Raw genomic sequence first — 227,541 nt, forward strand, 5'->3', positions numbered from 1 at the left:
AGTCTGAATCATTTGTTGCCCACCGTGAACATTTTGAAACCATCATGAGTATCATGAAATTATACAGCAGAGACAGAGTGGACATGGTTGCTATGTTATTTTTAATCCTGCTTATCTTGAGATCACAAATTAATCTTTCTGGAAATATTGCATTTTTTTTCCCCTGCTGATTACAATTTAATTATCTCATAATGATACGATAACAAAAAGGCATTCAAGATCCCAACTTAATTAAATTATAGCATGACTAAATTAAAAACAATGATGAGACATGAACACTCTGTGACTTATGTCAGTCTACATATTGTTACACAATCTCTATTGAAGGCAACAGCACCTACGGCAAAAGACATCAACTCAACAAAACCGTTAATTTCTTATCTGTTTTTAGATAACTGGAGTAAAAGAAACACAAGCATCCTGATAAAGGGCTTGATATTGAAGTGTGACAATATTCAAGAGTTCACCAAATCAAACTCATTTATCAAAACTAATCACAATCTCAAGGCAAAGATCTCAAGAAACTTGAGACACAAAGAAAAAACTCCATCAAGGCGGCACAATTTTCTAAAATTATCATCACTAAGTTTATGAAACAAAAACAAATCTCTTATCATTAATTAATGAACCTTTGTCAAGGTCTAACTTTTCATCAGATTCATTGAACAAGTTTTTGAAACATCTTGATAATAAAAACAGACCAAAACATAAACTCCTTGGCAAATGTACTGTAGAATTACAGAACATAAATGTTGTATTGTGACATATATTGTCATGATGAGAGAATATAGTTTGGTATCTTGATGTAATATAAGTTTAGTCATAGTTTTGATAATAGTGGGAAGATGAGGGCAGTAAAAACTTTCAATCACAGCCCCTCTTGTCCTGTATATTCAAGTTGGACCTCTAATTGCAATCAATGTACCTCATTAGGAATGCAATCAAGTAATGAAATTAAAAATAATAAAAAATGAAAAACTTTCCTCCCAGAGAAGACAAATGAAGACGAGAAAAAAAAACACAGGCAGAAGTGGCTTGAGTGATATCAATCTCTGGCATCTCTTACTTTAAAACGACTTAAGTTAGTTTATTTAAACCAAAAAACATGAGACAAATACAAAGAAATAAAGACATAAAAAACAGGTCTTGTCAACCTGGTTTAACTCTCAGAATCTCTCAGCTGGGAGGTTTCACATTCTGGTTTCATTTTATGGATAAAATGGATGGATGACAAAGTTTTGAATTGTTCCAACATCCAAAAACAACAAATCAAACAATTCACCCTTTTCTGGTAGTTTCAGTGAGACGCAACTCAGCAGTGGATCTCCTGGTGTCAGGTGTGTCTAATTAAGAGTCAGACCAGTTCCTCTCATGTGTGATATTAGATCTGACCCTCCAATCTTTTCCTATACACACTCCAATCTGCCAAGTCTCCTAGAAATTGTTTTTATATACACACCTAATTTTGCAAAAGCAAATTTGTTTTAAAAGAAACACAACCACCAGAATAAAATGTTAAATAAATATAAGGAGGAAATGTTTTCAATGAATGTCTTCAAGTCTCAATGTTCATACAGGATATATCTGCAAATTGTTCAGTAACAAAGTATTTCATTTATTTTCCTGTTAGTGTTTGTATGTTTAGGCATTCACAGCATTCGGTTAGAGAGGCAAGTCAAAACTGACTCAAGGCACAAGACAGGACATGTTTACTTTAAATGGGCCGTATCATGCACATTTCCAGGTCTATATTTATATTCTGGGGCTCTACTGGAATATCTCTGCATGATTTGCAGCTCAAACTCCGTATTTAAATTAGTAGTAGGATTTCACTTTTTTTTCTTGTCCTTTACGAAAAACGGAAACTTCTCAAGTACATCCGTGCATGTTCGAGCCCGAATCTGATCCGAAACATGTGAGTGGACAACACGAATAACCCATGGAACAACCTTAGCAACAAATGCTAGGCTACACAACGGATGGCCATTTGTGGGCATGCACAGACAGCTGATCTCTCAAACAATCTGATGTCATCACAAGGAGGAAGTAGAGGTAACATTGCAAACGATGCATTCATAGCAGGCCGAAGCCCTGGCTTTTGACTTTCAGGCAGCATTTTAAATATGTTCAACTCAAGTATTGGAACTTTGGCCATGTTTAAACAAAGACATCCAACATCATAACAGTATAAAAATACCAAAAAGCTTGATATGTCCCCTTTAACATTTAACCAAAACCACAATCTTTCCTTTACTTAGCCAAAGTGTTTTTGTTGCCTAAACTCACACACACACACACACACATCTCCGGTGTCAAAGTTGTGTGTTTTGTAGGCCCACTATGCATCCTGACTACCTCCCACCAAGTAGCGTGGGGTAAAAAGGTACCACTTCCTATACTATTTATAAAAAAGTGTTGCCACTGAATATAATCCAGGTTGTAATTAAGTTTAATTCAAAACATATTTAGAAAAATGTATTTGTATTATCTAAATGTAATTTCTAGGGGACAGGCTTGCCCTAATCAGATTTCAGGATAAAATAAAACCTAGACTGTCGTTCAATAAGTCAGATATTGTTTCTCAGCTATATTTGATAGTAGTCGGCTTTGGAAGTTAAAGAAACTATTCATGCAAATTTCCAATGTAATTTCTTTGACATAATTCTATTAAAAGAGATATGGAGGAGAATAATTTGGCATTAACGGACAGGAAAGCTGTCAAACTTAAAACACTTGCACCCCCACCCACACAGACACATATTTTATCTCATGACCACTGGCAAGAAATATCCTCTTACTGTATATCTGACTATTTTTGCAATCAGATGAAAAGGAACTCTTGGCAGTACCGATGATTAAATTTTAATAATCCCAACTAAATAGCAGATAGAGTAGCAAGCATTTGATTTAAATGCCACATCCAACACTGGCCAGTGACTCTGGGGATTTAAACACTCCTTATCAAATATAAATAATAGTACGCTGTCATTAAGCCACATGTGTGATTTAGATGGATTTGTATTAAACAGTAGCTTAATGAAGTGTCTTTTTCTATTCACCGAAGGTTCAGCAATAAAATAAAATGAAGATCCATTTCTTTTCGTTTATTACGATAAATTATTCATTCAATTTCTCCCCGTGTCTTCTTCAAGGATCAAATGAGCTTTCAGTGGATCATTAAGACAATGAGAGGTCTATGTAGAGTCTGGGTCAGGTTCACCGCAGGGAAAAACCAGAGTGAGGAGTGTTTATAGTGTTTTTCATCAGGATTGTTGTTGACTTGTTTGTGTTGGGCTTTCCAGTGATGACTCATTAGTGCCGCTGCAGCTGTCAATAACTCTGTTGAACAATTTCTGTCCAACTGTCAACACAACCGTCTGTTTTCTTATTTCTGTCATCATATGTGTTTTTGTTTATCTCTGTGGGTTTTGGCATTACGTATATCCTTTTTTTATGATCAACAAATTTTATTTTGAAAGTACAGACATTCCCATGCAAAAATAATTAAATAAATAAATGAATAAAAATGAATAACAGCAGACTGAGAGAAAAAAGAAAACAAGCAAACCAAACAAAATATTTCTTGGAGAAATTATGAAATGACATTCAAAGGCAGATGTTTACCAACATTATACCTTCTGGCAATTAGATCAACGCCTACCAAATTACACACTGTATGAGTGTTTAAAAGACAACTATGATCTCTGTCTTTTCTATGGATAAATATTGGTTAAATGTTGGCAACCAAAACAATTAGATTAAGGCTTGGAAAATCCCCTGAAATGTGTTTATTTACTTTTCATTAAAACCAAAAGAAGTAATTTATATTAAAAACATGAATCATACCCGAATCTGTACAGTCAAGTAAATTGAGTCATTTTTGCATTATGGATAATGTAGGTACCAGGTTTTGACAAGTAAGAGGAATGCATGGAATAAAAAAGATGATATCTCTGGTTCTGCTGCATCAATTTCAATCCTTTTTTTCATATAGGAGTGCAAAGTTAAATCAATGTAAGTAAGTTAAGTAAGCCCTTAACTCCTCCAGCCATTATTGTCTGTTTAAACTACTCACCAGCCAGTTATTGAAGTTACATGGTTCTTCCCTGAGACATTTGTAGTGGTATATATAGGTCAGTTTAAATGTTTAGACAAACGATTCAAGCTGCATTCAGACCAAATCCAGCAATGTGTCCTTCCATTCATTTGAATATGGGCAGTGTGTTTAAGCTGCAGGAGCGTGGATTGCATAGGGCTAAGCGAAAAAATGCAGCAGCCATCCGCCAAAACATTGAACTGGAATTAACTTTTGCCAGAACGCAACCCGATGTCACGCTGCATCGGCCAATCACATACATGCAAGCGCAGATTCCTGGAGGATTACTTTGTAACATGGAAGCCGCATTCAGCTGTTTACCTTGCAATCATCGCAATGAAAGATAAAACAATCGCCACCAGTTGTAAAATCTTGTCTGTAAGTGTTACAAACTGCTGCACGGTGTTTTGGCTTCTGATAAATCCTTAAATGCATTAATCTGTAAGTCTGACTTGACTTCCTGGATTGTATTTCAGTGTCTCACCGGTACCTCAAAACAACAAAACCCCACCACTGAAGCCCCATGCGCAATAGTGCCGGACTGCCGGATTTGGTCTGAATGTGGCCTAAGGCAGTAATTTTCTGGTGAGGGCAGTCTTGTCATTAGTGCACATGCTCTAACTCTCCCCTGTAGAAACCAATGTACAAACTGCATGACCTCCCTCCCTCTGAAAACATGTCTAACTTCACAAGCACCATCTAACAAGAACCCAAAGTAATCTTCGACACATAAAAGGAAACATGAAACAGATCTATAACTCCATGAAGTGCTACGATGCGGGGGGCTCATTTCACAGGCGTGGATTAAGATTAATCCTTGACCAGAGCATTGCTTTAAACAGAGATCCCCATTGAAAGGAACTCTGCTTAATCCATATGTGGCATCATACTTACTTCACACTTACAAGGCTTTCAAATTTGTACAAATATTTTTCCACAGATTACTCTCCCTGTGTGGCAGGTCAGGTCTATGTTCGAGGACGGGTAGGCGAACACTAGACAGATCATTTTCTGGTCTGCTTGCTGCACAACAGGATTTATGCTGTGCAAGAGCACATCTTAGTACACCCACATGCAGTACACGCTCACACAGACACCACACACACACACACAGGGTCACATGAAAATTAAATCTCCTTGTGGTAATGTCTAATTTAATGCACAGACTAATAAAAAATGGCTAATTGTCAATCTTAAAGAGACATGAAGTTTGACATTAGCTGTGAGTTAGCATATATGAGTGTTTCCCTTCACAGAGTGCAGGCATAAAGTATAAAGAAGTTGTTGGAGCTGGAGTAGTTTGGAGGCCATGTGTCAATCCTTGAAAAAGACGTGCAAGAAGTGCATGAGGCAAGAAGAGTGGATTTTTCTTGTAGGGTTTGTACTGTCACACCATGTTTGTGTGTGAAGCAATCAATGAATAAGGTTTCTTTTGTTGATTTTTAGAGTTCTCTCTGGTTTTTCCATTTCAAATGTTGGGTAAAGAAGTAGTTTTGTAATACTGAGTGGACAATAACATCTGAAATTAAATTAAAATGAAAAAAAAATCTAAACTATCTGTTTTCTTTTAACAACTTGCTGTTTGCAACTCTTGTTTTTCATTGGTCCAATACAATCCTTCCTAAGTTCATATGCTGCTTTGCCTTCATGTTGACAAAAATATTTACCTATTTTTTTATAATCCTGTTTTAATAAGGTAATTTTTGGTTTTGATCATATTTGGGATATGATGTTCATATGGAACATGAGAAACCTGGTTATTCATATCCTTGTATACATGATCATAATATTATCCAAGTTTCTGATCATCTTGCATGCAGATGTGTTTGATTCCTCAATTTCTCAGCCTGCATATCAATGTTCCTCAAATCCAGACTAATGGATTATTCAAGTTTCTTCAATTCGGCATGTAAATGGAATCACTGACGTTAAAATCGTTTTCTGGCCAATAAAGCTGCATAAAAACCTTATGACAATCAACATAAACACAGTGAAGAATGCAGTCATATAGATCACAAAAGACCACACATTATCTACAGTGAATCTGTCTGTCTTAGCTCTTTACTGAAGGAGACCATTTTCCCAGTGGTGTGAAGCACTTCTTCACCATGTCAGGCTTTTCCTGGAGAAAATGAGCACTTTGCTCCTCAAGAGCACAGCGGTTAACTATATCTGTCAGAAACATAAGACTGAGGGGAAGTTGAGAGCTTGATGTCGGACTAACACGGAAGCAGTGAAACGTATTCCAGCTGATGAAAGGGAATGCTTTAATACCTGACGGTGCTAACTCTCTGTAATTGACCCCTTATGGCAGGCCTCGATAAGAGGATGATCTCCAGTGAATTGTAAGCGCTAACTTTTCTGGACTGATATGTAGAAAGGCAAAACTCAACTTGAGAGGGGATATTGAGCGTGTGTGAAAGGGAGAGTTTGAGAGCTTTCCTATATAAGAGTACAGCTACTGTATGTAACTCACATGTAAAAGCATGTCTGTACGTACTGAATGTATCTGTCTGTCCATTTACGTGTGTGTAAATTTGTGTGAAAAAATCAAAGTAAAAAATGTCTTTTTTACAAGTTTGTCAGTTCAATTGTCAAATATTTAAGGATTTATTTGAAAAATCATAAAATTCACTTGATGAACATGTACTGTACATGTGTGGTGCATTTGTGAGCCAGTGTGAAGCTTTAATATCTGTGTATCTATCTGTGTCACAAGAAAATCAAACCAAGAGGACAAACAACAAGAAAAAAAAAGATTATATGAATTTAAGACATTCTTTTCATGAAAAAGACTGTTGACAAGCAGTTTACTCTCAGGTCTTGGAGGTTCTTGAAGTGCTACTAAACCCGTGTTCACACAGACAACAGCGCTGAGTGAATAAAAAGCAGCCTCCTTATTCATTTCAATGAGACCCCTGTGTTGGCACAGCAGGGGTGGTGAGTCAGAATACCCAGTTTCACAATCACAGAGCAGCCTAAAGCAGCCTTTGCTAATCAACACAGAAAGTGGGATAAATCACACTACAGTATAACAATATGCAAAAACATATTCACAAAATTCACTGCTCTGTAGTCAAGTACTTAAAGGATAAAGCTGGAGATTTTCTATATTTTTGTTATTGTCAACAAATCTCATGTGCAGAGCCAAAACAACAACAAAGTGATCCTGCTCAGTGTAGTATTGTGTGTGTATTCAGAAACAGCTTCAAAGACTAATAATAGTGATCACATGACAATAAGCAAAATATAGAAAATCACCAGCCATATCCTTTCAGTGTTTCAAAGCAGCCATACTGCTCTAAACATGTAAGTACCATATTTGCTTCTGCTCATAGTCTTACTCTGAAAATGCCACCTGGTTCACAGTGTCCACTCGCATATTTTGGTTTGGATCTCAACTCAAACATTTATGGACATATTTGAGAAGTTTCCATTTTCAGGTTAGGAAATGAGAAGTGAAATCTGTCTTCTACTGTGTTTATGAATCCTCCAGAACCGCCAGAAGTCTGCCGAGGGGCAGGTTCAGGAAGCAGGCAGCTTCCAGAAGCTAACCAATCAGAATAGAGTGTGCTCATCGAGAGGGGGGCCTTAAAGAGACAGGAGCTAAAACAGAGGCTGAACTGAGGAACTGCATAAAAAGCCAGTATAAGTTAAATAAGGAGTTTTTGAACTGTAAATCATGCAAAGATATTCCAGTAGAACCACAGAATATGAATATAAACCTGGAAATGTGCATGAAATGTCCCCTTTAACACTATTCTTATTATACATGAAGATAATGTAGGTTAGATTACTTATATTGATTCAAATCCACACTGCGCCCTCAGCCTTTTCTCTCCAGATACTTAACATCTGATCTTGTAAGCCATCAGTTACTTCACACACACACACACACACACACACACACACACACATACACACAGTACATTACACATCTTGACAAACATGAGTGTATACAAAAGAAACCATAAAAAAAATGGTATCATATATATTTGTTTTTTTTTCCTGGCAAGCTTGTAGTCTCAAGATCCTAACTGACACTGATATTGAAATTGATATTCCCTTTAATAAAGGCCAGATAAGCTCTTACGGATTTATGGAACTGCAGATGCAAATGCCAACTCGATCTCTCCTTGTTACCACTCCACCTCAAGTTGAAAACAAGGTGAGAGATCTCTCAGTGGGTTATCAAAAGATGGCAAATAGGACAAAAATAGGACAGCTGTAAATTAGTCAACTCATTAAAGCAAGACAGAAAAAAAATTCTCATAATTTTGGCCTTGCCAAGCAACATGCTCGTTCTTAGCGAGGGTCTCTGTTGGTTTGTGATTGTCGGGGGAATTCTGCGTTGGTTATGTGCAATTACTTATTTGGCATTCAATAAGGCAGTGAAGCAATAAACTAGCTTTGTGTTAATCCAAGATTAATTCTCATGAATATTAGATCAAGAAGGGGGATTTCATACTGCAGGAGATGTAAAATACTCACTCGAGATTCATCCCCAAAGTATAAAACTGGAGGCTGGATCTGTGAAGCTAGATGCTCAGGATGCCATGATTACTGATATAGCTTTTTAATATTCCTTTAGTACACAAAAATATAAGATTGATCCTGACAGACTGTGAAAGACAAACTAATAGATTAAAAATCTGAAAGGGTGTTGTGGTTCAGATAGAAATGAGAGGAAGTAAAGGACAGGAAAGGAGACAAAGACATAAAGAGATAAAATGGACTGCAAAGTGTGCTCTCTTCAACACTGTTTGGTGATTTATCCTGTTCCCTCCACTCTCCCAACCAAACACATCACACTCACAGCCTCCTGCGCGAGATCATCATCACATAATTGGTTTTAAATCAAAAGGAAGAGCCTGCTGCCCAGCGGGGGCCGGGATCAATCATGGGAATCAATCACAAAACACTGAGATAATGCTTCCCAAATCACATTTCTGAGCCAAGAGGGGAGTCGACCCTTGTGAGCCCAGGACAGTGAAGGGTGTTTTCTCTGTCACACGCCTTAATTGGTTTACGTGTGATTTATTGAAATGGATATTTATTGCATTCCCAGTTGCACTACAAGTCTTTATGTATGCAAAAGGAAAGTGTGTTATAATACAAGAAACATTTCTGTACTATAAAACACTATGTCACCATATATGGGAGTGATGTTACAGGATGTAATAAAAAGAGAGAGTACAGAGTTCATGCATACACTGCCAGTGCTGCTAGTGTTGTTGTAGTAACATCGTCATCTACCATAAGAACATGCTATTGGTTTTTGTACCCAGTGAGGGTTTGGCCAAGGTCAACATAAACCTAACAAACCTAAATATACAAAAAAAAGGCACTATATGTTGTTTGGCACATGCAGAAAACCATTTAAAGGGCTGAAAAGCAATGCAATAACTGCATGCTGAAGAAGTAGAGTTTTTTACTGACAAAAACTGTTGAAAACTGAGAGGAAAGATAAATCCTGCAAAGTTAAACAAAAACTTATAAACCTATACTTATAAACAAATAAATCATCTTGGATTGTCTGAGATGAAAGTTTACAATCGTGAGAGAAACGCAGTACATCTTCTCTTATCTTTGGTTGTCAATCCAAAATGATCCTAGATCACAGGATGAGATACTTCCACTGACAGCTGACAGCCTACAGCAAAATTCTGACAGTGTCAGAAATTTAAAACCAAACTGTGACTGCTGCTACAACCCACATCTACCAACCAATCAATCAGAATACAATATGAAATGACGCAGAATACTCAGTGTACACCCAAGTGTTCAAGCTGTGGTCCACACTGTTACTAGCAAAGTTTTTTGTAATTAAGGTCTTGTCAATTAGATTCATGTAATGTCTGATAGCACATAGCAGTAATAATACAGGTTTCCAACTACAAACTGTTTGCAAGCATTACAAACCTTTCCCACATAGTTTATGATAAATTTTCCCCTGAACTTTTTCAATGATGAGGTATTCATGTTAACCTTTGAAAAGAGCACATCGCCTCAAGAAAATACCTGTGGAAAACAGCTGGTAAAGAACAAGAAACCTTCCACAATGGCCAGTTGTGACATGAGGTGACATTAATTTTGTCCTTTAAATGGGTCAAAAACCAACTTTAGGTCTTGGATCAACAAACCACACAGAAAAAAAAAGTCTCTGTGAAGCATCCAGGTGTATAATTTCATCTGTCCTTGTTCTGTCAGCGGTCCCAGCTGAGGGTGTTACTGGTCAGCATGTCCTGTCCTAATTACTCAGCTAGCAGGGAGGACCACAGGCCCAGATGCACTGGGACTCTCAGAGCACTGGAGAAAAGGTCCCAGGCCACTATTTGCAAAGAAACACCAGCATAGACACACTATACACACACATGCAAACACACAACAACACATGCAAAGGTGCGGACAAATCCAAGCCCACAAATAAACAGAGAAGTACATTTGAAGGTGCACAAATATGTATCTGAACATGTGCACACATGCCCATACACAGGACACAGACTCACACAGGCAGTCAGGCCCATATGTAGAGGGACTGTGTATCCTTCCAGGTCATTAGCCCCTGACTGTCAGGGCGAGCTGAGGAAGTGGAGGTGACATGTCGTCTCCGCTCTGCCAGATGTGCTGCTGACAATGCAGACACACAGAAACGCTTTTCAAACACAAAGTTTCTACCGAGGGCATCTCAGGTGCAGTGATGAAACCAACTCTTTCTATTAAGTATATTTAGACTAAGAGGTTCTACTGTTGTCGTTTTTAATAGAAGAGAGGTAACACTTAACGAAAGACAGTCATGAAAGGCTTTTTTGGTGAATGTAAAGATTAGTGCAGTGATCTTGAGTAAAAAAAAGTTCTCTTTATCCTTTCTGTTGAAAAGCCGGTAGAAAAGGTATTTGTCATTCCTTGTAAGCATTTGTTGCATTTTCATTAAAAGTACTTAAGATCAATGATGCATTAAATTCACTCATTTAGTTTGTATAGAGTTAATTTAGATCTATGTCACCGTTGTTTCCTCTCCATCTCCATTTTTTTTCCCACAGATCTCCGTACTTTGCAGAATCGTCAGTGTTAATTCAGATCTGAAAGAATAAAAGTCAACACCGTGCCAGTGTTTATGTACATTTACACCCTTCTAAGCTTTTCATAGTTTTCGACAGCTGAATCTCTGAGCCATTTCAGTTCCATGAGAGGACAAACAACACTCCAATCCACACTTGTCATCACAATTGTCTCTGAAAAATACTGTTAATGAAAAATCAACACCTACAATATAACACTGGATAATTTGTTTTGCTGGGTGGATGTGACCACATATTGAAAATCAGTCATGATGCTAAATTGTGGCTGTACGGACTCTAATAAGTCATTTACACGGCACAATTTTCAGGTCATTTTTTTCCACAGAGTAGATAAATAAATTCGCTACTGTCAACTAAGCCTCTTTTAAAAAAAGATCGATCAAAAAGCGACTAAGAAGGCTGACTAAATATTGATCATGAAACAGAATTTAATGTTTTAACTTACTTACAGGTTTGGTATTTTGAGTCAATTTCATCTGCAATGCTCATGCAACGCACTCACTACACGTTTGCACTGAAAGAGTGAACATTTAGTCACCAAAATGCAAATGTTCCAAATCATGCTTTCTACTGGGTTATGATCATGGTGACACATTTAGAGTTCACGGATGGCATGGACTGGTTAAAGAGGACATATTATGCACATTTGCAGGTCTATATTTATATTCTGGGGCTCTACTGGAATATCTTTGCATGATTTAGAGTTTAAAAAACTCCTTATGACTCATACTGATCCTTTATGCAGCCCCTCAGTTCAGCCTCTGTCTGAAACAGGCTGTTTTAGCATCCCAGTGAGCCCACTTTCATCAGCCAGCTTCTGGAAATTGAGTCTCGGGAGGCTACAACAAACCATGAAGCAAATTATATTAGTAGGATTTCTCTACTTTGTCTCATACTTTACTTGAAAAGTCAACTTCTCAAAAAACATCCATATGTTCAAGCTAAGTTAACGTCCAATTTCAAGTAAAGCTTCAAGAACAGTTAAACAAGAGCCACCAGCAGCTGACAGAATTTGAAGACATGGACACGCAAACAACCCCAAGCAGCTCTGGAACAGCAAGCCCAGCTAACCTCACAGCAGAGCGACCGGCGCTGGGGCCGTCAGTGGGTAATAATGATGCTGAAAATTCACCCTCTCCTTGTTGGAGAAGAGATGGAGCTTGTTAAAGCCTGTTTCACTTGAGCATCTTCAGAAGACTGTTAAAAAGGACAGCTATTCAAATCTGTAAAAGATGCTCCAGTTGGCACCGACTCTGCCTGTTGGATCTGCCACCTCTGAGAGAAGTTTTTCTGCAATGAGGAGAATTCAGAACTGGTTACAATCAGTGATGGGAGAAAAAGGTTTTCATCACTTGCAGTTCTTCACATTAAGGATGACATAACAGCAAAGCGATCACCTGAGAAGACAGTGGACATGGGAAGCAAAAATAGATGTTTACCTCTATACTAGGTGGGACACCTGTTATTTAATACTGTATATTTTACAAGCCTGCTGTGACAACAGGCAACACTGTTGCTGAGCAGTATCTAATTGTGTGCATGTGTGCGTGCTATAAGGTGGATATGAGTGAGTGTGATTATTTCATAGTTTTCAGTTTAACACAAATTAAGTTCATGTGTAAACTGTTTTAAAAGGGTACATGGAAAATTAAAGCCTAACACTATAATATAAACAAATTGATATTTCACTTAACAGACTTTAACTTTACGGTCACCAGTGCACATAAGCCTAAGTGTGATGTAGTACAAAATGGTCAGAAACTGATTTGATGCGCTGTGTTGATTGGCTTTATGGCAAGCTCAGCACTATTGTCCTCTGTTACTGTATGTATATGTGTAACACGCCTTTGTAACACGCTTCGTTGTGTCAAAATGCCAGCCCTGGTGGCACTCTGTTTTAAATCTGCTGTTGGTGACAGACAAGTTCTGTAATCAACAAATTCACAGTAAAGTTAATCAAACCTGCAGCACCAAACCGACGCTGCAGCACATTCAAAAAAAGACATGTACCCAAAAAAGTTGGCATGCTCCCAGTGCAGGACAGTGTAGGAAATGAGAGGAGGCTGCATGGGGAAAACAGAGCTACTGGTGGAGGAAATTTGGCAAAGTTGTACTCTGGGCTCCATGCTGCTGCCTCTGCTCTGGAGCGTAGTTGGCTGGTGTGAAAGGAAGGACAGCCAAATCCCCTAACCCAGAACAAATATGTCCAGCTAACTGCACTACGCTGCAAAAAGTGTTCATGTCAACAAGCAAATTCATCATGGCTTATAGCTAAAGGAAATGCAATAATGTGACTTTATGAATAGAAAACTTTAATTAAAGCCTCAGAATTTTAAACTAGGTGAAGTAAAGTGTCTTTTTTATATTGGTTGTCTTGTGATATGGTCTCAACTCATAGATGTTACAAAGTTTAGATCTGTGTTTCAAAAAATATGCTCTGCCTGCACAGATGGGACCCCTGACTGCTGAAACGAAGCTGCTTTCAAAATAATTTGAGCACCTCAAACCTTTGTATGTTTTGTTCTATTTTAAGAGGTTGTGTTTACAATGTGATTTCACCTCTTAAGGGGAGTTTTGAATCACTGTATGTGATACATTTTTTCTAGATATGCTCTGATTGAACTGAACAGATGGGACAGATCATTGGCAGAAAACAAGCTACTGTCAAATTTATGGATTGCCTCTAACCTTTTAGCACCTTTTAGTTTTGCACCATTTTTCACTCATCAGTACCTCTTAAGGGAAAACAACACATTTGTCATTTCATATGTGATAAGTTAATTTAAAATGAACAGATGCAAAAGCAGCTCCTGTTTCACTTACTTAAATTCCTCCTGTACTTTGACTCACATAGAGTTAGTTGTAGTTCTCTTTTCCAAAGTTTTACTCACAATTTCACCGCGTTGGCACAGCAATCAACAATCAGAAGGTTACATCAAGTCTAAAATTATAAAGTTTATTGCTTTGTAATTTTAGACACATTACATTACAGGTGTGAGTTTCACAGCCGTTGTCAAGTTCCATGTTTCCTGCTTAGTTGTGAACAATACCAACCGTGAAATATTATCGTAAGTGTGTTGATATTCTCGGTCCCGAGGCCACAATTAGAAAATTCCTGAAAAAAGGCGCAGTGGCAGAAGCATGAGATTGAGGGTGTAAAAGAGCAACACCTTCAAAGTTTGTGTTGTAACACACCCTGCATGCAAAAACAGAACTCACATTGAAACCATGCACACACATGCCAGACAGAAAGACAACAGGCTGTTTTCACATTAGTCACAAGCACATACAAAAACGGTCTGCAGAGACCCTCCTAAGGAACTGAGCAATAGACACACTCACATACACAAACAGGGAAATAGAAACACAGACTTTATCCCAAATACACCTCCCCTGTCTCACACACACCTGAGCAGTCGTACACAAACCGGTGAGGTGTGTGTCTTTCTCCCTGGCGTTTGTCAGGTCTAATTAAAGAGTGAGCTGCTCACCAGAGGGGTTGATGACACATCAGGGTGTTTAATTAATATTCGAAAGAAGCTACCCGCTGTGGCAGTGTTACGGGATGGGACAGGCTGCTAGAGAAACAGGAGAGGGAGCAAAAAAGAAGAGAGAAAGAGGGAAAGTAGAAAGAGTTATTTGAGGGCATTTGCCAAACAGAGTAAAGAAGCGACAGAGAGATTTGTGATGTGTTTGATCTAGAAAGACAAAAGTTATAAATTCCAACCTCCATGTTCTCCAGAAGTATAAACCAGCCTCGTCTTATGCAAAATACTATCCTCCTACATGTTATATCAGTGGTGTTTGGTAACCTTAGCTTGCTAGTTGGTCCAAAACATATGCACTTTGAAAATGTTAACAAATGTACAGATTAAGGTTAGGTGTTTACCGATTTACCAATTTTATCACTTTAAAGCTGCATCTTTGTCATGCAAAAACAATATCAGGCTCTTCAGCTGATAGATGTTCCACTTTCTTCACCAGCTAGTCTCCAACTTTTTGTTATTGGGTCAATGAGTGGTGAGACTAAACCAAAGCAAACAAAACAATGGGCCTCATGCAAGAACCACTCGTACAAACAGATTCGTTCTTAAGAGGCACGTACGAGTGATTTAAGAAAATTTGTGATATTTGTCAATTTTTTCGTACTTAGAATTTTCTCTTAGGTACGAATCGAATTTACGAGTGGTCCAGACGTATCAGTGCGTGCTCTTAACAGATGGTCTCTGCCTTTCTTCACAAAGGGAGAAACACGTTTGACTAAGAATTATAGGCTAATGTCTTAATCTGAATGAATCACGGAGCGTTTTGCTTTAGAAAGATGTTTTTTAGTATCTAACTTCATGTCGAAGCATTCCCTCTTCATTTCTGTCACAGTACAGCGCTGCTCTACGTCTAATATTTTCTTATTTTCTAATTGTTTCAGGTCCTCTACTACTGACACTTAATTATATTTTTGTCTGCTGATTTCTGAAAACAGGACTTGAAGCTCTGTGGTGTGAAATTCTTTTTTTTTACTCTTTAGCAAAGTTTTTGTGTGTGAAACTTGCCCACAAACAGAGCAGAATATGTAGCCTTAGATGAATATTTTAGGGGCATTGATTATGCTAATGATCAGTTCTAATAAACATGAACCTACTCATGAACAGGTGGCACTCATCAGGCTGAAACAAGTGATTTATGACAAGTCAGTCAAGAGAGTTTGTTGAATCCGACTTGGAACACTTGTATGAGTAATCCTTGCAGAAAAAAGTAAGAGTTTTAGGATAAAAATACAAAAATGTTCTTGCATGAGGCCTAATGTGTTAAAATGGGCTAAAAGCTGAGGTGAGGTAGAGGTGCAGGCAGGTGTTAATTATCTGAGGATTTGTTGCTACAAGTGACTCCTTTCACTTTAAAAGTAGTCATTTGATTCATTGTTAATATTCAAAATATTGATTATTGGAGCTTTAAGGTGTAATACTGAGCACTTGACATCAGATGCAACTTAGAGACCCCAAGAAACCTTATTAAATTTTCTACTAGTGGGAATTTCCAGCATCACTGAACACAGCACAACTTAAAGTGAGGAAAATGGAGAATGAGGATGTAGGAAGAGAGCGAAGGGAACGCTGACTGAAAGAAGAAAAAAAAAAAGGCAGCAGAGAGATTGAATTAAATGAGAGAACAAGGAGAGGAAAAGAGGAGGGATGAAACAAAAAGAAAAAAGAGAGAAAGTGTGTAAAATCACTCATGACCAGCAGTGCAGTAGAGAAAAAACTGTGTGGTGTGGCAAATGAATTGTTCTGCAGGAAGCATTTTCATTTGTGTGCACACACAGCACAAAGCTGCTGGAGGGGAGCAGCAGCTGCTTGCTGTGTTTCTGTGTGTGTATGTGTGTAGATATGCCGACATGGGTGTACTTGAGTGTGTGTGTGTGTGTGTGTGTGTGTGTGTGTGTGTGTGTGTGTGTGCTGGACTGCTGTGCTGCAGTTGCATAAAGCTTGGGATGAAGAGGTGACCTTACATTTTAAAGCCTCCAAATCTCTCTAATCACCAAGTACGAAACAATGGTCATTTATATATTGCTTTCTCAGAGAAGTAGTGTGAGCAGAAGTGGTATTTACTGAAGGCAGCATTTTTCTTTACACTCGGTCCTCTGCTTGGCACATCCTGTACTTTGACCTCTGTGGTCCTCTTGTGGTCTTGTAGTTGTCACAACAGATGAAGAGAAACTCACTGCTGAGGTATGAAGATATATAGACCTCTACAAGATACAGTGCCGGTTTTATGCTGGTGAGACTGACTCTTAAGTTTAGAAATGGAGTAAATTAGTGAAATAATATGAGGACTCCTGAATCAACAAGGGAAACACTGCAGATTCACTTTTATGCTTTATATTTTGCTTCATAATGTTCTGTGGACCTGTTGATTTGTGTTGTGGACTTTATTCTCACCACTCTTCAATGCTCATTAACACAAGAGTTAATTAACTTTTATAAAAAACAGCCAGGATAGTCTGATGGGAAGCAGAGAACACATGTTTACCACGGCAGCATTTTGTTTCTACTCAGCTTTGTCTCTGCCTGCCCTCAGGCCTGTTACTCTGATCAGACCAGAATCCAACACTGATGATTAAATGCTGAAAGAGTTTGCAAAAATCGTCCTCAATCCATTTTGATGTTTTATTGTTTGTGCCTGTCTGTGGCTGATATATAACGTGAACGGTTACAATTGTCTGTTGACCTTGTGCATTTAATCAACAAAGAAGTACTCTGAGTCCAAAATGTTTTCATTTATCTTCCTGTCTACACTGGAAAGTGGGGATTTGTTGAGTTGTGGTATCCGCCACTTGTAGTCGCCTTTGGACCACATTTTTAGCAAATAACGGACACGTTTAATAATGTAACGCACAGCATGAAGGACTGACAAACATCAGCTCTGTCAGACAAACCTTGACTTAATTAGATTTCTCCCACACAGCACGGGGATTAGCTGCTTATGTTACTGTTGGTGGTGGCTTGGTATTTGCATTTTATTAAGTGTATATAACAATATGATTTCATAAACATAAGTTGTCTGAGTGTCACCATTCAATGTGCTAACGCAATATTTCTTCATCCCAAACACAGAGTGCAAAGTGGAGACTCATTAAATTAGTTACACTATTACACACAGTCCAGATTTCCATGGCATGGACTTTTTATTGTGTTACAAGCTAATTATTCCAACATATATTATCAATAAAACATGTTATATTATGTCATTGTGTATAAAAGATGTTTTAATTTATGTTGATAAATCAGATAACAGATCAACAAAATAATAAAACCATCTGGTTCACTGCTCAGCCCTCTAACCTACATCATTGCTTTTTGTTAACAGCTGAGTGGGTGTTTCCATTTGAACAACCCAGGAAAAAAACACAGATGGAGTCGTCCTTTAAGTCCATCAGCCTGTATGCCTTAATGATCAATTATGATATTAGAGAGAGTGATTCCACCGATTCCTACATTACTAGCAAAAGGTATCAAAGCTAACAATAGCTAGTTGGCACATCTCAAGCTGCTATATAGTTCAAGCATAGATGGATCCTACTTGTCAAGTAGTGTCAAGCAATTCTTAAAGCACATCAATATAAAATGAAAATTAACAGTATATTTATACTTTGTTTGGCCACATACCTGATGTCTCCCTCAAAGTAACTCATCACGATGACCGACTCACACTGACTGTTGAGTGCCGAGTGAGTGGATTTGGCGTGCAAGCGTACTTTCACAATAGAAAGGCTTGGTGCCATGGATGTATTAAGAGAAATTGATAGAGCATTGGAGGCGAGGCTCCATTCATTCCTATGAAGTGGTATATGAGCTCAGTGCCCACACAATGCTCGCAGCTGTGGCAGGAAACCAGGAGGGAGGGCAGAGGCCATCGCCTGGGAGCACCAATCTCCTGACCTGATATTTTGATTCAATCAGTATATCTGTTCAGCAGGGAAAAAATTTTTTAAAAAAAACACCCTAGAAAAAGTGCATTTTCTCTCTAGGAAGCCAAGCCCCTTTTGAGGTCTATCAATGCACGTGCCTGGTGTCAGGCCATATAACCTCCTCAAATATGTGGATGTGTCTCCCCAACTTTGAGAAATATAGTATAGCAGGCTGTATGAACCCACCAGGACCATGATTTCTTACTTGTATTTACTGTAGCCAGTAATTAGAGACATTAAGAGATGAAATCCAGGAATGGAACAAGTGAAAAAAAAGGGCAGGCTGCATGTATATAGACATTGTATGTTGTTGTCCATTGTATTTTTCCCACTGACTTGTATGTATAAGCATAATAGTTATATGTTTGTTTGCTTATCTTTGTTCAACTTTGTTGTCTTTGTTTTGTTATATGTCTATGTATTCTCTTACTGTGTGCAAGTACATTGGGAGCCACTAGAAACCGGAGTCAAATGTACGTAAATATACTTATAATAGAGCTGATTCTGATTCTGAAAAAAAGCATTTCCACTTCCATTTTGCTGAATCAAAGCTTCATGGGATATTAGTGACAAAAAATAATGTTTAACTCTCTTCTAGGCCAACATCGTATACAATTAACGTTTGTTGTTTTTGTAGATGGAGGGCTTTTACGAAAGATTATCAGTGTTATTCTTGGTTATGGGTGCAAATAAAAACGACTTCCATCAAATTTATGGGGCTTATATTGTACATACAATACTCATACTACACACACTGCACATATAGACATAGACTGCACACTACACATACACACAGACGTTTCAAAGTTTCTCTTGCGACAACTGTCTTGCACACACACACACACACACACACACACACATTTGGCAGCTCTGCCAGGAGGCTTCGAGCCGCTCCATCCTCCTGTATAGCTTTATTTGTTTTGTCATGAAAGCAAATTTTTGAAAATTGACACTTGCCGTAACGAGCATCTGTTTTCGCCATCTGTGAGCTATGCAAATGAAGCCAATGAATATTCAGACAGGACTCAGTTTAGAGGCACAAGTCCTCAGGCTTGCTTACAGTTGGTGGAGAGAATCATGTGGACCGGCAGGACAGGGGGAAGAAAAGGAAGTAAATCTTCATACCCCGACTCTCTACCTCCCCATCCTTTCTTTTTCAGTTTAAGCGGGCATATGCTAAATGAAAGCTCTGCTAATTTGGAACAATTTATGAGCTGACAGACGTGTTTGCTTTAGTCATCCACTCCCAGGGACATCTGATATACCTGTCCTGCGTGCACAAAACTGTTTTCCTGTTTCCTCCCACTGTTGTCTCACACTCCTCTTTCTCTCCTCATCATCTCCTGTTTATCTCTTTACTCTCAAACTGGCTTCTCCTTGTCTTGTCTTTCCTCCTCTTTCCTTGACTTTCCACTTTCATTTTCTCTCAATTTCCTCCTGTCTCCACTGCTCTGATGTTTCACTTGTTTGTTTTTTTTTTTTTTGTCCATTCTCTGTTTCCACTGTTTTTCTCACCTCTCATTCTCTCTCTCCGTCTCTCTTCCTCTTACCCTCCCACTTCATTTCCATTTTTCCACCTCTCCTCCTCTCTTCACTTTCTCCCTACAGCGAGGGCATTCCATGAATAATTCAAAAGCGTTGCAGGATGATAATGGGAAATTAGAGGTGAGACTGTGCGTAGCGTGTGTGTGTATGTGCTTGTAAGATTAGTTGATTCATTCCAGCCAGGAGGCAACTGTAAGGGGCTCTTTATCCATATAAATTATGTCAATAAAGTGACACTTCTGTTTAAAGTTGCGATGTGAAGATGAGTGACAGCCGATTTAGTCGTCACAGGATGATGGAGTAATGATTAACATTCAGTTGTTATGACAACATTATCGCTGCCTGCCATTAGGGCCATCAATCAATGTTGGTTTTTGGGGAAGTTTTGCTGTTTTCTGGTGCCTGTAGGTGGAAGTTTCATCTGAGAGGCTACATTAAAGGGTTGCCATTTCACTTTATAGCACGGATTTAGGACAGCTAACTTAATAAATAAATATTAAGTTACAAATACAGTAAGAAATTGGGCTTTTTTCACATTGTCATTCTGTGCTTCCACCATTTTTCCCAAAAATTCTGGCCTGATTGCTACCTTTTATGATGTTAGACACTTTTCTGTTTAAAGGACCCTTCAATTCCAACAGATATTGATGTTTTGGGATGCTGTATTGATCAGATTACTTCACAAAGAACCAGAGAATGAAGATTTTAAACTCACTTAAACTCAAAAATTCCTAAACTCAAAATGTGTCTGTTGTGTAAATAAAAACCTTTCCACGTCTGTAGATAAGAAAAGTTTTTTGCAGTTTACACCAACCTTGACCTATGGCCAATGCAGAAGCTTCTTCTATTGTTTACCCCGCAGCATTTCATCTTTTAAAAAATCAATAGTGTAGGAACCTCACAGTAAAACTCTACAACTTCTAAGCCTTTGCTGCTTTATGAACATGTGAGTTTAGCACCCAGAGGTGACCCCACCTCTCAAAAACCGGTGCTGGACAGGAAGCTTAATCCAGCAAGGACCTGCTGTCGGTCCTGTACAACTGAAAGTTGTGTTTTCTGCTGTGAGAAGATATGTCCTCCACAGTTTACAGTAAACAGAGGCCTTTGGGAGTAAGCATACCACAAAAAATGCTTCATATAATTAAAAAGTGAAGCGAAAAATGGGGAGAAAACACAAACAGGCTGCAAATGTGGCAGAATCCCTTAATGTCATTATTAAACAGTTTTCAGAGTTTTTATTTTATTCAAAATACTTTTATAAAGCTGAAAACATACCTATAGGTAACTTTCTGTGATTTCTATATATATACACATCCTACCTTTGTCAACACCTGAATCTAAACACCTTTATTCACATGGCCAGAGACTTTGTCTTGATTTTCATTGTTTTGTTGTTTACTTGATACCCAGGGTATGCAGTGAATTGAAGCAGAGAGTGTGAAATATTTTGTTTAATTGTGCATGCAAGACCCATCACCCTGCAACCCTGTCCCAAAACTGACAAGAGGAATCTATTTCCGTTAGATTCTCAATTGAAGATAAGTCACTTTTAATGGCCGCTCTGAAGTGCTGCTGTTGAAATGTTTTGTTTAATTGTGCATACAGGGCCCATGCTACCCTGCTCCTGCATTATCCCTGTCCCCAGAGGTGACAGGAGAAAGTATCTCTATCTCTTTTTACTCTCTGAATGGAAGATAAGTTTCCTCCATTGGCTGCTTTTGAGTGCTGTGCTGTAGGCGAGCTCATTCACGCTCCTTCAGGGCTTCATTTAACTAACTTACAGTCTAAGCTGTGTAAATCCATCCAGCTGGAGGTGAACGGCAGCGCAGGCAGCTGTCAGCTGCAAACAGGCCTCCATCCTGCTGAATCCCAGGGCAGCAGCAGCGCTGACAGAGGGTGACTGTCACAGAGAAACTGACCAGGGGGCCATTGTGACACTGAAAAGCATCTTCTGTCCTCTCTCTTTGTGTGGCTAAAGGTGAGGTAATGTGGGAATGAAAAGTAAAAAGAGGAAGAGGAGAAGACATGTTTTCTGTCGAGTTGTTGGAAAAATATCCAAACACTGTTGAATTGGTTGATTCACACCGGGCTTAACATCTAATGATCTCATGACTACAAAAATAATCAGTGATTTTAATCTCAGAAATGACATTAGCCACCGGAAATGTAAAGTTTCATATTGGTATGAAACCAACTGTACAATATTGACTTAAGACCACTGTTAAAGTCTGACTGTATGTAACTTCAGCCAGTTTTAGATTCACGGTGAATCTGCTTTATGAAGCGCAAAAGTGCCACAGTACTTTATTAATAACATGAGATTCCAACATAATACCAATCATCTGCAAGATAAGATACACACCATGTACCTGTGATGTCCTTGTTGCACGTCCCGCCTCTCACACATTTTCCCTTGTCTGGTGTTATACTGTTAACAGTCTAATAAAGCAGGAATGCTATTAAAAACTTTTTTAACAGATAAGCCATACGCAGCACAAAAACACACATTAGCATTTACAAAAGACCTCCGATTCCACTGAGCTTGTCCTGTAGCAATGCCATCAGCGTACTGTCAAGGTGTTCAAATTTAACTGGAGCAGAAGTGAAAATCAATCTGTACTCATCAGTATACACCACTATATTTATATTGTATTTGATGTATGCTTAAATGCTATCAAAACAACATAGACTGACATTTCATATGCTATTTTTTTTTAATCTCCTATATGTGTAAAGCTTCTGATTAATTTAATTAGTCAATACACTAGAAACACAAGCAATTTTAAATGTTTTCTGTGGATTACTAATATTATACAGTCTATTATATTTATTATACAGTATTATATTATACAGTCAACAGTCATTGAGATGTTGACTGTTATGATTTCATTTATTTGGTGCTTGAATCAGATGCAATCACAACACTGTGGAGTGCAGTGGATGATTTCATACCCAAAAGCTAATAGCTGTGGATTTAGAGGTGTTACATACTCCTCAGCTCAAACACATTACTATGTGAAGTGGCACTTCACTGGAAATGGATCACAAATACTTCTGCGTACGTACACTATCAACACATAAGAGGATTTCGGACAAGTTGCTCGCATACATATATCATGTCTCACTTTCCTTCACCACATAATTTCTGTGTCATTAACACACTTTCAGCTTTCTTCCATTCTGATTCTGTTGCAAACCCCAGACACGTCAAACAAAGGCTGAATCCAAACGTCCACCTGCCAGATTTTCAGACTGAGCCCTGGCGGACTTTTGTCACACGTACTGTGACGTGTTCACTGTCATCAAGCCAAGTCTGCGAGGGAATAAAATGCACTAAAAGACATGACAGAAGAAGAAGTGTTTCCATGGATATTAACAGAAATTCCTGACCTTGTAACTCAATTCTTAATGGTTTTGATATTGACAATTTATGCATGAGCATTATCAAACCTCACTATAGCAATAAAAGTCAAAAAGTAAATATGGTACATATATACATCCAAGCAAACTCTGGTAAAGTCTGCACCCCAAGTGGACTTTCTGGAAGTCTGCTTGAGGCCCTTTGTGGACTTAAATAAATCAATTGTGGATTTGGACAGACTTCTGCACTCACATACTTCCTAGCAAACTTTCTGAGTCTGCAAGTGTGGTGAAGTCCTGACATTTAGATTCAGCCAAAGACTCAACAGCTGTCTCGGGATGATGACATCACACAGAAGCAGGTGAGATAGAGCCATCTGTCAGGACACAGGGCTCTGGCTTCTGGGTAGGAACACACGCACACACACACACACACACACACACACACACACACGCACACACACACACACTTGGCCCTCCGGTGATGGAAAGAGAGCATTACTTCCTACTGCACTGTCTCACAGCCAGGGCCTCATCCATTCTGGCATACAGACACATGCACACACATACACCTTTTCTCCGTGTTTCTCAATATTCTTCTCTCACATCCACTCTGTGTCCGCAGGAGGAGGGAGTTCCTAAGAAGCACACATAACAACCCCTGGATGAACCTCTCAGGCTTCCATATCTGCCCCCATAAAATTGTGGACAAAATTGACAGAGAGACGGGAGTCACCACAGGCCTGCTGGCTGCTCTCATAAAGGAACCTGGCAGTGCAACCTCATCACCACCAGAGTCACAAAGCTGGACACACAGGTATTATTTAAAGTCCCAGTGTTTATACCTGCAATACTGCGATGTTGCCTGCACTGCTGTCATAAACACAGGATGGTTTAACTTCATAGAAGATGCCAGAGGAACATCAGAAACAGATTAAAATTTACATTTCAGATTCAATCACTATACGACTCTCTAAAAGGTAAGAATAGCAAGAAAAGGTAAGAGATAAAATGTGTAGAAGTATCTCTAAGGAGCAAATAAATTAAACAACATAAGTAATCAAAATATTTTGTACTTGTCAAGATAATAACTTTATGGTTTGATTGCTTATTTTCCATTTTCCCTTATATTTTGTAGTTGGAGTGACCCAGTTTACCCCGCAATGATAAGAAAAACTTAATTTGATTTTATTTTATCAATCATCAATTAAAAAGAAGAGGAAAACTCTCCCATGTTGTTAGTTGTTTTTTATGCTGGTGCACAGATTTTTCTTTCTCACTTCTTTTCAGTAAGGAAAGACAGTCAGCTGCAGGTGTCCCATCCTTTATTAAATATCCTACTGAACTGTACAGGAAGACAAACGATAAAACGATGAAATGATGAGCTCTCAGTGTCACTCAGGCTGGCTGCATACATCAGAAGCTGACTTCTGTGAGAGAGGAGAGCAGAGGAGAGGGGGAAAAAATGAACACACACCAAGATAACATTCATTCCCTGGTACTACAATCATTGCAATTCAAATTTACAGTGATCCTCCCCTGTGTCGATCACCCCCCAGTGTTCATGTACCAAAGCTTTAAAAGTGCATCAACAGTGACCTCTGAGATCACAGTGGGGACGGGTGACAAGAACCACCAAATACTCAATTCAGTAATATTTTTCTCTCTTCTATAGTTAAATATAAAATCAGCACATGAGGATATTTCAGCACCAGAAAAAGGATGAATATTCATGCATCCTTGCATCTGTCAGAGCAGAGCTCATCAAAATGTGTCAGTAATTAATCTAATGAGCTAAAACATGATTTTGGTGGACAGTACATTAAGTCTTTCCTCATCTTTTTCAAGCAGTGGTGATGGGACTGGTTATTATTATTCAGAGGGATATTATTCATCATTTTAAATCTTTAAAGATTTTAGATGAATATAGATGAAGAGACCCCTGTGAAACTGGCTGCCAGTCCTAACAGGGATGAAATACACTGGAAAGAAAAGAAAAATAAATATTGACAACTAATATACTGGTACTTACTGCACTTTGAAGCAATTTAAAACATCAGCCAAAGGTGAACTGTTCTGTCTCAAAATAAAATTCACTTTATTAAGAATCCATTTGATGAATAATGTTGATCTTTTTTATGGTCTGGTATCTAATAATAAAGCAAAACAAACAAGAGGCATATTGAAATTCTATAGAATAATGTGGATATGAATCTTAATGACTCATCACTTGACAATATGGAGATTTTTGCAGCGCAGTGTTGCTTAAACAGGGGCAGACTGTATGTGTCATAGGTTTCACTTCATATTTTTAATGATGCAAACATCATTAGTACTTAGAGGCGTTTAAATAGAAAGCTTTGCCCCGGGCATCCAATGAAATTAGACAAATATCCGCAGTCAGTCCCTGAAGGTATTCTCTCTCTTGTTTAATAATTCTCTCTTTTTTCCCTTTTTGCTCCCCTTACTCCTTACTACTTCACGTAAAAAGATAACTTTGTCAATTCCTTGTCTTCTTCCTCTGTGCCATAGACCTTCATTGTTGCCCAAAAACTATTAAAAATAACAATAATGAGCCACATTGCTGCACTGGATGTTTCTTCATTATAATGAACCGAACTCTGTAGTTTATTTTGAGTCATATACACCATCCAGGTACTCTAAATACTGTACTACTACTAATAATACTATAAATACTATAATATATCAGCTCACTATGTGTATTAATCCACTGTGAAATATAGTCCACAGTGACTAGACTATTTATTCCAGTTTGAGTAATGTTTGCAAAACAAATACAGTTTTGTTTTGTTTTTTACGTGTTTACATCATCCATAGAAATGAAGGGAAAAGAACTGGAAAACACTGAAGAGATGCAATATTTTAACAGTGACTTAATAATGAAACACTGACCACAGTAACAGTATTGTCATATACTCATTTTCTCATTCTACTATCCAAATCCTGGCTGTCAAGGGTGCAGCTTCATCCTCATTCTCATCCTCACTATCCAAAGACTCAATTTCCGACAGATTTCCATCTGCCAGATGTTCCAGGGCCTCTATTGCTGTATACCCTGAATATGAAAAAGTTTTGGACAAATATTAACTTTTTATACTTTGCCAATACATTGTTTTTTTATGTCAAAACTTAAGTTTCATAATATAAATAGACTTGCTCAGATTACATCTGTGTCCACTATAATGGACAACAGGTTACATTTCCTCAGATCTGATGACCATTGTAATGGACAACAGACGCAATATAAATTAATGTTTAAAAAATATACATAATGCTGTTATAAAAGTTACTTATTTCAAAGGCTCTGACGTGCTGCTGCCATGCTTCACTTCAATGTGATGTAACTTTTTTAAATGTCAACCAGTTGGGCAACACTTGCATCTGATTGGTTATTTAGTAGACCCTAACTAACCAATCAGAAGACAGTTATGTAAATCATACATTAACATAGAAAAAAACACCAAACATGTGATGTCCATTGGAATGGACACCAGGTCTGAAGGGGCTAAGACATGTATTTATCATTTTACATTTCATTTAGCCTCAGTCAATGTGTTCACAGAAGACAAAGCATATTAGCATAGCAATGTGTTGGGTTTAAATTCTTCAGAGGGCCTTATTTCTTATGATCATTTTTCGTGGAGACTTTTTACTCATGTTAAACTGAGTCATTGTCATTTATTCAGATAATAATTAAAACAATCAAAACCCTGATGAAGGTTAGTATCCACTTATCTTGCTACCCACACACGGTGAATATAATTGGGAGCAGCATCAAGTGTATTGGCCTTGTGTGTGTGTGGTTGCTCAGTAATGGCTCCCACCTTGACAACAAAAGCTGTTCAGATTATTATAACAGACCCTGAAACTTCTTTCAAACTTACAATGTGACCGGAAAGCAAAAAAATCTCTTAAGTGCATCAAAATCACAATATAGTAAAATGATCTTCTATGTTGTAACAACTTTGATCAAACTATTCAGTGCTAATTCCGTGAATTCACATTTTAAGGCAAAAAGAAAGTCTATGTTTTAAAGTTAAAATAGCTTAAAATGTTTTACAGTGTTTAGTATCTCACTCCCTTCCCTCTCTTACCCTCCTCTCTCCTCCTCCTTCCTCTTTCCCTCCCTCCCTCTTATTTATATTTACTGTGGGACTCCAGCAGGTCCATTATTACATACAGGTCAAGGCACTATGCAGGGAAAGAGAGATTAACTCTGGGCAATTAGAGAAGTGAAATTCCCTTGCAATGTTTATTATCCTGCCCTCAGTCTTGTTCTGGGGCCCAGCAAGTGAAATATGGATGTGCATTCAATATTTAACATAGGAACATCAAAGTGGGCCATGGCTCCAGCACAGAGGAAATAGGAAGAAAAATGAGGCAACTCTGTCCAGTGGTACGAGCAGACATTACTCATGGGGGAGCCACAAATCTGTAATTTCCTTGACATTTGTTGTTACTGTCTCAGTTCTTCTTCGGGGAAGTTTAGCAAAAATCTGGGAATCATACATTTTTCCTCTGCTGTAGAAAACTTGGACATACTGTACCAACTGTGATGTCACCAGGTTTTTGAAGGGACATTTTACAATAATGATAATGTACAAAGAGACGTCTAACATACAAACTTAATATATATATATATACACATATACATATTGCAGCGTCCCTTTCTTGTAATATTTTCAGCAAGTCTCGAACAAAACCAAGGATTGTCCCTGTTTTCGACTCTGAATTTCTTAATAGGCGCATACTTCTCTGCAATGGAATTAAATGTTTTATAAAATAATATATGGTGGTGGAACAAGTTACCTAACTCTGTTCGATCTGTAGAGTCCCTCTCAATCTTTGAGAAAAAACTAAAGACGAATACCTCTGCACTAGATGGACTGGAGGTAGAGAGAGAAAAAGAAAAATAGAAAAAAAATAAATAAATTAAAAAAAACCTGCTTCTATGCAATCTATGCAGTCTATGCATTGCTTTGGTGCACTGCCTGTGGGCATCTACGTCCTATGGGACTCTATCTTAAGCTTTATGGCACTTACTCGTGTTGTTGTCTCCTGAATAGATCCCTGCTTGTGTTGTATCTGTTTCAGATGTACGTCGCTTTGGATAAAAGCATCTGCTAAATGAAAAATGTAAATGTAAATATAAGGTCAAGTGTGGATCAGGAATGGCCATGGTAAACCCAATATCACTACAGTACAAATCAAACAAAAAGGCTTGTTCAGAAAAGTGTTTAAAATTCTTTTTGACAGTGATACGTGGTTTGGATCTTTGTAATTTCATGTCACGGATGCATGCTGCTGGGCAGTGGTCACTGAAGTCGAGAGGAAAAACACCACTAGATTTATAATGTAGGGATCTATTGGTTAAAATAATATCTAGAAGTGTGGCCTTTCCTGCATTTTTTGGATCTGGCCGAGTAGGGGAAGAGATAAGCTGTGTGAGATTGAATTCATTGCAGAGATTTTTTAGATTATCAGAAGTGTTAGTTAAGCAATTAATATTCATATCACCCAGGATAAGAAGTTCTGAATTTTCATAGCTGGGTATCAAATCAAATAAAACAGAAATAAAGCACCCGCAGGTGCAGAGGGTGAATGATAAATCCCAATAAATAATACTTTTCCAGTATTATTTTTACCCAGACAAACATTTACAGCCAAGAGTTGATAACATTTCAGCTTAGATACAAAGGTAACGACAGAGACAGATAAACAACTTTTCACAAAAATGGCAACACCTCCTCCCTTAGTAGGCCCATCACAATGAAAAATACTATAGTTATCAGACAAATATCAGCATTTTTAACTTTGCTTGACAACCATCTTTCAGAGAACACAAAAATGTCAAGGCCAGTTTGTTGTGCCCAGACTTTAATATAGTCCATTTTGGATACAATACCATGCATGTTCATATGAACAATTCCCATGCTAATATCAGTGAGGTGGAGGCGAATACTTGTTTCCTCCACAGTCTTGAAATCGCCATCCGTGTTTTAAAGTTAGTTTGTAGTCAGTTTGACGCATAGTTAGCTCCATTTTACCAGTGAGAATTGACTGGTAATGTAGCAGAATTACTGTTGCTATGGTTACCTTTTGCACTGATTTCTTTATAAAGCTCTAATCAGAAATTTGCCATGTCCAGGGTATAAGCCCCAAATTATACCCTTGATTAAGACTTTTATTATGCATTGTGGGCTAATTTAAGTCCATATATAAATTTGGACAAAACCTGATAAGCTAAATCAGGTGTGTTCATCAGCTACTGATTGATTAAATGCACCAATCACATCTCCTGATTGAGACTACATCTACACTACACCGTATATTTTTGTCGTGTCTCCAGGTCATTTTCATAAAGACACCTACACACAAAAAATGGCTAAATCTCTTCTTCATTTGGTAAGGAGAGGGACAGACACAACCCGGCTGACGAAATCATTAATTTATGGTCATCAAAATTAACATAAATACAGGATAATTACGACAGCTGTGTGATCGGCTTAAGTATATTGACATTTGAAATGATCACAGAGAAAGTCAGAGATGACAGAAAGTTGCCTTCTTAATTTTACTGCCACACAGTTGACTGGGACAGTGCAGCTACAGAGAGACAGGAGGTTGGTCTGCTGAACGAGAGCCTGTTAAACCGCCATGCTGTTCCTTCCTGCTCTCACCTATGCTGTATTATAATACAGCTGAATTCACAATATAGTTGTTCTCATTTACATATTTTTTCTGTTTCCATCGTCAGACAAGGAACGAGTATGAACTGCTGATCAAATCTTGGGTCATTAATAGTATGTTAATTTATGTTAGTATGTTATTTTTTTTAATTGCGAAGTTGTGAGACAAAATCAACATAAATACAGGTTATATTTGGGTATACTGACATCTGAAATGAGTGATCACAGAGTGGGTTGGATGCCACAGAAAGGGGGTAGGGGTAAACGCTTCACTGGGATCATCAGGTGGGCACCCTTCTTCCTTGGTGTTTCATTGCTAGGCCCACGCAGCAACAGAACTTCAGGAGGATCAGTTGAGTTCAGGTTCTGTCAATGATCTTGTCCATTGGCTCTGTTATGCCTGTGAGACTGCCTTTGCATATTATTCTGCCTTCTCCTGCTACCGTATCTCTTTTACCACAAGTCCTCTCTTCTGGACAGGTGTTGCTCTGTGCCATGTGGGTTTACTTGTGCCTAGCCCAAAGCCACCTCCTCCATGCTGCACGTGGCCCACAATATCTCCATGCCTGAGAGCCGACTTGGCCTTCTGCATCGCCTCGGATGGGTTCCACTTTCTGCCTGCTGCCACTCTGGGAGCTGCCACACGTATTGTAGCGTTTTGAGTTTCTGTCAGCATCATGTCCAGCCTTACCTTGGAGCATTTGCATTCTTCATTAAAGCCAGTGATAAGCAGTTCCAGAGCCCCATTCCCATACAAGCCGATATTGCTGAGGCATCATGGGAGTCCGAGCCATTTCTTGATGTATGAACTGATTGTTCTCTCCAGCTTCTTGACTTTGGGAGCATTTCAAACTGCAGGCACCAAAGTTTCAGCTTCCCTGGAAGTAGGGTCTTGTCTGCGTTTGCAAGGCCTTTGATGGTTTCTTCATTCAGTTGTTTACTCTGGTCTGAGTCCTTAAAGTGTGCTTTGTACCACCGCCCTAAGCTCTTGACTGGCATCTCTGATACCGTTGGTATGGGTGTTCTGTCAATGTGGAATCTCCGGTCTTTGAGCTGTCCTTTGATAATGGAGATGGACCTGGACTTGCTGGGCTTAAACTTCATCTGTGCCCATGTTATGTTGGAATGAAGTTTCTCCAGGAGTCACTTTGCACATGCGATGGTTTTGGTCAGAGTGGTCATGTCATCCATATAGGTGTGAATGGGAGGGAGTTGTTGTTAAGACTACATGCGTTCTCCTCCTACCACCCATTTGGATCCTCTGATGAACAGTCACATGACCATGGTAAAGGCTAGTGGGGAGATAGGAAGAATGGCAGGATTCACTAGTGATGCTCGGTGGACTGTGGGTTGTGTCCTACAGCTGAGCTTCACTCCACTGACTTGACCCTTCTCTTAGGAGATACTGGTCAATGAGAGGTCCCAGTCTCACCTGTTTTAGGCATTTCATCCAGCCTCCATCCATTCTTAGGCCTTGGAGAGATGTCACCTTGGACCAGCCACAGCTACATGTTCAGAGGTCGTGTGCAGCAGCTGTTGTTTCTATGACAATTACATAATTTGTGTCTGTTACTGTTGTGTCACCGATGAGCCATCTTCTGCCCCCGCTCTCACTGGCTCAGGGGGTGTTTTCCTTTTTTTTGACATTCTGTAGCCGTTAAGGGGTGACTCCTATTCAGTAGCAGGTAGTGGAGCCTCTTGTCATGGGTAGCTAACCCATGACAGCTCCGCTGGGATCTTTCCCTCTTGTCCACTGTCTTTCCAAGCTGTCACATGATGTTTCCCTAGTTGTCAGCTGCACTTTCACAGCAGTCACTGGTTTTATCCAGCATATAAAGAATATATGATGAGAAATGTATAAACCAAAATGCTACAGTGATTCCCAAATGCAGAGGTGGCATTCAGATCCAGTTAAAACACAAAACAGTCACCACACAGGTACACAATACATCATTCCTTTTAAAAAGTGTTTTATTGTAAACATTGGTAGTGAGCAATGATCTCAAATATTCCTCTTTTCTTTGTTTTAAGGTATGGAGATATTAGGGACCTGACTGAGAAATTAACCTACAACATGTAATTCAAAATTGATTCATTTGGAAAAAGTACCTTTTTCAATTTAGGCCACAGGTAAAATTAACCCTGCAGGGTTAATTTTTTTTCTTTGATTCCCACCATAAATCTCTAAGTGTGTGTGTATGAAAATTATACGTTTTTTCAAATATTTCACATCTTGTCTTCCAGAAAGAATTTCCAACCCTTAATCTTAAATGAATCAACTACACATGATGTGTGTGCAGTCTTTTTCACAGGAGACACGTTGACATGCCATAGCATGAAAAGCACAAGTGGAACTAATAACATTAATGATGATTCACTTTCATTTAAGTGCATCAGTAAGTCGTGCCAGTGAACCAGAATGCCATTACTAACATCATTATCAGCACCTGTGTATGGCAAGTCATAATGTCCTCTGTTAGAAAAGGTCTATAAAGCAAATTAAGATGTATTTTCCCTGTAAAGCACTTTAAACTGTATTTGTATGAAAATGTGCTACACAAATAAACTTGGACTTAGTGTAACATTCATTTATTTAAAATCAGTGTATCACATGATGCACTTGGAAAAAACAACCAACACTGCTTTCTACCATATAACTGGTTGAACCTTGTGCAGTGATGTTGTGTGGGCTGTTTATGTAACATGATGTAATGTTTCAAGGCTTTTGCCAAATTATATGAATCCTACATAAAGCATTCAGAATTTCAGCATGCTACAGAGTTTTGTGGTATTATACTTAAGTGTGCCCAAGGCCCAACCTACCAAGAACCACTGTCATTATTTTTGTGTGTGTGTGACAGAGAGGGAGGTGGGGTGGCAGATTCAGCAAGCACAACCTGAAACCAATTTTCTTGATTACTTCTGTGTTGTTGCAGCTTTTCTGCTCTGGCCTGTTTACTCCATATGATGGGAGGCATTTTGAGTGTGTGAGTCCAAACAGCCTGCAGTCAACTGCAACAATCCAACGCAATGTAATGCTAGTGTGTAATGTGTGTAATGTCACTGTGCATCATTTGAATTTTGTGGTGATAATGATCGTTTCTGTTCAACAAATAACTAAAATGAAAGAGCTACTTACTGTACATTTGAAAACTGTGCAAACATGGCACTGACTCTGATAACAGCTCAAAACAGAGGCTATTAAATCCTCTGAAATGTTGTTTCATTGTTTGTTTCATGTTGTTTTTGGCCAGTTTTACATCTATAATGCCTTAATATTTATTTGCATCAAACAATATTATTTTGTTGTGTGCTAACTGCTAAATTTGAGACAACTAGCATGTCCCATGCACAGATACTAACACAATATGTACACTTATCTTTAATATACTGTTTTTGCAACCAATATACTTATCGTATTACTTAACAGGAAATTATTATTTTTTGATCACCTGGGAGCAGAAAAAAACTCAGCAATGAGCTGACAGATACACAAGTTTTTATGGCAAACAGATGCCTATTTACACATCCAGCAGACACATAGAAATATTAACATTTGTTTGTAGTCCTGTTTCTATCCAACTGACAAATGTATTCACTTTCCTCTTAGCTCTGGTTTGGTCTCCACTAACTCTGTACCTTTAGCTCAACTGTGTTCACCAGCTAGTTGCTAACTTTTGTCAGTTGGCCATTTTGTGTCGAACAGGAGTACAGTGGTCAACAGCAGCTGGAGATTCTGTTGATGAGAGAACTGAGGCTAAACCATACAGTAAAATGTGCTGCGATATCAAAACGGTGAGATAAAAGAGGCTTTGTAGAGAGGCAGAGTTGATATAATTCTCTATGGGTTTGTCACTAAGTACACTTAGTTGTTACCTTCCTCTCCATCTCACCTGCATGTGGGAATCAATGTTTCTGTTAGCTTTGTTTGGTTTTCTTTTTAGACCTGTTACCTCATTTCAAAAGAGTGCTTTGTTTTCTCTCTAAACAAGCAAGTCAATCAGATCCTCTGGGTTTCGTTTCAAACTAAACTCTTGCGTAAGTGCATACAAGCTTCAGCATACAAATCAAAAATTCCAAGTATACCTCCCCATCTGACCCTCGGTTCAGGACAGAGTTCAGCTACACACAGTTCGGAGTCTTTTCATATCCATTCTCCAGTCAGTCTTTCCATATCCAAACCACCATGTCAACTGTTAGCCAAGGAGTCCCAGATCAAATCAATCAAAATCATAGCCTGCCAGCCACCAAACATACATCTGCTCTGACTTTAAAAACATGTGCAGTGGTCAGTTGTCTCTATATCCTCAAGAAGGCTTTGTGGGATATGCCAAGCCCAGAAGCCACGGTAGATCTTTCCCAAAGCCTTCTCCATACCACAACCTTCATCCTGCTCCACCAATCCCATTCACCAGTCACTACATGCTTCATATTCAATAAACAATGCAATCTTATCCCAGTTGATGGTGTGGTTCTTGCTTGTGAACAGTTCTGTATCAATGCAGGTATAGTTGGTGAATCAGTTTCACATAGTAGTATCATTCAAATGATTCATGAATACATCATAACACTCTACAGAGAACTTGTGTAAAAAACCTAAAATGTATAAGATACATATTTGCATTCTAAAAATGGTCTTGTAGCTACATGATGACATTTTACAGTCATGTATCGCGCTCTGTTGTTGTCCATTTGTGTATAACGTTTTCCTTGCCTCCCTGTCAGTCTAATCCCTTTAGCTCTGTGAACTTCTTACCCACTGAAACAGATAATTTCCTACCCCCAACATGGAGGCAACATGCAGCGGCACACTATCTGCCCTCAGCCGTATAAGCAAACATAGTTGTCCATGGCAGGTACCCCACGCTGTTTGCCCCCAGGAGATGGAATTACACAGACAGCCATGGAGCGCCCCAAATGGGGGAAGAGGCGAGTTGTAATGCTGTTTACATCAACACCATGCTGCCACTGCCTCACACGCCAAAGATTAACTTAATCTTGTGTCACAACTGCAGTGGAAAAGTCGCTTCCTGAAAACTTATTCCGACAGGATTTTTTTTTTTTTTTTTTAAAAAGGGGTGAAAAAAGAAAAAATTGTCTGGGACTTTTTAAGTAGACTGTATCCAAGGTAAAGTGAATTTCCACCCAAAATAATAAAATAAAGAGAAGATAGGGATGCTCAGAGGATGCGGGGGTGGGAGGGGTCATGCTGGGTAAATCTGCATGGTGTCTCTTTGTGTGCACCTGTCTCTCTCTCTACATCTCTTTTGTTCAGCAAAGATACAGCCTCCTGTTTCCTGAATTTGCATTTAAATTCCTACATCCCAGAAGCCCACATCTGAGTCACTGGCCGTTGCCTCCTTGAGGGCACCATGCTTCCAGACAGAGAATAATCTAATCACTGCTGTGTAATCATACAGCATTTGTTCACTGTTCTGTCATCCTTGCTTGTACACAATAGTGCTCTTCCCTAAGTCTTCCTCTGTTTTTTTTTCCTCCCTACCTTTTTCTGCTTCCATGTTTTTTATGTTGAAATCCCCTCAGCTCCAAGACTCTTTTTCCTACATTTTCTTCCATTGTCAACTTTGCTTCTACCATTTGTTTCAGATTCCTTTCCTCTTAACTACCTCCATATATTTCCTCCTTTTCCTTCCTGGTTTTTCCACTCTCTTCTATTTTTTCTTTACTCTCACTCCACTTCCTTTTCAACAATCACCTCCTCCTCTACTTTTCTCATCTTCTCCATCATCAGTGATTTCACCTCCTTTAAGACCTCCTCTCCCTCTTTGCCACCACCTTGCTACACAGCTCTCCCACAGAAACTGATCAAAACACTTCTCTTGTATGTCCTCTCCCACCCATGATTTCTACTTGCCTTTTACCAAACTCCAGGACATCAAGAGGTAGCCATTTATCATGGCTGCAGAGCTAAACCACGTGGCCTGAAAGTATTGAGGTGGTCATAAATCTGAAACGCATGGGGGGCATGTTTCAGTCTATGCAGGAAAGGGTCAGGAAACATTCAGCACCATGTTCATCATGACAGGAATGCAGATGGCACAGAGAGGTTGGCTCAAATCCAGAGCTAATTAGTGGAATGCGATTTTTACCAAAGCATAAGCAGAAATCTTATCTTCATTTGCTGCTCAGCATTCATAGAAAACAGAGACAGTGTGTTGAAGAAATGCATTTTATTTGTATTAGTTGAACATCTTACACTTGCAAAAACTGCTTTTTAGCCACTTGGGGGTAACAGGTTCTGTAAACACAACACTGACATATTATCACCTTTCAAAGTTGATATGTCGAACCTGTTGCCTAGTTACACATACGGACAACATTAGCATTCATTTGGAGTCATGTTTGTGTCCACCTGATGTATGTTAGTCCAATATTCACTCTCCTTTCTGCTCTGTTTTTGGTCTCCACCAACTTTTGAGTGAAATATCTGGCTCTTTAGCTGCTAAATGCTCCACTTTGTTCTCAAGCTAACAGCTAACTTTGTCTGTCTGCCATTTGGTGCTGGTCAGGAAGCTTAAGGTTGGATTTTAGAGCAGCTACCTGCTGCGGCTGGAAACAAGGTTGATGAAAGTGGTGAGGATGAACCATAACAGTAAAGTTACGGGCTGGAAAACCAACACAATGAGCTGAAAGATGTTATAAAGCTCTAAAGAGCCAAGGATAACTGCACAGTCAGTTGTTAATTCTATCTGGATTAATCACCATGAGCGTCCCCTTTCACATACCTATAGTCATATAATCATTTATCATATAAAATTACAATTAGCATATTGATTATAGCTGCTATTACTACCATTTCATCGTCCAGCCTCTTTTATATATATTTGCTTTCACCCTGCATGTCACAACCACAACAAGCAACTACTGTATAATCAGAATGTTTTGCTCACAAGTTGTTTGCACAGGACCTGCAGGCTGCATCTCTTTAATAATACAAAATCACAAAACAGGGATGTAATGTGGGATAGAACCACTATAGCTTAGTTTTCATCAGGTATATTTTTCATAATTTAATTTGCCCAGACGCTCTTTCATTGATTATATAAAATGTAAATAATGCATATGGGAATATTCATAACTGGAATTCCAAAAAGCATGTCGTGATTGTGAGTGTGATTGTTGTGTGTGTTCATGGGTAGTTACGTACACATCCTGTAGTCAACTGTGTGGTATAAAGAAGAGAAAAGACAACTTTGAGCATCAGGGCAGTTTAGAGCTCATCATTCATCATGTGTCACAGACACCCATTTTGCCGATGTGTCCTTGAGTGTACCCTCTGATTCCCTGCTTGTTCCAGAGTTGCTGCTCTTTAGCTGGCTGTTTCATTCCTTCAGCAGAGGTCAGAGGTCACAGAGAGAGGTGAAGCTGTGAGCAGTGACTGCAGACTGAGAACACAATGTGAAAAGTGGAAAAAAAAGAGACTGTGGTGACTCTGAATGGTGCTTCAGTTTTCTCTTCTTCTGAAGCACATATTCATCTGCACACCACTTAAATGAATAGATCTGTTTGTCCTTCAGCCACGTGTCATGTGTGTTTACTGGTCATAACAGTATTAGCATTAAAACAGAACAATTGCTACTTCTTAATAGTTTCATGCTGACACTTTGTCACAAACATGCTTAAGTAATGCCTAACTCATGATGATTTAATGCATGAATTAACACAATTAAAAGGATGTATCATGAATTCCTGCCAGTATTAAGAAATGGTCAAGTCACCATGAGTTTATGTCAACACAATTGATCTTAAAGCAATGATTGTTGATGCACAGTTACACATAATTTAATTTATATGACACCAAATTAGTTGTAAACGCATCTAGGACATCTGCTCTCAACCAATTAAAGAAGTATTTGTACAAAAAATAAAAAATGCATAGATGTGTTGCACAGCAAAACTTTGAGAAGTATTTTAAGGGTTTTTGAAGTCAGATCCAGGTGGACCTTTACTAAACGTGGAAACGACGACACCCTGTGACATCTGCTCACAACAGCTTTTCAACCAAAATTGTACCAGATCTAATATTCATTAGTAGGAGAAATTGACACTTACACATGCATATCTGTTTTCCAAATATGTGCACACGTCCACTTTTTCATGTTTCATGATTTAAGTTTTATGTACATGTTGCGGTTTTTGCCACCAACAAGGACCACAACGTTACCATACAACTGATGTTTGTTGGGTTATACTGGCTGTATGTGTATGAATGTATAAGGAGTTGCAGAGGGTTTATATTAATGTTTGTGAAGATGACGTTTGCTTGTATAGCTGGGTCCATCACCATAGCAACATAATGTAACTGTCAGGACACTATAGAACACTCTGAACCTTGATAGCAGCCCTGTGGTTGGAAATTTCCTTCCCATATTAGCTCTCTGGCTACTGTGTGTCCTCTTCATTATGTGTCTCAGTTAACTACTTCATCCTGAGTACTTAAGCAGAAGTGAGAGCTCTCACATTACTCCAAGAACAGAAATGAGAGTCAGCAGCTGAATGCCAACCACTGGATTAAAAATGATAATCGCGTTAGAGCTGGGACCAGCATCTGAAGTGAGTGCCGATGATCGTGAAACCATGCGGTTAGTAAGGATACTGGTGCCATCTCTGTGTCTGTCTCAGTCACAGAAAACTAATAACACACACGTGTTCTCAAACAGTCGATGAAGTGCCAACAATTGGTCCTAATCAATTATAGGTGCCAAGACTTGTTCTGTGTGTTTGTGTTGTGTTTCTAGCTACACAGTATGTTTCTGTAATTGTGCTGTTTTTTTGTTTTTTCTCCCTCTTATGAACACCTGCACACATTGTGCATAATCATATTTGAAGGACCGTATGTGTTTGTGTGTGTGTGGGTCTTCCATTCCCACTAAGCCGTTTCACTATTAACAATTGGCTCCCTTCTCAGTAAGGCTACACCTGCCAGCTATTGTTGGTGTACTTGCTAGCCTTGGCTGTGCACACATTTTAGCAGTGAGGGGCCTTCAGATGATGAGTTTGCAGAGGAAACGAGCCAGTCAGCTGCCAGATACTGCTCAGTGTCATTCATTATTGGCAGCTTTAAATATGGAAGAAAGACAAAGCTTCCTTGATTGTTTGTGCTCAATGGGATTGCAGTTTGAGCACGTGTGACTGTAATTAACAAACAGGGCTTTTCTGAAGAGAAAACTTTTCAGAGAGGAAAGATTTTCTGCTATTTGCCTGTTGGTCAACATAATTGTATGCACATAAACCAATCCTATTGTTTACATCAAACTTTTCACAATAAAATCACCAATATCAGTTATGCTAGTAGTCTTTGTAAAGACGTAAAGAAATTATTGGGCAGATGAGAAATGGAGGGATCCCTCAAATCAAAATGAATCAGACACCAATGCAAAACAAAACACTGACACTCAACTGAAAACAAAGCTGTAAAATAAATAAATCATGTTCCATCTTCATCTCTCTCTTCCAAACGAGATATTCACTTTAGAGATGTCACCTACATATCTAAATTTAAAAAATTGTGTTTGTTTAAAGAAACCCATTGGATTTAGATTGGTTCAGTTCTTATCTTTCAGGAAGGTCATTCTGTGTGGAAAATCAGACAACAGGCTAGCAAAAAAGGTAAAACGTACATGTGAGGTTTCTCGTGTAATTGGTACAACAGAAAGGCTTGGCTAGCTGGATGCAGTCATGTCACAGCTGCCAAAGTCTCACGCTTTGACCATGAGACTCACGCACAGATCTCATACCTCACATGCCTTTTCTCACACTAACTTTTTGTCTTTGCTTCCTCCAATGTAAAATTTGTGATTTTTAAGCGAAGGTACAGCATTTTTTTTCCCCCAACTTCAGACAGCCTTGGGTGCAGAGTGTAACAAGGTTAAGGCAGCCCTTTTCATGGATTGTCTGTAAACGCACCAATCATGATCTGTTTGAACCAAAAGCGTTGGTGGCAGGTGGAGCTTATAATTTATTCAGATATTATTTCTATTTAGACTAAAGCAGGAAGTGTCAGTGAGGGAGCAACTTGGTGAAGAGCATAGATCTTTCTTATCCTATGTTTTAAAAAAAAAAAAAAAGTAATATCTGGAGTGTAGTGGGTCAATTTACCACAAATAATGCTCATCTTATTATAACAAAAATAAGTATTACTAAAATACTCCCCCCCGGAACAAATCTCACTCCAAGCTGGAGTCAAAACTTGGCAGCCCTGATTACAGATGTGATAATATAGGCTACTTAATGTCTTTCTAATAAATGCTTCAAAACTATTATAGTCTATTGTTTGATGTTGTTCGATTCCCCATGTAACATCCACATCTATAAGCCTAGGTTTTGTGACAGCAATAATATTGTAAGAGGTAAAATTACTGAACATGAGTGTTACTAACCTTATTACATGAATTAAGGTGATTTAGGCCTTTTAACAGACTTTTCAGTGTCCCACATTTCAGACAGAACAGTCCCACATTAGAAAATGCAGATTGTCTGAGACAACTTGGCACTAAGATTACTGATATGAGTTGATATGAGATTTATGAGTGCAATTTTTGCATTTTCTCTTTTGGTTTGATTAGCACACATCCTGGGGATTTCAGAGTGGTACTGGGTGTGGACTTAATGTATTGGCTTCATATTGCAATATATTCCAGAAGTCTGAAATGCAAAAAATGTACCACATTAGGCTAATTCACCCGATATCTGAGTGTCAGACAGTAAGCCAGAGAGAGGGAGAGCTGCTTAAATATCCTGGGAGCACACCTGTTCCTGCAGGGTGAACAAAGAGTCAGGTGAACCACACAGCAACACAAGATGACTCACCAAGGGTCATCAGGCAATAAAGAAAGAAAAAAAACAAACAAAGTATAAAACCTTCACCCTGCCCTCGGACTGCTACTCACCCCACCCATCCTCAGCAACCCCAGACTCTGAGAAGCACACAGAAGTTACTCAGCACAACAACCACAAAACTCACTTCCCACTTTCTCACCAGCAAATCCTCCTGGACAAAGTATGCATGTGCCACATCTCTTACTTTTTCAACCGACAAAACGTCATCCCACAAACCAGACAGATGAATCAGCCCTTTGACTCTTCAGCTAAACCTCCATTAAAACAGATGGAGGAAGATCAGGCAGTGAAAACATGTTCTGCAGGCACAACACCTCCACTGCAACCCCGAAACAGGTGGGTCTGGATCTCTGAGTGCACGTCACAGTGCAGGCTGAGAAAACACCTGGATCAGGCGGGTCCTGAGCAGACACATTAGAGTTCTGTACTTGTGTCATGGCGCAGGCTGGAAAAACCTCTGGATCACTCCGACCACTCTCATCCAGCTCCCCAGATGCTAGTGGTTTGGAAAGAATCACAGGAGACTGCGACCACGAGGTGGGCCATGGTCCAGCCTTGGACAGTTTCATCAAATGGGGTGATGACTCATACTTGCAACTCAATGTCTCTAAGACAAAAGAGATGCTTATCGACTTTCGCCAAAACTCTCCTGTTACAGCACTTACTTTGATCAATGACATAGCTGTGGAGACAGTAAGCCAATATAGGTACTTGGGCACCATCCTGGATGACAAAATGACTTTTGATGCCAACACTGACTCCATCTGCAGAAAAGCCAATCAGAGACTGTTTTGAGAACGTTTAGCGGTTTTAACATTGACAGATTGCTCCTGAAAGTGTTCTGTTCATCTTTTGAGTCAGTTTTGACTTTTGCAATGATTTGTTGGTTTGGCAACCTCAGCATGGATAACAAAAATAAGCTGGGAAAGATTTTTAAACTTTGCCAAAAGACCATTGGCACCAACTTGAATGATCTTGGTCATGTTTATCAATTTAGAGCCACTCAGAGGGCAAAGGCCGTCCTGTTGGACCCTCAACACCCTTTTCACGCAGAGTTTTGACTCCTGCCATCAGGGATGAGGTACACTTTCCCTTGGAGAGCCAAATCAAACAGATATTTGAGATAATTTGTTCCTTCCACTGTTGAGTTCTTAAACAAGCTGTAGGCTTAGTTGCTATTGCACATAAACTTTAACAAAGGACTGATGGACTCGTAATGCTTTTATAACTCATTGCAACTTTATTATGATGACATCTACAGTATGTCTATTATATACATTGATGTCTATATTTTTATGTGTATTGGTTGTGTTGACTACTGTATGAAAAACAAATTGCCCCTCAGGGACAATAAAAACTATCCAATCCAATCCCCAACAGGAACAATGCCCTGTAACATCTCACAATATAAAGGCATGGCACAGGAATTAAGCCCCGCTCCACACCCTTCATCAGTACAAGATCCCCTGTGTCCATAGTGGGTGAAAAAGGCAGCACAAACTCCACAATAAATGAGGGTTCAGCACCTGTGTCATTAATCGGTATACCCGCCTTCCTACCCGCGAAGGACACAAAAGCATCGGGGATGAACGGCTCAAAACCAGAACTAGTTTTGGGAATCAGACCAGAACTCAAATCCACACACAAGAGTCTCTGCTCCAAAACTGTAGAGATTAGCATAGCTGGATGACGGCAAACAACACAAAGGCAAATGATGAGGTGGCAATGGGAAATGACACTTACCTCTCAACTTCTACAGCAGACACTTGTCCTTCCAATGGCCCTCCCCATGTCAGTAATTACACACTCTGGCACCCTCAGGCTGCCCTGTAAATGTAGGCTTATGTGAGGAACCAGGCAAAAATTTTGCACCACCACAGGAGTTACCACAGTTATCATCCCCATTTTTCCAATCACCCCAGCAGCGCATCTCTGAAAAACTACCCTTATGCGTCAACACAAAGTCAGCCAACTCATCTGCTTTAAGCACGGTGGTTGGCTTCTGCTCATTTACAGAAGTGGCAATGCGTTGAAGGATAGCATTTTTAAACTGTTCCAACACAATCAGCTCACAAAGACTGTCAGAAGTATCAACTTTTGTAGCTGAGCACCAACGGTGAAAATGAGAATTCAAATCATGGACAAACTCCACATTTGTTTGTTTATCACCCTTTACCCAATTCCTGTATTTCTGATGATACACTTCAGGGACCAACTTGTATTTAATAACTTTTAATACAGCCAACTTCACCATAACATAATCCAAATCATATTCCGCACATAAAGCCGAATATGCCTCCTGAGCTCTCCCAGTGAGGATGCACTGAAGCATGAGTACTCTGTCCGAATCTGGCCAAATTTTTTGCATCTGCAACACATTCAAAAAGAGTGAACAAGGTGTCAGGGTCTCGTTCATTAAACTTCAGTACCAAACACAAATTAGCTCACATCATCAACACTACCTGGTGCAGAACCAACAGAAGCAGGATCCTCCGTACTAGACCTGAAGAAAGCTTGCCCTGTCTGATTAACTGTAACTTGGACTGCTCTAACTCTGATTTCATTTTCTCAGCGTTTTGCCAAATTTTCTCCAACTTAAGCTGCCTTTCCATCTCAAGTTGCCTCTTTCTCCATATTCACCTGCCACATTTTTTCCAATGCACTCTGCTTTTCCGGCTGAAACTGCTTCTCCTCCCTGTCCATTTGTACCAATAACTTCTCCTGTTCAAAAGGAAAACCAGCTGTAGGCACAACTGCCGACACAGACACTGGCATTGGCTTGTGCTGGCTCTGCCACGACGGGACACAACTCACTTTTATTTAACACACCTTCTTCAAGCAAAGACGACAAAACCTCATTTCTAGTCTCATCCTTACGTTTTTTTCTCTGCAACAATAATGCCATAATGGTCAGCTATTTGCACTAGGTGCTCCTTTTTAATGCCATTTACAAACACATTCACAAATTACCAATTCCTAATCCCCCTAACTGCCTAACCAAAGCTTAACTCACCCCTAGTCTTGATGTTGCTGTCAGCAGGTATTTACACACTGAAAACCAGCAGACTTGTATGACACTCCAACATCTCATCGGAACCAAATGCTTCCTGCAGAAAAACACATGGTGTATCTCCCAAAAACCAGAAAACCAGAGTTAAACCAAAGCAAAGACAAAGACCAAAACAGCCCTGGCCACAAAACACACAGCCCCAAAAGCCAGCATGCAGCTGGACCAAATCACCTAATCAGCTGTGCATATCACATAATGCGCCCAACTGCAACCTCAGGCACAAAACAAACTTTTTAACAAAACTAACCCTAATAGACAAGCCCCCATTTGTTATGACCCGACGCAAGTGGCCACAACAAAAGGGAGACATACCATATTAAAGAGTTCATAAAAAATATTTATCAAATCAAATTAACAAATTACCTAAATATTTACAATATGGGGTCTGGATGTCAATATAATCAGTAGTGTGGTGTGCATGAGTGGAAGAACTAAAGCAATATAACCCAATCAAAGGGTGTTTGTGGGGAAGAGGGAAGAGCTGAAGCAGCAGCCGAATGCTAGAGTGTAAGCCAGAGGGAGGGAGAGCTACACTACAGCCAGGCTTAAATAACCTGAGAACACACCGGGGCCTTCAGGTGTTCCAAGTTATCCTAACAATCCACCTGCAGGGTGAACAAAGAGTCAGGTGAACCACACAGCAACACAGGATGACTCAGCAGGGGTCATCACAAGACCATGGCGACTTTTGCACAGGGATTATTCTTGGCACTGATTATTTGGGTGTTGTTCACAACATGCCAAACAATTCCTCATGTGAAAGGTGAGCTGCCATTCTCTTACACCAGGGACGCACTGCTGTCCCTTCGTTTTACAGGAAATACTCCACCTGTGGATCTGCCCGAGGCTGTGAGAGTACAGCCGGTACAAAACAGACATCAAAGGAGGAGAGGCAGAAGAGGGGGGATAAGGCAGCATCTCTGACGAAAAGGCAACAGACCAGCACTGCCCTGTATGATACTATGCAATACGTGGTTGCTGAGAAGCAGATAGAGAAACTCCACACCAATGCCAGGGTATGTTTTGAGCACATTGAGGATATTCCAAACTCTCTGATCGAGGTGGAGGGTTTCTCTCTCATCCTGGCAGAAAGAACTGAAACATCAGGGAAGAGTTGAAGGGGGCATCTGTCTGTCAGTGACAGCTGGTGCAGTCTTTACACTGAGAGAGAGACTGTATCCAACACCAAGTTGAACTGCAGTGTCCGTCCCTGAGACCTTTTTATCTTCCAAAGGAGTTCAGGAGCATTATAATTTGAGTGGTGTATGTTCCTCCTAGTGGAAATACGACAAGAGCTGCAACTCCAATATAACATTTCAGTGTTTGAATAGTCTGCTTTAGCACTTTTTGTTTGTTTGTTTGTATTGTTCTAACCAAGCAGTTATCAAGGTTATATTTCAGTTCATGGGTGGTTTTCACTAAACTAAACTAACTAAACAATCTCTCTTTTTTGGTTGCAAAAGAAGTGATGTGTTTTACATTTTTGCTTGGTCAAAAGCTAGGGGTTTTTGCCCTGAGTTTAGTGTCCAAGGTAGAACTAGGATTCATAAACCTGCACCATGTATAATCTAAAAAGCTTTTGACTGAAACATCTATGTAAACAGCCTGAATAAGACATACTGCCATAAGTATTCTGGGTAAAATGTTCCTGACTTACTATTATATATGACATCATTGGATTAGTAAAATAATTAATACTGAAGAATCAGTGTGTAAGTAGCATGTCACTAAACTACTTTATAAACAGTTAGCCAGTTTAGTCCAGTTGTTAGACATCCATCCCTTTTTTGTTTACTTTTGTTTAATTATTTTGGTCAAACAATGCATTCACAAATGTTGAGATATAAATATTACTTTGTCTTCAAAGATGCAAAGAAAACAAACAGGAAATCACAGAAGAGGGGAGGGAGTATATGGAGTATTGAGGGGAAAGCCTTTATTAATTACATGGCAATTTGAAGGAGGACAGACTTGCTCCTTTCATCAACTTCTTTATTCAAACAGCATTATGTTGAATCAAAGCCCAACGTTTCAGTTTACACCTCCATCAAGGGGTCAAACAGGAATATTGAGTTGAAATCCACTTTTTATACATTTTCAAACATCACAAAAGGCATCCTATAGCATAATTACATCATTCAGTAATCAGACCATCATCTGTGTCACCATCTTGTTAAATAAAAACAAATAAATCCAGCCAAAAGACAAAAAAAAATCACATTCCAGAATAATTTAACAAAATATATCAAAGCTAGATAATAAGTTGAATTTGGCTTGTACAGAAACACTATGCCAGTGGAGGAGGAGGTGATTATGGAATATTGAGAAAAAGTCTATTAGTTAGATACACGGTGAAGAAACAGTACCTTAGCTTCACCTTTGTATACATTAATTCAGGGATCTGTCCTAATTGGGTATTTTGGACAACAGGTGTGAGATTATGAGTCTGTGAGGTTAAGCTAAGTTTGGACCCAAAAGCAGGATTCAGACACATGGCTTGCAACAGTTCAAATACAGTTTTATTGAGAAGTTGTTGAGATGGAGGTTTGGCGAGCTGAGCCAGAACAACGGTGGAGTGGGGGCAGACAGAGAGAGCTGAGCTGTCGGCTGGAAGACAGGCTGGCTACACGCTGGGCGAGGCAGGCAGACAAAGACCTCAGATAAGTAATGAACCTGAGGCACAGGAAAACATAGAGTCAAACAGAGTTCAGGCAAACAAGAGATATACTGACTAAGAACTTAAACTTGGCTATAACGTTAGTACTAGGTTGGCAGACTGGAGTGTAGAGCTGAGGTTTATATACTGTAGGAGCTTGATAAGCGGATGGGTCGCAGGTGTGCAGATTGATTGGCAGCAGGAGGGAAACAGAGCGCCACGCCCAGACAGACACACACATACAGAGAGAGAGAGAGAGAACAAACAGGGAACTAACAAGAAACACAGCAGAGGGGTAAACAGTAGAAACACTGTGAATAAAGGAGAAGCATAGCCAGACCATGACAGAGTCATTAGGAGATTCCTTCCCCAAGATTGCACACACCAAAAAATCAAACCTCCAAAAATCAGTAAATCATAAACTTCAGTTGACTCAAATGAAAAATATGCTATTCAAAAAATGTGTTCTATATTGAAAGAAATATAAATCAATGCCTTCATGTATCTATCTAGTTCTACTTCTGCACATCCTGACTTGCAGCTCTCTCTAGTAATATCAGTGCATTACTGAATTACTTAGCCTAAAGAACAATCAGATACTGCCTGACCCTGCATTTGGGTGCAGTGTAAATGTGAAGATGTGCAGAAATAAATAGCTGGCAAGTCTGAAATCTGATTCCCACAGATCACAGAGGAGGTCAATCAGTGTCTCCTGCTGTCTGAAGGACGGCAGATGCAGATCTGAGGTGGAGGATATATCTGACTGAAGGAACCACACAACCCATCCGCCCCCCCAGAGGGGGCTAGAATAACCTTTCTACAACACATAACACAGCAACTTCTAAATTTAAATAACAATTTATCAATTGTGCTTTATCAGTTGAGGAGGTTTTGAACAGATCTGATCAGTGTGATATAAAATTACAGGAAAATATCATCCTATTAAAATTATGCACAAACCTTTGTTGGTGCCAGGTGGAAATGACAATTAATTCATGTAAAAATCTGTTATCTTACATTATCAGTAAAATCTTGCTGTTCCCTTGGTATACTATGGCACAAACTGCCAAACAGGCACCAGTGAGAAAATAATTATCTTTGTAAAAGTTAAGTGGTATAGATGACCTCAAAGAAAACAAATTAACTAGCAATAAAACTCAACACAGAAAATTCCCTGAAACTTGTCCTGACCTTTGGGAAGCTGTTTTTTATTGCAACATCCCTTTTATCAACCCTCCTTGCAACCTGCTCCTCCTCATTCAGGAGAGGCAGGAATCAAGATACTCATTGATCTTCTGTTTGATTTTATCTGCTGCTGCTGCTGCTGCCGGGGTTTTGGGATTCTCACCGGTGAGCTGTTGATGTTGATAAACCCTCGTGTTTGTGGAAGTGCAATCTTCTTCAATAAAATAAACTGAAGAATTATATGTTCATTATCAATGCTATTATTATTGTTAAAATAAATAATATAAGTAAATAAATACAAATAAGAAAAACAGAACTTAACAAGTAGTCACACATAAGAAAGGTCACAAAACTTTACAAACTTTGCAAAGAAATGCAATCTTCTTCTGAGCCAAAGAAATATATTTTCATTATAGTATTAACTTTATCAGCTGTTTTTTTATTTAGTCTTGGTCCTGTGTCAAATGTCCCTGTTAGTTTAGTTTTTATCATATTTAGTACCTCATCCTGTTTTTGTTTTTTTTAAGTCAAGTTTTAGTTGACTAAAAGTCTGGGTATTGAAGTCTTATCTTAGTCAAAGAAACCCGTAACTATTTTAGTATAGTTTTAGTCAATGAAAACTGTTGATATTTTAGTCTTTTTTAGCCATCAGATTATATTGAACATTTCAGTCAATCTAGTCGAGCCAAAACCAATAATTTTATGTCATTTTAGTCAAACTTATTTCACATAAGATGTTATCATATGATTGTCTGATGAAAAATACAGGTTGAATGAAGAATGCAACTTTCTAGAAAGTGTCTGGTCTGGTGGTATCAATTTAAGGAATACATCCTTACAATGGAAATAAATGTAGTTAGCCTTGCATCACCAACACACACACACACATCAATGGTGTTTATTGTTGTTAAAATAAATAAATATAAATAAATACTTTGGGGAGGGGGTGGGGGGGGGTATTCTTTCCGAAATTGTTGTGTTACCATCAGGCTTGAGTTTGTCAAGTGCAATCAAACAAACCACAGGGAGACGGAGCACCATAATTCATATTATTATTTCGAGTAGTGATGTGTACCTTGTATTGCCTATAATGGTCTGATGGTGCCTATTGTAGTTGTGTTTCATCTTAAATTTAAATAATGCTTTCAGAAATCAAGATAGAGCAGGACTTAACCAAATGTTGACGGATGCAGGGAAGCAACTCAGGGAGATTATAGAGCAGAATTTTATCTCAATGGACTCTAAAAAGCTCAGGACTCTATGAGTATGAGTTGTAACCAATATGAACACAAATAGGAAGCACCTCATCACTAATGATGATCTGCAAAAAGCCAATGAACTGAATGATTTTTATCTTAGGTTTGAAACTCAGAAATTTTCTTTGGAATGTAATAATGTGCTGGAGACCATCTCAACTACTGATTTGAGCTTCAGGCTGGTGGGTGACCCACACAAGATTCAGTCCCTTTTTAGACATGTATGCAGAGAGAAATACACAGGCCCAGATGGCATCTCTGATCTTCTCTTCAAGACCTGTGCAGAAGATCTCACCCCAGCATGGTGTCTTGTTTTCCAGCAGTCTGTGGACTCTCACACTGTCTCTGCCATCCGGAAAAAATCCATTATTATTCCAATTCAAAAAAACCTTGTCCAATTGAAAATAATGATTATAGACCTGTGGCTCTGACTTCAATTGTGATGAAATGCCTTGAAAAATACATGGTGTCTGTACTCAAAGCAGAGTTCAATTCTGTACTAGATCCATTCCATTTTGCTTACAGGCAAGGGTGCCATTAATAGGATCACCCATTTGACTATTAAGCACTTGCAAGACCCCATGGCCTATACATACCCACTATTTGTTGATTTTAGCTCTGCTTTTAATATGCTTCAGCCCCATCTACTAATCCCGAAACTGAAACAGATGAGTGTCAATACTTTTATAATTAAGTGGTATTTTTCCTTTTTGACTAATCGAATCCAGCATGTCAGGGTCAACAATACCCTTTCTGAATCCAGATCAATCTGCACAGGTTCCCCACAAGGTCGTATCATCTCACCAGTTCTTTTGACATTATCCACAAATGAGTGTACAAGCAGCCACCCTAGGAACCACATCCTAAAATTTTCATATGACACTGCTATCTTCAGTCTTCTGCACAAAGACATAAGTCATTCAGAATATTTCACTGAAATAGAGAGTTTTGTGCGGTGGTGTGATGCCAACTATCTCATTTTAAATGTGAGAAAAACTGAGGAGATGGTACCGGACCCTTGGTCAGTTTGGGATTATAGTCCAGTGGTCATACATGATGAACCAATCAATCAGGTCTGCTCCTACAAGTACCTTGGCGTTCACTTGTACCTCCAGCTGGAAGGCCCATGTTGAAAGTTTGTGTTCTCATTTACAGCAGAGATTATACTTTTTATGCAGACTCGGGGTGTATGGGGTGGATCAGAGGATTATGTTTTTATTCTACAAGCTGTATTAGAGAGCATAGTCAGGCATGGGATGTCAGCGTTGTATGGCAATCTCTCTGTACAGTTAAAGTCTAAGCTTGCTCCTCTGGTACAGACTGCCATGAAGGTTATGGCGAGGAATGAACGCCAGTCCCTCCAGCCAATATATGAGCAGTCTGTTCTTAGGCAAGCACAGAGAATAGTGTCTGACCCATCTCATATTCTCCACCCTGAGTATGAGCTCTTACCCTCTGGCAGACGATATACCCCAATGTAAACTCAACCATTTTAAAAACTCATTTGTGCCTACCTCAATTAAAATTTTATATAATGTTGCTTGAGGCTGCAGAGTTGTGCAATAGCTTCATTGTTTGATGCGAGGAGTTGTGTAATAGATTCATAATATGATGCGAGTGATTGTGCAAATAGGCGGAGTTTGACATTTGCGCTGGTGGGGGGCAAACCTTTTTTAATTGACATCAGTACACAGTCCAGCTACTGTGTGGCATGTTACACATATACACACAGTAACAGAAGACAATAGTGTCGAAAAGCCAAACAATATAGCACATCAAATCAGTTTTTGATCACTTTGTACTACATCACACTTACGTGCACTGGCGACCATAAAGTTAAAGTCCGTCAAGTGAAATATCAGTTTGTTTATACCCTTTTAAAACATTTAGTGTACACATGAACTCATTTTGTGTCAAATTGAAAACTATGAAATATGCATACTCACTCATATCCAACTTATAGCATGCACACACACACAATTAGAAAATGCGCGGCAACAGTGCTGCCCGTTTTGAAAGTAGGCTTCTAAAATATACAGTATATATTAAATAACTAGTGTCCTACCTTGTATAGAAGTAAACACCTTTTTTTGCATCCCACGTATATGTCCACTATCCTCTCAGTCAGTAGCTTTGATGTCATGTCGTCCTCAATGTGAAGAACCAGAAGCGATGATAACCGTTTTCTCCCATCGTTGACTGTAGTCAGTTCCAAATTCTCCTCATTGCAGAAAAACTTCTCCAAGAGGCGGCAGAGAGTCAGTGCCAACTGGAGCATCTTTTACAGATTTGAATAGCTGTCCTTTTTAACAGTCTTTTGAAGATGCTCAAGCGAAATAGGTGCAATAGCAGAGGCTTTAACAAGCTCCATTTCCTTTCCAACAAGGAGAGGGTGAATTTTCAGCATCATCATTACCTACTGATGGCCCTGGCGCCGGTCGCTGTGCTGTGAGGTTAGCTGGACTTGCCGTGGTTGTTTGCATGCCTGTGTCTTCACATTCTGTCAGCTGCTGGTAGGCAAAGGCGGCTCTAGTTTAACTGTTGTTGAAGCTTTACTTGAAATTGGACCTTTTAGAAATTGCCAAATGTCCATAACTGCTCATTGTATAACAGAAAGATAGCTAGCTGAATCAATTAATGCACAAAAGAGAGGGAACATCTCATGTCACAATGTGCCATGTCACATGGCTGCTCAAAAATGAATTTATTAAAAAACCAAACAAAATCTGAGAGCTCAGATTTATCTCTTAGAGTCATTTTATTTTATTGCATAGATTGATGCAATAGATTCATGATATGATGCCAGAGGATGTGTAATATGTTGCTTGTTCTTATCACCGGTTGTGCAATATGTTTAGTTTGTGGTTGTGATGTGCTACAGTATGTGTTGCTTTGTTTATATGTTTGGTTTTTTATTTTTACTACTATGGAGGCAGCTATATGATAAGACAATGTGTCATGTGTCCAGTATTTGAGTCCAAGACAAATTTCCGTACAGGGACAATAAAGTATATTGTATTGAATCATATCGTTACAATGGTGGACAGAAGAAGGTGGGATGGAGAGCGCTGTGGATCGGAGATTGCTGGCTCAACAGCATCATGCAGAGGATGGCATGGGGTCTGCTCTAGAAGATCCCACATTTGTGGATGGCAGAAATCCTCATCATCATCATCATCATCATCAAGTGGAGGACAACATGGGGACGCTGGTGCAAGGTCCACTGGGTCCACTGGAGTGTCTTGAAAGGATCTCTCAGTTGTTTGACATGGCATGAAAAGATTCTCATTGATCTTGGCTGGGTTGAACAGGTATATGGAACGTCCCCAATTCTGTGAACATGTCAGCGCTTATCTACCCATCATCTGACATCTTCACAAAGGTATTCTTGGGAGCCTTGAAGAGCCAATCTGCCTTCATGGGCTTGCCTTTGAGTGTTATCATCATGAGTCCATACCCACCAGCAGGATTGATGCTGGCCAGACAGGTGTTGGTTTCACCTTTACCTCCACTAATGACCTCAAAACAGGGTGACTCATCTTCAGCAACCACCCTGATGGACAGGAAGTGATCCTGGAGCCCTGTTTGGTTGCAATTCCACATGTGGTCTGGGACATTTTCCAACCCCAGTGTCTCAATCAATCAATGCCCTTATATTTTTGAAACCACTTCTTCACAACAGTGAGGATGAACCCTGCTGCTCTTGCAGCTGAGCACGCCTCTGGTATGCGTATGCTCAAACCATTTATACCCAGCCTTTTTGGTAATTTCACTGAAGCTTTTTATTCCTTTTTTCTCAGCAAATTCGTAGACTGGTGTTCAAATGTCCTCTATCCTCAGGGGGAATCTGCGTTTTCCCAGGGTTGTAATCATCTCCCTCAGTTCTGCCTCATCCTCCATACAAATGAATGACTTTAATCCAACCATATGATGATAGTGACCATCACTTTTTGCCCTGTACTGAAGAGTGGATTCAGGAACGTTCCAGGCCCTGGCCAACAGCCACTTCCAAAGGACTCCACCATCCTCAACAATCTGTCTATACTCTTCTATGGCTCCCCTCATCCTGTTCTGCCCCCTCTGATTCAGTTTCCTTCCCTGATTTTTTGCCTGCCTCTCTTTCTGTGTCTCTCTCTGTGTTCTCTCCCTGTCTTACTTCTCTCCTTTGCCATTGTGATCTGAAATACATTCTTTTGAATTAATCAATAATAGGCATAGAATTAAGTGGAAGGATTTTATTAAATTGCTATGAATATTTATGTTTTTGAAATTCATTGGTACCTTCTAAACTAAAATATTTATCCCTAACATTATCGCTGACTTTAAAAAGGCAAAGGTACTCCCTTCACGCATGCATGCATTCATTTCATCCCAGTTAGATTACTGCAATGTACTCTTCTCATGCCTCACCCAACAAAACCTAAATTCTTCAACTTATTCAAAATGCAGCAGCCAGACTCATAAGGTTCTCACAGGAGGGAACACATCACACCGGTTTTAAAATGACTTCATTGGCTCCCAGTCCATTTTAGAGTGGATTTTAAAATTTTAATGATCACTTTTAAGGCTTGTAGGGAGTTAGCTCCAGAACATGTATTATTATTATTATTAATTATCATTATTATTATTATTATTATATGAGCATTTTCGCCCTGCCCCTTCAGAGAATTAAGAAGTAGATTTAGATCAAGGGACGTATCAGTGGCTTTGTAGGTTTCAAATCCAACTGTTTGGCAAACTATTCTACATGTGTTATGTAAATTTAAACACATTTTGCCTGATTTTCCAGGCCTCCATTTCCATTATGTACAAAATATGGCGACTTTGAGCTAAATACTAACATTGCAGCATGCTCACAATGATAATGCAATATGCTGATGTTTATCAGGTATGATGTTTACCATGTTCAATATCACATCTTAGTTTAGTGTGTGTGGGGGGGGGGGGGGCACACACACACACACACACACTGTTAATTGTACAATGTTAATTGTACTTTATTACTGTACTATATTAATGACACAAGAGAATGTCTAGAAATACAGTGAGTGAAAACACTGAGAAAACAAGCTTTTGTTTCAAAGCGTTAACACAATTTGACCAGAGAATCAACGAATTTCTTGAATTTGTTATTCGTGTTTTCATGTTTTCTGTGTATGTGTCATCCAGCTAAATTCAAAAAATACACCTCAAGTAAACATGCACACAGTGTGCATACCCACACGCACTCAACACACATGCAGACTTTTAACAAGCATCAGGCTGCTGTCATAACAGCAGTCAAGAACTGAATAATGGATGGGAACAAATAGAGACAATTACTTAACAGCTTGTCAATCCAATTAGCCTACTGTTTTAATGGCTTAATCACAGTCATCCTGTCCTCTCTCTCTCTCTCTCTTTTCTCTGTCTCATTTTAGCTGTTTCCCTCCCCTGCCTCTCCTCCCCTTTTTTCTATTTGCAGGAGATGACAAGAGTGAGAGAGAGGGAGGAAAAAATTGAGCAGTGCCCCAGAGGGGCTGTAAATGAAAGAGGAGGAAGGCAGAGAGAGGAAATGAAGAAGGATGGAAGGAAGAAGTAGAGAAGGTGAGGGACGGAGGGAGGGAGAGAAAGGAAGGAAGGAGGAAAGGAATAAGGGTGAGGAGGAGATGTGAAATTTCTAGGAAACAAAGTAGAGAAGAGGAAGAAAATGAGGAAGGAATGAAGACGAGAAGGGGATGGAGAGGGGTCTGATGTGCCAGATGGTTTGTTACACCATCTGAGAAGTCGTCCTTAGAAACTGTTTGGAAAAGGGCAGGCACTTTCAAAAATTACTCAGCAGGTGATTGGATGAATCATCTGTTTATCACTGTCTATCACAGGCTAACTTCAACCAATCAGATCAACCAACCATATGATGTACTAAGAGAGCCATGGATGTATTATAAGAGCTGGATACCAGACCGAAAATGGTGTCCATTCAATCCAATGAGAATCGCTCGACTGGCGCATATGCCAAAAAAGTTTCTAGCTCCCGGGTTTGGTTCTGCGTTATGCGGCCCACTGAATATGCACAGTAGTGTTTCTCCTGCTGGCCACACCCATGAGTTCCCACTCGGCCCATAGACTTTACATTGTTATGACATCACATATTTTTAAATAACTTTTCTCACCTCAAGGGAAGTTTTACAAATATAAAACCGCCATGGATCAAAAATTCATAATAGAAAGAGTCATAATTGACCTCATTTGCAGTTTGAGGTGTACGGTCAAGAGTTTTAGAGACGTTTCTTTTACAATGGTGATCTATGGGGAAAATGCTTTTTTGGCTGCAGGGGGATTTTTTGCTGCAATACCACAAGTGACCACTAGGAAAAAATGGCAGCAAGGCTGAACGGCGGCACCCAATCCAGCAATCCTTGCTGAAGTCAGTTGGTAGAAGAGAGAAAACATCTTTTCCAACAAGAAAAGCCTTCAGTGCCATTCTTTGCTCTTCTTTCAATGAGGAAATATTCTCCAGTTCTGATATATTTGATGCTATAGCAGCATCTATGCTAACCTCTTTAGGAGCTGCCATTGTTGTTTTGAACGAACAATTCACTTCTTGCTGTTGTCACACCTAAACCATGCCCATAGCTGCCAGTAGCTCCTCATAGGACACTAAGCGTATTGCTGCCATGGACTGTAAAAAATATAAATGTATTTATTGTCCCATCTGAGTAGCACATGCACGAGCGGGTCCACCATCTTGGACAGCTAGGTATGGCAACACCACTTGGACAAACTGCAGATACTCAGATTGGGCAGCGACAAAGCGCATAATTTGACTTGCCTGACGACAAAGATGCTCTATAACAAAAGATGACACATTACAAGCTACGCTAATGGTATGAAATGGTATACACTTCCTATTCCTGTGTGATTTTGTGATCACGCGAATCCAGTGGCCTCGCAAGGTAAGAAGGGGGGAGGAAAGGTGCTCTTTTAAGGAAAAGGATGGAAGGAAGGAAGATGGGATTGAAGGGAGGCAAGGGGAAGAATGATTGAGGATGGAGAAAAGAGAATGAAAGTAAAGGTACAGAAGGGTGTTTAAAGGAAGCATAATGAATAGGATGTGAGGGAAGACAGAAGATGGGAAAGCTGGAAGGAAGGAGAGACCAGTATGAAATGGAGGAAGAAGGTAAAACAGTAAGTTTCAGGGGTTAAGGGAGGAGATGAGGAAAGGTGGACTGGAATAAAAAGTGAAGACTGAAAACAGAGAAAAAAGATGGATGAGGAAAGACAGGAGCAAGAACAGGAGAAGAACCAAATAAGTAAGGCATTAGTAGAGGAATAGAAGGGAAGGAAGTAGAAACAAAGGAACAGGAGATACAAAAGAGGGAAAGGTGTGTGAGCAGTCAAGAAAGCAGACAGTGAGAGGAGGCCTGGAGGATGACTGTCAACACCAAGCTAGTCAGCTCTGCCTGGACGACCCACTGAAGGGACGAAGCTCCCTCTGATCTCCCTCTGTCTATTGTAAACACACACAGGAATACACACAGAGGGATCAAAGAAAACACCTGGAGACATTCAGATATGTCATGAACACATGTATACATATTATACGTACAGTGTGTGAATTATGCCATGGCTTTCAGGGGAGCTCAGTTTTGTGTGTGTGTGTGTGGGGGGGGAGAAACAGAGAAATTAATAATGGTAGTTCGAAGAAGTGGGAAGTAGTACGCAGACTGAATGGGACTAAGAAAGTTTGTTTCTTTCTGATCTGTGAGTTAAGTTTATTATATTGTGCCACCACGCTAAGATGGTGATGGCAAGAATAGTATGGATGCCAGTATCTTTATTAAAGTGAATTAGTGATGAATCACCCTCATGTATGAATCATACATCAATAATTGCCTAATTTTACTCATGATCCATGATGATGAAGAAATGTATGGCATAAATAGTATATTGTCAATATTTTAGAGACTCCCCAAAATTTCACAGATCATGTTTCCAGGGGAGCTCATGTCTTATTAAGAGGAGCCAAGCTCCCCCTGGCTCCCCTGTAGTTCGTACTCTGGGTACCTGTCAGGGTAAACAACATCTCTCTACAGGGCATTTGTCCCAGTTTGATGTGATTCTCGGTACATTTTGGTACCTAACAGCGATATTTCTAATGAAGTTTACCTGTCCTGGTTGACAATGAACATGAATATTTTATTTTGTCACCCGATAAAATATTCACCTTCACAGTCAGGTGACATTACAGCAACAAGATTACACTATTTCAAAGTTGTGGCATAGAAACCAACAGAAAATAACGTAGATTTCAGCTTTTAAATATTTCCTACTAGAAACTCTGTGAAAGCCTCACAGAGGACATTTAACACCCCCAAATTTTAGTTTTTTTGAAATATTTTATTGGTTATTTTTTTGTACTGTAGTTATTTGTGCAAGATTCACTTTTCATCTTCTGGCTGTGTGATGGCAATATTTTCCACAGTTTCTTCTGGGACCCCTTCTTGATTTTCTGATTACAAGCAGTTCTTTTTTTTTCCACCCACATCATTGTACGTGAGTGCAAAGGGTTTGGGCTGTGTTTGCTGCTAAAATCCCAGAAAACAGCCCAACAAAAGCTCCAGCACAATACATACTGTACCTATAATGCTATAATTGTTAAAGCTTTGAAGAATTGACAGCTGCAGTATGTTGCGCTTTTGATGATGTTAGATAACAAATATCAAAGGCGTGCGCTGTCTGCTGCTTGCAGATCAGAGTACACTGAGAAACACATGCAGAATGGTAAACAAAAAATGTTTTTATCATCTCCTATGGGATACTACAGTTCCTGTGTACTATTCGGTGCTTCAGTGCAGAGATCAGAACGAGCAATTTGGAAAATGAGCGGAATGCTTTGATGCATTCTGTAGTAGAGTTCACTACAACGCTGGTAAAACTTAAATTGAATATTTTACTATTAAAAAGTCCTCATAAAGCTTCATAGCAAGAAAAGCAATGTTTCACTGCCCTCTCTGGTGATGTCATGGTGTACTGACACACCCTGAGGTACACTTTTACATCACTGGAGGTCAGCAAAAACAGTTTCACTTTAAGTACAGTACTTGAGTAAATGTGCTTATTTCTCTCCACCATTGGACATAATTGGTTGTTTAATCTTTCTTTATTGCTTTATTCCACAAAGTAAACTACAGGTGAATGCTGGAGATGAAGGCAATACTTCGGTAGACATACACACTCTCTAATACCAACCTTGTCTCTGCGGGATTATGTTTATATGCTACTAAGAGTTGGCGATCACATTTTGAGTTAAATATAACTGCTGCCTGGCTTATGTTCTGTGCCAATGTTTTTTTAACTGAAGAAAATGTTACTTTTTTGTACCACATGCCTGTTGTTGGTAGATGGTTGGAGTGGATGGTGTACATACAATCAGTAGGACTTTGACGATGAGACCAGAGTCTTGCATGTGGTTCAGTTTGGGCAACAAAAGCACTTTGGTTAAGGTTAGGCAAACAACGTAGTTTGTTGAATGTTAATAGAGCAAAAACCCCCTTTCTCTGTGCTTCAAGATACTGTTAACCTTTTCACCAAAATTTTTTCTCTTTCTTTCCCTAACATCTTAACCAAGTGCTGTGAGTGAAATGGTAAATGGTAAATGGACTGTACTTGTATAGCGCCTTTCTAGTCTTCCGACCACTCAAAGCGCTTTTACACTACGAATCACATCAACCCATTCACGCACATTCATACGCTGAATGGTACAGGGGTTACCATGCAAGGTACCAACCTGCCCATCAGAGGAAATCTAATCATTCATACACATTCACACACTGATGGCACAGCCATCAGGAGCAATTCGGGGTTAAGTATCTTGCCCAAGGACACATCGACATGCGGACTGGAGGAGCCGGGAATTGGACCACCAATCTTCCGATTAGTGGACGACCCGCTCTACCTCCTGAGCCACAGCCGCCAAACCACAAGATTAATTATGCTTTAGCTGCCATAAGCAGATACTTTAACAAATACACCTGAAATACTTTACTTAAAGGGGACGTATCAAGCACATTTCCAGGTCTATTTTTATATTCTTGGGCTCTACTTGTATATCTTTGCATGTTTTACAGTTCATATTATCTTATACTAGTCCTTTATGCAGCCCCTCAGTTCAGCCTCTGTCTGAAACAGGCCGTTTTAGCTCCTGTTTCTTTAAGGCCCCACTCTCTTCTGATTGGTTAGGTTCCAGAAGCTGCGTCTAAGCCAACTTCTGGTGGTTCCAGGGGCTACGTAAACAAACAACAGTAGTAGGATTTCACCTCTTTTTCTCGTTCCTTATTCAAAATGGAAACTTCTCATCTGCAACTAAGGCTACAGAGTGGGCGGCCAATGGTGGGCTTGAAGAAACAATCTGATGTCATCATGAGGAGGAAGTAGAGGGAACTTTGTAAATGAATCATTCAGGAAGCAATTTTACATTTGTTCACCCCATGTTTAACAGTATCTGACATAACAGTATAAAAATAACAGAAAACCACAAAAACATATGTCGTCTTTAAAAATTTACACATACATTCAACATTTTTGCAATACATTCACTAAAAACATTTCCTCATTATATTGATAACAACACTGGTGTATAAAGTTTGTATATATTAATGTAATTTCTAAGAGACACAGTCAACACACATGCAGAGAGACACACATGTCCACAAGGATGCATTCATATCCTCTTCATGAACGCACACACACAGCTTACAGCCACATCTACAGCTGCTATCCCATGCTTCTCTCACCCAGCAGCCCCAGCAGGGTTTAACAACAACAGACTGGAACACGGAAACATGCAGGAGCCTGGTGTTTCAAATACCGCAGAGATCTCACACACAAAAAACACACTCATACACACACGCACACAAACACACACTCATACACACACACACAGACTCATACACACTCCATCTTCACATACTGTCTTTGCCTGCATTTTTTTTTCTCCAGCATCCTTGCAGACATTTCTCTCTCTCTCATTTTTCTCCATAGTTACATCTTCATACCTGCTTGACAGTCACTCCCAACCTCTCCTATCTCCTTTTTCTACTTGTATTCTGCTCCTCTCTGTCTCCTTCTAGTCTTTTTCTTCTTGGTTAAACTACCTCATCCACACCTTCCTTTACAATTCCCTTTGTTTTATCCCACATCTATGTTAGGGTGTATGAGGTGGCCTAGAAGACAGAAAGTCAAGTTGTTACCTAAAGGTTGCCAGTAGCAGTGGGCAATATTCAATAGCAAATAAAACATTCATAAAACATTTGTGTTACTTTTCAGAAATGCCTGATATTAATATTGGTACCAAATAATTATCAATACTGCATTAATATATCCATAGCTGCCACTTCCAAGTCCCAGAATCTGATCGGAAAACATGGGTGTAGAAATTGTAGCGTTTGTCCTTTACATTCCTGTAGGTCAATTTACCTCACAACCAGAAACAAGATGCAATTGAGCTGACTAATGTCCTACCATAATCACCATTAAATATAACCAGTTATCCTAATGAGGTCATTAATTCAGCTAAATAATGCATTAATTAGCCAGTATTCTATGGCAGTGTGTGTGTGTGTGTGTTCACATCGCACAGGTCCTGTTAATATGATCTTCATATATTAAAGCATCATGATAGTTTCAAAAAATTTGTTTTCATCTCATTTAAATGTGCAAATTAATGTCAGGAAGAGCTCAAAAGTGTGATAAGCTGAAGTCTGATATAGGTATGTTTTAGCAGGTGCTTTTATCATGTTACTGGCCTGACAACAGTGTGGTGACAGACTGAAGGATTTATTAAATCCTTCAGTCTGTCTCAAAAAAAGTACACAAGGTTTGAAAATATTCATTGAATGCACTAAAGTTTAACAAAGCTAACAAGTTTATTAAAGTGTGATGAACTGTACCTGGGACTTAAAATCATGAATTTGTAGCTAAATATGTGATAATTGAATGGATTGGATAGATCCCAGATAGCATACGGAAGTGGGCTACTTCAGGTTCTGCTGGCCGCCTTCTGGCCCAGACAAAATGGATGTGAGCCTGAAATGGCCCACATGTAAAATAGCAAACATGGTCCAAATATCCCAAATTAAATGAGGGCCTTTTTTGGTAAAGGTGCAGTGCTCTCTCTGGATGTGGGCCAGTTCCGGTTCATCTGGTTTGTTCTTGGTTGACATACGGCATTTCTACGGCTTGCTTGTGGCCCAGATCTGGAAAACAGGACTGGACACACCCAAGCTCCATTATTCCTCACGGTATGTGGGCTGGATGAAAGTGCCAAAAATGTTGGGTGTAGGCCGGATCTGGGCTGCAGCAATTTTGCTATCTGGGATGATTGTTCCTCCTAAAAATACAGCATCTCCAGTTGCTCTTAGTTAGACCCCCGTTGTTTCTTTCCTTAACTGTCTTTATTTCCTGGGTTGGGTATTTCAGCAGAATTGGATACAAAACAGACTGAGCCGGTAAACAGTTCGGTCCAGTTGTTGTTTTTTTGTGAAGTATAAGCAACAGGTGGATTTTTCTACATGTGAAATGGCAGTGATGTATATTTGGTACTTTTGTATATTTTACTGTTACAGCTGTTGCAGTGCACATGTACGACATAATGTTAAACATGTAACAACTTGTCAACATTGTTAACTTGTTTGGAGTTGTTGAATCAATTTGACGTGTGTGAGACATAAGCCGATGAATTGATTCTTGTGTCGGTGTTCAGCACAAACTTTTTGTTTGGTTTCTTGTTCGGTTAAATGTAATGAAGCTGCTCTGTTGTATTTTCAGTTCTGGTTGTTCCTCTGTTACCTTTACACTGTGTGCTATGTTTGTGATGCCATAGCAACCTATGGCATCACAGAAGCTTTGTTGTTTCCACAGTCCACCTGACTTCATTAACCTCTAATTGAAACATCCGCATCATCCTGACATCTGGACTCCTGTGAGAAAAGTCAGAATAAACTGCGTTGACCTTTGGTTATTATTGGATTTTTCCCCGTAACTTCAAATGCAGTGCATCATGCGTATATCTACATATACTGTATATATGGAAGAAACACTATTCTAATCCAAATGTCCTGTCCATTTTAAGTGTTAAGGAAGTATGACTAAACCTAAAACAGTAGTGGGTGTGAAAATTACGCATTATTGTGTATGGAGGGGGGGATTGCAAACTTTAAAAATCTGTGTCATGTATGTGTCATATGTGTATGCACTGCCAAACCCATGGGTGAAGTAGACAGTAGTAGAAAGTACACCAATGAACAAAATATCTGCATTTCATAACTCTAATTTTATAACCTCACAAAACTCAGACTTGCCATTCAATGAATTTAGTGTATTTTATATTTATCATGTCATTTTTTTTCTCAGCTGGAGTTGAACTGTGGCCTGTGTAAATGTTTTGTCTGTCTATGCAGCATCATTCCATAATCATGTCTTCTCTGTGCTTGGTGAGCTCAGATAAATCCCACTAATGAACTGCACCCACTGAGGTCACCTTCACATGTAGAATGCACCTGGAGGGCAGCTTGCCTTTATAGATCAGGCCCTAATTACAGGCACTATTGTGAGCGCAAATTAAATGAAAGCAGTAAATTTTCCCTGCACTTTAATGTATTCTGGCCCTTGATGCTTCACATTCACACAAACTACAACTCCAGTGTAGGTGGTGGTGAAGTTGCTCCTCATGAGATTATTTTAAAGTTTTCTTGAGTTAATTGGCTCATATAATAGTCTCTCATTAGCTTCCTTAGTCATTCAGGTCTCCTGCTTGTTCCTATTAACAAACAACTTTGGATTTTGTTTGAAACATTGTTTCTCTGCAGGCAGCTTTGATCAGCGCAAGGTTCAAAAAGTGAAAACAAATCCACCTGAGCCCTGCGAGTCACCCACTCTAAACAGAAAGATCAAAACAGCCTGACGGGAGAGACAAATATACAGGTTCACCACACATACACACACACACGAGGACAGTGTTTTTCACTGGCACTGTTACTGGAAAACTAATCTATGATTGAATTCATAACAGAACCCAGTCTGTAAATTAAATTACAAGTATTTGAAATTTGCAACCCCCCCCAAAAAGCCAATAATAAAAATAATGTTTGTTTTTTTACACTGTTTTTGTGAGGACACATTTAAGTCTAATGATAAAAATAATAACAATAACAATAATAATAATAATGATATGAAAAATATTATGAAAAGATGAACCCTTAACAGCCCAGGAAATAAGCTAGTGGTAGACTTTGATCTCAGATTTACAGATCTACTGTTTCTGAGGTCAAGAGTGAAAAAGATGCATCTCATCTGAATCACTAAAATTTAGTCAAATACACATATTTCAGTGAGGAGGGCGTTTGCTATTTGCTCATAACAGAGGAACGGTGAATTTTGCTATTTGGGATTGCACAGTGCTACAATCCATTGCTAATTCTTTATATGTTTTCCCTATATAACCACCAGCACCATGTTTCAACCACTGACGGAGGTAAAATTTGTATTTCCCTTTTGCATTTAAATTGTCCTAACGTTTACAAAAATAGCTGAGCCCCAGTCCCTGAGGCTGGAACACATGGCCGCTCTAATAAGCAATAACACATTAATGCCTCGATTTTAAGCCACTGTCTGAACGCATTTACAGGCTGCCATTTAGCTGGCTGCTTCTAATATACCTGTCCTTATGAAGCTAATGCCTGGCTCCATTCCTGCCTCTGACCTGCCTCAGGTGACTGCCTTCACACAGCTCTGAAAATGCCCACCCCCCCGCTCCCACTGTTTATTTTTCTTATTAGCATCTGTTGGTCGCCACTCAAAGGGAAGCTGGCGCCACACGTGATGCCACCAGAACAGCTGCCGTGTTAAAGTGGAAACTAGTAGTCAAACTCTCAGGGGGATTGGTGTGCCCTCTATCTGACACCAACGTCTCTGGAGTGGCTTTTTACGGGTCTCACAGCTGGCACTGTGATGGAGGTCATCTGAAGAACTGGGGTTCACTAATGGTTAAACACACAGAAATACAGAGATATCTCCAAAACATGCCATTTCATGAGGGCAGAGGGTGGATTTGCTTTTAGATTTATTCATTTAATAAAAGGCTGTCTTGTTTTTTTAACTTTGAGCTTGAAAACATGAAAAAAAAAACATTTTCATGCTTGCTAACTAGCCAATTCCTCACATTTTTTTTAAATGAACAAAAATACTGACTTCTTAAAGAAAAGTACAAACTCAGGGCCTTGTACCTCTCATGAGAGATCTGCAACATCAACACTGATCCACGCTCCTAACAGAAAACACAACTGCCTTTGTGTTTCGTTCTGGGTTAATGGATCAGACCAAAAGCAGTCCTGCATTAAAGAAAAGAAATTCAAGGGGCTGCATTGGTGTGAGTATGTTGCATCAGGTGCTTGTGAGACAATGAAATACAGTCCAGTAAGTCCAGTTGGAGTAAAAGATCTGAGAGTTTGAAGGCTTATTAGAGACCAAAACACTGCACAGCGGTTTATATTATTATGTGGAAGGATTTCACAACTCATGGTGGAAATTATTTTATCTTTCGTTGCCACTATCACAAGGTAAATAGTAGATAGTAGTAAATAGTAAATAGTAGTAAAGGTTTTGCCAGGCTCAACTTTTTTGACAGACTACGGACTACCATAAATATCGTTGATCTAACTATCCTCCTAGAGGTGGAAATAGATTAGTAGCCCAGCCATTACTGTTGAGAGCAGCTTTCTCTGGATGATTCACTTGTTTTCTGACATTCAGAAGACGGTTTTCTTGTACGTTTTTAGCAATGCAACAGTATCAATGCGAAACATTGGACTATAATGAGTTTTACAGTTCTTGCTTTCTACAATATTTGCACATGCTATGTGCAAATATTGTATGTATGGTTAAGATTAGTGCAAGATCTTGGTTTAAGCAATTTCTACACTTCCCAACCACTGTAAGTACAAAATAACTGACACTAATTTAATGTAACAAAACTTGTTACAAGCTGTTTTCTGCACCGAGAAGAAATATAAAATAAAAATTTTGTGTCATGGAGCTTTAGATGTGGTTTATTTCTTAATTTTGTTATTTTGGTTTGATAAGTGATTCACAAATAGTCAAGCTGATGCAGAGCTTAACATCATATTTACTGTATACAGAATTGTGAATAGTATCAGCTGATGCCAAACCACATGAAAATACACTTCATTTTTCTTTTTCATGTTTATCCTGTATTATCCTACATCATCCCATATTATTCAATGCCATCCTGCATCATTCTGCAGCAAATTCACCTCTCCTTAACTATCCTACTCCTCCACCTCATCAACAATAACATGTTATATCATTCCAGCTCTCCACGTGATAAACATCTTTCTCTTGGCTCATATTTTCCTCTTCTTCCTTTGAACCATCACTCACTTAGCAAATTAAGGCATCTGTAGCCCACACTAGAAGGGGGAAAAAAAGGCAAGAGAGAAGCTAAATATGCAGCTGGCACTTAAGTTGCTTCTTAATAGGACTGCAGAACAACCGTAAGGTCAACTGCACTCTGATCAGCCAGATCAGTGAGAGGGAATTGCAGAAAAAAAGCCTTGAGCGTCAGTTCGTCAGTGTCAGTGCTTCAAAATTTAATCTGGCATCTTTGAAACAGTGCCAGTCAAAATAAGAGTCCATTGCCTGGCTTCAGTGAAGGGATGATTATGTGTTGTGGCCAAGATTTCTATGTGTTTTTAATGATATCGTGAGTTTAAATCTGCACCTTTTTCCAAGAGGTTTATTTACTCTCCTTGTAAATGTGCTCATAGAGGATTTTTTGTTACATGTATTGGTATTGCTGCAGCTTTGGCTCTTATTATTTGCATTTACTGGTTGTAATATTAACCATCAAGAAATGATTCAATACATGTATACTTTTGCGCTAAATGGATGCTTTCATGTCCATCCTCAGCAGCAAACAACAGTATTATTTGTTTGTTGAAACAGCTTAAAATGATTCTTGCTTATGAACACTGGTTTCTTTTAAAAGTTAATTAGAGTTCTTCTTTACTTTAACAAAGTAGTAGTTGTTTGTGGAGGAAGCAACAATTTTTAATTAACTATTTTAAGGCTATCTGTGGTGCAATAAAGAATTCGTTAATATGACTCAAAATTAACAGTTTCCATACAAACAGCACTTTCAGTCTGATTGAGAGAGTGAATCGCTGAATAAATCGAAGAAACAAAAGAAACAAATCACTTGCATTGGTTCTAGGCGCCGCTACCAACCTGCAAAACAAAGTAAGTCCAACTTTGACCACTACTGAGCTCCTTTTTTCTTTTCCTATTGATTTATGCAGTTGTTTATAAGATTTATATTGTAGGTTGTTGACTGAGAGTCCCAATTTAGGGATAAATTAACTGTTTTCATGCAAACAGCACTTAAAATCTGATTTTAAGCATGCACACAAAGCAAAGTATTAGCAGGGACTTGTAGAGTCAGGATATGATTTGACAAATTAAATTTGTACACCCACACAGGTGCATTCACTTAATCTGCCTAATTACAGCTTTGCTCAGGCTGTGTTGAGTGGAGCCATGCTGAGAATTATGATATAAGTGTAAGTTGTTCCACCATAACAGAAATTAACAAAAACTGTTCACACAGTCCAGAGAAGAGGTCTAATGAGAAAAAAATGAAATGAAATGATTCTTAAGGAATTTACCATGTAAACTCACAAGTGTAGGAACACTGTGAGCCAGGCGCTTCTTCTCTGAGCTGTGGATGAAATGAGAAAGCTGGACAGAATAATAATAGTGATGTTAGAGCTGTGCTGCTCTCGGGGTCAGGGAGTAAGTAATTACATGGAGAGGGAATAATCTCATTATTAAAAAAATCATAGTCATTGCAAAACCTGAGTCAGGTCCTTTTAAAAAAAATAGATAATTACTTGTTAAATTCTGCAAAAGGTTATAAGGAGAAAAGATCAGAATGTGAGATTAGTGACAGTGATATAATGACAATAATAATTCAAAATTACAGCCTGGACCAGCTGTCTGAGACTGGTCACAGATTACGGAAACGTTAACTTCTTTCCAGAGGCAATTTATCTTACAGCACAAGTTAAAACACACTGTGATTAAGTCTGCAGTCACACATGCAATCAGTGCAATCGGGGACGGCGCTGAATGGCCTCAACTCAATTCTGATATACATTCTGATATGTGGTAATTAAGGACACAAAGATAGATAAGATGTTCAGAGCCGGACTAAATGTGCACAGCAGAAGTAACAGAAAAGAAGATTGTGCTCTGTTCAGTGTAGTGCCGTGTGTTGTGATCGCATGCATCTTTGCGTGCGTGTGTCTTTTATCAGCCGCAGCAGGTCAGACAGTGACTCCTCAGCTTTGATTCGCTGTGACCTCGAGTGTCCAGGTTTCCCTGAGAGAGACGCCGAATCCCTGCAGCACTGCCAAACCTCAGAGATGCTGCTCTGTAGCCAACACGCCACGCTGACCTCTCTGCAGTGTGTCATCCTGTGGATCCGCAAGGAATCAGAAAGATGATGAAAAAACAAAAACTAAGGAGCGTGGAGGAGCCTTCCTCCACAGTTCCAGTTTCCATTTATGAAATTTACTCTCAAAGGCCTTAATCAAATTTACAACGTCAAAGGACTTCACAATATTGAAACATTGGCTAATACCATGCCTGTACCGACTGTGTTAGTAATGGTTATTTCTACATATTGAGACCCTGTCTCCTACAAATTACATTTAACAGCAAATACATTTTGTTGCCAAGTTGCAAAATGTTGACCTTGAATGTATTATATTTCATTCATTTCTCCTTCAATATCTGCTCTTGCAAAACAAAATCCACTCATAGCAGCTAAATATTATTATTCATTCATTTTGGGCTTGCCCAAGTATGAACCAATTTTGGGCTCAGGTATTCTAAATATTCTCATACATGTGTTATAAACCTGGCTCAGGATTTGCAACAAATGAGAGAGTGCACACACTAATGAGAGGTAAAAAATATATTTATTGAACGAAGCATAATGAATTATGGGAATGTTACGCATCAGTGGTGTAAAGTGTGCATGGATGAGTGAAGTGTTGGTTGTAGAAGAAAAGGGAAATAACACTAAAGGCAAACTAATTTAAAGTGAAGGCCATGTGGAGGCCATCCTGGTTGCTAAGCAAAAAAAGGGAGAAACTCCTGGGGCAGCAGCCCTTTATATCCTTAGTCCACTCCCTCCTCAGGTGTCACCGATCAACTCTAACGGATCTCTTAACACTGGCATTCCTGGAAGACAGACAACAGGGTTGTAACTGGAGAGAACTAAGGAAAGCTGAATAAGAGAGAGAATAAGAGAGGGCCGTCACATGTGTAACAAGAAGCATAGAACTAGAACCAAGTTTGGCAGTTTTTGGCATGGCTCGTAGTGATTTAAATCTCTCTGGAGCCCAGGCTCATGCTGTTGCCTTCTCGTTACTTTCAGCAAGACGTCTCATTCTCTATTATTGGAAATCTCATTAGAATGATTGGAAAACCCGATGAAAAGCATTTGAATAATAATGCACTCACAGCACATTGTAACTTTGAGCTGAAGATTGTCTTGTCTTTGTGAACATATGTTCCCAATTTATGGTAGGCTATGGGAACTGATCGGGACAGAGACTATTAACTGTGTTCTATGTGTTTACCTTTATTACTATAGACTTTCACAGGAGAGTTTTTGCCATTTCAAAGTGCGCCATGTGCACAATGCTTCACCAGTATGTCTTCCTTGAGCATTTCAGTGGAACAGAGCCTTTGTTAATGTTATCAGTTCCACCTGTACTATTCCTGCTATAACAAGTCAAAATATCTGCTGTGAAAAAAGAAGAGAACAGAAGAGACAAAAGTGGAAATGGACTGAACAAAAAAAGGTGAATTCCACTCATATGAATGATGCAACAAGAGGGACAAGAAAGAGAGGGAGGTCGATGAATCACAGTCAGTACATGCTCACACAGATATGAGGAGAGGTCTAATCAGCCAAAATGATTGAAAACACATGTGTGGGTGCATCATTGGTGTATATGGAGCTTTGAATATCACACAAAGTGGGAAAGTGAAAGAGAAACTAACTCCTCTTCATCATTTCTCAGCGTTGCACACCTCTGAACAGTGCTGCAGACGTATGAGTTGAAATTGGACTCAAGAGTTTAGACATAAAAATTAGGACTTGAGTCTTGACGTGTTTGAGACTTGAAAGCAAAAACTTTAAAGCCCCACTTTTCTGCCAAAATAAATTTAAAAGACATGTCAGGCAAGCCTTACAGCTTGAATATTTAATCATTATTCCAATGCAATTAAAGGTTCTATATGTAAGAATCAGAACTTTCTTCTCATTAGTGCCCCCTATGGCTGTTAAGTGAGCTGCATCCTGTTGCTCACTCCCAGTCAGTCAGTCCGGTCATTTGTTGACGTTAGCAGGAGAGAGGCAAAATACTCAGGAGAGCGCAAAGGTGTCGCATCTGTTGGATTTTCGTGAAAACACCGATCCAAGTCCTTCACATGGAAATCAATCCACAGGCTGATATAAGCCATCGAGAAAGTCGGGGAAGGTCTTTTTTTAATTTATGTTACAACCCGTTTACTCATTAGCAATAAAAAACAATTAATACATGTAAATTGTTTCACAATTCTTACATATAGCATCTTTTAAAAGATTAGTGTTAGTTATGTAAAAACATTTTTAACACAGCTTGAGAGCTGACTTTAGACTTTATCTGTCAAATCTGATACTTGACTTCTCGAATCATTTGGAGGAGTTCAGCAATGTTTCTAACCCTCAGTGAAGCAAAGGCCAGAAATAAAAACAAAGTAGGAGACAGAGAACCTCATTACAGCACAGAGAACCAATTGGCCACACTATTGTTTTTCCGATAGAGTCGGCTAACCACTGCTTTGGGTGATTATAGATTTATCTATCTCTGCTTCCTCTTCGCTTCTTCACACATCACAGACTCTTGCTAAATGTTTCCCTTTGGGGATGAATCAAGGGAGCTTGATAAATTGTGCTCATGTACGGGTGGCTTTTAACTGATCTCTGTGAACATCAGGCCACTAAGAGTCACCGGACCATTTCCAAAGGTTTTCCCCCATTATGTTTGTGTCAATATTGTTGTTCATTATGTGTATGTTTGTTTTTTTATGTAAAGTCTTCTAAACTACACAGTAACACAGCAATTAAATATCTCTTTTTCATCTGAAACGTGGCAAAGACACATCTCAAACATAAAAGCTGCTGGCAAAAACATAAATAACGAATCAAGTTGCAATTACAAGGATAAAATTCAGAATATGAGAGTTTAAAGCTTCAGTAATCAATATCTTTATATTACCAATGGATCAAATGACTACGTGTAGTGTGAAAGGTGGTGCTCAAAGTGAAGAACCCACAGAGAATTATCACCCAACTCCTCCCTGCAGAGTTGAGTCTACAGAGCATTTTAGCATCTTTTAGCTCATTGTTTTGGTTTATAATGGACGTACCTTCGTAAGATGGTCAGAAATGTAACTCCAGATGAATAGTGTGTGTCTGCTAAATGTGTATATGAGCAATTGTTTGCTAATACCATACCACAACAACTTTCTAAGGTGATAATATCTTATTATTGGGTTTAAGGCTTATTCTTCTGCCCCCAAGTGGCCAAAAAAACAATTATGTAGCTTTAAAGAGCAGTTTTGTCTAATTGGAGTCCAGCAAGATTGTTAAATCTTAAAACATGTCCAAATGTTGAAATTAGATAATAAATCATTGTACTTAAGTTAGTTTTGTATAAAGGTTTTATTTCTATGAATTGCATTTTTTAGAAATCCAGACTGATAAGATGATGGTATCTGTGGAAAGAAGAAAAATAGAAAAAAAAGTAATTAAGAAAAAGAAAAGAGAGAAGAGAGAGCTTTAGTCCCGTTAAGAAGGAATCACGGTTCGCTGTTTAATATTTTAAAAGTACAATCATCTCTTATGTTACTATTTTGAAACCAAGGGTAATTAAGGGTAATAACTTTCACTTTAACTCTGAAGCTCTCATTTAGTAAAGGCAGCTTTCGAGTGTGTGTAATAATGAAAACCCCATTTTAGAAATCAACCTTCATTTTCTCTCTTTGCATTTTTGCTGCGGCAGAAAACTCGTCCATCCCTCCGCTCCTGCACTGCCGTCGTTTCCATTATGAAAATTACACCACCTCCTCCACCCCCACTTATCCCTGTCTCCCCCTCTTCTCTCCCCCGCTACTGGCTGCCACAACACCTCTCTCATAATTCCTCCTGCTATATGGCTGCCGTCAGGTGATGAAATGGTTTCCTTGACCAGAGCGGGGCCTGGCAGTTGTTTTAGTGTTTGGGTTTTAGCAGAGCGATAAACCATCGTTGGCTAACCCCAGCTGACAGAGAGCTATATCTAATAGGCCTGTCACTCTCATGCCAAATCGCTTGCTGCATTTCAATTAAGGGCTCTTCAGGAGTGAAAAAAGCAATATCAGACATGGAATGTGTGCAGGTTGGTATTAATGCACACAGACACACATAGAGACTTGATAATCCTGCTTGTAGAGGAGCGGTAATAAATGTGACGTAATAAAACAACTAACTTTGTGCTGTCGGTCTGCTTCCTTTTAAGCCAGGCAAGTGGTGGGGCGCTAGGGTTGGTTAGTTGGATCACTCGTCCAGTGTAAATTATACCTCACTAATTATTGGAGGGATTCATGTTCTCCAGATAATGTATCATAGTGAGTTTGGTGATCCCGCGGCTTGTCATTTAGTACCACCATGAGGTTGACTTTTTTGGTTGTGCAGACATTTATGTTACGTAGAGGATGAATCCTAATGACTTTTCATTTAGCTTCTCCATATCTTAATATCTATTCGATCCTGTAGCACAAAATTTGGTTCAGACAAAAAGCGTATTACAAAATCCATCATTACAAATCAACATTTTATCAAACCTCTATTTCTCGGACAGCAGCTAACAGCACTAATAACAATTACAAAAGACATAACTATAACACCTTCTGGACCCAAAAGAACTAAAGAAGAAAACTCCAAAATGACCAACACTGTACTTATTGTATTCTGCTGCTAAGGATCAAAAATAAACTTTGGACTTTTATTCATCTCAAAATTTGATGCTCTTTACAATGAGCAATGCAGCTTCACAGAGCCAATATTGTGACAGTTGAGCTCTAAGTGTTCTTCCATTTTTAAGGGTGAAAAATGTGTTTTTTCAAGCTTGCACAGTGAACATCAGTAGCTCTCTCTGTCTTTCCCCTCTCTCTGACTCTTTTCAATGTCTTCTCCCGCTCCAGAGCAGCTTTATCCTCTGTACCTTCTGTTCTATTGTGCAGCAACGATGCCCTCATCAAAGTGAAGCAAAAGGGCGAGGAGAGGGTTCAGCATGCAATACAAAGAATAGACACTTCCAACATTGCATGTGTGTGTGTGTGTGTGTGTGTGTGTGTGTGTGTGTGTGTGTGTGTGTATTTCAGTCTGAAATTCACCCAAATGCTTGATTGAGACTCCCTTTGTTTTTCTTCATGCAGTCAGCCTCATTTATAATTATAATAAGTTTTATGTGTACAGAACTGTTCACAATGAAGTTATGGAGTGCTTCACTTGGAACACAAACATCCAACACGATCAATAAAAACCAAAGCAAAAACAAATAGAAGCAATAAAAAACAAGAATGCAACAAAGCAGAAAATACAGGAAAAGAAACTATGTGTGATTTGCATCTTTGCTTTTGGTAATTATACTTGTCTTAAAATCAATGCGGCACGTTAGACATTAAAATACTTCATAGTAGCTAATAATATATGTGATAGACTGGATGAAAGGATTATGTGCAGTGTGTCAGTTTGAGAAATACATTTCTTGAGTTATGGGTGACATTTGTTGTTACTTATACAGTGACAAATTTAAAAGTGGGATTAATTGTTGATATGTCAGTAAGTCAGGTTGATGCACGGTTTTCATTTTTTAAATGTGCTTTAATTGTGCCTTTTTTTGTTTTTTGTTTATGTACTAATCATTTCCCCTGAAACTTACCTCCCTTTTCACATTTAGTGGAAGGTGTGATTAAACACCAAGTACAGGCTGAATGTCTGCAAACCTCACAGTGGAAATTTAACACCTGAGTGTCAAGGTGATCTTCCTTTTCAAAAACAATTAACTCTCTCTCACTCTCTCTAAAACCTGCAGTGAGTTTACAAAAGACACAAACCCAATCCAACAAGCATGGTCCAGGATTTCCAAAGTGCCACCATTGACTGCTGCACATCCTTTAAGGCAATGAAAGAGAATGAAAGGTCAGTCTTCGTGTCACTTTGAGCATTTAGGTCTTCATAGGTTGACTAAATTATGCAGAATTATACAGAGTGCTAAAGGAACATAACCCTGTCTACTGAGGCCTTTTTATTGAGGGTCTTACCTGGGTTATGGGTCAACTATCAGTATGTTTTGGGTTAAATGCACAATGTCACTGAGCAGGAAAAAGCAAGGAAAAAAAAAAAAATAAGACTAAAATTCTAAAGTCCTGCTAACTCTCAAAATAAAACTTTTAGAACCAAAAACATCCTGATAATTTTGTATCCAGCCAAACCAGTTGTGGAGCCAAAATGTTAAGTTTGTCCTGAGGTTGGTGCCAGAGGAAAGACATTTAAATAAAAAGCGTTCATCCGTATGGCAGAAGATTTGTGCTTAACAAACTTGTGCCCTTTGGGGTTTTCCTGTAAATATCCATCCTTTTTTTGGAATTTTCGCCTGTTTGGCATACCCAAATGGAAAATCTTATAACAGAAGAACTGTGAGTCCAAAATGCATGTATAAGGCTTCATTTGAAAGGTAACAGTTTTTGGAAATGTGCTTGTTTAGCATGTGGCTAAAACAAAACCAAAACTACATCAGTTCAAATGTGACTCAAAAAGTGTTTTTGGTGCTTGTTTATAATGAGTCATATTTGAATAACAATAACTAAGACATGCTTTACTCCAGAACTACCCAGACATATCACCACATACCTTCTACATCTTGTCAACCACACCTGTTTAATATACATTCCAGACCTTTAGACCTAACCTCATCGTCTAGGTAGTTTTTTTGCGGTGTCACTGGTGTCCCTGAACCTCTCCAAAACGTCACCAAGTGGCTAAATTGCGTAAGTTGCTTTTACTCATTACTGCGTGATGCTAAGTTGCTTACAGCTGGCTTAAGCACATCGCCAAAGACCCAGTGGATGTTAAGAGGTTACATTTAGTGTTTCTCACCAAAATTGTGATTATCCTTGTGACCTTACAAACTATGTTTCTATCTGTCAATAAGTAGAAAATAACGTGTGACCAGTGGCAGGAATGTGTACGGCCCGCGTGCTCCTGTGCACACATTAGTGTACTTGTGCATGTGAAAAAGATACAAACAAAACCGGGACTCTGCATAGAAGCAATGCTGCACAGCACCTCTAATGGTCAAAGACTCAACAGGGTGCCTGTAATACAGAACACCTACAGTTAGCAGTTATTTTAGCGTCAATAGGGGGCAAATCCTACTGTGTTTATGAAGTCATATCATCGACAGACCAGGCAGCATGAACATAAATATATTATGTAGCGATGAAGTCTGATGGCTTTCACATCGTCAATCACGCAAGTACAACCTGACAAACCTGATCACTATCAGTTGCAGAGTATGGAGAGCATCTGCAAATTCTGTAAATGCAGCATCTGTTAGTGTTTCAGCACACTCCACCACACAGATTGATGTAATATGTAAATTAACAGTCTGAAGTTCAGCTTTAAAGAATGCTGTCAACAACTTAACAATAAAGGCTTCAAAACAAACACGTTGCTACACTTACATTCAAACACCAAGGTTCCATAACATGTAGAGAAAAACAAACCTGAGCTGAATGATTAGTCTAAACCAAAAGGTCTTTGTCAGTCAGCCGCTCGAAGCTGATCCGAATTTTCAACATCACTGACATATCATTTATGAGATTGCATTGTTAAATATCTGCATTGATACATACACAGCACACTGTGGGTCTCAACATAATAATAACAGCAATTATACAAATAACTGAGTCAAAAAAAAATCATGACTAACCTGGTTCATGCTAATTAAAAATTTGCTGGACAGAGAAATTGGTGTAAATTACTGTGCAAAAGTCACACATAACTAACATTCTTCTTCTAATTATGTAAGAACAACATGTCAAATCTCCCGCAGAACAGTCCTAAAAAAAATTCATCACCCTCAGCAAGAACTCAGTTATTGCCTCCTCTCTCTCTGTCAGAAAACTGCGATCAGTGTTATAAAAGCCCCCAGGCAGAAATCTCTTATAGCCAGAGGATAGTAGGATGAGAATGTTTCCTCCAAAGCTGAGAAATACTGTGGTGAGCAAATCAAATACAGAGTGGCCAATTAATGCAAAGGAGACATACCTAAAAATACACACACATACACATAATTTACACCCACCAAACAGGCTGCTTATCAGAGTCTGGGAGAAGGAGATCAAAGTGGCAACAGGAAAGCGTGGCGAGAGAGGATATGAGATTGAGACAAGATGCGTGATGTGAAGGAGAGAGAGAGAAAGGAGGATCAAGAATGGAGGAGAGGCAAAAGAACGAGAGGAAGATTGATATAGAAAAGAGAGGGAGAGAAAGAGACACGGAGGCAAAATGAGACAGAAATGAAATGCTCAGATCCAAACTGTATGAAAGGAAGGCAGACACAGTCAGAGATTTAAAAGCGAGAGTTTTTGGATCTTGGTTTGATGGATAGAATAACTCCCTTGAGTGGAGAAAAGATTCAGATAAAAAAGACAAATGACAAGGGCTGATAAAATGTTCGGAGTGCAGAGGTAGGAAAATGGGGAAAAAAGCGGTGTGAGGTAGACTGTGACAAGAACTTTGAAGAGGACTTAAAACAGGCGGCATAATGAAGGATCTAACATGGAGAAAAAAAAATTGAACATCAACGCTTTTAACTGCAGGTTTGAGTTTATTGCTGGAAGGGACAGGTGCACTTCAAACGACTGTTTTGAAGATGGAGACATTTAAATTTCTTGTTCTTGCAACTCAGAACTGAGAACTTTTATTGTGTTGGCTCATCCAGCAAAGTTCAGCCTCTTTTGTGAAAGTCATGGCTAAATTCACCAACTAAGGGGCCCTGGGGCAAAATGAACTCCAGGCACCCATAGAGCTTACCCCCAATGTCTGTGGATTATGTACAGTATATATCCTTACAACTTCAAGTACCTATCAAGTACAGTGCGCACAACCGACTACACCTGATGGCCTTATTTCATTTTGGAAAAATAACCCCTTAAACAAACCTTGTGCATGGACCCCAGTTTTGCGTATCATTGTGTATCATTTCGTTTGTGGTAATTCCATTAACTACAATGCACTGTGAAAGCAACTCAAAAAGATTTTGACACTGGGCCCCTCTATAAGACAAGGCTTCAAGATGATGCACAACTGTAGACTGTATTTAAAGATGGACGTAGTGAGATGCGACATCACCCATTGGGTTTGCATTGGAGCCGGTTTTAAGATGTAGTTTATGGTCAGCGCCATTATGTCCGTTTGGAGCCAGGACCTTCCAGATAAGGAGTGCGGGGTCTTCCCTTTCATGCCCTGGAAACACTCCCCCACTACCTCAGACTGAAGCAAATGCTAGCTTACTGGAAACACAAAGCGGTGCACAGTTGGACTAACGTTAGCTACTTTAGCTAAATTGAGCTAACAGGACAGGTATCGCAATCAAGTAGAAAATTTACTAAAATATTGCAACAATAGTCCGACTCATTGCGAGTCCCAGAGCTGGAAAGAGCAGCAGGCGAGCAAACTGTCAATCACAGCTGTCAATCAACACCCACGCAGCAAACATCAAAGCCTACTACGAGTCTTCAAATCTTATTAACGGAGCAATAATTTCCAAAGTGACCACTGGCACATTTATTAGAGGACCAGGATTAAGCAGTTGAGACCATAATGACTCGTTGAAAACATCATTATATTTATTCCTCTTCTACTATAAAAATTCTTCCAACAATAACATCAGACACTGCAGTGACAGCCGCAATATCTTTTTAAGGATGTCAACTTGCTGAATTGCACTGTCCCACACCTGAGCTGTTACATTTTTCAGTTTTCATCTCCCTTCGAGTGTTTACACACACTATTTGGTGATCAGAGGGTTGATTTTGAGGTTCAAGGCTATACCGAAACCCTTTCTCGAGCAGGACTCGTCAGTATGAGCCCTTCCCTTGACCTCTCTCATTGAGGAGGTAGCTAATAGGCCAGACCACATGATCTGATCACTACAGCATGTGCTTTGATAAGCTCTGGCTTCAACCCAACTGTTTTATCTGTTATACCTCCTGGTCTCCTGCTGCTCAGTATATCGACGTCTCTGTGAAAAACGGATACCTGCTGGAATGGGGTTATAAAAAGCGGGCCAACCTAATCCAACCAATGCTGAAAATACAGAAATTATTACAGAGAGGCCAAAATAGTCAATATCCATCAGAATTGTCCTTGATGGATAGTTTCACACAAGCAATCCAATTGGTCAAAGATGAATTCCAGCTGTGCGAATTATTCCCATGAAGCTGCAGAAAGCTAGCTGTGCTTTAGGTGGCTTTGATTGTTTTCCCAGTTTTCTTTCCATGTCACCACAGGAAGAAGTAAATGGTCTGTCTTTTTCTTGCAATGACAAACTTTCAGATAGTAAACCTGCTGCTGTTTAAGCCTTTACTTTATAATTATGAGTTGTTTGGAGATGCCTATACTTGCCCGCATCTCGTACTGTAGCTACATGCAATACTGTCATAAGGAACACTCTCCAAACTCTCCAAGATATTTTTAGCTTTAATTAATTCAAGCAAAAGCTAGCACCCATTAATTTGAGATAATGTGCAACATAGAAAATTAAAATACCTCAACATGAAAAAAAAAACTATGATAATGATTTGCCACTTTCCTGTGATTTTCTTTAAATCACAAACAAAAAGAACTGTGATGTTTTCTTCTCCTCTTGGTTTATAATAGTCACCCACTTTGACACCTCTCATTAGTCATAATTTCTATCCTGTGAATAGTGTGTGTGTGGGCCTCATTTTGTGTATTTGTGTGTGTTCACTAATAAGGAGATGATAATGTGAGAAATCATTAATTAATCATTTTATTCTGTTGGTTGGAATAAATTAGAGAATCCTCCGAGTGTTTTAACAGATTATTTTAGAGAATTTCTGGTATTTTTCTTGTCAGTGTCAAATTGGATTTCTTTACAATATATAACACCCATTTTAAAAGCAACTTAATATCTGTAGATGATTAAAGAAATAATATTTACAATGATGACTGGTGCCTCTTTTGTGTGAAAATATTGTTATTTTGTTTGCAAATATCATAACAAATCAGGCTGATCAGGCTCTAAATTGAGTTTTACTCTTCATGAATCTCAACTGAAGGATATTGTTCTCTTGAGAAATGTCTTATGAAAGTTAGAAAACCCTTCTTTCAAAAGCCACTGGATAACAATTGTCACGATTTTCACCCTCCACTGATCAAAAGTAGTTGGGAGATTTTCTGGCTGGTAGATTTCATTTGCTCCTGTCTTTCAGATAGATTCGCCTGGCATAACTTTATACAAATATCCACAATGCCTGGTTATCTTATCTGCTGATGACATGCACCCAGCAGCCATCACATCCTGCTTCGGGCGTTCGGCAGATGCATTTATCCTGTGTTGTGTAACATGAATAAGCAGGTTTGATGGGACAAAGGGGTCAAACCTGTGACTTTTCATCACTGCATCAGTGATCACACAACCTGTAGAGTTTATCACCTCTTACACAAACAGAGATGCCATTTAAAAAAGGTTCACATGTGCTAAATGTGTGCTTACAACCAAATCCAAAATCAGTTTATATCATCATACCAAATTAAGCTCATCTTCTGATATATTCAGCTCTAAAACTATATTTTTTTTCATCTAATTTGTATTCTGCTCAGTTTTCATACAACTTGTCATATTGTTCAAAGAGCAGAAGAATCTTGTTTTTTAAAAAAATATTGAGAAATGAGGCTTTTTTTCTGCCTAATATGACTGCAAAATCATGCGCAGTAGGATTCAAATCATGAATATTTCTTGTTTCTTCGACAAACCTCTCGGTTGCTTTAGTCAGTTTTGAATAGTTTCATTTCAAAATAATATTATCCCCTCTTTGAACATTTTTGCTCTGACAAAATGACTGCAAGCTGGGAGATATAACTGTCTGTGGAATGTAATTTCACCTGAAACTGAGAGAGGTGAGAAAGGGAAACTTTGTGTGTGTGTGTGTGTGTGTCTGTAACTTGTTGGAATGAATACATTTATGTTGTGCTGCAGTTGAATGATTTAAGGGATTGGTTGGTTTCTGAGCAGGCGATATGTTTCAGTGCAGGTCTGTAGTACATTAAGGCTAATTCTGCTGCAGGAACAGACTGTGGCAGCCATTAATCAAAACTAGACAGTCAAAGATATGAATGTTCAACTTGGTGTGTATTTTTTTTTTTTCCACTCAGCCTCCATCTGTCCTGTCATTCTCTTCTGTTTACTACCTTCAAGAAAAAAAACAGACGTGCCGGTGTTGGCGAGAGAAATAGAGGATCAGTTTCTCTCCCTTTGCTGTTTCGGAGAGATTCTGGGTAGTCATGACACATGTGGTGTAGAAAACAAACTTGAAAACTTGAAATTCACCCACATTATGCTGATGTTATTTGTGTCACACTGAGAAGAAAAGCACAGAGAACCAATTGCAAGAAAAAAAAACTCATATAGCTGTTTTGGGGGTTTTTGCCCAGGAAACCTTTTGATGAGGAGTCAGTTACACACACTGATACATGCTTGCTGCCTTGTCTCTTACACAGTATGAGGTGCCACTCTGCCGTCATTCAATTTGTTAAAAGGACACAGCAGGAAATCTAACAACTGCAACACACGTTTGTCTAATCCAGTTATTTGTGTGTGTATACTGCCTCCTTGTGGCGAAATTACTTATTTCTCCTTTTAGCAGTCCTAGTACTGAAGTCTCTGTTTCTACGTCAGTTCATCTTGATTACATGACCGCATTAGATGGAAATGATGCTTCAGCCTGACACACTGCAGCAGTTGCTTTTAGTTTCATTTCATCATTTAGTATCAAATTAAAGATTATTAAAGATTAAAGATTATATATGCATCTAATGCATATATGGTATTTGCAAAAAAAGGACTTTCACTTTTTCTAAACGTAGATGTGTTCTAAAATCTAAACCCTTTCAACTGCTTTAAGCTCTATAGCTATAGAAGAGCTTTTAATCACAATTTCCGGCTCAGTCTGTGACTGTCATAATGAAAGGATACAACCTATGAGCATATTACGATCAAAAGGGATCAAAGTGAATGTTCAACAGTTAGTGAACTGAGCATTTACTGCATAAAGAGCTTCATCGCAGAAGGCTCTGTGATCAGATTATTCTTAATCTGACTCAAAAAAAAAAAAACTTGAGCTGTTCACACACAAGTGCATTAATCACAGAATTGACAGACACAGGAGCAACTCCTTACGCAATTTGTGCTTTATTGACAAAAAAACAGATTGTACAGTTTCTACTGTTGATTGCAAGAGCAGTGTTGATCCAGCACCTCTACACAGGACACCCCCTCCCATCATATTCTAGCTAGTATGACTGAACAGCGCAGTGCAAATCGCATTATTTATCTACCCACTGTGTATCTTGTAAATGGAAAAGACAGCTGAAGACAACTGGCAGAGGGCGAGAAGAGATTGAACAAAAATGTGAAATCATGTGGCAATAACGGCATTTCAATAAAAGGCATGAGACGGCAGCATTAACAAATAAACAACATGTGGCTGTGATGAACAGGAAAGAGCTGTGACTGACCAAAAAAAAAAAAAAAAAAATTGTGGTCCGTTTATTTTTCAGTAGTCATGTGAACATCAGGCCACAGAGCATGCAAAATGTCTGATGAAGACTTCAAGCCTCTGACAAGGCGGTAACCGAAAAATAAAGTTTTAGTGAGCATGAGGGAACACAGCCATTACATTTTGCCACAATGAAGATCATAAAATGGTTAATAGAGACTTCACCGAAGTCATAAAACAAAGAGGGCCAGCCCCAGGATTTCTGCATAGCAAAATCTGGGCATTAGAAAGAAGTAGACAAGGTATCGTATTAGTCAAGTTAAATATAAACTGATGAAACAAGGAAAAAGTCTGGCAATAAAAGCTTCTCCCATACATTATATTATTACATTCCAATTCAAACCTGAACAATATACAGCATCTGTCTTCGTTTAAATGGCTTAAGCACATGAGCAGACCCCTCACCTGAAGAGTATTCACCCTCCTTGACATGATGCTTCCAACATTTAATAGAGATTTTACATCCCTCAAATAATATAAAAACAAAATAAAAAAGGTTATTATGCATTTCTGTAAAAGTAACAGAAATGATAGGTGATAATGAACCAGTTGAAAAAAATGATGAATGAAACACTGAGGAATCTATCAACTTTATGTATTTAAATCAAATGTCATTATTTATAGTGTACAGTAATTTACTTACAGTTTTTTGAATGACTGCATATATATATATATATATATATGAATCATCTTCTCCAGATTGCTGCTTTGTTTGCATACTTGCACATTTACCACAAATGCTTTGAAAAGCAAATGCTTTGTGTGACAATTCGTATCTTGGCCAACTGCTGAGAGACAAATGTTACAATAACCTTGGGGTAAACAATGAACTGATATACTGTAATTAAGCATTATATTATAGACCTAAAAGTTACATTTACATGTAATTCTTCCTGCTCTTACAGTGAGTATTGAACATATTAAGACAGTATGTAAGAGGGAAAACATAAGCAGGCGTAGAAGGACCATAAGGCTGAAATACCCAAAAAACAGATAATACCTCTAATAAACCAAAATATTATTCCAAGAAGTTATTAATTTAGAAACAATATGACAAATAACATTAAAATTATATAACAAATAGGAATAACAGATATAAAATCTCTCTACGCGGAGACAAAGAGGTATTGAACAAACATAATTCTATCTCAAAGACAGAACACCCCCTGCTCTCCAATTGGCCTGTAAAGCAAGAGAAAGCGTCAATCAAGCTCCACGACAAAGCACAGCATCTCGACAATGCGACCGGCCAGGCAGGAAGGCCAACTGGCTCAGTCCGCGTCTGGACATATTGTTCTTCTGAACGTGGATTAAAAAATGTAATCTCTGGTCATCTTGAGGGACGGCATGGCCTCGTTGACGTTCTGGTCCAGGCGGTGATACTCCACGGTGTTGCGGGAACACAGGCTGTCCTTCCAGCGACGGCTCTGAGCCAGGAGGAAGATCTGAAAAGCAGGGAGAAAAAAAAAAAAAAAAATGAAGCGAATTGCAGATAGAAATCAAATTAATCTGATTGATGTACAAATGCTGATCAAGTAAAACGATTTCTTGGTTGACAGGCTAGCAGAAAAGATGAAAGACTACATAATTGGAATCTTCCCTTCAGCTGTAACATGAAAGTTATATCATAATATAGAATATTTAACTTTGTCAGATTTTACTACCGTCACCATTTTTCACAAAAGGAGAAAGAATTTGTCCCTCCAGACAAAAAAAAAAAAAAAAAGATTTGCATGCTGTTTTCTTCACCAGAATGCGGATCATATACTGATATGTTTTTATATTCTAAAATACACAAAGTGAATAGAGCACCAGGTGTGGAAGTGTTTGCATAAAAACATAAATGGCCAAAAAAAAAAAAAAAAAGAAGTGAAAAATGTCAAAATCAGCATCATCAACAGTCCAAAACAATTTAACTTTCAACAATAACAAAGAAAATCCTCAGAGATGAGAAGCTAGAACCACCAAATGTTCACAACTATCACAACTTACTGCTGAGTAAATATCAACCCAGTCAGACAGGATTTATGCTGCATCATCATCTCTGGCCCCGACATCCTGAGCAGTTGCTATGTCAACACTCACCTTCCTCTTGTTGTGATAGGTGATGTAGACGATGGCCACCAGGAAAGCCAGGATGACCAGATGAAAGAAGAAGTGGGAGTCCTCGTCCTCTGTGTTGTAGCTGTCGACCGCGTTCGAACGGATCCCGTCAATCATGTCTGGCTGCCGCTGCCTCACCTCGGGCTGGTCTTTCCTGTCGTTGCTGCGATCATATTCGTCACTGTCGTCAACATCTGTGTAGCCCTCGTCATCATCTGAGTATTCAAGGCCTTCCTCTTTGTCACCAGTCTGCAGCAGGTCTGCATCCATGTCCTGCGTGGACGGATTCTGTGCGTTGGAGGTTTCGGAGTCAGAACCAGGTGTTTCTGGCTCTGGCTCATCCGTTACAGGTTTGGTTAGTTCGGGGGTTTTGAGGGAGGTGGTGGGAGCTTCTGGAGTAGCTGGCGTGTTTTCAGAAGCAGCAGGTTCATCTGTTGTCCCAGCAATGTCTGGTTTTGGATTCACCTTGCTGACAGATTCCTCCTCCGTGTTATTCTCAGAGGTACCAATGATGGTGACTTGAGTTTTAGCCTGACTCCCTTCAGACGTTTTTGGTTGAATGGCTGTTGTGTGGTTGTCTTCACGAGTCGCTGCTTTTACAGTTGTGGAGTCACTGCCAGAGGGTGTTGTAGGATTCTTGGGACCTGGTGAAGTTGCTGGACTCTCTTCAAGTGCCAACACTGGCTTTGTCACATTTGGTGACAGGTTTGTCTCACCTGGCGACGACTGTGTGTCATTTGGCTTCAGCCTTGTCTCACCTGGCTGCGGACTTGTCTCACCTGGCTGCGGACTTGTCTCACCTGGCTGCGGACTTGTCTCACCTGGCTGCGGACCTGTCTCACCTCCATCCACGGTGGTCAAAGGAAGATTTTCAGACACGTTTGTCCCTTGACCCGCTGTCAGATAATAGGAAACAACATGAGACATCATATTAATGAGGGTTATTAATGAAAGGTTAATGACAAAACATTCCACACAACACTAGGACATATCAAGTTGAAATGTTTGCATAGTAAACAAATTAAGTATTTTCAATCAAGGAGAGGTACTTAACTAGCCACTGTCTGGGCCTGCCTGTTATTAACTGAGTATATATTCTATCTGAGCAAAAACATTGTTATGATTTCAAAAAGGGTTGCTAAAACCTGCACATTATAAGTTTATTCTTGCCCTGGTCAACCTGTACAACAAAAAATATATTTTATTTTATAAATACTTTTCTTAATAATTAGTCATGAAATCTTAATATTTAATACACACTTAAGCCCTTAAGTACTTTAAATTTTCAATTAATCTAAAGTGACATTCTGATAACTTGACATACTGATAACTTCATCACACTGAGTCAATTTAGGAAATTACTGAAAACTCATGTTCTTTCATTAACAGCTGAATGCACTTTGTACTCATTCTACAGATATTCATAATGTCATACAACCACACTGTGTGATCACACCAGCAGCTAGGACTGAGAAAATGAGCCCCATCCTCCTCCTCAGAGACTGAGGAGGAGGATGGGGCTCTGAAAATGCCCTTGAGCAAGGCAGTTAACCCTCCAGTTGTCACAGAGAAGCTGCCCGGGGGGACATTTGTACTGAACAGCAGCTTGTTTGTGTGTGATCGCCTTTCCCATGACCATTGCTGACAATGACAGATTCTCTTTTAAGATAACCTCCTTTAAGACACAATGTGTTACTGCATATTGTACTATGCTATTGTGCCTTTGTCACCCCGTTCATTTCTCTCAATTAGACTGACAGAGCTTGTAACAGAAAGTTTAAATATACATCAATGTCAACCAGGTTTTCCAGTTTTTTGAGACTGTTTAGGTTTATAAAGATTGCAGTACAATAGACGTAACACTTTCAGTTTCACAATATAACATTAAGTGCCTTAATTTTCAAGAATCCCTTTAGCTAAAACAGTTCCAGACTGAAGCATTATATGAGATTTTGCTCTGCCTTCCTGCATCAATGACACCATTTACCCAACAAGTGTCAACGATATTTCATCCCGTGGGACTAGAAGGCGTTGCTTGGGAAGGGACGGGAGGAGAACACTAGGGATTTGAAGCACGGAATAAGACGTCCCCAAGAGAAGAAAGGGACTATTCATACACATGGGTCACAGCCAGCATAAATAATCACTGAACAGGAGATCTTTGTGGCAGCGACGGGTATAAGCTTTGCAGCATGAAAACAGCATGTAAGCAATTCAGCCTTTAAGACTGAGCAGCTCGGTCACACACTGATATTTATAGAAAAGTATGTTTAGAAGAATTCCTAAAATCACACACCTCATCAACAAGTAACAGGACATCTTCTTTCACTCTTGCTAAAGATTCACTCTTGGGTCAGTTTTATTTAGATTCAACCCTGGTAATATTTAGTTTAGTCACTATTTTAATGCTGCTTAATTTAGGCAGGCTGAATAGTCCCGTCAACTAACTGGTTATGTTAAATAAATATCGAGCAGGATGGTGGCTGATCAAGTTAAGGTCATCCTCCCTCTGGGCAAACATGTTTTTGTTAACCTAACCTTAACCTGCTTTCTGGAAATAACACACACACACACAAACACACACAAGGATTAAACCAATAAGAACATCCACAGTACAAGAACAGCACATAAATGATGTCAAGATCTGATTTCATGAGCCAATACCAAACATCATGTAATTTTAAGCAGTTTGTGTAACTTTAAACGCTTCAAAAGAGCATAAAACGTTAAGTCAGTAAATGCTGCAATCAGATACTGATGTGATTCCAGACTAGGAGATATTGTAGGAAATAGCTCTATTAATAGACCGTGTTGAAAGGACATGTCTGCGTGTATATTTTGTTGTATCAGTGCATCTCTGTCACACAAATACATCTACAAATAATCCGTTTGAGTCAGTATAGTCACAGTGATGGCATGGCATAATTATAAAAAAGAAATAGGCCAGAGGTTTTGTTGTTTTTTTTCCCCACAGCGAAAACAATACTGCAACCTGACTGAGACCCAAAGATGCAGTAACACTACATACAATCTTGAACTATAGAGACTAGAGAACACAGGCCAAGAAATCAATATCACTGACCTTTTCACAACTGATTTAAACCAATAAACTACACTGCACATCCAAAGTCCATTTATGCAAGACAGAACCTGCCATTGAAAGCAATTTTACAGCCTTTACTGTGGTTCCAGCTCATTGGTGGTAAACTTCAAAAGGTTTTTTATTTAACGTTAATGAGCACTGGGGCTTGCAACTGGACTGACAGGGGGTTACTTAACAGCTCAGATATATGACAAGGACATCTGGACCATGTCACTCTATCTGACCGCCACAAATCACTGCTGCCCGGGGGGGGGGGGGCAGCACAAAGCAGACCATTTAATTACAAAGACATTTTAATGGTGTTTTTATGTAACAAACATTTAAGTTAACTGTTCAAACTAAGTATTATATCCAGTGACGAATGTTATAGGTTTAACTACGGTGGTTGTGAGACTGTCATGCTTGAGGTTTGACTAGATAAATGTGACTTCCTCTTTGATGGTTTCGAAATGCTTGTTGGTTACGACCCTAGTGTCTGCAGACTTTATGTTTACTTAAAGCCTAAAGCAAAAGTGAACAAGGTGTGAACACTACAAGAGAGCATTTGTTCACAGTGCACGACCACAAAAGGTGAAAGTAAATTGGAAAAACAGAAACTTTTTGTTTCTAAATTTCTCTGAGATCACACACTTTGAATCTTACAGTAATACAGTAGATCACACAATGCATAAATACATTGATCTGTATTTATGTCGTTGTGGTGTTAGATGGGTTTACAAGCATTAAATAGTAATTTTATCGACTGTAAATGATTTACATGTGAATGATTTTGGATTTCATATCCTCATTCTTTAAAAGGGATGGATTCACACTTCACAAGTCTGTCTTAAAACAACAGTCAGGTGCCAATATGAACAGTGAAAGAGGTTTTCCTTGCTGTAATCATTCCTCCTGTTCATACTGGCTATTAAGAGATCCCAACTGTGCTTTCAATGTAAGTGATGGTGGGCCAAAATCCACAGTGTGTCCACACAGTAATTTAGTGCAAAAATGCATTTAAAAGTTCATCTGAAGCTTATATGAGGCTTCAGCAGTCTGAGTTAGTGACATCAAGTGGATATCTGCCACATTTACAGTCTTTTTAGCATCAAATTCCCTCTTTATGTATCCCTGTTGAGCTGCGGGGGAAGTATAGTAGCAAAAAGAGGGACTTAAAAAGACTAACATTGAAAGACGTCTACTTGATTTGACTAATTTGGACGGCTGAAGCTTCATATAGACTTCGGATAAACCTTTAAAAGCATTTTAGCAAAGAAGGAGGACTGTGGACTTTGCCCCCAATCACTTACATTGTGAGTAGCCTACATTCTGAAGGAATCTTCTAATGACCGGTATGAATAGGAGGAATGATTATGGCAAGAAAAACCTGTTTCAACGTTCATTTGGGCACCTGACTATTGTTAAAAAAAACAATGAACCCGTCCTTAAAGACATTATCACGGGAAGTTAATGCAAGTTTCGTTTTAACACGAAAGAAAAATAACGTCTAACGCGTAGACGTCAGCGTTGTTATTGCAACTGACAGTCTCGTGACAGATACATGTCTAAACAACACGGAGCCGTCGTATTTTAAGCCTCACAAAACTCATCTATTGGGGAATTTACTTTACTGAACTATCCCAAACTCTTAAAAAATATTGTTTTATGACTCTCCCGGGACATACTGGCAGCCTGTCATCGTCCCTCTCAGACACCGCGGTAGCTGCTAGCATGACGTACTAGCCAGCTAGCTTGAGTAGCTACCTGACAGTGGCTAGCAAACTAGCAGTCCTGTTGGTAGGCTACAAACCGACAATCTTAGATATTTTATGAAAGTACGACATACCTCCCACAGTGGTATCATTAAATACCGGAGCTGACAGGCAGCCGCTGACCAGCAGCTGGAGGAAAATAACCAGAGAAAGAGCACAAATATTTCTCCAGCTTCGCCCCATCTTCCTGCACGTCGCCATGTTGATGCGTGAGTAAGTGAGGAGGTGTGGTTTAGCAGTGAGGGTGGGTGAGTGAGTGAGCAAGTGTGTGTGTGTGTGTGTGTGTGTGTGCGTGTGTCACAGTGAGTGAGTGTGTGTGTGAGGGTGTGTTTGTGTGTCAGAGTGAAAGAGTGAGTGAGTCACTTTCATGAAAACTGGATGCATGAGGACTGAGTCATTGCCACTAATTGGCAAATGGACCATAAAGCTGACCATAAATCATTGTTATTACACCAAATAAGGAAATATTTAATGTTTTATATGTTAGCCTATATAGCGCAGGATATGCATTAACAAATATATATCCTTTTGTTTGCCAAAAAGTAATTCACAGACAAAGAAATGTAGGTTAATCTGTTGTCCTAAATAGTGCCCTTACTTATGTTTTGTCGTCAAATAGACCCTTTTCACGGCATTTTCACATTTTGACTTGTCAAAGAAGGAAAAGCACCGGTGAAATTAATGACATTAACAATTGCTCCATGTCATTAATTGTCCAAGTAAGCCATGTTAGTGAATGAGCATGCACACTATCAGAGCCCTGGAACTGGCTCACCTAAATGTAATGCAGCCATCAATAATGTCAACACTTTCACCTGTGAAAAGGATCTATTAGACCCTAGAGAGACTTAGACTTCTTACGAACAAACTGGTACAAAACTCAAATAATAGAAATCTGAATTGACTTATGATGGGTACAGTTCTCACTCCAATGTCAGTTTAAAGGACTTTTCGATCACGGGTTTGGTTGAACTGTGATTTGGAACATAAGTAAAACAAGGAACTGTTCAAACTCAGTTATGGCCTCAGTCTTTCCCTCCTGATCCAGTCAATGAATTGTAGAATCGTTCAATCATTCACTATTCATACCTGCCAATTCCAAACATGCATAGTGAAACCAAATATCAGTGGGTTTTCTTGTGAATTTGTGGGAAATAGTGACACTATAGACCTCTTGAGATCCAGAGTTAGATCTGTCATTTAGTTATCACACCTACACAGATCATTCTCAAGGTTATATTTTCAAACACATTTAAAGATATATTTAAGTCTTTCTCAAATCCTCACACCTGGAGGGCTAAGTTTTAGTGTGAGTGACAAATACAAATGAATCAATAGCAAAAATAATTGTTACTTGCAGCGCTAGTGAAATATGTTCAGAAAATAGTCCCAGGGAAAATCAAAACCAAATAATCTAGTTACCATGTAATTCTCTTCTTAAAAAACACGTTTTAAATCTTCAGATGTCTCAAATCGTGTCAGTGTTTTCACAGATTTTTAAATAAACATGGGTTGAAGTTATCATCACAACATGCTGGTCATTATCTGACAAAAGACAGAACAACACAATCAGAAACTGGTTCAAGATGTTTTTTATTTAATTTAGGGAATGACAATACTGTCAAGAACACTAAGCATGTTTCCCATAACCAGTTGTGGAAGACTACCATTTCCTCTCCACTTATTATGTTCATTCTCCTTCAAAGAAGTACCATAAATCTTATCCAGAGAAGCTCAACTGTGTGCATGATAGGTCTCCATTTGTTTGCTCGACCAGAAAGAATTGACAGATCTTTGCCTTCGTAAGACTTCACAGATGGATTAAATTATGTAAGACTGTCAATAAAATAATATTCTTTTTGCTATATGTAACAAAAGACAGGATTCACACCAAATGCACAGACACAAAAGACAAGTGAGACGAAAACACAGAATGTACACATTGGGGTGTAGTGTCTCTGAGCTACTGACAGCTGCTTACATCAGGGACAACTTACCCTTCCCATAGTTTAATATATTGAGACAGACACTAGAGCTCTCCAGTGCAGAAGTGTAAGAATAAAACAGTTATTTCACCACTATACCTTCTGAGCAAGGAGTGCTTACTGGTGCTATGCAACAGCACCATCTAGTGGTGTAACTACTCAACTGTATTTTAACTGTATCAAGCCCTTTCTGCATTATGGGCTGATCTAGTTATGACTTCCCTTTTTCTGCATTTGTAAGCAGAGAGACACAAATTAAAGCATTGTGTTTGAATGGAGTGAGATGACAAAGAGTGAGGCCAACATGAATGTACTCAAGGCTACTTTTCCCTTGCAAGCTACACAATTCAAAATCAAACTTTTTGTTAAATGTAGTTTTGTTCTGAACTGGGCATTTTATTTTGAAAATATGTTGTTCCCTTAAAGTGGTCCTTTCAAAATCGTCGCAAGAACAATTTGACCTTTTTTTTGACCCTTTTTGCTTTCACCTCCAGCTGTAGCACATCTAGGGGGAAACGGGGGTGTGTGAGGGCTAGCTAATCAACAAAGGATTTGGACATTTTTTATTTGGTGGGGAATGCGTGTGTGCTGGGACGACTGGAAGGACGTCTGCCTCATCCTCCTACGCCTGGAACTCAAGGCCGAGACCAAGCTTGTGGCCGCCAGCGTTGATGTTCTTGCCATCAAGGAGAGCAGAGAGTGTCAGCTTGATGCCTGCAGGAAACAGACATCAGAATAAGTTGTGCACAGACAAGGAAATGTACTCTAAAGGAAAGATAAATCGCTACATCAAACTAACAAATTTAACTAAAATTATGTTTGCATTTGAAGATATAGCTGCATTCTTCGTTAAGTTTATATATTACACATTCTTTGCTATTTAATCCCCCCTTAATTGTGTAGTCTTTGAAAACATGGTCAGTTTTTGCTCATTTAAAGCGCTTAACACCTAATAGACTGCACTCACCTGGCTTCAGAGTCTGAGTGTATCCCAGGCCCACGAGGCTGGAGTTGTTCACCTTGGCCTGTGTGAGAACCACAGATGAAAATCATAAAGAGCACCATAAAAATTACTAATAAAATAAAATAATAATTCCTCATGCCATTGCTGGGCAATTTATCACCTCCACCAAGTAAGTGTGATTACCACCACTACAAGATTCACTTCAGAAAGGCATGTTGGCCATGTTTTTAATATGTTAATAATAGTTGTTAAATACGCATAATTACACTAACAAACAAACAACCATTCACACTAACTGACTAAGGGCTAATGTGACAGGACTGAATTAGCCAGGGCATTTCTGTGGCAGACAGACTCTTCTCTTTGGCCATTTTGGCTTGGATGAGGTTTCTCTCAGGCAATGTGAATTCATCACCTAAATGTGATGCATTCACATTGACTTGCATCTCTCCATCCAAGTTGGTCAGCTAGGCAGGACTCGGATTTGAATGGAGGAACATTATGACTAGTCAGGGTGCATTTTGGTGCATCTTGGACATCAAGAATGTTCCTGTAGAGCTAGAAAAGAAGAACTGGACAGCCAAAAAGGGAAGAGGGGGAAAAGGCCTGGCTTCAAGAGGCTGGTGTCAATGGTGTCTGCACTGCATGACACTTGAGTGAGCATGACTAACTTCTGTTTTCTGAGAGAAGTTTTAGTAGCTGAGCCTGCACTGTGAAGGTAAAAAGAGGATTTTCTAAAAGGGATCAATAAAGTAACATCTACTACCACTATTACTACTACTACTACTACTGCTGCTGCTGCTGCTGCTTCAGGTTACACAACACTCACAGAGAAGGATGCATCAGAATCAATCTGATACTTGGCAGCAATGCCAAAGCGGGTGTTGCTGTTTCCGGCAGTCCAGGCCAGGTTGACGGCTGTCTCCAACTGGTCATTCACCTTCTGGTAGATGGAGCCACCAAACTCAGTGCCATCATTTCTAAAGGGGAAAACAGAGTATGATATATTTAAATGTCAGCAATGCTACTGCTGCTTCCCTACAGGAGATATTTATCAAAGGGATAAATTATGTTTTTGTGTTTTGTAGACAAAGAATACTTTATTTAGTATCTTGCATGTCTGTTTAAGACCTTATCATATGAGTGCACTGTCACTGATGTAAAGCCTACATTGCAATTCATCTGACCTCACATAACCGCTTCAGCTGTAGACTGAAACAGACAGGCTTTACCAGGGGCACAGCAGGAAGACTAACACTGTGCACTGTCCCTCTCTCTCTCTATCACTCTCTCTCACTCTCTCTCTCTAGCATTATCTCACTGTGCTTTTCACTGAGGTCTTTTATGCCTGCCAAACACTCACTGTATCTCGCTTGCAATATAGTAAATCCCATCACCTGGGTGTAAAAATAACCGCCAGGCACCAGGATGCCTGGCAGAGAGCCAAACAGGCAACAGGTTAGTCAACCAGACAAGGACAAGAAAATGGCTTCCGTCTAGTCAAGATCAAGCGTCTCGACTCAGTTACAGCTAGAACTTTTAACCTGTGACTTATGTTCAAGTAGCACAGGACAGAAACACTAACCTAATATGAGAATATTATTACGAATTTAGGGTTAAATTGAAAAAATTGGATTCAGGATGTCTAGGTGCTTATTCAGCAACATTTAAACGCTGCTTGTTTACATCATGCACACCTCTACCATTTTACTCACATTTTTTTTTCCTCTTAGAAGCTTTACAATCAAGCATCGGGGTAGTGTATACTCATTACCCTTGCCACCTCAAATTTGAATTTGCATGAACTGTATAAAATCAACAGCACTGTGGTTAGGGTATTGCAAGATTGTTCATAATGTAACTGTAATACTATACAAAGATTAGGAGAAGTCATATTGATTCAAGGGTCAATTAGAGATGCATTGTGTGCAGGACAATGGAGGGATTCATGCTAGCATCCTACTCATGTCTGTCTGCTGCTTCATGAAGTCTTACACATTCGTATGGAGCTGGAACTCGTCAGTCTTGTATCCAACTGCGAAGTTGCTCTGGGTGATCCTGTTCCTGCCAGCCTCGAAGGTCATCTGGTAGCCGGCCAGCCAGCCCTCGTAGCCCACTACTCCTGCGCCGTGAATAGCTGTACCATTGATGTCATAGTGAACGTCACAGCCAAGGTTGATGTGGTCACATTTGTAGCCTGTCTTAATTTTGCCACTCTTTTTGCTGGCAGGATGGTGAGGAGAGAGGACAGGTTGTTAATGTCAGAAGCCACAGTTTCCCAGAGCTAGAAATATCACACTGCAGTGACTCTTTAATTTAAAAAAAAGATGTGCTGTTTATAACAATCCAGGGCTCCAGACTGCACTTAGTTACACTTCTAGCTATTTTTAGAGACAATGTGCTAAAAATATCTAATACTAGTTCTGTCTAAAATATGCACATTATTTATTTACCCACATTTAAGAGCATAGTTTCTTTATGAAGACTACTGGATGCACCACGACCAGCAGGCACTGTCACTGACACTGTTGCGGTGATGTTAATATGATAAGTCAGCTACCATAGCTAGCTAATATTAGCTGCTTAAAAGTTGTGCAACTATGGTAGCTCACTGGTGCATTGATTTAAACAGAGACAAACATGTTATTTTACTGAATATTACCGATATTGTTTCTGTGCACCCGTTTTACCTTGCAGCTATAGATTACTACATTTGCAACTGAGATGGAAGATTATTTTTTAACAAACTAGCTTCCATGTTTACTTGGTAAAATCTTTATCCCTTTATCCACTGTGCTAGCTAAATAGTGAACAGCATCTGTTTTTTCTACATCAGCCTCTGCCCATGTTTTTCCCTCATATGTAACCAGAGGACATGTACACATTCACACTAGCAGAGAGATCAGAATGACCAAAGACAGGTAAAATGAGGCTACTGGACAGTTTCCACCACAACCTGAAGTTCTATTTTGCAATCAGCTATTTGTACCTATTCACTGTAGCTCAAACAGCGTGATATGATTGATAAGAAATACTTGATATCTCATAGATTTTATCTCCATGTTCAGGGTTCTAATTCAGCTGTCCTTACCCAGTGTTTGGTGAGAAGGATGAATCAAACGTCAGCTTCAGCCCCTTAGTCAACTGTGGAGAAGGTAAGACAGTTAAAGCAAACAAAAATAACGTTTTGGTTTAATTAAACTGATCAACCTTAGCATTGCTGGTTCATTTGATAAAACTATAGTCTAATTTACAACATACTGTAAATGGCAGTACACTGACTAAGTGAGTGACTACAGAAAAAGGAATACATGTTATTGTTCAGAAACTTTTTGCCTGCGCTGTGATGTTGCTAAACAAAGGCAAAATCTTAAAGTTTAAAATTTAGCCTAAAAATTCTGTGCACCTCTCAGACTTTAATTGCAGACTCATTATAATTCACAAATTATTTAGCCAGCAGAAACCTAGGTCACATTTTTTAAATATAGATTGAATTATTTTTTTAAAAACACATTTTCATTGTCTTGGTCCCCACAGCCCATCACCGACCTGGTCCTCAAGGGTGATCTCAGTCCCAAGGGTGTTGTCGGTGTTCCACTTCTCTGTGAAGGTCAGTCCGTGCTCCACCCACTTATACTTGGTCTCCAGGGATCCAGCAACCTTGCTGGTCTCAGTGTTGGCAGATCCTGTGCTGGTGAACTCCTGGGGATAACACCATCAGTGTAGTTAGAGCAATAAAGACGGGTTAACTAGCCAGGTACATTATCATGTTAAAACCATCTTATTGTTAATTTCTTGCACCAGAATTGACAGTGATGTAGTTCTACAAACCTCCCACCAACATTATGCCTGCGTGCAACATCTACTATTATTTATAAATAAAATGAGGAGTTAAACACCAAGATCTAGTTAGGTCTTAGACCAAAGAATGATTGTCTGTCAACTGAATTTCTCAAGTCTGTTCAAAGGTTTTTTATCTTTTCACCTCAACCATTAAACAGAAACTTGATTCAAAATCATGAGAGTTTATTCACAAAGTCAGGACATTAATTCAACATTCAATTCAAATTGTTAAGTGTTGCCTTATAGCTTCAGTCCTTGGCTGCTTATTTTTACCTCCTTCAGTCCTGTTTGACATCAAGTTATTTCTCAGTATGCAAACAGAAAATGAGAAAATTTCCAATCCTGAAAAAAGTGGGACGGAAAATAGTATTTGATGTAACACACATGCCATTGGACATTAAATACTATCATTACCATAAAAGTAAATTAAGACATACATTGCATTTAATTGTTTACACACAGCATCTTCTCAAACTCTGCGGAGGTCAAAGTGTCTTGGCACCGTTAAGAAGATCAGATAACCAGCCACTTAATTATCAGCCAAGAGCTGACAAAGCTATGATAGGATGGCTGCAGTCTGGAGTGGCAGCTCTGGTAATCTGATAATGACTGACGACGACTTACCAGTCCATTCTCAGACTTTGTTTTCAAGTCCAGCTTGATGAGCCCGAAGCCTGAGAGAGACAATATTAAAGAACAAGATCAAAATTATGTCTGGATGGAAATACCACTATAACATCTGACAGTAACCACTCTGAAACATTTAATTATTAAAAGGTAAAACAGGTGTCTTAAAACTCTACGTTGTTCACAAGTGTTGGCTAATCCTCAAAATGAGACCTACTTCATTGCCAACAATATTAGTCCTAACCATGCAAAACTTTCTAGTAAATACACATTTAAGAGTCCCTTTAGAGATTTCAAAACACATAAAATCAAGTCATTGATTAGTGTCAGTGAAATACCCATTTATCATCCTCCAGAGTACATTTAAAGTTATTTATATGCTATTGACTGAACATGTGTATTGATTTGATGTAGATTCTGTGAGCATTAGTGCTGTCAGTTATGAATAACAACTAGAAGGTTGGTTAAATAGATTAAATAGAACCTGGGTCACCATTCCTGGTCCTACTCAGCATTACATCCATCCACTGATTCATCCAACCACACTTCACATGACCTTGAGATCTACATGTTCATGTACTTTCTGGCCTGGTACGGTTACTTGCTCTTCCCAGCTTCCCCTTCATTAAACCCTTTATATATCAAGTCCCCAGGAAGAGCACAAGGCTTTGAAGCCAATTTGACATAGTGGCCAAACTGTGGAATTACTGTGGAACTACCGGGTCCAACAGGGGCCTGAAAAAGCACTTTTCCCGCACACAATTATGGGAAAAGGAGCAGCTGGAAAATAATTTTTTTCTGAGCATCACAATCCTCATGAAATGACTTGTTTCACTATAAGAATTTGATCCATTCAGTCCAACAACATTTGAAAAGTCCGAAAGAACCGCGCAATTGAATTGTTTTATTCCAAATCAAGTTAGTCGCAGGGTTAAACCGGAAGTTAGCCGAGCACATTGGGTCCATTGAGCTTGCGCAGTATGTTTTCATCCGGGTAATTTCTTGGGTGGCTTTTTTGGTGTCATGCGCTCCTAAGCAATTTTCATAGGAAAATGGGGCCCCGCCTCTGATATTGTACCCAAAGCTGTTTATACCCTCCAAAATTGCCTTGTTTCTAATCTACATTATTTCATATACACTATACTTGCACTATTGGGAGGGATTTGATGACTGTAACACAGTCCAGCTAATATATATTATTTGAGGCAGTTTTGAAGCTTGACCCAAACATTTCTGTGAAGGTGACAAACTCCAAATGTCACTGCCAAAGTTGCAGTGATTCAGCCATGATGTACATATGAACTAGTCTGCTGCAACATCTGGGATTTCCCACATTACTGAGTGGACATCAGTTATTCTTGTAGCACAGTTGTGTGTATACACAAAACACACCCCAAGGACCTCCTCTCTAACTGCAGGAACTGTCCTCCCCAACATGTGTTCAGCCAGTGGTAAGCTATATATAGTTAAGTAACCGGTCTGAATAATTTCTTTGATTTGGCAGCACAGTGAACGTTGCGTTGCATGCTGGGGCTGGATTTTTCATTCCAGAGAGGAAGTGTCACATTGAATCTTGCAACAAACCTGCTTGATTACTTCACAGCACAATATGAGAAGAAGGTACTATTCTTCTAGTGTGTAGAGTGAAACCATTAAATATTTCTACCAATAGCAAAAGGTATTTTAAAGAATGGTATGAAGAATCATAAGTAAATAAAACTAAAAAATATTCTACCACAGCTACCCTCTTCAATGAAGCAACACAAAAACTTCAAAAGAAGAGGCTAAGATGATTGTTTTATTTCTTTAAAATGATTCTGATTAAGAGAAGCATTTGCACTAACAAGGTAATACTCCAGTCAGCTGGTAGAGATCCTGAAACGTTGCCACCCTGGTAAAATAAGATTTTACCAAGGTACTGCAATCTGACAATGACATATTGATGTTTAAAATGCTACACATGATAGCCTGCAAGTATCCCCTATTAAAAGGGTGCTCTCCATATATTTTAACCACTAATGTCAATTTGTCACAGGTAGCACAACACGGCCTGTGAGAACTGGAGGATATTTGTCAAGTCTGAGACAATTATTCAAGTGACATCACTTGAGTATCTCGACTTTGGCTAGGAGACTGCAAATGTTTAACAGAGAGTCTTTGTTACAAACTAGGGGCATTTGCAGGACATAAGCATTTAACAGGGAGTGGAGGCCTATTTAAAGACGCTAGCGACTTATGAAAAGTGTACAATCAACAGTTTTTGAACCATGTTAGGGAATAAAAGTGAGGATATCAAAAACTGTGCTGAATCAATTGTGATCTTTACTTTTTAATCTCTATCTCACTAGTCCCCCAACTTTATGGAAAATGCAATACCAAATCACTAGTACCCTTAATGGTGGGACAAATCATCAATACATACAACCGCCCTAGTGATATGTGATGGACAAATTGGTACCAAAGCATTTATAGTGATAATTCACTGAGTTAAACTTAATTAACAAAGATAGACAAGATTTGAATTACTATGAAGATGAGGTACATCCTTTCTTTACTGCAGATTTCAACTCTGGATGTGTTCTGCTTTCTGGTAGTTTAGCATTTTGCCCCTTTATTACTGTTTTACAACTGAACAACAGCACATGTACACACTACATTCTGCACTTTGTTATATATATTCTGCTCAGCTATCTCTTTAAGTCTGTGAAACTGAAAGTTTCATAATGCTAAGTGCATGATTGATTTCTGCTTTCTGAAAATATGTTTTTCCTATATCAGGTGTATGTTTAATTTCTCCAGTTTCACATGATATTGATAACTCCTTTGTTGCACATTATGGTTGTGTTTAATTGTGATTGTTGGTGAAACAAGTTAGCATGGTTGGTTGTTTGGTGCTTACCGTATCCCTTGGTAAAAACATCCCTGGCAGACTTTCCAAGGTCAACATAGGTGGGAGGTACAGCCATTATCTGCACAAAAAAAAAAAAAAAGGATGATGAATGTTGTGACTATGAATAAGGCAGAAAACAAAAAAACAATCTCCCTGCCTGTGGTCCTCCCTTTGTGTTACAGGTTTAGGAAGGAAACAAAAGAGGGAAAGACACAGTAAACCACACTGGAGTAGAGGAACAGACTGACTGATCATATGTGATGTGCTTGGGAAGAGAGCGGTGCTGCTGAAAGAGGAAGACGAGAGCAGCTGGATCAGAAAGGTACAAATCTGATGAAGTTATTGGCTTACATGAGCTACACACAGGAACACTGTGACTCACACACGCATTCCTTCAACCTTGCATTCCTGACAGCACAGAGGCCAAATTGTGTGCAGGTGACACACTGAGCATTAACTATTATAAGATGATAAAATGAAAAACTAAAAACCTTGTGCCTTTTCTGCTTAAACAGGTTTTAGATTATGTGCATTTACGAGACAAATTACATATGTATAACGGTTTTGTTTTGCTTGTATTTTGGACATGACACCTGAAAGTGTGCTCAGGCGAAATTACACAGGTCAGTGAATGCCACAGACTGGAGCACAAAGCAGACCCTGTACTAACCTCTGGATTGGCTGCTCTCATGCACATGTGCACCTTTTTGTCCTAACATTTTCCTGAACAGCCTCTTGTGCAAGACATTTCTATTTCAACATTAGAATAGATGTAGGTTCTATTTCAGACATTTTTCAATAGCACAACAGATATCAAGGTAAAACAGTCACACAGGCCTATTCATAACATACATGTGCATATTGATAGTAGATAGAACAGGAATTTCAACAGTTTGCCAGGTGAATAGCAACCTTAGGCTTTGCAATTTCTCAATTAACAATTCTTGAATCCCAAGAACTACGACTATTGATAAGTATTGCAATATCTGTTTTAGCATGATTTACTGTGGTTTATCGCCACACAGAACAATTAGGCAATACTTCCCAGAGATCCACTCTGTTAAAATGACATGACCTCTGTCTGTCTAACTAGGCTCGTTCACTTCATCACTAACATTAGAAAACATTTCCTTCAATGCATTCCCGGTTCAAAGTTCCAGACTAATTCTTTCCTTCAAGCCTGTTCAATCAAGTTTATGAGTAGCCTCACCCTTTACTAAACAACTCCACCCTTTTATTCCAATCATAGCGTGACTAACACATCAACTGCATAGCACCACCATACACTTTCATTACATTACATGTAGATGTAGCACCCGACCCACCACTTTCCATTCCAATTTTGGCTTCCTCAGCATCCATTCAATATCAGCTCTGACAGCTCCCTTAAGAGTTCAGTTCGGTCAGAAATTAAGTGGGTGACTATCATATATCTGCAGTGCCTGTTAACACACACACACACACACACACACACACACACACACACACACAAATAGCTAAGCCATTCATGCTATGCTAACACACGTACACAGCCAGCCCACTGCGTGTGAGTAGTTTTATGACTTTCACAGATGGCTACAAGCAGAAATGTCAGAGGCCCTTCAGAGGACGTGAGGCAAGGACATGACACCCTGCAAAGTCTTGTGACTGAAGTGTCCTGGGGTACAAGGACTTGAGGATGAGGAGGGCTACATCTTCATCTAATCACCACATTAGTTTACAAAACTAAAAAGGGCTGCTTTCCCATAGCCTTCTGGAAACCATTCATTAAATCTAAACTCAAGACATTAAGTTTGGGGTCTCTCTCTGCCCTTCAGCACCACCTTAGTGGTGGATTCAGGGAAGTCAGCTGTGACACATACAAACAGTTTATTTGAAAAGTCAAGTTTCCCCAAAGTATGAAGCACAGTGTCTACTTGATTCAGACAAAGAGGTTGTGTGAATGCAGTGAAGGCAGCATCACCCTGCTCTCGCAAGCTAACATAGCACTAGCCAGCTATCAAGGTGGACAGCGGGCAAGTGTCCCCACTGAGTAACTTATGGCAGGTTGACAGGCAATGAGGCCGTAATGAGTCAAGAGGGTAAAACTGTAAGCTAGATAAGCTCCTTTGTTTCTATCTAGATGGAGTATCTGCTGACCACGGCCCCCTGCAGTGCCAAATGACCGCACCGCAAGACGTTAGCTACTAAGCTAACAGCAAAAGCAGCAGGCCTGACTTAGCATCTCTGCTGCACTCCGCAAAAAAAACGATTGGATGAGATGATTAAAGTCTGCCGGCTAGCAGCTGTGACAGAGTTATACTGTAAAGAAACCGTCGGCTGTAAAGCAATTCAACATTAGATTCGTACCTCTATGTGTGGTTTCCAGTCCTGCCCGAGAAGGAGCTTGTCAACTGCACAAAGGGAGGAGAGAGAGGAGGGAGGTGGTGCAGCGTCACGTACAACCAGCAGCAGCCTCCTGTCATCGTCAAAGATACAACATTCAAACAGCAAGATGGTTCACCCCCTATTTCAGCTGTCCAGCCTGAGTGGCATCTGTGGGGTTAAAGAATAAAGATAGTTTGCCTTTTTCTTGTTAGCAGTACTTTAGTGATGTACTTTCCTCCTTTATTCCTCTGCTTCACTACATTTCAGAGGGGAGTATTATACTTTTTACTCAAATACATTTAAATGCAATCGAGCAAAAAGCCAAATGTAGTATTTTGAAGACATTTGGCATGTCACAAGTTATGATCAGTTGTGTGAAATATGTTAAGGATCTAAATGCCCAACATTAACCTGTAAAGAGAAGGTAACATCAGCTCCTGATCATCCAGCTGCAACATTAAAATGCTGCTCACACGTTAATATATCATAATAATAACTCAATAAAAGGTTATAACAGGAGCAACGGCTCATACTACACGAGTAGCCTAGTTTTATGTTTGATTACACAATGTTTAGGAGCTAATCTTTACTTTGGTCAAATTTTGAGCACAGGACATTTATTTGAACCATAGTATTTTTACATGGTGGTATCTGAGAAACTCCTCCACCACTGTGAAGCTTTAGGCTACCAATTGCATTAAATCTCACTTCAGCCCAAAAAGTAGCTCCGTAAAGAATAATGCTGTCAAAGGAGCTAAGGTCATGTTTTGCAACACTTAAAAGACAGTGGTCGGAATAGATGATTTAAGCTTGGATAAAAACACCAATTAGACCACTGCATTCTCATAAGACCATTGTTCATTCATTGTAAAAGACTTTTACACCTTACATCTTTTCAATTTAATTTAGCTAATTTAGTAGAGGCTTCAACGTTTATAGAAGTAGTTTAAAGGTCAGTAAAGCAAAAGCCTGCAGAAAAATACAAAACAGCAGACTACACATATCAAGTACAAATACAAAAGGCTTCTCAATTAAGAAATAATAATGGAAATAGACATTATCTTATTTTCCACCACTTCATCCAGTTATTAAACCCGAAAACGGAAATGGAAAACGGTAATTCTCTCGCTTTGCGGCGCCCTCTCTGGTATCGCCTGTGTATTACCTTCACGCAGGCGCAGTTCACTGAAGCAGGCACGCAACCCCCGCAGCATCACTGAAAAAAAAAGCGGCGTTAACAGCTGACTGGAGATCAGCTTTCTGCACCTTCACCGCAAATCTCATCCCATTATGCAGTGCATACAAACTGTCCCGGGACAGAGGACACATCTCAGCAGCTGTAACGTTACATCACATCTGTGCAGGAGGAGAGGAGGAGAGCTGTTAAGCGCTCCTAGAGCTCATGTTTGACCTCTGCTGTTATGTGATTAAACCTGTGACAACAAAGAGAGTTTGGCTGTGACAGATGTAGTTGAGCAGTGTGCACAAAAGCAGAAAGATAAATGCCAGTGCACAAACCATCTAATGGGATCTCTTTCCTCTTATTGATTATTATATTCATGTTTCTATAGTGTAACAAACTGTTGGCTGAAAGCACATTTACTCAGCTACTGTTCTTAAGTACAATTTTCACTACTTTTTCTGTATTTGAGTATTTAAATTTGTCTACTTCATATTTATATTTTACCACATTTTAGAGTCAAATATTTCTATTTTTTACTCAACCTTGTTTAGTTCATCATATCTCAATATATAATATATAATAAAAATGAGACAGGGCATTCTGCTGCACACTTAGTAATTTTGCATTTGAGACTTTTTGAATATTTTTGCTGTAATACTTTACTTTACTCAAGACTTTTACTTGAACCTGAGTATTTTTACATTATAGTGTTGCTACTTTTGCTTAAGTAAAAGATAAATAAATCTTCCACCACTGTCTGATTTATACTTATGTATCATATAGTATTAAAATTACAAGATAAATCTTTCTCCTTAACTATGCAGAAAATGCTAATACATATTACACTATATATATTACACACTTATGTTTTTTAATAATCTGAATCTTTGTCACTGAGCATTGTGGACACTGACTTGTTGAAAGACCCTTCAGTGAGTAATAATTATGAGGTGAACTTCATCAGAATGATATTCATATGGTTTTACTTTATTTAAGATAACCAGTTAAATTATGCCAGTCAGATTCTAAGACTGACATCGCAAAAATATCTGATTTTAAAGGGAGGTGAGTTGTTTTGTAACAAAAAAAAGCAACTTCTCGCCTCGCCCTTCTGGTTGTAGATGCAAAGCTGGGTGGTAAAATGTTTTGCAGTTTTGTTTAATTTTTTGTGCAGGATTTTGCAGAAACACAGCAGTGTGGTTGAGTTAAGGGCACATTGCCAAAACTCTAAAGGCACTTCCTTTGCAATAGGTAAAGCTCAGAGAGAGTCAGCTCACACTTTACCCACTTACACATAAATAATTTAATTTTCAATTGTTTTCTTTTCTCTTATTTTACACATGCTTACCTGTAGTTCTTTTTTTGTACACCAATGAACTATAGACTGTAGCATATTTAGTTTACCACAGCAGAGTGACTGAATTCTCCGACCACTGATAAACAAAAGTTCCCCCGCCTGATATAAGTGAGGTCAGTGAAATCCCCCGATATGAAAGCAAGTTAAGAACTTTCAGGAAATTAGAATCAGTCACCAACCAAACGCTAGGGTGTGTCTGTGGCTGGTTTATCTGTCTGTTCTGTCAAGAAAACAGCAATTTGACTGGGCTGATTATGAAAGAGGCTGTGATTGGTTTTGGCCAGTAGATGTCAGTGTTGGTAACAATCTGTAAATCTTTCATTTCAGTGTATTTCACACATGGATGCACTGTGGCTCAGCGGTAGACACTGTCTGTCTGTTTTAAAGTGTCAAATTTGAATTAAATCGGTTATCTATGAAACGTTTCAACAACATTTTAAATGTGATGCTCAAACATTTTAAATTGTTTTGTTGGTAAAGATTATTTTGCAAACTTTAATTTTTTAATGAGTTTATTATTTCATTGTTATTATTATACCCCAAACAGCATTTTGTCTCTGTGAAAACCATGTATCTCCAAAACAACAACTGTTCATGAGGAAAGAAAAACAGCCCAGTTTTCTCCTTTGTGACAATGCGTTTTCAGATAATCCAAAGGGTTTTTAAGTGTTGTATTTAATATGTATTTATGTATCTTAAGAGGTTAGACAACTTTCTCAAACATAATGACTCAATGTATCTGGAAAACCTGAAAATACCAAAATATGGTCATACATGTTTACTTAACAGTGACAAAACATGTTTCTGTATGTCTTTTAATTGTTTATTTTTATAAATTTATAGATTAATACAATAATCTGTTTCACATTTCATTCTATTAAAATAATTTGCTCTAGCTATACATAAACCTTGTTTTCTCTCTCATAAAATTGTCATAATTAACTGAAAAGTAACATTCTGTAATGTTTTTTCTCCCAAATGCATGAAACACACTGAATATGTTTGCAAAGTTCTTGCAAAGTATTGTATTTCATTAGTTTTTGCTTTACTCGAGTGTTTCCAATTTATCTAGTTAAGACTCAACTGCAAACAAAATATTCTGCTCAAAAACATTTCTCTAAGAGGCTGCATTAACTTGATTCTTTATGGAAAAGGATTAACATGCAAAACATTTAGTTTATAAGATTAACTTGGAGAGAAAAGTCGAAGCCAAACACATGTTATCACTTGCCTGGAGGACTTTATATTGAACGTGGTTTTTTTAATATATATGTTGAATATTAAATACCTCTTTGCTTAACTAAAGGATGAGTATATTTCTCCTCTCACTAAACTATTGACCTTTAGTAACTGAGCTGCAGCAGACAGACTCATCTGCTTTAAAAACTTCCGGAGTGTTGAAAATGCCATTTTCACTTTTCAGTTTTTCTTTTTGACACATTTTGATACAACGTCATTAGAGAATGTTTTGATGAGTTTGATGCTTTCAAGACACGCTTAAGTCAGCTATGATGGGAAGCAGTGATTAATAACATTAATTAAAGTCACAATCGCAAACAGCATGACTCATAAATAAAAGGAGATGTCTCATAACGGATTAGAAGAGACAGCTCATTCTTCACTCGTTCACCAACATCCACAGCTTGTTGCCATTAAACAAACATATTTAACTTATTTCCTGATGCGTATTTAGAAGTTTCCATCTCTGTTTTATGTTCTTGCATCACTGAAATCTCAAGTAACATTTAATCAACAACTAGTAACATGTTTGTCGCCTGTCGGTCGCCTTCAGAGGCAGCCGAAATTCATTTCTAGATTATCCTCAAGTCATATCTGGATGCTCTCCTTTCATCCCCCGAGCTTCAAAGCCAACGCTACGCTCACTTCAAACAGCCGTCACCGAGTGCCAATCAAATCCCGCTCCAGAAGACAACAAACACTACAGAAAATGTTAATCAATCCGGGCCAAGCATCACCAAAGTAAATAAAATAAATTGTAAACAGATGCTATGATTTGCAGCATATGGATAAATAAGGCAGTATGTCATCCTTATTTTTCTTTTTTTTTTAATTTAGTGGTTCACACTGGGTCCAAACCCCTCTCTTCCTCTTCCATCCATCCATCCATCCATCCATCCATCCCAAACCCATCTTACTGTATGAGTCAGTGACTTCACTGCATGCTGCTGCTTTTTCCAACCCAGAGTGGAAGTCTATAACCCAGCATCTGGTTAATACAGGGGTATAAATCTCTTTGCTCATGTTCCTGTGTTCAAATAGTCCGAGACCAGTAACCTTTTTACCTTCGTCTCCGCAGGATCAAATGCAACGTTCAGCACGCTTAAAAGGTCTTCGTAAAAGATTTAATAGTTCAAAGTTTCCACTCCCTCAAATTTGGAGGGACGTCTGCCATCAATTGGGATGGTGAAAGAGATGACATATCCAAATGATTAAATAAAATCACACACTCAGTCATTGGGCGTATTCCAAAAGTATCAAAAAGAAAACGAATGATGCAAAGCTATTTGTTTTTCACATCATGAACTGACATCTTTCATTGTGAGACACATGAAATATTTGTGTAGGTCAGGAGTCATACAATATTGCAACAAAATCTCCAACAGGACCATCATTGTATAAAACCACTGAAAGGAATAAAAGAAACGTCTATTGAACTTAAAAAGTATTTTAATTGTCTAAAATATAAACAAGCGTTCATTTAAGGATTAGATTTAGAATAACCCATCTGTGTTCTGTCTTCATGGTTAGCATGTTTGTTGGTATATTGTATTTTCATTTATTAAATTAATTCAATCAGACAGTCAGTGAGTGGAACGTAGCTGATAATGTGCTTATTCCACTTTGTTCAGTACAAATAACCAAACACAACTTGTCCAAGTCCAGTGATGTAATGTCTAGAAACAGAAACAATGTGAACGTGTTTCTCAAAACAATAAAGATCTGTTGGCTTTCAGTATTTCTTCCTCTTCACATTGTGAATGGTATCAGTGAAGCATTGTTCTCATGTGAAAATCACAAAATGAAAACAATGTGAAACTTCATCTCATGTGTTGAATTCCTCTGTAAACTCAGCAAAATTTAAAGTTTTCTCTAAATGCAATGAGGTCAGGTGTTTGCTCAATTACAAAAGCTTACATGAAACTGGAAACAAGTAGTTTTCCATTGTAAGTTCAATTACAGTGTGTTTTTGTTTTGATTAGCATCACTGTTTATAAGTGGTTGATATAGAAAAAGTGAGAGATACGACCTTCCTCTCTGAACTTTGGTAAATAGATTGAAGGCATGAGAAAATGTCAAGGCTCAACTGTGGTCAGAGCGTTGCTGTGGAGCAGTGAGTCATTCTCACTGTGTATATGTGTGTATGTAACATAGAGAGAGAGAAAGAGACAGAGAGAGGCAGTGTTAGTGTGTGGCGTGTTGTACGTAGCAGATGCAGTGATCTTTATCTCTCATTCATGGCGTCCAAGGAAATGTAGCGTAAGCTGGTTAACAGTCATTTTCTCAGTATCTGCCTGGCAGAGATGTGCTGATAATCACTGCCATGTCGCTCATGCAGCCACCTGCCGCCTTGTTCTGTGGAAACTGAGGTGATGCTGCAGCATTGCCCAATCGTGCTCGTGTTGCCCACATGCTACTGAGCTCATTGATTGCCTTTTAAATGTTACAGAGTTGCTCTGTGCAAGCAGTCTTACCCAATAGGGATGCAATGCAGAGCAAACCCAGTGCAACTGAATGGTTCAGTGAAATACACTTTATTCATTCATATACTGTATCAATTCATAGTTTGTACAAGCAATTACATTGTCAATTTGGGCATTTACAAAATACAACCTAACACTATTCTACAATAAAAACTTTACAAATGAGCTAAACTTTATATAAACGTTCTCTTTTACAAGTATTTACCAGAGTTTTTCATCTTCCTTATCCAAATGGCAATAAAATGACTCAAGAGTTTGTACTTTCCTGATCTGCTTAAATGTGACACTTTTGCTTTGCTGTTAGGCCTTTAAAGATGGCACCTTTAAGGCGAGCCTCCTGTGTAAATAATGACAGAGCTCCGCCAGTGAGAGGGGAAGCTATGCCACCACCCGTGGTTGTTTAAGGCACTTTGGATAAAAGCGTTCATCAACTGACATACAATACTCCAAAACAGTATAAGTAAAGCCTATATTTTTTGCCACATCGATCAGGAAAAGCTTATATTCTGATTCACATCTGCCGTTGATAATCACAATATGAAACCACAGGCTTGGCAGAGAGAGGGGAGCTGTGGCCCTGCCAGCACTTTTACCACAAACTATCAAACTGCCACGCTGAGCTTCCTGCTATACACTGCACCAATGTGTGTTCTGAATACAGGATCCTGTAATCAACAAATTCTCCATATTCTCCCCCTCAGGTGCCTCGCCAACATCAAAGGAGGCAAAGGATGGTGTGGTATCTCTGTGTGCCTGTGCCTTCTACTGTATAAAACAGCCCGGCTTTCAGCCCCAAGACACAGGCAGGGAGCAGCCGAGGAAATTTGATTTCATGACTACCACGTTGCTACCTGGCAGGTAGGGCTGTGGTTCATGTGTTTTGTAGGTTTTGCCTGCACCTGGTTAAGAGATGATCACACCTCTTTAAAGCGCAGGATCAGATATGAAAATCCCTTGGCTAAAGATCCAAGTTTTTATGATTCTGTACAGAGCAAAAAGTATCAGAATGTCACTTGGACTGTTACTTCAGTGGAAATTTAGGAAATTACATGTATAAAACCCTTCCTACATACTAGCAAGATTTACTGAATGACCTTTTAAAAAACACCAATTGAGTTTGATCTTTCTCATGAAATGAAGCATATACACACTGTACATCTACACATAGACTAATTCGAACAATATTAATTTGATTAACAAACTTTCAAAGTCAAGTGAATTATTTAAAGTCAGATTACTTTTCTCATCTCGTTATGGCTGACAGTTCACCGATAGCAACGCCACAACTGGAATATTTATGGTTTTCCAATGAAGTTCTTATGAAAAGGTGAATTCTGCTCTGCAGGCAAACTACTATGGTGACATTTTGTGAAAACGTGCACAAGAACAAGTGCACTAAGAGTTTCTTCTTGTGACTGATTATTACATTTTATTTCTGATGAAATAGGAATAGGATTATGATGTATTCATGTTATATTGTTTTCTCTAACTCTAGATACCAATTATGTATTCTTAAACTATTTTTAAATGGCTATTAGAATAACTTTTTGTCCACCCATACCAAAAAAAACCATAAGTGTCATAAATCATACAGCAGCTGAGGATAAGTAGACCAACATTTCAAGATAAAATACTTTAAAGGCACTCTACAAGTTTGATATCAAATAATATATCAAATATCAAATAATTCCATTAAAGTTTTCTGTTTGATTTGTATTGTTTCTCGACATTGTGGTGTTCTGAATGATCTTCGTTGCTCTTTGACACTTTGCTCAAACATTTTAAAGTTACTGGGGTTAATTAAGGCCCAGAGAGAGAGAGAGAGAGAGATGGAGAGAGAAGCTGTGCACAAAAACTAAAAATCCCTGGCACTGAACACCAAGCCCCAAGCCCCTTGGTGTGCTTTTGATCCTGACTTGAGCTTCACATCAGAAAAATCACCAAAACTGCCTTTTATCTTCTCAGGAGTACAGCCATTTCTCTTTCGGGCAGATAGGCTACTGAAAGGCAGAAATGCTTTTATCACCAGCAGTCTCGATGACTGTAATACTGTCTTTTCTAGAAAACCCTACACGAACAGCACAAGCAGAAGCAGATTTTTCAATGGTTACACATTAGTTCGAAATTTTAAGGTTCCGTATTTGGTTTTCAAATCACGTCTGAACACAACACAACTTAAATGAAAATCCCCCCTTGATCTATTCCACTGGATTTGTAATTTCAGCTTTATTAAGTTTGTTTAAGCAATCTAGTCTCTTTTATTAATTTTAGGTTATAGCAGTTTGTGTATAAGTATATTGAATTTCCAAGAGTGATATCATTCGATTTCAACCATTGCACCTTTTCCTCTTAGAGATAATTCGACACTTTTATCTGTAGTGATGTACAGTTCGTTACCAGATTTGGTAACGGAAATATCAGTAGGTAAATAGAAATATTTTTAATCCTTTTACTCCTGCTGTGCACAGGTTAAATTCTCACAAAAGTGTCAACACACTGCTAGAAAATGCTAACAAACAAATATCAAATGAAGGACAAAATATCTGATTCTAAGCTTTAGATTAGAGTCACTATGGAGCAGTTAAAGATTTTGTTGTTTCCATGACTACATAACAAATAAATTCAGTATTCCGCACTAAACTTAACAATTACATTGATCTCAATTCACTAATGTTACTGGTTTATAACAATGCTATAACGTCCTTATATGAATGATTTTCAACATTAGTTTTGTAAAATTTCAAACACAACATTAAATGTTGAAAATTCATCTTTAAACTTCAAATCAATTCCATTCACCCTTCACCAGTTACCTGAGAGGAAGTGACAGTGACAGTGACAGTTTGTGATATTGCAGTAGTAAAAAGACATTTTCCATAGGGGCCTCTGATCAGCATTGAGATCTTTCAGTGGTTGTGTAACTCTGTAGTGTATGTCCTTGAGAAACACGCTTCTCTGTCTCCACAAAGCATCTACTGTACATCTGAGGAGCTCTTTCAACTGAAGGAGATGTGAAGAAATCAGAAAAAAAAAAAACTGTTGTCTGGGCGCAAACATGCTGTTTGTTGAGATGCTGCCGGTTAAGTCTAAATGCCAGGCCCACCTCAAGCTAACGTACCAACAGCCACACTCACACACACACACACACACAGACACACAAAGATACACAAGAACAAGCCCCTCACATACACCAAAGCACATATGCATAGACATATACACATACACACACTTTACATCAACAGTTGTACACGCACACAAACAGACAGAGTACTGTCTCTCTGACTTTGTCAACCTTTCGAATACCAGAGAGTCCACAGCCCTCCCTCTATGTAAAAACGTATTTAAAAGTTTATTTGAATCTAATATGAGGCTTCAGCTGCCCACATGAGTCAAATCAAGTCGATATCTTTCTGTCTTTAGTGCCAAATTCCCTCTCTTTCTTACGATTCTTCTGCTGATGCTGAACAGGAAAACACTGTCTGTTGAGACACAAAGGCTGTAACTGTGGACAATAACTGTTGACATTTTTGCTCAAAACGAGGACATTGGGTTTTGTCCCTCATCACTTACATTGTAAGTGCATTTGGAGGGGATCTTCTAATGGTCAGTGCGAACAGGAGGAAAAAATGAAACCTTTTTCAGGGTTCATATGGACACCTGACCGTTGTTTAAAGTCAGACTTGAAAAATCTTGAACCCCTCCTTTAAAAAATACAGACATGAAATCTAAAATCATTCACATGTCAACAGTAGATCATTTTCTTTCCTTTTCATGAGATCACTTTATCAAACATTCTGTTGGTGGTTAACTGTCTAAAAAGTGACTTAACGGTAGAAGTAAACAGCGAGCAGAATTTGAGTATTCCTACTCTGCTGCCCTGAGGAGTTGATAAAATTATTATCTAATGCTCATAAACTCATCTAACAACACAACAACATAAATACAGATCAATGATGACACATGTGTCGTGTGATCCACTGTATTACTGTAAATGTGTGACCTCAGAGAAATGCAGCGACAACAAAAAGTTTCTCTTTTTCAATTTACTTTTACCTTTTGTGGTCATGCACCGAGAACAAATGCTCTCTTGCAGCATTCACACCTTGTTCACACTGACAGTTACGCACATTCATACCAGGAAGCCGCCCAGTACAACTGCAGTCTGGTCTGTCAGCCACTAAGCATTACTGTCACGCAGCACAAAACCAAATGTGTCTGAGCACTGAGCAAACATTCAGTACGTCACTGATCTGGAAAAGCTCAGTTTTCCTCGACCACAAGACGATCCACTTTGGAGATTGTTTTGGAAAGTTTTTGTGTGCAAAAATGTTGTCACTTCACTGGTTGACATAGGCCAAAACAAGAGAAAAAGATGTGTTTTCAGATTAAGTCAACTTGATATGGACATGATCTAAAGTAAGCAATCAATTAATCAATCTATCAAGCTTTTCATTCAGGTAAGCACAACTAATGGTGGTTTAAAAACCATTAGAGAGTGATGCATAGAAAAACAGAAATGCTAAACATACATTAAGAAATCCAATGTCCAAATAGATAAAAGAGTAAAAAGATAAAATAGATAGACACATTTAAATACAATAAGCAGCCATAAGGCATTTTTATCAAAAGCCTGAAGAGTTTCTGTGTAAAGATACGAACACACTTTGCCCCTCTCAGATCGTTGTGCAAGTTGTTCCAGTGGCTTGAAGCATAAAAACTAAAAGCTGCCTCACAAAATTTTATTTATTCCTTTATTTATTTTATTGGTTCATTTAACAGGGACAGTACACATTAATAAACACTACTATAAATGCGCTACAGTTAGCCAAGAGGCTATTTTTCATCTGTAACCCCTGGACAGATGTTACTTTTTCTAAAAAAAAAAGGGTATAACAATATTAAATTTAAAATTAAAGTTATTTATAACATTTATAAGCACACGAATACATAGAGAAGTGAGTATTAATATTAGTAAAAATATACAGTATATGTAAATATTTTTGTCTTGAACTCTGAAACAACTAAAAGACTTGTGGCAGAAGTTCGGGGGGGGGCGTCCTGGATCATACTGTACATGTCAAGCATGTCAGACAAATAGTTTAGTGCTGTGCAACCGACATGCAACAAATGTAAAGACTTTAAAATGAGTTTAATGTGCTCTCTCTCTCCCTCTGGTCAATTGTAATCAATTGTAAATAATATTGAAATTTTATAAGTAATGTAATACATATTGAACTGATTGTTTTGAACTGGCAACGAGAAGTTTCCAGTGTTTATACTTTGTTTTTCTTTTTTAAAAAAACAAATGACAGAAACGGGAAATACAGAGCCGATATTTTAACTTTTGAAACTGCTCGGCAAAAGAGGATTTCAGCTTTCTGAAAAAGCATAAATATGAGATTACATTATTCCACTCAAATTAGGGACTAGATAGATATCTCAAACTAAAATGTTATCTTCAAAGACTCATGGGAACTGAAGTAGAACTATATGCTCATATGCAATGTATAGACAATAATTTGTGCATTTTCCAACATGATTAAATTTTATTTTATATTCATAAAGTACTCATACTTTATAGCAAGTGTTGGAGCAAGCACTCTCTCTCTGTGACTTATGTGTCTATGTTCTTATCATTTAACAGGTAATTTGACCCGCAGACCAAATCTAAGCTAAATCGTTAAAGTCTGGAGTTTTGGGGCCTGTCTAAACTTTTCCATCTTATTTATCTTTACTCACAAACATCCTAACTGCATCCAGAAACAGTCCTCCTTAAGGCAAATTTTTATTTCAAAAAAAAGTTTCATTTATAAGGCATATTGTTCAAATAAGCTTTCTAAATGCTTCAAAAACTGCCAAACAAAAATAAAGCAAATTCAATAAATTGTAAAAAAAGAGCACATAAAATACAAAAAGAGTTATATAAGAGTATATTACTCCTTCTGATGTTTTCCCGGGGCAAAAACAAACCAGTTATTTATCTTTTTTTTTTAATCAAGCCAGTTTCATATATCATAGCAAAAGGTTACTTTAATTACATGTTATGACAGATGTAATTCATACAGTCAAAGTCACATCTCCATTCAGTCAGGCTTCGTTAGCTGTGATGTAGTACATTATTATCTTTCAGCTTAAAGACTAGCTCTGTTTTTCCTTGATCCCACTGACTTTATTTCAGTTCAGTCACTCTTTCCAGACAAATACGTTTTGTCAATCACGAAACAAGGCATCCACACACCAAACCCCAAATAAAGTTTTGATGCAAAAATGTTAAAAACCCTCAACAGCGATACATCACCACGACACTCAAATTAGTGCCATACCGACTCAAATCCCACCAGAAGTCATGCATCAGGAAATGTTTCCAATTGTTTTCTGTGTGTGTTTATAACAACGAGGAGACAGAGGCGATGTGGAGATATGTGTGGTGACACATTTGTCGCCATCGCAACAAGGGCCCTGTAATCTTCCCAATCAGGAAAACCAGAACAAATTAGCTTGTGCAGCGCTTCCAGTGTGCCATCACTATAAATTAGCATCATGACCCCGAACATGTACTCTACAACAACAGAGCCTGGGAGAATAATGTTTGTTCCCAAGATTGCTCCATAAGTATAGGATGATATACTGTGAGAAGAGGTCCATTCACATCCATTTCTCACACACTTATTGTATGGTGGAGTGAAAATATTTCCCCAACCATAGGTTATGGGATCTGCAGGGTTTGGGTTTGGTCCTGATCCTTTTTCATTACAGAGTTTGTTGGCTGTGAACAAACACTAGCAAATCATCGGAGTGATTGTTTAGCCTCCACTGTGAGAACATATGGCAAAAGCACCAAAACAACACACTGACAATGAAAGTCGTTAAAACAATAAAAACGTGTCTGAAGGACTAAATAAATGATACAGATCTGTTCTTGTTCACTCACTTTTGTTGCTATTAGAAACACTTGTTTTAAAGCTGACAATAAACAAATTTAGTGTATTAATATGCACCTCTGATACAAGGGGAGATTTAGGAGCCAAAATCTCCAGATCAGTGTCAGGTCTGTTTTCAATAATTGCAGTTAAGTAGGAAAGACGAAGAGCAACAAAAAGACAATTCAGTTTCATTCAACTCATGCTGTTTTCAGTCATCTGTTTCTTTGTTTCATTAATACAGAAGAGGATTAGGGCCACATGTGAAAACTTTGAGCTCTGAGTTTAAATTTTGGAATTCTGACTTTAAACTCAAAATTCCAAGATTAAAGTCCGAAATCTGGGAATAAAGTCAGAATTCAGACTTTAATCTTGGAACTAAAATAATTTTGTACATTATCATATGATTAGAGTTTTGAAAAGTAAAAATACATACTGTAACATCTTTAGTAGGTATGACAAAAGAAAAAGTAAGAGTGAGAAAGAAAGCAAGAAAGAAAGAAAGCACAAGATGAAAAGTGAAAGAGAAAATCAGACGGAAGTAGAGAGCGGCAAAAAAAGAAAAAAGTGGTGAGGAAGAGAGGAAAGAAAAATACTGAGAGCCAGAGAAGACCAGTTCAGCTCCAGTTGGATATCAAATCTGTGCTCTAAGTCTCTGAGTCAAGTAAAAAACCATCAAAGCCTGAGGTTTGGGGACTCAAAAGACGGTTCAATCTCCAGCCATTTCCCACAGCCTTTTAAGGGCTGCCAAACGTTTATTTGTTTTGGATTAATGTAATTAACCCCCCCTCTCCCGGTGTCGCACAGAAGAAGCGAGTCACAGTGAAAAGATTACAAGGCCCCTGCTTCTCATACATACAGCGCGACCAAACCATCACAGTGGCTCGGAGATTTCATATCAGTGGATTATATTTTGCTTTAGCTTGACATGTAAATCGCCCTCTGACAGTTCTCATAAGCACATCAGCAAACTCTTTGCAGTCCATGCAGTAAAAGGACAAATTGCAGCGTAGGGTTGAAGAGTACTTCTGCAAACTAGACAGTTATTTTGAATTTATAGACGTTTATTGGAGAATTGTTTGTCCTCTCTTACAGCTCAAATAGCAGCTGTTTAATAGTTTAAATTACAAGAAAACTTATTTTTTCTTCATCTGGTGCAAATAAAGGTTCAATGATAGAATAATAATAAAGTGCATGTACAAATGAAATTAATTTTGTTGTTGTTGACTCATCTTTAGAGCTATTTTCTCAGTAATATACAGCTTACTTTTATTTTATGTGGTGCCTCAAACTTATTATAATATGGAGACTGTTATTTGCTACCCAAATACAGAAAGCAAACAGACAGTATGATGTGTGGGCTCAACATAACTCTCTGAGGAATTCCTGAAGACAAAACCCCCTCAATAAATAAAAAGAGTTTCTTGTATGGCCTCATAAACCAGTTACAGTAATCATGCGGTGATGAGTCTTGTGAAAAAAATCTAAATCTTTAACTATTCAAAAACTAGGAAACCCCTGCTAACTTCTGTCACTGACCCTAAAGCAAATTCTAAAATCATGCAGTGTGTTTTAAGTGGCTTTTAAAGGTCGTTTACTTGGATCATAAAACTTACTCAGTCAATAACGGTCTGTATAAAATTTAATTTCAAGTAGAAACCAGGCTTTCGCAAACCAATTCGTCGGCCTCTCCGAAGCAGCCCAGAGTCATAACTCTTCTGGCGTCGATATTTTTTCATGTGACAGAAGTCACAGTAAAATGATGTGTGAGTGTGTAATACATTAGTGTTCCAGCCATAGTAAAATGTCCCATAAATCGTCAGGGTTTTCTGTTTCATACGCTACATCTCCCTTCGTGGATGAAATGGGGGGAAGAGAAAAAAAATCTGAAAAGTATTGTGAAGATTTTGTGATCAGACCCAGATGGGACCAAATCATTTTTCAAACTCTGCTAAAATGAATAATGCGCTTTCTGATTTTGCATAACTAAGAATAATGAGAGGTTTTTCTTAAGGCTGGGAGAACAAGGATACAAGTTATGGTTTGACCATTTTAACAACCATTTACAATGAGGGAACTCAGAAAGAACCATGTTATTTTTATTTTTAGAAATCATAATATATACACTCTTTGAATTAAAAAAATATATATATACAGTCTTAGTTGATGTGTCAACATCCAATGTCACTAGCTTGTCAGCATTTATAGTTTGGTGTTTTCTTCATCTGTTGAGTACATATGGTATTTCATTTGCAGTGAGGTGCACTTAAACAGTCAAAGAGCAACTTTCAGAAGGGAACAATGCCAGAGCCACTGCTGCCGTTCCTTCTCATTGACGCAAACTACACAAACCTCCTCTCCTGTCACTACTGTAATGATGTGGTGGGACTCACACCTTCTACTGAGGTCCCTTCATTCAGATTAATTCCCATTTTGTACCTCAAGAGGTCAGTCTAGCTCCCTGTGCCAGCAGCGGCTGACCACCTGAACTGATAGCCAACACTGAAACTTGATAGAAGAGGCTGTTTTCAGAAGAGGCAGAGCAGAAACCTGAAACTGTTCTTCTGTTACATTGATAGTCATCAAAATCACAGTGTCAAGGTGAGGAAACAGAAAGCTGTGAGTCTTCGGCAGTGCACATCATTCAAGTACTGTGCTCTTCTTCGCTAAATTAGTGGCTGTACAGTACAATATGATGATACTTATTGATCTCCATTCCCTTGATTGCAAAGTCAACTTCTAAACGGTAACAGTAGGAAATCTTTGTTTTGTTTAAGAACATTTCAGCAGGGAAGTTACTTTCCTAAGCTAAACCATTGTCCCTTGACAACCTGACACCCTGGCGCCTAAACTGTTTCTGAAATACACAAACCCTTGACTCCCAAAAGAATAAGGCTTAAAGAAAGAATTCTAAAACACTTTGATGCTGTTGAAGTACATATATGATGTATTTCATGGTTTTGTGTTGTTGTCTGATGTATTTTTGTATTCTTGTGTAATGGGCCAAGTGAAGAAACCAGCACATTTCCAGGGCAACTTTAACTGAGTTGATAGCAGAGCATTTTATAACAATCTTAATAATAGAAACAATAGTTTTGGAATCAACCCAGTATAATGAGAAATACAAGCTATTTTTCTTGTAATGTCCATCAAAAAAGAGCCAGAGATAAAAATGTTTCCACCCACAGCGTCTTTGCAAGACCCGGAAGCGATGCAGCCGAATGACATGTGAAAGTTTGGCATGAAAGCTGTTGTACCTGCTTGTTTTTGTCAAAAAATCTGCTCCTCTTTTGCTCTGATTTGCTTTATCTAAACATCTATGCAATTCTATGCATGTATGCAAAAGGCATGCTGGGAAATGTAGGAAATCCTTGGTGTAAAATGATCTGAGGGTGGAATTTTCCTGTAATTTAGTGACTTTGAGCATTTGTAACCCTCTGTCAGTGCTACCTTGCATCGCCACCCCCACTAAACCAGTATGTGGTTAAAATCTTAAGACAGAAATTAAATAATGAAACGCAATTCACTCTACCTGATGGTAATTCTTTGCATGTAAATTGTGACATTACTGCAGTCCTTACTTGTGGATTTGTCTCCTCCTTGAAAAGAACTTATTCTGTTGATGAGTAAAACCAACTCAATACATCTATTACACACACATAATGCTCTTAAAAAGTAATTTCTAAAATAAAAACCGACACTGCAAGCTTTCAGTGCTTTTCTGAAGGAAACCCATACAAGAAGTCCTCTCTTTGAGTTTTCCCTCCTGTTTCCATGGCTGCTGCCAGTTTGCCGAAGAAAAAAAAATGCCAGGATGTTTTCTTTGTCCTGCACGACACTGCCTACATTTGACCTTGGCTTCAGATGAGGCTGTTTGGACTCGCTGTGAAATTTAACAACATCACAGAGCCAGAGGATGAATTACTTTAGTATTCTCTGCCTGCTATGATTCTCAGTACTGTGATTCCTTTCTCATTTATTGTGTATACTGTACGTACAGGCCAGATCGTTCTAATATTCATCCCCTTTATGTCTATCTTTTAGATATTTGATTTTAGCAAGAGAAAAGCGAGAGCTGAGATCATCGCTCCTTCAAACTTCATCTGTTTCCTGCAAATCAAAAAATACTCAAAACTTTTATTTTCACTATAGAAGCAATCTGCAGAATTTTTTACTTTATCAGAAACCACACAGTGGATGATCCCAGAATACATGAGGAAAAAACATTGACAAAAACTGAGCACATAACATTTCCCAGAAGCCTTTCTGCAGCCAGAAAACTAACCTATATGAGGACCCCCTTGAAAATGAGATGGTGCATCTCAAGGGTTTTATCCTCTAATTAAATTTTGAAGTAAATATGGTCCTTACTTTTACCAGGATTACAGGATTTTGAAGACTCTTATGAACCAGATTAGAAACAGTAAAAACAGTGGCAGCTCCAGTTCCTGGCTCTGCTTAATGTAAGCATCATATTTTCCTTATTTCAGTCTTGGCTTTCCCCTGTTGCGTGTTACAATGTTACAGTTTCATTTAGCAGACACTTTTATCCAAAGCAACGTACACATGAGAGTTAATACAACACAAGCAAGGATCTAGTCAGGAGAGAACAACGCATGTAAGTGCCATAAAGCTAAGTTCAAGTCTAATAGGACATACAGTAGGTGTCAACAGGCAATGCAAAAAGGGCATAGAGACGGATAATATGTATATTTCACAAGAGTATGAGAATCACATCCTAATCAGCAGGATCAACTCCTTGATTGGTTTCTTTGTTCATATAAACACTCTGCAGACTGTTCATTCTCTGCTCAAAGCTCATACCCATATCATCACAGTCCTGCAGAATCCTTTGCATCTCCAAATGTCAGTTTTTCAGGATATGAGAGAAACAGGTTTATTTTTCCCTTTTGACACCCATAGATTTTGACATTTTGCAACGCTTCATCGCTAGAGTGACTCATGAAATATTTTTCTGCATATTGGAGACAGTGTGAAGTGTCAATCACCATAAGAAAAAATATGCATTTCTACAAGCCACTTGTCATATCTGTCCAATGCTGTTTTGAAAGTGACTGAAAACATCCTTTTTTAAACTTTGAATGAATGTATATAAGAGGGATGTTACCTATGATACATAATGCGGGTATGAACAGATAATGCACTCTGAAAAGATACCGAAAGCATCCGATTTTTTAATTATTCGCCTTGTCACCTGACTGACATGTTTTGCCACATTACACCCCTTTTTTCAGCCATATTCATCCTCAACATGGACAATAAACATCCATAAATCAGTTTCCTTTAGAGAGAAAGGCACTCCTTATAACTTTAGATCTTCTCTCATCAGATTTAGACTTTTCTTGAGTTTCAGTTTTCACCATTTTTGTGCAGCAGTGGACAACATCTGGACCTCCTCTCATCACGTAAAAACCTGCAATTTTTAAAACTTTGCAGAATGGCCAAATGATCTATTATGGTGTGTTTTTTTTAACTTAAACCCCACCACCTATGGGTGCACTCCTAGTATATACCACAACAGGTTGTATTACTGTAAATAAAAAGCATGAACTTCTGTATCTCCAAAATATCAGCTTTATGAAATAAGAAAAAATAATCTTATTTTAATCTTTATGAAAATGCATTTTGTAGATAATTCAAAGGGTTTTTAGATGTTTACCAAAGAAGCTAGAGAACTTTCTTAATCCATAAAAAAACGTCTACATACTCCTTAAGTGTATCTGAAAACTTACAAATCACCTAATATGGAAGTATGTGGTTTTGTGTGAGAATATAATAGTTTTTACCAGTGGTGTTTGGACTCTTTTTCCACTTTTTTTTACAGTAATTACTACTTTATACTTAAATGTTAGTTGTGTATGTGTGTGCACATGCACATATGTGTAGTACACACCCCAGTACATGTGTTTACTGCCTCATGCAGATGTTCGTCTGCACACATGTATGCACGTACTGTGGGACCAATCCTGAATCCTTGATCTCCAACTGCATGGACTGGCATGGAAACACTCACACTCACACACACACACACACACACACACACATACAGATAGGCTCACACACCCACTCCCCAAACCTAAACAATGATCCATCATATGAGTCCACATCCTCCTCTGGGCCACATCAGTCCCTTTGCTGCGGAAAAACTGATCCCAGAATCGGCTGCTAACTGTCAACTGCAGGACTCTGAGCCGCCCACTCACCACTAGAAAGAGACCACTGTGGACGCACGCATTTAATAGGCCTGCCATCAGAGTAAATGGAGGCTTAGTTTGAGAGTGCTCTGATCTTGCTCTGGATTTGTGACGCTCCTCTTTTTTGTAAAAACCCAAAGGGGAGCCCAACACAATGGTGGACTTGTCGAGGCTGTAATTGTGATTTTAGTTTTGTTCCTTGTCATTGTAGGTGAATTGTCTGGCATGTCGTAGCTGTCATCGAGGTTTGTGTGTGTGTGTGTGTTTGCGTTCTCTTCTTTTCTCTCCTCTGAACTCATGCAGCCATTAGAACTGGATGTTGGCAAACATTCAGTGACTTTTGTTTCAAATCGAGATGCCACCATTTGGGGGGAAAAAAATGCCACCTGGTTTCACATTTATTGCACAAAATTAAAACAAATTAATGTTCAGTTTGGGTGATGAGAAACGGCTCAAGACTTGATTTAATAAGGAAATAGATGAATGTACAAATCTGATGTTACTGTAAAATATTACATGTAAAGGGTTAAAGCGTTCAAGGGTTTTTTTTTTCTTAAAATCAATATTTTTCATATTTTTTGTGCTTAAATAAATGGATGCAGTGTGTGTGTGTGTGTGTGTTTATGTTCGGTCATCAGCCACTACTACCCTTGAGCTGCCCACTGCTTCAGTATGGATATGGCCACCCACACACTCTGCCCTGCTCCACCATTTATATCAAACTTTACATAATGGACCATCTGTGGACCCTGTATGGTTAGCTCATTAGCATCGCCACAAGTTCCTCTTTGTGCCAGTTACAAAGTGATTTTTTTAAAACCATTTTACAGCCTCTTGGCAGCTGAGTTGGCCAACATGTAAAGGTGGACACAGTTAAGATAAATGTTGAGATTTGGTTCAGTGACAATTTTAAACAACATGGTTTTCATGGGAATCCATGAACAGGGAGAGAGAGTGAAACCCGCTAGTGAGTTCATTCTTACAGGATTGTAAAGCTGTTGTAACTTTACACTTCTTCCAAGGTGAGTAAAGTACAGTAAGAAGAACAAAATGTATGAAAGAAAATCAGCTATTCATGAAGGCTAACGCAGCTAAAAGTTAGAAAAACAGTTAAGATGTAGAAGTAGATTATTTATATTCCAGTAACAAAAGCAGGGGTCAACACTTGCTTTATATTACAGCTACAGAGGATGAATCTGTCAGAAAAAAGCAATCATATTATAAACTATGCCACCCCCATCAATAATTTTACACATTTCAGTGTTGTCTTACCATTGAAAACAGTTGGTGTACTTTCCCCTTAAATCCATGAGAGGCATATTATGCAGAAGCAATTCAAGATGAAAAACAGAATTAAAAATTAAGCAGATTTCTAACATCAAACAGTAAATAAACAAGAACAAATGTAGAGAAAACTCAACAGAAGAACAGAATAAGACTTTGATTATTAACGCCATGCTTCGTGCAGCGTGTTGTGTTCTGTTAGATGAAGCTCTGGGCAGAAACTTCATCAGAGACAGAGTCGGGCCTCTCTGGCTGTGGCAACACACTAACCACTAATATCAGGTTGTTCAGCAGAGGAGAACAACAGCACGGCCACACTAACCAGACAGCTGCAGCTTCCTGCATCACAATATGCTGGAAGTGGGATTAGCCACTCAGCTAGCATAACAATACAGATAACAATAGTACAAATAATTATCATAATTACGCCAAGATCACTGTACTACTGCAGACGCAGCTGCCACTGTCTGTATCCATGGAAATATGATATATCAGAATCAGAATCAGAATTTATCGGCCAAATATGTTTGAACAGACGAGGAGCTTGACTCCAGTTTCTCAACGTACTGAAAGATACACATACAGAAGACATACAGCTAAACAAGTACAGCGGGTAACAGAGATAAGCAGACATTAACATATAGTTATGTACAGGCACGAAAAAGAATAAAAAATAAATATATATGGACAACAACATACATATAATGTGTATACACAGGTCAAACTGTCATTTTAAACTATACAGTAGTGCAAATAGTATGGGCAATGTAATACATCACTTTCAGTGTATACAGTGGGTTATGGACAGTGTAAATATGTAGATATGTACACATTTACAACAGTTTGCACATGTTTATTGCATGATTTGAATATAAACTGAATGTGATTTGCATATATGATTAATATTGGTGATACAGGGTTGTAGCACAGGGATAGTTAACTGTAATCACATGTCTGATTTGTAGTTGACTGCTGTGGATTGTATTTGGATGGGGGTTTTTTTTTTTTTCAAACAAAAAAATACAGAAAATGGATACAATAAAAAACAATACAATACAATAGAATACAGGTGAGGACACAATGCTAGTCCCTCTGTCACACCGACTCCTGTTACTGCTATTTTTAATGACCAAAACTATCACTGCATCACTATTATTTTTTCAGTGATTCCCACTAACATCCCTTTTATTCTGTGGAATAAAAGAGATGTGTGTTTCCATCAAGGGCTCACCTGGAGTAATATGATTCTCCTCTTGTCATTTTAATGACCCGGTTCTGCTACTTTGAATTGACGGAAAAAGACTGAAATAGAAGTCTTTATTGTATTAACTTCTATTTTTTTTTTAAATCACTTATGTTTCTGCCAATTTGAAAGTTTGTAAGGCTTTGATTAACGATAAGTAAAAGCATTTTTTTTCACACTGGCCTGCTGTATAGTATGCATCTTGTGTGGCTCTAACAAATTTCACATTTAGTTTTAGTTTTTATGAAGAATTCATGAAACAAAACCACTTTAGAGGAGACTATTTGAAGTTGTGGCAGTATTGTGAGCATTTTTGAAGGATTATATGCCGTGCTTTCTGGATGTTTTTTTTATTTGGTGGAGTGTGTTTTGAACTTTGTGAAGCTCTGACGGACCCCGCAGCTTACTTATCTGTGGCAATAGTGGGAATTGATATCACCACACAGGGGTGAAAATGTGCAATGGAAAAAAGACTGTTTCCATTGAGCCAAGCTGCAGCTTTGTGGTTCATCAGTGTGTGAGCATGTAGTGTCGGCTGATTCAAATCTAATGTATCAAGCTTTAAATAGCAGGCACGTTGCCTCAACTCAGGGAGATTACATTCTTTTCAGCGTTTCCTTTTTTCTTTTGCAAAAGTGTGTGTTTGAGGCGTTCTGTGGTAAAAGGCTGCATGTGCACGCCCTTGTGTGTGTGTCTGTGTGCACATACGTATGTTTCTGTCTTTCTGTAAATACGTGCGTGTGTGTGTGTGTGTGTGTGTGCGCGCGCGTGTGTGTGTGTGTTAGGAGCGAGGAGTGAATGGCTTGGCTCCACATCAAAGGCCCCTGCAAGTCTCTGCATTAACGAGGCCCTTTGTTTCCTGCCTCCCAGATTACAGCACGTCTCTCCCTGTGCTGCCAGTGAGCGGTGTGTGTGTGAGTGTGTGAGTGTGCATATGTCTATGTCTGTGTGTGTGTGTGTGTGTGTGTGTGTGAGTGTGCAGAGGGCACGGTAACCTGTAGACCAAAGGCCAAGGTCTGATCCTCCTCCTCATCTTCCTTATTTAATGTAACCAAGACCAAAGTAATCCAAGGCAACTACAGTTTTTCAGTCAAGTTCATGAATTATCTTAATTTCTAGAGTTAAACTTTCATTAAACACTTTCAATATTTGTATCGCTAATGCTTTTTTGTCATGTTCTCTCTGTATTTTGTAATTCCCCCCTATATTATTCATGGAAATATTTACGTATCTCGTTGTCTATGTTCTGATTTTAGCTGTAAAGACAGTACAGTCGTTATCTATATCTGCTTCTGTATCACAAAAAATGTTCTTGTGGGTGTTTTGTCTCTTATGCAACACATGCAAAATGAAACAAACGATTACAGTGTGAATAACTTTCTTCAAACTAGTAGATGTATAGAATGAAAACAGCAGAAAACAAATGGCGATTAGACATTTGTGAACTATCAATGTTTAGCATCTGATGTAACTGTTCTTTATTTAGAGGAAGCCATATGTTGAATCCTTACTTGGATGTTAGAGGGAAAAGGGAATAAATGGGAAACAGGGCTTGTTTTAGTTGAGAGATAGTCTATTCAGTAACAGTTAGCCTACTTAAAAAATACAGTAACTGTATTTATTTTTGCTCAGAACTAGTCTCAAAGAATGCACAAAGTCTCATCTTACATGCTATAAAAATTAAGGGAAAACAAATCTTTATAACTACAGTATATAATCTGCATGATTTGGTAACCGTTATCTCACCTCGGTCTTACATGATAATTCCAGAGTCACATGCACATGCATACTAAAGACACTGTGTTGTCTTTACCGGCTGCTCAGTGTCAGTACTGAGTTTGTGATGTTGAGTCGGAGCTTGAAGAAATTAAATGCAATTCGCAAGAAGAGCGAAATCCACTAGAAACCTCTTGTGGAATATATTTCAGAAGTTATCTCCCAACCTCCAGACCTGCCTTTAAACCTGAAGCCTAAACCTGCAAATCACCTCACCTCACCTCAGTCAGCTAAGCGACACACAAACAAACCTTGCAGTGAGTGCATGTGCGGTGACACGGCGTGACGCAGAAGCTTCTTTTTGCTGCTATTTCCAGTCACTATCAGACTTGTTTTTCATAAGCCGGGGCATGATTTGTTAATGCATGTCTTTAAAAAGTTCATGAACTGAAGCGGGTCTGAGTGAAGATAGAGCTGTTCCAACCACAGCTTGCTTTTTCTTTCCTCTGAGCACACAGGGAGAAGAGCAGGCTGCGTGCAAACATTTGAAGGGTTTTGTTCCAAACAGAGATGTAAACGGTTGCAAATAAAAAGGGGTTTCTCCTCTTACCCAGTGATGGATAGCACAATATGAAAAAAAGGATGGCACTTTAGAAGACAATCCTTGGAACAGACTCGGTGAAACTCAGCAATCAAGTCCTCGGTTGCCAAAGAGCAGCTTTAGTGTTTTGATCCTCTGTATTTCTTCACTATTTTTGATGTAATGGCTGAGCTTCATCACTGCCTGACACTTTTAAGTTGCTCAGGATAAGATAAAATGTACATTTATTACATTTTAGATCCTCAAAGTCACAAATGAAGTGTTTGCAACTTCGTCCACTGATCCTCTGGTGAAGACCAGCGATGAGTCTTCAAAGCTTTATTCCCTCCTCTGTTTATGTTTGTTGATTTCACCCCCAAAGCCCTCCTCGGATCTGATCTGTGATATCAACTCATAAATGTTTGATAAGGAGCTAACGAAGAGGTAAAGGGACTGCATTCTGCTAAATCAAAAGAGACAGACATTCAAATTAGCAAACATTCAGCAAACTAGAACTTGAACAGGCCTCATTATCCAGCACAAGACATCAAGTTCTCTCTCTTTGTTTTTTTATTTTTACTGTTATTTATTCAAGATTTTTTTTTTTTTTTTTTTTTGCTGAGCTAGTATCTCCTCTTTTCAGGATATTCACACAGCTACATGTTCACCCTTCAGAAATGAAACCGGTATTTTATTGTTGTCCAGAATGTGCTGATTGTCATACCAATCCTGGTCTTAACACTGGCTTTTGTAACCTTTATTAGTGGTTAACAGCACGTTGCTGTTGTGTCTCATGTTTCCACCTCTGTGTGCTACTTCTTAAATGAGTTCTAAAAATTCTGAAATGATTCAAAGGTTATTCACTCCCACAGATATCAAACCCACATTCACAGGAGTTATGTGGCATTGACATCATCCTCACTGTGAAATAAATTACTTTCACACAAATTCACAATAGATTCCAGCACAAATACAGGGTGAATCTGATGACATATCTCAGAAGATAAACAAGCACTTAAAATAACAGGATAAGTGGATTTTAAGACACGTGATTGATGTCATTGGTTATTGGCACCTGATTTATAAACTTGATAACCCTTATTCAGCTGCATAAACCCTGAATATCATCTACTTCGACCTTTTAATGCATTTTGCATGAAGATTGGTGACTATCTTGGTCCACATAACATTTAAAAACAATTTAATATAAGTCATACATAACCTTTCATCTCACTAAAACCACATTATTGCTGAATATTTAATATTAAGAGATTAGTTTCATAGTAGAGGCATAGGAATAAAATAAAACTGCTGAAAAGATTTGTCAAGGTTCCACATTGCTGGCTGTATGTTGCCTTGAAGGACATGGTTTTGATTGTAGGAGAACTACCAATAAAAAGCACACAAGTGGTTCCAGTTAAGAGCTGTTCGCTTGGATGTGGCTTAACCCCAATGAAAGGACATGATTTAATTACTCTGCTGCTTTAATGCGCCTGATGTTTCTTTAGAAAGCACAGTATATAATCTTTTTTGAACCAACTGTGATTCATCTTTGAAAAAAAAAAAAAAAAAAAAACATGTTAAAGAGAGAACGTTTCCCCCCCACTGATGATTAAGAAATGGAAAGAAACTCATTGAAATGACATTCTCATATTTAATGAGTCCTTTATACTCTGACAGTAAAGTGTGTATCATTCATTTCCACTGTTTACCTTTTTTTTTTTAAAAAAAGAAGGTGTTTGTGTTCAGGGGCGAAAACAAGATCTCTGTGTGGTGTCTGATGCAAAGGTTCCCAACCTGTTTGACTTGTGACTCCTCAAACTGAAGCAAACTGAGACCCTTGACTCAGATTGCATATCAGTTGTGGGTGGTAGACATAACATTTAGAGGCTTCAAGACATCAAATTATCCAGTAATTCACAAGAAAGAAGCAAATATAAGTCAAAAGTCTGAGAAAAATAAGAAATATGCTATATCTGTCATCCTATCCTAAGATTTATCCTGTCACCCCCAGTTTGAGAACCACTGGTCTAATACAACAGCTTTTTCTTTAATATCTGTGGTTCCAATGGAAACTTAATGCTTGCTCTGCATTTTGATTAAATACACATTTTTAACAGGAACATGTATAAATACCAAGAATGCCCCATTTCTTTTCTAACGTCTTAAACTTTTATCATTATTGCTGTCTATAACCAGACTGTAACCAGACTGCAATAATATCTGTTTGCACCCTGCTATTTCCATAAGCTTTAGATAAATAAATATATAAACATGTTTCCTTTATCATAAAACCACAGTCTTTGTCTTGCTCAGAGATACAGCTCGTATCTGTGTCTGCATTTGAAAAGCTCGCCTTCTGGGGTCACAGCAGCGATGCATCCTTTTGTTTTCTGTGTGGGCTGCTTATCTTTTCTATCTTCTCATGTTTCCTTATTTGGCCTTTCCTGCCAACAGATGATGTGTGATGTCACGACTGCCATTAGAGTTTGAGATAAAAGATGAAGAGATAGGATGCCTGTGTGTGTCTGTGCTCAAAAACTCTGGACTGATATGGCAGGATGGTGTTAACTTAAAATACGACTCTGATCTGACAACATTATCAAACCCAGTGTGTATGTGTGTGTGTGTAAAAGGGAGCAAGAGAGAGAGAGAGAGAGAGAGAGAGAAAGATATAAAGAGAGAGAAAGTGTTTTGTAGGTCAGAACACCTCAAAGTATTTCAAGAGAGATCATGTGTAGAGAATGAGTTCATTTCTGGATTTGTTTTGTGTGTATGTGTGTGTGTGTGTGTGTGTGTGTGTGTGTGTGTGTGTCTGTGAGTGAGAAAGACGGGCTAACTATCGCCTATAGCCTTATGTGAACCTGTGAACCCATGTGATGATTGTGCGTAACTATCAGCACAGATATTCATGGGAAACTGTGTTAAGATCAGAGTGTGGCAAGCTCACGAGGCAACGTGGCCGACACAGGAGAGGTGCTGTCTCTCTGGAAAAACAGCTGTCTATATTTAATCAAGGCGAATAAACAAGGAGTTTAAACAACTCATTTATAATTTAGATTTGCATACATTAAAATCGCTCATTTTAATCTTTTTATTAATATGCATCGACGATATTGTATAAATATGCAGTTTTATGCAAATACCAGGCCCATTTTCTGTTTGTATTTAATTCTGTTTCCCAGCTGTGGATCATCATTTTCATTCAAGGCAACCGACTCAGATTAAGTCAAATATTAAGTCACAGCATGGGAGTGTATAAATATTTCTCAATTAAAAACTCTGAAGACCAGATATGCTACTGTATCAGCATTAAAAATGCATTGGCGTTGGGAGGAAAATAGGGGAAGGCAAGTTACGAGTTTGATAAGACATCAGAACTTCAAGTCTACATCTTTGAACTATGTTTTTTCTTTTTCTTCTTTCCCTCCTCCAATCAAGTAGTTGCAATAGCTAGCACTTTTTGCTGTTTTGGAGACTGTTACAAAATCTGGGGGATGTAAGGACCAGCCAAAAACATGCTGTGCCTCTGTTATTGATGAGTATGCCGTGCCTTCTGATGTTTTTCACAGAATGTCCTACATTTTGCTGTTTCTTGCCTGAGTTGCCACTTTTTCTGTCAGTGCAAATGAGGAGTTTTGTTCTGAAATGTGAAAACGACCAACTGAACAGTGTGACAACAGCCGCTACAAAAGGACTGCTGAGATGGAAGTAAAACTCACAATGCATAATTACTAAAGTTAACTTGATGCTGATAATACCCCCCCTCCAAAAAACAAAAACATTTTACAATAGCAGTTGCATCTTTCAACAATAAAAATGTGGTTAGACTTCTTTTTTTTTTGTAGAAGTATGTTTTTTTAATCTAGAGAAAGTGACAAGACACATGTTTTGTTTGTTTTATGTGAATGAATCACAAAAAAAAGAACAAAAGACAAGGCAGGTTTTACTCACAAGAGGAAGCTGTCTCCATCACAGAGGCAGCCTTCTCTTCAGTAAACAAATCACACACAAAAAGTGAAAGTGAAGTTGTGCTGTGTTGCATTTAATCAGTTTTACACAGTAAACAAAACGTTGCATGTTGTCATCAGCTAAAAACATTTGACGCTAGTATAGAAGTGAACGCATGCCGAATAGATTTGCAGTGTATCGCCCAACATGCTTTTTTTAATCTTGTGTTTATTGATATATTTAATATTTCATGTATGCATGCTGATAATATTCAACAGCCAAAGTACGATTTGCAAAATAGAAGCAGTGGGGATGAAAGACGTAAAGGTCAAAAAAAGTTCCTTCTTTCTTTTTTTAATTATTTAATGCTCATTTTTATAGGGACGCATGTGGACCAAAGCCACATTCCACAGCATTTACAGCCTGTTGTGTTGTGCAGTGCTCATCCCCTAGATGAGCCTCTGATGGGAACTAGTGAGAAAAATGAATCTGTTATTATTTATACATTTCTACAATTGATATTCATGTAGCTTTAAGTGTTATACTTTCAATTAAAATCCTTGTGAATGTGCATGAGCGCATGACTAAAAGTTCAGATGGAGAGTCATGCACGGAAACCTCAACTAAACCAACTTTGGAAAAAAAAAAAAAAAAAAAACCTTGGAAAAGGTCATCATGGAAAATAATGAGCTGGCTCCACATTAGAGAGGGGGGGGAAAAAAAACATTTTCCCACATTTGAATGTAAAAATTGGTTTTAGCTCCTTAAAGTGAATCATTGTCATTTGGTTTTAAACCAGTTGATGGCAAATAAAAAAAAGTGCAGATTATGTGCAAACTTGGCATCAAGATTATAGCTGTACTCCAAAGTAATTATCATTTCAATATGGTTAATAAAAAAAAAATAAAATGTGTGTGAGATAAACAAAGTAAAATGGATGAAAAAAATAACTCTAGCTGCAGAGAAATAATGAAGAAAATGGTGCAGGATCTGTTTCCTGAAACCAGAGCACACAAACGCACTCAAAAGTCTTGACTACAACGTCAAATATAACCAATCTATACGTCTGAATCGTTGTCCTCGGGGAGAATATTTGACTTATGTGAAATTCTGGTGGCCAGACGCAGCAGACTGTTGCAGCCAGGGGGACCGTGGATGGTGTGAACTCGCCCCTGGAAGTCATGAATAATGCCTTTGCAGCTGAGCTCAGGGAGGTGATGTCTCTTTAAGAGGCTCAGCCCTCTGCCGAAACAATCGTACAACCCCCCAACAAGTCATCGGACCTGTCAATCATCCGGTCGGCGTCCTTTGAAGTCGAGAGTCCTCGCCTTGTCTTGGGCTCAAATGAGCTGTTTGCTGGAGTAGGGAAACATTAGTCCTCTACCAGCCAGCCGGGGGACGCCACAGCTCAACTTTTTTTTTTTTTTTGTTGCATGCGGTGGGGGTTTCTGCACTTTGGAGGCGTCGCACGCTGAGGAGATTTAACAGAAAAGTCCTTCTTTTCTTTATTTATACTTTTTTTTTGTTGTTGTTGTTGTTACACATATATATATTTTTTAAAAGTGTATAATATCGCGGGGGTAAGTCGACATGCCTCAGCTCAGCAGCGGCGGCGGGGACGACCTGGGAGCGAATGATGAGATGATAGCGTTCAAAGACGAAGGAGAGCAAGAGGAGAAAATCCAAGAAAACGCGTTCACGGAGAGAGACCTGGCCGACCTCAAGTCCTCTTTGGTGAACGAGTCGGAAATAAATCAAAGTCCGAACGCAGCGGTAGGTGGCATGGAGTTTGTGTGTGAGTGTGTTTGTAACACAGACAGAGAGTGTATGTGTATGTGTGTGTGTGTGTGTGTGTAACAGAGAGAGCGAGACAGGAAAGCTTGTTTTATTGTACACGCTGCTGACAAGCGTTGAATGAAACCAAAAAAAGAGAAAAGCATAAAGCCTTCAGGGTTACAGTTTCCCAGAGGTTTACTGCAGGGACAGGACAGGGATGCCATATCATAGGTGAGCAAAAAAAAAAAAAAAAAAAACACCCCCTAAAGTATGACAAGGTTGTTATAAACTCACTCTCACTCTCAGACGCACTCTAGGATAGTTGTGTAGTTAATTTCTATAAGGGTACCATCGCCTTATTTCCCTTTTTATTTTTGTGGATCATTTGTGTTTTCGGTCCCTTCCAGGCGGTCAGACGGGGACAGCAAGGCGAGCAGAGGGGCTTCCCAGAGAAACACCGGGAGCATCTCGACGGTGGTAAGAAAGACAAAAACACACCTCATACACTCACCCGGTTCGAGTAGCCAATACTATCTCTGAAAACAGCTGAGAAGCGATAAAAACCCTCCTACTGTGTCAAAGTAAGGAGCATTTAGGTCACGGGGACACGTGCTACTGCATTAAAGCCAACTTCAAAGAGTTGTTTTCAGGTGTACTCTGCAAAAAACGGAAAAAAAAAATGCCCATCGTGCCTTCATCGTCTTCCCCGGTTTATCTCTCAGACATCTATCACTTAGTGGGGAAGTTTCCTCTGTGTCTGTTTCAGATTAGCTCATGAGATATTCAAGAGATCTGAGTGGAAATTACTCGCTTTAAATGTCCAGTTTAAGAAGTTAGGTTGTGAAACATGGTCTCTGGGTGTTTTCTTGGCCTTGAATGTGGTAATCCCACCTTTATACAGTACAAAGCAGCTTGTATCAAATGTTTTTTTGATACTGTGCAGCTGTGTTTGAATACATTTTGGATTAACAGACATTTTTAGACCCAAACTGTTGACATGGTGAGGCTTTTTTTTTCCTTTTTTTTTTTTTTTTGCAGTGTAGCTTTATGCCAGACTTTGCCAAAAGTGGGGTCAATCTGGGTCCTTGAGAGGTTTAGCTCTTGCTTCTTTTTTTTTTTTTCATGGTTGCCACCCTAAAGAACAGAGTAATTTCTCCTTTCCTCCCTAGAAGAAGGCGCATTTAGAGAACGTATACACGGCAGTTTTGATTATAGGTGCTGTACTGCAGGCTGCACTCAGCTGTGCAACTCATTTCAATCACTTCTAAAAGGAAAAAAACTGTTCTCACATGGTGTATGTTTGAGCAAAAATCTTCCATCAAAAGTGGATTTGCGGTGTCAAACGTGTCTATTGGGGGGGTCTTGGGGAACAAGTGAAGCCCACAGAAAAGAGACTCTTCTGAGTCTGAATGATGCCATTGCGTAATTTCGTATTCTGTCAGTCTGGTTCCGGCCACGTTAAAAGTTTTGGCACCTTCGGAAGAACTCAGCAAGTGACAAGTGATTAGAGTGGAACAGTAAAAAAAAAAAAAAGTAAATGAAAAAGACCTGTGTGTGTGTGTCTCTGTGTGTCATACAGACCAGGTATAATCTAGTTATAGCTGACCCACAGAGATGCTTAATATGGGTGGTGGTGAGAGATAAATTAACACATAGGCTACAGGAGTTCACGCCTCTCAGGCAAGGTGACGGTTGTAACGCTTTTGTCTCAAGTATTGTAGTCTGCACCCATACAAGGATATAACATGTAGTAACTAGAACACTTGTAAATAGTTGACCTACTTTGTATGCACGTTTATTTTGGATCTCAGGTTTTTGTTTTTTTTTGTTCTGAGACACATAGATAAAACTTCTAGTGAGACTGTGGGAGTAAGTATTAGAATTTTTTTGTGTTTTGTTTATTTATTTATTTTTTTATTTTATTTTAATCCTTACAGCACAGGGTGTGAATAATGTTTCTACCATAGCCCTCCCTTTTTATATGAATTTAAATCAAATTTGAAATATCTGTTAAATCCATATTGAGACCCGTCATCTTCAAACCAGAAGAGTTTGCTTAGAAAATTTAAGAATAAAAAGTTTCAACTCCTACAAACTGAACATTCAAATTAAAAACATTTGTGAAGTTGTTGCGTTTTTTATAACTCTTGTTTCTTGTTTTTTCATGTCTGAACTCAGTGTCGAAGCAGCAAGATGGAGGCATGTACAAGACGCCGGCGTACCCGGGGTATCCGTTCCTGATGTTGCCTGACCCCTACCTCCCCAACAGCTCGGTTTCACCATCTGTAAGTCCACTTCTGCTTCGATTCTGCTGCTGGCTGCAATGCACTGTTCACTGTTTCTCTCCTAATGGTTTATTGTGTCAGTAGCTGGAGGCAATCTGAGGTCTTCAGTATCCACCCAACTAAAAGTCTTTCTTTGGACTTGAGTGCAAGTTTGTGCACTTCAGATGCTATTTGTATTCTTTTGATATCAAGTGCAAACACTAATCATGTGGTTTTGTGCTACTGGAGGGAAACTGGCTTTTTTATTTGATGGTCTTTTTTTTTGAATAGTTGTCAATGTTGGTGGTGATGCTCTTGCAATAGTAGCAGCTCACACTGCTGGAGAAATAAGAAACAAACACATTCTCAGGGATGGAGATGTTTCGATGTTTGGTGGCTGAAACTTCATGCTTCAGGCACCAGAATTTGAATAAGGTGGTGACAGACGTTTAAAGTTGTAGTGATTTTTCAGGTCTTTTTTTGGATAAAGGTATGAATATTCCCTCTGGGTATTTCTGCTTTTTTTTTTTCTCATGATTTGTATTTTATTTTTTGTTCTTGTTGTCTTGCAAACTAGACAATCTCCACTTAAAACAGCCAACAGTGTCTTTCTGTATTACATACGCTTGGCATACTATGGCCTCAACTATAGTCTTAAACATTTTACTTACTATTTTACTCAAATCTAATAACATTTGTAGCACTATATGCTGCTTTTTTAAATTAAAAGTAGAATCTGAGTTACCTGCCTGCAAAGAAGTACTATTGTTTGTTTCCTTATTTTTTTATACTGTATTTATATTTGTGTTTTTTGCAGTTGTGCTTCTTTAACTGTAGTAATAAGTGGTTGATACTGACTAAAAACAACATAAACTAGCAGCAGCAGCCATGAGACAGATCAATAATAATTACACAACATACACCTCTGTCAATTAAGCCTAAGAAACGCCTCCCTCCTCCTTTCAAATTGCAAAGCAGAAACGATCACTTTTCCAGCACAGTGCACGAACGTGCCTGTAGCCTGATGCAGTCGAGTTCGATTTAGGTTCAGGGAAGGAAAAAAGAGTCTCCTTCAGTATGAGATCACAGTCGCAGCACTGCAAATCAGTCACAAACTTTACATGTGTTCCGATTTGGCTTTGAACTGAGCTGTCCCCCCCCTCCCTCCTCTCCCCTCCATAACCCCCCCCTTTACCCCCACCCATTCCCCAACTCCCTGATAAAATAAAGCGGTATTTAAAACAGAGCGAAATGAAATCAAAGCGCTACAGCCTCATGAGGGAACCCAGAGACGGAGCTTGTTTTTGTTTACAGCCTTTGCTGAAGTTGGAATATGATTGATGTCGTCATCGTGAACCGCTTCACATGACGCTTTCCATCAGTTTGTGCCGTGTGCGTGAATGACAAGAGGTTAGTCACTGCTTTTAATAGCTGCTCTGAGTGTTAAACCGCTAAAACAAACATCAGAAAGGCTCGTGGAGGGATTTCAAGTGTGCAGTATCACTCATCCAGCCAGACAGCCCTAAAAAATTAATCAGAAAATCCCTTCAAGTCACCCATAAGAACCAATATCCATGGATAGGCTGACTAATTGCACCAAACATGAGTGGTTGTGCCTAATTCATTTTTCACGTGCTGTGTAATCCTGTTGCCTGAATTAACCCCCTGCTCTAGCAAGACAAGACGTTGCTAAACAGCAAAGATGCCTGTTTGTGAGATCACATGTGCTATAGACTGATCTCATAGGAATCTGCTGTATCACAAAATCTACTTTATGGCCAGATTGATGGATTTTCTAACGACACCTTGAAGTTTCTGAGCGTTAAACACCCGAGACCCATCGGGTTGATCAAGGGGGGGGGTTTTAAAAGGGTCACCGAAGGGTCAAAAAAAAAAGAAAGCTGACCGTTGTTACAGACGCTCTACTAGTGAAATGATTCCTTTTTACATACCGCAAGCTCCCACGTTTTCTTTGTAGTTAGCGGTAAAATAAACTTTCATTTTAATGTCATGGCTTCTGTGAAAGTCACCTCTTCTCTCCACCACAGTTGTACATTCTCGGGAAAGATAAACGTTATCTCATAGAGTTTCAAAACAAAAGTAGGGGAAACGGTTTACCCGCTTGGTATATTTTGACATATTCGTTCCCCCATACTTTTTTAGAAACTTTTTTTTTGAAAACTTTTAGAGGACTTTTAGAACAAATGTGTCACCTGGAAAAAATGATAGTGTTAAAGTATTTTTGTTTTTTCCTGGAAAGAAAATCTGACACAACAGTAGCTTTTACTTACGCTTTAAGGTGTATGGGAGAAGTACATACATATAACATGTACGTTAGCATCTCACAGGACGTTGTAAGTTATTCATAAAGGTCCACAGTGATTTAGAATATCATTGAATGAACCACTTGAACACTCGTACTCATATTTCCTTAAACATTTAATACTCATCATTGCATAATACAGAGCATCCGGCATCGTGTTAGACAAACACGGTGAGCAAGTGTGATGGTATGTGTGATGGTATGTGTCGCTCATCAATGTGTCTCCACTTCTCTCACCATCTTCTTACAATCATCTCTTCTCTTCCTCTTCTCTTTTCTCCTCCTCTTCTCCAACCCTGGAGTGCCAACCGCAAAGCCTCTCAGAGATTGTTTTTGTTGAGGGTGGGGTGGAGTGTATGTGTGTGTGTGTGGGGGGGGGGGGTTGGTGGTAGCAAGATAAAGAGCACTTTCTTCCCCCCCCCCCCCCCCTCTCTCTCCGTGTGTCTTGGAGACTCCACACAATGCTCACTTGTTGCTGCTTCCCTTGTAATTAGCCCGCTGGTTGTGAGGCGGTAGCGGCATATCAGGCCCCCGTCTACCTGCCACTTGAAAGAGCTGAGAATAGTGGTTTAGAGGGTAGTGGAGGGATTGGGGGGGTCGGGGGGGGGGTGATTATGGATTGAAGAGATGGATCGGAAACTACAGGTCTGGGAGACTGACTGAAAAAAAGAAGGCTGCTTGGTGTTTTCCTAGTGTTATGGTGTTAATGTGGGACAAGGCGACACATGTAACGTCTCTGTGTGTGTCTCTGTCTGACTGTTTGCTGTTCATCTGTGTCGGCATTATGACTTTGAAAAGTTTCATTCTTTATTTCTAGTTCCTTCTAGTAATGGCAATTCTTGGAAGTGACGTAGCCTGTTGATTATTTTATTTGGAGCAATCATTTAGTTTATAAAATGTCAGTGGAAAATGCCCATCGCGGTTTCCCAGAGCTCGAGGAGATGTCTTCAGATTGCTTTATTTTATTTTTCAGCTGATGAACATTACAACACATTTAACGCTAAATGGAAAACAGGAAAAAGCAAAAATATTTGTATTGGAGGAGCTGAAAGCAATGGATGTTTGGCATTGTGATGATTCACTTCATTGTTTCAGCACTAATAGTGAGTTTGTCGGCCTTCTTTGTCGATTTATCTATTCAGTAGTAAAAACGTTTACACCAAATCATCCATCTGGCCTTGGCAGATGATTTACTCTCTTTGTGTCATGCTGTAGTGTACACTGGATAGTAGGTGGATAACATTTTTCAGGATAAGAAGATTGATGTTTTATTATGTAAAAAGTAACCATTGAGTTCTATTGAATGTCCTGAAGTTTGATACACATAAAAAGTGAACTATTACTTTATTTTGGCCAGTCTAGTCAAGGTTTTTCAGATGGAGAATCATCTATTCCACCGCTGCAGAGAGAGGGGGTTTTACTCTGTCAAGAGCTGAAATGATTAGTAGGTTAATATGAGTCGATTGACAGAAAACTACTTTGAAAAAGGCCAGACATTCTCCAGCTTCTCAAATGTGAGGATATGCTGTTTTTTCTCTGTTTTATATGATTGTAAATCTAATATCTTTGGGTTTTGGACTGTTGGTCGAACCAAACAAGACATTTGAAGACATCACCTTTGGCTGTGGGACATTGTGAGAGACAGCTTTCTGATGTTTTGTCGGCCAAATGATTGACCGTTCAATTGATGAATGATCAGTATATGAAAACAGGTGCAGCCCTCATTTTGTTATTTTATCAGTTTCTTTGGGAAAAAAAGGAAAATTGCTCTCGGTAGTCCAAAAGTTGAAATTGTTGCATCCAGTTTGTTGCGAGGCTTTGATGGTAAACGTCTATAAGTCAGTGGGAGACTTACTGTTGTCATCTTTCACCAGTGAAGTCAATCAAATAACAATAAGAGCAATTTCTGAAAACCTTTAGTGTGTTCCTGTAAACTCCTGTAAATTGTCGAAGTCATTGCGAGAGCATCAGCTAAGTGACTGAAAGTCACATGTTAATCGTAATATTTGTCTGTCTGTGTCATTCCCTCTCCTCCCCAGGGCAAACCATGTGGGTTTATCTCTCGCTTTGCAATACTAGTAAGACTAGTAATCTAGTATTTGCATGTTATTCACGCCTTTTTGAATATATTAAGTATAACCTTTGCTGTGGTCTCCCGGGCAAGGGGTGTGAATGACAACCTGTCTGACCCTTATGCTCGAAGGTCACATTGTATTTCATATTTCAACAGCAGTAAAGACTCATAGTGGTTGTTGTACTGAAAAGATTTACATATTCTTCTATTTCACACCAACCAGATTGACTAAAGGGACATTCCTCTCCTCTCCAGATGGATAAATCAAATCTCTTATTGTTCTGGTATTAATGTTAACATCTCATGTAAAAAAAAAAAAAATAAAAAGCTCCTAATCTCTGTTGAGAAGCCATTTTTACAAAACGACTGCACATTTTCGGCACATATTCTCCTCCTTATCCCATTCGGCGATAATGCTCCTATTACAGCATTTCATGGGACATTTCACTGTTGTTATATTAATGTAGATATCAGCCGTTCTTTCAGAGGAAGTGGCCAAAGAAGGAGATTTGTGGGATTCAGAGATAGGACTAAACTCTCTCAGCTTGTTGTCTTTGGATAAAGCTTTATCCGGAGTGTGTGAGACAGTGCATATTGTGTTTGTGTGTGTGTGTGTGTGTGTGTGTGGGTGCTGTTCAAGTTCATTACACTAAGTAATTTGTATGTATCTAAGGTTTTGGCATGCTTTGTGTGTCTTCATCTGCATGTTTTCTCCTCAAGTTTGTTGCCTCAGGCTTGTGTTTTTATGCAGGGTTCATGGTGTGTTTTGTGCGCTAATGTTTGTGCTATGTGTGTGTGTGTGTGTGTGTAGCCAGTGTGTGAGACCTTCGCTGGCTGTGTGTATAATGCTGTGGATTACCAGCAGACTGTTTTTGAAGGGATCATGAGTCTTTGTCGTCTTGAGGAGTCAAACCCCAACGGAGGAGAGATTGGCAATAAAAAAAAACTGGAGTATTTTTCTCTCTTCAGCATCCACCCATCTCTCTCCTTCGCTCAGTTCCTTTTCCATCTATCCATCTCTTTACTTTGACTTCTTTTATATGGTTTGTCCTCATCATCTAAGCTGGTTTTGTATATGTGTGGCGCAAAACAACTCTCTGTTGCTGCGCCATTATTCGTTTTTTACTCCGTGAGATCATTTTAAGGTACTTTTGAACCATAAATAGGAGGATTTAAAAGTGACAAAGCTCAAGAGTTCCCATTGATTTTGAGTCACGGGACGGATGGAGAACCTAGTTGTCGGGAAGCATCCGTCCTGCCGATGTGTTTCGAGCAACTTGCTGAATCTCTACCAGCTCAGGAGTGCTGCTATATAGCTGAGAGAATATATATAATTCTCTCTATAGTTGCGCTTCTGTAACATTATTACAGTGTTATGAGCTGCTTTTGGTCAGTGCTCGATTTATGGTCTTTAAGGAGGGTTTCATAGAAAGCGGACGGAGAGTAAGTACATAGAAGGAAGAGAAGACAAAAGGATGCGGGAGCTGGGAAAGGAGGGATGCAGAAGAGATGTGCTATTGTTGTGTTGTGGTCTTTTTTTCATTCATTTCAGCCTTGTGATCCCATGACCAGGAAAATGAATACCTTTTAAAATTTACAGAGTTGACTAAGAGCAGTGTTTCCCCCGCAATTTCTGATGTTGGTGGGTGTTATTCCGTATTAATGGAAGGTGATATTTTCTAGAAATTGTTAGTTTGTAAGAGATCAAACTTAATACATCAGTGCATTTTGTGTGGGCTCCTGTCTCTCTCTCTTGCACCTCTTCATCCAACTGTCTTCTTTCACTGTTCCTCCACTGGAGTATTTAAAACTGAATCGGTCAACAAAAAGTTGATGTCTTGCTGTTGAGCACTGTTAAGCCAACAATGAGTTCACCTCTAGAAGTAAAGCTGCACTTCCTGCACCTGCTTCACAATAAAAGCCTTTTAAAGTTATGCCGGTGGAAGGCTTTTAATGTGAAGCACCACAGTAATGCTAGCTTTGCAGCAGCGGATTTCAGCTCTTATAGCAAAATAAATGACCGCAGGTTAAAGTAAAAGCAGAAAAAAACTTCTTCTACCACTTCAGAAGAAGTCGGTGCCAGTTTGTTAGTGGAGATTGGTGGATGTTTGGATGACATTAGTGGGTGGCCCGCCCACTAAAACAAAAATAGGGGCTGCAAATTTTTCTGTAGTGGCCAATGACTCAGAATTGGAGTTACTGGTGGTTAAATTTTAATATGCCAAGTATTTAGACTAGATTTTAATCAATAACCTTTACCAAACCTCTCTTGAGTGTCTCTGTCTTTGTCTTTGTTTAGTTTTTGGATTCAAGTTTGCATTTAAGGCAGCTTTAACTTGCAATAAAAGCAGATTTTACTGCTGAAAGCCTGAAAATGACAAATAAACTTAGACTTAATGTGATTAGTAGTGTTAAAGCTCTCATTTTTTTTTTTTTTTTTTTTTTGGGCTGCGTGCAGTTGTATTCATTGTCAGAAAGGCTGTGAAACTACCTATGATGTGGAAGCTGTGGTCACACGAAGACGTCAGCAAGCTCGGAAGACAACGTGCCACTCTAAAACTCTTTCCCACTCACTGTTCCTGGACACCGACTGACGGGTTTACTGTACTGACCACTTCGTCGGGATAACAGTAAAAAAAAAAAAAAAAAAAGTTTGTTTGAAAACATGTAAACTTAGTCACTGGAATTTACAAGTTCAGCAGCTAAATGTCTGAAGAGCAGTGTCGTTGTCTAGTTTGGGGGAATTTCCTGCTCATTTCACATTTCATTTCACAGACTAAAATTGAAAATTTACAGGAAGATTGCTGAGAGACATTTTACATGTTTGGGAAAGGTAGGGGTGAAACCTCGTCATTTCTAAGACTCTACAGGCTCAGCTGCAGTGTGTTTTTTTTTTTTTTTTTTTTTTTTTTTTTTTTGAAAATTTGAAGCATCTCAACTTTCAAAATGTCCCTCCATGACTTTCTTTAAACCAAACCAGTGATGTTAGAATTTCCAGATCATGCAAGGAAACAGCAGTTTAATTATGTTTACCCTCTCCTACTGACAGCCTGTTGTTTTGGAGGGAAATATAAAGTTTAATGTCTTCAGCCCATAAACTTTTTCATTACGCCTCCTCCTTGTATCCATTCAAAAATCAGCCCGCTGTCGCTAACAAGCTTCCCTCCCCATTCCCCTTTTTCCTCCTCCTTGTATCTCCCAAATAATACCAGTTCGATCCTCCAAGATCAAGGGAATGGCATGTGTGTGTGCAAGTCTCTAGGATCTTGCCACTTCCTTGTTTCCCATTGTATTGCGGTGTTGACAGGGGGGTTGTTCAGCCAGCCCCTAGTCTCTTGGTAAACAATGGCAGCAACACAGGCTGAGGCCTCCATAATCCCCCCTTCATACAGACCCAGGGGCTGGGATGAGCAGTGCTGGGGCCTCCCTGCCTCTGACTGGCTACGATAAGGACCCCGCCGCTCGGATTTAAGAGGCCTAAAAGAAAAGCAGCTTTCACTTGCAGGCAGCAAAGCTGCTGTCGGATGGAAACCTTGCATCTCCAAAGGTGTTGTTTCAAGTAAATAAATATATATTTAGAATTCAGAAGTGTCAAATAACACTTGTTACACACATGTTATTCCTCATGTTGTCCAAGTCAAAACAAGTTATTTAAAAAGCTGTTATATATTATATATAATGGTGGAGTTACGAGGAAGAGCGCTATGGGATGGAGAAACTGGCAGAGTCTTAACTTGCCATTGTTGAAATGTATGTAAGTGCAAGATTATAGATGTATAAAGTCCAAGATTATTGAGAAAAATGAGGATGATGATTGGATGACAAATCTCCAATATTGCTCTCAGCCAAACAAAAAATCCCCTTTTTTTGTCTTTGTGTTGAGATCACGAGAGAAGAGGAGAATTTTCCTCATTTACATCACGTTTAATGTTGTTGTCTTATTATTCTGTATTTTATTATATTCATAACAAGACACTAGACTGTAATAGACTTTTAAACCCTGCAGATGCCCTGCAGAAGTAAGAAAAAAAACAGAATTTTGCGCAAGGTCGCCGTGTCATTATCCTTGACATGACTTCAAAGATTGTTTATTTGATGGAAATTAAATATATTTGTTTTGTTTTTCTTTTAAATATAAAATTGCTCAGTGATTTCCTGACCTGATGAGATCAGGAGGAAAACATAATGAAGCCTCTGATGTCTTCAGTTGAACTTATGTCACTCCGAAACATGCCAAGTTTAGTCCTCGACATGAAGGAGGACATGGACATTTGCTGCAATGAGGAACAGATAATTACTAAATAGCCGGGTATCAGTGTTTGTGTGTGTGAGGGAGGGGCTTTTTAGTCACAGGTCGGCACATTCGGTCAGTCTCAGGTAGACTGAGGCCCACACTATTTCGAAGAGGGACAGGAAATATGAGTAATAGATCAGAATAGATGTGGTTGAAGACAGTATATAGACTGTAAAGAGAGACTTTAAAGAGGGAGGGCTAGAGAGGTAAAGAGAGTATTATAGAGAGAGGGGGAAGGGAGGGGGAGGTGGGGGGAGATTAAAATACAAATGACCATAAGAGAGTCCTCATCGCCCCGCTGGCTTTGAAGTAGCGGGCTGCGAAGGCACCTAAGGAGAAACTGTTCAGAGGACTATTTCAAGAGGCGGAAATGTTTAAAAGAATATCAGAAGAAGAAGAAAAAAAAAAAAACCTTTCAGATGGCCCCGAGGTGTTTATACCTGTAATTATTCATCCACTTATTTCTTTCCGGCAGAGAGGGAAGGTGCAACGGAGGGGAAACGGTAGAGCAGTAAAAGACAGGTGTTGCAGAGGAAGTGTGGGTTTGTTTGATTGGTATTATTAGCTCTGTTTTTCTCTTTTTATACATTCATTCAAAACGTGCATCTACTCATTTGTTTACTCTGAGCATCAACATCAAATTAATGGTGCTACTCGTGCATACTAACTTGCTACTGCAGTCGGTATGAAAAAAAAAAAACCAAAACAACAAGTGATGGAGACGGTTGGTAACCTCATGTTATCGTTAATGCTGGTGTTTTTTCTCTAAATTAAGACCACATTTCCCATAATCCCTCCCACGCTTCCTGTCACCAAGAGGATGCTAGAGGTCAAAAATGTTGGAGGATGTGTTTTTTTTTTTTTCCATCAGCCTCTCATTTCTTGCTGCCATCAGCCTATGAAATCAGCTACAGCTTCATTTTAGTGGTGCCCCTTCCATTTTTAATGCAGCAAAGTAATCCCCTGTTGTGCTTTACGCCACAACACGAGCTCACTTTACAGCAAGACACTGCAAGACAGCCGCTAAAACGGAGCTAGAGAGTTTATTTCAAAAGTTAAAAATGAACTGTAAAAGAAATATCCTCTGACATTTTTGAGGAGAAGCGGTGCAGAAGCATCTGCGGGGCATTTTTTTTATTGGTTCTTTTTATTCAGTTCACTGGTTCTCTCTCTTCATATGGTGTGTGTGTATATAAGTCATCTCACTGCTGGGATGAGAGGGTGAGAAGAAGAGACAAGTGACTCGTTCACAATTGCGTTTGAGTCACCTTTTGTTTCATATCAATTAATTGTTTAAGAGAGATAATCAAAGGGAGAAAAAGTGGGTTTTAACTGTTGCTTATCTGCTTTTCGAGGGTGATTTGATTTTACATCAACTGGCAGTTTCAATTAAATAAAGCAGTCACATTTAAGCTAGACATGTAGATAAAAGGGGAGAGACAGGGGAAGGCCTGGTTTGAGAAGCAACCCTTTGTTTTGACCTGAGTGTTTGTCTCTCAGGTCTTCATGACGACTCTCTGTGTGTGTGTGTGCGTGTGCGTGCGTGTTGCAGGATCTTGCACACAGGTGAGTCATTGGCCTGTGGAGCGAAACCAAACAGGGTTTCTCCTGTATCACTGTTTACAGAGCAGAGTTACCACTAGAGCTGTCCAGGGCTGCCCAGATGTGTGTTCTCAGCTTGTAGTTAATCAGCGACAGCATTGCATCTACTCACTCGTACACTTCTACACATGGTTTGTTCATCACGAGAATACGAGAATATGCAAACAATGGCAAAGTCTGCAAAATTAGTAGCTCCACTAAATCACTCCGATACTTCTGGGGCTTGAAACACAGCTGATTGATTCCTGACGAAGCAAAGTTTTTTCAAACCTGTATCGCCTCAGTGGCGCTAGTTCAGAAAACAAAAGACAGTGGTGATGCATCAAAATGTAATCACTGCAGAAAAGTTATTTCGTGCAGGAAGTTCGCCGTACATGACAAATCGTTTCCTGTTTCATGTTTACAAATCAACATTTTTATGTCCTCAGTTGTTGCTCTAATGCTCCACAATCAGCTAATGGTAGTTCACCCAGCTAGTAAAAACAAGAGGAAAACAGCAATCATTCAACTTGCTGTGGCAGTATAAAGAATATAAACAAAGTGTAGAGCATGCACATCCAGAAAGGGTTTTATAAGTGTCCTCTGTCTTTAAATATAGACATTTTTCATTAATTTGTAGCTGTAAACCATTTAAAAAATACCTTATCTCTAATAAAAGACTCTTTGTGACATTGTTTTTCCAGCAGCTCCCCAGAACAAGCACGCAGCTACTTTTGTTCAGTTTGTCATTTAAAAAAGACTCATGTACACACAGACCCACATCGCAGAGTTTGTAGGTTAGTGGGCCACTCACAACCTGTAAACATGTTGAACCCCTTCACCCTCCCGTGTCCCTGGTCAGTATGAGTTTCAAAGTGCACTGTCAAATAAACGGCTCCAACCGTCTACCCGTCAGCGTGCGTGTGTAGATATAGAGCAGGTTTAATGGCATTTGAAGTGGTTGGATCTTTTTTTTGTCCTTTTAACATGGTTTCCAATTTTTTTACCCTGAGGGAGTCTTCTTTAAAACATCCTCAGTGTTTAAAAAAATGTTTGTTTTGATTTGAAATAAAACTGGGGAAGTTCCAATGTTTGACATAAAATGGGAAATCCAGTTCCTCACAGTTGTTTTTTGTGGGAAATCAAGTGATATTCAGGTGAATATATATATATACTCTGTGTTTCTGAGAGAGAGGTTTTGTTTAAAGAAATCATGTGACCTATGGGAATTAAAGTGTTGTTTCATTTCCTCTTCGTTACTGTCAATTATCAGCCCGTTCAACAGTTTCACAAAGCAGTCACTACCTCTCAAGATTAGTAGAAGTTTACACTCCACATACAGCAACACATTCACACACACACACACACATAATCAACCTGTACTTTCCAAAAAAGGAGATCAAATCATGTGTTATACTAGAATCACAAGAATAATATCAGCTACATTTACATAACCAGGAACTTGCCTTGATGATCTGCACGTCACATTATTAAAACTTATTTGGCGTAAAGAGGTGCAGTTCAAAATATGCACCATACAAAATCCACAGTTTACTTCAACACAAAATAATTTGATTTCATGAGAATATAAAACATTTCCAGGATAAACAATCAATGACTGAGCTAAATTAACTCAGATTTTGCTTCTTTTGGGGTGAAAAGTCCAGCACTTAACTAGGACTGCAACTAACAATTATTTTCATTATCATTTAATCTTCTGATTATTATTATTATTATTCCAATTAATCATTTTAGTCAATAAAACATCAAAACAGTGAAAAATGTCCATGGTGACATCACCGAATGTCTTTATTTTGTCCGAACAACGGTCCAAAATTCAAAAATATCAGATTTTCTGTAATGTAAGACAAGTAAAAGCAGCAAAAACTCAAATTTTGAGAACCTGAAACCATCAAATGTTGGATATTTTTACTTAAAAAAAGGACCTAAACGATTAATCGATGATCAGTAGTAGATAATGGATCAGTAGTAGATCCATTTTCTGTCAATGAACTAAACGATTTATCGACTAATCGTTGTAGCTCTACGCTTAACTTTCTGCTTGTACTTCTAGCAAGCTAGTATGACTTTCATTATACAAAGCTGTACAGGAGATTTTTTTTGTTATGACATTGATGCAGCAGAGCAGCTAAAAATATTGAACAGAAGAAAAGCTAAATATGCTAAAATGTACACTTAAATAGTCTCAGTTTTTCTCATTGACTTTATCACGACGCTTGAGACCGGACTGGACATCCATGTATTTCTCTGCTAAAATACAAACAGCACATATGAAACAAAGTATTTGTCAGTCGCTTCCACTCATGTTGACTTTAACATTTTATAAGCCTGCAGTGTCTGCCACCTCTACTGTTCGCAAACACAGTCAGTGTGACGACCATATGTTGATCGTACACGACAATTTGCCATGTGCTCTACCTCTTTCATCTGTCCCTGTAAGGAAATTTACAGCCTGTTTACACTCAAGAGATGTGTGCATGCGTGTGTTCTTAAAGTGACTGTAACTAACTTCACATCTTGTCGTGGGTTCGTGTGCGTTTATGTGTGTTCTTGCGAGTGCGGATCTGGAACAAGATGGCACTTCTTCTATGTGTGCAGCTTTGTGTGTTGTTCACTCGGTGGGAACGTCTTGTTCCAGTTTGTGCTTTTGGCTGAGTGGAACATCATCGTGGTCCACTTAAACTAGAGTTGTTTTTATTATGTGTGTATCAACAGTAATTTGGAAGTTAGACATAGTGATGCATTTCAGCTCTTAATTTCCTTATTCCCAATGTCTTCTCTTTTTAAATTAAAACTAGCGATCGCAAGGGGAGGGGGCTGAGCGGGCACTGTGACTTCCTAACTTGTGTCTTACGTTTCTCACTGCTTGTAATATCACCAATCTTGGAATTGAATTACATAATTAACATAGTTAATATATTAACATGAGGAAAGAGCCCTCTACGAATGAATCAGTCCTTTATAAAGCATTCATGAATATAGTTTGGTTTTGCAGCAAATATTCCCAAAATCTACTTTCAATTGACTTATGATTTTAATTAAACGTGTTGTAGTGAAAGTTAAGAGGCGAGTAGTTTGTCAACCTTGGGGTCGGAGCACCACGTAAATCTTCTTCATATACAGGTGGGGTCATGGGAGATTTTTAAGACTCATATGTTGATGTTTATTAATGTTAATCAGATAGATTTGAAATGTTTTTTATTATTTTCATAAAACAAATTTGGAATAGAAAAGCAAAGTACCCAAACTTAACTTTTAAATCGTTTGAATCCTGTGTAGTTAGACTGATTATAGCTTTAACAGCCAGTTCAACCAATCAATCAGCACAATGTCCAGTATAGAGTCGAGTCTGAATCTTTAACAGGTAAGACTTACAGTAATTAAAGTAATAGTTCAACATTTTAGTAAATTATACGTATTCTTGTTCTTACAAGATAACACAATCTGCTTATGCCAGAAGCTGTAAAGCTCACAAACGAACGAGTTACGATAGATATGTCAGGGTTTCCGCCAGTGTATTGCAAGAACCTGAGTTGACCCTCCACCAATTTTTTATGATGTCTTTTAAGATGTTTTCTGAACTGAAATGTGTTATACAAGTAGTGCGGCTCCGTTAAGGAACAGTTCAGTGCGTAGCGAGTGCGCAGTCGAGAGAGAGAGAGAGAGAGAGAGAGAGAGCGTGTGTGCAATGGTGAGCCTGCAACTACTGGAGCAATTCACTTACCATCTGTCAGTAGGCTGAGCAGGCAGAGAGCAGGAGAGTTTCTGTTGGAAACAAGCATGGAGACCTGGAGATACATGAGAGCAGCTGCTCACTAACAGCTCTGTGTGTTTACAGCAGAGAGCAGGAGAGAGGACAGACGTCTCACTCCGCTACTTTGTGCTGCGACTCTGCTGCTGCTGCTGCTGCTGCAGACAGTCACAGAGCAGTACAAGAGCAGTACTTTTCAAATTAGAGTCTTTTTCATTTGATGAACATGGACGCTGATACGTGAAAATGAACTAAATGGGTTTTATTTCTATTTTTTTAAGTATAATGACAGTGGGGGCGGTGCCAGGCCTACCAACTTTTCTGGCAGAAACCCTGTATAAAAACCGCAATGTAAAAACAACAATTCCATGTTTTACAGGGGCTTATGTTCATACAGACTATTTCTCAGCTAGCTGTTCCCCCCCCATTTCCAGTCTTTGTGCTAAGCTAAGCTAAATGGCTGCTGACTATAGCCTTATATATCTTATTCTCTGCCAGAAAGTGAATAAGTACATTTCCCAAAATGTCAAAATATTCCTTTAATCCATACATTAAAAGCTAAGCCAGCACCATGAATGAATCTTTTTGACAGCTTGTAGACATGGTAACAAGTGTTAAGAAGTGTTTAGCCAATCACTGACTCAAAAATAGACAACAAAATCATTTGGTAGACAACGTTTCACCATCCTGTGTTACTAAAAACACCCATATTTGGTGTGTTGCTAGTAATTGATAATATCCTGTAATCACTCATCTCACTCTCCAAACCTCAGCCTCTGCAGCTGACCTTTATCATCATGTTAATGTGCACTTTATTAAAATAGTGTGCATAAAAATAGTCAACTAAATGGAACTCAAACCCCGTCCTCCTCCTCCGCCCCTCTCCACCCCGTGCCCGTGGCTCTGCCCAGACCAGCTGGAGCCTCCACAGCCGCATGAAGCAGCCCAGCACACATGGCTGTGATCACACACATATGCATACACACACACACATGCACGCACGCACACACACACACACACACACACACACACAGGAACAGTAGTCTAATCCACCCTCATATGATACTCATCTGTTGAGGGAAGGAAGCAGCCTTCATACGCTATTCATATATATATGTATATATATATATGTACGTAAACATACACACAAAAGTCCAACTCACCACTAATACTGTGCTTAGACACGTATACTGAGATCACACACATTAACCACATGCAGAAACGCACTCATATACAGTAAATACTCCCATCCTCACATGAAGGCGTAGTAGTATAAGCCGTACCGTGCCTCTTCACTTCCTTCTTCCTCTTTATGCTCACACTAACATACATCATGCATACACACAAAACAGGAGCTCTATAAAACACCTTGAGGGATTTTTTTTTCAAATTTGGCACAAATGTCTGCGTGGACTCAAGGATGAACTGATAAGAATTTGGTGGTCAAAGGTCACTGTGACCTCACAAAACATGTTTTTAGCCCTAACTTAAGAACTGATGTGCTAATTATGACAAAGTTTCACTCAAATGTCTATCATGACATCATTATTCAACGCCATAACTCAAGAACAGAAGGGGAGATTGTGACCATATTTCACATTCTGAATCGGTGACACTAATCTTGGGTGCCCACCTCGAAATTGTGGCGATTTTATATAGATCTTCTGCGCTTGCTGGGATCCACGATGTAGAATCTGTAGCTTCTTTGCAGCAACATCCATATCTGAAGCATCGTCTGCTGTCATGGCTACAACTTTGTGTTCTATCAGAATCAGCTTTATTGGCCAAGCATGTGAACACATACAAGGAAAATACACTTAATAGCTTTTTATTAAATTTCCTCAAAGTCGACTGGTTGGCGGAGGCATACAACCGCAAGGCTGTTTTTCTATTTGTTTTAAAGCAGTCAGTTTAATTGCGATGCCTCGGCTTATGAACTGTAACAAGTTTGAGATATTTGGTAGTGTGTGTCTCAGTGATAGGGCTGAGTGATATAGATAAAATCTTCTCTGGTGAAACATTTAATTTTACCGTATATTCCAGTAGTGATGCAAATTTAAGGAATAGAAAGAACAAATGCAGATGCTTCCATAGAGGGCTCACTGAATGGTTTAATGAGGATGAATATGACACATCTAAGGGATATTTGGAGCGATTGTAGAGCGTTCTCCACCACCGCACCAAGTAAGGGACTATCTTTTTTTGAAAGAAGGGTGTTCCTGAAGTGACCGTCACTGCGAAACCATGGGGCTCATACACAGATCTCCCACAATGCACTCCAGCAGCTGCCTAGCGTATCGATGCTAAGCTTGTCGCGGACGGTGTTATTAGTTTAAAGTAGTTACATCGGTTATGTTAAAATGACCATGTTGTGCTTTCAAAGGGCAGCACAGAAGGAAGGAAATCAGACCCAAGGTGAACGAGTGGCACCTTACTGCCAGAGGTGTGTGCGCTATGATGTCTTTATTTTGTGTAAGCTCATATGTTTTGGCACCGTGTCCATGTGTTAATGTCATTTTTAAGCCAGAAAAAGGAGAGGGAGGAATTCCCTCTTCAACAGGTTTCCTCAAAAGGAGCTCAGCCATGCGTCAAATAGATTTCCTACCTTTGTTTCTCCCCTTTTGTAGAGTGGGGAACGACACCCATCCACACAATTTGTGGTCCTGGGAACCTTTTCCATTGGTGTACAGACAGAAACCCGTCAGGATTTCAAGAGATGCACGGACACGGACGGACACGCGATGAGAGCGTATTTGTTCCACCGGGCCTTCATCTCACGATGCAGAAAGAAGACAAAGACGCGGAGAAAATGTTTGCTCCCGATAATTGCGTCAGGATTTCAGAGCCGATGGAAACGAGAGTCGAAGAGGTGGCCTTGAGGAAAAGAGGAGGAGGGGGGGGGGGGATGTAGTCTCGACAGGAAGGGAGGGGTCGAGGGAGGAGAAGAAAAGGAGGCTGAAGGAGGAGTGAAATGTAAACACTCAAAGTCACTGACAGACAGCAATTAATATGTCTACTTTCAGGAAGAATATGGAGCTCATAAAGCATTTATAATTAGTGTTTTGGGTGTGTTTAGGTGTGCGAGATGTCGCTGCGTATCGTCTCGTGTGAGCACTTTTTCAGGGCCAGATAAAAACTGGAGCAACCGTGATGTGCGCTTCACTGTGGTGGTTGTGTATTATGAGCGTGTGTATGCGTGTGCGTCTGTGTGACGGTTTGTGGGCGTGTGACGGTGTAGGTGTCGCACATAGTACAGGACATGTATGTGGGAAACACTGTATGCACACACAAGGACAGATGAAAGGGAAGAGGTGGGTGGGTGGGCAGGAAGTGAAGAACAAAAGAAACACTTCATCTGATTTATCAGACGAGTACAGATTGACCCGATCAGATGGAGGGAAAAATGATGGAGAAAGAGGAGAAAGTGGTTGTTAAAGAAGAAAAAAAAAAACAGTCGAAGAGAAATTGAAAGCGGCAGAGAAGAGTGATCGAGAGAGTGAGAGAACAATGAAGGAAGAGAAGATAAGTGCAGTAGCGGAAGGGAGTTAGCAGTAAACAATGAGAAGCTTGTAACCGCGTTGTGCACCTGGTAAAACAAAACCACAGCCTCAGTTGAAACAGACTCGACACCTTAAGAACACCTTTAACCGTTTCACCACTGCACTCAAGGAAAAGCAACACAAATCCATCGCTAATTTGAATCTTGAAAGTGTTTTTTTTTTTTTTTTTTTACTTTCAACAATAGGAAGTGGATGTTGATGTAAAAAAAAAAAAAAATCAAAGCGGGCAGCAGAGTTGCCACAGAGAAAATCTGAGTGTGTGTGTTCTTGATGGATTTTATTTTCTGGTCTCCACAGAGAGACAGAACGTCTCTCTGTCTTACAGTTTCTGTTTCATATAAAAGTAATATCAGGCTTTTGTGAAATATCTGATAGCAAACAGGGTTAACCGTGACTGATGAGGGAGGATTTTAATCTCCTCACATGCAGATAGTTGATCTTCCTTCCCTAAAGTTTTCTGACAGATGCTAAATTTGCAGGAACTTGCATCACTGTTGAATGCTTCCTTTTTTTTAAAAAAAATATCTGCTTTGCTTTTAGAAAAAGCCCCAGATTGGATTCCTCTCTACCTCACAAAGAATCAATCTAGGCTTGAAAGACTGCATCTTTTCTAATATAATATAAAAGAAAATTTTAAAAGGGCTTGTTCAGCAGTGTTGTGAGTCCTTGAGAGGCAGAACTCACAATTACTGTTTTGGCCTCAGTACATGGACAAGATGTTCATGTGTTCTGCAAAAATGACTCACATCAAAATACCATTAACAATGGTCGACCGAGGTCACAGTATAGAGGACTTTTATGTGTTGTTTTGTGCAGTGAGTGTTTTTTTTTTTTTTTAGTTTAGCAGAGCACCAAATTAACTCAGAGGAAAAAACAGTCAAATTCATGCATGTTGAATTTTGACTGTATTGACTAATTGCAGTTGAAAATATATATCTGTAACAGTCATATTGATCAAATCCCAGGTTTCAGTTTCTGTATCGAGGAAGAGTTGTCTGACAGTTTCTACTTGTCCCTCAGGGTTACTAGAAATCGGGGGGGGGGGAAGTACAGTATGAAAAGCAGCTTGTAAGTGCCAAACTATGAAGCGCTCATTACAGAGTCTGTAGCATTTATGTGAGTATCTGTACGTCTGTGTCTCTGTAACATTGCCGAAACAACTTTCAGCTCATGTTATCTGGCCGAATGAACTCTGATGGTTGTTGAAACAGTAAAAGAAGTCAAAGAAAAGTGAAGAAAAAAGTTATTTGATCAAACTTGGCATCCATCATCATCAAGCCGCAGATGTCGCTCTATAAGTCTTGTGCAATAGACGCCACTGATAAGGGTCTTGGTCTCATTCAGAGGGAACGGGAGAAGGATTTGCTCTCTTTCTGACAGACAGACATGCGTTCAGACAAACAGACTCCATCGATGATGTTTTTACGGCCCCCTTGCTGAATCCCCCCCCCTCCTCAGTAAGAAGCAGATTTACAACAGGCACAGTCAAGCCATTGTCAGGACCCCAGAGGACTCGTTGGCTCCCCCGCTGCGCCGCAGAGCGACTCGACTGTCACCCCCCCTCCCCGACTCCCTCTCTGTCTCGCGTTCGCTCTCTTGCCCTTCATCTCTCCCCTTCACCCCATCTCTTGCTCTTAACTGCTTTTCTGCTTTTCTTTTCTGAAATGCGCCCGGCGTCTTAATGCTGCCAATTAAAGACAGCTATAACTCTGACACTGTCACAAACAAGCGGCGCAGCGTGAGTGCCATCCAGGCTCCAGTCGATCCCCCCGCAGAGTCGCATTAATCCAAGGCCAGTTTAGGGAACGCTGGTTTCAATTAAGCATCCATTAGCTAAACATCAAGTCAGTGGTATTTTGTTTTGATTAGAGGAAGCAAGGAAGAAGACTGTTGATTTTATTTTCCTCTTTCTTTTTTTTTTTTTCTTTATGAATGTCACCACAGGGAGAGAAAGTCCCCAAATGTCCCTCGAGACTCCCCACTGCCTCGTAGTTAGTTTGATTCCAAGATTAAACATCCTCATTTAAAAGAATCAAACCTTCAGTAACCAGTGATTATTAGCATGAGAGATATATGTGTATATAGTAATGAAGTTTATTAACAAAGACATATATGCAGCATGTTTTTTGAAGATGAAAATGAAGTCATGTGTCCATTTTGAAATGTATTAACTGCTTCTGAACACAGATGACCTTTTTTTAAAAAGCAAATAAGATAATTTAAGGTTGTTTTTCAAGCAGAGGTGGTAAGATTACTCAAAAACATGAAGGCAGTAAACCAGTAAATGGCACTGTGAATTACAGATGATGCTTATCTTGTCGTATATCCTCTACAGTGATCTGTAGCTTTTTTAAGGAAGTCATTTCTTGCTTAATGCCTTAAAGACAAGACAGGCCTAACGAGGGAGACGCTGTCGCATAAAATGTCATCTGGATATTACAATCATCACTGTTGTTGTTGCTTATGGCAAGAGAAATATTATTGCTATAACTTAAGAAGAGCTAAAAGAGTGTATTTAAGTGTTATTTGAAGCAAGGAGAGAGAAGTGAGGCTTCTATTTCATATTTGCAATACAAAAATGTACTGAGGGCAAGATCTTTACTGCGTTTTGACAATAAGGGTCCTCTCTGAAGTGCAGCTGTGTGTGCCTGTGTGTGTTTGTGTGTGTGTGCCTGTGTGTGTGTGTGTGCCTGTGTTTGTTGTGTACAGTTAGGCGAGGTTAAGCTTGTTGTGGTTTACCATGGAAAATAAAGGCCTTGAGTCGCATTGTCACCTGAACAGCACACACACACACACACACACACACACACACGTACACACACACACACACACACACACACTGTGCTCCTCCCTAACTGTGCTGCTCTTGTGTTGATGGAAAATTTTAAAGGTTTACTTGCTCAACTGCATCTCCTTTTTTTTCCTATTGACACTTTTAAATGGAGAAGAAGTTACTGTCTGCAAAAGCATCTGACCTATGATGGAAAATAATTTTATAATGAAAAAATATAAACAACACAGTTTTTACAGACATGAAGCAGCATTAAAAGAGTTATTTTTATGGGGAACATCAAATATAAGCTACTGAATTGCTTGAACCAGTAGCCTTGTAAACACTGTATGCATTCATGATAAGCAATGCATGCTTGTCATAAATTATTTCAATTTTAGTTTCAAGATTATTTTTGTTGTTGTTGTTATGAATGCATCAGTTCCTTTGCAGGTTTATCAACCAGGGAACGAAGGTGGAGGAAACTCAGAAAGTCCCAAAATTAGCACATTTTCTTAAGGTTACATTTCCCAGGTGTAAAAGTGTGTGTGCATGAAAGAGCAGAGAAGAAGAAGAAGAAGGAGAGCAGAGCAGAAATCTTTCAAAGTCAAAAACCTGGTTACACAATATGACATTATCTATAATATGTTGGCTGTAGATGTTGAGCTTCATCATGGAAAAATAACAGAATTTGATGAGTGAAGTTATGGGTTATTTATACATGTATTCATTTATTTGACAGGGATAATATATGTAGACATTGTTACATTTAAATAAAATGCACAGATGTATATAGGACTTCTAGCCACAGCTAACTCGCAGTCCTCGTCCCTGGTTTGGGCTTTTAAAGGGTAAAACACATAATGCAACAGTCTAATACAGGCATAGAGATGAACAGACATAGACAAACAACCGCTACAAACAGTAATTAAGACAACAAAGAAACAACAATTAAGAGCAATGACTGAAAACAATGATTAAGAACAACAAAAGAGAAAGAAAGTATGTATGCTATATACTGTGTCTTTGTTTAAGCCATAGTTTTACCTTGAAAGCTTTAAAATCAGTTCATATTTTTTTTATTTCTGATGGCAGGGTTATTCTAAATCTGTGGGCCTTTTAACTGGGAAAAGAGGATTGACCAAATGTTGTTTTGCTGGTTTACCGTCTCCTCAATCTTACAATGGTGCCATTTTATTGGCTTCTGATCCAATATATTCAAAGCTTGTTTGTTTCTAATGACATTACAGCTTTCTTTGTGGATTGGGTTGCCTAGCCCCAGACGGGTTACACAATAAGAGAGATGCGATAGAATCATGGCGTGCATATGTTTAGTGGCGTCACATGTTAGTGGCATCACATGCAGTAGCCGGAGGGAGGAGAGGAGGGGAAGGGAGTCCAGGATGGGAGCAGTGATCTCTGGTTTGGCCTTCGTCGAGCTGCTGGGACTTTGCTTGGTTTTTTGGTTTCCCACCATGTTTCTTTTGGACCGAGATGAAACGGAGCGAGGGAGGGAAGGAAGGAGGGAGAAAGAGATAGGAAGGGAATTTTTACACTGAGAAATAGACAAATGCAGATGAAGGGAAGCAACATCATGAGAGTAAAGAAGATGGAGAGATATTTGAGGATTTAATGAAAGAGAGAAGATGGCTCGCAGGTCATTTTATAAAGAATTTTACTGGATTAATAATCTCAAACGTGTACTGTAGATTTACTTATTGTTACTTGTAAATTCTAGATTCCTCAACTGGTTTCTACCAGAAATACCAGCTGACTAACTAACTATTTACAATTAATACCAATAACACCATTTAGAAGAAAGATGCGTACCTCTATTAATCATCATCATGTCAAATGATACTCACCTATTCAAATTTGAAGCCAACATGGATGGGAAACACTCAGGGGAAAAAAAAAACCTCTAACAATTCCTCGACAGTAGGGCATCTGCTGATGATCTTTTGTTATGATTGAATGCTGCAGAACTAAATTGAGCGTGAGGTGAGACTGTTTTGTCAGCTGTTGTTTTCACGAAACAACTTCAAAACTCCAAATATATGTAGAATTTTTACAGCTGTGTCACAAAACTAACGACGTTCGCTGCCAACGCCGGTTTCTACTGATATTGTCTGAACATGTGAATAGTTTGATGACAAATGTTTTTTTCCAGAACTGGTCTCACAGGTCTCGAAACAAAAGAGTTTCAGAATCGTGTATTCAGTGTTTAGCAGAGTAGCTCGTGTTGTCAAACAGTGCGGGGAAAATGAGTTGATTAATGATGCAATCAACAGAAAATTAATCAACAATTTTGATAATCAATTTGTTCTTAGAAGCAATTTGTCATTTCTTTGTTTCATCATTGTAATGTGAGATTTTTAGACTAAATCAGCAAACTGAACATGTCCTCTTTGTCTTTGGGAACGATGGTCAGTCGTCCTTTTTGTTTGACATTTGTCTTTTATTGAAGCAGTGATCAATGACAAAAGAAGTCCTTTGTCGCAGCCCTCGAATGAAACATCAACAGCAAAATTATTAATCTACATTTGATGGTCATGGCTGCCAAAAAAGCAGAGGACCTCCAATAGTGTCGCTAGAGGCAGCAACGTGTTACGTCACCTGAAATCTCTCACGTCCGCAAATGATTAAATCGTGTAAAAAATGGAACATGCATCCCTGTTTGGAAGCATCGTCCGTGCTATGTGCTGTATGTTGTGCGGAGACTAATCGGCTCCATCGTAGGGCGGTTGGAGCCTGGAGGCGAAGTGAGCCATAAGGGCTGCTGATGGTTAGCCGCTTGGCTTGGATGGACCAGCGCTGAGAGAGAAGAGGCCCGGGAACAATTATGGCTTAGTAGGAGTAACGGAGCTGAGCCAGGCAGCTGCTGGTTGTTCTCTGAATATGCAGTGTGTGTGTATGCGTGTGTGTGTGTGTGTGTGTGTGTTCCAGAGGGAGCGGTGCTCTCATACGCAGCCACATATTTACATTACAAATCACGACTAAACAATTCAGCCGACCTCAGACACAAACATCAGATGTTTTTATAGATGGGATGGATGGATAAGAATGATGGAGGGATGGGCAGAAGAATGCAGGGACGAGGGCCTGAAAAATAGAGGGGAGGGATGGCCGGGTGGATTGATTGGATGGATGGATGGATGGATGGATGGAGGGATGAGTGACAAGAATGAAATAGACTCTCAAAGGACAGTGTCAGCGTTTCTACTTTTACAGGCAACCACCGGTTTTCACTTGCTTCTGTACGATACGAAAATCAATTAGCAGACTCTTGAAACTTGAGTTTCGTAATCGCACCGAGAACATTTTAAATTGCTTGTTTTGCCTCACCAACAGTCCAAAACCCAAAGATATTCAATTTATTATCATAGAAAACTAAGAACCAGCAAATATTCACATTTTAGAGGGTGGAACCACTAGATTTTTTTTGGCATTTTTGCATCAGAATCGTTGCCAACGAATTTTCTGTCACTCACTTAACTCAGCTCTACACTGGTTTTTGTCAAGTCATGTCACTGTTGTTCGGTAAAGCAGTTAAAGTGCACGTTGATTTGAAAAATTTGCTCTTCATTACCTCTAAATGATGGAAAAATTACAGCAGACTTGTTGCTCGCTATGATGGATTACACAAACAAGTCTCAAGAGTCTGCTGATTGATCTCCATGCCTCACTGAGATAAATGGAATCTGATGGCTGTCTGGAATTGAAATATCTAAAACACAACAGCATGGTTTTAAAAAGGTAAATAGCTGTGATGTTAAGTATATGTGAAAATGGGATAAAAATGGGATAAAACATGCAAAAACACTCATAATAATCCTTTGAATAGTGTGCCAGACATGCCAGATAGGGGTAGATAAGAGAGTGAGAAGAAACAGAGGGACACATGACATAAAGCTTTTTCACACTCAGTTTTGCGCACTTGTGACTTCTGCTTCTTTTGTTCAGAAACAGAAATCTTACAAGGTCCCGATATGGGAAAACAGCGGGAGCGTCTGACACAGAAAACGGCGTACGGGCTACGTTCCCACGTGACGCCCACAGAGAAAATAGTCGAAGGTGCATAAAGAGAAGTCGTTTGAGGGGAACAAGAAAAAGAGCGAAGAAGTTAGCAGATGACAAAAGCTGATTTAAAGGCAGAGGTCCCTGAGTAGAGCCAGCCACTTTATTTTGGGGTGATAATTACACACTGTGGGCAAGTTACCATGTTATTAGTACAGATGATCGATAGCAGAATATCAACCCCCTCTGGAAGCCAACTGGGCAGCTTGGCAGGCGCTCCATAAACCACAGACCTGCCATGCTCTCTAGGGGATCCTCACACACACACACACACACACACACATTCAACATACACAAACACATGAAGAGACACTCATACTGAACTTTCTGACAAGATCATGGACACACACATTCCTAAACAGACAAAAAGGAAACAAATCGACACACATATACACACACACACGACCATACACATATGGTACAAATATATAAATACACACACACACACACATACACACACAGAGAACATAGTGCCCAAGTGAGTGGTGACAGACGGTCTCTCTGATGCTGCTGCATAGCGAGGCCTTCTGGGCCTGTGCATGCAGCTCTGTGGTGGGATGCAGCAGCATTGGCCCTTGGAGGGTTTTGGACAGGCTCCACATGTGGTCAGCTGGATGGAAGCGCCCTCGCTTCACTCTCCCAACGTACACAGATGACTCCATCGGAGTTGCGCCATATCAAAATCCTCAACACAGTATATGCCCCAAACTGAGAGCAAAGTCTTTCTCTTTCTCCTGTAAAAAAACTTAAGATTCAAATAGACTAGTTTGAGGTGACAGAGGATTGCTGATTGGACTCTGATGTGTCATTTTCTTTATTCCTGCGTCTTAATATTTAAAGACAGATTTGGGTTCTAATGAACACGTCGTTCCTCTCACTTAGAAGGCTCAGGATGTCTCTGAGAACAGCACGACACTAATCATAGTTCCACAAGTGCTAAAAAAGCGTCCGAGAGGCTTTGCAGCTGCATCTCAAATCTAGCAGTAATGCCTGACATCATCATGGAGGTCCGCTGGAAACTTAATGTGAGAAAACAAAAGCATCATTAAAACATCATTAACTGTCCTGGAGCACGTTTGTGTGGTTTCACCTATTGAGGGATTAAACATGCGTCGGTCTGTGAAAAGACAGTCTTGTTGCTTTGATTTGATTTCTGAGATGTTACAAGTATTGAAGCATTTCTCTGATATGATTCAGGCTACTAGTATGGTTTTGGGAAGTCACTTAATAGAAAAACGAGTAGAGATCACAGATTGGTGCACTCACAAGTCTGTTTGTTCACAGTTTTATGTTAAAAAAGGTAAGCAGGATGCAAAAACTACAATAAAACTGCTTTTCATGGCATTTAAAATGAATCTTAAATTAAACTTTCTGCAACCCAACATAAAAAAAGTGTTTTTTGAGACTTATAGACGTGCAGTATCCACACACAAAAAAAAATCATGTCAACTCCTGACCTCATGTAGTCATAAGGTGAAGTCGTAACTCTTAAATCCATAATTCGCTCAATAATATTTTTACTTTTTGGAAAGATGGAACAACTAATAGGTGTTATTTGCCAAGAAATAAAGCAAAGCATTGTCAGTCACTATGAAAGATACAATAAACGTGACCTCCAGAGTCAGTAAATCATCCGTCGACCCGTCCAGAGGGCACCGACCAACCCGAGTTTAAAACCAGCCGTCCTATAGCGTAAAACAGGCTGCGTGGTTAAACCTGGTGCAGAGTGCGTCTTCTCTCTCCAACACCTCTTTGAGTTCCTGGAGATAAAAGCAGCTGGTGCAACATCAAATCAATAGGCCCCATCAATGGGAACATCTCCTGAAGATTAAAGAGAAACTCACTCAGAGACAGAGAGGGGGAAGGCTGGGTGCTAATATAGTACAAGACCCAGCTGATGGAAAGGGATTTAATTGATGTGTAGAAGGGAGATGGATGAAAAGATAAGAGCTGACGATGTAGTAATGGGGTGATGTGTGTGTGTGTGCGCGTGGAGGTTCCTTTTTATACTCTGTTTTCTTCTTTTTTATTCATCCATTAGTCCATTTGTCCAAATATTTATCAGTTATAACATCTCAATTATTTGTTCCTAGACATCCATTCAATACTGTATCTATCTGTGCACCTGTACATTAACGTGTGTGTATCCTCTCCTCTTGTCTTCAGCTCTCTCTTGTAGTTTTTGGTTTTCACTCCCTCCACATCCAGTTCTTTCTTTATCCTGTTTATCTGCTGTGTTTGATCCATTATAAGGCATCGAGCACAGTAGTGGACACATAGTGAGTTTGTGAATTCTTACCACAGACTTTGCTTAAATGTTTGTTATGGAGGAGATTCAGTTTCATGTGTTTAATGTCCTTTTAACTCGTCAAACACAGGTGTAACTATTAACATTCAATTATATTTAAAGGACGACTCCATCTGAGTTTTCTTCCGGGTTGTTCAAATGAAAACGCCCACTGTCTTCCTAAAATACTCGCTTGCTGTATGTTAGAGCATGAAAAACTTGTCCAGATATACAACGAGCGACGTCGCAGCGCTGAGCCCAAGCGTGTGAGATGTTTATAAATGCACCGGACAGAGCGCAAGGACAGACAGCCGCTGAGTACTGGGAGCTCTGGAGGAGAGAGCCGGGAGCAGAGCAGGAGCTTCAGGATAAATAACACCTGTGGGTCACACCGGATTCTGCTCTGATCTGTAGCTGTTTACTGGCGGGAGGAGAGCTCAGAGTTTATTTTTTAAACTTCGACCAGCAGCAGCAGCAGCAGCTGTGAGTGCTCCGTCTGTGTGTCTGTTAGCACGTTTAGCAGAGCAGCAACAACAGTGAGCGCTCAGTCCGTCTCTACTGGCTATGTGGCTACTGGCTAGGCGGGCTAGAGGGGTTTGACACTAAAACATGAGGTACTTCAACCTAAATGTGAATTGAATACACATGGAACACTAGTAGGAAGCTACAGAATCATATAAAAACCTCAAAAAAACAATAATTAATGGACCCGCCCTTTAATTGGATAGATATTCTTAAACTAATCTTTCCTGTTTAGGTAAATTAGTTGGACAGAGTTAGTTTTCTCTTGCAACAATAAGTCGATAAATTGTGAAATTTAAATGTGAATATTTTCTGGTTTCTTTAGTCTTTTGTGATAGTTACCTCAATATCTGGGTTGTGGACTGTTTGGGAAACAGTAATCAACTTTCTCCTGTTTTACAGACATGTTATAGACCAAACAACTAATCAATTAATCAAGAATTTCATTGACAGATCGTAAGTCGCGATAATCGTTAGTCGCAGCCTAAGTTTTCTCAGTTCTTGAGACAGCTCACCATCCGAAAAAGAAGAAGACTGTGGGTCTGAAACACTAAAACTACAATCTGCTCACCGCCCTCACCCTCTGACAGTGATTAGTTATCCTTGGTTCTTCCCAGCTCCTACCAGAACACACCAGAACCTTCTGTCCAAAAGTGAAAACCGATGCTGTGTGCAACCCTTCAGAATAACTTGTCACAACCACCGGCATTCTTTGCACCCCCCACCCCCCACCCCACCATAAAAAGCCCATCTAAATGAGAGCAGCATGTGTGTGTGTGGGGTGGGGGGGGGGGGGGTTACAGTTAGGGAATGTACAAGGCATTCAAAAATATTCTTTCATAGCAAGGAGACCGCAGGACGAGGCCTGCACTGAGCTGGTCTGTGTGGTTATGGGCCGGGGTTTTGTACGCTCTCTCTCTGAAGCCACATCAGAGCCCTGAGCCCTGTGTAATGTGATCTGGACGGGCAGAGGAGGGTTCCCCCTTGGATTCAGAAGAACCGCCGCTGAGTTGGAGAGCAGGGACGGGTGGTCAGTGATGTAAGGCCGCACTCGGTAACAAACAATTATGGCTTCGGGTGCAGCGACTTTTTAACGGGTTGTTTTCTGCCACCATGATGGCGATGAAGGCGTGTGTGTCACTCACGTCTCTTTTTGATTTTCCTCTATTGTTTCCATGGGTTCTGTTTTTTTTTTTATCATCTCTCTTAAAGGGGACGTAACATGCACATGGGCTCTATTAGAATATATTGCATGATTTACAGTTTAAAAACATCTTACTTGTCTTATACTGGTGCTTTTATGCAGCCTCTCAGTTCAGCCTCTGTCTGAAACAAGCCGTTTTAGCTGCTGTCTCTTAACGACCCCCCCCCTTCTAATTAGCCCACTCTGTTCTGATTGTTCAGTTCTGGAGGCTATGTAGGAGGATTTCACTTCTTTTTCTCATTCTTTACTCAAAATGGAAACTTCTCAAATGCATCTGTACATGTTTGAGCCTGAATCTGATGGAAACATGCGAGTGGACAACGTGAACAACCTTAGCAACAAAGGTTACTGAATGAACGGCCATTTGTGGGCGAGTGCGAACAATTTGACGTCATTACAAGGAGGAAGTAGAGATAACTTTACAAATGGCTTTCAGGGAGCATTTTTACATGGGTTCACCGCAAGTTTTTGACCTTTGACCATGTTTATCACAGACGTCTGACGTCATAACGATATAAAAATAACAGAAAATTGCTAAAATATACATCCCCTTTAATCTTTTCTTGTTTCTTGTCTTTTTCGTTCTTGTTTTTTTTCGTGTGTGTTCCCAGCACCCTCATGATGGATGGCGGTGTCTATGAGGCCAAGTTCAACATCAACCTCAAAACGTTTTCAAAATGTTACTACAGCACACTAAAAAAACCATCTTAGAATCACAGCGGTAAGCCGTTTGAGCTGATAACAAACAGATACTCCGCCAAACAGCGCATGTCGTAGGCCGCTAAGGATAAATACAGACGTTTTAACTTTGATTTTGGTCGTATCATCTGTTCAATGTCAAAATGTTTCCTGGGTCGGATCCCAGTACAATGAACACTTTGATTCTCTGTAGGATTAAAACTCCGATACGCTCAACAAGCTCTCATGGATTTGATTCCTTCACCTTAATCTGTCTCTCCAGCAATTTTTTTTTTCATCTTTCTCCCTTCTTCTTCTTCTTTTTGTCTTTCTTTCTTTCTTTTTCTTTCTTATTCATCTCCCTCTGCATTGTCCATCCCATTTCATCTCTCTCTCTCTCTCTCTCTCTCTCTCTCCCTCGCTCCGTCATGCGTTCCCTCTGCTTACTCAAAGTCTTGAACAAACAAACAAGCAGCGGGTGGCTCGCGTCTCCTATCTATAATTCAAGCCAGTCAAACTACAGCGAGGATGTTTGCCAAACACATGAAGTGCATCTCAGCATTGTAGAAATAGAGAGAGAGAGAGAGAGAGAGAGAGAGAGAGAGAGAGAGAGAAAAAAAGTGGAATATGTTTTACCATCATGGTTTGGACTGGATACACACCAGGGAGAGGCAGGGATGATAGAAGAGGGAGGATAATATGTGATCAAATTTGTGAGCACTGGGTGAAATATATTTAAACAGTTTTTCCTCATTTTAAAAAACGGGATCAGCTTCTTTACAATAAAAAATGCTCCCAACAGTCAAACAGTACATAGTAACAGCATGTTGGAGCTTTAAAATCATCGAAGGAACAACCCGAAGTGTAATGTGATGTGTAAAAATATGCTTAAAGCCATAATTTAGTCATATTTCTACTTGACAGATCAGAGTCTTCTGCGTCTTGCTCAAGGACACTCCAGCAGGGCAGATGCAGCTGCGTAACAGTAACCGACTGCAGGCGTTTATCCATCAAACAGAAAAGCATCATATCCCCCTGAGACCAAGCCAAACCACTTGTGGTAACAACAACTTATAACGATAAATGAGAGTAGAGAGGAAAAACCAAAGCTGTTTTTCCAGGTGTTTGGACGAAACTTCCAGCGTAGAGTTTTCAAGTCCATTTGATATTCTTTGGCTGAAAATGTTCACTTCTGGTGAAAGGAGTCTTGTAACATTCAATTTAATTTTTTTTTTTTTTTTTTTTATGCTGTTCAAACGCACGACGGTACACACTCACAGAGGCAATAAAGTCTGCGTCCTTTATAATTTCTTTGAGTTTAACTGTGAAATCTTTTTTTTTTTGGTTGAGTAAACGCAGCGTAACTTTCAGGCTCATTATAGACGCAGCTTTGTTATGACAGTTATCGCCTGTTTGGAGAGGTCGCCGTGGTTACAGATAATATTTTAGTGTGTCATGCTTAACATATTTAACCTCTTGCCTTCTGATCCTGTCAGTCAGGGTTAAATTGTCTTTGATTTTTATGGATAACTAAAAAAAAAGGAGCCTCATGCGGCCAGTGGAGAATGACCATCGTTGTAGACTGTTGGTAGAAAGAGCTGTTTTTAAAGGGTCGATTTCTCAGATCAATTATTACAAGTATTATCTCATTTACTCCCTGTAATGACAAATCAAAACCATGGCACATCAAACCAAAACCGCCTACACAGATAAAAGTGGATGTGAGAAACTGTGTTTTCTGGTCATTTTGAGTGGACTGACCCTTTAATGACTAAAATCTGCATTTTTCTGTTTTTTTTTTTTTTTTTGTACGCACAAAACGAAATAAGTAGAGCGACAGATCTTAGATCAGAGCTGGGACTTTTTGCGGCCTGCGGTGGTAGCAGTGTAATGGTCGCCATGGTTACGGCATGCCTGCTCTGTTTCCTCACTGCTGCACCGCTGGCGTGTAGAGAGGGGACCAGCCCAGCAGGTGGGCTGAGAGAGCGAGAGAGGAAAAGGGGTACAGTAGATAGATAGAGAGAGAAAGATAGAGAGAGAGAGAGAGAAAGAGAGAGAGAGAAGAGCAGGGGCTGCTGGGAGGTGGGGCGTACTGCACATCTAGAGGAATCGCTGCAGCCGCTGGGGTAAAAGGAATTAATCAGACAGAATAAATTAGAACATGAAAGGAGAGAGAGAGCAGCATCCACCCCTCCTTTTACACTTTCATCCATCCATCCATCCATCACTCTATCCTTTCCTCTATCTACCCCCCTTTTTCTCTCCACATCATCTATCTGAGTGTCCACCCATCTCTTATTCCCTTCAGGTTTTTCTGCTTGTCTCTCTTTTTGTTCTTCAGTCTACAGCTTAAACATTTGATCAATTAGCTGATTAGTCAATAAACAGAAAATGAATGTGCAACAATTTTGATAAAGCAGAAATACCAAAAATAAACTCGCTCCAGCTTTTGTTCTGGTTGCAAATGTGACTATTTGTTGCTTCTCTTAGTCCTCTATGACAATAAATTGAATATATTTGTGGTTTTGGAGTGTTGGTCGAACAAAAAGACGTCTTTTTGGGCTGTGAGAAGCTGTGTTGGACTGGAGTGATTAATCACAAATGAATTAAACTAATTAATTTCCCTTCTTCCATCGCTCGTCTCTACATTCCCTGTTTCTATTAATCCTGTCTTCCAGTCAGTTTCAATTCAAATGTGCTTTATTGGCAGGAAAAAGTAGTTATTGTGAAAGCAAAAACAACTCAGCACTGAGTCAGTTTGCAGCTGTGACAGTTTGACACTATGAGCAACATTTGGTTCAGAAATAAATTAATAAATGACTAATTACGATGGGAGTGCAAATATATCAAGCACTGTTTAAAACAGAGTCAAAACCAGAAAACAGTGCCGTTGTTGTCCTGGTCTTTAGTCAGTTTGATGTCCACAAGGGTCAAAGATCACTGCTTTTTGACCTTTGCCCTTCCTTCCAAGATGAAGAATAACGTCGGCTAGTCTTCTAAGAAGAACTTTGAAGTGTTGTGTGTCAGTGCTCGGTGCGGACACCGGTCATCAGCGCTGATAAATCACCACTTCTTTTTACAACAACCGTAATCTTTAGTGAAGGATAGTTCTTTTAAACGGTCCTGGAGTTATACTGCTTGATCTTCCTGAGAGACGATGAAAGGAAGGAACGAGCTGATTGGGCAGCGGCCTCGGGGCTCTGGTTTGTCACTGATGTCATCAGATGACTCGTCTATTTCCAGACAGTGTGTACGTCTGTTGTTGGTTTGTGTGTTTTCTGGCTGCGTGTGAGTTTGAGATCCCTTTTTTTTTTTTTTTCCCCCCACCCTCTCCTCCTCCTCCTCCTGAGTTCTCCCGTAGTGAGTTAGTCAGACAAATAACACACGTAACTTTCTTTGAGAATGATAAACCTTAAGTGAGAACGTACAGTGTTGTCATCCAGAACTTTATATCACCTGGTCAGAACACAAAGACAAATTCAGGCTGTCTCAGGATGTGGAAACTGGAAAAAAGGAAAAACTCAGTGATCTTGATGAGGCTTTAAATAAATGCCTTTCATATTATTTTGTCCATTAAAAATGATTTAGGCTTCTCCTGAAAACATCTGCAGATGCTCCATCCTGCTGTACATGAATAGTTCAGCATCTCCATGCTTAAAGCACACATATGAGAATTATATCATCTTGTTATGTACGTCTCTGCAAGGAAGCCAATAAGCATAATTCTCACCTCTCTTCTTGTAAGATATCTACAACCTGTATGAATAAACTGACCTATATTAGTTTGCTCTTTATGTTTTGCGTCTTTCAAGAAGTTCCCCCATGAGGCTGTGACTTAATAGTGTTTGACACAGGAACGAAAACATTCAATCATTCAACTTTTTTTTTTTTTCAGTAGCAGACCGTGTCATCGTCACAAAGGGAAAGCGGGGTAATGTAATGAAGATGGACTTCACTGTCCTTTTGATGTCAAAACTGTAGCGGCCGACATGAGTGTTGAGTAAGAAACGGTTGCTTTGTTGTAATGTAGTAACACAGAGCGAGAGGTCAACACGCTGAATGGAGTTTACACAGCGGTGACCTCATGACCTGCTCTAGCGTCAGCACTTTCAAGTTTTTTTTTTTTTCATTTGAAATACCGGTTTAACAATGTGAACAAAGTGTTTCATTTAATTTGTTTGATTTTATGTAGAGGTCTTTTTAAAAAGCGAAATAAATTTAAATAAATAAAATGCAAATTCATGCAGAAAACATCAGACGTCCTTCTCTTATAGCACCATATAGTCTGTGTGTGTGTGTGTGTGTGTGTGTGTGTGTGTGTGTGTGTGTGTGTGTGTGTGTGTGTGTGTGTGTGTGTGTGTGTGTGTGTGTGTGTGTGTGTGTGCACGCAAATTTTTTTAAAAAAGGCGTATCCAAAAAAATATTCCTGTTTGGGTTCGGGGATGTTAAGGCCATTCAGCACACTCTGCCCCCCCGCCAGGTATTTCTTTTGCATGGCCTTCAATGCTCCCATATCACGCAAACGCCCAGGGATGAGATTATTTTGATACAAACATCAAAGCAGCAGATCAGACAGAAAAGCACCGTGCACGTGAAGTGAACCGGTGCCCCCGGAGGGCAGAAAGCATATAAGCTGATTGAGTTGTCTGCCCCCCCCCCCCCCCCCCCAAAAAAAAACTTTACTCAACAACAGTTAGCCTACATGTAGAGTCAGCCATGTACGACGCCCTGATCGCCACAAACACCCACCAACGCATGAGAGTCACATGTTTTGGTAGAAATATGCTTGTAAAGTACATGTAGGAACAAAACTGCATGTGCATATAAAGACACATTATCACATGTGCTGTTTTAAATGTTTCATAAAAATAAACAAATAATTATTGGAATTGGTTTTGCCTCTCTCAGTGCAGCTGAGAAGTTACACTGTCTCGATATTTAATACTTTTTTCGATGTATTTTTCAAGTTATTTCTGGACAGTATTGTAGGATGATTGTATCCCATCAACAGCACACTCAAAAATCTATTATACCTTTGCATTCACCTTCTTTCTTTCTTTCAAATCATTTGCTTCACATAATTGGGTTGAATTAGAGATTTATTTATTTGAGAATCTGCCTCTTCATGTGACTTTGTGAATCAGTTGATGAGAAACCAAATGAAAGGTAAAAGGAAGCACATTCTGATAAAGTCATCTATATATTTGTCTATCTAAAAAAGAAAGAAAAACATTTAAGAACTGAACTGTGTGACTCCTTTCTTGTGCTATTGCTGGTGGCCATGTTTGTGTAATAAATAGATACTGGCACATCGGAAACGCGTCACTGCAGGGTTTTTTTTTTTTTTTTTTTTTTTATGTGTGGCGGCATTTCCCATTTTGGCACATGGTCTGGTATTTAGGGTGAGCTGGTGAGTGAAAGCTGTCCTCAGCAGCCGTAGAGGAACGGTTTCACTATGAGTGAGAGATAGACACGCTCAGTCATCTCAGCATGGGACGGGACCGCATAACCTGCGGACGGGATCGCAAATCACACCGGGGATCTTTTGAGAAGAAGAAGAAGAAGAAAAAAAAAAAACCAAAAAACTCTGAGGCTCTGCATTTCCTTCCTTCATAAAGTACAGTAGGTAGGAGGAGATTCACCAAAAGGTCACTTTTATTTTTTTTCTTGATGATTGGGTAAATCTTTCATCCCAGACCGCAGCCACCATATAAATCAGGTCAGATAAACACAGTTGTGGAAGTTTGACATTTCACACTGGAAACAATCCTGACTGGCTTTTCTGAGAATAAATGCAAACACAAACGCCTTTTTTTTTCCGCCATGGCGAGCCTTCTGTTCCTCTCTGACAATGCTGTTATCAAACCGCTAAATTTTTTTTTTGTATGTGTCTGCTAACGGCTCCCACAAGACAGACAAATATGGCTGTGGCCTGAAGTAGTCGTATCTACAGTATTGTTTGAGAAAAACCAAACCCTGGAGGAAGTGTGTCTCAAAGAGGATTTACGTCCTCTGTGGTCTGCTCATTTCCTCCAGACTCCCTGTGTCAATATTTTTGTTGCGGATGATCGCCTGTATGTCACGAACAAGTTGTTAATTGTGGAACTTTCTGATGGAAATAAACAAGTACACCATTAATTAGCTCTCTTCAGGACCAATCATTAGAGGTCACTTGTGCTGAGCGGAAGCGTCACCGCAGTCTTGCACTCAGAAGGGAAAGTTGCCTGCTCGTCTGTCTCTGTCCACTCATTAAGAGAGTGATAAGTCATCTCTAAATGCCATCACACTGGTTGGATTTGATTTCGCACCCAGTCATATCCATGGCCTGGAGACAGCTGCAGCAGAGCCGAGCGTCGCCTCTCACAGAGGTTTTTTTTCTCACTGCACTGAACCTGAGCTGTGATGTCAGATTAAGTGTGAAAAGTGAATCTCTTTGCACTCCTTCCTGTTTCTTTTCTCTCTTTCATCTCTTTCACTCAAGTCTGATCAATACTACCACTTCTATTACAACCACTATTTTTACTAGCATCAGTACTACATCCTCTGCTGCTGCTACTGCAACTCTATTATTATACTCTATTATCTGCACTGGTAATGTTGGTAATGGAGAAATGAAAGATAGTATCCTTGTACGCATACATAATACATATGTATAAAAAAAACAGTAGAGATGAGAAGCTGAAGGCTTTTATAAAGATCTCTCCTAAAAAAAAAAAGAATAAATTATGAACAAGAAAGAATGGAAAAGCAATTACAGGATGCAATATAGAAAAATACAAAAAAAGCTAAAGGTTTCACACTTTCAACTGCAAGTCTGCAAGACAAACAACCTTGTTGACTGTTGTTATCACTACTACTATCGCTGATAATTATACTGCTACCATCTCTTGTACCGCTGATGTTATATAAACACTATTATAAATAGTAGTAGTTGTAGTTTCGGTAGCAGAGGTTGCATCTGTAGTTGTAGTGATGGTAGCAGCAGTGCAAATGCACCAATGCACGTAAAAGTCAAGGCTGTAGCCAGGATTTTAGAAATACTTCACGAGTCCAAGTCCGCCCATCCCACCTCGCCAGAGGACTTTGACCAGACACCAAAAATAAAGTCTGTAAAATGTGTTTGGATTTGTTTTTGTTTTTTTTCTGTCAAGGTTATTTTGTAACATGAAGATCTAAAACATTTGGATGTAGTTTGAAAGCCCTCTTCACACTCCCAGGAACAAAACTCTGCTGAATCCTCTTATTTACCATTGAACTAAAAGTATTCACCATGTTTCTTTATAATAGTAGAAGCTTCACAGAGGTTGAGCCCCCCCGAAGTCCCCCAAAGATACAGAGTATCTGACCTCAGTGTCATCAGTGGGGAAAAATAATTGCAGAAGGAAAAGTGGTGATTAAATTAAAAAAAAAAACTGGTGTCCTTGATCCTAAAGGTGTAAATAATGAGAATGTTGGTTATGAGTGGAAATCAGATTTTATATGCATTGCAACTAAAATGACGATGTAACCAAGAAAGCATAAATCTTCAAATTCATGCCGTTAAATCCTTCTTGATCCTGCAAATAAACCGTTCACATTTATGATGGATGTGTTCTAGTAAACAGCAAAAAAGAGGCTAAAAACATGATGCTGAGCAAAAACTGGAATCATTAATGTCTATGAACATTAATTTTTGTTGTAGTATGCGGAGTAATACACACACACACACACACACACACACACACACACACACACACACACAAAGCTGTTCTGTTAGTCTGTCCGTTAGTTACAAGTGGTGGTTACTGATTCATCATGGCCACGGCCCAGATGTTCCAGTGGTGTGTGGCAGCAGTGGACGTTGGTGTGTGTGTGTGTGTGTGTGTATCTGCATGCACACTACTGGGCGTGTCTTTGCATACATGCATTCATGCATGCATATGAGCATTTGTGTGTGTGTGTGTGTGTGTGTGTGTGTGAGTGTGTGTGTGTAAGTAATTGGGGAGTGGGCGGGCTTGTTGGGGGGGTGTTTGGCCCTTTTTTAAACATAGCTGCGTTGTTATGGTTGCCTGGGCTTTGATGTTGCCCAAACCTCCAACTAAGAGGCTCTCATTTTGGGCTCCTGAGTCTGGAGAAGGCAATGACTTCCAGATTGGGAGACCTACTCGCTGAGACTGGCTGCTGGGGTGGGACAAGCTGTGGGGGGTCATGAGGGGCAGAGCAGGTCACCCTGGTGCTACCGGGGAGCAACGGTGGATGTACTGCACACAAGTGGAAATGTAGAAGGACGCAGGACACCAGGGCTCACATCCTACATCGCACTCACAGTTTTGATCAACACTTAGTTTACAAAAAGTTTTCAAGATGTTAATGCGTCTCGCTTCATTTTTTCTATATTTTGCCACGACCACAGTCTATCTCTAAGCTTAACCGAGTGCTTTGAGCTGCCTTAACGTAACCATAAAACCGCTTCCACATGTACATTATGTGTCGACGGTGAACGATTTTTGCAAATAAGCTCAATTTAAATATTTCCTCAGCGAATCAGTTTAAAAAAAAGTAATCCAAGCAGCATTACATTTCCTACAAAACACATTTACCAACGCAAATCAGTCGTATATGAACATAAACGCTAACATCAGCATGCTAACATGCTCGCAGTGACAATAATATCGTCAAGTAATATAGTTCATGTAAATGACGTAATTTCAGCTGTAGAGCAGCGCAAAATAGCAGATTTATTTATCAAATGACACAGTGTAAAAGGAGTTGCTTAGATAATTATTATTATACATTATATATATTATTATGTCTCAGATGTTTAAACATTATGGAGAATCTATATTTCTCTTTCCTATATGTATATTTTCCATGAATATAATTTATCTATCTCTCTGGACAACAACTGAAGAGGTTTTCTGGCAAATAATCAACATTTTCATCCTCAGAAATCAAATAGATAACATGCTGTATAGTCTTTTCTCTCAGCAAAGACTGAAACCTTTTTCCTTTTCTAAATCACTTTAATGTTCTCTTAGTCATACAGGACAGTTCAAAATTGTTCTACCCAATGTCAAGCAGTTCAGGTATTTCACACAGAGGTGCTTTTTTTTGATCAAATTGCACTGAATTTAATCTTAAACCAATCTAATCTAATATCAAAGCTAGGCCAGGAGTTCCCATGGGATCAAATGCTCTGTGAGATTCTCAGGTGGTGAGGAGTTGCCACCTCATTTTCCCCTTCAGCTGTTATCTTCTCTTTCTCTTTCTGTCTTTCTTTCTCTTTTGCACTTTCTCTCTGCATGCAGGTGTGGGGAATTTTACCGAGCTTTTAGACTCACAGGTTTTTCCCCCCTCCTGTTCACCCACAAACCCCAACACTCGTGTAAGTACTGCGCGCGTGTGTGTGTGTGTGTATGTGTGTGTATGTGTGTACATGTCTGTGTGTGTATGTGTGTGTGTGTGTGCGTCTAGCTATTCATCACTCAAGCTTTGACCCTGACTTCTGACCTGTCAGAGGAAGTGTGACTGTACAGAGAGCGAATCATTTGTGTCTTTAAAGGACACTGATGAGGTGTGAAAAAAAAAAAAGATCCACTTCCAATTACCTTGACATTTGACATGCAATCACTGTACTTCTACAAAAAAGAAAATCCATCTACATTGTGTGAAGTAATCATTGATAAAATAGAGTTTTTCTCCACTGAATAGCTACTAAAATCCTCGTTTTGTCCTAGTGACGGCACTCCAGACGGCATAGATTGTCAGGGTCTGGACACAACCACAGTTTTCTGTTTTTAAAATTCTAGTTCAGTTAGTTTTTGTCAGAATAAGGAATACTTATACAATTAAAATGTCCACTTTTTGGTACATGTTTAGATAGTATCTGAATTTAACAATTAGCCAAATGCTCAGCGGATGGATTTATTTTATATACAAGGACTCATTGTTTTTTCATCCAGCCGCTCTGCTGTTACGTTCCCTTACTGAAGTCTTGGGCGTGCAAACTTGTAAAAAAAAGCCAATTAGAAAATTAGAAACCTGACGTCCCGTATACACGGCCCGAGACGCAGCGTCCTCTAGCCGAGGAAACCTACACCAGACTGACCTCAAATGAATAACGGCTAACAACAGTCTGAACGTGCCGACCGCAACCTGATTATTTAAGTGCGAGTGAACGCACCGAATGTCGCTGAACAGATGCTTGTAAGAAACAAGAGAATTCAAATGTCAAAGTGGAAAAACGTATTTCATTTCTTCAAGTTTTTTTTTTGTTTTTTTTTGTCAGCTACTATTTTTTTTCACTTTCAGTCCAGCTTATACAAGAAAAAATGTTTTCAGGAAGTGGAAACCTTTTGAGATGACAAATTCGTAAACCATCCAAACTGTGCCAAAAGTACTCCACTAATGATCAGAAATACTTTAATTACAGCTCATAGTCACTTTAAATGTAGTGATCAAAAAGTGAGCAAACACAAATAGCCCTGAATGCACTATATAAAGAATGTGAATACCTGGATTATCATCAAATCATTACATATCCAAACAGCATTTTTTTTCCCTCAAGCAAATGTATTATACTTCCCAAGTTGCACCACTATTGACTCAATGATTCCCTTACATGGAGCCACATTTGTTGTGATAGTTAATTCAAAGATCCACAGTGACGCACAAACTAAAACATGATTTTTATTAATGGTTGTTTTTATTTGTCCTTGTCGTACTGTCTATTAAGTACTAAGCACGATTCATTTGATGACAAAACATGACGCTGTCATGCTCAGATCTCTTGTGAAAAAGCTCTTTCCTGCGAGGCAGTTTGATTGCAGACACTTGAAAGGATTGCGGAGAGCAAGGTGAATCCACCATTAATTCCCAGCGACGTGTTTTTCTTTTTTCTTTTTTCTTTTCCCGTTTCTGCCACACTGAGGCAAGGTGATCGTCAGAGAAAGAGAGTGAATGAGTGTTTTTAATGTGCCATCTCCGTGAAATGTGAGATTAAAGACAGAATCAAAAGCACTCTGGAAGGGGGGGGGGGGGGGGGGGTGACAAAGGAGAGGATGCTTTAATTTCCGCTTCAAATATAAAAAGAGACGGATCTACTTAGTGTGTCATCTGGAAACTAAAGAATACATTAGAGGCGTAAGGTCCTCTAAATGAAGGTGTGTTTGTGCGCGTGCACTCGTAAGCATGCTATTGCGTTTCTTTGCACACATGTGTATGTGAAATGCATACATCCCCGCATGTGTGTGTGTGTGTGTGTGTGTGTGTCAGGGTCAAGGTGGAGGGCCGTCATTACAAACAAGTGATGTCTGAGATCCTATTAACTCTTGTATTCAGCAGCAGATTTCTGTTCAAATAGAGTGGAGATAAAAGGCAACAACAATATGCTGATAAATCAAAGGCCTTTCAAGTGAAATGAGACTACAGAGAGACTGAGGGCCGCATTTACGATTTCCTGACGCACTTAAAAAGGTGTTGATATCTAATTGGAATTATAAAAATGGAATAAAAATTGGAAAATTAAAGTGATCGCTTCTTTGAGGTAATTACATCTTTGATGTAATCAAACAGAAGATTTATTATTCAGCGCGGCTGCTGTTGTTGGTGTTTGACAGAGGGGTTTCTTCCTGTGTATGATTGCTTACATGACTAATGTGCGACACAGCGATACAAAGATAGAGATCAGGTATACTATGAGCCTCTGAATTTAGATGTAGTGGATAAAAGTGTCAAACAGCAACAAATATGCACCAACTACATTTTGTGTGTAATATCAAGTTGTGTTTTTTCTTAACCTTTTAAAGACATTGCGTAACTACAGTTAAAGGAACCCTGTAGGGCTTTCCTGTTATATTTGAGTTCTTAGAAATGTGTTGAATGCATTTCCTTTTTCTTAAAACATCTGCAGAAAATATATAAATAGTAGATTGTTTACATCAGTGTTTACTAGCTAGCGGTCTTGGGCGTTGCTATATTTCTGTGCAGGTAGAAACAAAAACAGGGACCCACTCATAAAAACATTGACATATAGCACTACTAGAGGTCAAAACCTCCACAGTGAACCCTTTGAAAGGATTCAAGACATCAGTTAGATACTAAGATTTTAAACACGCTACCTCGCTGAAATTGCGCACAGCCTTCGCCGAAACATCACCGTTGAAGCAAAATTCGAGGGTGTAGCTTTAAACGTTTCAAGATCGCTGTTGTGAAAGGACAACATAGCAGGACGATACACATGCTGGTCATTAAAAGCAGAATTCACATCACGAGATACAACGAGCATCAGCGGTTGCTTACATCGGCTCTCGCAACAGATCGCTTTGAGCTTCTCAGTTCTTTCCCGCCTCTGGAAGTTTGACCGCAACAGACATATGAGATGTAGAAACATTTAGGCGACAGCACAGCCTCCGAAAAAAACATACGTTTGTGTAAATCCACAGAAGAAGAAGAAGGAACGTGAGCGAATTTAAGGACATTTAAAATCTGTAGCGTTAAGCGCTCTGCCTGTTTTTACACCTGTCGGCCAATCACTGCAGAAAGTGGGTGTGACTGTCACGTTGTTTCGGTGACACAGATTCTCCATCAGAACGATCTGAGTCCTTTTCAGACTGTCCTAACAACAATTCTGAAAGAGCATGTTCTGGCCTTGAGTCATAACCAGTGCTTCCTATATGCAGATGGACCCTCATGTGTATTATTTCCCTATTAAAACATAAATAAATCAAGGCTCAGGTTGTCATAGTTGACGTACAGACAGAAAAAACAAACCTGTATTTATTATTAATTTGCACTATGAATTTATTTCCTGACAATTTATGTCAGCCTGCAAGGGTGGGCAACTCTGCTCCTATAAATTAAAGGGTGAGTGAACTTTTCCTTCCATTGCGTCTGTGTGTGTTTCACTATATATGTGTGTGTGTGTGTGTGTGTGTGTGTTCACCTGAACACGTGTATCCCTTCTGGTTTCTTTTTTACCGGCAACATAGCTGCACGATTCAAAGATGCCATAAGTGTTATTCCATCTTTTTCAAGTGTGTGTGTGTGTGTGTGTGTCCTACACATGCGTGTACAAACTTGTCTGTTTCAGCGAAGGTAATTATGTGTAAGTTTTGCGCGACTGTGTGTGTGTGTGTGTGTGTGTGTGTGTGTGTGTGTGTGGTGGGGTGAGGAGAGGAGAGGGGGGGATTTTTTTTAAATACAGAGGGGTTGATAATTATGGGTTAAATGAGTGCTCTCAGTCAGCCTCCCTGAGTGTGTGTAAAAAAAGGAAGGCGCAGCGAAAGCCACTTCAAGGCCAGCTAATTACCCCGAGGAAGAGAGGAAACATAAATGGACGATTTTGCGGCTATAATGTTACAGCAAAACGGCTACATCAACCTCAGCACGTGAAAAGGAGCCACAGCTACTTTTTGAAGGCTCCTTAGCAGCCCTGCACAGATGTGTGAGCGCGTGTGTGTGTGTGTGTGTGTGTGTGAGTGTGCATCCATATGTACGAAAGTCATCGAGAAACAGAACGTCTGTATGCATGAGTGTCTACATGCACTGTATGTAGAATGTGTTAAAGTGAGGGCCGATCATTCACGCTTTTGTATATTCTGGTTTAGCTGTGTGTGTGTGTGTGTGTGTGTGTGTGTGTGTGTGTAGATGTGAGTACTCACATCTTCTGGACTGTGTGTGTTTCTTACTGCACTGGCCGGATGTTGTACTCATTGCTTTTCTAAGAACATGAAAAGCAACGATGACTGCAAGAGTCTTAAATGACTTTTCTCTTTTAAGACTCTTGCAGTCATCTTTGCTTTTACTGTGGATACCGTGATGCTTTACATTCAAGACTTAGCCAGATTTTAATGTTGTGTAACCTCATGTAACTACGCAGTTTTGGGATTTTCCCTGCAAAATGTCAATGTCACTGCTGAAAATATAAAATTTCCCCATTTCCTTTTTCCAAGACAGAGATATGACTCCAGTTATAAAGAGAAGCGTGTGTATGATTTATGTTATATCAAGTGGTAAACAGTAGCTACAAAGGCAGCAGAGAAACTGTTGATCAAAGAGGAAAGGTAGAAAAGAAGGAGTGTGGATTTTAAGTAAATTTAGATATTAACTGATAAGAACAACAAAAAGTCATCCATGTCTCTGCAGTAGATGATTCACACTTTTTGTTCATGGTGTGTTGAATATTACAGAAGAGTCAGCCTCGTCTTAGAAGATGGAAAAGTGAGAAGTCCTAAAAATAAATGTAAATTTGGCTTTAAAAAATGGTCACAATCAAACACATTGTAAAAGAATGCTAAACTTGCGTCACTAATCACATCGAGCCAAGCATTAAAAATAAAAGACAGCATTTTTATGACTGCACAGTTACATAAAATGTAAAAACCTACATGTGTTGTACATCATTTCGTACACGTTTCCCTGTCATATAGATCAACATATGTTACTATCAGTGGAAATTTGGGATTTTGATTTTAGAATAAATGTTCTCTAGTGATTGAACAACGGTGTTAATTACCAGTTTCTGACTTCTAAAAACATCCAAACTCAAAAAGACATTAAAGACAAAACATTAAATAGGCTTCCACTCCAAACTGTTGAGTTGTAGTTATTTATGAATTCATTTATTTGCAGATATGAAAGCTGAACTTATAACGAAGGATTTGATGAGCAGATTTCATACTTCATTCCGATACAATAAAACGCAATCGACCCCTAACCCCTACCTTCAACCCCTACTGTCCCCTAAGCGTTACCATGACAACATGTATCTACTGGGGACATTTGGATGATTTTGTTGCCTTTGTTCTCTCATCCTATACGGTGACCCGACAGGCCACTCTGCCGAAATCGTTATACAGTCTTTAAACGACGAGGCTTCTCCTCCATCTCCAAGTACTTATTTGGGGTTTTTATGAATGCGGACCACCTTATCTGAACCTCACCACCACCTCCACCCTGCTCCCACACTACCTCCACCCCCCCCTCCCTCCCTCCCTCCCTCCCTCAAACCTCCCGCCCTTCGGCTCTCTGGTACAGAGGCAGTGCGTTTTGTTTTCATGTGTCTCGACATTAAAAGCGGTTTAGCAGTTTGATCTTAGCTCCACTGCTAGCCGTGTAGCATACACATGAGGGCCCGTGTGTGTGTGTGTGTGTGTGTGTTAGTGTGTGTGTGTGCTTGGCCAGTGAGAGAGAGTTTAAGATGTTGATGGATAGGAAAGGAGCTGTTGAAAGTGCGCGCGCGTGTATGCGCGTGTTAATGCGGAGTGTAGCGCGTGAAAGCTCTGCCTTTAAGTGATAAGGTATTCACTTTGTAACTCAGCAGGAGGCCCAGCAAGTAGCACCAGATCTGCCCCTCTGTAGCGCAGATGTTACACACTTCACACACAGACACTCATGCAAATGGACACACACACACACACACACACACACACACAGGCTTGTCCATCTCAGTGTACAAAATGAAATAACTTAAGAAACTTTTCTCCAGAAATATTCTTACACATGAAAATCTCTGCCAAGCTTTGAAAGACATCCATCCATACACATATCTGCCTGCTCACACACACACAAAAAAAAAAACACATTCACACTCCCAAAGAAAGATGCATATTTATACTCTTCCTACCACAGAAACTCTTACAGTGCCCGGTCCGCACACACACACACATACACACACACATGGCCTGGTTCAAACATATGCAGTTAAACCCTGTCCAAGGCTGCCTGATTAGCTGCCTCCAACATTGCAAACCGCTGTGACATATCGTATGTCAGCCAGCATGCTGTGAGCATTAGCAATAACTGGATTTCACGTAAGTTATTGAAAGCCATTTGTAAACAGAAACATGAAAGCAAACAAGCTCACACGCAGCCTCACTTGATCATCAAAGGCTTATCGATCAAATGAGCCTCCACCTCCTCCTCCTCCTCCTCCTCCCCGGCTCCTCTGGAAACCAATGGGAGCGAAGTATAGCCCATCTGTTTTGTTCCAAACGGTTTTTAAAATGTCCAGCTCTCTTTCTTTCTTTCTCATTCACTGCCTCATTCTTTCTCTCTTGTGCGTACGTGTGTTCTGTCATCGGACAAACGTCTTCGCACACGTAGCCCGAACGAGGGGAATATTCTGAGAGTGACATTCACGTCTTTGTGCGTCCGTGTAGTCTTGCATCTTGCAACAGCCAGCAATTAAAAACCTTCAAATAAAAAGAAAAGTTATGATTCAGATTTTCTTCTAAATGATTTAATGTTTGTCTGCATCTTGTAATAACTTCTTAAAGCAAGTGAAATAAAGGCAAAACCTGCATTATTATGATGTTCTTTGATCAGCAGTCTACATGACTGATCCTGAATCTTGACGTCTTGAAATAGAGTATGTTTTTCTCAAATTTTCAATTGTTTATGTGTCAATTTCTTTTTTTTATTTTTGCTTATTTTATTTAATCATTCTGGAATATCTCAACCTGGTCCTTTTGTTTCATAATTGAAGTCATTATTCTTCTCACTTATAACATTTTACTCAACACATTAATTGCTTTATTACTGAATGTCAGACCGGTCTCCCTCGTTCTTATTTAGAGCTGCAATGATTCATTAAAATTAATTGCCAACTATTTTGATGATTGATTAATCATTTGGAGTCATTCTTTAAGAAAAAAAATCCAAATTCTCAGATGTGAATATGTTCACTATGACTAAACTGAATATCTCTGGGCTGTGGACTGTTAGTCGGGACAAAACAAGACATTGGAAGACGTCATTTTCTGACATTTCATGGACCAAATAACAAATTCACAATAGCTGCGACCATGAACATTCATGCAGTCACACACACACACATACATACACAACATGACAAACACTTGACGTCCGTGGCAAATTTCAGCCTCACAGATTAGAAAGCTGCGGTTGCTACAGGGTTTCCACTCCCACTGCCACACCTCCTTTTTGCCAGTTGGCATGAACAGTTAATCAGTTGTTCTTTGGCTCATTACCATCCTTTCCACAGAATCTTGTGCAAGTCTGTGAATCCATTTGGAAGGTATGCGTCTTTTCGCCCCCTTTTAGCCAATTGGCATGAACACAAACGCACACCTTCTCACACACACACACACACACACTTGACCTCCATGCCAAATTTCAGCCTCTTAGGGCGAAAAACTTAGTGGCTGCCAAAGGTTGGGAAAATTTTTGTGAACCGAACAACCAACAGACAGAGCGAGCCATAGAGCCGCTGGCTGCGGTTAATAACTGTTTCAGATAATATGGTTAAACTGGGGACATGTTGGAAAGTCCCCACAACCCCGGTATCTCAACAATCAAATCCATTTCTAATTATCTAAATACATTTTTGTGTCGTTGTGTCTCCTTAACAGTCCAACAAAGTGTCGGTGGTGCAGCAGTCTCACGGGATGCATCCGCTGACGTCCCTCCTGCCCTACAGCAACGAGCACTTCAGCCCGAGTCCTCCACACTTGCCCACAGACATGAGCCAGAAGACAGGTAAGAACACACACACACACACACACACACACACACATATATATATATACTTTAGGTGACATTGAGACACAATAGACAAACACACACGTCATTACTGATGTTGAATTCTTGTTGAAATACAGAATTACACACATTTCAGTGGTCTATCTTCCACACACACACATACTCAAATAAACACAGACATACTCCAGACAGCTGCTGAATTGTTGATGAAATCTTCGTCCACACACACACACTGGGATCTGTGTGTGCTGTCGACACATCATTCATCACATCTACACACACACACACACACACGCACACGCACACAAACACAAGATATGTAATGTAACAAATGCATAATATATTCATATCCTCTTTTTATTTCTCGCTCTCTCTCTCTCACTCGCATAATGTTTGTGGATCTCCCTCCCTCCCTCACACATGGACACACACACACACACACATTCAGGCACGCACACAGTGTGTGAAGTGGCAGAACCGGCTCCGTCAGACTGTGGCGGTCCCATGGCTGCTCTGAAGTGGCCTGCTCCTCTGAAGGGACCGCCAGCCACGCACACACACACACATACACACACGCACGTACACGCAAGATGGAAACAATTAGGGTGACAATCGCACAAGCCATCTCAGCAGCACACACAAGGTTCTCCTTAGTGAGCATACAAACACACACTGTACTCTGTTTGGAAGTCACAAACAAACACACCCTGACATTTAAACACTGTAGGGGTTTTACCCTGCAAGAGGCGGGGCTAAAAGGGCGGCGGTGTCGGTTGGTCCGTCCATCTGTCCGTCCGTCTTGCACTTCGCTCTAGTGGAAGACATCTCACTTTACTGGCCTCTTGAATTTTACTAAATGTATTTATGATCCTCAAAAGATGAGTTTGGCATCCGTCTTGTCAATATTTCTAAACCCAAGCAAGACTAACAACTAACATGCATGTTCCCAAAGTTCCCAAACATACAATCCAAACTCCCTCTTGTTATATTAAGTATTACAAGAGCTGGATACAATGTGGCAGATTTGGATTTCCCCTTGTTCAAACGTACTTTTTTTTTTTTTTTTTTTTTTTTTAACAAGGGAATGTCACTCAGGAGGCAGAGTATGTTGTCTATTAATTGTAGTTGGTGGTGTAAGTCCAGGCTCCTCCTGCCCACATGTCGAAGTGTCCTTTTTTGGGGTTTTTTTGTTATTTATTTGTTTTGCAGGATGTCATCTCAATGTGTGCAGTCTTTAGTACAAGTCAATTCTCCAGGAAACAAACCAAGAAACAAAAAAACAAACTATGTGTGTGTGTATTTGCTGGATGAGCAACTTTTCATTGGAATGAACGGGTGCCATCTTGGATCACTATATTCAGTTCTCTTTATACATCCACTATACTAAACTTTATTTTGGAAAACTCCATTAAATTTACTGAACACATTCAAGCCCTATGAGCCCCTTTAATGTCTTTTCCTCTAGTGCAGGGGTACTCAAATACAAGTCCTACTGTTCCACTTAATACATCTCCACCACATCAAAGGTCCAGTGAAGGTACATTACATGATGAGTACAAAAACTTCAGAACTGAATAACATTTCTGTATTAATGGTAGATGTATCTTTGTTGTGTAACACTTGAGCATAAAAAATTCTTCAAATGAAAACAGATTCATCTGGAGTCTTGATGTCACACTTCAACTGATTCAGTTTTGTTGTCCTTACTTCCGTGTTTTCGGCGTAGTTTCGTTCAAATACTAACATGTTTGGTGTCGTAGTGGCGTTCTGCGTTCCCACTCTTCATTATGGCCACTGTTTCACTGCAAATCAAGCTCAGTAATGTACTCGTACTTCCTTCCAACAAAATGAATGCATAGTTATTTTTATGTCAGTCTTTCTTTTTTATGTATCGGTTAGTTTTGAACCTACATTCATGAATCCTACATTACACAATGACCTTGCCAGCTGTGGTGGCTAGTAGGCAGCTGAATGATGACAGCCGAGGTGACACGATAGCCATGTGTTATTCAAACGTGGTCCAGCTGAGGTTGGATCCAGAATGGAGTCCACTTATTGAGTATGTACGCTCTAGTGCCCCCCCTATGATTAACTCAACATTTGTAGCTCTGTTGTCCCACTCAGGCCGACACCGTGACCCATGTTGGATTAGACTCTTTTTTTTGGCTTTGGTGAACTGGCGTTTGTGTCAGGGATAGAAATGAATTCAATGATAGCAACATGTAAATGTCATTTAACTGACCCCTGCAAAAGAGAAAAGAAATAAAGATTGAGAGAGAAAGCGAAGGAGAGAAAGCGAGGGATTTAGGGAGTCTAAAGAGAAGAGAGGTGACACGAAAAGATAACTTGTATTTGGTAATTCTTCTGTGTAATTAAGTACAATTCTCTGTTTAAATGAACATCTCCTGTATGAAATGTATGCATAGGAAGCCTTAAATCATTTCTGCACTGTTTATTCCGCCAACACTTTCATGTTTTTGTGTGTAATGAACAGTGTAATGAGCAGCTCTAGGGACCAGTTGTGTTTATGGATATACACATAATCATGCTCAGCAACACACACATTTCATCAGTCTAAAGCTTATTAGACAAAAATCCTTTACGCGTTCAAAAGTTGCCTCTCCAGTAAACATGATGGATTACAAACTGAATGATGATGAAAACAACTATAATAGTGATGTTTTGATAATAAAAACCGTAATAATGAGGATGATTTGATCCAAGTCATTACAACTTTACTTGTAGAAAACATTAAATACAAGAATACTACAAAAGGTGCAGGCAAGAACTAGAAAACAGACTAGATACTGTATATCAGAGTGCAGGCAGAGGTCGGCAGAGTTTAGCAAGTGTCAGAAAACTTAGTTTAATACAGCTGGCAACCATGAAATCGCTTCCTGATATGATAAGGTGAGATTTACTGGTCATCTAACGCCGCCTGGGTTTTCCTCAGGAGCCGCCACGTCAAAAACCCTCTGAAGTCTCCAAGTCTGAACGAAATAATTCAAGGATTTTGACAGCGGATGGTGATGATGAAAGCGAGTACTCTTATTCGGAGAAAAGGAGAAAACAGGAGATTGAGAGCAAGAGAGAACAGAGTGACGAAAAAAACAGAAACATCAGATGAACAAAAGTCTTTCCTCGGCTCTGATTGGATATTAGACGTACCTCAGGCAATCTCCTGCCGTCTCCGTCTGGAAATCCCCTCTTCCTACGAACACACTCTCCTTGTTGAAGACTGTGTGTGTGTGTGTGTGTGTGTGTGTGTGTGTGTGTGTATGTGGCTGACGCTAGCAAAGTGACTCAGCTCTTAATGACAGACTGAGCCACCTGCTTCTAGCCACTAACACACACACACACACACACACACACACACACACACACACACACACACACACACACACACAAACACACACCTGGCTGCTGCATATAACCTTTGTCACACCATCTCACCTGAATTCTGACTACGCTTCCACTCAGGAACATCACGAAGCGCACAGACACAAAAACACCGCCTTACCTCACTCCTCATATCACTCGTCAGCTCGTCCCTGGTAGGAGTTACCTCATCAGTGATGTCATTTTTTCAGCTCACCTACTTACTACTTTGTTCTCAAACTGCTGAACTCAGCTTTTATCAATAAAATTTCCTTCCTTCGGGACATAAATTCAGAAGACTGATGTTAAAGGGGACGTATGATTGCACATTTCCAGGTCTATATTTATATTTTGGGGCTCTACTGGAATACCTTTGCATGAATTACAGTTTTTAAAAAACACTTTATTTATCTTATACTGACTCTTTATGCAGCCCCTCAGTTCAGCCTCTGTCTGAAACAGGCCGTTTTAGTTCCTGTCTCTTTAAGGCTCCCTCCTCCCGATGAGCCCACTCTGTTCTGATTGGCCAGCTTCCAAAGGCTACGCAACTAAACAGAAGTAGTAGGATCTCACTTCTTTTTCTCGTTCTTTACTCGAAACAGAAACTTCTTAAAGATATCTGTTGTCCATGTTTGAACCTGAGTCCCCAAAATATGCAAGTGGACAAGGTTAACAACCCGTGGAACAACCTTAGCAACAAAGACTGCAGAACAGACAGCCGTTTGTGGGCACGCACAAACAATCTGTCATCACGAGGAGGAATTAGAGGTTTACAAACAGAGCGTTCAGAGCAGGTTGAAGCCTTTGCTTTTGACCTGCAAGGAGCACTTTACATATGTTCACCTCATGTTTTGGAACTTTGACAGTGTTTAACATAGAGACCCGACATCATAACAGTATAAAAATAACAGAACATCAAAAAAAAGCATATGTCCTCTTTAAATTATGGAGGGCTGATCCAAGACACCATTTTTGCTGGAATTATCAGCTCCTGGGTACTGGGTCTCTGAAGGAGAACTGAAAATATACAAATTTTTTATTAGGTCAAAAATGTCCCACTGACATTCCTGAAAGCCGAAATAATTAAAATGCAATGTTCATAGAAACCGTCACAACTTTTTGCAACTTTAGATCACCAGTTACCAACCTAATACTTCTTAAAATGAAGCAATGTCCACCAGTTTAGACCAATTCTACTTGGTTCATTTCTATATTTGAATAATTTGATAGCTCTGGAGAATTAAAATCATCCATGAAGTCACAAGAAAAGAGCAAAGATTTGAGAAAAGTCTGAAAAATAAATATAATTTTGTATAACAGAAATAGGTTTTTCTTGCTTTCTTATCTTGTTGATCATTTCGTGACCCCCCCCCCCCCCCCCCCCGGTTTAGATGCTACTGGTGTATATAGAGCAGCCCAGAGGCCTGTTTGATACAGAGTCATGCTTTCGGATGATGTCATGATTGGATTGTTGAATCAAGGCTGAAGTGAGTGTTCAGGGACAAAGTCTGAGAACAGGCAAAGGCCAAACACTCAGCTGTACTTCACAGCTGAGGCATTCAAAAGCCTGATTCATCCTTTCTGTGAGGCATGACCAATGTTAAATGTGTACCTTGGCAAACACGCTCCTTTTTCATCTTTCTAACGAAAACATTCGGTGCTAACTGTCATTACTTTATCTGATTATAAACATCTCCCTTTGCTAAGGTTACTATTTTTTTTATTAGGTTAGATTTTTTTTTTCGATTGTTACAAAATGTAAGTGACATGTTTTTTAATACTTCGAACTGAAACTTTTTTGATTTTTTTTTTTCTGCGAACAATATGCAAATTATAGTTACACATTTGCTTAGAATTCTGAGTCTGACTTATAATCTTTTCATCTATGGGGCTTTTTTCCTGTCTTTATTCAAGAGCGTGATCTTTCAATTTGAGAGCATGATTTATTGATTTCATGTTCAGATTTAGTTCATTCTTTCCCTCAAAACCCTGCCCTCGTACTCAAATAGCCCCTGCTTGTGCGCAGATTTCTTTCTGCTTCTGCTCAAACTGTGTTCTTGCACCATTAGAATGAAAAACTTATTTGAGGTCCTTGACTTTGGCGATCCACCAGACTCCAGCCCCTGAGTCATGAAAATGATGTTATTTTCTCCTCTAGCACACCAACAGGAGGCCAGTGTGCCATATGGCTACTATTATATGTAGCTATTATAGTAAAAGAAAAAGTGCAGGTGCTGGTATATATATATTAACTGTACTTTTATTGTGAAAGTCGTACAAGTCAGCAGGGGAAGTACATTTAATTATTGTATTGTATTTATTGGGACAATGTGCACCAGAGTTAGCTTTAAAGCTAATTTTCATCTGCAGTCCCTTACAATTAAAACATATAACAACACAATAACAAACAGTACGAAGCAAAAACCACACAGGACACACTACGCAAAATACAAAGCCACACACAACAACACATCACATACACCCACAATGTCAAAGCAGGTCATGTCAAAACAAAAACAAGCCTTGGAGGGTGGGAGTGGATGAACCGCCCATATGGGATGCTCTAAGAAGTAAAGCGAACGTGCCCGGAAGGAGGCAGGGATTATTTCATAGGTCAACACTATACCTGGCCTTCTATTGGTTGGGTAGTATTGCACAAAAAAAAATCTGAGAGCAGACATTTCACAAGCACAACAGAAGCAGCCAGAGTGCAAAGAGAAGGGCTGAAGGAAATCTGTACAAGCAAAAATACATCTGAGTGCAAGCATACTGCAGTTTGAGCAGAAGCAGAGCAAATCTACGCGCAAGCAGGGACTAGTTGAGTGCGAGGGAAGGGTTTTTAGGGAAAGAATTACAAAAACTGAACGTGAAATATAAAAATCATGCTCTCAAATTGAAAGACCATGCTCTTGAATAAAGATGGGGGAAAAAAGCCCCATATTTATCCAATGTAATATTTGTGCTCTGAGTTCTTTTGTGCACCACTGTGCTCTCAGACTCCAGGCCTATAATTATATCACTCACATAGAAGTGATGCATGAGTGGTCACTTGCATTTAAAGGTTACCAGGGTTTTTTTTAATATCAGGGTTGACCAGCATGAAAATTCATAATTTAACTCCTGTTGCTCTGCTTCCAGAGTGTTCTCATGTTCGTCCTTCCTTTCATGACGTCACGCTGGTGGCAGCCTTTGACTATAGTAATCATGCATTGTTTGTGAACAGGGAAAGTCTTTGGGTATACTTCTGCTTAGTGTTGACACCTGTCTTCCTTTATTACACGTTGAGCTCCCGGCTCTGACTTTATTCTCACAGAACAGTTTACTTCCTGTGTAGTTTCCATCAGCACCCACTGTCTGTTTTCACCGCTGCCTAAACATTACCGCCTCACTTTCAGTAGTAATTCAGCTTTTTAAAACCCCTGATTTTCCCTTTAATTTCCCCTCATAGTAAGAAAAAAAGTAAGAAAAAAACTCCTTACAGTGTCTGTGTCTCATGTCAGTGCTTTTATTTTCTGTCTGTATGACTATAACATCCACATGCACATTAGCATGGTGCACCTGATTTATCAGAAACACTAAAATCTCTTACTTAATTTGGCAGATGGAGTAGAAATATGACTTGCCTAATCGCAGTTGCAATACTGCTTCATGTCATTGTTTGGATAGGTTTGGCTATATTGAGGATAGTTTTTTGGACACATGCGTATCTACCGCTACATTTTCTATACCCACTAAAATTCCCTCCTATTGTTGTTGTTAGTACTTGCAAAAATGTTTATCATTAGCTGTAACTAATTATCTGTTAAAAAATGAGTTATTGAAATATTAAAGAATACATTTTAGTCATAATGGAGAGGTTTTGAAGAAACGGATACTTTTTACTAATTGCCCTGTAAAAACTTTGTACTTTTACATTTCAACCTGAAATTCTGTGAGCTTGCGGACAAGAAATGTGGGAACCAGAAAATGTCAAATTTAAATAGTTTTACTGGAGGTCTGTAGTAGGTTTACTGTAAAACAAAACATGTCAAGCGTGTTTTTCGTTGTATTTTTTTTTTAATTTTAATGGAAACTAATGAATTTAGTAATCTGTGCTTATATTGTACATTTAATGGTACAAATGGTGTCTTCTTCAAATTAAGCCATTAACCATGGTTCCCAAGAAATTATTAATTATTAAGCAGAGGCAGGTAAAATAAGCTGAAAATATGCTCAAAATAGCTACTGCAGATTAAGGGGTTTATTTATATGTGTCTTATGTCTTCACTCTGTCTTCATGACGGACTGTAACGTCCCTCTTTTAGCATGATGCGCTTGATTTATCAGACTCATTGAAATCTCTTCTCTTACCTAAAATCAGTCAGTTGAAGTAGAGCTCAGTGGAAATATATTTGCAGCATTTTGGGGTAAAATGAATATTTTCCCAAGTTCTAAACTTAGCTGCAGCGCAGTTTCAAAGCATGACAGTGGAGGTACAGACGTTGTCACACCTAAGCCCTGCTTTACGTCATCACCCTCACACCGATACTGCAAGAGACTTAAAAATAAGAGACTCGCAGTGAAAATCAGAGGGATGCAAGGATGCCAGTTTCCCTGGCAACCAGAGAGCTTGTTAACAGTGCGGCATTTTTATTCCTGGTTTTTGTGTGTGTGTTTGTGTGTGTGTGTGTGTGTGTGTTCCTCACATTCACACTAGTTAGATCATAGCAAAGTAAAACTTTACTCTGATATCGCTGTTATATCTGACAACAGATGAACAGCAGAGTGGAAAGTTGTAGAGGATGGAAAGCTTCAAACCCCCATGACAGATAGTGTTTGCTCTGCTAAAGTGTTGTGCAAGACGCTCAGTGGAGGCAAACAAGAATAAGGTTTCTGTTTCCTTTTAAAATCACAGTTTACTATTAACTCCAGGGCACCAAAACCTCGGTTTAATTACGTAGTGACTTATCATGTCTGTCACATTTGAGCAGAAAAAGATGTGTTCATTTGTCTGAAAGATTAAACAATCCCAATTAAAATGTTCTGTTAAAATATATAGTAGCCATTCTCTACTTTGTGTTAATTGCTTGGAAATATAATTTTTTTATTTTTATCATTATTTTAATGGCCCCTTTGTTAATGTTTATATCTTTGTTTAATCTGTTTAAAGAATTTATAATTCTCTGGTTTACTAGGTTTACATTTTCAATCAGTTAAAGTAAAGGCACTTGTAGTTTTAATAATAATAATATCAACAAACATTATTCATATAGCACCCTTCATATACAAAATTGCGCTCAAAAGTCACAAAATAAAAAGAGAGAGCTAAACTAAGTCTTTCTCAGGCTTTAATATCCTCCTTTCGGTTTGCGTTTGACATCCTGCGCCCCGACTGGTCAGTTCAGTCAACCATAACACCGCATTCAACGTGCGTTTCAAAAGTCGAGCCGATCCCAGTCGATCCAGCGCCGTCACACCGCTTTGACTGTTTCTCAGATATGAGTGTCTGCTCAGACAATAGAGGGTAGAGTACGGTGTAACGTGTAAAAGCAGAAATGAAACACGTCTGCTCACTGTCACGCTGTCATGTGTTGATGATTAACACTTACTATATGGTTTCGCATGGTCTTAAGGTATTACATGTGTTGTCAAAGGCTGATAATAACCTCCTCTGTGCAACAGACCTCCACTGTTGCACAGAGGAGGTCTGCGCTGGGTGATATGTTCCTTCTTTACCAGGAATATAAACACTGTAGTATATTTCAACTTAAGTACACGGCTGCTATAACTAAAGCACCAAATGCGTGTTCATATGGGAATAAACAAAGACGTTATTTGCTACTGTTTAATTAATGTCTACTACATTGAAATTAGTCTTTTTTTAAACTAAATTATATATTTGTTACCCATTATTATAAGTCACATCTTTAGTAGGAACCAATGGACTTGGTGCAATTAGAGGCTAATGCATTATTGTTTTTGTGGGATTTGTCAAAATCTAATCAAATTTTATTATTATTATTATTTATTTTATTCCTGAGTTTGGTCTCTAATCTTAACAGCATGTAGGACAATAGATTATGCAATAACAATTACATTAAAGTAACTAACTTTTGGAGCAACTTGTTACCTTTTAATTATATGAAATAACATTTAGACTTTTGCTTTTGTCATCTTATATGTTTTCTTTTCTTTATAAGTCAATCACTTTATGTGTCCCCAAGTGGCAATTAGTTGTTTTGCAAACAGAAACAAGGACAAAACACAAACCAAAAAACACATTATAAGAATACAATAAAAATGAGAAGAAAACATAAAGTACACAAGCTAAAACACTTAAAGAATAAGTAAAAATTATCTATCTTGCATACAAAAATATTTAAAATTCAAACAGGAACTGTACGTGTGAGAAAGTGATGACAAATAATGAGTAGAGTGTCTAGACTACAGTGTCATGGCCGCATGACAAAACATGAGGAAAAGTGTGTATTAGAAATGAAATATGATAATAAATGAGAGTCAAGTCATATGAAACCTGGATTTTAGACACTGTACTTTTGCACTGTAATAAGTAACTTTTACTATTACTCTGACGTTTGATGTCTTCTCCTAACAAAAGTAACGGCCCCTGTACTACAATAAAAATTTGTTAGTGCTCATTACCGCCCTTACTGTAACAAAACACTACAAAGTTTCTTCTGGTCTTGGGCCCTTTTATGTACACCACACAGGCTGGTTGTCAAGTCATTTAAAGGCTCAGATGCTGCAGCGCTTTCACTCTCAGTGGTTATAACCACCACAGCACTTTATCAGTGCAGGAATACTATTTTCAGCTCTTTGACTCTCGGTTTAACATGCACGCGTTCTGATACCGAGCTCACACAGAGCCAGTTTGAGTCAAATGGTTTCCCTTTGAAGTGTTTCCCGAGACGCTGACATGGAGACCGTGAGATAGTTGCTGCAGTTGTTATTAGACGGCCGCTTTAAAAGGGGCATTCCAAAGAAAACTGCCCCATTACTGCTGTTAATTTTCCCCTTCAGGTTTCCCAACAACAAACAGGGCTGACGGTGTCAATGCTGAAGCAGAAACGTGACTTACAGAAACCAGCGTCATGTTTCCATCACATTCAAGTGTGACAGACTAATAACTAAAGTAGAACTTGTCCACGCTTTTTTTTCAGGATTTCTGTTTTGATGATAGCCATACAGTCATTTCAGGGAACATGGGTGTTTTAAAATAAAAAAAGATGTAAAGTCTGCTATCTTAATATCTAAAGTATTAACATTGACTGTCATTAATCCCATTATTCATCAGTGTTCTTAACTGCAGCCTTTAAGGGAAGCCTCTGAGAAAGCAATAAAATAACCCATGTTGGTTGTGTCCACTTTAAAGAATAAGTCCCAAACATGCATTGGCACATGTTTTTCTTGCTGTAATCATTCCTCCTGTTCATACCAACAATTATGAGATCCTTTCATAATGCAAAAATATATTTAAACATTTATTTGAAGCTAATGTGAGGCTTCAGGTGTTCAAATTATCAATTCAATATCTTTTAAAGTTAGTCTTTTTAGTGCCAAATTGCCTCTTTTTCTTACGATCCTTCCACTGCAGTTGAAGACAAAAACAACGTTTGTCAAAACATAGAGGGAATTTTTTTACTAAAAAAGACTGTAACTGTGGAAGATATCCACTTTATGTGACTAACGCAGACGGCTGAAGCCTCATATTATCTTCAGATAAACTTTTAAATACTTTTTTTGCTCAAAACGAAGGCTGAAAGATTTAGTCTCCCGACGCTAACGTTGAAAGTGCATTTGGAGGAGATCTTCTAATAGCCGGTATGAACAGGAGGAATGATTACAGCGTGCTAAACCCGTTTCAGTGTTCACATGGGCACCTGACTGTTGTTTAAAGACAGACTTGAACAATTGTGAAGCCGTCCTTTGAAGGCAGCTGTTTATGTTTTGTGTCTGAGGCAGGACTGTACAACTTCTCTAACAATTCTCTGCTTCAGTGCTTGCAAGCTAAACTGTAAGCTACATGCTACAAGGCGTTCTACCGCCTGCCTATAAGGGTAAACCCCGTGTTTACAATAAGTGGAGTTTACCCCGATAAAGTCAAATGTAAAACCTTGTTTACATGTCTGAATTAGATACACGCTGCTGAGAGAAAGTCCCTTCTGCCTCTTCAACTCTCTCTTCACACGCATTTATCATTTGTCTATATAGTAATGTTATGGCTGTGAACATGGATAGAGTGACTTTTTTTTTTTTTTTAATTTATCACAATAAATCTCATTGAATCTGTGTTTAAATACCTGTTAACGAGTGTAATATCTGGTCAGTTAACCTTTACTGTAGAAACATTTTACTCAAGCACAGGAACAGTTACCACAAGCTTATGCTTCTAATTTTAATATATATATATATCTATATATATAATATTGTTTTGTTCAGTTAGCCTACTACTTCACTGTGTCTTTACTTTTTTTAAACAATATATTTATATTTTCTGAGGTTCTGTTGAGGACTGAAGAGCAAAGTCAAGTTCACACAAGCCACATTATTAAAATAGTAAATAAAGGCAATAAACAATAAATAGATTTATGTGACTAAGAACAAAAAAGATACGATAACATAGGATTTCTATCATCTTGTTTACATGTTTATGTAATACAGTAGAGCTTCTGGCAAGAAAAGAGGAGGCAGAGGAGAGGGTGAGAATGAATAACGGAAAGACCATAAAAGTAATATGGGAGGATGGATTCTGGGAAGAGACGCAGAGAAGGATGACTGTGATAAAGAAGGGAGAGAACAGGAGGAGGGGAAGGGAGGAAGGGTGTGGTGGGACAGACAGAGGGAGGGGAGGAAGGATCAGAGTGGTGAGACAGGTCGACTGACTCAGTCACATTCCTGTCGTCCAGATTTATAGCGGCTCAGGGTCCTGAAGCAGGCCCGGAGCCGCGGCCAAATTACAGTCATCTACAGCATTCCTCTGCTGCAAACACAGGTTAGCAGCTGGGCTGCGCTAAGTGCTAGGTGCTGCCTGTTGACAAATGACTTCCTTTGAAGGGCACAAAGAGAGAGACCGAGGGAGAGACAGACTGGATATTTACTGTGTGAGGACACAGAGTCAAGCTGTCTGTGTTTCTTTTGTTGGAAAACATTTCTGCTAAAAGTAGAGATGGGGAATGTGAGACGGTTTGTTTGTATCCATGTTTTGGTTTATGTCTAAGTGTATCTGTGTGTTTTAAAATGTGGGAACTTTTACCACGGTCCCTAACTTGTGTAAAATAACCAGTGAAACTAACTGGCTACATCAGCACCCAGTGTAGATGTCAGAGGAGGGTCCCACACACACACACACACACACACACACACAGGGAGTGTGTGACCTGTGTTAAGGGCATCTCGGTGCTTAATATCAGGTTCCCAGACTACTAATAGTGCTAATAGCCCATAGACTCAGGGCCAGGGGGCACTGACCCAACCTAATGAGTGTGTACATGTTTAGAAGACAGATAAATTGCGACATATATAATTTATAAGTGTGTGTGAACTTCTTAAGTAACAATATGTTAGACAGAAAAGAGATTACAATGCTGTTAATGTGTGTGTTTGTGTGTGTGTGTGTGTCCTGCAGGCGTTCACAGGCACCAGTCCCAGGACCTCTCAGGGTACTACTCCCTCCCTCCAGGCAGCGTCGGCCAGATCACTCCATCCATGGGCTGGTGAGTCTCACACAGACACACACATAGCTGTACACGCTGTGACTCACTCAGTCCTTTGTGTACTTGTGATGACCTTGTAATAACTCACATTCATTGCTTATCATTAAAGGCACCAGGTAGTTTTTTTGAGGATTGGGATGATGAGAACTGATACTACACAGTAATGTTGAATACTGAGTGACATTACTTCAAATAAAAAAAATGTAGCAGCTGTTATTGTAAATGATTTGCAGCTACGAGCAGCAGTTTTGTAACCAAATGTGTTAAATGACGATGCAGATAATAAAAAGCACTGATTTTACACTACTTTGAGGATAATATTATACTGCATGTTGCTTCTAATAACAGGAATTATTACTATATTACTGCCAAAGTGTTATCATGAATGATTGAAGGAAAAAAATCTCTTTGAGACACAAATATGCTTCTGCGGTTTAGTCCAAACTCCAAAAAGTCATTTGCTAATCTCTACAATCATTATCACTGTTTCACAGCATCACATATACACGTACACACTCTGACCTAGGGCAGTGGTCCATACATCACTGTCTCACCTGCTGTCAGAGCGGATAACCCGAGGTCCCATTGGCATGGCAACCACCTTCTTTGATCCCTCGTGTTTAAGGACTCTTACTTCGACCTCTCAACCTCTGGTCAAAACAAAAGGAATGCAGACAACTGCTAAAATTTAAATGAAACGTCAACCAAAATCATGTTGAATGACATGTTAAAGTAAACTGCATTAGAGACACTAAAGGTCTGTGTCTAAGTAGTCACAAGCGAATCCTTTGGTATGTTTACTGAGTAAAAATCAAATTATCAATAAAAGAGACTTTATGTGATTTAAAACTAAATCGTTGCCAAGGAATCATCTTGTAAAGGAGAAACAAGAGACGGTAGTGAGCACAAGTCATGTTCCCAAACGGTCGAGGCAGATGGCCGCCCACCCAGAGCCCAGATCTGCTCGAGGTTTCTTCCCATTAAAAGGGAGTTTTTGCTCACGGGGGAAACAATATTGAAAAGTGAAAAGTGCTCTGAGATAACTTCTGTTATGATTTGGCGCTATATAAATAAAATTGACTTAAAATTGGCAGGTGCAGGTAGATTATAAACTCACAAATTATCCATCAAAATGAGTGTGTTCTTGGCTTATATCCAGTAGAAGTCCTCTCAGCCTGTGTCTATCCTGGATTAGATTTTTACAATAGTTCTTTATGGGGACGGAGCAGCAGCAAGCACCAGCAGCAGCAGCAGTGATGAAGAAAGCTCTCTATAACAGCCACATCTGTTCCATATTCAGCTGTTTCATTTTTCATCAGTTGAATTAAGCGTCGATTATGAGCTTGCAATGTCACGCTGGTTGATTGTGAACGTCTTAAGTCAGGCTTCCATTGATTTATGGATCAACGCAAATCCATTTATTACAACCTACACTATCTGTGCCTGGACAAATCCCCTGCAGGAACAGTTAAAGGCTTACATCAAAATGTCACGGAGATTTGGAACGGAGGCTTAAAACTTTGTGTGTGCATTTGCTCACATGTGTGTATATGTCAGTTTTTTCGTGTTTCTGTAGGACGAGCTGTCCGTCCCCCCCAGACGTCTCTCAAGTCTGACGTCAGACGTTTTATCTTTTTCAGACACTTCACTATGGATTTTCACAAGTCTTATTAACAGCTAATCTCCTCTAACCCAGATTATCTGTTTGTTTTGGCCACTCGTAGTGTGCTTTACTCGCTGAAGGAGGAGGAGGAGGGAACATAGAGAATGATTGTTTAAATGTCAAACTTTTGTTTTCTGTTGTTTTGACAATTAGCCTCCTGTCCCTCTTCGACCACCTCCATATGTCCCCCAGGTTTTTTTGGCTGATTGGTTGGTTGCCCCGGGTCAGGAGGCCGTCAGGAATTATTTTGTTGTTTGCAAGGATGCAGTTTGCAGTGGCGACCACTGTGATGGGAGCATGAGTCTCACAAAAATGTTGTTTTATTAAATACAGTAATGAGAGCTGAAGCAGATGTTAAAAAGACTCTTTAACCTCTATCAACCAAAGCAAAGTCCTCTTAAGGTACAGTGGCCTGTAAGCAATGCTGTCATATTTGAGGAGACGCAGTTTCACAATGCATTTGTAATGCTCACACCAAACCAAGTTGTTACCAGTAATAATCTGCTTTGGCTTCTTTGGTTGTGATCAAACTGCCCCCTATCACTATCTACAACTATAATTGAATGACTCTTATTACCACTATATTACGTTAAATAGCAATATTAGTTATAGTAATATTAGTAAAAGTTAGCGAAAAGGCTTTAAACTCAGTGGTAACGTTAGCTGGTTAGCTAGCCAGCACTGTTGATGATTTAACATTAAATAAAGAAAGCTCACAAACATGTAGCTACTGTTTTTACTTACACTGTGTGACTCTTGATAAAAACAAAATCATCTATGTCCACTACCTGTTATTGTAGAACGCACTTCAGTGCTGCAAATTTGTCGTGATAAACACAATAATTTAGCTACTAATATTAGCAAAGGACAACAAGCTAACAGTAATGTTAGCGGTTAAAACCTCAAATGCTAAAGACACTTTAAATAGGGTAATTCTGAAGCTCTAAGTAATTTACAAATTTACAAATTCAATAAAGTCACACTGTTTTATGGCGTGAGCTAAGATTGTTTGTTTCTACATCGCAGTGCTTTTTCAAGCTGGAAGGAACCAAGTAGCCTAAACAGAGAGGGGTGGACTTTGTTTAGCAGGCACAGTTAAATATGAATAAAACATACAAAAAAGCAACTTTAGTTAATATACTATATTATTAAGACTAATTAAAAACACTTCTTGTGAAAATAGAATCTAACAATTTCTAAAGCCATCCGATTTCAAATTTTTGAGGGGACACGTTCCCCGCCTCTGCCTGTAAGTGATACACGCAATTAATAAAGTTGCATTTTTACAGCTTGGTAATTAGAACATAGAAATCTAGTCTAAATAGAAACACATCACCATAAAAAGAGACTTAAAGAATTACATTTTGAGCCTTTGTTGCTGAAATATCTTTCTGTTCTCCATGATTGAGCAACTGAAATTGCAAGTATGTGGGAGGTAGAAGTTGGCTGTGTCTAAAATGTCAGTTGACAGAAATAAAGTTCAAGTTCAAGCCAAAAAGTTAGAAAATAAAGCCAAAATCCACGTTTTATGGTCACTTTTGTTCTCAGAGGCAGTAAAATTGTACTTATTGGTGCTTTAAATAAATACCTGTAGAGGAAGAGAGCAGACAGAAGTCTTTTTGAGGCCTGTAGTGTTACGAGAGAGAAGAAACAGGTTAAACAAAGCGTGAAAGCTGTCCTCTTTTGCCGCCATTCATTGACATTTTTAAACTCTCCACCTTTTGAATGGCGCTACCGTTGGTCTGAAGGGATGTAATTACTTTTTTGTCACTTGTAGTCAAAGTGTAACAAAGAAAATTTGTAAGCTGCTGACGGGCACAATAGAGAAGATCGCTTAGATTTCATTCCCAGCATACCTCTGTTCAGCCATGCCTTTCACACGGGAAGTATTTTTCTGTTTGAGTGCGGCATCACCGTCACTCAGGAGCAGCTGTTTGTAAGGATTTTGATGTTAGTAATGTGTGCGCTGGTGCCACGGACCGACTGTCCAAACTAAAGCGAAGTGATTGACAGATTTATAGCTTCTGAGACGCGGTGTGTACAGTTTAGGTTGAACTGCCTTTTATCTGAACAACACTTGACCTGTTTTGTACTGTGACCTCAGTTAAAACAGGATTACGGCATGAATGGTCCTCCAGTCCAGGAACTGAGCCCAGTGATCTCTGGATCTCTTCCCAGCTAAGGGCCTCTGCTCCTGGGCTTTACTGTAGCACTGCCTCCTGTGGGCTGACAAATGGACACAGTTGAGAAGAAGAAGGGGGAGATGAGATGAGGAAACGTGTGTGTGTGTGTGTGTGTGTGTGCATTCACTGAAACATGAGGATGAATCAGTGAAGGGTGGGGGGGTGGGGGGGGGTGTTGTATTGGCTCTCAGGAGGTAGAAGTGTGGTTTTCTACATATCAAAGGCTCTTGCTTACATCCCATCCCCACCCTCTACCTCCCATGGTGTGTGTGTGTGTGTGTGTGCGTTTGTGTTTGTGTTTGTGCTTCCGGTAAGCCTAGTATTGACACACAGCTGTCAACAATGCTGATCCAGACTCTCTGGGGGATCGCCATGCATCACAGCATCACAAGAGGTTCTTCTATAGATGTGAAGTGTCTTCTGGATACTATATAAATATATATATTGATATATATATATAGAACAATGAGCAAATATACTGGTTCTGTTTTTTTCTTTTCTTTTTGTATGACACAATAAATACCAATTTAAAAGATATATTCACAGATACATTGAACTTTCATACATATACAGTCTAGACCGCAAGTATTTGGACAGTTGCACCTTTTTTATATACTAGGCTTCCTCCTCAAAAGGGTCTATTTCTCCCACACAAATGAAAGATGAGACTTGGCACTTCAATTTAGTATCCATTATTTTATTTCAAATTGAATGTGCTGAAGAACAAAAAAAACGTGTAACTGTTCAAATCCTTAGTGTCTGAAGATAAACAAATCATATTAATTACTGTATAAATAATTAGGGATGGAGCAGCAATAACACGACAAAAAAAATAACAAAGAAATTGGAAGAAAACTGATAATTACTTCTCATTCCAGCTTTCAAAATCAGCACTGTAACAGGGAAGAAACCAATGATTGTTTAAGATGTTTTCAAAATACAAATGAAGATGCTGAATGGTGGATTTGCAAGTTTGGACTTCACAAAATAGTCTCTCTGTATCACAGTAGAGCAAATTTTAAAGATATTTTAGAAGGATTTTTAGAAATGTTGCTGATTAAGATTTGAATAGAATAAACTGACTTGAAGGACTGAACGTCCCCACGGGGATCAACAAACTTGTATTTGTAAAGCTTTTGGCGTCTCTCCCTGTGCTGTGCTGTGGCAGGCAGAGCCAGCCAGTCTATCCTGCCCTGTCCTCCTGTGGATTCAGGCAGCCCTACTCCTCCAACCTCCCCAGCGCCTCCTCCTACTCCAGGTACCGTAGCCGGCCGGCTGGACCGAGCCGAGAGAGAAAGAGAGAGAAAGAGAAAAAAAAAAAACAAGCAACGCTCTGCATCAACAAATCCTGTTTATAGCACATTCAAAAAACGCCTGAGCCGGAGTTTTCCATTCACCGTCGGCTTCTGTGTCTGCTTTCATTGGGCAGCTGCTGTAAAAGTCCTACTGGAGGCAGTGTGCTGTAAACAGGACGAGTTCAGTGTTTCGCCAAAACAAGCTGAGTCAAGGCAAAAAACGTAGCCGAGCCAAGCTAGCCGCTGTTGCAGAATACAAAAGGCTGACACGCATACACACACACACACACACATACGCTGCCTTTTTTTATTCCTTTTGTCCCTGATCGTATCCATGACACTCACCAATAAAACTAAATGGAAAAACATGAACACATGAGTGCGAGCCTCATGACCCCGCTGTGAGTTTCTTCATATTTTACAGCCAAGTATTTTGTTTTTTTGTGTTTTTTTGCTTAAGCTGTAACTCTAATTTAAGTCATGAGATGCTGAACCACTGTCATAGACCTCTGTACACACACATACACACACACACACACTCACACAGAATGTATGCTTGCAACAGACAGGTGCTTTCTTGCCACAGCGCTTTACCTGTTCGCCAGGTCGTCTGCTGGGTCTTAAACACAAGATCCCTGGTCATGTTGAGTTAACCAACCTTTCATATGGTTTGTTTTAGACCTGTATGAAGCTCAATAAGTGGGGGGGGGTTCCTTATTGATTGTTTAACAGTTTAGATAACTAAAAATGGATCCAAATTTTGAAAATGGTAATCATTGATCACATGATCTTCTATATCAGTCCCAGTAGGAAATGCATCCTCTGTATTCACTATTTCAGAGCAGCAAGCACTCTCTTAATTTGCAAGTCTTTATTTATGCATGTTATATTTCTGTTGGTAGTTCCTGAATTTGCCAAATTCAGTTAACCCCACCCATGAGCTGACACTTAATGCAGGTTAAAACAAACGTTATGAATACTTTTGGGATAATCTTTTTTTTTTACCCAGATGTTCCCTCAGCTGCCAGAAGCTGACGCTTATTGCTGCTTCCTTGTCGGTCAGACTTTGTGTCGCCTAAACAAAATCTCTACTGTCTGTGAGGGTGCTGAAACAAACCTGTTTTTTAAAACTCATAAAACATTTTATCGTTCTTTTCTTTCTAAGAAAAAAATGTCTGTCTTTTAGACTCATTAATAGATGTGTATCATATGGTGGATGGTGGAATTATTGAGGATTGAGATGTTCATGAGTGCACTGACGAAACTGAAGAAAAGGTTTGAAATGTAAAGGAGCACTCATTCCACTCTCTGTAAGGCAACGGCGCCCTCCAGTGGTGACACATGTTTACATCATGGTTGCATAAAAATAAAAATTCACACATTTCAAGCTCAGTGCTTGACATGAACACCAGCCTCATATGTGTAGCTTTTTTTAAAAAGCTAAGAGCTTGTCCTTGTATTGGTTTATACAGGCAGGCGTCCTATTTTCAGTCAGTCAAACTGCTGTTGGACGTTTGATTTATCAGCCTGTTGTGGACATTTAACAGAAAATACAGATTTGTTCCTTGCTTTTCATGCTTTCAGGCTCATCGCTTGCTTTGACGCTCACTGTCCTCTCTGCTCCCAACTGAACGCGTTTGTCTGAATTGACTAAAGCTTTTCTGTCACTCTATCTCTTGTTTTTCCTGCCCTCCTCCGCCCTTCTCTTTCCCCTCCACCAGGTTCCCTCACTCTCTGATGCTGGGCCCATCAGGCATGCATCCCACAGGGATCCCCCACCCAGCAATAGTGCCCCCTTCAGGCAAACAGGAGCACGAACAGTATGACAGGGGCATGTACGTGTAAGTATCGATCGCACCGACTCCACGCCACACCTGCTTGGTTTTTGGTGCATTTTCCTTCAATGTTTCTCTTCTCTATCCTTCAAACCAACTCTAATTCAAAGAAAAACAAAGAAACAAAGAAAAAAAAGGCAGATTCTGATTCTTTCCATCTCCGCTCATCTCCCCCTTACCCCCCTCCTCTCCCCCCCCCCCTCTCTCTCTCTCCCCTTCAGGAAGCCGCAAGTGGAAGCCAAGCGGGAGAAGGAGCCCAAGAAGCCAGTCATCAAGAAACCCCTGAACGCCTTCATGCTCTACATGAAGGAGATGAGGGCGAAGGTCATCGCAGAGTGCACGTTAAAGGAGAGCGCCGCCATCAACCAGATTCTGGGACGGAGGGTGAGGGATGAACACACACACACACACACACACATACACATAACGCAGACTAATCCTGTTTCCAGGTCATTCTGTAATTTCACACATGAGGAACATGAGAGGACTGTGGTAAGGTGAACTCTGTTCTCCTCACACACTGGTGCTACTGAGATCACAACTACACACCGGCTGGTGGTACTGGGATCAGGAAGAATGATAAGAAAATTAAATAAATTGTACAATTTGAACAGTTCAGATACGGATCATATCTCTCAGAACGTGAAGGTAAAAGAAAAGTTTCTTGCAGTGTTCATAATTTGAAATGTAGCTGATATTTTCATGTTCACATTCTCTCTTTTCCTTTTTATTCTCCATAATGTCTCCAACTTTGTTAAAAAGCATATTTTTTTACCTTGATGACTTAGTTTTTGAGATTAATTCACCATTTAAGACTGTACAATATACAACATTGGCAAATACTAATACTAACGTGTGATAGTTAAATCCAAACACGCTTTTGTGTGTTTGTGTGTGTGTGTCTCCAGTGGCACGCACTGACCCGGGAGGAACAGGCCAAGTACTACGAGTTGGCCCGGAAGGAGAGACAACTCCACATGCAGCTCTACCCGACCTGGTCTGCCCGGGACAACTACGTAAGCACTTCCTCTTCTTACTGTTTACTCCTCTTACTCCGCACTGACTGTTCTACTCATCATAATAAAAAATAAAAAAAAAACATAAACAGGAAGATGTAGGAAGTTTTTACGTCATGAAATCTCTCTCACTTGTTATGATTTTTTAAACCTGGACTGCAGTGGGAACCATTACCAGAATAAAGAAGTCATGTGGTTGCTTTGGTTAAAATACTAAAAATGTAATGTAATTATTATTATTTGATTATTATATCAATGTAAAGATGTCGTCCCATGTCAGGAGATGTTGTACTTCAATAACTTCATTTTCCATTAATAGTGATTTACAGCATTTCACAGTAAACAAGGTTTTCTTGTGTTGAGACAGTTTCCAAAAAAAATGCTTCCAATAACAGAAAGTAAAGAGAAGATTGGAAAGAAATGACCCTTAAAGCAGCAGAAAAAGACACAAACATTTGTTAAACTATAGTTCAAATGGTATTTTAAAAATTCATTAATTCGGTCATTCTCTTTTTGATTTTAGTTTTGATTTTAAAATAGGAATAACAAAGCAATGAGAGCTATTTTGATACGTTATTATTTCATTACCTCACCGAATACTGAGTTTAACAGTCACTGGAAGCAGAAAGCTGCATTTTGAGAAAATGATAAAATGTTAAAAGCTGTGAAAAGTATAAAAACCTTCGCTGAAACAGCAACACCAGGAACCGGTACAACCACTCGACTTCTTTGCTCTCTGGTTTGATTCCCTGTAAATGAAACCAAAATGAAAAAAAAACAGCCCAGAATTCAATAAACCAGAACTGAGTAAACCGAGATCGATCATCTTTTGTTGTTCTCACCTCAGAGCTGAAGAAAATTACTTACTTTACTCACCGGCTACTGCCTCAACAAACCTGCATGATCATTGGCTCTCAGACCTGTCAGTCAAAAGTCATAAAACATTACAACACACTTTTTGTGGCATGAAATGATTAAATACGTTTCCCACAGTACAGGAGGAAATCACACCTGTGGGGTGCATGTGTTTGAGAGTATCTGCATCAGTCTAATGTGTTGGGGGATGTGCTGTATCTGGGCTGCTGTGTGCCTCTGACTTGTCAGTTTGCTGTTGAACTCTTGCAGGAGGCGGGCCTTAGCGGGGTCGCAGGGGAAAAGAGTAAAGCTGATTGGGTAGGGACACGTCTTATGGTGGATTTATGCCTCTGTGGTGGAAAAAATGAGTATGTGAAGAGCTGCATGAAAGGGGTTGTGGGTATTCCTGTGCAAAAGTTTTGCATGCACCTTCCAACAATCTTAATGACTCACACGCATCAGCCTCACAAAAAAACAAAACAAAAAAAAAAAAACCCAACACGTAAGTGGTGACAGCAGCTACAAAAGGAGATCTGATTGGTCAGTTATGGATAACGTTTCACCAAGGCTTGCACGTTGCCATGATTACGACGAGTAGTCAGCTAAACCGTAAAACACTGAATCACACAGAGGTATAAATCAACCCGTTTTGCTCAACTAACAGAGAGCAGGGCCGCATGGCTGGCCTGACTGCCTCGCTGCAATAGTTTATCATTACAATTTTTTCATTTGGATGGGGGGGCAACCCTTTATTAGTATAGCTAGACAGCAATGACACATAGTATGTTTATTCATAATCAGGTGAATTAAAGGCCGTGGTTGTGACAGAGGCTGCTTTTCAGTCACATTAGATAGCTGGCAGAGTGGTGACCTTTTTTTTTTTTATATGCTTTTCTCTGCTGTACTGTCTCATTTCTCTCTTATCTGACTGAGCTGAACTCTGCAGACAGGCAGGCATGGCACAAGATGTTATGGTCACACTTAAACTGGGCTTTGGTTTATAACATCTGAACGAGCGCTTCAGACATATCCTACGAAGCTTGCTTAAACACGCACGCTGATTCAGTTCGGTTCGTCATTTTTATTCGGTGTTTAACTGATTTTTAAGGCCGTACCTGACAGAATAGAACAAGACGACGCCAGTTATTGAGCAGATATAAGTCCTAACCTTGCCATTAGAGGTTTATTTCTAATCTCAGTGTTCAAAAAACAAGCTCAAGAGGTCCTGTTATGTTATAAACCAGAGCTCTAATAGACTGTGATCATAGGTGTAAGAGCTACTGCTGTATGCATGGAGCTTTGAGCATTTTCTAAGCAGTTCAGAAAGGTTTAACACTGGATGCTGTTTGCTTTCAGTTCACATGGACATACGTCATGACTTTTAGTTCTACTACAGTATATTTATGTGTAAACATCATCCACAAATGGTGGCCTACTGACACAAATAGTTTGTTTTTACAGTATTTACCTATAGGGGCAATGGGCAGGTAACTTTATACTGCATATCACTATAAACTGAGCCGTTTTCCAAGAATTATTTTGAAGACAGGGATGCATCACTCGTTTAAATAGCTCAGCGACAGTCATCACAACTCCATGAGTGTAAAAAGAAAAAAAAAACAATAAAAATAATGATGATATTTCCGAAAAAGTCCTCTGAGGCGCAGAGCAACAGAGTCTGCTAAGCACATATCCACTGAAAAGACCAACTCGTGTAATGACGACATTCAGGCCGTGCTTAACATGTTGTCTGTTGTATTTCAAGAAACCCCCTCATTCCCCATCACACTTTACACTCTGCTCTCCTCCTGAGGTTATAAAAAAAAAACAAAACAAAAAGCAAGGCAGTCACTGGACCCACTAGCAAAACAGGAAGCGAAGTCCCGCATATCGCCCCCGCAGCTGTGAAGGGTTTCTCCTCTAAGTCCTAATACAACCTACATATAGTATATATACGCATACACACAGAGACCCACACACACACACACACACGTACACCCACAGAAATAAAGCTTCAGAAAGTTTGCAGTTGCAGTAGGACTTGTTGTAACCACATAGACAGTGCTGACAGCGAGCTGAGGAGGGCAGACATTGTAGCGTAGGCGGTAGATGTCTGTACCCACATCCTTCATCTCAGCCAAATATGAGGCCTCACTTCACCATCACCGGATCTGTATGAACAGCTCTGATGTTTACCTCAACAGTCACACAGTACAGTCAGCTCGAAGATATAGTGAAATATGAAAACAAGATTTTTAGATCTGAGGAGATTCAAAAACTTTTAAAAGCCTTTTTCTAAATAGATTTTTTTTTTTTTTTTTTTTTTGGAGCGTCTCAGATCTCCTTTTTTTCATTGATTACTTTTGGCAGGTTTTGCATGAATTGTGTTTATAATATTAGTGATGCAAAGTGTTCTCCTTTTTTGTTTTTTCATATCTTTCTTGCTTTTTTTTCCTTGCTTTTGTTAAGCATTGACGATGGTTGCCTGACCCGGTTGCTGGTTGCTGCTCTTAACTTTGCACTTTTGTATTTCAAATTGATTAACTTTTCATATGGTGCAGATTTGTGTTGATAAAAAGCATTACAGTTTGGGACCAGGTCTCAATATATAGACAGGAGGGTTAGAAAACAAATATTTCAAACTCAGCAGGAAAGCAGAGAGGAAACCAGAAAGTCTTTTTACGGAGGGCAAATAAGATAAAATAATTCATAAGCACTCGTGCACAGTCCCATTATCTTTACAAATGATGGCTGATAACTAAGCTGAGTATGTTAAGGAACTGGATAAAAAAAACCTGCAGATCATTTACAGCCCTGATGGAGAATTAAAAGCAATTCAGTCATTTCAACAAGTGAGCCAGACTCATGTCTCGGGGGGGGTTTCTTTTTTTTTTTTTTTTTTTTTTTTGTCATACAGGGCAAGAAGAAGAGGAGAAAAAGGGAGAAGCAGCAGGACTCCAACACAGGTAAACACCCACTGTCAAAACATCTCATCTGTTGACTCTGGTTAGATAGCTTTTACACCACGTTTCAGTATGAGAAAACAAATGGCCTGTGTCAGCTCTACAGTATTGGAGAGAATTCTGTTGAGCTTGAACTTGAATTTGCGTTGGCGCTTTGTAGCACACAACAACGTCTTGGTGTCTTTGAGGCAGGATGTGTCTCTAACGTCAAACCACCCACCCACTCAGGTTTCCACGTAACCTGAATTATAAACATTTGAATAACCGGTGTGCAAAACTGATGGCCTGATCTTAGCTGCTTCAAATTCAAAAATGTCAGTCGGACATCAACGCGGTGTTCCTTTTTCTGTCAACATATTACAGTGATCAAAAAATATTATCATTTAAGGATATGTTCACAATTTTTCATAATCTGTCTTAAAATAATAATCAGGTGACCAAATGAACATTGAAGCAGGTTTTTCATGCTGTAATCGTTCCTCCTGTTCATACTGGCCGTTAAAAGATCCATTAATAATGCACTTGCAATGTAAGTGATGGGGGACAAAATGCACAGATGCACAGAGCACAAATGTATTTAAAAGTTTATCTTAAGATAATATGAAGCTTCAGCTGTCCAAATTAGTCATATCAAGTAGATATCTTCTCAAGTTACAGCCCCTTTTGTACAAATGTCCTTCTTTTTGATACAATCCTTCCACTGCAGCTCAGCAAGGAAACACTGCCCAGAGAAACAGAAAAAAAAATGATCTTTGGAAGATATCCACTTTATTTGACTAATTTGGATGACTGCAGTCTCATATTAGCTTCACATCAGCTCAGTTTTTGAATACATTTTTGCACAAAACAACAAAAAAAAATGATGGGAAAGACTCCACAGGTGTTGAGTAGAGTAGATTTACTATATGTGAACGCTCATGCTGGAGTGACATCAGTTAGCATTAGCAGGTAGCATCAAAAGTGAGAAAATAACTTGTTGCTTTTCCAAAAGCTTAAATGATGCAAATGTTTTGCTCCGGTATTTCATGTAAGAGATCAGTACTAAAATATGGATGTTTGTAGTCAGCTGGTAGCAAAGCAGCTGATTAATGAGCCACAGATGTTAATCACTAATGTAATCCTTCATTTAAAAATGCAGCTGATGAAAAATCTATCAAACAAATCAGGAACATGCCAGAATTTTCAACTATATATTTTCCAAATCACTCCAGCCTCAAACAGAGATGCAGGAATATGTATTTCTGGATTTCGGGACCGCTGACCTCCAAAAGAAAAAGCCGTTCATAATGGTGTCTTTACCAGAAACTGAAGAGCTTTTAAAATCCTGTACTAACAGAGCGTCACAGCACGGCTGCTCTCTCTGTCTGTATCTCTCTGTACGTCTTAACAGCTTGTTTCCAGGATGTATGACTTGTTTAACAAAGTCTGTGTCTGTGCTGAGTGGTTATTCTGGTGATTGTTGATGTTTTGCTGTGCTGTAACTGCTACTAACAGTTTGACTTGATTGCTTTCTCTGAACGGACAGCCCTGTTGGTGCTTTTTTTTTTCCTGTCATGACAAGCTCTTGTTTCTCTTTCTTCCCCTTCCTTCTGTTCTTCTTTGTCCTCGCCCTCTCTAACCTGTTTCCTCTTCTTCTTCTTCTTCTGCTCCTCTCTATTGTTGCTTTTCCTCCTCCTTGTTTTGTGCATGCTGTGCATTGTGCTCAGACCCGGGCTCTCCTAAGAAATGCCGGGCTCGCTTCGGCCTCAACCAACAAACGGACTGGTGCGGTCCCTGCAGGTGTGTACCAAACATCCACCCCCAACCCCCCCCCCCCACTCCATAGCACCCCGCACTGCTGCCGTCCAACAAACCCCTCACCTCTCCTCACATCTAACCATCTCACTGTCGTAGTTATTCAAACATTTCTCAGAGGCGGAGCTGCTCTGGAGGTAGTTATAATCTCATCAGTCTGGTCAAGTTCACTCAGCGCCATCATTTTAAGGTTCCTCTCACCTTTCCACCTTTTCATTGGTCTTACTCACAGACGATTAACTCAACCAATGAGATTACCTCTCCTTTAAGAGGAGCTCCGCCTCCAAAGAATGATTGAGAATCCAGTCTGAGCTCTGCATGCCCTCCTGTCACTAACTCGCCGCTCTGCACAGAGAAGCTTTATTGCCATTAATATGCAATTATAAATTACTAAATTTTAATGTGAAACAATGGGAATTGGACTGCAAATATGTGATCGAGGGAGTGTTTACTTAGTGGAATATAGCAGTTAATGTAGTATCAAACATTCACCATCTATAGACGTTGAAGGCGGCTTTAGTCATCTTGAAGTAATTTCAGTTTGAATTCATTCAATTAGAGACATTTTCACAGGTGAAACAGATAAATAAAAACTACTCATGCAGAGTAATCTGCTTCTGTGCTGATTTTTAAATCAGTAGCATCAGGCTTAACACTATGAAGGGATTATTGTTCCAGGGTCAAAGGTCACGCCCAAACAACCATTCCTGGAACTTAAGACGAAGCACCACATGTGACCAAAAAGTTCATTTTCTCCTGTGATGTTTCGTCTGAAAGGTCACAGGTGGTTCGGGCTTTACACCGCTGTTATAATGCATTACATCATACAGGCCCTGTAAAGTTAATGTGGTTGAAAGGGAATACCACTTGATAAATGTCAGAGTGGTTAGCTGGTGATTGCGGATTGATATCAAAAAGAAAAACATCCAAATGTTTCTCTGCTTCCTCACACTTTCTTTTTTTTTTTTTTACCTTATTTATTACAGATTTTAAATCAATACTGCTGAAAAATGAAGCCTTTTTATTTTGTTTCCTGGCATCTCCGAACACTTTCTGGCAGATTTATGAATTTTCATGAGTTTAAGCCATAAACTAAAAGTCAGAAATTCCTACAAGGGGGGAAGAAAAGAGCCTTTCAAGTTACAGGGCTCGAGTTCTGCGGGGGCAAAGAACCACCCAACGTGAAGCCATTACAACTTGTCGGGTATTATCGCTTACATAATAACTGGAAATTAAAACTAATTCGCAACCACTGTGCTGGAAAGGTTCAACTTATCTTGACTTAACAAAATATTTAAACTCTCGGTTGCCAAATTGAAAAGTGATGCATCATTAGATATTGCTAGCAGCCGTGTTTCTCTCTTTGCTATCCTGTAATTATGAACTAAAGCTGGGAATTTCCCAGTTTCCCCACTTTAAGCACAGGGTTAGTCTGAGCCAGCTGGAATAATAATAAGTTACAAGCTATAAAACTTCAACAGGAAACTTGGTTTACAAAGTTTAGTATTAATTTAGTGATCAACAGCTGCGACACTGATCCGAGTGTTTTTCATGATCTTTTTTACAACATCGAGACAACCAAATCTCTGTTCCTGTTCTCTGTAATAAGCAGAAAATGGTAACAGTACGATATGAATCATGAGAAGCAGGCCTGTCACCACGTCAGACTGCCCTGTTTCAGTCACGGCGGGAATTACAGTACACAACAGTCGTCAGTGTCGCTGCAGGAGTCTGGAATCTGTGTGGTTCTGCAGAAAAAGCTTCTACCACCACAGCACTGTAGCAACCCCGTCGTCTTCCCCACCATCACGTCATGGAAATGGAGTCCGTGTGTATATATGTGTGTGTGTGTGTGTGTGTGTGCGTGCTTATGTGTGTTTCGGTTTGAGACAACAAAGGGGGTTGAATGTGGTTAGAGCAAATCCTTATCACCACAGCTCAACACACACACTCTCCCTGCAGCTTTGCATTTTGACGCCGTTCTCATGCCCATCTGCTTTCAACTTTCTCCATTCATGCGATGTGGTAACAGGCGCCTTTTGATGGTGAACTCTGACATTTAGAAATCACTTTCTATTGCACTCTTCCTCCCTTTCCCTCTCTAAATATGGCCTAGCGCCTTTCCTTGCGGTTAAACCTGGTGACTCATATCATATTCTGGTAATGATCATGGGATCCTGTTAACTGCTTTGATGCTGCACTCAGCGGTACACAAGTCTGCTTTTAAGTACAACACCTAACAAAGCACAGTCACTGCTGCTTATTAAACAGATGTAATATGTTTGGTCCAGACCAGGAGAATAAAGCACATGGAGCTGATGAAAAACTGAAACACCTGACTGTATGATGCAGTTTCTATAAATATAATGTTAAAGGATGCTGTCAACTCCATTAGGCGTTCGTTATTTAAACCTAACACTTGTAGTACTACATAAAAAATAACTGTAATATAGTATATTAATTATAAAGTTTAGTGGTATTCCCTGCTCTCAAATCATTAAACCTATACAGTGATATTTCCATTAACCAACATAAATTTAACTTCTTTCTTATTAAAGAAATAGTTTGACATTTCAGGAAATTATTATTCACTGTCTTGCCAAGAGTTAGATGAGAAGATCAATACCACTCATGTTTCTGTGTAAACCATAGAGTTCATGCCAGGAGGCCATTAGCTTAGCTTAGCTTAGTTTAGCTTAGCTTAGCTTAGCATAAAGTCTGGATATGGAGGGAAACTGGTAGTCTGACTCTGTCTAGTTCAAAAATACACCTTCTAACTAACACCTCTGAAGCTCACTAATTTCCACATTATATCTCATTTGTGTTTAATGGGAACACACAAGTTATGTAGTGTAACTATTTATTTAGGGACAGTTTATCCATCTCCACATGTTACCCGGCAACCTCACGGTAACGAGACTCCAGAAAGTCCCCGCACTTGTCACATTTACTTTGTGTACGTATCAAACTAATGAGATATGTGTGGACCAGTGAGCTTCCAACATGTTCGTGGTGGAATTTTTTAATTTGTATATAGCTAGGCTAGCTGTTTCCCCCTGATTGCAGTCTTTATGCTAAGCTAAGCTAATCTCCTCCTGGCTCCAGCTCCATGCTTAGCAATACTAATCAATCTTCTCATCTAACTCTCTGGAAGAAAGCGAATAACTGTATTTCCAAAAATTACTATTCATATTCCTTTAAAGCAAAGCTCTAAAATGTTACTTCAGATTGACACCAATGGAAGAACGTTGTTACTCATATTTTTAAAATATAGTAACTTAGAAGTGCACTTATTTAGCACAATAGCAAATAAAAAAGTGGGGGTTTTTTTTGTAATTTAATTCCTCATATTCAGATATATATAGACTGACACTAATACTTCTCTGTTGTTCATTATGACCATGTCTCCCTGTTCATTGCTGATGACCTCAGTGTGAATGATGCATCCCTACTGAAGCTTGCTGACGTTTACCATCCACACTTTATTCACAGATAACTCTCTCTGACTGTCCTTAGGAGGAAAAAGAAGTGCATTCGCTACCTTCAAGGAGGAGGCTGCCCCAGCCCAACTTCTTCAGATTTAAGTGCTATAGACTCTCCCCCCTCCCCTTCCCCCGCCCGCCACCGTCTGTACCAGCAGCAGCGCCCCCTCTCCCCGGTCTGCTCCCCAGCGCCCACCTCCCCATCAACACGCCTCCCTTTGTCTCCGCCAACGCACACACGCTTACCCCTGGAGCAGTCTGCCGGCAAGCGCAGCGACCTCCATCAGACCGCAAGCAAACACACCCACACACACCTGGAACTGTCCGGCAAGCAGACACACAGCTCAACGACGGCGCTGTCGGCCGCCAAGGCTGCAGGACTTTCTCTCAAAGTGCTAACAGAGACTCAGTGATCGCGCCGGCCCACTCGACATCCCCGACCCCGTTCACCTCCAGCTTCCTGCAGAGCCATGAAGATCATCTTCCTCACATGCCTTCATTCTCACATTCATCTATAGCCTGTGGTCCTTTTGTCTGATTTAAAAAAAAAAAAAAAAAAACAGGTGTGACTGAGGGTGGCAGGGTGGTGTAGTGAAGGTGACAGCGAGCATCCACCCTGCTGGTTTGTTCCAGAGAAAGATACTCTCAGTTCAGAGACCGGATCCTCCCAAAGTCTGCATTAATCTAGACCAGATACATCATTATCAGGTCAACAAGGCCTCTTCCTTCTTCTCTGCAACGCTCACTGCTTAAATTAAGTATTCAGGTGATCCTTGTCAACCTGAAAGTCTGAAAATATCACAGAACCACATCATTAGGGCTGCAACTAACAGTTATTTTCATGATCTGTTGAATATTTTGTCTATTAATCATTTAGTCTACAAAATATCGATCACTGTTTCCTAGAAGTGACGTCCTCGAATGTCTTCTTTTGTCCCGAGCAATAGTCCGTAACCCAAAGATATTCAGTTTAGTATCATCGAGGACTAAAGAAAGTAAAAAATATTCACATTTGAGAAGCTGGAATCAGAAAAAAAACAGTGAATCGATGAACAAACGGCAATCGTTGCAGCTCTACATGTCATATTTACCTGCTGTTTGTTTCAGGTGGTGTCCAATGTGGGGACAACTCCTTGGTAATGAACATGGAAATTATTGATTTTAGAAGTTGACAAGGAGCACCAGAATGCAGCACAGTATTTGTGTCTGTGAGGCTCATTCACAAGAGAAGGCACTGGCTTAGTCTGGCCTGCAAGATCCACTGAAGGATCCACTTTGTTGAGCTGAATCCTTCAGAGGATCCAGCTCCAGACCACACAGAGTTCTGGTAATACAGAGGCAGACCTGCGCTGGAGGAGAGTCAATCTGGTTCATTAGCTCCATCTGCTGCAGTTAAATTCAAGTCATGCGTTTACTTCTGCCTCTGAGAAATTATTTTTACAAATAAAAAAAAAAAAAGTCTTCAGCTCCTGCTTTTTTTTTTTTTTTTTTTTTTTTGTGGTGCAGCCAACCCTGCGCTTTCAGCTCCATGACAATCAAAATGTTTTGCAAATGAGTTCCTTATCAGATGAACTAAAAACTAAAAAAAAAAAAAAATGCCGTACAGAGATAAATTCTAAGAGTTCACACATACACTTTTCACCAAATTTCGGGGTCCATAGTAACAAAGACCATCATGCTCTTTCCTCCTCCACATACAGCATCGCTAACACAGCTTTCACAAACACTGTCCAGCATCCATTACTGTCACTCAGACCAAACCATTAAAACCATAAGAGGGGACCAACAAGCAGCCAGCCCGACCAGCAGAACGTCAGCTCTGACTAGAGGGACTCATTCACTTTTTTTTTTTTACTTTTTTTTTTTAAACTGACATTTTCTGAGCAGACTTCAGTATCGTTCCATTTTCAAACATTTTTATATCTACCTGCGCAGCTCCTTCGACAAAAAATATTTACAGCCGGTAAAAAAAAAACAACTCAGAATTATATGACGTCGTATTTCCAAATCACGTTACATTATTTCTTTTAGGCACTTTCAGGCTGTCAAGTCTCTTGCTATATCAACCGTTACATTTTTACATTTCCTCCTCATTTTTTTTGGTATTTTTGTATGAATCTTGTGTTTTTTTTGGGTTTTTTTTAAGGTCAGATGTTTTGCTGGTGGGGAAACCCTCAGAGAGAGATGAGGGATTTTTTTTTTTTTTTAGTCTCTTGGCTGTTTTTCCTTTGACTGAAACATTTTGCAGCTCTGTAAACTAATCTGAGACCAAATGGGTACTATTATATAACAGTGTGTTGTAAAGTTTTATATATGTTGGAATTCCCTATTATAATTAAACTTTTATATGTTTTTATGTAAAAAAAAAAAAAAAACACAAACAAAAAAAAAAATAGCGAAGACAAAAAAAAAAACAACAAAAAAAAAAGATTGTTAGTTTCTACCATTTCTGAAAGCAATACATTTTGCGTTTGTCCTCTTGTGCAGATTTTTACTTTGATTTTTGGGTCAAGTGTTACTGCAGCAGCGTTCAAATGATATCTAATGTTCTCAATCTGTGCATGTTCCAACATAGATGTAACAAAAATACATTTTGACTTTTAAAAAAAAAAAAAAAAAAGAAAGAAAAAAAGAAAGGCTTTAAATTTGCTGTTCTGCTTGCAGCTTTAAACTCAGCTTACAACGCCGTGGACAAACTGTAGGTTGAACTTTTGTACAGCAAAATTGTTTTCCTCCAGCAGAGAGAGCTCTTGTGCTAGAAATAGCTTGTTTTCAAATTCGAGGATGTTCACGTCAGTAGTGGGCACAATTCAAAGATGTCTTTTTGTATTTTTTACGCCTCAAACGCCACTGATGTATTACTTGTTTTTTTTTGTTTGATGTATTAAAAGTGGTTTAAATATCTTATCCATGTCTACTGTGGTATGTGGTAAGTATGATTCAAGTGAGACAAATGAGTTTGTACATAAGTAAATCAACACCTGACAGCTTCAAAACCAAAAATGACAGACACCAGCCTTTTTATACATTTTATTTACTCCTTCAATGTTTGATCATCCAAAAAGCTCATCAGCTTATCTGAGAAGTTTTCCTATTCAATACATGAATTAGGAATGGGGTTACCCAACGCTGTGTGACAACACACAAGTACTTTAAGTCCAAAGGACTGCAAAGGAAAAAAAAAAAAAAAAAAATCTTTCCACCTCAGACGTCACTTTTCATTTAAAACAACCCCATCCTCTCATAACGGTTCCACAGAACAGATGCATTTACAGAGCAAAAATAAAATATTCACCCTCTCATTTCCATTGTCAAAAAAGCCATTTTATTCAATCAATTAACCTAAAAGAAAACACGTCCAGTAAAAAAGACAACCATAGCAATTAATAATAGGGGGAAATATGAAATGAAAGGAGTGTCTTCTAATCTTTGAGGTTACAAAGCCATGAATCCGGGACTATTTATTTTATGTGAATACGCAACATGAGTGTGTGGAAACAAAAAAAAGAGCTTTATTTAAATTAATGACACCACACAGGCAAGTTAAAATGATCATGCTATTGGTATACAGAAATCGAGGGATGGGTGGGAAGGGGGGAATGTGGCTCTAAATATACTAAATGTAAATATTAACAAGTATGAACAACGCCAGTGCAACCAGTTAGCAGGGACAATCCTTTTCAGTGTGTTAGTGTTGGCAGGATCTTCCTATTTACTTCTCTTCACACCACTGGTTCTCTTTGCGTACCTGCGGAAGAGGAGACACAAAAACGGGATGAGATCCAAAAGAAATGTGTGGAGGGCGACTGTTAAAACTGCGATCCCTCCCTGGAGTCGATTCATTTGTTATAAATCACCACAACAGTCATACAGGATTAAAAAAAAAAAAGGTTCATTTTTGGCTTTTCCTTCCTTCCAAACTGATTATTTTTTCTTAACTCATAAGACTTTGTTCTCTGACAGACAGAAGACGGATGGAATAATTACCTGGGCTTCTTCCTCCTCTGTGAAATCATTTTTGATGTTGAATGTCTTCCTGATCTCCTCGGGGGTTTTGCCTTTGATCATGTTGGCCACCGTCTTGCAGGTGACGTCTAACAGGCCTTTGATGTCCAAATAGTTGGCGGCCTAAACAGAAAACACAACACATGACATGAGGAGGAGGAGGAGGAGGAGGAGGAGGAGCGGAGAGCGACACAGTGAAAAATAAACTGTAAAGGACTCGTGGACTGACTGAGGAGCTACCAGTGTTTTATTCTGGCTGTCTGAGAGCTAAAAAGCATGTTACTGGACGTTCAGAGCAAAAAAAACAGCCCATTATTGACACAAGGGGCCACATTAGTGGGGTCATGTTGTTTCAGGTAGCAGTGAGGCTTATAAGACACTCAGTAGTATTAGAAACAGCTGTGTAGTGTTTTATTTTCATGAGGTAAATTAAAAGTCATCTACCAGGAATGTGAGTTTGTATGCATTTTTTTTGGCCAATGCAGCAACTTGCCAGATGACATCACATTATCTCGGTAGCTCAGACGACCCTGCATTGTGTTTTGTTTTGTTTTTTAACAGCGGAGTCCTCCGCAGTCGTCCCACTGAAATTAATGACGGGGCTGCAATTCTCCCACTAGAGTCTGACACACAAACTGAATGGAGGAAAATTCAAATATATGCAGATTGAAATACATCTGAGATTTTTATTGATTATACATTATTATCATTTATCGACAAAAAGAGATTTAAAGTTGGTATACTGTATAAATATGAAGAGTTTTGTCTGATGTGACATAACAGTGAAACGCAGGTCACTGGTGACTTTTCATACATTTGCAATTATCAATATAGTGAAATTAATTCCAGTCTTATCTCTACATCTCTAAGCCATCAGAGCTTATACACAAGACTGAAAAAATAAAAAACAAGTCAACTCCACTCTGCTGTGACCCAGTAAACACTGAACCTTGCTTGCGCCACTGCTGAGCTACTTCGACACTCCTGCTCTCTTTAGTATCCTCTTGCTTTGTGCATGTAAACACACACACACACACACACACAGCCAGAGGGGGGCTAATAAACTAAAGTGATGGACACACCGACTTGTATTTCACTTCCTGGAAGCCCACACCTATTTCCCAATCTCTCCCAGGCACTGCTTAGGTTACCTTTCACAGGCTCTGCCTGGCTTAAGTCCAAGATCACTTCTGTGGTTTTTCACCTTAAAACAATCTCTTCACATCCCTGCTTCTTCTATGGCAGTTGCCCAAACCACCAATCTTTCAGTTGTTGCTAAGCAACTTTTGTAACTGTGTTAACCAAATGAAAACGCTCAGTGTTCTGCCACAGCGGCGAATGAAATAAACAGACCACTTGACAGAAAGGTCACACAGTAAAAACAGACATTTAGTTTTACAAGTGGATGACAATACTTTATATATGTGTGAGTATATCATAGTGAATGTATTAAATTATAGAAAACCGCAAGGTGTTACATGAGTTACTGACACATGATGCTTCCTTACACAGTCAACAACTTCAGGGGTAACCTGGGATCAGGGCTCCAGAGACCCAGTTCAAGTATGCCAGGGGTTACTGGGTGGCCAACTTAACTAATTTTTCTTTAAGCAGCTAATAATTTGATCTCTGCCTGCAGACATGTTGTATGATCTATCTGAAAGGTTTTGACCCCAGACTGCAGTAACAGCCGGCTAACAGACAGAAGCAATGTACTTAAAATGAACAAAGGAGTCTCTTTAAAGTCACTATTAAACCTGTATTTTACATTTTCATGACACTCAAATGATACCGTGTCTTGTATTCATCATGTGGTTGTTCGGATTTATCATAATGTTCAACATGGCAGCACTGAGGCTCATTTACAAGAGTTAAAATGCAATCAAAATTTAAATAGATAAAAAACAACAGAACATTATTGTTTCTACTAAGCTTCTTCTTTTAGGGTTTTAGGTTTTAGTTCCAAACTAAACTTAACATTTTATTTGAATATCTCACTGGTTGGCAAACACTGTCCTACTGGGCATCTGTACTTATACAAATAATGCAGTGAGGACAAAATCCTGTTTACAAATTAACATTGTGGTAACTCCTGTGTTAATCATTAAAAGTTAAGGTTTTAGTTAAAGATCAGGTGAGGGTTGTGGTTGAGGGTTGAGGGATGGTTGTGGTTCAATTTTAGTGTCAAACCTCCGGGGAAATAATGTACGTCAAATGAATGTAAATGGGAGATATTGTAAACTGAAGTATTTACCAGAATGAGTTCAAACAAGGTGCCTTGGTCCACTTTGAGGAACTCCTGGTCCCATACAGGAATGTCATCCGTCCTCTTCTCCTTGTTCTCATCATCCTCAGGAGGAGGAGGATCATCTTTGTGATGAGTGCACCACTGAATCACCTGAAAGAAACACACACACACACACACACACACACACACACACACACACACACACACACACAACTTTAACCAAGACAACACTTTACAAAGGTCACAACCGGTCAAACATGTATGACATCCATCAGCACTGCATTTTCAGACTTGAACACGAAGATTTCAAAACCACAACAGAATGGTTGCTCTGTCTGGTGTCTCTGTGTGCCTTGTAAACTTTTGATTTTAGAAATATGTTTATGAAATGATGCCGATTAATCAGCATAAGTTCTGGATCATGAGTAGAAGAATCTTGAAACCCTTCTCGTTTAAAATAACCGCAGCTCGAGCATGAACTTGAAGGACACAACCTCCTGCTCCCAGTAATGTGATTAGATAGTGATTGATTAGACGGACTGGCAAACAATTTAGCAACGGCAAAAAGGGGACAAACAAGTAGCTTGTGCTTCTGCATGTGATAGATGAGCAGTAAAAAAATACAATAAAACTAAAAACAGTTTAATACAACAGCCTCAGTTGAATCTTGGATGTTTTTCTGATATTTTGTCCATCCCATTTATATCAACAAAGAACTATTAGAAATATTGGAAACACCTTTAAATGTAACGCAGGCCTCTTTTTGCGAGAAACTCATCAATATCTAAACATATTTCAGCCCTCAATGCATGTATGTGTATGTGTATGTATGTGTGTGTGTGCGTGCGTGCGTGCGTGTGTGTGTGTGTGTGTGCTTTCTGTACCTTCTTGAGGATGGCAGCGTTAACATTAGGGAGGGGAACTGGGTCATCATCTCCTTCATCATCCATTCCCAAATCTGTCCAAGAATCAAGAAATATCAGAAAAAGAGTCTGAACAAAAAGTGCAATTCTTAATAAATGTATAATTGTTTAACTGGTACAACGGGGAAGAAAAAAAAACAACAGATTTAACATTTAAAAAGGAGGGCTTCACAATTTTTTCCATGTCTGTCTTAAAACAAACCTCTTTCATAAACAATGAAAGAGATTTCATCGTTGTAATCATTCCTCCTGTTCATACGGGCTATTGAAATCCCCTTCAAATATGCTTTCAAAGTACGTGATGGGGGCCAAAATCCACAGTGTGTTTGCACAGTCATTTTGTGGAAAAAAAACACATTTAAAAAGTTTATCTGAAGCTCAAATGAGGCTTCAACAGTCTGAGTTAGTCATATCTAGTGGATATCTGCCACAGTTATCCTACATTCACACTGCAAGCCTTGGTGCTCAATTCAGATTTATTGCTTAGATCTGATTCTTTTGGTTGGCTGTTCACATTATTTTTTAAATGTGGTCGATATCAGATCCCAGTGTGAACTGGTCACAGTCCTGAACTGACCCACATTTGCAAAAGAACAATGACAAAGACGTCACAAGCAGCAGGCTGTCGTACGGAAGTAAACACAAACGCCACTGAAGTCGGTGTTTATGGTTTCATTTATGAGTTGATGTGCAGTGGATGCCAGAGATTTTGTGAGTAGATGATTATGAGGATGAGGAGAAAGAGAGCCAAATTTTTAATTATGGCTTTTTGTGAAGCAACGGCTGCTACTTCTGTACGGAAGTGTGTGTGGATGCAGAGTCGGAGCCAAGAGTGGTGAGATCGTGACATGAATGGCTTCACAAAAACAGATTTCATCCAAAATTTCAGGATGTCAAGAGCGACTTTCAACTACATCTGTCAGCGTCTCACCGCAAGACATTCAGTTCAGCCAAGTTGTTCAGATTGAAGTCGCATTGCAAAAAATAAATAAATAAAATACAATCAGACGTGTATCTGGTTTGGGACCACATATGAAATTGGCCCAAATTCTATAATTATAATACCAGATTCTATGTGATTTGTGCTGTTCACACTGTTATGGAAAAAAAAAAGATCCAAGTCACATATGAGCAAAAAAATTTCATTTGGGCCACTTTTGCCTGCAGTCTGAATGCAGCCTTACAGTCTTTTTAGCATCAAATTCCCTCTTTGTGTTTCCCTGTTGAGCTGCAGTGAGAGTATAGTACCAGAAAGAGGGACTTTGGCACTAAAAAGACTATAATGTTGAAAAATATCAACTTGATTTGACTTATTTGGAGGAGGCTTGTGGATTTTGTCTCCCATCACTTAGATTTTAAGTGAATTATGAAGGGATCTTCTAATGAGGAATGATTATGGCAAGAAAAACCTGTTTCAATGTTCATCTGGGTTGGGCACCTGTCTATAGTTTTAAGACAGACTTGAATAAATGTGAACCTGTGCTTTGAGTCATGCTGTGAGGTCACATAATGGACTTTGTGATGATTTGCAAGTTATACCTTCTAACATTGTCTTGATGGTGACAGACTGTTTGGCTATTTCAACGTCCACCTCGAAGATTTCCCCATCTGAACTCTGTAGTTTTATTGTGGGCATTATCTGTGGAGTGAAATAATACATAATTAACAACACATTTCAATGACAACAACGCTACATTAACAAATCTGTACACAATCATGAGCCAACAGAGTAAACACACATTAAAAGCGGACACTACCTGAAGCGTTAATTCTACGTAGGCTTACTGCTAACGCTACAGCTAGCTAATTGACGTGATGGCTAGTTAACAACTTGTCTGTTATATCACTATAGACAGCTATAGGTTCACGCCATTAATATTTAACTGCAGTATTAACAAAAAGCATGGTGCAAGTGTGAGGATATTTTAATACTGTTATTAGCGAGATCAACTCAATCGACAAGTGGTCAGCATTAGCGCTCTCTCCAAGCTAACCAATGAAGCTAACCAAGTAGCTAGCATGCTATTGGTTTGCTTTGTAAACTTGATTTAAAGAGGTGCTCGTTAATGCATAAGAACATGTTCAGTGTGTTGAATGCTGGCTATTATTTGTTGCTTGTGTGTTTTTGCAACCAAAACAACCCTCTACTGTTGCTTAAATAGTACGCTAACACCGAAGCTAGCATTACCATGCACAATGCTAGCCTCTTACGCTAGCACCTTCCGCTGACAGCGAGGCCTCCTAGCAACCGCATTCAGGCTATTCAAGGTAAAGATGTAAACACGTTGTAAAAAAGAATCGACATGACCCAAATTTCCCGTCATGTGAACAAAAATGTAAAAAAGCACATTCCTCTTTGCGAAGCTACGTACCGTGAATGTTGTTTTTACTCAAATCCAGAGGTGAAATATTCCTCTGTAGTCAACAGCAGCAGCAGGGCCTGACAGACGCGGAGCTACCGAGCAGTCGCTGGAAGTCTCTGGATCGACCTGAGCCTGCTGTCCGGAGGCTGACGATCGCTTTGTCGATGCTGGAGGAGGGAGGGGAGAGGAGGGGAGGGGGGTACTGCGCCCTTTAGAATAACGTTTATCTTTACCAACAGCCATATTGATCAATATTTAATATTATTACTTTCGAAACATGTACTGTTTGAAATACTGAAGATAACTTTAAATTGAGTTACCAGCTGTAGCCTATATTACAAATCTTTTAATTTTATTGGCTAAATTTAATATTCATAAAAGCAATTTTACAGGTAAAAAAAAAAAAAAAGCCTAACTTCCTGGTTTTGACATTTCACATTGATTTATTTCGATTTTCCTCTAATTCAAAGACTGTTAAAACTATGAATGCCTGCTTTTTTGTTTAAAATATTTAAATGAACATAGATAGATAGATAGATAGATAGATAGATAGATAGATAGATAGATAGATAGATATTCTGTATATGATCACTTTGTGGAAGAGGGAATTTGTAACTGGGGCACACAGCTCAGACGGTCATGTGCTTGTGGAACAAACAATAGGTTCGAGAGATGCAATGTCATGATTTTTCAAAAACGACCCAGATGTCAGGAGAACAAATAAATACCATAAATAATCATGAAAAACAAAGAAACCAACCAACAAATGCATGTAGAGCAGAATTAAGCAGATACCCAACATGATAATTAACATTCAAAAGAGAGTAGTCAAATGTTTTAATCACTCTAAATCCAGCCCCCTAGACAAACTCCACTCCAAAACCCTCCAAACCCAAGAGCTGAGCCCAGAAAAGAGTCCTCTATGTCAGCTGGTGCTGAGACCCTCTCAGACACACTCTGACCAGTCTTGATCCAAACACCAATCAGAATAAACCAAATTATAATGCAATGTAAAGAAACCTACCTGGAACATTGAAAAGAAGAAATTAAAAGTGAACGTAGATTGGCACACACACGCATAGGATACACTGTATATGTGCATTGAATTGACATCATTCAGAGAGAGAGAGACATGAGGTGAGGCTGAATTTCTGCAGGATGGGGAACCAGATCCAAAACCTCAGGAAATGGCACAGACAGCCAGAGCAGGTTCCAGCATGGATGCTGGTCCAGCAAAGAGGTGCCTGAGAGACAAGAGAGGACAGGAGGAGAAAAAGGGAGAGAGAGAGGGAGAGAAGAGAGAGGGGCACACAGCCTGGATGCTGAAGTGCTTGTGGAACAAACAAACAGAAGGTTAGAAAGATGCAACGGTTTCCAGAACAGCAATAATCAATAATCTCGTCGGCAGGAGGGCGCTTAGTGAATTTATTGTGACAGAAACCGACCCACCGAGCAACACAAGGTCATGAAGCAATCACATTAAAGGCAACTAATTGTAGGTTAAGTTTAAAAGGACTCAAGAGACTGGGATTGTCTAACATCAGCAGGGAGGTTATTCCATAAGAACAGGGCCTGATAGGAAAAGGCCCCGCCGCCTGCTGACTTCTTTTAAACTGTGGGTTCACACAGGAGCCCTGCATTTTGAGAGCTGAGAGCTCCAGATGGAGTATGGGGTTTAAGGAGATCAGGCAGGTATGATGGGGCGTGCCTAATAAAGATTTTATAGGTCATTAGAAGCACCTTCAAGTCTGATCTAACATGGATAGGAAGCCAATGACGGGAGGCTATAATTGGTGTAATATGGTCAAATTTTCTTAGATTCTAGCTGCAGCATTTTGAACCATCTGAAGACTTTTAGTACAGTACCAGCACATGGCAGACCTGAAAACAGAACATTACAATCCATCCATCCAGTGGTAGTGGTGTAATGTAGTGATTTAAGCTACCACAGAGTGGCGCTTTCTCCTCATTACAGATCCATTTGAGCTGATTAAATGGTGCTTTCCAGTGCTCCTTGAAAGCTTTCATTCCCTAGTTCAGGGTTCATAAATACCACTTAATCTATTTCTTAACATTGCATCACTACTCCTTTGTTCATGAATTATATATTAGGAACATTTTGCTGTTTTTTTTTTTTTTAGATTTGCTTCAGTGACAAAATGAAAGAAAGAGAAATTGCACATTAGGCATAAATTATGTGTTAAATGACACAATAGCAACATACATACAGTAATATTATCTGACCCTAAATAAAATGCCAAACATACTATTTCTATCATAAGTTGACCGACTTTGTGCTCTTGATAATTTCAAACATCTTAAACTCTCTGAAAATTAAGACTTGTGTTATGATCTTGTTGTTCATTTATGTTTCACTCATTATTACAATATTTCTGGTGGCACATGAAAGCAACTGAAGACTACAGAAGCCTAATAGATCCCAAAATGATTTAATAAATGTGAAAATGTTGATGATGCAAATGTCTCCTTTCAAAAATGTCTAGTCTTCAAACAATTACACTTCAATAATAAAATATTATTTGATGTCAAAGCTCATAATTGTGTTCACAGACATTCCCACCTTGTTATCAGTTACCAGTGACACTCTCCAACAAGGTCATCAGCGTGCAGACGTCTCCATAACACACATCCCGAACTAATTCCTCAAATGTTTCACTGCCAGCCAACCTGCGGCCCAGATGGCTGATCCACTCACTGGTTGGTGAGATGGCAGACTTCCAATTGGCTAAATCCAAAGGGACCTTGTAAGCTAGACCATAACACCAGTTGTCAAATCATTTCAGGGCAAAGTTCTTCAGTATAATAGAACAAGAAAACAGCAGTCACATCAAGGAGCCACCTTCATCTTTATTATTCAAATGGTTTGGTTAATACAGACTCTGTAGTTCAGAGGGAGTCAGTGAGTTGATGTGGATGAACACTCCATCATCTGTCGATCATATACACCAAGCTGAGTGACTGTATAAGAAGAGTTTTCCTTAAAAGTTACACAGGACAGAGAAACCTTGTGTAAAACCTGCCTGATGGGGGCTTTATTTGTAATTTTTAAAAAAAATCAAAAAGGAAAAAAAAAAAAACATCTGTAGTGTGAAATCTTTCTATCTTTTGACATATGTTACATTTCTTTAGATTTACAAAAGTGCAAACAGATCATGCTCAGATCTCCTAGACATAAACTATGGCATGTGGGATTCAAACCGCCACATGTGAAATAGCAAACTTTCGTCTTGGACCTCAGTGCCATCAGTGCAGCTACACAGGTACAGGAGGAGATATTTTATCATTGTTGGGAGAGATTTTCAATGCATGTCCTCAGCAATGAATATTGTAATGATTATGGCACACACCTTTTTGGTCCATCCATCTACACACAGACTTTTGATTTTGCTAAATGCTTAAATAGGTCTTTGTGTGAATATACAATGTGCACTGCTGTGTAGCCCCCGCCCCCAGGCTCCCACCCTCCCCCTTCCTCATTCATGTTGTTTTCAGTTGAAGGTCATATATCATGGCAATACTGGACTTGACTGTACAATGGTCAAAGGTCAGAGTTTACAGGAAGTAGTCTGGGGTGCGGCGAGTGACATGAGGCTCCCCTCTGCGAGGTGCAGGATCAAACTGCAAGCTGGTAGAAGGAGGAATAAAAAAGCATGAAAATCCATTAAAGTCACAATTTTTGCACATAAATTTGAGTTTTACAAGGCCGTTGCACTGTATCACTTGGGAAACAAATTACTCAACAATCATCAAAAGCTTCTTTTAGATTATACAGATGAACTGAATTACTCGCATCAGCTCCAGTTTTCAGTTTTTTGTTGTACTTACAACGAGTACTGGAGGGTGTCGTCTAGCTCCATGATGGCTGCCTGGTTACCACAGCGGTAGCAGTAGTTTGGAGCGCTAAATATTGTTACCACATTCCTCTCATGGCACCAGTTGTAACCCTGAGGGAGACATATGCGTTATTCAATGGAGATCTATAATACAAATCTAAACTAAACCACATGTTCTTGAACTTGGTATAAGATGGCTAGCTGGTGATATAGCTGCTTGTTCTACTGTTTATCGCAGCAGAGATGGTCGGGAGAAATTATTTTTTTGATTCATCTTTATTTACTTCAACCTCTTTAATAAATAAATACCAGTATAGTACTCCACTGTAGCTGTACTCCACTTAAATTTGCCTGTTAAAATTACAAAAATGCATGTTGGCTTTTAAAATCAATTAATCACGGTGGACAGTTGATGTAAAGATAGTTTCCTGTCCCCAACTAAAATCATCCTCAGCAGCAGATAAATTACCAATAAACTATACAGACACATACCTCCATAACCAGCTGGTGGGCACGGGACACCAGTGTGAGGCGGTTGGCGTGGTTGAAAGTCTCAGAGATGTCCTGACCGAAAGTGTATCCAGCTCCTCGGGGGGAGATGCCCCAGCCACCGCGGTCGTCGGGGTCTGACCACAGCAGGTCACACATGGGACCCTGCGGAGGACGAGAAAGAGGGGCAGGTTTAACTCTTGTTCTTAATTTTGACTTTCCTTACCATGAGGCAGTTTATAACTCTGCTCTTGAAAATTAAAAGACACAGTTTTGTTTTATCTTTACCTCATGCGGCACTTCCTGTAAACGGTCCAATGCTCTGATGTGATCCAATGTATCTATGGACGGTGACAGACCTCCATGAAGACAGAAGATCTGGAAGGAAAAGAGGAATGTTTGAGTATTAAAAGAAGACACAAGAACTTCTCTCTGACCATCAATTTCTGTATCCATCACACAAACATTTTTATTTCTTAAACTAAAAGTTTTATATGTGACTTCCACAGAACAACAGCAGCTGGATACACAAGATCATGCGGGAATCCCTCTCGTCAGGCTTATGTGCTTGTGTCCGAACCACAGGTGGTTGGGAGCAATCGGCGTCCTGCGAGGATTCTCGCGTGATCTCACCAATCCAGCTGCCTCGCAAGGTAAGACGATGATAGACAGATGGTTCATCCAATCGTCTGCCAAGTGCTTTTTGAAAGTGTCTGCCCTTTTCTAAACGGTTTCCAAGGACGACTTCTCAGATGGTTCTGTCTAACAAACCATCTGGCGTGTCAGGTTATATATAAATCATATCTGTGAAAACAACCCACGTGTATTCTCACCTGAGAGTCTACCAAGGCAGTGAGGGGGAGGTAATCGAACAGGTCTGTGAAGAACTTCCAAACGTTGGCGTTACCATATTTCCTTAGGCACTCGTCATAGAAGCCGTACACTTGTGTGATCTGTCTGCTCTCGTGGTTCCCTCTGAGGATTGTGATGCGCTCCCGGTAGCGTACCTGAAACACGAGCACAGAACAGAGCTGTATGTTAACTTTTTTTTCCTAAAAAAAGCTATTTTCAGTTTTTAGAATGAGTCAAACATGTGAGGACTTCTTACCTTAAGTGCTACTAGTAAAGTGACGGTTTCTACAGAGTAGTACCCTCTGTCCACGTAGTCTCCCATGAACAAGTAGTTTGTGTCTGGAGATTTTCCTCCTATCTTGAACAACTCCATGAGGTCGTGGAACTGTCCGTGCACATCGCCACACACTGTCACTGGACATCTCACCTCCTGGACGTTTGACTCCTTTGTCAGGATCTCCTTTGCCTGGAGAGAAAAAAAAACAACAACAAATGTTTAACTGTAATTCATGGATTGAAAATAATGAAATGAAACCAGGTAAAGTGAGACATACATAAAACTGCAAATGAGACAAACAAACCCAAAGAGGCTTAAAAAGATCTCAAAAGTCAAGAAGGTCCTTTATATGAAACAAATCCTGCTATATTCTATAATCCTGATATATTTTGCGCTGTGTTTTGTTTATTTATATGCAGGAAAATCCATGTGACCCTGCACTGTAATCACATGCTCCGTGCTCTGCAATTTTCTGTCATTATTTGTTCTCCATCTTTATTTCAGGAACGGCCAATTTCCTGCCAACCTCGCTGCACAATTTCCACATCAGCCTCCATTGGGGTCTGCATCGAGATGCTATACAGCGATTACAACACAACTCCCAATGTCCCCACCATAATCTCTCGGAGGAAATAAACCCCTACACTATGTGTGTGTATGTCTCCAGTTTCCTGTAGGCCTGCCTTGCAACACTTGGAAAAGACAGCTCTGACTTCACTGCAGCAGTTCCTAAAATCAATTAGTGTTGACGCCCCAAAAAGCCGAGGACAGAGTGGAAAAGGGTCGCTACTCTTGGTTTACTCAGATTATTATTTTAAGAGGGCTAGGCTAGGCTAGGCTAGGCTATGGCAGCACAACACAGTCATCATCCACGACAGCCCCAAAAATGGAACTGTCAAAAATACTTTTCTTGGACACAGTTCACTCTACCCAGAATTCATTAAGACGTAGTTTAAAAATTGCTACACCAGTGTATGACTCAATATGTGGCCTCGAGCTAGCATTTTTTATTTTTTTTTTTAGAGGAAACACCGTTGTCTGCTGATTCACTGCAAACAACTCACACACTGACGAAACAATCAAAATATGCAGAGGAATTTCTTTTGCACGTCAGCCGATTCAAGAAAAAAAAAGGTTACTTGGCATTATTTGGCTTCATTTAGACAACCATTTCTAGCATAGTGACAATTCTTATTTGACGAAAGGGAAAGTTTATGGTAAAATGAATATTTTCAAAAGGTAAGCAAACATTTTGTTAGTAATTTTCACTAAGTAGGTGCTTGATATTAATAACTTTACCAGTAGTTTCCAAATTAGAACAAAACTAAAAATAGAGGGAAACTTTAAACAGTACCAATCCTAAATCTGGAGACCCACAACAAGGCCTATTCCTGGAGTCAGTCTAGCTTGGCAGGCAGGCTCTGACTAAGGGGTCGGTCAGCTGGATGAGCTGTTTTAAGGAGCTTTGGAGGAAACAAATCCTCAAGCTGAGAGTAAAATTCTCTCAGCCGAATGACTGCTAGACACGTCTGACGCACTGAGCCACTTGAGAGATGTGGAGCAAAGAAGAGAGACTTGAGTGAGGCATCTGCAAAATCACAGTGAGATGGACAATGGAAAAAAAGGAGGGGAGGGGGAGTTACATACACCAGCTCTTTTTAAGTGATTTTTAACATGTGATTCTGGTGAGAAGGTCACTATGCATCCGCCATACGCTTGCAAGCAGGGGTTGTTGTGTTTATGTGTGTGTGTGTTTCATAAGATCGTTATCACATGACGGACTCTTTGAACTTGGTCCAAATGTCCGGTGGGTTTGTCGATGGCATATTTTGAGCAGCCCCCCATCTTTTCGTACTGTTCCTTTTAAAACAACAAATGGGACCAGGGTGAGAGAAAGAGTGAATTGATGCTGACAGAAGTTGACCTGTCACCCCGGCAGATGGTACAGAGAGAAAGAGAGACAGACCCACAGTGACCAGGACAGGACAGGACTGCAGCGCAGCACAATGCTGACCTATATTACACACATAGACACACTCCACGTGCCCATACTACCATGTGGCAGGAGGCCTTTTCAATCACTGGGCTCTGGGATGACAGATTGACCAGGGCATCTGACTCTAAAGCAATTGAACTGTTAAGCCAGCGAGAGAATATTCTAGATGCCTGTATAAAGTGGAGCAGCAATATATTTTCACCACCTCACTAATTACTCTGAGTGGAAAAAATCAGAGACGAGAGAAATAAACAAACAAACGTTCATTTTAAGTGGGCCAGGTCAGTCTGTCTGTCTGTCTGTCATCCTCATTGCTGTTTGCTGTTCTGAAATTTATATCTAATTTCATTTAGTGCTGTATGAGTGGATAGAAATGAAATGACCAAATAAATAAAGATAAAGAAAAGTTTTTAAAACATATGGTAGGTTTAAACAGTGAACTCAGTGTCACTGACCTGCCTAACACCAGTACTTCTGGACTACAGAGTAGATTAAATCAAAGACTCTAGATTGGGCTACTAATCTAGTAGCCAGCTAAAACACAAATAGTTTCTAGAGGGACATAAATGTACTCAGATATAAT

At 39.4% G+C, this 227,541-nt stretch overlaps 5 protein-coding genes across 15 annotated transcripts in view; 1 reads left to right on the top strand and 4 right to left on the bottom strand.

Annotated features, from left to right (window-relative positions):
* Positions 1-80,921: 80,921 nt before the first annotated feature.
* On the bottom strand, positions 80,922-88,476 carry c13h5orf15 (chromosome 13 C5orf15 homolog). Its single transcript, XM_067608597.1, has 3 exons — positions 88,339-88,476; positions 83,393-84,306; positions 80,922-82,752 (listed from the first exon to the last, which is right to left on the bottom strand). The coding sequence occupies exons 1-3, from the start codon at positions 88,463-88,465 to the stop codon at positions 82,618-82,620; spliced, it is 1,176 nt and encodes a 391-aa protein (XP_067464698.1). The 5' UTR covers positions 88,466-88,476; the 3' UTR covers positions 80,922-82,617.
* A 1,364-nt stretch (positions 88,477-89,840) lies between these two features.
* Positions 89,841-101,054, bottom strand: vdac1 (voltage-dependent anion channel 1). The gene is made up of 9 exons (XM_067608598.1): positions 100,923-101,054; positions 98,583-98,652; positions 95,681-95,730; positions 94,763-94,915; positions 94,305-94,357; positions 93,209-93,436; positions 92,043-92,193; positions 91,217-91,274; positions 89,841-90,963 (listed from the first exon to the last, which is right to left on the bottom strand). Exons 2-9 carry the CDS (start codon positions 98,647-98,649, stop codon positions 90,872-90,874), a joined length of 852 nt encoding a protein of 283 aa, XP_067464699.1. The 5' UTR covers positions 98,650-98,652; positions 100,923-101,054; the 3' UTR covers positions 89,841-90,871.
* Positions 98,744-213,255, top strand: tcf7 (transcription factor 7). 11 transcript variants are annotated; one of them, XM_067608589.1, is made up of 14 exons: positions 98,744-98,895; positions 107,904-108,060; positions 131,295-131,364; positions 133,066-133,172; positions 179,645-179,771; positions 192,778-192,865; positions 197,880-197,969; positions 199,728-199,847; positions 200,063-200,225; positions 200,750-200,857; positions 201,983-202,030; positions 204,630-204,678; positions 206,382-206,454; positions 209,986-213,255. In XM_067608589.1, the coding sequence occupies exons 4-14, from the start codon at positions 133,089-133,091 to the stop codon at positions 210,362-210,364; spliced, it is 1,329 nt and encodes a 442-aa protein (XP_067464690.1). In that variant the 5' UTR covers positions 98,744-98,895; positions 107,904-108,060; positions 131,295-131,364; positions 133,066-133,088; the 3' UTR covers positions 210,365-213,255. The 11 variants fall into 11 exon arrangements, with proteins under 11 accessions (XP_067464690.1, XP_067464686.1, XP_067464687.1 ...); XM_067608585.1 differs by lacking the exons at positions 98,744-98,895; positions 107,904-108,060 and adding an exon at positions 130,327-130,884; XM_067608590.1 differs by lacking the exons at positions 98,744-98,895; positions 107,904-108,060 and adding an exon at positions 130,341-130,884 and having other exon boundaries at positions 209,962-210,128.
* Positions 212,969-219,660, bottom strand: skp1 (S-phase kinase-associated protein 1). Its single transcript, XM_067608599.1, has 6 exons — positions 219,500-219,660; positions 218,667-218,766; positions 217,089-217,162; positions 216,211-216,354; positions 213,939-214,079; positions 212,969-213,699 (listed from the first exon to the last, which is right to left on the bottom strand). Exons 2-6 carry the CDS (start codon positions 218,761-218,763, stop codon positions 213,664-213,666), a joined length of 492 nt encoding a protein of 163 aa, XP_067464700.1. The 5' UTR covers positions 218,764-218,766; positions 219,500-219,660; the 3' UTR covers positions 212,969-213,663.
* A 2,678-nt stretch (positions 219,661-222,338) lies between these two features.
* ppp2cab (protein phosphatase 2 catalytic subunit alpha b) overlaps positions 222,339-227,541 on the bottom strand; it is an 11,836-nt gene continuing 6,633 nt past the window's right edge. The window contains exons 2-7 of the mRNA XM_067608580.1: positions 224,942-225,151; positions 224,667-224,840; positions 224,122-224,211; positions 223,837-223,998; positions 223,337-223,455; positions 222,339-223,136 (exon numbers count right to left, since the gene is read on the bottom strand). Of these exons, the coding sequence (XP_067464681.1) occupies positions 223,064-223,136; positions 223,337-223,455; positions 223,837-223,998; positions 224,122-224,211; positions 224,667-224,840; positions 224,942-225,151 (828 nt within the window). The 3' untranslated portion in view covers positions 222,339-223,063. The remainder of the gene's footprint in view (positions 223,137-223,336; positions 223,456-223,836; positions 223,999-224,121; positions 224,212-224,666; positions 224,841-224,941; positions 225,152-227,541) is intronic.

The sequence above is a fragment of the Thunnus thynnus genome, chromosome 13 (genome assembly GCF_963924715.1).
Source record: "Thunnus thynnus chromosome 13, fThuThy2.1, whole genome shotgun sequence".
In the NCBI taxonomy this organism is placed as follows: domain Eukaryota; kingdom Metazoa; phylum Chordata; class Actinopteri; order Scombriformes; family Scombridae; genus Thunnus; species Thunnus thynnus.

Excerpts from the sequence above, each read along its gene's own strand:
- c13h5orf15 (XM_067608597.1), bottom strand. The coding sequence starts at position 88,465 with ATGGCGACGTGCAGGAAGATGGGGCGAAGCTGGAGAAATATTTGTGCT. Across the intron at positions 84,307-88,338 it reads TAATGATACCACTGTGGGAG|CGGGTCAAGGGACAAACGTG; the intron begins GTATGTCGTACT and ends ATTATCTGACAG. Across the intron at positions 82,753-83,392 it reads CCTATCACAACAAGAGGAAG|ATCTTCCTCCTGGCTCAGAG; the intron begins GTGAGTGTTGAC and ends CCTGCTTTTCAG.
- vdac1 (XM_067608598.1), bottom strand. The coding sequence starts at position 98,649 with ATGGCTGTACCTCCCACCTATGTTGACCTTGGAAAGTCTGCCAGGGAT. Across the intron at positions 92,194-93,208 it reads TTCCAGCTCCATACGAATGT|AAATGATGGCACTGAGTTTG; the intron begins GTAAGACTTCAT and ends TTTCCCCTTTAG. Across the intron at positions 91,275-92,042 it reads ATTCTGATGCATCCTTCTCT|GCCAAGGTGAACAACTCCAG; the intron begins GTGAGTGTTGTG and ends GTTCTCACACAG.
- tcf7 (XM_067608585.1), top strand. The coding sequence starts at position 130,702 with ATGCCTCAGCTCAGCAGCGGCGGCGGGGACGACCTGGGAGCGAATGAT. Across the intron at positions 130,885-131,294 it reads ATCAAAGTCCGAACGCAGCG|GCGGTCAGACGGGGACAGCA; the intron begins GTAGGTGGCATG and ends GGTCCCTTCCAG. Across the intron at positions 131,365-133,065 it reads CCGGGAGCATCTCGACGGTG|TGTCGAAGCAGCAAGATGGA; the intron begins GTAAGAAAGACA and ends GTCTGAACTCAG.
- skp1 (XM_067608599.1), bottom strand. The coding sequence starts at position 218,763 with ATGCCCACAATAAAACTACAGAGTTCAGATGGGGAAATCTTCGAGGTG. Across the intron at positions 217,163-218,666 it reads CATCAAGACAATGTTAGAAG|ATTTGGGAATGGATGATGAA; the intron begins GTATAACTTGCA and ends ATTCTTGGACAG. Across the intron at positions 213,700-213,938 it reads CAGAGGAGGAAGAAGCCCAG|GTACGCAAAGAGAACCAGTG; the intron begins GTAATTATTCCA and ends CCTCTTCCGCAG.